Source organism: Candoia aspera, chromosome 1 (assembly GCF_035149785.1).
Source record: "Candoia aspera isolate rCanAsp1 chromosome 1, rCanAsp1.hap2, whole genome shotgun sequence".
Taxonomy (NCBI): Eukaryota; Metazoa; Chordata; class Lepidosauria; order Squamata; family Boidae; genus Candoia; species Candoia aspera.
The window spans coordinates 173685735-173974092 of record NC_086153.1 but is presented as its reverse complement, the minus strand read 5'-3'; the positions used below and the strand labels follow the sequence as shown (position 1 = coordinate 173974092).

The window sequence follows — 288358 nt, the reverse complement described above, 5'->3', positions numbered from 1 at the left end:
TCTTTTAAAGGCCATGACCAAATGCCAACTTTTCTATACTGGAGACTTTCCAAGGGAAATCAAATGCTTTTATTTACTCCCACTGCAACCTGTGCTTCATCTCCTAACCACTTTATTCTGACGTACAGCAGTTCAGGGCACCTTTACCCAAACAATTCAATGTAAATTTTGGCATAGTATGTATGTTTTTAATTGCAAGCCCAGAACGTGGAAGAAACAGTTTCCTTAATTTTAAAGTCACGGGCATATGTGCAAACAAGACACACTTTCCATATAAGTAACTACAGCCATAATCTAAAAGGAAGCTACAGCTTTGCTCACTTTAACACAGTAGCTCTCATCCCTGCTAAGGTAATTTGCATACAATGGAATGTTACTTTCTGGTTTTAAGTTGTAAGGATTCTCTTCTATTTGTTTAGGTCGCAACCTTACACAAACTATCTGGAAGTAAAACCTATTCAACTCAATGGTGAACTTTAAGAACATCTTTTGAGATGTCATGCATCCCACTGAAGCATTTAGAGTCATACTACTGAAAATTTCCATATGCCACTCAACCTCATTAAGTTTAATTAACTTCATTGCTAAATAATCAAAACATGCAATGCAGATGTACTTAGAACAGCATGTGCAAGAACAGCTTGCTGAATTGCACAGAGAGGAACACTTTATGGGGCAATTTTGCAAATTATGTTAGGAACATCAATAATAAAACCAGCTTGACATACTTTCATTTTATTCACAGTGGCAAGATTTTAGATATTACTAAACAGTACATTGGTCTGTATTGTGAATATAGCCTGGTGTTAAATGGTCCCCACATACTGTAGAAGGGACATCTCTATCATAATTTTAGCATACTTATTCATCTTGGCTGCTGGTTAAATCACCTGACTCAATCCTGACTTTTAATGAGCTGAGAAAGGGTCACATTAAGTGAATAAATACACTTAACTTTTTTTTATCCTTCCTTTTTAACAAGCATGCCACAAGTTGATCAGTAGATGATTATTTTTTTGTTAATAGTAGCTGCCTTAGTGCCCTCTGGGCAGAATGCATTACCGTGGGAGCATCACTAGCACTGACGATGTTACCTAGTAAGGTAATGAAACGTCTGCAAGCAAACAACCAAGCTCAGACAGCACCAAGGACTCTGCAGATGGAGCGTCTAGCAGACTCTGGGAACAAGGAGGAGGACCATTACAGAAGAGGGTAGGAAGCATAAGAAAAGACTTAGAGTAACTCCACCTTTATTACACCAGGTATAAGTTGATCTGGAAAACTGCTCTGGAAAGCTTTCAAGATTCTGTCACATTACCCTACCAGCAATAAAAATCCTTCCAGAAATCCAAGTAGTTCTTGTGTCCTGAGTTTACCAGCCTCAATGGGCCTGACAATTAATACTGTTATTAATTGAAATTAACAATGTGTCATGTTCCCGTTCCGATGTTTATGGTTCCTCGTAACGTTTCACATGTCATATCTGCATTTGCGTGCCTGCCTGGCCACGCTGGTAAATTTCCTTTGTGCTGACTTGTGATCTTCTGGAATGTATGTTTGGGTTATCTCTGCTGTTCAAGGTTACTTTCTCAGGCCAATTCTAACGGTTGCTAGCGTCTGGGGTGGGTGGTTGCTATGCTAGCCTGAGGGGAGGGTTTGCAACAGGAGCAAGGCTTTTTAAGTTTGTAATTGGCGCGCTTTTGCTCATTCTCAGCTTTCTTCGTACTTTGCATACTATTCATTCAATAAATTAGTTTTCTCTAGTAACTACTGATGAGACTCCTTTTATTGGAATAGGCAATCATTACACAATGACAACATTGTGAGAAAGGGGAGTGAACAGGATCAAGTCACAGTAACACCCAGGGAGGAATTTAACCTTTTTGCTGTGGTCCTGCCAACCCCCCTGCTCCACTAGAAGATTTCTTCACAGTGCCAATATTAACTTCAGCTGCAAACAAAGCTTCAGTTGAGAAATAGGGCCATTCTAAAAATGTACTCTCTTTGATTCATGGAACACACATTTTTTTTCTACAGCAGTAAACTCCAAGTTTTGCAAATTTGTAGTAGAAGCTATGCACAGAACAGGCTGGTTGATGTAGGTAACATCACTAATCTCCTTTTCCCCAGAATAGGTTTGCCTGGGCACACAGACACAGTAGGTGAGTTTTTAATCATTTAAAGTATAAGGAGCATTTTGCTGGTCTACAGGGGAAAAGGAGCTTGCCTGAGCACAAGGAAGAAGCAAGACTGACAACTGAATTGTAAATTGCTGCAAATCCTCCATCAGTACCACTGAGAAAGTGAACAAGAGCAGGGGAAGAAGCCCACTTGCTCACTTAGAAGAGAAAATGTGGCAGCTCTTGCCTTTATTGTAAGTGAAGATGCAGCATCTTAATGAGGAAAGATTTCTGAAGACAGTGCTGAGTCTGCCTTTGGCTTAACACGGAAGTGCAAAATCTCACCAGCAATGTAACTATGACTTTTTAGTCCTGGTCATTTGCATATGATCCCCAGTCTCATTTCTGTGACCCTCCAGGATCATAAAATGGCTGTGCTTGTGAAAAGTGTGTCCTGAACATCTCCTTGGTTATATAGATGGAACTCATATAAAATGTATATATAATATACCAGTGCAATCATCTGTGTATCTGGCTTACCCAACATGGTGTATTCTGGATACATTATACTATGACTGTTATCATCCGAAGCCAGCATGGACATAGCCATATCGGTTGGGGTGGATGGGAGTCCTAACTCAACACATTTAAAGACAATCAAGGATGTCATATGCCAGCTCTTTCCATTCATCTCCAGTCTTCCTTTCCTCTATCTATTCACCTCAATATATATACTTAGAGAGTGAGCTTGTATTATCTGCATCTTCTAACCAAATGGAAGATAAAACTTTTTCTTTCAAATGTTAGCATTAAGCCAAAAGAATTTTGTTTAGCAGAGAGGTTATGTGGGTTCGTGGAAAAGATAATTTTTGAAAATATTTTCAGAACATGACATATTGTCCAGGATATAAGATATATCCATGTAATTCCTCCCAAGAGGATGAATTCTGCACAAAACACCAGTACCACCCGTATGAGTCATGAAAAAAAATGTAAAAATGAGCAAGTCATCTAAACAGCTGCAGTTGGAAACAATTTTAAGTAGGTAAAAAAGAGTCATAGTCAAAACAAAGAAGGTCAAGCACTTCGTTTGCACAAAAAGAACACCATCCTATAAATTGAGCCCATTATTACAATATAGAGAAAGAGTGTCATTTGTAATCATACCGTATGTCTCATTTAAATAGTCTATAGCACAGAGACTCACCAACATTCTGCCATATTGAGGATGGAGATGAAAAACTGACGTGAGAATGGGAGAGACTGGCATCTTGGAGAAAGCTCATGGTTGCTTTTAGGTAGCAGTTTTCAATTCAGAGACAGTAAGATAGATGGAAAGGGAATGCAAGTATGTAACTGTTGGAAGCCATGTCTGTTTTTGTTCATTTGCTTCACTACTCCCCCCATCCTAGGGTTCTGCAGCATGCTAGCAAAAGTATTACCAGGTATCAGCTTCAGTGCAAAAAACTCTTAAGAAAGGCAAAGTGGAATTCTCCAGGTGTCTGGGACTATAAATCCTTTAGGTCACACACATACAGAGTTCTAGAAATAGTACTCTAGAATATCAGAACTGCTGATGTTAACTTCTCCTGGGCAGCTAAGCAAGTCAGCTTCTCCCAGGAAGCTAGCACTGCTCTGCCCCCAAATGGACTCACCTTCCATCAAGATCTTTGGACGAGGCATAGCTTCATTTATAATATGATACCATATAACATTATGACTGACAACAAAGGTCCGCATTGTTAAAGCAATGGTGTTCCCCGTAGTAACATATGGCTGCGAGAGCTGGACCATAAGGAAGGTTGAGAGAAGGAAGATAGATGCTTTGGAACTGTGGTGTTGGAGGAAAATTCTGAAAGTGCCTTGGACTGCAAGAAGATCAAACCAGTCCATCCTCCAGGAAATTAAGCCAGACTGCTCACTTGAGGGAATGATATTAAAGGCAAAACTGAAATACTTTGGCCACATAATGAGAAGACAGGACACCCTGGAGAAGATGCTGATGCTAGGGAGAGTGGAGGGCAAAAGGAAGAGGGGCCGACCAAGGGCAAGGTGGATGGATGATATTCTAGAGGTGACGGACTCGTCCCTGGGGGAGCTGGGGGTGTTGATGACCGACAGGAAGCTCTGGCGTGGGCTGGTCCATGAAGTCACGAAGAGTCGGAAGCGACTAAACGAATAAACAACAACAAACATAACATTATGGCTCCAGTAATTCAGTTTCCAGTTGAGGGAAGTAGGTATAGCCAAACACATAAATGCTTAACAATGTTGTGCCATGGGTCTAATGTATGTTATCTGGAGAACTACCACTGTACACTCACAAATTCCACCAAATTACTGAAGATTGGCCTTCATACATGGATGGAATTTTTCCTGGGGGCTGTTCCTTTCATCTGCATAGTTTCTCTAGGTCAGCCTGAGCTATGACTTGGTTCATATATAATGTGCAATTAAACCATACATGGTTTGTTCAGTTTTGGCTAAGCTTGTGGAACAAAACCAACCATGATGGCATGATGTTTCATGTGAGTTCAGCCAGTGTATCAGGGTAAAAAAATAGATTGTCACTGGCATAGTTACAAGTGGAAAGTGAGACAGACTGCTTCTGAGCCATACCACTTTGGACTGCAGATAAAGACTCTTATGATCACAGAATATTTTTGCACACAAACACATTCCTTGCACACAGAAAGTCAGTGTATTAAGATAAGGCTAGGCTAAAACCTTTCTCCATTGGCTCTACTTTCTATGTGTGTGCAAGGAACAGTTACATTATGGACTACAATCCCACCCTATAAACCTCCCGTCTTCATTCTGTAGTGTTGTCAGAGTTCAGACTGGGACTGGGTTCACTCATTGCATACTAGGTTATAGCCTAACACCATCTGTGAACACAGCCATTGTTAAATATACTATGGCTTAGCCCTGTGTAAATTCAACTACTGTTATTCATGTACATGACTACATGAAACCGGGATGCAACCCCAATGAAGAAACTGAACAGCAATTGTGCCAATGCATGCTTTCCTCCTGGGCTAAAAAGTAACTTCGAGAAAGAAACAACTTTTGTTGAAACCATGGGGGATGAAAAGATTTATAACTTATATTATTTATGTATAGTTCTAAATCCTGATTGCTTTCTTCCTGTGCCTATTTTTTAAAAGGGGAGTGAGAATCTAGACTTATTAAATACATTCAATTAAGTTCCATGTCTCATTTGAACTAATAGGTCCAAGGCTTGCTAGTCAGTCAGCTGTATCTATAAGAGATGAGATGTTGAAATCCAGCCTGTTCCCTAACAAATGAGTAGAGAATGGTAGAAGTTAAGGGGAACCAAGATGGAAGAAATAGTACTTACTCCAAATGCCAGAAATCTCTTTACTAAAAAGGAGATTTCCAGAACTAGGGGTGCTTCTATGATATCATCTTTCCAGCTTTGATTGAAATTGGAACTGCAATACAGAGTTCATATTATTTTTTTCTGCTAAAAGTTTTATTGCAAAGATATCCATCCATATCAGTACTTGTGAGCACATATGCAAATGTTCTATATTACTGCACAGACACCTATTTAAAATTAAACTAAAGTAATGTATTAAAATAAGGCCATTAATATTTAGTAGTCTTTGCTGAATCCTAACAGGATTCTATGTTTTGTACCATAGGAAGCTGTTATTTGCAGGGACAATTGAACAAGAGTGCCTGCTGAGATGGCAATACCAACCTGACTTTGGCTAATCTTTAAAAGCTAGGCAGGATTGGCCCTGGTTAGAACCTGAATGGGAGCCACACAGGAAAGCTCAGGACTTCAGGTGAGACTTGGAAGTTATTGCGGGCGGGGGGACTAGAAGAAGGCAATACTTCCATATCATTGCAAGAAAATACCTGGATGTGTCTGTGTAATCACCAGAAGTTGAGTTCACTATAAAGGAAACTTTCTTCTCTTTTTTAAATAGCAAGATTCAAAAGATCAGTGAAGCAGAATAAAATGTAAAAGAACTATACCTGGAGAGCAGTGGTTCAGACAGGGAACCCTCTTTCTTCCTTGCAGGGGGTCACTATTGTCACATAAGTCCTATTCTTTAATATATGATGACCTCTACTCCCCACATGAAGATGACATCTTGATTAGCAAATTCAACATGACATTGAAAAAGCAGACTTTCCTCTGACGTCTTCTTCTCATTCTGAGAAAGAAATCGTTGCTTTGTCTAACCCCCAGGCTCTGTGCTTCAAGCAGGAAAGCTGTGCATAGTTGCAGCCCAAGAAGCAAACCGTGAAGCTTCATTTCACTAAATGGCAAAAGTACCTCTAGCTTCTGAATTTCTGCTGTGAAATATGGGAAGCCTTTGCAAAAAATGTCAAAATGGCCACTGCATACTATTAGGAAATTTAAAATCCAGTTTTATTTATTTATTTATTTTTTAAAGTGGGTACTGGTGTACATAACACTGGCATGCCTGCTGTTAATGATTGGTGTGATTAGGGGAAGGGGTAAAGAAGGAAGGAATCAGAAAGAGAGCCTTCATTGCAGATATCAAAACCAGCCTTTCCTCCAAACTTAAAGGACAGAAGTGGTACAGGCAAACACTTAAGAAAAGTGATCATTCTGTTCTGGTTCTTTCTGGCTAAACAGGTCACTTCTGTCATGAGAATAACACAGATGAAAAGAAGATAATTCTAAGGTGGTGACCAAAAGAAGAAAGAAATAACTGGATGGCCCATAATGCACTGTTGCCAATGTATAGTGAAATACAAAGCTTAAAGCAATGTAGGGTTCCCCCCCCCCCCGTAAGATGTTTGTGCCTCACAACAAGTAGTAAAGGGTAAACAGGCAAAGGATACCTTATCAGTGCAGCTTCTTGGAAGGAGGACACGTTTCATCACTGTTAAAGATACCTCTGCCGGTGATAGAACGTTCAAGCACAGAATCCGCTACGCATCAAGAAAAGGCAAGTATGTTGACAATGACACGGCTTCTCTTTCAAACCTTCTCCTTCAGTCTGCAAAACATCCAGAGACTTCCCCTACCACTTTGAATCCACTTTTAAATTGAGATATAAGGTTGCTCTAACTTCTCTAACTCTCCTTGTTTTTCTCTGACCCTTATATCCTCTCCACTTCATTACTTTCTCTGTAGCTCACTGGCTCATACATGTGATAGCAAACAGAGGGGGGGTGACCTGGAAATGAGAAAGAAAACCCTGATCTCCTGGTCTCATTCCAACATTAAGATAAATGTTAACTATTTAGATTCCTTAGAATGTAAGGTAATGAGGATGTGGTAAAATGAACCATATCATTTCAGATTACTGATGGAGAGAGAGAAAAAGAATACCAGCTCTTTGCCTCTTGTTCTGGATTTCTATTTTCCAGGACAATTTAAAATAAGAGAGCACTCAAAACTGTGCTCCCAACTCCCAGCCCAAGGAACCAGCTCAGAAGAATGTTATGGTTGATCGCATTGAAAGCTGCTGAAAGATCAAGGAGCACAAGGATGGATGCACCACCTACATTCTGACTCCACCACAGGTCATCAACAAACTCATCTCAGTACTAAATCCCAGCCTGAAACCAGCCTGAAATGGATCTAGTTCATGTGGACAATGGCTTATGTTAATTGGACTCTGCACCAACTTTTTCTTTCAAATCATGGAATCTGAACTGTAGAATAAATTAAATGTAAATACTGGATGAAAGCTGAAATGTTCAGGAGTTTGTTAGCAGAAAGGGACACCTTCTTAAAGAAGTAGATGTATTCACACTGCATTTTATTGAGCAGAATTCTGCTTTTTTAAAGAAATCATATAAGTGTGGTCCACAGCAATTGAGTTCAGTGGGACTTTACTCAAAAAGAATGCATCAGAATGTAGCCTGTGTCAGGCATGCTTCAGAGAGTCTATCACATGTACTGTCTTTTAAAAATAAAACAAAAAAAGGCTACATGCAAACTAACTTTTCCAGTTATATTCTTGCCTGTGCTGACTTGCAAAGAAGCCCAGTTTCAAGTAGGTTTCACCAAAGTTCAGCACACTGAGAAATAATCATGTCTTTTCTCTTGTAGATGCAATGCTGAACAATCAGGGATGTTCTTCACAAATTTCCTGTAAATTCACAATTTATATGATACTTTGCTTCTGAAATGAAGGCATGGGACTCCACTTGCACACATAAAAATGTGATCTACATGCAAAAAGATCCACTAGTATATTACCCCCTCCCCCCATTGACAGAAACACAGACTGAAAACAAGCAAAGTAGTAGTTTTGATCTCAGGACCATAAGACACAGAATGTTGGTTCTACGTACGATTTTTTAATACACCGTATATATTAGCAAGCTAAGGCAAAGCCTGAAAGAGTTCATAATTTCCAAAGGAATATAAATGGGCAATATATATACTTGGTGTGACTTCTGCAAATGTTGAGATTACTTCTCCCAGAGTTCTGACAATCTGTTGCTTTCTTTAGGAATCTGTGAAAGAAGTATCTTTAGGAGGAAAATCTCTTCCCCGTGAATCCATTCCTTTCCTCATTTTCATGGCCATTTGCTTTGTTATGTGTCTGTAGGTATCATACACAAAAATAATTCAATTTCTAAAATACGGCCTGCAGCTAGATACTTGGTCCTGCTGAATGACTCAGTACAACCATGTACAACATCAGCAAAAACAATGCAAACATACCTGCTTTTAGTGCTGGTATCATGCCAGGAAAAACGTTCAGAGATAAATGTGTTCCTGTTAGAGCTTTTCAAACAGCAGAAGACTGGCACTTCTCAGTTCACAACACGCTACATTGCCAGAAAGAAATCTGGACAGCTCACTTTCTGCTTTGGCAAAGTTGGCATTTGGCTGGGGTTGGGTGGGTGCTGGCAAGTTACACAGCACTAACAATTATGGACAAGCAAAAATAGCCTTGAAGAGACATGTTCAGATGATATAAAATATTTCAGTATCCTGTGACTAAGTCAGTCTGTACTTGGGCTTCTCAGTCTAATACATTCTAGTGGTTCCAAAATGAATATTCTTATGAGTGGGCTGCTGCCTTGGAAGCAGCTGTTTGTGATCCCCGAATGTTTCTCACTTTATTAAGAATATAAGGGAACTATGTGAGAAAAACATGCCCAAATATATATGAGCAAGGCAACATTTTAAGAAACCTCATAGCATGCCTTTCCAAAGAATGGAACAAAATGGAACAAAAAGCTGCCTTCTGTTGATTTAGGTTTATATATTGTGCTGAGCCTTGGCTTGTTTCACTTCAGTTTATTGAATGAATCCAAATTTAGTGAAACTTTCAAAATTTTTGAATTTATTGAATGAATCCAAGCAACTTGCTAAGCCAAAACTAAAACAAAGCATTGTGTGTAAACAAAGCATTTTTGAACCAAGTGATTAAGTCAGACCATTGGGCTACTAAGAGTGACATTATCTTGTCAGAAGTATTTCCACTTAGCAATGCCAGGAATTAAATTTGGTACTACGCTATTGCCCTCTATTTCATCAACTGATTTCCAAGAGCAGTTCCTTAAAGATAGTTTGAAAAATACCAGCAAGTCATGAAGGCAACAATTGTGGTTCGCTGAGATGCAGTAGTTGGTGTAAGAGGTCTGGATGGGGGAATCTCAGGATTTACATCCTTCTTCATGGGATACATTGGGCCAACTGGATTCCTTACATCATCTGAAATCTAAAGCCATCTTGCTCCAGCTAAGCAAGCATGAATTTTGCCAGGGCCTGGAAGGGACTCTGCCCAGGAATTCATATGTACGGCATCTTGATTTTTTCCGAAGAAAGGAAGTACATACATACAGACCAAAGGTTGCCCTTTATATAGCTACATCAGATGTGTTAGTTGTCCCCTCTCCTGGCTCAAGAGGCCCTTCAGACAGTCACTCATGCCCTAGTCACCTCACAGTTCAACAACTGCAATGGGCTATACATGTGGTTGTCCTTGAAGATCCCCTGGAAGCTTCAACTGGTCCAGAATGCAGTGGCGTAGGCAATGATAGGCATGCCTTGGTATGCTTATGTGAGACCCCTGCTTAGTGAGCTGCACTAGCTGCCAGTTTGCTTCCAGGTGCAATTCAAGATGCTGGTTATGACCTACAAAGCCCTACATGGCATAGGACTGACACGCTCAGTTTGACAGGGTGGGCATGTGTCACCCTGGCTAGGTAGACCAGACCTAGAAATCAACTCCACAGGAAGGCTAAAACTACTCTTATTGAATTTGGCTATAATGTCAGAATCTTGCAAATCTGACTGTGCTGTACTTCATTCTTCTCCTTCTTATAGTTCAGTGAAATAGAGAAGGGCATCTACCTGAGTCACATCTGAATGTTACCTTGCTGTTCTACACTTAAAAAATGCTTCAGCTTCTTTTGCCTAGGAGACTGTTCCTGCATATCTCATCGAGGTAATCTTTCTTAGTCTCTACACCACAGTCTGGGTTCCTTTGCTTAAGCAGTGCCCTCTACTGGGACTCTGGGAGTGCATTTTCTCTGTCACAGCACCTGCCCTCTGGAATGAGGTTCCCCAGAGATCTGGCTGGCTCCCACCCCAATGGCATACTGGAGGGCCTTAAAGACTTGGCTGTTCTCCCAGGCTCTGGACTAGACTGGTTAGAGCCCCTTGTTGGGTGCATGATATGTTTGTTGTTGACAGGATTGGCTACCTTTTTATTGTGATATGGTTTGGGTTTTTTGCTTGCATTTTGTTGTTTGGTTTTTTATGTTGTGAGCCACTCAGATTTGATTGGAATTGGGTGGTGTCTAAGTTGAAATAAATAAGTACGTAAGTAAGTAAGTTAAGAAGAGTACCATCTTCCCCAAACTGCTGTGTCCACTGTGTCTGGGACTACAGTTGTTATCTATTTCAACCAGCATGGCCAAGCAGAAGAGCAAATTGATGCCAATGATAATAAAGGAAAATTTGGAAGACTGCCATCTCCTAGACCTATTTGGTTGCCCATATGCCATGACCATGTGCTCTGGGTCCATAGCCATACAGGACGTCTACTTTAGTAAAATGTCTTCTACTGGCTAAAAGAAGCACCTTTGTTACTCTTCCTTGAATTTAATTAGTTTTGGCCTACTATTGTCACAGAATGTGGAGAATATATGAAAACCATAGATTTGTTTGCTTTTCAGATGTCAAAACTATAAAAGAAGAAATAGCCATATCATATCAAATAAGAAATGCACACAGAATTGAACATACCACGTAGCCAAAGAACTATTCAGCTAGGGAGTTTTCAGCCTTAAGGTTTAAAATGAAATCTTGAAATATTAAGATACCTTGTCTAATATAGCAAGCACAATATATTGATCTAAAAAGTGACCTTGAATTTTAGGCAATCCACCCACATAGGAAGATTGGACAGAACAAAATTTTATCAGCCTTCATGACTGCATTCTCGGCAAGTTTACAATAATCCTCTTATGTAAATGAAAGCAGAAAAACTATTATTTTCAGTTAAACAGAGCACACATGTATGTACACACAAATAAAAGGTACACCTTAAATTAATTTTTAAAAATAAAAATTACAAGCAGCAATACAAGTCTTAACATATTTGCCAACCATGAAAATATTAGCCAAAATGCAGCAGATGATCAATACAACAAGGACTGCAAAAAGGGCTGGAGAAAAATGGCAAAATTAGATGCATTAAATGTTTGCTTGTCATTTAAATCCTACTGCGGGCAACATGGCCTATCAGCAAATTCTATTCAGTGTAAAATTACAGGGTCTCTTCAGCTGGAGTCACAACTGTTGCAAAGCCCTAGAAGGGGTAAATGGTTGCATGATCAGTGAACCCCAACCCTGAAGCCCTGAAAGCAGGAGAGGGAAGGGAGAGAACGAGACCCAACTCAGCTGTTTAAAAAGGCGTCCTTCAAAAGCAGGTCACTTTTAAAATGTTAGTGCTATTAGTTATTTATATCTTTCCAGAAGTAAGACTGTGCATTCATAATGAAGGGAAATTAGATTTCCAAGAATGAATCCTCTTTATTTCTGATTAATCAGTTGTATTATGTGAATTTTTCAGCAAAGGAAGGTCAAGTCCCAGATTTTCAAAAATAACCCCTTTACAGTATATACTTTACTTTTTTTCCTGCAGCATCATGCAATAGCAATCATATTATTACCAAGTAATAGTAGCATTTTCAAACTCTGTGTGTGTGTGTGTGTGTGTGTGTAGCATCAAAATAGCAAAAAGGGCTACTACAGGAGTACATAAATGAAGTTATATATCAGCAAGCATAGCATCCTTTAAAATAATGTAAGCAAAAAGTACAGATCTATGGCCTCAGAGGCTGACAATGGAAGCAGGGAGAGAAGGGTGCAAATGCATGTTCATATCCTTCAGCTGTAATCCTTTACATATTTATTTGGGCCAACAGACTTTAGTGAGAATTGGTTCTAAGGAGAAACATCTAAGATTGCAGAGGAGAATTGTTTCAGTTCATGGGAACTAAAGATAATACAATCCTAGCCAAGCTTACTCTGAAATATGTCCTATTCTGTTTAGTGTGATTTATTCCCCACCCAGAAACATCAAAAGATTGTATTCCCACCAGGGGAAAAAACGTCACTGAATACAGTCTAAATTAAGATACATTAAATTCAAACACATTAAATTTAAAACCCACTTACCTGGAAGAGCAGATGGCTCCTTGGTAGAAGGTTAAACCTCTTCTGCTGTTCTAATTATTATTTTTTCCATCATCTATAAAGGAATAACCATTCTTTGCACTTGTTGCAGGGATTATTTTAATTTCTTCCTCCCTAGCCTCAGAAAAAATGGGTGCTGTAGAAGTCAATACTCTATTCTGAGTAAAAGAAAAAAGTTGTACGCATATCTTTCAAATCATCAGTTTGGCAAATATTTGAGTGACACTATTCTTGGCTCTTAGGTAACACTAATTGAAACCATCTGATCAACAGAGACAATGTGGGTCACTGCAAGGTGTTTGTTCCTGGTCACCAACATCACTGTTTAAATTTACCATTTTCAAGACTTCTACGTTGTGTAATCTATAGTCAACTCTGCTAAACCACTGTTGTTCTACACATGCAAATACAACCCCCTTCTAAGGAAGCGGCGTCATTTGGGATTAACATCAATTCACGAACGCTACTTTTAATACTGTTGGCTGAGATTTTGAAAAGCCCTGGGAAACCTTCCATTATAAAATAAATCAGAAACAAACAACAGTTTGATCAACAGACTTTCTTCCATGTCAGGCATTTTCAATCAAGAAGTCAAATATCATTGCTGGCGATGGCAGAGCTTTTAACAAAGCAACATCTCATGCTCTGGAACTTTCTCTTCTATAATATATTACAGTTATTATAAACATGTATTTTAAAACATGTTAAAGAAATATGACATTCATGCAAGAAAGCATACACATTATCCAACATTTCACACAAAATATCATTCAAAGCATATTACTCATACAAAGTTAGGCGGACCTTGTTTTGAAGCCAAGTGGATACATGTGCACGACTTCTGCAGAATACCACTAGATCTCCTATGGCCTCCTGTGGCCTCATTTCTTTTTCTTAATAATATTTTTATTTAAAGTTTTAACTACAATAATAAAAGATAATACAAACTAAAAAGAAAAAGAAAAATGGAAGGAGAGAAAGAAGAAAGAGAAAAGAGAAAGAGAAAAGGGAAAAAAAACGAAGAAAGCAACTTTCCACCCTCATCACGGCAAGTATAAACAGTTTCACTCTCTCATCACCTCAGCTTAGTTAACAGACCTAAAACACTTCATCCCCAAACTCAGCTCTTAACTATAGGCAAGTCCAATAAAAGTCTTTTCCAATCCAGGTGACAGCAAAAAGTCCCAACAGAACCCTAAAATAATCACATTTGTTAACAAATATAAAACCCATCATTCCATATCTCAACTCTTAACTGTAAGCAAATCCAATGCACAACGTCTTTTCCAGCCCAGATGTCAGCAAGTCCAGAAAGAACTCCCAAAATAACAACATATCCCATTTTAACCCTGATCAAATAAACCAACTTTATGTTCCTTCTACATAAAACAACCTTGCACTTTAATCCATTCAAATGATCATTATCCCTTGTCTCACATTTCTTCAAAACTTTAACAAGCCTCTTTTTAAGTCCAGCAGGAAGAAATTATTCCAGTTAATCTCTTGAATTGGCATTTTTATTTCCTTTATAATTTTTTAAAGCCTCATCTGATTTTTTTTTTTTGTATATCCAGTGATAAATTCTTGTTCACATTGTTCTCCATAATCATGTCAGATAAGTTTTGTTGGAAATCTTTTTCTGTAACAGTATCTTCTGGTGTAACAGCTTCTTCTGGGAACAGGGTGTTCATAAAAACACACAACATAGCTGACATTGTTGATTCAATGTCCCATTGCCATTTCTCAACAGTATCTATGATCACCATTATAAGTTGCTTATCTTGTTATACCTCCAATATCAAAAATAACTTTTCTTTCCCACAAAAATGCATTTATTCTTTACAATTAATTTCAAAATCTTAATATTCAAAATCAAATATTCCAACTTTTTCTGAGCCCTTAATGTATTTAAAACTTTCTATAGCCAAAACCTTGTCTTGCTGTTTGCTTAAAGCTTATAAAGACACAGTTTCATTTTCTTATATTAAGGGCTGAAGGCACTCTCCCAGTGTTTCCAGCCTTGTCATTTTGAAGGTATCTAACTTCTTTAAAGCAGTTAATAGGCAATTTCTGAAGGTGGTTAGCAAAGGAAGTGTGGACTTAAGGTCCTTTGAAGGCTCTGACTGTGGCTGGAGCAAGAATGGCAAATTCCCTCGTCTGCCAGTTCTCCCACCCTCTGGAGACCGCTGCCTTGCAGTCTCCTTGTGAGGAGCAATCGTATGGAGTGCAACGAGGGCGATCTCGTGTCCTCTCTTTCTCCAGAGAAGGTCGAAGGAGGTGATCTACTTGTCAGCTCCTTGTTCTTAGCCACAAGTGTCGCTCCACTTTTCACAGAGATGTCTTCAGTCCACCATTTCTTCCCTGGAAGTCCTCCTATGGCCTCATTTCAAAGGAAATCAAACTGAAACTCAAATAGCACAGAAACTTGGAAACTTCTTACCGCTTGATTAGGGTGGGTATCTCTAAGCAAAATTTGGTACATTATGTGTAGACTCCACCCAAGGGTGGCCGATAACAGCTATTGACAAAGTTGAGTGTTATTTTACTTTATGTTATTTTGTACCGTATGTTACACCTATTTGCCACAATTTACATTCTTAGGCACTGGAGCCATCAGGATGATTAAGACAATGACCATTCAGTCTTCAGATTCTCTGTCATCTCTTTCTATGTGCTGTCTACATTTCTACACCACTGTGTTAGAGTCACACTATTAATACTAGGTTTGAAATACCTATAGATTTTAGAAATTTAGTGATTTCATGTACTGTCTTAGCCATCCATATTTAGCCATTGTAGCATTATATATAATTTTATATTATAGTATATATCTTCCATAGATTTACATACTTGTATTCATTTTTTATTTTGAAATTATCTATCTATGTATCTATCAATCATCATAATGCTATTGGTACTGTGATGTTAGAAGACCTCGTGTGGCGCAGAGTGGTAGGTGGCAGCATTGCAACCGAAAACTCTCCCCACGACCTGAGTTCAATCCCAGCAGAAGCTGGATTCTCAGGTAGCCGGTTCAGGTTGACTCAGCCTTCCATCCTTCCCAGCCCGGTAAAATGAGTACCCAGCTTGCTGGGGAAGGTGATGACTGGGGAAGGCAATGGCAAACCACCCCGCTATAGTCTGCCAAGAAAACATTGTAAAAGCAGTGTCCCCTCAAAAGGTCAGACATGACTTGGTGCTTGCATGGGGGACCTTTCACCTTTCACACTGTGATGTTACATTTTTGCTGGCACCTTAAACCCTAGTTATTCTTCTAATACTGTTTATAAGTTAAACTATTGATATAATGGAATGGCTTTAATTTTAATATTGAATGTAAATCTTGCTGGTCAGTGACCAAAATAAAGGACTGACTGACTAATAATTTGTCATTGGTTGTTGATAATATATAGTGAATTCACAGTTCAGTGGAAATTTGAATATGGTCATAATATTCTAACCATTCCACCACACTGCCTATCTCTGAGGCCCAGAGCATAGGAAGACCAGTTTTCAAGTAGAACTCTGGAGGACCATTTGATAGGAGCAACTTAGGTGTTTTGGTATTGCTTTGCTGCCATCAAATTATTGTCTCAGCAAAGACCCCATAGCCCTACCCAATTCTCTAAATGCCATCCTCAATCCATTATAAGGCCAGTCTGCCCAACCAATCAAGCTCCAAGCTTCCACATACTGACCTTTAGTCCCCAAATTTACCTTCTGCAATCCTTGGTCTGAATATCTGGAAACATGGCAGGCCTATGTGCATAGCAAAACTGTCAGTGAGTTACACATATAAAAGTAGTCTCCACTTGCCTGCACGTCACTTTAGTACCAAAAGACAACCTAGTTATCTTTCAGCAGTATGACCATGTAACAATATGCTTTGGAGCTCTGCCCAAACTTATCTCTCATAAGCACCAGTTCGCTGGCATTTTAACTCTTAGCATCAATCCACAATTAATGCCTTAGATTAACTTGAAGGACTTGTTTTTTCCCTCATAATTTTACGTTGCCTGGCACGTGGTCTCAGCACATCTAAGAAACTCTAAGAAAGTGGGGCTAAGCTAAGTGCAGCTGAAGTCCTGGCCTAAGTGCTATAGTTAGCCTTCTGGACAATGTAAAATGGAAAGCAATTTAAAATATCTCCAACTGATGTTTTCTTCTGTGTCATAAAAACACATTATAATGCCAGGCATGTTTTCATTTGGCTTCTAAAAAAAATGAAATACCAAAGTTGTGAATAATTTTTCTGGAACATCTACAAGGTGTGGCTTCTGTAATAAATGACAGCTGGCAAAAAGGCAGTACAGGGAGCAATAAAAAGCAAGCCACAGACTAATATGTCCTAGACTGGGGCACAGGGGAAAAAACTCAATGGTCCTTCAGATGTTGCTGAACTACAGACCCTCCCAGCTTTAGCCAGCATAGCCAATGGTGAGAATTGTACACCGGCAACATCTGGAGGGCCAAAATATGTTTATACCAAACAAATACACAATCACATTTGAAACATGTTATATTAGGTTATATTCTTATCGTGGATGTTTTTATTTCTGCAAACCATGGAGAGTCATAAGACTGCAACAGTTCAAAAATCTGACCAATAACTATACTGATTCCAGTGAGTGTGTTTGCATTTATCCCCACCTGCAAAACATCAAACCAAAACAGAATAAAGCAAAAATCCAAACCACTTGCCTTGTAGAGATGAATGGGACAGGGATGACGCTACAAGGACTGCTTTCCTTCTCTAGCATTAACCTGCTTCTGGAAGGTCCTTCCCTTATGAAGACTGCTGTTGCTCTGGAACTAGTTGCAAATGCCTTCTGTTTTTGCCTAACTGTTCCTCTGTTGGTCTGGAGGATTGAGGATTGAGGTGTCTCTGAGATTGCTCTTGTAACCTTATTGGTGCTAATTGTTTTAGCTTGCACTTGAGATCCAGGATTTTGTTTTGGTAAAGGATCCTTGTATGATAGGCTTTAGACAAAATGGACTTCGGAGGATGCTTTTCCATCTGATGCACATGGTTCCTTGAAAGCAGGTCAGTGAAAAATAACCTATAATAACTAAGTACTTACCATTCTCAAATTCACAATATCAGCTCCAATTCTCTTCCAGGGCATACAGTATCTGGCATAACTATTGGGTCTTTGCTGAGGCTTATTCTTTTGGTAAAAATCATAACGTGCTTCAACTGTTTTTAAGACATTGACTGAACCAGACCACCATGCACTTACTCATCACTTAGTGATGACTCAATGGACATCATGAAGTTTTGACATCACCTGCTTGTTGCATCTCAACTAGAATAACAATTCCATCAGCAAAGAGAATGTGTCTGTACACCTTTTTAAATGTTTCCCTCCCTGAGAAGAATGGGTTATGTGGAAGGGCTATGGAATATATGTGAGGGACAAGCATTTTATATAAAACTCAATATTGGTTATAGTTCTGAGTCAGAAGCAGTAATATGGTGGGTACACTGAAGAAACCAATCAGAAACAGGCTTTGAGTCATGTCATATTATCATGTGACTTTCCAATTCTAAAAGTTGAATAGAATCCGTTCGATTATGCGCCATCAAGCTGATGTCAAATCTCAACAAACACATATATAAATCTTCTTCAAGACTCTCCGTCTCCAACTGGTCAGTCAGATATTTCATTGGTGCACCATTGCTGCTGTAACTGACTCCATCCACCTTGCTAGTGGTGGTGGTGGTGGTGGTCTTCTTCCTCTTCTTCCTCTTCCTCTTCCTGCCTTTACCATACCTAATACTCCTACCTCCTATTTTCCCCACAACAACAACCACGTGAGGTGGGTTGGGCTTAGAGAGAATGACTGGCCCAAAGTCACCCAACCAGCTTTCATGCTTAAGGGATTATAGGCCTAGATTATACAAAATTAGGCCTTGGCATAATGTGTTCAAAATATGATAATCTGAGCCTAGTTATTTGTACTCCAAGTGGGAACTTTGAATTGGTTTTTCTATAAGCCACTTGTTGTTTCCTGGGCTATCCATGATGTCCTCCTGAGTCTTCTCCAACACCAAAATTCAAAAGCATCAATACTCTTTCTATCCTCTTTTTAAAGTCCAACTTTTACTTCCATAGAGTGTTACAGGAAGAACCATTGCCTGGATAATTCTGATATTTGTAGGTATAAACTCATCGTGGCATCTGAGTATCTATTCCAAGGCCTCCATTGTTCTTCTACCAAGTACTAGTCTGAAGCATATTTCTTGACACTGGGTTGTTTTACTGTTGATCCTAAGAGGCAGAAGCCATCCACCACTTCCATGTTGTCATCAGTTTGGTGTTCACTGTGCGTCTTGATTTTTATTACTAGACCTTCCAGATCTTTTGCATGTTCAGGTATTAGTGTTATCAGCATAACACAGATTGATGTTTCTTCTTTCAATTTTAAAACCACACTCATCTTCTTCTGAGCTAGCTTCCCTCAAAATATATTCAGCCAAATAACCTTGTCTCACATCTCTGCCAACTTGCAGCCAGTCTGTTTCACCATGTTCCATCCAGAATGTGGCTTTCTTACCTATGTCTAGGTAAGGACAATGAGATGTTCTGGAATACCCATTTTTCTAAGCCTATTCCACAGCTTGACATGATTAACACAATCAAAGGCCTTTCTATCATCAATTAAGTACATATTGATTTCTTTTTTTGATATTCTTTCACTTTCTTGTTTTGTTTGGCCTTTTCAAAAGCCATCTTGAATATCTAGCATCTCCCTGTCCACATAGTTTGTTTGTTTGTTTGTTTGTTTATATTTCAAATTTCTGCATTGGATGATCCTAAACATTTTATTTTGCTGGTGTGTGAAATTAAGGATAGTGTACAATAGTGTGCACACACAGTTAGATTTCCTTTCTTCTGCATTGTTGTGTAGATTGACCTCTTCCAATCTGTTGGCCACTGTGTTATTCTCCAGATTTGCTGGCATAGTTTGGTAGAACATAGTTTAGTAGAACCTTTACTGATTCTTCTTCTGTTGCTTGCCATATTTCTGTAGATATTCCATCAATTCCTATAGCCCTCTAACTTGGTAATGCCTGGGGTGCTGACTGAATTTCAAATTCTGGTACTAGACATTCTTGTAAATAGGGAGTACCTTCTAAAGTATCTTGGATGTTGACATCTCTACTGTACAGACTTTCAGTATACTCTTTCCAAATTTGTTTGATCTTCTTTGCCAGGTCATCCACTACCATTGTATCTGTTCAAACAAGTGTTTTGGTTGAATGAAGTATGAGCTTACAGAGAATAATCTGGAAGAGAAGTGTCTGGCATATTACTGACACCTGTTTTCCATTTCTGTAATGTTCCAGGAAACAAATGGCTGAATGAGAGTTATGCACATTTTGAAAATGATTTGGAAGAAGTGCTTTGGGCCTTCCACAAGCACAGAAGTTCTCTCTTATTAATTACAGTCTACCTCTTTTTTTCAGCTAGTGCAAAAGTCTGGAAAAAAGACACAGCTGTCTAATTAGTAATACAGAGGTGCTGCACTTCTTTCAAATCATTTTAAATATGCACAACCTTAGTTTGCATAGAATTGGAAGAATTTCAGGCCATCAATCATTCACATGGCTACATTAGTATGAGACACTCTTTCTCAACTTGCGCATACCATATTTCTGGATCTCTGACTATTCTGGAACAATATGCTGTTGGCTTCAGCTCTCATCCCTGAACTTGAAGCAACACTCCATTTATTGCACAGCTGCTAGCATCAGCACTCAGGACAGTACACTGGTGGTCATCACAGAATGCCAGAACTGGGGATATGGTGACGCATTGTTTATGTACCTGACAAGATCTCATTCATGTTCCTAGTGACAGATAGCATCTGCTTTGAGCATTTAATTTAAAGAGTGCAGAACCTCTGCCAATTGTAATACAAATCATCCAAGGTATTACGCCATGCTTAAATATTTCCTTAGCTCAGCTACAGATTTGGGGAGGTTAATTCCTGAAAGAACTTCTACTATCTTTGCCTCTTGGCTCATTCCATGTTCATTTATGCAATGTCCCAGATATCTGAGCTCTTTCTGGCACAAATATTTGCTTTAGTTCAGTTTTTGACCTGCAGTGATTGTAGGAATTCAGACTGATCCTGTTCAACCTCAGTAACACTGTAACTGAAGTCATCATCCATGATATTGAAATAGAAACCAGGCGCTGTAGGAACACAGACATGTGAGAGCCAGTTCAGTCTAGTGGTTAGAAACCAGGAGTCTGTGAATTCTAGTCCCGCCTTAGGCACAAAAGCTGGCTGGGTGACCTTGGGCCAGTCACTCCCTCTCAGCCCAACTCATCTCATGGGGTTGTTGTTGTTGTGGGGAAAATAGGAGGAGGAAGGAATATTAGGTATGTTCGCCGCCTTGAGCTATTTATAAAAATAATAAAGGTGGGATAATAATTAATTAATTAATTAAATTTGAAAAGGTACCTTTTGTAAGTGGATGTCAGGGGCTGCCTCACTCCGAATAAGACACAGACTCACTCAATAGGGATTAAGGATTTCCGGTTTATTGGAACAGTGCTTGACAGAAAGAAAAACGGGAATGGAGGTGCGGTGGCATGGTGTCCTGTTTATACCTTCTTGCTGGACCCTGTGCTCCTCCACCCTCCATTGTCCCCATTCCCCTGACCGGACGGGAGATTTAGGTGTTGATGGGATTTATGATGGTTGGTTGGGCGTTTTCCCGGCTGCCGTCTTTGTCCTGTTGGTGCAGATGCGTCCTCCGGGGCACAAGGCGTGGGTCCTTCTGTGTCACCGATGCTTATCTGAATTACCTTGTGATGTCCTTCTATTAAGCTGTAGATTGGTTCATGGGTGTGGGTGCTTGGGTGATTAGTTGAGCATTGATTTGATTATATCCTTCCTCTTTTCCCTGATGATCATGATCCACGCTGTGAGGCTCTTGCCTTGCAGCAGGGTCATGACAGTGGATCTGACAAAACCCACTGGTAGCATCAACAGCAAGACTACTCAAACACCTACAAATCACAGAAGGGTATCATCCACAAGAGGAAGGATGTATCACCCTTTTCATAGCTTTGTTCTGCTGTTTTAGATATATGCATTTGTGAACTATGGCATTTCTCTGAGTGTTTCAATCAGTCCACACTGGAATATCCTCTGTAATTTTGCTTTAATTCTGGTGAATAGTGGGACCAATATTATTCTGGCTGTATGGACTGTATAGCAGAAAGATCCTTCCATAACTTTTATCTTGCTTGGAGGAATCTTTGAGGTACCCGTTTTCTTGTAAGGCATCTTGGTAAGTTCTACACAGGATACTAAGTCCGTTGCATCATTTCTGTTTGGATGATTGTTCATCTGACCACAGAACACGTATTCTAACCTCATTCTCTGAACTAGCTATAAAATCCTGCAGGCAATGTAAATTCTTGCTGTTAGATTCTGCAAAAGATGCAATTAAAAATTTTCTAGACAGTTCCTAAAATCCTCAGCTCCTAGATCAATTTTAAAAGCACATTGCATGATTTGCAGAGACACTCCCCATGATTTGGCAAAGTCACCAGGGCATACAAGTGATCTCAAAAGAAATGCTTATTGGTGTCGTCATGTTTTCAATTTCTCTTCCTTCCTGAACATAACCGCTGCGAAGTGAACCATTTCCAAACACTTGTGTCATTCAGCGATTTTAGCAGACCATTCTGTCCCCTCTGCATGTACTTTCTCACACTGGGTAGATTAAGGTGCAAAACTTGTTTGGCTTAGCTTTCTTCCTGTTTGCTTCTATAGATTAGTTTGGATGGCTAGCAATCTTTAGTAGTCCCATTATGGTTCTTAGGTCCTGGCCCTTGATCAGTTCAGATAATTTTTAATCAGCTACACAGCTCCTGCAAAGGTTAATTAATTTCCATTGCAGTTTATAGGATACAACCTTGTCAAAACATTCACACTCAGCCTGTTCATAATAGTTTCATTTCTACCATCTCCAAATTCTAGCCATCTGCTTACATAGGCCTCAAGACATTCCCAAGGCTTCTGTGTTCTTTGGTGAAAGCAAACTCTCTAACGGATCAGGTTTCATTGTGCACGAAATATTTTTTCCAAGAGAAGGAGATAATCAACTTTACCTGCAGCAGCAGCAATGATAAAATGTGGTTAAAATGTGGTTCCATAGTATAAATGAATTCCAATATCTGGATTTCCCCTTCTTCTGCATCCAATTGCCTCCTCCTCCTTCAACTGTCTAGAAACATGTTTCACTACAACAGTGATTCATGGCTACCCAGACCACAACAATTTAGTCAATCAATGTATTTTTTGGTATTTGCATAACAAACCATTTACTGTATATTAAATGTGGTGGCTCATTGTATTATGGAAACAGTCTCTGGTTCAGAAAATTGAAAGAACTTCTATCTAAAGAAGAAGTTCATTTCTGTTGGATTCGCACTGCACTCTAAGCCAGAATGTCACTTGCTTTTTTAGCTTAGCTAACCCAACTACTGTGATTTATAAACTATGACTCATGATTTAGTGTCTTGTGTAACCCTAGAGTCCATTGGAATTGGGCAGCTTATATTCAAGTAAACAGATAGCCAATTATCAATTAATGAGTGTACAGAAATTAAATTTCATAAATCTTTGAAATACACAAACTTCTTAGTGTATTGTATAAAAACAGCCATAGCTAGCTTCCCACACATGCACTAAGCCAAAACGTGGCTTGCTTGCCTATGACAAGAGGCCCGTGACTCGGCGCGGGTTATCATCCAATAAACCACACCGAGGCGGGAAGGTCCTTTGCTCTCTTTTATTTCTGTGCACAGCAACAAGAGAGGGCTCTTGCTTCAAAGTGCAAGAGCCCCAAACATCACACCTGACTTCCCTTTTATACATTTTCTTGCAAGAAAATAAAGACAACAAAAGTTCTTTATTGGCTGATTCTGTTAGCACTTGCGCAATAACTTTACATGCTACATTCTATCCCATAATATCCCTTAGCATGTTCTATGTTTTCTAAGAACCCCACCTTGAGGGGGTGTTTTACTATGCTAATTAGCTCTTAGGTTACAGCTAGGTCAACTGGTGGTCTTGTAACTAGAGTAACTAGGTCGTTCTGTGGTTTCTGAATACTCTGAAACCAACCTTCCTGTGACTGACAGCCTTCTTCCTGCTGTCAGTCACCTGTTCAACCCACATCCTTTTGAAACTTAACCACATGCCTTGTTAGCAAGCAAGCATTAAACCCTAATTTTCCCACCTGTGCCCTCAAAACCAGCGTGGTTTATAAACTATGGCTTTGTGTGTAATATCCTTGAAGCCATTTAGTGGCCTGCTAGGACCACAGAATTGGAGCAGAGCTTAACACAGCGGAGAAGCTGCGCACAGAAAAAGTATATTATCTTAAATAGCTTAAATGAGCACGTCAGAGAAACACAGGTTCTTGATCTTACACGCTCAGCCCTCCCAAGCATAAAGAATTACATGCTTAGACATAGTAAGTTCAAAAGTAAAGTAAAAGGAGTCTTACTTTTATTCTTGGTTCAGTTACATCCATCTCTGGTGGAAAAATGATGTTCCTTGTTTCTTCTGTTCTTTAACTATACTTAGTGATCTCTTAGCCCTATAGCTGCTAAGAGCTGCATGGAAGAGAGGGCTAGGCACATGGCTTTAGGCCCAAGATGGAGACAGAGGAGAGCAGCAAGCTTGCTACCTCCTCAGTAGGTGGAAGGAGGAGGAGAGGGAGAGAGGAAGTGGGAGTGGCAACAAACAGCTTCCTCAGAAACATGAAGAGTTTGCAATCATGAGCAACCATCCATATGTTAATGAGGCATGCTATATTTACCAGGAACTCCAACAATCCTAAACCATGCTGAACTGTTTTTGAACATACATCTTTACTTTAAACTGACAAAACAGATATCCAAAGGCAATTGAGGAGGTAAAACTGCTTCTTGTCCCTGCCCTCTGCCCCGCACTGGAGATTTTTAAAGACAGTGTAGAAACACAAAAGCCAGCATCACTGCCTTTTCTTCCAGGGTTCCTGGAATGGGCATGTGGCACTGCTAAGAGAGGAGACCCTCTTTCACTCAGTTGCTTTCTAGCCTGGCCTACTCCACAGGGCCACAACTGGGGGGGGGGGGGCAAGCGGGGCATGTGCCCCGAGCGCCACGCTGGGGGGTGCCAAAATGAGCACTGGGGGGGCACCAAAATGGGCACGGAATCCATGTTTGCCCCAGGTGACACAGTTGTGGGCCTGCTACTCCAACATGCTCCCTGTCAGAATTCTCAGAATGCTCTTCCAGTATTGCTTTTGGGAAGGCTGCATTACCAATGAGCTGGGCAGAGCTGAAGCCCAATGAGAGAGTAGAAACTGGCTAATAGCCCAGTCAACTGCCTCGACCGGCCCAAAGCCCATCATCATCACCTCTCTGTGGGATTTGGATCACAGGGGGTCAGCAGAGGGTTTTCCTTGTATTTGGGGTGACTTGTGGTTTTGGGGAATGACAGGCAAGCTGGGAGTTGTAGCTGAAAATTTAAAAAAACAGGGTGGTTAAGAAGCCAGAAAATGTATGCTTTTATGTGCATCTCCAAACCAGTTAACCAATCAAGAACAAATCAAGCTAACCATTGAGTCTTCTACAACAGAACTTAGCAGCAATGAAAGTGGGAGGATGTTTTTAGCTTCACCATTAACATTTCTTCAAAACCCAGGGAGCCAGCAATGCCATTTTCTTCTGGGATTAAAATGTTTGCTAATTACTTGCAAAAATGAATTTCCAGAAGCAAGGAACAGGGATTGTTGATCATTGCTAGGGATTATAAACCCAGAGATATTTTTTTTAAACTTGCCAATTGATGATAAATGGGACAGCTACTTGCTGCCTTAATTGTATGTGTGTGTGTGCATGTGCGCCTTGGTAAGTATTGTGGCTCAGCGTTGTAAATTTTGTCAGCAAATTTCCTAGCAAAAGCAAGGAAAAACAAAAGAACAATAGGCTTAAGAGAAATGGTTACTTGCAATTTTGGGAAATGGCAGAAGAAAGGAAACAAGAGTAGCTAATAGAGAAGGCAGCCATGTCTACTATTAAGCCAGAATTAACCCTACAGAAATCAATTATAATTGTCAGTCATCCAGAAACTGGAGCAGCAGGGGCAAAATTAATGAATTAAAATCTGACTGAGTTAGTACAGGGATTATAACTGTGGGCAGAAGCATGAACTCCACATAAGTCAAATGGGACTGTAAATAAAAAGGCATTATTTACAAGGCACACAGTTACAGTGGTATTGTTGTGGATCAATGCAATATGCTTTGTCTAGGAAGAGAGGCTTGTGCAGGCAGAGGTTTTTTAAAAAGGGACATTTTGCGAGTTTGTCAGAATATGCAACTTTGATTCACCAGTAGGGACGTTTCAGTCCCAGAGGTCAATTGCTTGAGTCTGTATCATCTCAGGGGAGATGCTACAGTAAACTGAAGACTCTAGAGCAGTGTTTTTCAAACTTGGCCACTTTAAGATGTGTGGACTTCAACTCTCAGAATCCCCCAGCTAGCATGCCAAGGTTGAGAAGCACTGCCCTAGAAGGTCAGTTCTGAGTGTGTGAGTTGTTGTGAGATACAGGTTCTACAGTTTCTATGTTGCCTGAATTTGTATTACTTTAAGGGGATATACCTCACTACATCAAAACTGTCTTTTATGCATTATTTGAATCCCATTCCACTCCTCAACTTTCAGAAAAAATGTGTGACATCAAAATTGTGCCAGAAGGAACTCCCAGTCTGGGTAGAGATTCTTCTGCTGCGTTACACATGCAAATTCTTAATGGAAGATAAATAATAATAATAATAATAATAATAATAATAATAATAATAATAATAATAGGATTTGCATTGTTTGGGATGATAAATATGTATAGGGAGAAGGAGCCTTGGGCTGAATTTAAATTTAGACATTCTGTGTGGCCAACCCAATAGTTATAGAGCCAATTACTATTTACTGTAGGGGAAGCTGTATCACAGCATATAGTGCAAGAGAATATTATTGAGACCAGTGACTCTTCTGAGTACACATCTCCAGCTCTTATTGTATAAAAGAAGAATTACTTGTTTTTGTGCGGATCTGAGAGAACCAAACAAAGCAGATGGATAGTACCACTCTTATTGTATTTCACTTTAAATTATATTATCTATATTAAATATACTATTTGTGATGGTATGTGGGAATGACCTTGGGAGACAGGAGGAAGACATGCAGCCAGGGCAATGGTCTGATAAGAGGCAGTTCAGTCCGTAGGTGGGGGAAAGCATGGGAAGCATTTCAGAAGGGGCCCTCCCTAGTTTACTGGAGACTAAAAAGAGAGGAGGGGATAAAGACTTTCAGTCTTGCAAGATTGTTAGCCCTTTGAGGTAGTCCAGACAAGAAGCACAACCAGGAGTATCAGCACTATTTCTATTGTAAGGTTACATTAAACAGAATCTTGCAAGACTTGAAGTATTTCTCCTCTCTTATCTGACTGTTGCCCTGGCTGTGGGTCTTTCTCCTGCCTCCCAAGGTCATTCCCACATACCTTCACACTATTTCACTTCAAATGTATACCATACAGCCTAACTTCAGCTGCTAGTACTTTTCAAAAGATGATGATGAATATAATATACATTGTTTTTATTACACCTTTCTTGGCTGAGGAGAAATTTAAAGCAGCATGTTTTACCATTCCCAGTACAATGAAAATTAATCTAAATACAAAAACAAGTCAGATCAGGCTTAGTTAACTTTCTTTAGTTAACATGAGAAATTTCTTAGAGATCAAACGGGCAATTTTGTGGGGAGCCAGACTGAACTCTGGAACACAAGAGAAAGCCAGGTGTCCAACAGGGCTGCTCCCAAATGGAATCTCAAAGGATCAGCACTGATCTGGGGAGCTCTTCTGTTTACCTAGGAGCTCCAGGGAATGAAGTAATTAAGAAGACACCTGGAGTGAGTCTGGCAAAAGATGAAGAGCAAACATGATTGGACATGGATACAAGCCCAAGTTTGGCCCTATACTGTGGTGATAAGAACAGCAAAGTGTCAATACTTCTGCTTATTGCATCTTCGGAGTACCAGTTGGCAACATTATTTAGGGTGACTGGATCTTCGGGACTTTGAGATCTGGTGGACCAACTAGGAGGTCTTTGGGAGTAATTAGCTAATGTAGAGAGTAAGGAAGATTACCTTGATAGACATATGCAAGTTCTATTTCCAAGGCAACAAGAAGTAAAACATTTTCTAAGTCCAGAACATCCAGATAATGTTCAGAAGTGGCTCAGACATCTCCCTAATTCACTGAAGTATAAGAAGGAGGAAGTACAAAACAATCAGACATGCGAGAATGATATCAGTAGGTAGACCAAACCAAGAAATCAATTCCAGTGGAAGGCTAAAACTACTTTTATTGAGACTGCCTATAAGAACAAAATCTTGTGAGTCTGATCATGTTATACTTCCTTGACCTTGAAGGAGGTGGTAGTGCACAGCCTCCTCAAAAACATCTTAAATAAACATTGGCCAGTCTTCAATCTGCCATTTGTCTTCAGATGGTTGGATTCAAAGTAAAAAGGACCTTGGATCAGACAAATTATTTGCATCCCTTTAAGTTGGGACTAAAGCCTGGGCATGGGATTGAGACCACAGTGGTTTCTTTTGTGGAAAACCTGTAATGGATCTTGTGGAAGGAGAATGTACATCTTCCTGTCTTGTTAGATCTCTTAGTAGTGTTCAGTACCATTGACTGTAATATATATTTTGGACTGGGAAGCTCTGGCGTGGGCTGGTCCATGAAGTCATGACGAGTCAGAAGTGACTGAATGAATAAACAACAAAAAAGTGAGGGGTGGAGATTGGGAGATTTTGCAATGGTTTCACTCCTTCCTGAGTGGGCAGTTCCAATAAGTGTTGGGGGAGGAGAAGTTGAGCTATTGAGCGCTCAGTATTGGGTGCCATAGGGCTCAGCAATCCCCCATCTTATTTTACGTTTACATGAAACTGCTGGGAAAGGTCTCCAATAGTTTGGGGTCTAGTATCATCAACATGCTTTGTATCTCAACCTTAGGCTGACCAGGATCTTGAAGGCCGTGAGAGACTGGAGTAAAACAGACAGAGGTTGCATTGCATCAAGATGGAACTACTCTTGGTACAGAAGCCCACTGATTCTATGGAAGTGTGATGTATTCCTTGTGTGGGGTTCCACTTTCCCAGAAACAGCTGTTCACAATCTGGGCGCTCTCCTGGACTCACGGCTCCCGGTGGAATGAGAGATGGAAGCTGTAGCCAGGAAAGTCTTTGGCAACCTTTGGCAGGTCTGCCAGTTGTACCTGTTCTTGACCAGAAAGTGCTAAAGTCAATGTCACCTCTTAGATAACTGCAATTCACCTTATATAGAGCTGCCCTTGAAGATGACCCCAAAGCTGCAGTTGGCAGAAAATGTAGCTGTTTGCTTGCTGGTTCAGCAAATTAATACCTATTTTGTGAGAGCTGCACTGGCTGCCAGTAGGCCTCTGGGCCTAAGTCAAGGTGCTTGTTGTTACCTAAAAAGTCCTATCTGGCTCAGACTCCAGTTACATCTGGGACCATCTTCTGCAAGTTGAATTTGCCCGCTATACACAATTTGGCTGCGAGAGAATGGAGGGTGCGCTCTCTGTGGCAGCTCCTTCACTTTAAAACTGTTAATCCCACGAAATCAGGCTAGCCCCCACCACTCTATATTTCAGCACACAAGTAAAAACCATAGTCTTCCACAGGGCTTTGGGATAGTGAGTTTAAATGGAAGGCAGCAGTAGATTTTTAAAGAGATTTTAATGAATTGAATATTTATGGATCTCATGGATATTTTTAATGTATCTATTGAAAGCTGCCAAGAATCATCACAGTAAGGGCCATACAAATAATTATAATAAATACATAAGTTTTCCTTGCATGATCAGCTTAATTCTATTATTGAATGTATTTTCTGCCTGTTTCATCCAATACTCAAGACAGCATATAATAAAAAATACAGACCAGAAACCATCACAAATTAATGCAACTAAGATGAAAACTGAAGTTAGACTCAATCAAAAAAATAATTGAGAGTTTACAACTTGGCAAGAGGGTGTGTTTTTACCTTCTTTCTAAATGCTAGGAGAGTAGGAGCCAAACGTCCATCCTTAGGCAGCACATGCCATAGCAGGGGAGTGATTGAGAAGGCCCTTTCCCACATGTGAGTGAAAGGCCCCCTGTGCAAGCACCAAGTCATGTCTGACCCTTTCGGGGGATGCTGCTTTTGCGACATTTTCTTGGCAGACTATAGAGCAGGGTGGTTCGCCATTGCCTTCCCCGGTCGTCACCTTCCCCAGCAAGCTGAGTACTCATTTTACCAAGCTGGGAAGGACGAAGGCTGAGTCGATCTGAGCCGGCTACCCGAGAATCCAGCTTCCGCTGGGATCGAACTCGAGTTGTGGGGAGAGTTTCGACTGCAATGCTGCCACCTACCACTCTGCGCCACATGAGGCTCCTTTCCCTCATACCTGATAGTTATGTTTTGGCAGCAGGAGCATTTCCAGAAGGGCCTCTCCTCTGAGTCATGGGGCAGGTTTGTAGCAGAAGAGGCATCAGGCCCAATAGGCAACTGATAACCACTGCAGATCATATAATCCCTTTAACTTGGTAAGCACAGAGAGTAAAGATGACGACCTTGGCAGAAATATGCAGGAGCTAGACAAATGGGGCTGAAACATTTTTTAAGTCCAGCACAATGAGATAACATTCAGAAGCAGCTCAGGCCATGTAATGGTTGCCTAATCCCAAATACTCAGTCTCACAAGCTCGGGCTTAAAGATAACTGATTTATTAAAGGAATAGTATGCAAATACAGAGAAAGCTGAGAATGAGCAAAAGCGCGCCAAATACAAACTTAAAAGCCTTGCTTCCAACCCAGTCCTGCCCCGAGCGCTCGTTAGCAACCACCCCCTCCCAGGTGCTAGCAACCGTTACATCTGCCTGGGAAAGTAACCTTGAACAGAGTTGCAAACCCAAACATACATTCCAAAGTAGCAAAATAAAGAGCACAGCAATAATGGAAAATACCAGCAAACGTCCAAGCATGTAGGACACGGAGGAACGGTTTGACATGTGAAACGTTACAATGTTAACAAGACATTGAAATGGTGAACATGACAGGCCAACACCTCCCTAATTCACTGAACTATAAGGATGAGGAAGTGCAGCACAATCAAACTTAAGGTTCTTAATTGTGAGCTTTAGCTGACTACATCAGAAGCACAGAGCGCTAGACTGATGTAGGATTTAGGATGAGGATTTGGGGGGAAGGGAGGGGAAGACAGGTTGTTTATACAGACACAGGTTACATGTAAGACAGATTACCAGCACTGTATCAATTAACAACTGTAACGTGTTAAAAATCCATTGTGTTTGTGGAGATCTTTTTAAGATATCCTGAGATGGTCTGAAACCTCGCAATTTATAAATTATGCCTAACGAATTTTCAGTATTACATGTTACAAGACTTTCAAATTCAGTCAAAGATCTCAATGTTCCTGCTTGTTTTTGTAATTCTTTTATTGTTGCACTGCTTATTTGATACTGGAACCAATTAAGTGTAGAGAAGCACTGTGTATTAAAGCATCTCAAGGGCTTTTATCTTTGTCATGTTAGCAATAAAATCTTGCAATCTAAACAAGTTATTGTCTCTCCACTGACCAAATTTCTTAGTATCTTTATCTTTGTAAAAATAGCAAGGCAAGAGAAGAGAGACTTATTCTTTTTCTATATTTATTGCAAACATTCAGTAGGTTACTTAATATTACAGGATCTCTTATAAGTTGTTTATTTCTGTATGTCTCAGCCCAGAGGTATCTATGCAATCCCTCTGGAAGACCTGCCTCTTCCATGGAAGTAATGGAACTGTAGGGAAATATAATCCATTTTGAAATCCATGTTTTAACAGCTAGCAAGATATTATAGTGTGAAATTCAGAGCCACAAGGCCACCTCATTCTCTTGGATCCTACACATTCTTGCATTTAATCCTTGGCCTTTTATTGGACCATATATATATTAGTGGTCCACGCCAGCAATTTAACAGCTTATTCTGGATACTGACTGACATCATTTGAAGACAATGGTAAGATATTCATTTTAACAGCTGTGATTCTTCCTAACCAAAATAGATTTAATTTTTTTGCATCTAGAAATATCTGTTAATGCAGTTTTCCAGATTGGTAAATCACTATTCTTAAATAAGCCTTTATTGTCTTTTTGTCGAGAAAATTCGTAAAGACTTAACCTTCTTAGTAGTAATATTAAAGTCTATTGTTGGTAGGAATATTGTTTTTTATTCTCTCCCAAATTCTGTGTCAATGAGTTTTCTCTTCATCAATTCAGTAACCTGACATTGAACCTTAGAGTTGTATATGTTCCATCAACAATATTAAGGAGTCTCTAGGCTGAACACTTATAAGTATAAAATCATCAGCAAATAATTTCAAGGTATATTTTTGTATAGTTAATTTAACTCCTAAAATTCTATTTTCTTGACATATTTGAACTGCCAGTAGTTCTAATGCTAGTAAAAATAAAGAGCAAGGGGAAACCCTTATCTTCAATATAGTGTGAAAGGTGAAAGGTCCCCTGTGCAAGCACCAAATCATGTCTGACCCGTTGGAGGGACACCGCTTTTGCGACGTTTTCTTGACAGACTATAGTTGGGGGGGGGGGTTAGCCATTGCCTTCCCCAGTTGTCACCTTCCCCAGCAAGCTGGGTACTCATTTTACTGACCTCAGAAGGATGGAAGGCTGAATCGACCTAAGCCAGCTACCTAACAGAGAATCCAACTTCCACTGGGATCGAACTCAGGTAGTGGCCGCCTACCACTCTGAGCTACACGAGGCTCTTACTTCAATATAGTACACTGCTGCAAAATAAGACCATTCAATACAATTTTGGCTTTTTGTTCTTTAGAAATACTCTGCATCAATATGAAGAAAAAAAAATAGGGCCAGAACCCATTTTCTTCAGAACAGCAAACATAAAAGTCTGCTCCAAACTGCTTTTTCAGCATCAAGAAATATCATGACAATTTTTTTGCTTTTCTGGTTTATCTTGTCAATTTCATTTAAGATATGTCTGATATTATTTCTCAAGTATCTCTTCAGAAGAATGCCCATGTGGTCAGGGTGTACTGGTCTTTTGGCTTTTCTATTGTCTCTTTGAATGGTATGTAAATGTTTACCTCTACGTGTCTGTTGATGGCTGCTTTGTCTGAGTGCCAGGCCTCCAGGAATTCTCTGGCATCTTTGGATTTGGCTTGGTTTAGGATGTTCACAGTTTCCCAGTTGAAACCATGGTTGAGTCTGTCCATGTGTTGTGAGATTAAGGAGTTCTCATCATGTCTTCTGACTGCTAGTTGGTGTTCGTGGATGCGCTCTGACTGTCTGGCCTACAATAGCAGCTGTTACAGTCTTTGCATTGTATGTTGTAAATAACTCCTGTTTTTTCTTCTTAGGCTATTGGGTCTTTTGGGTTACTTAATATGTTTTGAAGAGTTTTAGTTGGTTTATATGCTATGGTGATGCCATGCGGTTGTAACAGTCTTGGTGGTTTCTGAGATGTTTCTGATGTATGGCAGTGTTATCCTTTTCATAGCTTCTATTGGTTGGGTTGTAGTGGGTTGAGCATTAAGACACTTTTTGATAAAGTTGAGCAGGTATTCATTTTGCTGTACAGATGATCTTTTTCCTTTTTCTGGTGTTGGTGCCAGCAATCAACACCCAGATATGCAAAAATCAACACTAGGATTAACACCAGATGAACAATCAAACAGCCCAATACACCTTAATCAAGGAACTATTAACTCAGTCAGTCAACCAAGCAGCCCAATCAAAGAATCCCAAGGAGAGAACACCACCCCTACCAACACAAGCAGGGCAAGCCACGGTATATAAACTGAGAGCAAGGCCCACTCCCTCTTTGCACTGAAGATGTTGCCTAGTCTGGCAATGCAACGTCTGCAAGAAAACAACAAGGCTCAGAGAGCACCAAGGACTCCACAGTTCAACTCTGAGCTACATACATTCACTTCAATTGGAGCCATTTAGTCTCTTAGCAAGTGTTACCATATGATTACAGATTGTTCTAAAGAGCTTACAACTTTCATATGTATGGTTCAAAAATTAATGGTATATATACGTAAGCATTTATCACTGGTAAATATTAAGTTTGCATGTTAGGAAAAAGTATTATTTTCATAAAAGGGTATCTCTGTGGTACTGGGTAATGAAGGATTGCTGGTTGTTACATAGGGAATTTAAAAAGCTGGGTCGGAAAAGTAAGACGACCAGGATAGTGGATCGTCTTTATTTTGGGCTGCCTCCAAATTGGACCAGGAACTGAACCTGCGAGGCTGCGCGGCTTCTGCGATCCGGCTCAGAGAGCTCACAGCTCCCTTCCGTACAGCCTCCAGCCGAGACAGCAGTCAGGTTCACGCACCTCGCAAGAAAAAAAAATGTGGATTGTTTGTAGTTTAGCAATGGCAAAATCACCCAGTGCATTCGGTAAAACCTGAGATACGGTTTAGCTGTTGAGTAAACTGTCAGCTAAGCACGGCCGAGCATGTTCTGCGCGAACGAACCCTCCTTACTGCGGTGCCAAAAACAAGCGCTCTAGGAGAACGTCTGGTCCTTGGGGACGAGAAGCCCGCCGCTTGCGACCAGCGCGCGAGTCGTTCTACGGTAAACGCGAAAGACACCCACACGCCCAACCTCTATCCTGAAAATGGTTCCCGTTCTTCTTGTGGGCGTTGCCAATGCCCCCCGCCGGCGCGCGCTTGCGTCCTTCAGTCAACGCGCGGAACAGAAGTCCCTTCCTCGCCTCTCTAGAAATATTGAACGCGCATTGTCTCCCTGATAACCCGGAAGAGGAAGTTGTGGTTGTGCTTTTTGACACTTTTGAATCAGTGAAGGGGGAGGGGGAAGCGCAATGGAGGAAAGAAACAAACGTAGAAGGACGGTAGGCAACTTTGATCGGGCACTTTAATCGGCGATGTAAACCAAAGGAAAAGAACAGCGGCTAGATTACCCGAGGTCGTCGCTTCCTTCCATGCACGCGCGTAGGGGCGGGGCCTCTTGGTTGCTTCCGGAGCGCGCGCGCACTTCTCACTCCCCCCCCTTTTAACGGTGCTCCGACAGTTCGATCCGTGGAATCATGGGTGTTACTCTGGCTGTGGGGCGGATCGGGGACTTCTGCGTGCACCTGAGTTCATTTTGTTTTCCAAATTTTCGTTCCGCTCCTGCATATGAACATTGTGTCAAAACGTAATCCTTGTTTATGCTAAGCCATAATGAGATGTATTTAATTTTGGCTTAGTGTGTTGTGTGACAATCCCATCAGGTGTAGTTTAATAAGCCGTGGTCGACCATGGCTTACCACGTTGTGTGAATCAGCCAATGTCGCTTAGTGAGATCATTGCAGCTTCTCTTGAGGTATGGCCATTCATAGCCATTGGTTCTAGATTGCGTCAGCTTGTGAAAATTTTTGCTGTGTTCACAATGGCTGGGTTAACCATGTTTTGTTGAATAAGGCAGAATTGGATATCAGGCTAAGTTGTAAATCATGAGTTCACACAGATACTAAAATCAACTCAGGTGACTGAAGATCAGGCTTGTGTAGGTTTCATAGAATCAAAGTGCTGGAAATAGCCATTTATGCTATTGAGTCCACCCAGGAGCAGATTAAATATTTTAGGCCATATAAAATAGCCATGCCTAAGCTTTGGCATATCAGTGGAGGCTTATGTAATTAAATGCTTCTTATCACACACATCTCAATACAGATCTTTACCCAGAAATTGGTATAATAAAAGATTTACAAAGGTACCGATGAAATAATGTAAGATACTATTTTTCTTGTTATACAGCTTATTTTCATTCTAAGCTACCCAAGCTTGCTATCAGGGAAACAGCTGTAAACATTGATATTGGTCTGCTTTGTTAGGGAGTTGTAATTTGAATGTTTTTTCCAAGATAGTTTCTATTTTAAACCACTTGTACCTGGAAAAATATGAATAGCTGCTATATTAATGTTGGTGTTCTTTACATATCTTGAAAAAGCAGTGCTTTTTACCCTTGTTCTCTATTGTATTTAGTTACTTATATGTTTTACAGATTTTATCAAATTTAATCTGGGATTGGGAAGTAAATTTGATAGATTTTGATGAATGCCAATTTTGTGTCTGTCATTTTTTAAAATTATTTTCTATCCTGCCTGTATTATTATTTTCTATCCTGCCTTTATTAACTCAAGGCGGCAAACATACCTAACACCTTCCTCCTTCTGTTTTCCCCACAACAACAACAACCCTGTGAGATGAGTTGGGCTGAGAAAGAATGACTTACCCAAAGTCACCCAGCCAGCTTTAGTGCCTAAGGCGGGACTAGAACTCACAGACTCCTGGTTTCTAGCCCGTTGCCTTAACCACTAGACCAAACTGTCATCCTTATATTATGAAATCAGGTTATTGTATATTGCCGCCAGTGACCAAGGCTCATATGGCATGTAATTATAGCACATGTATCTGTTTAAATGCAGGCCAGTCTGTTCCAATCACATTAAAAGAGGACACAGGAATCTATTTTAAATATAAGAGGGGCATGTTGGTAAGAGGAACTGAATGGTTCTTTCTCCTGTGAGTTACCTCTCCCTATTTCTTCTGGTCTCAAAGTCTAATGAGGTGGAAAAGAGTTCAGACAGCAAGGTGAAGAAGTAAGTCACTGGAAAAGTACTCTGTCTCTTTCAAAATCTGATACTCGTTTCTCCCTGTACACATTTCATTATATATTTTATAAACTGCCTCACCTCAGAGGCTCTAGGCAGTGTAGCAGTGCAATCAACAATAAAACCATCACCAGTAATAAGACAATAATGACATGGATCTTTCTCTCCCTGCTTAATCATTAAAGGCTTTCCAGAAAAGCCAGGTCTTAACTATTCTCTGGAAGGCCGTAAGGGAGGGGACCATTCTTACCTTGACAGGTGAGAAGTGATTCAAAAGGAGAGGAGCAGGCACCAAGAATGCCTCATTCAGTATCCTCTGTAGTTATACCTCCTGCTACTGCCTTTGGCAAGTGGTCTCTATTCACGTGGGTCAAGTGGCTAGAGTTTAACCGGCACCTTCTTACCCTAAGAAACAAATTAGTAACTAATGCAACTCCTGTAGCAGCAGTGTTACATAACAGAGGGAAAACTCTGTCTTCTTATTTAGTTTCAGCCTGAGGTTGTACATATTAAATGATGCTCATTAAAGGACAGCCTCTTGAACATCCTCTGTATGTTTGTTCTGTAATTGTTATCATATGAATTGCGTGATGACACCCCCCTCCAAAAAAAAAACCTCTTGAGATTTTGGTGTTCTCATCCTCAAGGTCTTGTATATGAATGAGATTATTCCTGAAATGGAAACATTTTATAGTACCATTGAGGCTGTTTTAATGAAATTTGCAGTATTAGTAATTTTCTTCTGAGCAAACATTTCTTGGAAGAACCTTTGTGTATGTTCAGCTTTTTGCACTGTTTTGTTTTACAGATGTTTGATCATAATAAGCAAGCTGATGAGGCCAATGATAGTTCAGCACAAGGTAAACCTCTAATTCAGCAAGAAGAAAGGTGCAATGAGAGCTTCTGAAAGATAAATGAAACTTGGAAAGTAAGAGCATTGATTGATTTTCTTTTTCCATTTTTTTTTCATTCAGGTATAGAAAAGAAAGTTAGTGAAGGTTCCTTATGGCAAGACAGCAATAGTAGGTAAGTTTAGTTTTATGTAGAATCAAGAATCTCCAGAAGCCTTGATATGAAAAGAAAATATTATTTATTTATATTTATTTGTTTATTTTCTATCCCGCCTTTATTATCTTTATAAATAACTCAAGGCGGTGAACATACCTAATACTCCTTCCTCCTCCTAACTCTCAGTCTCCTGGTTTCTAGCCGGTTGCCCTAACCACTAGACCAAACTGGTCTTATGAGTAAGAAGTATAGAAAAGTAAGGTCCATTTAGCAGAATTAAGAAAATTAAATCATTTTAGGTTAACTTGACCAGATAGTCATGTTTATGGTGATTTTAAAATCTTTTCATAGCAAATAGGTGAATTAATTTTATTAATTAATTTCGTTATGTCCTGTACTTCTGATGGAGAACACCATGGCTGGCAGATCAGAACAGTAAATACTTTGTTGCATTTTCTGTTTTGTTTTCTTAGTTGTAAGGACAGGAGTGGTTGATTTAATCTGTTACATGTGAGTTGATTAGCTTTTGGTAGTAGAATAAAGGAGAATGGTTGCTATTATTGATATAATTATTTTGTTTGAAAGCATAAGCAAAAGGGGAATTGTGATGAAGGATGAATTGTTCTGGAAACCTTCCCTTTAGTAAAGTTGGCTTCTCTGGAATACTTTGGAATCTCTATCTTACACTGAATGTGACATTTTGTTGGGTTGCATTTCAGATCTACTGTCTTGGTGATTGTGTCCTAGGAGATGTCGAATTGTTAGTTAATTAATCTGTATACTTTTTGTCTTGGTCCCCCACCTCAAAGAGTGTTAGAAATTAGTTAATGGTTAAAATGGTTAAAAAAAAAAGTTAAGATGGTGGCCCTGCTGTGTAACTTGAGGACTACCCCCCCCTGCTTTTTTTAATATGTCGCCCTCCTGTGGACACTTCTGTAATCATCTATGTCAGACAGGAGCCATAACAGCAAATGTGCTGTGCCTGTCTTCCAAGCTTCTCCTGGTTCTGTTAGTAATGTTCCTCTGCCTGAAATAAAGGTGGTGCTTTTTAGTGCTGGACCAATGTCTAGCATAAGCAAAGAATTTGAATGATTGTCATAATCAGTCCTTGCACTCTTCGTAATGATGCAGATAGCAAGGTACAATGTTTTTACTGGAAGCTCAGGACAGTAAAAAGTTTGAGCTGAGTCTAGAGTAGTGATGATGAAGGAAGAATTGATTAATCTAAAGTGTTAAGTTAGATGCCTTGGCTTTGAGTATGGCAAAGAAATTATACTTTATCACTATCATTGCATCTGCAGAGTAATGCAGCTGAGCTATTCTAAATATTTATTGTGAAAACATCAAGGAATGCTGTGGAAGATTATTCAGTTGTCTGCTGTGACATTTCCGTGAAATATTTCAGGGATAAAATGTTGCATTTGCTCTAACACGGATTCATTTGCTGTAGTGGTCCAAATGATGCATGTATTATGTCTGCTGGTCCATTTCTTAAGGGAAAATTTCAGTTTCTACTGATAGAAGATATCAATAAGATTCTTTTGTAGCACAAGACCAACTAACCTGCATATTTGTCTTTCCTGGCTGATTAAGACAGCTAGGGGAAGTCTGGTCAAAAGAGTACAAAGAATGCTCAGGGCTTCACTGGAGAAAGGAATTGTACTATCCATCCTTAAAATGGCTGTTGTGAAGCCTCTACTGAAGAAGCTGTCTCTGGATCCCACCATGTTACATACTTTCTGTCCAGTTTGGCTAGCTGGGATGACCTCTTAATTTTAGGGCATCTGGAGTGAGGTGAATTAACTATTTCATTCTGTCTTCAGACCTAAGATTGGAATTGAGACAGTTGTGGTTGACTATAGATTTTTTTCACAAGAACTAGATAGGGTATATGTCCCTATTGGTTCTGCTAGACTTAGTGGTATTTGATATAATGAAGGTTGATTCAGAAAGTGATGTTGAAGGCTTCATTCAGTTCTTTGGACATTCATCTATGGTGTTCCTTGAGAATCAGTCTTGTCTCCCATGTTGCTTAATATGTTCATGAATCTCCCGGGAGAGATGATCAGGAAATTATTTGGGGTGTATTTTCATCAGCAGCTTTTTTATTTCTCTTTTTCATCTATTACCAGGAAAATGTTTGATGTTCTGAATCAGTGTCTAAACTGTAGTACTGATCTGAATTATCAACTGAGTCTTTATCCAGACAAGACAGAAGTAGACTAAGAAGTTTAATCTATTTGGGATGAGTAGGATTTACCCTCAAGAACAAGATTTGCAGTCAGTAGTTATTTCAGCTGTATACCTCAAAGCTCAAGTTCCCTATACCCAGGACTGCCTTTGTCCATCTTAAGTGGATCAACTGTGTCTATTTTTGAGGAAGTTAGACTCAGCCATTATGTTACATATTTAGTTTCATCTAGATTCTGTTGTTTTAATGAAAACCACTTAGAGGTAACTTTGAAGAGCTTTTGGGAACTGCAGTTGGTTTAGAATGTAGCAGCAATGAAGTTGGTGGATGTCTGAGGCAATGGTCCTGCAAGGGCTGGATTGGGTACCTCTTTGTTTCTGGGCACAATTAAAAATACTGGTGATGATCCTTAAAGCTATAAAGAGACTAGGTCCAGGATAGTTTATGAACTGCCTCATCCCAGAACAGCATTACTAAATCTTAAGATGGAGAGGCCTTTCTCTATGCCCCTACTGTGGCAACAGCATGATTTGGGGGGCTTCTTAGTGGCCACATTTAAACTGTGCAACTCCCAGGTTTGTGGGGGGGAGGTTGCCTTATATGGTAGTTTTCACCAACTGGTTAACAATTTCCTGTTTAAGAGAGGCATTCCTTCCTTTGGTAGTATAACTTTTATTTGAATATGTTATCTGTCTTTTGTATTTTTGTCTTGTTTTTATTTTCTTTTAATTCATTTCAGTTTTGTACTGATTTTAATTTCTGCATTAGTTATAAATAACAGTATAAGTAGAATTTAAAATAAACTTTTAACCTGAGAAGAATCTGAAGGTATCTGCTACTTCTATAGCACATGCAGTGAGATCTAATTAATTTTGCTGGGCTGTAAAGAAGAGTAACAAGAATACTGTTTTAATAGTAAGACCTTTTAATACCTGAGCATGCAAAACCTCATTTTATCAAGCCTTTATGCAATGGAATTTGCATGCAATGCTATGGACCAAATTTCCACTGTGATTTATGCCATTTGTACAATGGCCTCCTCACACACATGATGTAAGCTGACAGAAATGGTGTAATTGGCCTCATTTGCCTGGTGATGTCATCACACAAATAATGTAAACCCCCACAAAGCCCCACTCTCTAATACAAAAGATATTTCTGAATAATGGAACCTCCTCTGCAGTTAGTTTTGTTTACTTTATGATCCTCTCTCTCTGAAAATAAATAACTATATCAAAACTTATATTTTTCAGTTTAAATATACAAGGATCAGAGCTGTCTAAGACTGGACTATCTGTTATGCAGAACAGACAAGGTTATTGCAACTGTTGCCATGCACCCTACGGTAATCTTGAACAGGTATTTAGATAAAAATTTAATTCCAACTGACATATGGAAACCTCATTAAAAGGTTTAATAGTTCCTTTCTGAAGGCTTTCTCTATAGAAACAAACTGTTCATGGAAATCTCCCTTGCAGCCACCAAGCTCTCTTTCCCACCTAACCTTGAATATTAAAAAAACGTATGCTGCAAAGCTCTATCTCATACCATCCTTATTTTCTAGAATTCCTCTGCGTTCCCAAAAAAAGAATGATTCCTAGAGGAAAAAACACAGCAGATCAATGTTTTGTTCTGAGTTTCTTCCATCAACCCCTCCTCCACAAGGAATACAAAGATACACTGAAGTGCTAAAAATCATATTGTGGGGCTAGAAAGTGACGGAAAAGGACTTTACACAGATTAAACTGACTGACTGTTCACTTCTACCATGTCAGTCATTTGTAGGGACACAAGCACTTCAATCCTTGTAATTTTGTGAGAGCATCCACAGTATGCTCTCAGCATTCTAAATGTTACCAAAAAAAGTCTCCTTTGCCTGTTCTCTTTTAGAGTAGATTTAAAAATTTAAAGGCAAAGAATGGGAAGTTCCTTCCATGCTTGCAGTTCCATTTTTACTTTTAACTTACAGGTGTTGATGAAAAAGATCCGAATACGTGCATTAGCTACGATAGAGGAATTTCCCTCACTTAATGCAAGTCTTAATTTTCTAATCACCCTTCTTTCTGCATCACTTGTGTTACGACAGTCTGAACTGAACTTAACCTCTTGCAAGAAATTTCTTTCATCCCTAGAAGATGCTTGCTTTCTAGTAAGATTGTGCAGTGAACTAGATTTGAAGGGAAAATGGTGATTTGGAGCATGAGTGGGCATGCATGACACATCTATCAGCATTTCCTTGAATCAAATACATCTTGTCATGGGATTGCCAAGTGAGTCCTAAGCTATGTAGTTGCCAATAGATGTGGTGTGAGTACTCTCATGTGCCCCAAGTCACCTTTTCCTTTCAGATACGGATCTTTACACACCCTTTTCTCTGTGGCCCAATGGGCCTGAAGAAGTGAATACTCTTGTGGATAGTAGGATCCTTAAGCAAGACCTCTCTTGGGATTCTTGTTGCAAGAATGGCTATTGTTAGAAGATTTTCCTCATGAACCACCTAATTTATTTGTTTGTACAGTAGTTTAGTTTTGAGGAGCAAAACCTATGAAATGTGGAAAAAATGCTGGGGGGATTGAGATGATTGGGATTATCAGATGTACCAAATGTAAAATCTGCTGTTGCATTCTTTTACCACATCCTATTTTTACACCTTTTTAACTAGCAAATTTCACACCATAGTACCACTGCTATTTTTTTTTCCAATTATATATGGGTGGGGTTGTTTCTACTTTTGCTTTTGTTTTTTGATTTCTTTGGTGTCCTGCCCTTAGTTTATCTGCTGCAATTGGTTTTTGGCCAGTGTTTCTTAATTTTATGATATCAAATAATATCTCTTTTAAACTGATTTTTTTTCTTACAAACTTTCATAATAGAAATTACTGGGATTTATTTTTGTCTGTTGCAAAGAAAAAAACTAACAGATGAAGAAAATACAAAATACCCTCTTCTCTTTATCTTCAGCACGTATATAGTTCCCAGCACAGACGTTTTGTCAGTTACTGTAGGAATCGTATAGGTACAACTAGCCTGATGGAGCGTTTCCTGCAAGATGTTCTGCAACATCATCCCTATAGATACTACGACAACAGGTAAACTCATTCAGTGGATCAGGCTATCTGAATGTTTTATAATACAAATCCAGTGTAGAAATGTATTTAATCTGCAGCATGTTGGGCCATCTGAAATATATTTTTACCTGGAAGCAACTTGAAAAACAAGTTGTAAAAGAAGAGTGAAAACTCTGTGTTGAACCTGTTGTGGTTTTGTGCTCATTAATTTTGCCTTCATTTTTAGCAGTGTTTTGCTGAGGAAGGAGAAATTATAACATCTGGTTTTTAGTGCGTTTGCCTACCTACACTCTGAGTCATTTAAATGCCCAGTCAGGGGAAAAAGTAGTGTCTGGTATCACTTTAATTAAGCTACTAAATAAGACGAGAAAATGCTGTGGGAGGAGCATTTTATATTGTAAATAAATATTGCGGGAGCAGCATGCTAAAAGTGCAACAAGAAAGAAGAAACAGTGAGAACGTAGAAATTTCCTGGAAATAATCATGTGTACATATCATGTTAGTTAAGTACCATGAAATGGTGCTCAGCTCCTGGTTACTGCACAGACTAGTGCCTGCATCTTGGGGAGCTACAATTATAATCTTACAAATATTAATTATTGTGAATTAATAGTAATCCATACTATGGAATGAAATGTTTCTTCAGCCTGTTAAAATGACAGTCTGCCTGTTTAGTTAAAACTGACTAAATTCCCTTGTATGACGACATCACCTAGATAAGATTGTTTTTGTTTTCTCCTTATGCGGTGGAGCTGGGCCAAGCAAGGGAGGGAAACTAGCTAACACAGACAATATAGGGAAGGAGGGTTGAAGGAGGGATAAATGCAGTCTGTTCAAATGTTGGAAAGAGAAGACTTGTTCGGAAAAACAGAGCTTGCTATACTTTTGCCCACCGCCCCTTCCACCCATAGTCTGCTGTACATAATGACTTCTGGGCACAAAAGAAATGTCCGTTAGAAATATTTAGAAAGAGATTTTAGACAAGGGAAAACATAGAAAGAATAAGCACTACATGGAGAGACTGTCATGAAAATCTGCTTCTTGAAAGAAGGCAGTATAAATGAAGCTACAGATCAGTCTGAAGACCAATATACCTGAAGAACAATATGAATGAACCAGTTAGTGAATTAGATACCTGCATCATTCTGCAACACAGGGGCTTTTAATACTAGTGTAATTTAACATGTAACCTCCTAAGCTGTTTCTCTGTTGGATATTGCTTTAAAAAACGGTTTAGTTTAGTTTTCCTTACAGCTTCTTTAAATAATTAACAAGCTTTCCAATTTACTTACTAAGTGAGAGTTCTATTAAGAGAAATAATCAATTGCCAGTTGCAATTTCTTTATAGCATATAATTCATGTTCCTAATTTTGGATCTTTATGACAGATCATGCTTAACTTTACCAAGTGGATTCTACCCCATATTTCTCCAGTGAGTTAAGAGGGAGGCACTTCAGAGTTCTCCACTAAGATTGTTGCTACAGGTAGTCCTCAGTTAATGACCACTTGTTCAGCGACCATTTGCAGTTGCAACAGTGCTGAACAAGTGGTACTTAATGACCAGTCCTTGAAGTTCTGGCTGTTGCAGAGCCGCTGCAGTCACATAATCACAATTCAGGCACTTGCCAACTGGCTCACACTTACAGTGGTTGCAGCATCCTGTGGTCACGTAATTGCCATTTGTGACCTTTCCTGCTGTCTTCCCACAAGCAAAGTTAATGAGGAAGCCGGCAGGGAAGGTCTCAAGTTGCTCTCACTGCTTTTTCTCCTGGGGAGCCCGCTACAGAGTACGAGATCCCAGGGATCTCATACTCCATAACGCGTGCCCGGCCACACTCCATAGAACTCATCCGCCTGCTGCCTGCTTGCAAGCCACCCAAGACTTGTGACTTCCTGCCGGCTTCCCCGTTGACTTTGCTTGTGGGAAGACGGCAGGAAGTCTCAAGTCACAGTCACGTGACGTCCTCACTTAACAATGGCAATGGGGACTGCCAGGATTGCCATTGCTAAGTGATGCGGTCACATGACATCGTGCTTTATAGCTGCATTGCTTAGCAATGGAAATTACGGTCCCAATTACTATCATAAGCTGAGGACTACCTGTGCTTCTGGCTTTTTAATACTTTGGAATTGGATCAAGAGTCATACTGAAAATATGTAAATGATTCATGGAAAAATTATGAGAGGAATTACTAACTTCATAAACTCATGCTGGAAAGAGAACAAAGCAACTAGGAAAGGAAATTCAAGGAAGCTTCTTAATAATAGAGGATTCCAGTCGTTATATGTACTTTTGTGTGAGGGTTCTTTGTTTTCCAATGACTGGACACTCCATAGCGTAGAAGATAACTGTACCAAAAACATAAAATATTGTTAAAGCTACAAAATGCTATTCTAATGACCATTTTGCTTCAATTTTGCTTTAGAAAGCAGATGAATAAAAATCATATCTTCCCCATGATATTTAATGGAATGTTGTGTTTGAACGATTTATTAAGAATTGGGCAATTTCTGAAAACATTGATGAAGAAAACCTTGATAAAATAGAAGTGTGTTACCTAAAGGACCTAACGTTAGGTTGGTCGTATGGAAGATATTGTCAGTATAGCAGAACCTGCATCCATGCTTTTAAAAAGCAATCCAGAAAGAACATTGTTCATTGGTGGTGCTGTTGAAACTTGGAAGGCATTTCAAATATTCTGAAGGAATGCAATTGAGGCTAAAAGGATTGAGGAAAAGAACCCTACCATGATGTGGACATCTCAAAAATTACTTTTTGGGTATTCCTGTTGCAAAAACTTTCAAGACTGTCAGGAAACCATTCCAATAGCACATTCTGATGACGTTTAGAGCAAAGCCATTCCTTTGGTTTGGAGGAATCATTACTCAGACTCATTTAACCAGAGTTGCGTTAGCCGACACTTTACTGTAGGAGCTTCCTTTACAGGCACAGAGGGAATATTTTCGTTATTTGCTATTAACTTCAAGCTAAAAAACCAACTGGTGCATGAAAAACCTAGGAGTATTTGCATATCTGCTTCAGTCCATGAATATATGAAAACTAAAATAAAAAGTTAAAAAGATGAGAAAGAGAAGGTAATAAAATTTGATCTAAAAAAATAAATACAGCTGTAAGCTAAGACATTTGCAGTTGCAAATGTGAAATGCTGATGTGATATTTAAGGTTTAGTTTAATAAATACAGTAGTGCTTTTTTGTGATTTAGTTCCTTTGTTCTTAATGTGCTGTTACTGCCTTTGCAGATTGTCATATGTAATCAATATTAAGAACTATTTTCTAAATTAATAGTAATATAAATAGGCAAAGATGTATGGTGTGAAATCATGTAATGAGTACCATATATAAATAATGATTAGTTACAAACCTGATTTCAATTAGTGATTTAAATCAGGGGTATGTTACCATTTTTCAGATTTGAAGATACAGATGGTCTTTAAGAGAGGTGCCAGCAACTGCTTTTCAAAAACTGAGTAGTGCCCGGACAAATGTTAAATTAAATATAGCTAATACAATTTCTCTCCATATAATTTTTCCCCTTGGTCACAATAAAAATTACAATTTCATAGCAAATTCCAGAAGAACTGTAGTCAATAGATTGGCATCCCTGCTTTAAATCAGTAGAGATGTAGTGAACCAAGGTTCATTGCAACCTGAGTAAGTATAACCTACTGGCCTTGTATGGTTTTCCTTCCTCCATTTCCTTCCATTTTTATTTAACTATGCTCTGGAATGACAAACAGTAGTTAAAAATAAAACTAACTTTAAACTGTTTTTTCTGACTCTGGCTTGTTTGACAGTAGTTAATTTAATAGTTAACATAATCATAGTTCCTAGTTTGGTTAACTACAAGTGGAAGTGAAAGTACTGAACTTCAGGAGAGGAGGCAAGGGGAGGGGAGTGTGTCTTCCGGGAGGAGGCTAAGCAGGTTCATATTTCACTAAAAGTGAATTGCTGAGCAGGATATTCAGATAATGGCCATAGTGATAAACGGTTGACATTCTCAATGTAGCAGAATGCTTTTATATATTTCAAAACTTAATCTGAAATTGGTGAGCATCATTGTAGCACATGTTATATGATTGACTTATAATATTTGATAAGTGATTCTAATCATAGTAAGAAATAGGCTTGACATAAATTTCATGGGTTTCCTTCAATGAGAATTGTAACCTCTATTTTGCAGCAACCCATAAATTGAGCAATATTGTTTAACAATATCGTGATCGCTGAGCTAAATTGATTCCAAGCCTGAATATGTCTATCCCCTCAATTATTGCAAAATTACAAAAATGGCAATGGATGCTATATGGATGGGGTGGGAGATAAGCCCTTTCCAAAGCTAGGAGAGCAGATGGCTGAATGATCAGGCTAGGCTCTGGAGTCCTCCATTAGAGTTTGGCATGGCAGATGAGTTGGGAAGAAGGTATTGTTATCTCCTACTGTGGTATGAGTGAGATTCCTAGGTTCCTAGGAAATTCCTATTCTTTCTTTCCTGCTTATCTTCGTCATGTTTCCTTCAAGACGTTATGCATCTGGCATAACATAAGCTGCATTCCCATGTTTTCCTCACCTGAACTAGAGTCACTTTGTGCTGAACATAAATCAAACAATTCTGTCATTTTGTAGAATCTTGTCATTTGTGACATGTTTGTGTCATTTGTGGAATCAAACAATTCTGTCATCTTGTGAATCTTGTGGAAGCAAAAAAATAACAGCCTAATCAAGGAGAAAACCACACCCCCACCAACACTGGCAGGGCAAGCTACTGCATATAAACAGGGAGCAAGCCCCACCCTCACTCGCACTGATGATGTTACCTAGTCAGGTAATGAAACATCTGCAGGCAAACAACGAAGCTCAGCGCCAAGGACTCCACAGTTCAACCCTGAGCTATATATATTCTCTTCTGTGGAATCTTAATGTGGAAGTGGGGATTCAGTGCTTTTCGTTGTCTTTCAAAATCTATTAATAAAATTCAGTTTGAGCATTGATTATGAGGATACTATTGGTACTTCTCAGTATTTAATTTTTCTGGTGACATGAACATTGGGCTATTCTGGACTAGCTGTAGTCACATTATTCACGTGCTGCAGCAGCCAGCCATGGAATGGGTTATTTTAATGAAGGCCAGCTAAAATAGTATTTTGCTCTGGTACTTGATATATTATTTATAGAAGTTAGGAGGGTAAAGATTTTTTTTTAACTTTGAGCTTCATTCTTTATGCTTTTATGTGGTGTGGTGTATTGATGGTACTGAAGGTATTTCTGAAGGCTGCAGTTTCATGCTGCAGATTTTTTGTTTAATTCAGTGTATTGATCAGATTTCAAGAGGCAACAAGAATATATATACAGTAATTTGCTTCACAGTATCTTTAACATTTGATATTATGTTTACTGATATGGGTTTTTTCCTAGAATCTTTTAAAATTTAAATCTAACCATTTATTCATATATATTACCATTGAAGGAGAGAGGTGCAGCATCAGAATTGACTTATTCATGATTTTTAAAATTAAATTCATAATGGAATGACTATTGACAGAGATGACAAGATTTAGTTAACAGAAAAAGCATGCCATGAGGTGAGAAACATTTCCATACACAATTGTAAATAGAGAATGGAGGGGGGTTTTTCCTCATTTTTTATACAGCTATAATAGATTTATATACAGGTAGTCCTTGACCTATGACTATTTGGTCAGCAACCATTCCAAATTACGATGGCACTGAACTAATGGTGGTTATGGCTGGTCCTCAGAGTTCCGGCCATCCCAGCACCCCTATGGTCACATGATCGCAATTTGGGTGCTTGGCAACCCATTCGCACTTATGACCGGTTGCCAAGCACCCTGCGATCACATGATCACCATTTGCAATCCAGAACACATTAACCATTGTGACTAAAATATTTGGCAGAAAAAGTGGTTCTGGAGATAGTGGTGCCATCTCCCCAATGATTTAGAATGTTGAAAATTCCCTCTCATTCCTCACCATTATATAGCAGCAGGATTTAAACACCATATTATTATCCATGAAATTCAGAGCTCAAACTTGTAAGTTCTTGAGTGGTTTATAAGTGCTTGGTAGGCCACTTTGGTTTGCAGCTATACTGCTAGTCATACTAATAGGACCATTAAAGTTTTATTAACTCTTCTGGCTTTTAATCCCTCAGTTGCACATTCTGCTTTAATGTTCAATAATTTATAATATTGATGTGTATTTTTTCCCTTTCCCTAGACCAACTTATGATGACATGCCATTCAACTCCCAGCTTCTTGCAAGGGATGGGGCTGCTCTTTCCGTGGAAGTCAAAGAGAAAGGGAGAGATACAAGCAGGGTGGAGGATCCAAACATTGAGAGTGGAGTTGCTGCTGAATCAGGCTGCCTTATTTCCCAGAGCCATGAAAAGCTGGAGAAGGCTTCTGTGGCACTCCTACCTATCCAGACCCTAGGAAGGGGTCAACGACCCAATATAGGAGCTTCACAACGAACTATGGATATTTCCAATAATACAAACAATCGTGGTCCAACAAGCATTTTGACTAAAAATAATAGTCAGAAAGTCCCCTTTACAGCTAAGGACTCTTTACCCCACCCATTACCTGTTAGCCAGTTGCCATCCACTCCTCAAAGACTTGCAAAAAAAATTAGATGTCCAGTAGCAGCAGATTTAGTTTCAAACGACGTATGTGAGCAGACCACCCAGGATATATGCAACCAAGATGGATTTCTGAATTTGAAGAGGAGTCCTGTTCTACAGTCAGTCCTGTCAAAAACTGTTTCACATTCTCAGAGTCCTGTCTGTCATAAAGGCAACTCTTTAATCTCAGGTCAACTTTTTTTAAAACAAGATGGCTTAGAATCTCAGGATGAAACTCAGATTAACTTCTGTCTCAGGAACACTAGAAAACCTACAGGCACCAGCAATTCCCCAACTTTTCAAGCAACTTCCCAATTAGCGAGACAAAAAGGACATTTGTGCACAAATACTGAAAGTTCTATAAATGAAATAATTGAACAAGTCATTTTGAAATACTGTTATGAACCCCCTCCCAAAGAGTTGTCTTGCAGAGAAGAAGATACAAATTCCTGTGTAAATATACTGTCACTTTTGGATCACAATAGTCTGCATGGCTCAGATATAAGTTTTGATTGTGATGCAGCTGTTGATTCAGGAGCAAAGCTGCCCAAGTTAACTGTTAAAAATCTAGAACTTCTCAAAGAAGTTAAAGTAAATCTACAAGATGAAAACTATGGCACCCAACTCAGTTCCATTTTTAATAATGTTTCATCGCAGGAAGTAGCAGAAACAGAAAATGACATTTCAGTTCCAAACAAAGAACCAGTTCTTCCAGCTCTGCCTCATGTGCCTCCTTCCTTTGTAGGAAAAACCTGGTCTCAGATCATGTATGAAGATGATATGAAAATTGAAGCACTTGTGAGGGATTTCAGAGAAGGCCGCTTCCGCTGCCATTTTGATACTGAGTCCTTGGCTCATTGTACACAGAGTAGGCTAAGGAAAAAACCCCAAAAGAATGGTGTGGCAGCTAACAAAACAGAAGATGGGTCAGCTAAAGGGCTTGCAGAATTTACTGATGGGCTAAGTGATGGCCCTGACTTCAGCAACTTACCTGCAACTTCAGAAATACATGTTCCAAAACCACTGAAGAATCCCAAAAAAAGGATTTGGCGCCTTGCCTCAAGATGCCAAGTAGTCAAGGTTAGCCATGGCACTCAAACAAGTTTGGTACAGTATCCAGTAGTGAAACAAAAAATAATTAGGAAGGACTATCAGCTAGAAGATCAGATGACTAACCTCCTTTGGTCAGAGAATGAGAAGACACCAGCCATGAAGACTAGACTATGTGCTCTTAAGCTTCCCAAGTCTTATACCAAAATCATGAGCCCTTTACAGCCACAAACAGTAGTCTATGTTCTTTCATGCCCAGAGATGAAACAGTTTAGGAACAAGGCTGAAGAGATTCCCAAAATTAAAAGTCACAACTCCACAGATAGTAAAGATTCTGTAAGGTACAAATACAAACAAACTTCTATTAAGTATTATGATCCTCTGACCAATCGAATTTTAAAAACACCTCCCAAATGCATAGCTGGTGAAAAGACAAAGAAGCCTACACATGTGCGGCAGCTATTCAGGAACCTCAACCTCGATGGAAACAGGAAGAAACAAGCTGATAGCCAGTATATGTCAAAGACCTTCGATTCACCAGACAACCATGGTTCAGCAGCATCTCTCTTACTTGATCCTGTTAAGGAGAACGATATGAAGTTAGGTCACCATAAGACAGGTGAATCTTCTATTTCTGCAGAAAGATCTGAATGTTTGGTATACAACTGTTCAGAGAAATGCTGCAAACGCTTACTTATTTCACCATTGAACTCACACCAATCACAGCAGGAAGGTGACTTTCAATTCAATCCCTTTAATAGGAAAGGAGTCAAACGTCCCTTGAAGTCCCATACTGCTGATGGTTTAGAAAAAGACAATCCAAAGAAAATATGGCAGAGGAAAAAAATCAATAGCAGAGAATCAGGGTTTCCTAAAAAAGCTTCAGGACTAATTTTGGTCAAACATGACCTTGTTAAAAAAGGTAGCAGGAAACAACCACCCAGAAGTACAACTCAGCAAATAGAGGGAAAGATGAAAAAGATTTCTTCTTGTACCCTCAAATCATCTATTCTCAGGCACCACTCAAAGAAAACTACCCCAGCAAAGCACCTTCAGAAAGAAAAAGCTGATAGTAAAAAGCTGACAGTGTCAAGAAAGCCGAAAAGAACGTTTCTGAACACTGCAACTGGAATGGGGGTTCTGAAAAAAGGCAGGGAGCCACTGTAAGGGCTTCTTCCAAAGCAAAGGCAGGGGAAATGACAAGAGACCAGAGTCTTTTTTGCACTGTGAAATGATGTTGCTCAGATCATATAAATTTGCTTTTCTGACCATCTTTGAGAGGGCTGAAAAGGGAGAAAAAAGTGGGACTGGCTTTTCAAGTTAATACATCAGAATTAGAAATGGAACAAGTTCAAGGTCCAACAGTAAGCTAATACATCAAGAAGTAGTTCATATTGCTGCTTTGAAAGTGTTCTGCACATTACATGTTGAGTAAAATGTTTTTTTTTAAGCAGTAAAAGCCCAGTTTTGCAGCTTGCATATATTTTTGTCACACAAAGCATTATTTTCCCATGTAAAAGCAGTGTCAGCCATTGAAAACGTTTGCGTTTTGCCTGAGGCTTAGTTTTGATATCCTGTTGGTAAACTAAGCAATGCCAAAACTCATCCCATAGCAGCGTGGAACTAAATGGGACTCCTGCTGTTTAGTTAAGATTGTCGATTTCCCCTTAACTTCCCTGAAGAATTTTTGATTGTCTAGAGCAGCCTTTCTCAGCCTTTTGACCCTGGAGGAACCCTTGAAATACTTTTCAGGCCTCGGGGAAGCCCTGCGCATTCAGGCTCAAATAGAGGCCAGAAGTTACAAATAATTATATTTATTTCATATGTAGGCCTGTATATATGCATTAACAGTGTTCTTAAACTAAAAATAAAGAATGAAACGTACCTCTTTAATGTGAAGTTGCTCGAATTTGAATTAATTTTTTAAATAAACCGTGATCTCCCAGGGAACCCCTAGTGACCTCTCGCAGAACCCTGGTTGAAAAACCCTGGTCTAGAGCCAGTTTTATGGAAATTGCACATGGAGATTTGTGGGGTATGCATTGCATTTGCAGGAGTGACTTCACCTTGTCTGGAATGCAAATTTGGATATAAATCACACTGATTGTGTTTGTAAATTCAGATCACAAATACAAAATTATCCCTCTATTTGTTCCCTTGTTAACAGCATCAGAGATCATTCTGGAATGAAGCTAGTGTTGAAAAATGTTTTCTTTCTCTTGACTTTTTATTTTTCTTGGAAGAATGATTGATTTTTAAGCTCATACAGAATAAGTAAGATTGCTGTGTATAAGCAATATTTCTATCTTTAATCTGCCCTTAAAAACATGCATTACAGGTATCTAGTTTCACCTCACAATATAATTGTGAAAGCATTTGAAAGTAATTTCGATAAGCAAGTTTCTGAAAAATGCAACATCATCTTTAAAATAGATTTCCAAATTGAAATTTTAAAAAGTAACATCCCGTACTTAATTTTATTTAATTTTTTTTTGGCTTGCATTAATATGTTTATTAAAAACATTTTTCTAACTGCATATTCCAAGATATGTGTTACTCTTAAATATACAATAATGTTATAATTCTCCATCTGGATATGCTGAACTTCTGTTTTCTGAGAAAAGACCTTCCAACAGGTACTCGCAGGAGAGTGAGTATTTTGTTCAGCATCCCTGGTGGTTAGGACAATACTGCCAGTGTGCCATCACCATGAACTGTTGTAGCCTGGTAGCTATGGGTGCCTCAGTCATGCACTACTCTAATACGAACATATTTAAACAAAAGTTATTTGACTGATAATTTTATAACCAAGTTACTTGATAGAAGTGTTATTGCGAAAGTTTCTTTTCAACTGTTTTGTGTTTATATGCAAAATTTCACTGACACATCTCACATTTATGATGGATAGAAATGTGCTTTTTAGCTAACATGCTGATTTTTTGCATTCTGATCTGTAAGCTTTTGTGAATATTCTGATAGAGTATGTTGTCTTATCTTCACTAGTTGTTAAATTGTACATTCCATATTGTTCTGCTCTCTTAACACTCCCATTTTTTCCCAACCTCAGGATGCACAAGGCACAGACTGTGTAATTTTAAACATTTTTAATATTTGTATGTTTGTCTTTGGTTTGTAAATTGGTTCCTCAATCAGAGTACCATTTAAAAAAAAGATAAATGACTATATTTAAAGAATTTTGATAATTATCTTGATATATTTATATATTTTCTTTAAAACAAGAAGAAGTCTAACATCTTATTTTTTGTATTGTAAAGAGCTTGAAATATAATTTTGGGGGAAATTAAGCAGAATTTAACATTCTATAATTACTACTTTTGAATATCTCTCACTCCTGGGTTTAAGATTACAATGTATGCTTGGTAGAATAAATGTTGGGGAGACAATATATTTTGGTTCAAACTGTATTTTATCAGTTCACTGGTTTTATGAGTAGGTTTTTAACTTATTATGTTATACAGTTACAGTATGTGGAATGTTCAACATTTTAATAAACCAGGATCCAAAAATTGTTGTGTAAACATCTAGATGATTTCCTGTGCCATGGGCATACCTGTTATAACTAAGGACTAACTCAGTTTCATATTTTTAGGGGCTTTCAGATTTTGAGATGTTAGGTGGTTGACTTCTATATCAGTCTTAAAATATTTTTTCCTATTTAGTCCCCATGCTGTGCCCACCAGGCTCACTCCTTATCTGTCCCATACCCTCATATACTAGACACTACTTTTCAGCATCCCATTTCAGGCTGAGCCTCAAGGTTTGAGCCTCAAAAGCTTCTAACCAGATTTAGATTGCATCTCCTTATGTGGCAACAAGTAGTTCTGGAATATATATTCCTGGGGGACCTAGAATTGAGGATGCAAGGAGGACACAGTTGTCATAGTGAGTGCAGAAGTCCCCTTTCCTTTTCTGACAATGAATATTATATGAATGATTTGCTTCAAAAAAGAGACCTGCCATGGAAATGTTTTAATGAATATTTCATCAATGCTGCATGAGTATGTGTTGAATGTAGGCATGGAAGAGAAGTTTGTTTGATCCAAATTTTATAGAGACTGATCCCGCTAACATCAGTACAGTATTTATTTTTCAGGGTATTGCAATGCAGTTTGCAATTTAAAATGTGCACAATAGAGTGTATAAAAGAAAAGAGCCCCTAAAGTGCAATGTTAGGGAAAAGGGAAGCATGTTACATTAAGAAATCTCATATTATGAAAAGAAAATGCAACCATAGACATGTACAAAAATTAAAATCAATTTTGCACTCTTTTGTTGTATTTACCCACCTGCAGTGGAAAAGTCAAATATAATTTATAGGTTGGAAAATGAGAAACTGAACAGACCAAAATGACAGATTCATCCATTCCTATTTAAGTGTCAGGACTAAGATTTTAAGTCCACACATCTTAAAGTTGCCAAGGTTGAGAAACACTGCACTATAGTATACCCAGTGTAACAATTTGCCCACTTACACTTTTGCAAATAAGTGGCTCCTTATAATGCATGTAATTCAGTTTGGGAAAAGTATGTTTCAAAGCTTTGAAGGTTTCACTTGACTTTTAGAGGAAAGTGTGAGCAAAATAAAACTGTAGAAATAATAGATGATATTTCCAAAACAAATACTGCAAATAATAGATTAAACAAAGCTGAAATGCCATCTTTGTTATAATAGCAACATTTTCACAAATCGTTAGCAGAATCAGTACAGGTCAAAATAATTTTTTCACCCTTCATCCAATGTATAAACATCATAGATATCTTGATATTATTTATGGTATTGCAAATTCTGGTTTTACCAGACTTAACTTCCTGTTCTATTATTTAAAATGGGAGCTCCCTGTTTCTTTGCAGAGATTTTCCATTCTAACCTTTCTTGATTTCTATTGTTTCCTCTTTATTCATTTCCTAAATGAATAAAACATGTTTAATTTCACTTGTATTAATTATTAAAGTTGTCGATATATATTATACTGCAGCTAATTCATAGTCTGCATACCAAAATATACTAGAGGCAGATTATTTTGTCAATTGCGTTAAAAAAGGTGTAAAGAGATACACTGGCGATACTGTTAGTAGACAATGTTTACATAGCTAGGATTCTCCTACAGAACCTTTAATATATTTATTTCAAGGGAACCTAGCCATCTAACTGCATACACTGTTTATAGTTGTCACCACACAGACTGAACCAATAAAATTGAAGTACCTTTGTTTTGAGGAAAACAATCATGCTTGAAGTTGACTGGAACTGAATTCAGTTTGATTTCATTAAAATGGATGAGAAGGATTTTTGAGTGTAACGTCAAACTACTCCCTGATCTCATCATTGGTTTAATCACTGAATGAGATGCCACTTAAATTTGCCAGATACTGTTAAATTCAGTTATAAAAGAGTTATCTCTATTTACAGAAGAGAAGACACTATTTCTTAGGATGAGAATCTGACTTAAACCAATCTAACATTTGTCTTTAGAGTAAATGTTAGGATCCTACTTAGGAGAATCTACAAAATGGCTCTAATAACAGCAGTTGCTCTAAAAGACTAATATAGTTAAAATCTAAAATTACTTAGTTGCAATGTTAAAGATTTTGTTTCATTTTATTGATGCATTTTTAGTAATATAATGTTGCAGAGCATTTTTTATCCTGCTTGTTTCCCCATTTGATTTCTGCTTAAGCCAGTTTGAGAGCATTCCAGTTTGTAATGTAAATGATAATTCCAAACAGTCATATAGATTGCAATTACTGAATGCTGAATTGATAAAAATAGGCTGGCTCAAGAGTTTTGCGATTTAAGTAAGCTTTGCATTTTATATGAAAAGTCAGGTTTTTAGTGTCATATCAGTTGTCCATATTTTTTACCAGTAAGCAGGCAGACACAAGTGGAACATTAAAAAATATTTCTCCTTTGCTTGTGATCATTTACAATTAACTTGCTTATTTTACAAAATCTGGAAAAAGAAAAAAAATTGATAAAATAAATATTAAATTAGTATCATTTGTAATTTAAGTTTAAACAGTGTTACATATTTCTTTGTTATTATCATCTCAGCCCTACCCACCTCACAGGATTGTTGTTGTGGGGAAAATAGGAGGAGGGAGCATTATGTACCTCGTCTGGGATTGTATAAAATAAGGGCAGGATATAAATCTGATATACGTCAAGAACAATAGGAAGGCATGGAAGGCTGGAAAAGAACCTAGTTTACATAAGAATTTACATTATGGATAATTCACACAAATAGTCTGGTCCACTTCATGCTCATTTACAGTTGTATAACAGCCTATGGGAACTCCAGCAATAATTTATATAAAAAGCTATTCTAAAAATATTATTTAGCTATTCTAAATCATCAACCCTTAGATGATGGCAAAAAATATTTATTAATTTTATACTTGCTGGGAAAAGATTGAGGTTTGTAAAAAAAAAGTTATATTTAAAAACATCTCAGGGTGGATTTGGAATTCCAAATTTATCTTTTTGTTAGGAGGCTTTCTACTTACAAAATATCATATGATCATAAGCAGAAGTGGAAACCCAAATCTGGCTTGAAGTGGAAGCCCCAGAAAAATACCACTGGAATGCTAAAAACTCCTTATTCCTACGAGACACTGTTAAAAGGTTTAAAGCTTTCTACAATCCTTTTTGGAGTGCTAATTTTAAAATCTGGGTGAAATGGCTAAAAACTTTAGCTCCCTTTTGTTCTCCTCTTACTTCTATTTTTAGCTATCCTAAATTCTCTCTGTTACTACATTTTATAAACCAAAGTTAAATCAGAAATTATACAGACTGAAAGATTTTATTGTTTTGGCAATCCTATTAATTTAGAGGTGATAATGGGTTAACTTCTTCAGAATGTGCTTGGCTATTTCAATTTACAGTTTAGATCCTTTTATCTTAATTCGGAAATAAAAGCTCACGCAAACAGACCAAGTCAAACTCTGAAGCAGAGGTATTGAGTCTTTCAGATTCATCTAAAGGACGTATCTATAAATTATATAATATTATCAGAGAAAAAACACACCAGCCTATAATTTGTTTGAAAATGGCTTGGGAAAAAGTATTTCAAGACTGAAATAAAATATGGAAATGGAAACCAGTGTCGTCATCCTCAACCCAAATTAAAGAAAATTATCTTTAACTATTCTATAGATGGTCTAAGGCTCCTTTTAAAATAGCATGAATGAACAAAAAAAGCTCCCCTTTCGGTTGGAATGGTTGTGAAGAAAAGGGAACTTATTTCCACTTGTGGTCATGTCTGAATGTCTTTTCCTTCTGGTTTGGAGTATTTTTGAATATTGGTAAAATTAGAAATCGAAGAATTTGTGTCTGCCACTTGCTTTGATAAATGTATTTTTAGGATTTAATGCTAATACCTACTCTAAAAAATTAGTGATATTTTTGTTGACTGCCACCAGAATGTCCATAGCTAAACATTAGAAAAATAAAACTGTGACATTTGCTTTGATACCAAAATGTTTGGCATATCACAATAGCTGAGAAATTGACCTACACTCTTCACCTGTGTTCTGGTCAAACTAAAGTTAAAGCCTTCTCAAATATGTGGTCTGATTTCATATCTTACCCTAACCAGGGGAACCATAATTGTTTTATCCCAGATGAATATATTAATGTGTGGGAAGAATATTAAGGAATTATTAATATGTGGTTTTATGAATTGTTTTTATTGTCTCCCTTTTAAACCCTTATATGTATGGGTTGAATTTTATTGTACTGTTTATCATTATTGTAAAATTTTTAGAACTAATTAAAGAAAAAAACTTAAGACTAGAAAATAAGATGGAATTCTAATTTTTAAAAATGATTTATTTTCCTAAATGGTTGGCTGGAGAGAGCATATTCAACAGCCATTTACAATAAGTCTTCAATTATTTGTTGGCCCCAGATTGGACTTGGCCTATTCTGTAAAGCAAGAGGTATTTGGCCATGGAACAGGAATTACATTGTGCAATATGTTTCAAACATTGAGGTACTTCTTTATTAGGCTATAGTCTGTCAGACAACATTAGGCCACAGCAGAATTTTTACGAGCAGAATCCCAAGAGAGCTTTGGTTTATTTTTTTTATTTTTTTATTTCTCCTACAAACTATGCTGCAGCCAGGTATCTCATCACTAGCCTTCCATAGATAATTGATGCCAGCAGCAAGTTCCCTCTGAAAAAGCAGAAGACAGAAGAACCTGGGTAAACACAAGCAGATTGGAATAATCCTGTGCTTGCCATTTTCCAAAATATGATTGCAGCTCTTTCTCCTAGAGTATTTCTCATGAACCGTAATATTTACCTCAAGTTACAGAGTTTTTTTATGTAAAAAATCTGCAACCACCTCATACATGTAGAAATTTGAGGTGTGTGCTGTTTTGACTGAAGCTCAGATTTTCTTATATACACATACCCACAAAGAGAGGATGGGTCTGAAGCAGTTTTCTTTTATTGTATCTTGGCTCTAACAACACTGTCTTGATCTATTGATCTAGATAGACTGCAAAGAGCAGCACTGCAGGAAACTCCAGTAATACAAAACAATCTTTCCATTATTCATTTATATAAAACACCATGGTAGAAAGGACTAGGGGGGAGCATTCAATCTTATCCAAGCAATCAGGCCACCTCCTGTACCACTTTTTTTTTTTAATCTATTGTCTGGCAGTGAATAGAGGATGCTGTTCTTTCACAGTATTTGCATTCAAAGCAATTTCTTTCACTGAGACCAAGCCTTCTGCATTCTATTTTCCTTTTTTCCTTACTCAGTTGTTCCAATCTAGAGAACCAGAAAAATGATGACAGTATGCAGTACTCAAGCTAAGCATTTTTCTTTAATCCTCTAGTAGGACAAGTCCCCAAAACAGCTGTGCTAGATCTGTTGGACCAAAACAGATTAGCTAACATACCTAGAGAACAAGTAGTATTCCATAAATAAGAAGAAATTTCATCTGGTATCCTCTTGATACTTTCCTTTCTCACCATTTTGTATCAGTGTTTGTTTTTCTCAAACTGAGCCACCTGTAAAAAAGATTCAAAGGCTTACGGGTTCCTTGTTGAAACAAGCACCAGCACTTTTTCCTCTTAAAATGTTTTATTTAGCCTTTCTCACTCTTCCTTCGCAACAGAGTCTTATCTCCCAACTCACTTCCCATGAATCACTATCAGATATTCTGCTTTCCACGGGTTACCTAGTTTTCAAGATACCTAGAAAGATCCCAAGCCTCTACTCTGATTTCGTTTAGAATCGCCCTACTTTGTCCCCATATGTTGCTCTAGCTTGCTAACAATTCAATCTTAAGCTCCCCATTTTCCTGTGCTAGCAAGTGTTTATATGTTACCCATTTATCTTTGTCCACTGTTTCTTTTCTATAAAACGCTTCTTGAGCTGAGGCCAACAAAGGTAGTTTGGGGCATAGCCTGGGTTTGTATGTATTCCGTATGTATGGCATTCCTAATATAAAGCTTTTTAAAATCTACATTTACTTTTACTTTATCATACCATAAGTAGCCATGCCACCCAAACCTCAGACCTTCTAGACTTAAAAGTCTCTTATTTCTTAGCAACAGCCATTCCTTCATCCAAACCAAACAGCAGGCAGCAAAATACAATTTAAAATCTGGTAACACATTCATTTTTATCACGCAAATTCTTCCCAACAATGACAATTGTAATTTTCCACATCTTAATAAATCCTTCTTAATTTCATTCCATACTTTTACATAGTTATTTTGAAATAACATACAATTCATGTTAGTTATAATGATACCCAAATATTTCACTTTTTTCTCAATTTGAACACCAGTTTTCACAGACAATTCTTTTTGGTCTTCCATCTTCATACTCTTTGTCAACATCTTTGTTAAAGAATGTATGGCAAAATGGTCCAAGAATTTTGGTTATAATATTCAAATGGATCAATGGGAGAGAATGTGATTAAAAGGTCTGAAATTCACATTGTCCTACCATTTAAAACAAAACTTTTTTTTAAATGATGTACTGTTGGTATATGACACCAGAGAAATTGTCTAAGATGTATAAAGGTACTTATAATCACTGCTGAAAATACAAAAAACATGAAAGGACAGTTTATCATGCATGGTGGACGTGAAAAAGCAAAAAGATACTGGACACAAATACATATGGTGATGCAGAGAGTTTTAAAAAGATTTCTTATTAGGACTTATGGACACTCAACTAGAGAAGGCTCATGGATGATTGGTTTTATGTAGTGAGGCTACTATATGCGCAAAGATGGGAGACTACCAAAACACCAATAATGGAGGAATGGATTGTGAAGATGGCTGAGTTTGCAGAAATGGCTAAATTGACTTGTTTGATTAAGGAGGAGACGACAACTACTTTTATAAAAGACTGGAAACTGTTTATAGACTTTTTGCTGAAAATGGATAGAAATGAACTGCTGATTTCGGGATTTACTGATTTAAAAGGTTTGTTTATGGGAACAAGGGAACTATGATATGCAATACAGGAGGGTAAAGATGGTAATTGCTAAACTGTAACTGCTGCAAAGAAGTTTGGAAGTCACTTCTTTATTTTTTTTATTAAAGCTTTATTAATTTTTTCAACAAATACATAAAAACTACAAGAAATGAAATAAACTACAAGAAAAAAAGAAATAAAAAGTGTGAAAATACGAAAAAAAACCCTGTACTACATACTACATACATACTGACTTCCAACTTTCTACAACAAAGTTATAGATAACTCAATATCCATCTCTTACTCTAATTTAAATTGGAATAATCACTTCTATAAAACATTTCCATCCTCAATATAATATTTATTCTAAAATAAACTATTTTTCCCTCGAGATGAATATATAAAAGAAACATTTTTATAATATAATTTCCCCCCAATAGACAGATAATCAAATATTAACCACCTTCATTACAATTTTACTCCTAACCAAAGCATTTATATAGTTAGACATTATATCTCCACCATTATATATTTAAACAATAACCTGATTAATATCCTTTTACCCAAAATAAATTCATTGTCCCAGAAGCAAAAACACCTGTCTAAACCTTTAAAAGGCCGTCCTAATAAACACAATTAAACAGTTGCCCACTTCAGAGTAAACTGAGGCATTTACACGTCTCGGTGTTACATACAGGGCTTTCTCCTTGCAAACCTCGGCCAGCCGCGGAAAGTCCAGCTCATCTTCAAAGACCTTCCGTCCCTTGAGGCTTGATCCCGTCTTCGGTCTCGATATTCCAAGAGGGCGGCCATTGTCGCTCCTTCACGCCCAAAGCTTTCCTTCTTCAAAGCTGACATTCCAGAGGTGAATCGCCTTCCCTTCACTTTTTGGCTCTGGGACGTTACTCCTCGTTTTCTTCTTTGAAACGGGAACATTGTTCTCGAAATAACTTTCACCCTTGTCATTTTCATCCTTTTCAGTTTCTTGGTAGACTTTAGTTTCCACAAGTCCTGAAAGGTGCTCCAGGATATGAATAACCTTGAGGTAAAGCTCCTTGAAAATATCTTTAATGTGTTCCACTCCCTCCACAGAATGTTATGGCGCCCTCTAGTGCCTCAGGAACATATTAGGCAAAAGGCTGGGTTGATTAGACCTGAAAGCGATGGTGGGGGAGTAAGAATAAACAAAGCTGTTCTCATGGGAACAATGCAGATAGGTCAAAGCTCAGCTCCGCGAATGCAAAGAAGTGGATAATTCTTTTGTAAACCTTGAAACGTTGACAAACTAACAGTAAACAGGTGAAAGTCTTTAAATCCAACAATACAATTTAAAAAGAAAAGAGAGAGAGAAAATTCCTAAAAATAATGAAAATCACCAAAAGGTTCCACATTTCTTTGTTGCAAAAGCCTCTCTAAAAATGGTGTTTTAGAAATGGGGTGGGCAGCTCTTGAGTTTGTTTAAGGCTCAGCATGGCTTAGGAAAAGATGGCAACCTTGCCTCCTGGCTGCTAGCTGTGGCTGCATGCACAGAGTACTGGAAAGCGTTTGGCCCGAGAGATCAGAAAGAAGACACCAGGCATTTCAACAAAAATAGCTGTATTCAAACAAACAGAGAACATAAACAGTTTTCATCCAGATCCCTGGAGTTCTCAAAAACTTCTATTTACAAAAGGCATATTTACAGTCTTACACACACATGCACACACACACACGGGTGCAGGGTGAGCAAGAGCTGGCAAGCTGGTTTCGAATGCGGAGTAAGCAAGGAACAGGTTTCAAAATGCAGCTTCCCTTATATGGTCATCCAACACTTAACCTTTCTGACCTTTGCTACATTTTAACCTGAGAACAATTGATGCCTGACCTTTTGACTCTGCCGATACTTAAGTAATATTTAGTTATCATGGTTCCTCTGTGACTCACTCCTGAGTAGAATAATAATGGTATACCAACACTAGCTTACCAGTCGATCACTGTTTTGCAGTCTTCTGGCTGCGTCCAGCTGTCCCGAGAGCACATGGGGCGATTCCTGGGGTTCTCCTTAACCCGGAGAACACTTCTGGGCTCTAAGGAGACCTGCCTGAGCTCAAAAAAGGTCCGCACTGCCTGGTCTACCTCTGAGATTTCAGAGACACGTCTCAAGTTGCCAATCCCCCACCAGAAGTCCGGAAGTCACTTCTTGAGATATCCTTCTTTTTCTTGCTTTTTCGTTATTCTTCACTTTTTCTTTTACCCTTTTATATTCTCTTTCTTTTTCTTATTTCTTCTCTGTTTCTGTTTTTTTTTAATCTTTGTAAAACCTTCTTTTAATAAAAATTATTCATAAAAAAAGAGATAAGGGCATCCTAAAACACAGTGCAAGCAAGACAGCTTGCAGCAACAGGTGCAGTCCTCCTATCAGTTACAGCTATGAGGAGTGGCACCAAAGGCATCTGTGGGCAGGGGAAGCAGACAAGTGAGGGAAACCCATGAATTATGTCCTTTTGTCAGCCACTGGGGAGCCAGTAGATGAGGACAGAGCTTGCATTATGACATCCCCCCGCACATGTCATCATCTTGATGCCATCCCAGCTTGCTGCAGACCCCGAGGCAGACTGCAAAGAACAGGGAAACATTGGTAAATGACCTCACAGTCTTTGTGTCTCAACCGTGGATGTCCCGAGTTACGACTCTTCCTTTACAAAATGTAAATCTGGTCTTTTAATTTAACCCATTCTTATGCCCATTCGCAGAAATCAGCAATTGCACATAAACTCACACAAACCCCAAACAAGAACAGTTTATGAACTACAAGTTTACTGCCCCCTGTGCTTCCCTTCAATTCTGCCCATGAAAGACCTGGAGCCATGTTTTCCCCTCTCTTCTCTAGGAAGGGATACAGGAAACGGCTTCCTGATATTTCAGTTGAATAGATTAGGCCAGACTGATCTCTTCCTGTGAGAGAAGAACATAGTCTCCTAGTGTTCCACCACCAAAAATTGAGGCCAAATGGTCTTTCCCTTAACCCTTTCTTGCCAACTTGAACTTCACTATAGCAATTCCTATACATTCCCCCTTTTCAGCACAAAAAGGGGGGATGCTAAGATTGTACATTGATTAAGGTTTAATCTTTCTGTCATTACTTATTCAGGGAGTCCTGATGCAAACTGCCTCTTTCAAAGACTGTCATCCCCTGAAGACCATTACTTATAAATAAACTCTATTGATTGAGCAGGCAAAGTATACCTGCATGCGGAAATGGATTGCTATCAGGTCAAACTACAACCAAAGATTCTGAAATATATGGATTTATGCTGATTGAAGGTTAATGCAAGTGTTCATGTTCTAAGGTGAGGTACTTTTGTTTATCAGGTGCCTGAGCAAACAATGGACCATGTCAGGGCCCAGCTTATGAACTTCCCAGATGCCTGTAGGTGTTGCCATCCTGGCAGCTGGCCATGAATATATGAGGATGGATAAGAATTAGGCAAATTGCAACCCAGAACTGACCTAAAGGTGTCCTGATTGATACAATGCACATTTTGTCCTCTTATTCTCCTGAGAGGCCTGGAAAGTTGGAGTCTATTGGAGTTGGGCTGCCAATAAATTAATAATAATAAATTATCATTTTCCAGTAATGAAAAATTGGTGGGAACATATAGTAGAAAAAGTAGTCGAAAATATTAGGTTAAAATATTGTGGGATTTCCAAATATGAACTGATAAATTCTTGGTGCTTAACACACCAGATTTAACTGTGGTTGAAAAGAAGAAAGTGTGGATAATTTATGTGGCAATACCAGGGGATAGTAGAATAGAAGACAATAATGGGAGAAGATCACAAAGTATCAATATCTGAAAATTGAAGTTGAAAGATTATGGCATAAACCAGCAGTGGTGGTCCCAGTGATTATCAGCACACTGGGTGTCATTCTAAAAAACCTTGGATGGCACTTAGAAAACCTGCACATTGACAGAATTTCCATCTGTCAATTACAAAAGGCCACACTTATTGGATCCACATATATACTACACCGATACATTACGACATCCTAGATTCTTGGGAAGAACTAAATGTGAATAAAGGCAAACACCAGCTAAAGAACTGGCAGCTGTGCATTTCCTGGAATTATTTTATTTATTTATTTATCAAATTCATCACTGCCCATCTCCTCCCACTGGAGGGACTCTTTATCTTGCTAAAGGCCCATCTTAGCAAGGATGGAAGTCAAGATCTGACTACTGAAGTGGGCAAAGTAAGCTATACTGCATCTTCTATTCCAACTTCTGTTAAATCTTAACAGAATCAAAAATATTAAAATTACATTCAGGAGTGGTAAACAAAGCAATCCAATATTGCAAAAGTAATATTCAACAGTTTAACCTCACCAGGTTTCTAGTGCCAGTTGAAAGTTAAGCAAAACTTCACAAAGCAGAAAAAATGTTAAAAGGTGGTTTCTAGATATAACGGAGGCTCCAAACTGCAGGTGCAAAAAGACTTAAGGAGGAATAGGAAACACATTTTTATAAATGTAGGCTGGATTTCTTGGGAATGACCCAAACTGAAATCAGTAGAATTTATTTTATTTATTTTATTTTATTTATCAAATTTGTCACTGCCAATCTCCTCCAAGCAGAGGGACTCTGGGCAGTTTACAGTAAAATTTATTTGTTTATTTATTTCTGAGTAAATATGTCAAAGCAAAAAGCAAATACTTGAAGCAAAAAGAACTCAAGTTCGTGCGAGGTCTGTTAATAACAGGAAAGAATGGCCGATTTTCTTTTGAAAATAATAACATCAGCAATTCTTCACATTTATTTTATGTGCTAACTGGAACTTATTGCATCTTTATCAGGCAAAGAGCTGAAATTAATAAAAATATGATTGTCCATGGAGATTAGTTCTGCACAATGTATTCCGTAGAAGCCATTGTATTTCCATTGTATTTGTTTTAATACAAACAAAACTAAATAATATGTGAATGCAAATAAAACAGAACAAGGTATTAAAAACAGATCAAGCAAACAAATCTTCCCAGCATTTTATCTAACAATTTGTTTATTTAGTTTTATTTAGAAAGTTGGCCCCTTCATGGATTGTTACTCTGGAATGCTGAAGGGCTTTCTGCCTGAAGGGCCACCACAGTGGACGGGTCATAGAAAATGGATCACACTAAATATGATCATCTGAAGCAGGAAATGGCACACACTGCAGTCTTCTGTCAAGGAAAGAAACCAGAAAAAAAACAAAAATAAACATTCACACCCAGAAAATTGTCCATAGAATACTGGAAGATGAGTTAGCCAGGTCAGAAGGTAGCTACTGGGAGACAGCTGTGGACAAATACCAGTAGTACTGTTGCTTATGATATGACTGGCTGATGTGCTGAGAGGCAAAAAGAACGTTCAGTGTAGCAAAGATATGTATAATATTGGCATGTGGAATGTCAGAACCCTGAACTTAGGAAAGAACAAGAGGAGGTAAGGAGATATCTCTTCCCTAAGTAAGAAATGCAAAGAAATTAGGGGTAATAACTGAAGGGGAAAGGCAAAATATTCATTTAAGAAAATTACAGGAATCAAGCGAAACTTGTATGCAGAGATGGGCACAATGAGAGACAAAGAACACAAAGAACCACTGGAGAAAGAAGATACAAAGATGAATACATGGAAGAGCTCTACAAAAAAGATCCCCAGATCAAAGATACATATCAAGAAACAGTCATTCTGGGAAGTGAAGTTAAATGGGCCCTAGAAAATAGTGCTAACAATAAAGATGAAACACCTGCCACACGGTTTAAAATGGTGATTCTTAAACTGGGGTAATTACCCCTAGGGGGGTAATTTGGGCATGTCCTGGGGGTAATGGAGCAATTTGTAATTGCTTGTTTGTGAGTTGAGGATCCAGTTTGGGACTGCTGCTGCCAAGATGCTGGTATAAAACAAAAGAGTGTGGGGTGGGTTGTTTTCTGGGGGGGTGGGGGTAAAGATATTATCTGAGACGGGAAAAGGGGTAATCAGGTCAAACAGTTTAAGAACCACAGGTTTAATACCTTGATAGATGATGCACTTAATTGAGTTTTGTAAATAGGTATGGAAAGCAGCAATGGCTGAGAGACTAAACAAGTTTAATTAATATTCTAGTACTAAAAGATGACAATGTTAAAGAACACTCAAATGATCACACAACTATAGTTATCCCACAAACTATTTTTCAGTCCCAACTTCAACAGTACATGGGATGAGAACTGCCAGATATTCAAGTTGAATTCAGAAAAGACAGAGGCAGGGCCACAACTAGGGTCTGTGTCACCTGGGGCAAACATGGATTCTGCACCCATTTTGGCGCCCCCCAGTGTGGCACCCAGGTCACATGCCCCACTTGCCCCCCCACCCCCAGTTGCAGCCCTGGACAGAGGCACCCAAAATCACGTTGCTAGCATCCAAGGAATAATGGAAAATGCAAGGCAGTTCAAAAAAGACTTTTATTTTTGTTATACAAATCTGTAGACCACAAATATATCCCTTACCTCACTGCCCACTGAAGAATTTGAAGGAAGCAGCAGTTAGAACAGAATATAGAGCAACTGTGGTTCAAAATTAGGAAAGGACAGTGTGAAGATTGTATAATCTCACCTTATTTATTTAACTTATTTGCAGAATATGTGAGAAGTAAAAATTAGAATTAAAATTGCTAGGAGAAAGATAAAAAACCTCAGATATGCTGAGGATACCACTTTGATGGCTAATAGTAAGGAAGACTTAAGGAGTTTCTTACTGAAGATTAAACAAGAGAGTTTAGAAGCTGAATTCCTGCTGAATAAAATATAGGAAGATGTCAGCAGGGCAATGCTAACCAGCAATGTCTGCAGGAGGAATCAATACAGCAAGATGGTGGTTGAAGCCCCATCCCTTTTTACTTGCCTGTAATGTCAACACACAAAAGGGGTGGGGCTCTGATTACAGCTGCCATCTTGCCTGTTTTGATCCCTCCTCCCCACTGATGTGGCTGATACCAACCCAGTGCAATTAGGTGGAGAAATTGCCGGAGTAACAAACTTCATCTTCCTAGGCTCTAAAAATTCACAGGGATGGTGACTATTGCCATGAAACAGATGTCTATAACTTGGGAGACAAAGTAGACAAAATATTAAAGTGCAGAGATGTCACATGGACCACATAGGTGCTATTGTCAAGGCTGTGGTTGCTGTGAAATCTGTTGTCATTTTCCCCGTTGCAAGGCATATGTGCATCACAACGGGAAACATGCACATTAGGTAAGAGGAAGGGATAAGCATAATCCCTAAATCACCCAAGCACCCATAATCCAGAAGGGAACCCCCAACACAATAGATAGGCCCTTCAGACCGAGCTTAGCACCCATCAAAAGGCAAGGGGAACGCCTTCCCATGTCCCCCGGGGATGCGTTCACACCTCCCTCAGGCACGCATATCCACAGAGTAATGCCCAACGTAATGGGAGCACCCATCAGGCAGTAATTAACGCATATCAGAAGATCGGGGAAACACCTTCAGAGGACACACCCGGTCCGGATGAAGACAGGGAGACAAAGGAGATTGCCGGGGTCGCCCATCAGCTGACGCATTGAGGTCTCAAGCACCCATCCGGTCCTGGCCTGAGGGTGGAGAAGCACGACGTCCGCCAGCAAAGTATAAACAGGGCACCCTGTCACCACCTAAGGATTCCCTTCTTTCTCTTTGCACGTACACCGTTCAAATAAAACCAGAAATCCTTAGACCTTCTAAGTGGGTCTGAGTCTTATTCTGAGCATGACTGCCCTGACATAAAGACGGGAATCCCCCCAATTTTTTTTCGCTAGCACCTTTCCAGACTTGTCTGTGAGGGATCAACGCAGCGATGAAGCGGCACCCGGGAACCGGCAACAGCACCCGCAACCTCGCAGTAAAGACCAGCGGATGCCCAGTGGGGGAGGAACCCAGCCACAACGTGACCGGGACGACCGCCGGTGAGTCGCAGGCGGCATGGGTCACCATCGACGCAACGGGGGAACCCCTACCTGTGGATGGTCGAAGCGCTGTGGGAACAATGGAACACACCCACAGTGAGGGGTGGAGATCGCCGGCGGAGTGGGCAAGCCGTGGGAGGTGCCATGGAGAACTCATGCTGCGGAGCCACGAAAGCACGCCTGGCACGGATCGAGCGGCTCCTGGCAGAACTAGCGTTGGAGCGCAGAGGCAGCGACCGGGGTGAGTGCGAACGGAGTGCCAGAAGCTTGTCCCCACCCCCGCTTGACCCCGAAGCATGGCAGCTGCAGCGGCAGGGCGCAGCACGGGATGAGGGAGCCGACCACGCCGGAGCACACCGCACTGGGCTGCCTGGGAGAGGGTTCCCCCCCCCTATTCTGCAGGGTGTCAGCTGGGAAGAGGCTGGAGGCAAGTGGATGCTGAGCCGACACCACCTGGAGCCTGGGCGAGGGAATCCCCACATCGGGATGACAGCTTCCTACTGGAGGGGAGAAGGACCATGCGTCCGGAGGCGCCCTGGAGCCCACCCACGATGGGAGTGAGAGACCTCGCGGCAAGATTCAACGGCGACCCAGCCACATTGTCGTTCTTCCTCATCAACGTGAGGAACTACATGGCTGAATACGGACCCTGCTTCCGGACAGAACAGGGAAAGATTAACGCCATTGCCAACAGACTCAGGGGGAGGGCGGCTGACTGGTACATCCATCTATGCCAGGCAGACGCCCCAGAACTCAAACATGTGGACACGTTCCTGGGTGCTCTGGACTCCCACTTCAGAGACCCCCTCGAGACCGAAACGGCGAAGAGAGCACTACGGCAAATCAGGCAAGGACAGCGCTCCGTGGCGGCTTATGCAAGTGAGTTCCAAGCGCTTGCGGGCAAAGTGCGGGACTGGTCACAATCCACCCTCACGGAAAAATTCAAGGAGGGACTTAACTTAAACGTTTTAAGATGGGTGCTAAACCGGGATGACCCCACCACCCTCCGCGAATGGATTTGGCTGGCGGGAAAGGTGGAGAATGCTCAAGAAACCTTTTGGCACATCCAGAGGTCCCTACAAACCACAGCAACAGCCAGAGGACCCCGATCCGGTGGTGCTCCAGCGACTCCGGTGACCTGACCCTGGGGGGAGGAACGAGAGCACAGGTTTGCCCAGGGGCAGTGCTTCAAGTGTGGAGAGGCAAACCACAAGGCGGCAGCTTGCCCGAAAGCAAAGACAAGAGACAGCCAGGGAAAGGTTCCCAACAAACCAGCCCCAATGCCAAAGAAAAGGCCAGCCGCGAAGGGGGAAACCTCGGCAAGGGAATTCTCTGACGTCACCGATGACGAGGACAGCGGAAGCGACGAACCGGCGGGAAACGCCAGCCACCTGCCTTGAAGAGCGCCAAAAGACAGGTGGAAGATAACAAAGGGTGCAACGACTTTGGGGTGAGTGACAACTGCCCAAGCCTATATGTGAGAGCCACCCTGGCCCATGGGGGGAAAACAGAGAAGGTTTGGGAGCTGATCGACTCGGGTTGTTCGAAATGCCTCATGCACCCAGACCTGGTGGCCACGCTTAACCTCCGCTGCTATCCATTTCAGCACCAACTGGTGTTCACGCAGTTGGACGGATCAGCAGCGGGAGGGGGCCCGGTCACCCAATACACAGAGAGAGTTGCGATGAGGCTCGGCAACCACGAGGAAAGCCTCCCTTTCATCGTGGCACCGGTGGGCCAACCTCTACTCATACTAGGGATCCCGTGGCTGGGGCATCACAACCCCCAAATAAATTGGGCGACAAGAGAGATCACCTTTTCAGACGGGCGTTACAAAGCACCCACAGGAGATCGGGTTCCCTGCGCCGCAATGGGGAGGGCGACAACGACCTCAATGCACCTGGAGGCAGAAACCCCAGAGGGTATGCCTGCCAGATACAAAGACTTTGCCGATGTTTTCAGGGAAAAGGAGGCTGACAAACTCCCCCCCCCCCCCATAGAAAAACAGACTACACCATTGAACTGATCCTGGGGGCAACCTTACCAAAGCCAAAAATATACGCCATGACACAAAGGGAGCTGGCGGCATTAAGGGACTTTATTGACAAAAATTTGGCACGGGGGTTTATCGAACCGGCTAACTCGCCAGTCGGAGCCCCGGTCCTTTTTCAGGAAAAGAAGGACGGGTCCCTCCGGCTCTGCACAGATTACCGTGGGCTCAATGCTGCGTCCGTTTCAAATAAATATCCCATGCCCATAATAAAGGACATTCTAGCCCACCTCACAAAGGGAAAAATATTCACAGAATTAGACCTCAGGGAAGCCTACTTCTGGATTCGAATAAAAAAGGGGGACGAATGGAAAACGGCTTTCAATTGCCCACTGGGGTTGTTCCAATACCGAGTTCTACCGTTCGGGTTAGCTGGGGCACCGGGCGTGTTCATGCAGCTAATCAATGAGGTCTTGCACGACCACTTGTTTAAGGGGGTGCTTGTTTACCTGGACGATGTTTTAATTTATTCTGAGAATGAAGCCGAGCACGAACGCCTCGTAAAGTCAGTGCTCACGAAACTCCGCAAGGCAGAGCTATACGCAAAGCTCTCCAAGTGTGAATTTCACAAGGAGCAAATCGACTACCTCGGCTACCAGATCTCGGCAAGGGGGATCGAAATGGACCCCAGTAAGGTCCAGGCTATACTAGCGTGGGAGCGCCTGTGCATGAGGAGACAACTTCAAAGTTTCCTGGGGTTCACGAATTTCTACAGGGGTTTCATCCAGGGGCTAGCGGAAATTGTGCTGCCGCTGACTAACCTCCTCCGGACAAAGGGCCTGGGAGACACCCGTAAATCACGAAACCCGGGGGCGCTGTTAAACTGGACAGCTGATTGTCAAACGGCTTTCGAACGGCTAAAAAGCCTCTTCACGGCAGAGCCAGTATTACAGCATCCTGACCCCGCCAGACCCTTTGTCGTATAGGTAGACGCCTCAGACTTTTCTATCGGAGCGCTCCTCCTTCAGCGCGATTTTGACAATCAGCTGAAGCCCTGCGCGTACCTCTCCCGCAAGTTCTCGGAAACAGAAAGGAGATGGCACGTGTGGGAGAAGGAGGCGTTCGCGGTCAAGGCAGCCCTGGAAACGTGGAGGCACCTCCTAGAAGGGGCCTCCTGCCCTTTCGAGGTCTGGACTGACCACAAAAACCTGGAGGCTTTCAGCATCCCGAAACGCCTCAGTCCAAAGCAAGTACGCTGGGCGCAATTCTTCAGCAGATTCAATTTTAAACTTAAGTTCATCCCAGGGAGGAAAAACTTCCTGGTGGATGCCCTTTCCCGACGACCTCAAGATGCTGGCCAAGCACCGGACATTGTGGGGACTGTATGGACAGACACACAGCTTGGCTGCCCTGCTGTCACACACAGCCAGCCTAAAACCCGACGCGCCTCAGAGCAACCACCGGCAAACGGGGGAAGGTGCAGGTCAATTTCACAGGACTGGCAACAAAGACTCGCCCAAGCCCTCAAAAAAGATACATGGTTGCAAAACAACCAACACCATGTATCTATTACGCACGGGCTCGCATGGAAACAAAAAGCCCTATACGTACCAGAACCATTGAGAGCAGAGGTGTTAAACCGCTCCCACGATGATAAAACAGCTGGACATTTTGGGTTTGTAAAAACTTTACATTTAATCAGGAGGCAATTCTGGTGGCCCACCCTAAGAAAAGACGTCAAGGATTACGTAACCTCCTGCCCCACATGTGCAAGGTCTAAACGGAAGGTGGGGAAACCCCAAGGACTGCTGCAGAAAGTAGCAAGCCCCTCCCACCCCTGGGAGGAGATTTCTATGGACTTCATAGTCAACCTGCCACCCAGCCAAAGGAAAACAGTAATCTGGGTGGTAAAAGACTATTTTTCCAAGCAGGCACACTTCATACCCTGTGCATACATCCCCTCTGCACAGCAACTGGCACGCATGTTCCTCACCCACATCTACAAAATCCACGGCGCCCCCTACCATTTGGTGACAGATAGGGGCACACAATTTACCTCCAGGTTCTGGAAAGAGTTCCTAAACCTCATTGGCACCAAGCAAGCACTGTCAATGGCTTGGCACCCCCACACAGACAGCTCTACAGAGATCCTCAACTCTACCCTGGAGCAGTTCCTGCAGGCATTTATTAACTACCAACAGGACAATTGGGAGGACCTGCTTCCTTTTGCAGAGGTGGCCTACAACAACGCGGTACACCAAAGCACAGGTCACACACCCTTCAAGGTGGTTTATGGCAGAGACTTTGTGCCAATCCCGGAACTGCCCCAACCAGACACCCCACCATGTTCTCCAGATGACTGGGCAGCTCAACTGGGTACGGTTTGGCCCATCATCCAGCTAGCCCTGGCAGATGCACAAGCTACATACAAGAAGTTTGCAGACAATCACAGGGCGGCGCAACCGAACTACAAAGTGGGAGATCGGGTCTACCTCTCCACTAAGTTCATCAACTCCCCACAGCCCTCTAAGAAACTGGCACCCAAATTTATCGGACCATTCCCCATCACAGAAATTATTAACCCAGTCACTTTCAAACTGGACTTACCCCACAATCTAAGGCGCATACACCCAGTTTTCCACTGTGCCCTCCTGAAACCAGCCACCCCTTCGAAATGGCACACAGAAACCCCCCCGCCTCCACCCATTATGATAGATGGGCAACAGCATTTTGAAATCCAAGAAATACTTGACTCCAGGAGGCAAAGGGGCACGCTACAATACCTGGTCAAATGGAGGCATTTCCCACACCCAGAGTGGGTCCAAGCACAACATGTCTCAGCCAAAAGGTTGGTAAAGAACTTCCATGAAGCATACCCATCCAAACCAGCACCCTAAGATTTTCTTTGGGGGGCAGCATGTCATGTTCCCCGTTGCAAGGCATATGTGCATCACAACGGGAAACATGCACATTAGGTAAGAGGAAGGGATAAGCATAATCCCTAAATCACCCAAGCACCCATAATCCAGAAGGGAACTCCCAACACAATAGATAAGCCCTTCAGACCAAGCTTAGCACCCATCAAAAGGCAAGGGGAACGCCTTCCCATGTCCCCGGGGATGCGTTCACACCTCCCTCAGGCACGCATATCCACAGAGTAATGCCCAACGTAATGGGAGCACCCATCAGGCAGTAATTAACGCATATCAGAAGATCGGGGAAACACCTTCAGAAGACACACCCGGTCCGGATGAAGACAGGGAGACAAAGGAGATTGCCGGGGTCGCCCATCAGCTGACGCATTGAGGTCTCAAGCACCCATCCGGTCCTGGCCTGAGGGTGGAGAAGCACGACGTCCGCCAGCAAAGTATAAACAGGGCACCCTGTCACCACCTAAGGATTCCCGTCTTTCTCTTTGCACGTACACCGTTCAAATAAAACCAGAAATCCTTAGACCTTCTAAGTGAGTCTGAGTCTTATTCTGAGCGTGACTGCCCTGACATCTGTATCGTCAAAAAGGCCAAATCAGAAAAAAAATGCTTTTGCGTTATGCTGGGTAAAGTTATTGAGAATACTTGGACTGCAAAAAGAACAAATCATTTAAAACTAGATGAAGTAAAACCACTGGAAGTACTAATAGTGATGCTAAAGCTTAAATAGTTGGGCAGGTAATACAAAGTCACTGGAGAAAAATCTGACATTTGGAAAAATTAAAAAAAAAAAAGTCAAAAGGGCTGTCAGAAAACAAGGAAATTAGATCCTTTCACTGATGACCACTAGCAAGGTTTGCAAGGCTGAGAGAAGCAGTTGCTGACAGACAATCCTTGTGAAATGTGGTTCATTGGGTCTCAGAGTCGGAAGTGCCTTAATGACTAGAGACGAACAACTAACTTGTCTGAAAGATCATGCTTCAGCAAGGGAACTCTTACTGTATCAACCTTTTACATTTAGGAGTAAATTACCACCATATGTGCCATACGATAAAAATGGTTTCTCCTTTCCAGGCTCTTGGTTATAATTCCCTAGCCCGGATTATATGAAGCAGCTACACCTACAGTTCAGTGCTCTCGTTCACTAATAACATTAAGCGGTGCTTGAGGTGCCCGTTCACCGGTCAGAAAGTGCTGAGAAGCAAGACCCAGAATATGGCTGGAGAGGCACGAACCAATTGAAAGTGAAAAGGCTGGTAACTGATGGTCCTGAGGGGCGATGAAAGCACGAGATTTGAGAGCACGTCAGCTGTCGAAATAATGCAGCTCCCTTCTGTCCCCTCCCAGCCTTTTTGGCTTGCCACTGCAGCAAATCTCGAGGGGAGAGGGCGCAGGCACAAGAACTGCGCGGGCACAAAGAGGGCGGAACGCCGCATGCAGGACTTAAGGCCGGGCCGCTCGTCCCCTTTCTGAGCCGGAGATGCTGCATCACGACACCTGGTTGCTATTCTCGCTGGCCATTCAGGCTCTAGCCCCGCCCCGCCCCGCCCCGCCCCGCCCCGCCCCGCCTCGCCTCGCCTCGTTCCTCTCACGAGCTTCAGGGAGCATCTGCTCCCCCGCCCCCCGCATGCGCGCTCTTTTAACTCTCCCCTCCCCGGTGACGGAACGAGCTGCTGCAGCGGCTGGGCAGAAAGAATGTGGCCGGGCCCCGACGTCATCCTGTGCAGCGCGCGGGGCATTGAAAGGTGAATGGCAGAGAGGGCGAGAAGAGCGCGAGCGAGTGTCAGCCGAGCCAGCAGCAGCAGCCGGAGGAGGAAGAAGGCGGCGGCGGCGGCGGCGGCGAAGAGCCTTGGAGTCTTGCGGAGGAGGTGCGCCGAGGTTTGCTTTTGCTCTTCCCAGGAGGGGCGCCCGCAGACAATGGAGCGGAGGCGGTAGGTGGTAGGAAGGTGTCGCGGTGGAGGCGGCGGCGGCGGCGGCGGCAGCAGCAGCAGCAGCAGCAGCAGCAGCGGAACAAAAAGCGGAGTCACTGCGCCGTGTCTTCCCTTCTCCCCCCTGCCATGTGAGGAAAGAAGTGCCGTGACCGCCGCTGCGCGAGCCGCTCGACCGCCGGCCTCTTCCACAGGAAGGGGGCAGTGCCGCCGCCCCCTCCCCGCTCCTCCTCACGGTTCAGACGAGGCAGGCGTCTCCCTTCACCACCGCCCGCCCTGCCGCCCGGAAAGCTATGAGCCATGAAGCCGCCTGGCAGAAGTTCTCTGCGGCAGCCCTTTTCTGGCAGCTGCCGGCACCGCCGATCCTCTAACGGCCCCTCCTCAGCCTGCCTGGCACGGCTGCCTCTGCTCAGCTTCTCCCGCCTCCATCGCTTCCTTTTGGCGTTCCTGCTGTTCTGCCCGGGACGCCCAGAGAGCTGGGGGGTCATTGCGGACACCGGTGAGTGCAGGAGGAAAACGGGCTGGGCTCTCCCCTTCTTCCTCCGCAGTGTATGGTGCTAGGCTCGTCTCCTTCGCCCTGCGATTTTCTGCCTTTCTGGGTACATGCCAGTGCAGATAAATAATAAACCTGCCATCTGTTTATTCTTCTTAACCGGTATGCCTTTGGACCTCCCTGCCCCGCATCATTCCCCCTGTCATATTAGTCTCCTGATTATGACAAACCTTATACAGCACCCTGTGTTTTGCTCCCTGTGGTGAGAAGCCTTGGTGATCATCCACACATAAGTTTGTGCATGCAGCTTCTTGTACACACAGCTTCACCGACACAGTTTCTATCGTGGCGATAGAATTTTGTTTGACCATCTTTGGTTAATTGTGGCTGCAGCTGGATTCTTCTTCCTTCTTTTCCTTCATACGTGTGTGAAAAAGAGAGAGAAAAAACTTCCTGTTCTCATGTTGAAGATCCTTGATTAGCATATATAGATATATGGTGCAAATACTAGTTTATGATGACGGGCAAGATGTGATCTCCAAAGGTGCTGATGCAGCAAAATATTATTGGCAGGTTGTCAGAATTTTTGTGGATCTTATATAAAGAGTGTAGGAAGCAGTGTGAAGCGGGTTTCTGTTCAGGGATGGATATTTAGGATTGAATTGAAAATCACATGGAATATGCAAACAGAAAAGGAGCTCCCCAGCTTAAGGGAACTTTGCACAAAGAAATACAGATTTTGTTCAGCATGATATACTTCGATGTCTATTTTGAAAGCGGTCTAACTGAATTTCTTGAGATAATTCTGTTTAATAACTGTACTTAGAATTTGCATCCTTACAGTTTAAGTGAGAAGTGGCCCTTATGTAAAGGGAAATGATTAATATTCAGTGGACACATGAATTCAGGGTATGAGAAGTTTGCAGCAGATTCACAGATTTTGTTGATCAGTATTTCTGAAGAAAACTGACAGAGTTGTGATGTTTGGGGTTTCTGAAAAATGATTTTCTGTATGTTTAGATATATTATGTAAAAATACATTGTATTAAGTACTGCCATATTGGGAAATATTTCAATAAGACAAGTTAGAGTCATGGGAATGACATTATCCTTTTGAAGCAAAGTTAACAGAGTTTAAAGCATCCTATATACAGTGTTCAGTACCTCTGTGATTTAATGTAGGTTTATCTGTCTTCCCTAGCTATGCATTGGAATGAAACTTTGGAAAAAACAGAAACCATACTGGCAAATGAGGACACTGCATTTCAACAGACTAACAGTAGTAGTAGCAAAAATAACAATTACAGCAGTGCATTCCAAAAAGAAATCACATTGCCTTCAAGACTTATCTATTATTTGAACAAAGACTCTGAAAGTCCCTACCATATTTTGGATACTAGGACAAGACACCAGCAAAAACACAATAAGGTAAGAATTTAAAAAAAGGAACATTCAGTTCAGTAGCTCAAAATAGTCCTGTCCCTTGAGGGATTGTCTTACTTTAAGAATGTCTGTTCAGCAGATCAGTAATACCTCTGTAATATTATTGCTGCATTTGCTTTAGGTGCCAGGAATGGCTGTCAGTTAGTTGTGAATTTTAGTACTAGTACTGTAGAGAAAATAAAGGAATATAAACCATAGATTTCTATTATCTTTAGAGGCTTAGATCTTTTTTTCCTTTTTAACCAACTTACTTGAACTGGAGAAAGGGACACAGAGACTAAATATCTTTCATGTGGCAGGTATAGGAGACCTTGGTATGTTATGGATCCGAATTCTTTATTTTACTAGGTGGATATATATTCAGTAAAAACTGCATCTTCATGTAGCTGAACTTAGTCAGGGCTAAATACTATTGAAAACAATGGCACTTAAGTGAGGGATTTACAATACTTGTTTCATTGTTTCAATTGAATGTTTAAATGATTAGCCTTAGCTGAATCAAGGCCTGCAATTTTCATATAAATATCAGACAAGCAATATGAATTAACTTAGTACTCAGAGTAATTTAGAAGACTGCTTGGAATTTAGTCCATTGTGATTTCATGTATGTTTATTAGAGTTTCTAGTCCCTTGTTTATTGATCTCTTCCCAAAGTAATAATTAGGCCGAATGTGATTTGTCCCTCTAGTTATGATTTGAGAGCACATATTGCAGCAATTTTATGGATGTTCCATTTCCTCTTTAAAGGTAGAGTTTCAGTTGTCACATAGCCATTTCTAGATGTTGTGTTATGATAAAAATATGTGACCTTGCTACTGCTCAAAATTATGGTTAGTTTAGGATTGAAGACCCAGCCATCTGCCTTCTTAACAGACAGGAGGCTTCTTAATTTTTTAATCATACTATTAACGCAAATTAAAAGACCAGAACTCTTTCTAATCATTAAAATGGGATGTGTTTTCCTTTGAATCATGAAGGCTTGACATTAACTCATAGCTCATGGAGTAATATGGCTGATTCCAAAAGGGATCTCCCCAAAGAAATGCATGATCAGTTCAGTAAGCAAAGGAGTGAAGTCTGTGTGCCACCTGACCCATTATGATGAAGCTCAGGAGACCTTTGGCAGCTGCTTCTGATGAAACATAAGGAACTGCTGTCAGATAAAGAAAACAGGGCAATCCCAGTGGTATATATCTGTACAGGACCAACACTGAAGAACATGAAATTAATATCTATTAATCATGGTCAACTTTAATAACAAATCCAGAGTGACAGGACACCTGACGGAGATTCACAAGGATCTGTGCTTCTTTGATCTTTCCAGATTATTTTTCTCTTACTGCAGACTTCTGTGTTACACTGAATGTAGATCTAGAATGTAGCTTTAGAAGTGACTTTTTAGGAAGCAATGTAAGAAGTGGTGGTGCAAGGCTGATTTGACCCCAGTGCTTACACAACACATTTGTGTTTTCCTTTGAATCATGAGGGTTTGGCACTAACTCATCACTTTTGTATGTGTGTGTAGGTGTAAATCACTATCCCAAATAAGAAAAGTATAGGAATAATTTTGCTATTTAAAAGGTCCAACCTCTTATGAAAGATGATGAATTTTGGAAGAGATACATGAACTAACATAGATAATTGGTAATATAAATAAGTGAGGAGGGCTTAGTTTTGTAAGAATGTTATTCAGATGAGGTATAACCCATTTCTAGGGTTAAATCGACACAGTTTCTCATCTTCCTCGACTTGGCTGATAGATGTGTTGGTGCAATTGCAGCAATTCCCCCTCTTCATTCCACTACAGTCTTGCTATTGCTATCCTGAAAAGTAAGGATTATTGTGAGCTGCAGTGTTCATTTCCCAAGTTTTCTGTCCTTCCTCTGCCCAGCAAGAGAGGAAGACAGCTCTTTCAAGGGTTTTTTTTTTGTATTCCAGTAATTAATTAATGTACTAATTCTGCCTGCATTAAGAATATAGTAGTCTCTAGCTTTGCCGATGCAGCTAAAATGTTTGAAGTAATTGTTACATCTTTTAATAGCAAGTATTCCAAATATTAACCCTTAGGTAGCCAAAAAAGCATCATCCACACAGGTGTTTTCACAGATTTAAAGATTTTACATTAACTTTTTAGGAAAAAAAATGGGAGAGGGAGGAGATAGAATAGTGCTAGTTCCAGATCAGAGGTAAACTCCTTAATGACTCTTTATTTTTCAGGATGGATGTGGAGATAGTAGTTGTAGTAGTCTTACCTAAAAGGAATATATAAGGGACCAGTTGGACTCCATACATTGTTAGATAAGTTGTCAGCTCAGAGTTGTCTGGAGACCTGCTACCTTGTTCTGCCCCTCTAATGTGTCCAGTGAGCTCATGTTATGGCAATGCAATAGGTCTGCTTTCATGCAAATTGAGATCTTGGGAACCTTAGTAGCCTTTACCCTTAGGAATTCCTGATGGCTACAGTTCTGCCAATATCTATTAGTTTGGCATCAAATATTCTTTTCAAAAGAGGAAATATCTTTGAAGCTTCAGCTGTATATGAGACACTTAATGAGTCCTGGGTATTTTTTTTTCCCGAACAATATGTATACTGTATATCCACTCAGAAACTGCATAACCATTGAACCATGGAATGCATGCCTCCCTCCTTTTGTGTCTACTAATCTGCTAAATGAAGAATTTTAAGAACGTTACATTCAAAAGCTTGCAATTTTGAAACCTTGAGTTGGTTTAATAAAGGTATCATCTCAAATAGCAATTATTTTTTTCTCATGGTCAGTACAGCTACTTCTGCTTTTCATTAATATACAGCACAAATTATAGCAGGGATATGAAGGGATAACATGACACCAAGCCAGCAGAATACCTTCTTTCTATGGTTAAGACTGCTTCAGAGGAATTTAGAGGATCATTTAGGCACAAGGTTTTTAGATGTACATTCCTTGGATACTTTGAAAACTATATTTCTGTAAACGTATATTGTGAAGTTTATCCCACCCAATTATATAAAATATGGAAATTATCTAATAAAGATTGAGAATATTTAATCTTAAGTATATTAATATTTTATTAAGCAAATATTTCAGATTATAACCTGATTTACTGTACATCATAAATCCATGATGAGAACTTGTTCTTTTATATTGAATCTAAATGGGGAGGACCTAGTTGTTATGGGTATTCTCTGGCTTCAGGCCATTGTGGCTCCTCTGTGTTTCAGAAGTGCTTTGTGTTTTCAGGAATTTTTAATTATAAGTTATTTATTTATTATTAGGAATAATAATATGTATTTAATATAATTTAATAATATATAATAAAATATCACAAAATGAATTCTTCAAAACTTTCTCAAAAGTGGATATTCAATAAACAAGTAAGACACATGGGGAGAAGAGACGTAAAATTAACAAATTTATAATTGATTGGGGTTCATGCATCATACTGTGATAATTTGTTTAATTGTGATTAACCAAATAAACCATAACTGGCTGGGTTAACAATGCAGCCTAGTCTAAGGTCTGGAATAGATCCAAGTCCATACCTCATTCTCCAGAAGTCGTCTTTGCCCAACCTACCTCACAAAGTTGTTGAGATAAAATTAGGTGAGATTGCTATATAGATTACATTGTGACCTCAGAAAAATTAGGCATAAATGCAACAAGTTACATGCTAAGTCATAATGGTTTACAAACCACACCAGCTAGATCTGTACAATATGCTATGCCCAAACCAAATTTTAGGCTTAGGTGTGATGGGCAAACCCAGCCACTCTCGTAAGATAGAGTCTAAGAAGTGTTTGATACATGTAGATTAGTATCTGTTAGGTTTAAAAAAAAAATTCAGGTTGTATCCAAAGTTATTGAAAGATAGAAACATTTATGAGAGCTCTCGCATGTTTTTACATATATTATTTACATGCATACATATGGGGGGGGAATAGCAAAAGTCAGGCCTCATAGGCCACTCACAATCTATTTTATTAATTAATATTAGAGAGCCAGTTTGGTGTAGTGGTTAAGGCACTGGGCTAGAAACTGGAAGACTGGGAGTTCTCATCCTGCCTTGGGCACAAAGCAGCTGGGTGATCTTGGGCCAGTCACTCTCTCAGCCCTAGGAAGGAGGCAATGGCAAACCACTTCCAAAAAACCTTGCCAAGAAACCTGCAGGGACTAGTCCATGCAGTCGCCAGGAGTCAAGTCAAAGAGACAAAATAACAACAACAATAATGCACTTATATACATATACAGCACATATACATATACATATGAGAAGATGTTACTGTCCTTAGGAATGTTCAAAGGTCAAGTGAATGTGTCAAATGAATGTTTAGAAGACAATAGCAGCCAATCTGAACATTTAATGTAATTTATGTAATAAATTGTCTATAGGGCCTGTGGTATATTTGGTATATCCTGTGAGATTGTGCGTGTGTGTATGTATATATATCTTAGATATATAATATCTAAAACTTGCTCAGATTAATAATAGATCATTCCTATCTTCTGTCTCTGTTTAGTGACAAAAATCCTTCTTCTGATCATGTAGTATATCAGCAGGGTACAGTGTAATCAGTGCTGGAAGAAAGACAATTCTGACAGTATCTGATTGGGAACTTACACCTGGAAAATATGCAGCAATGGCAAAACTAGTAGTGTATATACACAATAGACATTTAACTAAATTTAAACAAGAATGGTTCTCATACATACAACACATCATGCAGCATGGCAGATATAATCACTTACAGCCTGGCTTCTAAGGGAGACCAAAAGTCTACAAATGTTGCAAATTAGCAGATATATAAAAAGGGGAGAGTCAGAAATTCAATAGTTTAGTTCTTTTCTTCTTTTTATTAATTTTCCTCCCTTCCTAATTCTCATTAAATTCGTTCTGTTTCTCTATTTTTTCCTTTTATTAATATTTATATTTATTAAAATATTTATTAATATGTGTGTGTATACACACACACACACACACACACACATATACTAAGTAACAATACGAGGGAGACTTTAATAAGTAACCAGCTTAAGATCAAAACTTCTAATATATAACAGTTATTTTGATGTGAGCTGTAGGGATTCTTTTTCAATGTTATATTCAAGTTTGGATGAAGAAGCCAATGCTTGTAATGCTTGTTATGCTTGTAATATTGACACCCTAAACTTCAATTAACATCAATAGCTACCTAAAAAAAAATATTGTTATAATTGTCAAACATATTGTACAAACATAAATGTATTGAAACAACATATTAAGATTTATAACACCATAATAAAAAAGGGGAAAAAAAGATTTCCTGTCCCTTATAACCCTGACCTTTTAAGAGGTGTATATGAATAAAGAGCTGGAAATTATCTAGTAATTGAGATGGATGCTATTTTGGTTTGCAGGGCTAGTAGCCCTCCTGCCAAGTTTATTTGTGTTATTTGTTTATAAACAAGGTCCAGTTTTGTTTAGTGACTTCCCTCTCCTATAAACTGAGCTGTGTAGTGACATGGGAATGGATGTTAATACTCATCAATAGATACAGATCATCTAACTATGCATAGGATTTATGTTTCTGTGTGTGTGTGTGTGTGTTCAAATATGTTTAAAGCTTTACTTATAAATTTTATTGTTATATTTTTATAAATATTTTAAGACATCACAACATATACTTTCTTTAGATTTCTTAGGTTTTATGAACATAACCTAAATTTCTCAAAAGTTGACTGCATAAATATATATGCTTCCTAAGGACTCTCAAAGGGTTGCAGGTTAAACCGCTGAGCTGCTGAGCTTGCCGATCGGAAGGTCGGCGGTTCAAATCCGCGTGACGGGGTGAGCTTCCGTTGCTAGTCCCAGCTCCTGCCAACCTAGCAGTTCGAAAACATGCAAATGTGAGTAGATTAATACGTACCGCTTCGGCGGGCAGGTAACGGTGTTCCGTGTAGTCATGCTAGCCATATGACCACGGAAGTGTCTACGGACAAACGCTGGCTCTTCGGCTTTGAAACGGAGATGAGCACCGCCCCCTAGAGTCGGACACGACTGGACTTAATGTCAAGGGAAACCCCTAGGGACTCTCAGCTGAAAATTGGTTAATTGCAGGTTTGATTTTCAAGATAGGGTCCACTTCAATTGCCTGACTTGATGTATTCTGTTAATTTACTATGTTATTAATTTTATGGAATAATGCTTTTCAAATGGGTGAGCATTTTACCCTGTAGAACTCTTCTGCAAGTTTTACCATATAGTTCCAAGGTACCAAACCTTGACTAAATGTTTGTGTGTGTGTGTGTGTGTGTGTGTATGTATATATATATATATATATATATGCAAACTAGTTTCTTAGGATTGGAGGAACATGTATTTTCAGTTTCTGTCTCTCTAATGTAAATTTGCTTAGCCCTTTGTGGATATGGATTCAGATATTACGGATTCACTGGACAGAATTTTCAGATGAGCTTTTAAAAAGGCTGCAATTCATAAAGCACTGGGACTGCACTGAAGGGGGGTGATTTAACTTCTTCCTTTCCATTATGGTACTGACAGAAATGGCCTCCCTCCCCCAGCAGTTGCTTGTATTGGGAGAAAAGGATCTGTTAGCACCAATAGAAACTTTTCACTGGTGTGACTAACTTTGATCAAGGAAGGTTTCCTTGATAGTGGAGGGGTGGGTTAAACTGTCCTTCCTGATGTCCTGTGATTCCAGTATTTGCTTAGATTCCAGGTGATAACAGATACCACTCATGATAACTGAATTCTCATTTCTGGATGTGCCCATTTGGAGAGTGGTTGCAGGACTCTTTGGAACTAAGCAAGGACAAGTTAATTACATCCTAAAGGGAAAGATGTTGTATTTTTAATTTGGCAAAAATCATATAGATTTAAGATTAAATACATTAGGATATGAAATCGAATTAAAATAATTCTGGTTTTTCCTATGTTTAAAGCAATTTGTACTATAAATAACCTAAACAAAAAGATCATATACATGAAATTACTTACCTCACAGGATTATTCTTGGGGGGGTGGGGAATAGGAGGAGGAAGCACTGTGTGCATCACCTTGCACTCCAGTACCAAAGTCAGGGTAGAAATCCAATAAATCAGTGAATAAATTATTGTACATAATTAGTAAAGAAGGATAATTCACAGAAAATTTACTTGCAGGTAGTCCTCAATTAACAATGGTCATTGGGACCAGAATTTCCATCATTAACCGATGAGGTTGTAAAGTGCAACATCAAGTGACTGCATCACTTAGAGACAGTAATCCCAGCAGTCCTCGTTGCCATCATTAAGCGAGGACCACAGGTTGGTAAGCAAGGACTTCCTCGCAACTTCCTGCCAGCTTCCAACAAGCAATGTCAATGGGGAAGCAGGCGGGAAGTCATGTGTCCCAGGCAGCTCACAAGCAGGTAAGTGGCTGCTGTAGCATGGCACGAGCACAGACAGGTGTGGGGTGGGTGCTCTGGAGGGCAGGAGGGTGCTGAAGCAGCTGCCATGGTGCCATGCAAGTGTGTTCGGGCCAGGGATGGCTCCTGCAGGGGGCAGGAGGGTGTGCAAGCAGCAGGAGTGGGAGAGACTTACAGGAACGACCTTCCCTGCCAGCTTCCCCATTGACTTTGCTTGTGGGAAGCTGGCAGGGAAGTTCTAAATGGTGATCATGTGACCATGGGATGGTGCAACCATCATAAGTGCGAGTCAGTTGCCAAATACATGGATCATGATCATGTGACCGCAGGAGCGCTGGGATGGCCGGAACTTAGAGGACCAAGTCTAAGTACCACTTGTTCAGCGCTGTCATAACTTTGAACAGTCGCTGAATGAGTGGTCATTAACCAAGGACTACCTGTATGTCTGCAGTATCCCTTTCTAAAGGACTCTGTAAATTTTTGCAACATTTAGAAACAATCTACGGAATAACTTAATACTTTTTCCAAAAGTGGAGCATTTAAGGTATGCCAAGAAGAAACTGTTCTGTTTGAATGAAACTGTTTGGAAACTTTTTCTGATAGTGAAGAATGTACTTGCTTTTGAAATGTTTCAATTGTTTAGGAAAAGAAACCAAGAAAAGAAGAAAACTAAACTATTTTTTAAATACTTTTTATTAAAAATTTTAACAATAGTAAAAGATAATACAAAGTGAAATTAGAAAAAAGAAAAGAATAGAGAAAATAAAAATGAAAAGTGCAGAAAGAAAAAGAAAAGAGAGAAAGCAAAAAAAGAATATTTAAAGAAGTCATTTCTGATCATCTTTACAAGTAAAAAAAAACTTAGTATTTTTCTACCCCCTTTGATATTATGCTCCTGCCAACCTAGCAGTTCGAAAACATGCAAATGTGAGTAGATTAATAGGTACCGCTTCGGCGGGCAGGTAACGGCGTTCCGTTCAGTCATGCCGGCCACATGACCACGGAAGGGTCTACGGACAAATGCCGGCTCTTCGGCTTGAAACGGAGATGAGCACTGCCCCCTAGAGTCGGACACGACTGGACTTAATGTCAAGGGAAACCTTTACCTTTACCCTTTGATATTATATTACATAAATCACTTCTTCCCATATCCCCACCCTTATCCATCCACAAATCCACAAATCATTAAATGTTTCTGTCCAGAATCAGAAAAAAGTCCATAAAGGGTACCCAGAACTTTATAAAAGTATTTCTTATTTTAACCCTGGTCAAACAGATTAACTTTATATTCCTTTCTTTTGCTCCTAACAATTTTAATCTTTACTCCATTAAAAAGCTATCATAGGATTTGATCCAAATTTCCAAATTTTCTTTCTCCCATTTGGGGAGTTTCTTCAAGGCTTTAACAATTCTCTTTTGTAAATCCAATAATGAGTCATTACCAAGGTCATTTTTCATCTCTTGGCTGATCATTTGTATTTCCACTTTAGTTTTCATCTCTGTTTTATAGTCCACAACTTCTATTTTATTTTCTGGTATTTCTGCATAGGTTAGAATTTGTTTTACCTCTTCATCCTGTCGGTCTGTAAATTCTTCCAAATTATTCTCCTTCACATCTTTCATTTCTTCTTTAAAATCTTTTTTGAATAATGCATTCATATATGCAGATCTTGTTGCTGTCATTTTAGCTGTGAGCTTCTTTCCCATTTCTTCAAAAATCCTTTGAAGTGTCTCCAATGTATTACCTTTATCTGTCATTTTTATAAGTGTCACTGCTAATCATAAAATTCAAAAGTAAAAAGCAGGCTTTTCTTTCTTTTTTCCCTCTGCCTGGAGTCTTTAGTCCCCTCTAGTGTCTCATTTATATATCACATAGTCTGTCTGAAATTTCTTTTGCTTCAGCCTATCATCTCTTTCCTGAAAGACTAAACAATTTCTGTTCCCACGAAGATACTGTTTTGTTTTTAATTATTTCCAAAGTCCTGTAGCAAAAGTCATAATATTTCAAATATTAAATCAAATATCTCAAATTTGTCTGGTCCCTTAGTTCATTTCAAACTTCCTTGGATTAAATTCTTATCTAGCTTTTAGCCATTTACTTTGTATCTTTAAATCTTTAAATTGTTAATTAATTTTTATTTTCTCTCTGGAACGAAGGATCACTCCCCAGGTAGTTTTTCAAACTTGTTGTTTGGAATATCTCTTTTAACTTTAAAATAGTTATATTCCAAAAGGGTTTGGAAAGTGAGGTTTGATGAACCTAGTGTCCATATAGGCTCCATTGTGGTTGAGGGCTTGATGGCTTCCCTTGTCTCCTGGCGCTCAAACCTGCAAGTTGACCACTGACCTGCAGTCTCCTCACAAGGAGCAGCCGTCTGGAGCACAAGTGGGTGATCTCTCATCCTCCCCTTATCTGGAGAAGTTCTGTTGGACCAGACTTGTCACCGGTGTGTCTGTCTTGGCTGCAGCATTGTCTCCTCTCCTTCAGAGACGTCTTAGCTCGCTGTCACTTGGAAGTCCAAAATGAAACTATTTTAAACAGACAAACAAACAAAGGTCCCAAACAGGCCAGGACTCAGAAGAAAGGAAAAACTGCAGGCCCAAAAGAAGATATATTCATGCAAATCCCATATTGAATCTGTTGCTTTAGGTCAGCCTTTCTCAACCTTTTGACCCTGGCGGAACCCTTGAAATATTTTTCAGGCCTCGGGGAACCCTTGAACATTCAGGCTCAAATATAGGCCAGAAGTTACAAAATTATTATATTTGTTTCATATGTAGGCCTGTATACATGCATTAACAGTGTTCTTAAACTAAAAATAAAGAATGAAACTTACCTCTTTAATGTGAAGTTGCCTGAATTTGAAATAATCTTTTAAATAAATTGTGATCTCTCAGGGAACCCCTAGTGACTTCTCGTGTAACCCTAGGGTTCCATGGAACCCTGGTTAAGAAACCCTGGTTTAGACTCTGTACTCTCTATTTAGATCTTCAACCTGCCGCAGAAAAGCAAACAGTAAAATCCCTGTATCATGATGGGGCCAGTAGGAGAAATCTTCCAGCGAAATATTACTCTTTGGCCCAAGTTAGTATTATTGAGATAACCAAAGATGGATGCCTGTGAAAACCCTATCAATGTTTGTAATTGTGGACTATCAGGATTCATAAATTACATAACAGCTTGTTTAACCATGGCTTATTGATTCAATTAGCTGTAATCACAGATTGCTCTTAACTATCATGGTTTGTAAACCACAACTGTTGTATTAGACAACATGCTGACCCCGACTGAAACGAATTATGGCTTTGTTAGGGTGATCAGAGTTCCAAGAATAAAATCCAGGACACATTGATTTGTATACATTTACATATTTATTAATGTTAATCTACAATACAACTCAACCTGGGGCAAAAACACAGCAAAAGGGGAAAAAAGTGGGGGATGGGGAATGGAAGCTAATGTCGGAAAAGTTTATTTTAGTGAAGTAGCTTTAGTAATTCCAGACATTTTCTGTTCCCTCCTGTTTTCTTACATTGTGTGCACCTTGATTTCCTGCTCAAACCAAGTTCATAGATTACTATGAAACCATTGTTAGGAAATGAAGAACAGAGTACGTTTTCTCTTCCACCCTTCTCTCCCTTCCCAATTAGGAGATCCCAAAACTCATGAGTCAAAGAAAACCCTGGCATTAGGAAGTGAGCCTGAGTCCTGATGCCGTTGCTAAGACTGTTGCTTCCTGTCTGCCACTGTCCACTCTTCTTCAAGTACTCAAACTCCTTGCTGCCATCTAGTGGTTATCCACATTTTGCAGTCAGATACAGTAGCCCTGCTTAAGTATTTGTGCACGTGCAGTGAGTGGTGAACCAGAAACTGCTTCTTGAGCTGCTACTGACAACTGCCTGGGGCATTTTTCTGTTTTGGGAGAGTCTGCCTGGTTCTGAGGTACTTCCTTCAAAAGGAGGGCTGTTTTAGCAAAACCTAGGCTTAACACATTATGTGTGCATTGGGGGGGGCGTTCTTTAACTAAAGGGTCATTGCTGTGCCCCCTTAATCCTCTCTGGATTACTGCGAGTACCAATCGAAGCGAACCAAACTGCAAGTAATAAGGTGTTTCTGAGAAATATTGTGAAACTGCCAGGTAGTTGATTGTATAGCAAGCATGTTAATTTTGTGTTACAACAGTTTAACGGGCTAAGAATCCATTTCGAGTCCAGACTCAATTACAAGTGCTGCTAAGTAGCTTGAAAGCAAGTTACCTAAAATATATTTTTTCCATATGTGCCTGCTAAACTATTGATAGGCCCATCTCTCATTCTGCCAATTTTTGAAGTGCTTCTAGTGGGAACAAAAAAGGTATTTTTAACAGCAGCATTGAGATTTAAAAGTCTCGTCCTTCAGAGATTTGTTTGATTCTTTTTCTTGATACTTTTCCCACCAAAATCATTTATAATTAAGTAGCTCTTTCATCTAAAATTAATCTGCCAGACATAGTGCTCAAATTGTAAGTGTTGTTTTAGGTATGATTTGAGATTTTGATGGGTTTTTATTCTATTATCACTGTTTTTAATGAAAGCATGTACAGCATTAACAGGAACCCCAGTCACAAAAGCAGAAATGGCCAAAAAATGTAAAACTGCAGAAATCCTATTGGTAAAAAGGATCAGCTGTGTAAAAACTCAGAACCCTATTGGTAACCAAATTGCAGACCTGCCCTTTCACCAGGAATGACTCCATCTATAGCCAATATTGATGCCATTTTAGATCCTAAATATTTCTGGACAAATAGAAATTCTGTCCTGCTTGGACTAAGCATAAGCTTGTTTCCAGACTGTCATAGCCTCCCGACAGCAGGCCAGAACTTCTACAGCATGTCTAGTACAGCCTGGGGTGGCAAGATACAGGAGTATCATCAGTGTACTGATAACTCACCCCAAATCAGCAGCTTTGTATAGATGTTAAATGGAAGTGGGGAAAGACCTGAATTCTGTAGAACATCCATAGGCTCGATCTCTCTTCCTTCCTCCATTACTGACTAAAACTGCTCCTGACAGTGGGAGTGGAACTACTGCAGAATTGTGCCTCCAACTCTCAGCCCCCATAAGCAGTCCAGTAGAATACCATGATTACTGGACTCAAAAGCTGCTGAGAGGTCAAATAGGTCTAGGTGGGAGAACTCCCATTCTCCAGGGGCCAATGTAGGTCATCTATCAGAGAGACCAATGCTGATTCCATCCCATGCTTGAGCCCAAGAATCCAGATAATCTGCTTCATTTAAGATCCTGTGTAGCTCAACCACCACTAAAACCTTTTCTATAAACTGCCCTAAGAAGAAAAGGTTGAAGACTGGTTGATAGCTATCAGGCAAGGCTAGATCAAGAAATGACATCTTCAAGAGAGGGCACACCACTGCCTTTTTCAAGGCCAATAGCAACACACTCTCATTTCAGAGGAGAATTAACCATCTCTCAAATCCAGCCACCCATAACCTCCAGTGCTCAAAGAAGCTAGGAAAACCATGGATGCAGCTCACAGATGGTAGTGTCCATATTACAGAGGATGCTATCCACTTCTTTGGTTTCTACAAGCTCAAAAAAATCCCAGATAGCTTTGCAAGCTGTACATGTACAATTTATATAAGACTCAGTAATATTTTTCCATATTGTTTTTGCTTTGTATTTGTTGACTGCAGCTGGGTAAGATCCTAATGAGATAGATTTATATGAATAATTTGATGAAATAACCAAGTTTTTCTTATGCATGTTTTTTGTCTCAATTTCTGCCCTCACATTCTTCTTTTCTTTTCTTCAGGCTGTGCATCTAGCTCAGGCAAGTTTCCAGATTGAAGCCTTTGGTTCTACATTTATTCTTGACCTCTCACTGAACAAGTAAGTTTGTATTTGTGGTTCTCATTTATTTTGTTCATTATAGTAGTTATTTATTTAAAAATAAGGATTTTAATGAAAGGAAAAGTTCATACAGTATACCCATTTCCTGGAAAGTGTTGCCAAACTGCAAAGATGCAGTCAGGACTCCCATCTCAAACATTTTTGCAAAGAGATAACACAACGGCAGACAATTAATGATTTCTAAATAACGGTCATTGTTTTTGCTCAGATCTGGATGACAAAGGCCACCATATATCTTAATATTTAACGTATTTGGCATGCTTGATGTCCTTCAGCACATTGCCAGCAAATTTCACAGTTATTGTCTCTGGATAAGTATTTATTTATGAGCTTCAAATCTTCCTTTGTAAAATGTTAACATATTTCGTAAATTGTATTACAGTGACTTAGGTAACTTCAGCTGGTAAAATCACATGCAACAAACATTGTAGATAACAGTGATGTAGCTGGTTGCTGCTCTTATTTAAATATCTTGGTAAAAGCTACACTAGCAGGGAAGGAAGGACAAGAAAGAAGCAGAAGAATCTGGGTATAGAGAATGGAAGGAAGAAGATTTAAGTAAAAAGGTAGGGCAAGGAGATGTTATTTATTTTCTATCCCACCTTTATTATTTTTATAAATAATTCAAGGTGGTGAACATACTTAATACTCCTTCCTCCTATTTTCTCCACAACAACAACCCTGTGAGGTGAATTGGGCTGAGACAGAGTGACTGGCCCAAAGTCAACCAATTTTCATGCCTAAGGCAAGACTAGAACTCTCAATCTCCTGGTTTCTAGCCCGTTGCCTAGACCACTACTAGACCAAACTGGCTTTCTTCCTTGAGATGAAATTTTAATCCACATCATCTCTTTATTACAAGAATTAATGTATTGTTTTATATTAGGACTCAACAACATTTCCAGGTGTGGGGCGTCATCCTTCAGTATCATTCAGCAGTGCAAGTGCTAAACTATAAACATAACTAAAAATAGCTGAAATCTGATCAGATTGCCAAATCTGAGATATTTTCAGCAATTTAATTCCCGAGCTCCTGCATGAGAATGATGAAATTGCATGGGATTTTAATATTCCCATCTCAGAACAACTCAAGAGAGAATATCAGAATTCTCTTCATTGGGTTGTTCCTGTACATTTGAGCTTGAATGAATGTAGGAGTAAGCATGCAGTATCTCTTCTGTTTTAAAGAAGAGCATTAGTTAAAATTCTCTCATTGGCAGAATTTTGCTTTGCTATTTTGACATAATAGATCTTCTCAACTTCAGAGGAATTGGGAGAATTAGCAGAAGATGGCTGCTTCTGCTAATTTGTATTTTCCAGATTCAATAAATATCATTGCTGCAGCTCACCATTAGTAAGCAATCTGTTACAAAGATGATTTTTCAGCTGATAATTCTCTTACTTTCTCCTTCAGGTGTATTCTCTTGGTGCCATCTAAAAGGCTCTGTAAATATCAGGCAAATCATTGTCAGTGCTGATATCTAAGAAATCCAAATTCAGATGATTAGCTATAACAATCACTCTAAGCATTGGTGGCAACTTAAGAAAAAACAAACAAGGATTGTCCTCTGATTCATCACAGCACTTATTGTCTTGATCGTTGGTGTGGACAGGCAATAGCTGCACTTCAAAATCCTAAATTGTCTGAGCTCAGACTCTCTGTCCCTTCAAAGAATTATATTTTGGAATCCAAGTCTCTTTTTACAGTGCAAATGTCCTCTGTATTGTTGGATCCTGCAGTAAGGGATGAAACCTCCCATGAAAGATGTCCACTATTTGAACACCTGTGCTATACCCTCTACTAATGTATCTTGGAAAACCCCATCTTCTTTCTCCCTGTTTGCACGGATGGAGGGTGGGGAGAGCTCCAGAGCACTTTTTTTCTCTTGAATACAAAGCATTGAACAGCTTTGGTGTTTTGCCCCTTAAGCTGGCAGCTTCCAATGAAAGTTACCACATGGGACAATCTGTTACACTTTACCCCCCATTGTACTGGTCAGATGACCAGTAGTGTGTGGGGTCAGAGGTGCTTATTTCAGCCATTTCAGGCTGATCCAGGCATATCTTGTCCCAGACAGTTCCTGGCCAGTCTCATCTGCTACTATCTACTACCTTTCTCTTGTTGACTGTCTAAAATGCTGGACTCAACAATGCTGTACCAGTGACCCTTCAGATTTACCTAAGAGTGGTAGACCTGTATTTGCACACTGTACTCTCTACCTCTTCCCTCTTGCATGATTATTACCACTTCTCATCTTTAAGAGACTGAGAAAATGCCACAGGAACATACTTCTGACTTTTCCTCCCATATGTGGATTCCTTCACCACTGTCCTTAGACCTTATAATTATTTGTGGAGTAGTGGTTATGGAGAACTAGGACTAGGTTGGAATGAGGTCTGAGGAGATCCAGGTTCATTGCTATTCTCATTGTTTAAGCTCACTGGGTGACTTTGGGCCAGTCACTATCTCCCTCAGCCCATCCTGTTTCACAGGGAAGTTGTGGAGAGCAAATCTGAGAAGGGAATGTGATATTCCTCCTTGAGCTATTGAAGGAAAGGTAGGATATAACAAGTTAAGTATAAACCAAGATTACTAATTAAGAGTTTGCATCAGGATTTGAAATCAGGATCTCATGTAGGTTACAATCCTGTGAGGACCTGACAGCCCTTCAAGGTAGACCACACAAAGAAACCAAAGCTATAAAGGCTAATACTACTTTTATTATAGGGTTATAGTAACAGTCTTGCAAGTCTGAATGTGCCTCCCCGCTCCCTGCCTTTATCATAAAGAGAACTAGGGAGGGTCAAGTCTGAGACATTTTCTCAAATTACATTTCTGCTTTGGACTCAGATTTCTTTTATCTGACCATTGTCTTGTATATGGCTCTTCCTCCTGTTCCTCAAGGTTATTCTCACAGTCCATTACAGCCCAAACCTTTGTTAGCATTAGCCATGTTGATATTGGTAAGATGTAGCAATGAGTCATAGCCATGAACATTGGATATGGAGGATATGCAGAAGGTGGGAGAATATAATTATGAAAGATGAACCAGGATGAGGAAGCTTGTAAATCTGTAGTCAACTCTTACATTTAAGTGCCAAACAGTAATTTATTTTAACAGCTATGTCTTATTTGACAGTAAGCATTTGACAGGAATTTGACCTGTATTGTGATGCTTTAACCCTGTGCTCCCTATTGCATTTGTGATCCCAAGTATTCCCAGTGTGTTGTCACTGACATTGTCCCAAAGTGATCCAGTTAAATAATTTGATAATTTTTGAACTATGGAGTAGGGAGGGTTCTGATCTGAATTGGGAGCACAGTAGGGGAGCCAGGGAGAAAGTTTGTAGCCCCATATTGTTCATACTAGGCTTGCATCTGGATTTGATCCTTTGGTGTATGCTGGACTTCAGCGGCTGGAGGGTTTTCTGCTTTCTTCTAGGACCCATAACTCATAGTCCCTAATCTTAAAGTTGTTTTACTAGGGCTGGATTAGTGAATGGGATAATTTATGTTTATTATATCATAATATAATGCTACTGCGATCAATTCATTTATAAGTTAAAAGGCCTTTCTTGCCAGGAACCCTGAAATCTTTATGTGGCTGCTTTAATGAATAGCAGAGAAGTGCTGTGCTTGCATGAGGTCAGAAGCATTCCTCTGAGTAATTTTTGAAGGGTGCCCAGTCCTAGAACATGGAAGGCTACCTTTACTCAATTATATAGCCCTAAAGGAGGGATAGTGTGTTGCCCCTCAGATGTTTTGGACTTTTGAAGTTTAAATTAGCAACATCTGAGGCACAGGATTGCCCACCTCTATACTAAAATGTAGTTCAATATGACAGCGGTTCCCAGCCTTTTTGGCACCAGGGACTGGTTTCATGGAAGACAATTTTTCTACTGACTGGGGTGGTGGTGGTGGTGGTTTCGGGATGATTCAAGCTCTTCTTCTTTTTCCCAACCTTTTTTTTTCTTTGCACCATTTGGAGATAGCAGCCAATGGGCTTGCTTTCTCTGACAGGAGGCGGAGCTCAGGCAGTAATGCGAGCGATGGGGAGCAGCTGTAAATACTCAGGCTGTAAATTTGCTTGCTTGCCCACCACTCACCTCCTGTTGTGCGGCCCAGTTCCTAACAGGCCACGGACAGGTACTGGTCCACGGCCCAGGGTTTGGGGACCCCTGCAATATAACATTCAGTGGGCAAGAGGGCAATAGCCCTATAGTTTCATTTCCTGGTTTTAGGGCAATGTAATCTTGAAAAAAACAACCTGGAAGAAAGCAGTGAGTGGCAAACAAATTCTGTGCTATTGATGTTAAGCACCATAGATATATCTGTAAAATCACCAGGAGCTGAACTCAACATAAAGGAGACTTTACCTTTTAAACTTGACTTTTGAATATGGGTGAAGTCTCACACAATTGCTTTTGATTTGTGGTGGTGGTAGCAGAGCAAGATGGCAACATCCTTCTGTGAGAAGCTCTAATACAAATTGCCTTCCTACACATTGGAGCAGCTCCTACCAACTAATACTGACCCTATGACAAATAATAGAAAGAAAAGGGCTAGGGCCCACCTGCAGCCTCATTTACACCATGTGGACAAGATTGGGAAGCCAATGAGAATGGCCTCCTTCCTAATTCCTGATATGAGCACCCCCCAATTCTTACACAGAATTGGGTATGAGATGCTGAATGGCATAGAGGCAGAGCGTCCTGAGGAGGAAGGAGAAGTGCAAATCCAAATTTTCCCCACATTGAGAAGCCCAAGCCCAGGGGAAAGAACGTTAAATTCCAGAAGAGGTCTGCTTGCCATCCCTTTCTCCCTAAGGTGCCTCGCCTCAAATATTTGAGCAGGGCAAGTCTTTTAATGGCAGAAACTGTAGTCGCAATATTCAAAAAGACCATCTCAAACATGTCTTTGAAAAATCTGTAATCCAGAACTGCAAAAGGGAGAAGGAAGGATGCAGTAGAACAAAGCCAATACATAGTTTTTTGAAACCATCCCCTAATTCCACCCAGAGTCACTCTTAGTGAGATGGGCGGTGACTAAATTTGGAGTATAAATAACTATATAAATAAATAAATTCACATATCAAAGTTTCAACAATTTTACAACCTTCAGTTAGAGATGACCAGCTGAATGAAGGGAGGTGGTTACACCAAGAAGAGACGATATGATCAGTGAGTACAATAGTAAACCAGCTATTTAGATTAATATCTCCAAACCTGGACTCTGTTCAATTCTTGCCTAGCCATCCCTATAGAAGGAGAATTTTAGTTACATTTAAATGTTCTTCTTTGCCACCTAAATTAATAAAACTGGAGAGGAGTCTCTCATGCAGCTATTCCATAAGGGTTAACAGAGTCTTTTGTGACTGTCAACTTCTTATCACTTTAAAAAAAACATACAAAACAGAGCATGACATAATGTGAGTAACTGTGAGATATGAATAATTGTCTTCCCAAACTCCTTTCTATGAACACAGATGCAGAAGTCTGCAACTTCTCAAGTGCAAGAGATAAGGGAGAGCACAGGTGAATTCCTAAGGAGCTCCATGAATTAAAGTGGTTGCTGAAATGAGCACACAATCAAGCACAGCCACTAGTGTCACAGGTCTCCCCTATTAACTGAAGGTGTAAATACTACAAATAAAACTGACACCACCCCACAATTCTAGATTGACTTCGGTAAACATATGGCCAATATGACCACTGAAGTTTACCCTTCCCTCCAATAGGAACTCATCATACAGGGTTCATTGGGAAAGGATTTTGCTGCTGAGGAAGACTCTCCTTCTACATAAGTCGAATTGCTGAATGCAGCTTAGACTAAATATGATTTGCTTCTGTTATCTGCTGTCATTTGCAAGCCCTGTCTTGAGATGGAAATATTGCCCCCAAGCCAGGATGAGCACCAGATTAATACCTTTGAAAACTCCATAGGTATGGGGCCTCCTAATACAGTTCACCTTGCATTGGAACAGTGGCCCTCACAGCATGGAGGAGAAACCCAGCTGATAACCAACTGAAACTTAGACACATCTACTCAGATGGATGCTTGCTACACCACAGTTGCACCCCAAGAGGTGCAAGAGATTGCCCATCCATCAGCTTCTGGCCGAACTGATGGGTAGAAGACAACATAGGATATCCCTGTTGTCCTGAGTTGCCACAAAAGGGCATTCCTGCACCAGAGATGCCTCTACCGTCACTTAACTAAGCATGATATCATCTTAGTCCAAAAAACATGGGCATGAGAAGTGCTCATGATGAGTCGTTATAATGCCTACGGTATGTGTTTGAAACTGTAGCCCCACTTTGCATGGGTAATTCCAAAGGAAGACTTGCAGTGCTGGTGCCTATCACTTTAGAAGTGGTGATAGAAATACAATTGCTACACTATGCCAGTGACTATGCATGCCCAATAAGCCACCTGGCTAATAATTAATTGCCCCCTGGAAAATGTTAAGTCCCAAACGAGAGCATTCATGATTGGAGGTGATTTTAATACCAGGTTAGGACCAGATGGAAATACCTTATATGCCTTATAACTTATAATTCCTGCTTGCTTGAACCTGAGGGACAAGTGCTTCGACCAGCACGTTCTTCTATAGACTTCCTCTCCCAGTATCTGGTTAACATCACTAACACTTCATGAGGAAGGCTTTTACATCTCTCCATCTACAGATCATGCCTTTGGCATACCTTGAAGGCAGATTTTGTAAATGACCAGTGAAAGAGCATCTCTGCCCTGAGATGCTGGCCAAGTGGAGGACATTATTCAGTATGTCCTCTGCTGCCCTACCTATGATGAAATCAGGGAGAAAACATTGACAATAAACAAACTTAAGGGGTCAGATACTGAATGACTGAACAACCTTCTTGCAGATATGATTCCATCTGTTAGCAATCAGTTGCTACTTTTGCCATGCTTTCTTTTAAGCTAAGAAAGAAAAGAAGGAAGCTGTCAATTGTAGTGTGAGTTCCATCTTAATTTAATTCTCTTGTATGCTTTCCTCTTTGTTGTATTCTTTTTCTTTTTCATCATTATTAACAATTTATTCTTTTATGCCGTGTCACGTATCTGCGGTCACAACAATAAACATTGATTCTCACATTGCAGAACTTTGTCACAGATGTCCTATCAGTATAACTTAAACATTTTAAACAGTTCTCTCCCAAATGATCATCCAGCAGTACTCATTTATTGGGGAGGGAATAAAACAAGTCTCATTGACTATATAAACCTCCTTCAGTTTATTGATTTATTTGATATTTCTGTGTACTTTAATAATGATAACCTGATAACATCTTCCACTTCGTTTTTGTGGAAGACTGTATCATTCCAATCTGTACTCAGCTGGGAAAACCCACCAGATGAAATGGTCTGCATATGTGGACAGGGCTGCCACAGATGGAGAATTTCAGCTCCGACCTCCTACAGAGGATTCACCATCTATTACATAAAGCAGAATTGGTGAATTTGTTTATGCTGGAGTATGATGGAGTTCCTTCTGAACTTCAGCAATTCATGATTGCTTAGCACTCTAACCATCATAAAAGACAGGCCTGACCCTTGGCTATGGTTTGATAGAGAAAGTAGGTTGGCAAAGACGTTGTAGGATACACACGTCCAATCCAGAATCTCTTTCCACCAAGAGCTCTTAAGACAAAAGGGTCAGTATAAACAACCCCTGTGGGGAGGACACGAAAATAGCGTGGCCGCTTGTTCCAGGCTGTTAGGACTAAGAACTCTGTCCTTTTCTGGAGCTTACTATCTGATTATTCAAGTAGGGGGTCATCCTCATTAGACAGTTTAATTCTTCCAAAAAAATGGGAAATACATTTTAAGGAGTTATACTGCAAGCTGAGGGTAGCAGCCATTTATCCAACAATCTGACAGACCTGCCTGCATGGCCACTGGTTGGTTCCACTGAAGTTGTGGATTTGATTGTCCAACTGAAATTGGGGGAGGCACCTGAAATGACTTGACTTTGCTGAATTTGATAGAGGGGACTAGTGGGCCCCTATATTAGCAGCACTGTTTATGTGTATTGACCAGCTTGGGCAAATTCCTAAGGACTGGGTTGTTGCAATCATAGTGCCTATCTATGAGAATTGCACTAGAGAGGATCCTTCAAATTATAGACCAATAAGCTTTCCCAGCACCATCACAAGCTTTATGCCAGACACTTGCAATGGAAGTTTTATGACCAGCTGTAATGGAGGAAGTTTTATGACCAGCTGGAGCAGGAAAAGTGCTTGAGGAACAGCTGACTGGTTTCAAAGAAGGTTGATCAGCTATCATGTATAGTTTCGCAAAACTTGATAGAGAAATACTTTACCTGTAACCTCTCTTTAGGTAGCTTTTATTGATTTAAAATCTGCTTTGACTCCATTTCATGGGATAGTGTTAGGGGGAAATTAAAAACTTCCTCTATAGACAGGAGGCTTTTATATCCAATGTATTTGTTGCATGAGACACATCTGTGTGGGTCAGATGTAATCCCCAGGGCCATTTTACCAACTTAATTCCATTTGAGAAGGGAGTTAAGCAAGGCTGCATTTTAGCCCTTCTCTTGTTCAGCTTCTATACTGAAAGCTTAGTTGACTATTTGGGTATCTCAGACCACTATCCCCCAAAGCTGGCAGGAAGGTACATCTCTACCTTTCTAAATGCTGATGACGCTGTGATCCTCTCTAACACCCTATTGGCCTTAAGAGATCATTGTTAGCCCTTGCTCAACAATGCAGAGTATTATTCTAAATCATTCTAAAACCAAAATTAGGGTGTTTGCTAGAAGGCCTAAAAATTCTTCCTATACATTAATAAGGTTTGCATTGCACATGTGTCATGCCACCTGACATTCACATGTCTTGTGAATTTTTGTGAGCAGTGCAAAAGAAATGTGATGCATAAATGCTAATTTTGCATAAAACTAAGTAACATTGGCTTTGGGTCAGGTTTTTTTGGGGTGGAGGTGCCTTTGAGGCAGTCTTGACTCCTGGCAACTACATGGACAAGTCCATTCACTTTTCTAGGCAGTATTTTTGGGAGTGTTTTGCCCTTGTCTTCTCCCTAAGGCTGAGAGAGAATGACTGGCCCAAGGTCACCCAGCCTGAGGTGGGACTAGAACTCACAATCTCCCTATATCTTAACCACTTAAACATAATATGCAATAATCAAATTCAGATTTGCACTAATAACATTTATCAGGATAACTATTCTTTATTTTAAAATTATGTTGCCAGGATTAATAAAGTCAAAATTGGTCAGATTTCTATAGTAGATTATACTGATATATTTTTCCCTTGTTTGTTTGCAGTGATTTATTATCCTCTGATTATGTGGAAATTCATTATGAAGATGACAAACCACAATATTCAAAGGTACTGTAGTCTTTTTTTCTTGTTTTTGATAACATTAGCATATTTTTTTTGTCAAGCTCTTCAAAGTGTGCAATGTCCGTTTTGTCTACTAGTATCTGTGGCATTTGATATATCTGCTGTTTGCTATGATAGGATAGTAGGACAATAAGTTTTAATAAGATTAGGCTTTGAAATCACCGCCTGCCTAGTTTAAAATACTGCTTAATTTTTGTTTAATATTATATATAAAAATATTAAGAAATTTTAAAAAACTAAACAATTAAAAAAAAACAGAAAACGTCCAAAGGATTTAGTGTAGAAAATGGGCAAAATGCTGAATATTATTAGTCCCATTCTCTTGCTTCAAATTCAACTTCAGTTTCATCATTGCTGAACTGCTTATTATTCTGACGAGTATAAGAATTATCAGTTGTAAACAATGTACTGGGCAATTGCAAACTGTTAAATAAAAGTAAGTTTTGGTGTTTCAAAAAGGTATATTATTATAGCTGTCTTACCTGACATTAAACTGGGACACTTACAAGTGAATTTTACTGTGTTGTAGTAAAAAGAGTACCTATGTTCACTTGATGTATATATTTATGGCATTTTCAGTTAGTTTTATGTTTGATCAAAAACAGTGCAGTTTCCAAATAATAGTCAACTATATAAAAAACAGTGCAATTTTCAAATAACAGTCAACTATATATAAATATTTAGTAATTGGTATTTTAATTATAACTTAACTGTTTGCCATTACAGTTCTGTCTGCTTGGTAATAGATCTGCCCATGTCCAGTTGGGTAGGCTTACTTCTTAGCTCTTTCTTGAGAATTGCACTTTTAATTCATTCAGTAAACCACTTTTTAATTTTTTTTTAATTTGGGGGGAGTATACTTAAAATTCTGTATTCAAAAAGTCATGCACACTTTTCACTTAGGTATTATTGTCCTATACAGGCTTAAACAGAGACACCAGAGCAGGGGAGGAGGGGTGCTGTTGTCATCTGAGAGTCTCTTGTGGCCTTCAGGGGCCCTGCTCCCCAAGTGGTTGGGTGTGAGACCCTGTTCTTCAAGTTGTGTTCCCGAGAACAGTTGGGAGCATTGCTAGTGTACCAGCCTCCTTGCTGCGTAGCAGCCTCCCTGCCTGAGCTGCTGGAAGCCATCTCAGGGTTGGCAGTGGAGTTCCCCAGACTTATGTTTTTGGGGGACTTCAACCTACCACCCCTGGGACGTGCCTCCGAGGCAGCTCGGGAGTTCATGGCTACTATGGCAGCCATGGGCCTGTCCCAGATTATTCGGGACCCAACTCGAGACAGTGGTCTCACCCTGGATTTGGTTTTCTTGTTGGAGCAGTGGCACTGTGTTCTGAGGGGAGAGTTACAGCTGTCCCCACTGTCATAGCCAGATCATGCCCTGGTGGCCCTGAGATTCTCTTATGGCGCCCCTCTCCACAGGGAGGTTGGACCCACTCGATTGATCTGCCCCTGGCAACTGATGGACCTGGTAGGGTTTCAAAGAGAACTGGGGGTTATTCCCAAAGATCTGCTGCATGGTCCAGTGGAGGCCCTAGCCACTGCCTGGAATAGAGAGGCGGCTAGGGCCTTGGACAGGATCGCGCCTGTGCGGCCTCTCTTGCCCCATCAAACCCGTCACTCCCCATGGTTTACGGAGGAGCTGAGGGTTCTGAAGAGGATGAAGAAATGTCTAGAGTGCTGCTGGAGGAAGACAAAGACGGAATCTGACCGAACACTGGTTAGAGCTGCTATTAAGGCCTATCTGGTGGTGATAAGAGCGGTGAAGCGTCAATACTTCTCTGCTCTTATTTCGTCCGCAGAATGCCGCCAGATGGCCCTGTTTAGAATTACTCAATCCCTTTTGGGTAAGGTGGACCCAGTGACCCACCTACAGGGCCATGCAGAGGAGTTTTCTGAGCATCTGAAGGAAAAAATCACTTGGATCCATTCCAAGTTAGACTCCAAATGTGAGGCATGGTCCGTGGAGGTACCAAGGGAGCATACTTATCTAGTTATCTGGGAACAGTTTGATCCTGTTGGACCTGAGGAAGTGGACAGGATCCTCTGGACAGTAAATTCCACCAGACATAGTCATCTAGACCTATGTCCCTCCTGGCTGGTGAAAGCAGCTCGGGAGGTGACATGTGGTTGGGTCCAGGCAATGGTTAATACATCCTTGAGGGAGGGGCTGTTTCCAACTGCCTTTAAGGAGGCGCTGGTGCACCCCCTCCTCAAGAAACCATCGCTGGACCCTACTATACTGGGCAATTTTCACCCTGTCTCCCACCTCCCCTTTTGGGGGAAAGTGGTTGAGAAAGTGGTGGTGTTGCAGCTCCAGAGGGTTCTGGATGAACAGATTATCTAGACCCCTTTCAGTCAGGTTTCAGGCCCGGATATGGGATGGAAACAGCATTGCTCGCACCTATGGATGATCTCAGGTAGGAGCGGGATGGTGGTAGTGCATCCATCCTTGCTTTTCTTGACTTCTCAGTGGCTTTCGATACTGTTGACCATGGTATCCTTCTGGGGTGGCTCAGAGAGTTGGGGGTGGGCGGCATAGTTTTGCACTGTTTCACCTCCTTCCTCCAGGGCCAGTCCCAATCGGTGGTGATAGGGAGCGAGAGATCTGACCCTTGACCCCTCATTTGTGGGGTGCCACAGGGTTTGGTTCTCTCTCCTCTCCTATTCAACATCTACATGAAACTGCTGGGTGAGATCATCCATCAGCATGGGATGAGGTTTCATCAATATGCTGATGATACTCAGTTGTACATGTCCACCCCGGGTGAGGTAAGTGATGCTGTGACTGGCTTCTCTCGGTGCCTGGGGGCTGTAGGGGGCTGGATGGGGTACAGCAGACTTCAGCTGAACCCTGGTAAGATGGAGTGGCTGTCGGTTAATGGCTCTTCCGTATCCAGGACTTTGTCATCTTTGGTTCTGGATGGGATTGCACTGCCCCAAACAGACCTAGTTCGTAACTTGGGGGTCCTCTTGGACTCACGGCTCCTGCTTGAATTGTAGGTGGCAGCCGTGGTCAGGATGGCCTTTGCACAGCTTCGTGTTCTGCACCAGTTATGCCCTTTCCTGGATTGGGAGGCCCTTCGAACAGTCACTCATGCCCTTGTTATCTCCCATACTGACTATTGCAATGCGCTCTACATGGGGCTACCCTTGAAGAGTATCTGGAAGCTACAGCTGGTCCAGAATGCAGCCACGTGGGCTATCTTTGGTGCCCCTAGCAGGTTGCATATAACACCTTTGCTGCGTGAGCTGCACTGGGTACCAGTTTGCTTTCGGGTCCAATTCAAGGTGTTGGTTATCACCTTTAAAGCCCTATGTGGCATGGGGCCAGGCTACCTGAGGGACCGCCTCTTCCCCATTACGTGAACCCGTCCCACCCAATCATGCAGAGAGGGCATGCTGTGGACCCCATCAGTAGAATTCCATCTGGCGGGGTCCAGGAGGCAGGCCTTCTCTGCAGTAGCTCCTGCCCTCTGGAACATCTTACCCCTGGAGGTGAGGTTAGCCCCTTCACTCTTGGCCTTCTGGAGGAATCTGAAGACCTGGCTCTGCCACCTGGCTTGGGGAGGGGAATCATCATGTTTGGGGATGGCTAGTACCCTAAAGTACACCTCCCATGCAAGGACTGAATTAGATCATTGCCATCTGGACTTTATCTTTATATATATTTATTCGTTACTTGTAATTGTTTTTATACAGTGCACTTTTATACATTGTAATTTTATTATATATTTATTGTTTTATTGATTATTTTGCTGTAAACTGCCCAGAGTCCCTCTGGTGGGAGGAGATGGGTGATGACAAATTTGATAGATAAATAAATAAATAAACTATATATCCATCATTCAGATATGTATCAGTCTTCTTAAAAGCTAATTACAAAAACTTAGAGGATTTTTGTTCTTTCTCAGGGAGGAGAACACTGCTATTATCATGGGAGTGTCAGAGGCATCTCAAAATCCAAAGCCGCTATTTCTACCTGTAATGGACTTCAGTAAGTATAATTACTAATAAATATCTCATTATTTTGCTACTCTGTTGCATTGTTATTGTGCAGCTTTCCACAGTCTATGTTTTGGACTACAGTGTCCCAGCAACTGATGGTGACTAAAAATAAGACTTTTTTCATCCCTTCTTCCCCATCATGGACACCCGCCCCATTGGCAGAAAGGCTTCCTTCCCCCATTTCTCATTATTCTTCTTATGAGTGCAGGTGACCCAGTGTAGCTGGAGAACAGCTGATGACAATTTGCTAAGATGCAAATTTTAGGGAATTTAGGGGAGGGGAAATCATCATCAGTAGAATTAAGGCATTAAGAGAAAAGGAAGATATTAGAGTGAAAGGGATAGTGATACATTGAGAAAATGATTGGGACCTGTGGAAAGGCTTGCAGAGAGAGGTTATTGAATGAGACTGTAATTTGATGCAAGAAGATATAAACCAGCCCACCTCTAATAGATATGCTTAGTTGGAGGGGGTTGCTATTGGGCAGTTGTGATAGTGAGCGATCACTGTCAATTATCTCAGCTCTGCAGGTAATTGGAAACAAAACTTATAGAGTTCTCAATCTAGAAGTTTCCTTGTAACAGAAAAGAGGTCTGGGAGATATTTAGGGGATATTGGCAGTTTGCAATGCAGTGATCTTTCTTTCTTTCTTTCTTTCTTTCTTTCTTTCTTTCTTTCTTTCTTTCTTTCTTTCTTTCTTTCTTTCTTTCTTTCTTTCTTTCTTTCTTTCTTTCTTCCAGTTATTCTGTGCAAATATTTTCCCATTTACTCATGTCCATTTAAAACTCCCTGTCACACTTCTCCACTCTACCTGTCTAGCAGGGTTGCTGTTGGGTGAGGGAGTGCTATGCACAGAAAAGGTGGGCATAAATCTAACAGGTAAATTAAGTCACTGGGGTAATATGTTATGGATGCAATGCTGACTCAAGGGTCTATGGCGCCTCTAGGCCACACTGACTGATGGCACCACCTCCAGCCAAAGTGAAGATAGGCATTTTTAGAATGATTCAGAAGGAGGGGCAGTGTTGATGTTGGTGTTAGGGGGCATTGGCACCCCCTAAGCCTACTGGCTCTGTATAGATGGAAACATTTGCAGGGGAGAATCAGCTGGAGGAGGGGTAAAAAACTTCCCTTGGTTGCCTGTAAGCTGCCTTTCTAAGTACCCTGATACTCTATAATTTTTGTTACCCTGTGGTTTACCAAGGTAATATGTAGAACTAAAAAGAGGAAAGTTCTCTGATTGCTCTCTCTTTAATATGAAACCCTTTTGGACAAGATCCTTCTTCAAGGATTCCATTTTTCAATATTCTGTAAAAAAAAAGAAAAAGAAAGCCAAACTTTTATAAAAGTTCTGATTATCTCAGCCTCCTTTGGAATTCTTAATTTTGTTGTTTCAATCAATCAAATTCTTTATTACAAATTCTTTATTGCAGTGACCCAGACTAAATAAAACTTACTAAATAAAACCTTCAGAGTAGAGTTACGAAGTAGAATATACAAAATAAAATAAGGCATTCCAGATAAAAAGCATACAATCATGCTTGCACTATTTTGGTTGGACTATTTTGCAATATATGGGTTTTACAAGCTGTGAAAAGAAACTTTACAATGGCAAGAGTTACCTGGGAGTCCTTTTCTGCTGGTAAAAATTGCACATAAAATTCTTCAGTCTGTCCCAGAAATGGAGTTAGGAGAGGCATTATGAGCTCTTTGCGTATGTCTCGGTAGAAAACTACAGTATAACAGAATATGTGTTTTGATATTACCATCTTCACAAGAGTAGAGCCTTTCCACATATGGAACTTTATGAAATTTTCCCTTCAGCTCTACTGATGGTATAATATTGAGCCGTAATAATGTAAATGTTCACCAAAATTTATCGTTTGCAAGTTGGCCTAGGTGCAGTGCTGTTTTGAAGTGTGCATTGAGAGTTTCCTATATTCTGTTTCTAATATTATATCAGGGGTCTTTTGCTTGAGCACCTCCATTGCCAGGTCTTGTCCCATGGGCATGAGCATTGCCTTTGAAAACCCCCCAAGGAATCTTTCGCCTATTTGCTTATTTCTATCATTTCATGTATTTCGATTGTACTTTTTAGACATTTGTTTTTCTCAAAGCAACTCACATTAAATAAATTTAAAAAAAAACCCTAAGCAGTCTCTGCTGTCAAGATTATTTTTTTTAAAAAGACAAGACATAAAAACAGGGAACGGAGATAGAAGTCAGAGGAGTGAGAGCCAGAACAAAACGGCAAGCAATAAATGGATGTAACGGCAGCCCAGGCAAAGTTGCTCTTCCTCTGGTAATATTTATCCTTACTTGAACAGCAGTTGGTGCCTCCTCTTCCTTCAGTTGACTACCAAGGCCCAGTCCCCCTGCCCCTAGTTCCTGAGTCCCAGAGCAACTGTCACGAGAACTGAAGTGGGAAAGCAGGCTCCCGAGTTGTTCTTTGGCCAGACTAGTCTCCTTCATACCCTGTTGCTCCTTCTGGGAAGGAGGTGACAAAAACACCAGTATTCGTTCATCACCAACCAGTTGGTGCCTTTGTAATAAAACTGACAGGTAGAACATAAAGGATTTCATAGACCAAAGAGGCTGAGGGATGCGTTCAGCAACAGAGCAAGCAGGTTGATTTTACTTACAAATCCAGGTTCTTTTACATAAAAAATGTCATAATTTCATAAAATTGTAAATAGGATATTTGTCATAGTGTTGAACCCCTCCTCATTATAAATCTAGGGCTGTGTGTGGATTTGATTCCAAAATGGTGCTTTGGAGCATGCAGGGGCCAGACCCTGGGTTGCATTCACACCCCGATTGCTCCACATGCTGTTTTGGAACTGTGTTTGAAGCAATGCACAGCCTTATTGGCATTCGTCACTCTCTCATGCATGCTTTCAAAGATGCTTCATACTTCCTAGTAGCAGCATAAACCACTTGTCATGATGCCTGTATTTTGTGGAATACGTGAATATGTAGTCTGAAAATGTGTGGGAGATCCTGTAAATACATGCTTTAATACACTCCCATTTGCTCATTTCTTGGTATTTTTAGAGCATTGAAAATGTGTTTTTCTCATGTTTTAGTGGTATGTTTGAAGACAATACTTACGTATACCTGATAGAACCTTTGGAGTTAACTCACAGCACGGTATGTTAATACTGACCCACCTAGATCTTGCTTTGTTGTAAAGGATGCAAATCCTAAAAGATATAAATTAAATAAGGCATTATTATTCAGTCTGAAATATCATCTATAACACTGCATTTGAATGAATATTTTACTGGATTTTTTTTATACCCTGTGTTTTATAAATTTTTTAATTTCTTAGAAATATAACTTTCCCAATATGTAACTTAAATGAGGTTAACCTAAATGTTAAATATACTTGCACCATACCTACAATACTGACATGATATTCAGGTAAGCTCAGTGCCTTATCAACCATTTGGGTTGTAGACATGAAAGCTAAGGACAAACTGTCAAAACTACAGGAATTTTATTTTATTTTATTTTATTTTATTTTATTTTATTTTATTTTATTTTATTTTATTTTATTTTATTTTATTTTATTTTATTTTATTTTATTTTATTTTATTTTATTTTATTTTATTTTATTTTATTTTATTTTATTTTATTTTATTTTATTTTATTTTATTATTTATTTGTTTAGAAATTGTTATGGCCACCCATCTCTGGGTGGCTAACATAGGGTTGGAAACAAAAAGCAAAAATAACCAACAAGAATAAAAGCATCAAAAGACACAGTAGAACTGAGGCCAAACCAGAGTCATATTCACATTAATAAATCATTGCAAGACAGGCTCATCCAATGCCCTGGCACATGGCCTGCAGGAAGAGCCAGGTTTTCAAAGGTTTATAAAAAGCCAACAGGGCTGGTCTATCTACATCTTGGGTGTGTCTGTGTGTGATGCTGTTCCAAAGATCAGGCACAGTGACAGAGAAGGCTTGCCTCTTGGGTCCCCCTAGATGGCATTGTTCTTCTCAAGGGACCTGAAGCATGCCCACCTTGTAAGATCTTGTGAGACAGAACAAATATAGGCAATCCCACAAATAACCTGGTCCTGTGTCAGGAAGGGCTTAATGGAACCTGTGCAGGTTTCAAGCCATAAAAAGGGAAATAACTGGATCGCATAAGCAGATATATTTGATTACTTTATTTGTGTATAAATTATTTATGTTTTATGGTTGAGTTGAATATAGAATTTCAGTGAGTTTTTGTTTGGTTTTTAATGGACTACATAACCTCTTTTCAGGCTTGGCCTTGGGTAGAGACCATCTGGCTGGGATTTGAAAATTCAGGCCATTCTTACACAAGCAGGTAGAGCCTCATATGGTCCCAAAATCAGTTTTTTGGTTCTCAGAGCCTCCAGAAATGTTTGCAAACAAAGCCTAATTTCCCACTATTTTCAGCAAATAACCGTGAAATGATATGGAATATGAAATGAAAATGGCCATCTTTCAGGCTTATACATTAAAAATATAATTAAATGAGCTTATTCAATTAATCCTTTATTTTGGATTGATGTTCATCAAACAGTTAATACAGTGTAACGAAGATGATTTTTGGTTAAGCATGTGAATGTGCTCTAGAATGATACACCATAAATTTGGAATCTGTCAATACATGAAATATGGATATTTTGCTCATGGGGATAGCAAGAAAAATTAGTGTTGGAAAGGCAGAGTGATTCCAAATTTATAATTTTGGATTATAGATATGTGCTCACTTTAATTAAGAAACTGGCATTCTATTGTCATAATGGAAAGACTAACTAATATTATTTTGTGTGATCAAATTTTCATGATGTATTTAAAAATTTGGCTGAATGATTTTTTTCCTTATGTATTTAATGTGGTATGTCCTTCCTTCCTTCCTTCCTTCCTTCCTTCCTTCCTTCCTTCCTTCCTTCCTTCCTTCCTTCCTTCCTTCCTTCCTTCCTTCCTTCCTTCCTTCCTTTTTGTGTAAAAAGAAAAAAAATAATTTCTTGGAGGACATGAATAGCACTGTACTATCAAAGTACTTTACTGATTTTTTGTAATAAAATATTTCACTTAAAAAAAATAATAATTCAGGAACTTGAACATCAGCTTCGGTGCAACCCTTTCCCTTTAACTTATTAGAAAATGAAGGACATTAATAAGTGAGTACCAACTATTCAAGGTTTAGAATTGAAGAATACATGTCTGAAAGGAGGAAAGAGAGCAAAGCCAGAGGATGGAGGGAAGCTACAATTTGTAGAAATGTTCCCCAAAATAGAAAATGGATTTAAATCTGTATTTTGTGAACAGCTTGAAAGAGCTCAGTCAAAGAGGGAGGGCATCTCTTTTTAATTATGGTTATCAGAGTAAAGGTGGGCTATGTACAACAAGGAAATGTTTTTCCACGGTTTCCTTTAAGATTTCAGAGACAGGATTTCACTACGCAGCACTCTTTGAGAGGAACCACCTCCTTCAGACATGCTGGTGGGTAGTCAGAAAAGAAGGCAACGTGCCAAAGCACTGATGGAATTGGCAGCAACTATCTTGGTGGGCTGTGATCTTAGCCCTTACTTGTGATGAAGAAGGGGCAAGTGTTTGGTGAGGTAAAACTAAAGTAAAGAGGGTGTTTATTGGCAATCATTTTTGTGAGACCCTCTCTGGGGAAGCAAATGTTTCTTTTTCTCCACCTGGAAAACTAGTTTCCTAGCTTTTGCTTGAGATAATTTAGAGGACTGGAGAACTCAGGTGGCCTTGGATCAGTCCTGACTTGGTTAGGCAACTTTGGTATAGTCCTAATGTTGTCCAAACAATGGTTGGGGCAGATTGCCATGAAATTGCTTTTTGGGAAAGCAGTTATACATTTTAATCACATGAAGGAGAGGAAAGGGAGGATCATGCTTAGATTGATTTGGATTGGATCTGGACAAAAGAGAAGAAGAGGCATCCTTTCAGGTGGGCAAGAAAGATGGATGGTTGAGCAAAAAGGCTTTGTGGAAATACTTGATTTTTCCCTAATGAATTTAATTATTTCATTTTTGAGCTATAGCTTTGTTTCTGAGTTACAAATAAATCAATATTCCAGTTATTTTTCTTGAACAGTGTTTGCCAACGCCTGAAGTATTTAATAAGCCACACACATTAATCAGTGTTTCCCCTGCACAAGGCATATATTTTAACTGTAATCCAGAATAGAGTCTTCTCAAATAATACCTTTTGAAATTCCTCTCAAATTCTGACACACAGTTAACCTACATGAAGAATCAAACAGGACTTCCATAATCATATCAAGTTGGGGATCTTGCACATATACAAAAAGCCATTCTGTGGGTCTTTTCTGCCACAGAGTAAATAAGCTTGGCTATTGCCACAGGTTGGCCTCCTATACTTATTGCCATCTTTCTAGAGATTTTGTTCTAGTTCCATAAAAAACAGCGTATGCTAAAAATCACACTGCTTTCAAGAGCATCAATGTAAGCTCTCACTATGATTTTCTTTAGTTATATAGAACATAGAAGCTTTTTCAATAACAGAGATTTTTCCCACACGTGTAGATGCCTAACAGAAGCAGGTTTTTCTCCTCTCATCCGTTATTACGCCATGTTGGTAGCCCATTCTTTGCTATGGATTATTACATGGTATACATATGTTTATCTTTCTAGGAGACAGAATAATAAAGACATAAAGAAGACTGCAGCAAAAACGTTCTATTAAAAGAGTACTTTTATTACCTTTGATGGCAAAGGATAGCATACATTGATAATTAGGGAGTTACCATTGTACAGTATATCAAAATAACTACTTCAGTATTCCAAGTGCTAATATTTACATGGCCAGAACAACTATAGGAAAGATGCAAAAGCCTGCTTTATAGGACTCCAGAGGTTCTAAGAGGTGCAAACATTTCCATCAACAGCCCATTAGGAATTGAGTGTGTTTGTTTATTACTGAATGGAAATGGATTGTTAGAGAATTGAATAGGAAAGCTAAATTTAAAAGAAGGAATTCCAAGTTCCAATTGGAATCCATTTAGATTCCCCTTTCTACTTTATGTAATTGTAAAATAGCATCAGGAGAAGTATCAGAAGGCTGAGGACCCCTCCCAAAACAACAAACCAAAAAACTCAGGAGAAAATATGGTCAGTGTCCACCCAAATAGTAGCTAACCAGTAGAAGATGGGATAGAGGACCAGCAAGGCAATAAACGGAGTTCAGGCCGGTTCTGTTGCTGGTGAACATCCAAAGCGAAATATTCCACAGTGCAATAGTCCAATTTGTATCATTCAAAAATACAATTTCAGGTTTCTGTACATGCTAAATTCTTAAGCCTGTATTATTACAAGAAGTTGAATTGAATATATATGTATGTGTGTGTATATATACTGTATATGTGTGTATATATGTGTGCATACACACATATACACACACACATACAGATACACAGACACACAGATAAGCTGAGAATTTTAGGTTCCAAAATACACCCCCAAACTTGGGTTCAGCTTATCCATGGGTGGGCTTATCCACGCTTATATGTGGTGTCTGTCTGTCTGTCTGTCGGTCGCTCTCTCTCTCTCTCTCCCCATCCAGATAAAAATATTCTATCATGCTTAAGTTTATGTCACCCATACAATATCCTATTTGTTTTTTTCTTACAGAGCAATACAGGTAGACCACATGTCATTCGGAGAACATTTGGAACCAATACCGTCAGTCAGTTGGAAGATCTTGGTATGACATTACTTGTATTTTAATAAGATTTGTTACTAAAACTATAGAAACTTTGTAAATTTGTAAATAATTTAAATGGCACTTCTACCAGAAGAATTATTAGTATAGTTAACAGAAATTTACATAGAAGTATGCCATCATGATATCACAGAACCATTCTCAGTTTCCATGTGGAATTAGATAATCGGTGTGATTGCTGTTGCCAACAGCCACTTCTCTAGATACACAGTTCTTTGTAACAATCTGATTGTTAGACTAACTGCAATTGTTAGAAAGCTCTTCTGAGAGAAGTTTATCCTTTACTCTACTACACCACTGAAATTGTGTGGGCGACATACACCAGGATATGATATTGTAGACTATTAACTCTTTGATTGAGTAGTTTTCTACAGAATGAAATATCATGAGCAAAGCCTACATATATCAATATGAGTGTTAAAGCTGTTTTATTAAAGAGTAAGGAGCTGGTTCGTGCTGATCCAGACTGACGACATTCTTCCTGTAAATTTAGACTACAAAAAAAACTATAAATAGGATATTTTTCAAGTACTGTAATAACATATCTAGTAGGGTTTATATAAAACTGGCCTTATATTTTTCTTTTGGCGATGCCAGCAGTCCAACTGGTTCTGGCATTTTGGAGCAACTGTAATTTGTATACAACCTTCACTGTAACCCCTACCTCCATGATGAAATCCTTCTTTCTCCAAGAAAGGGAATAGTTAACTAATCACCCCATGTACATAATATTATATGTTCCTGGTAACTGCCTTCACTGGAATATTCAGAAGGTTTGAAATGAGAAATGCTTTGAATTTGCTTTTTCTAGGAGGATGATTATATGCAGAACAAGTATTGTCTGTAGTCATCAGAGATGGGATTGGCACTGTGAATAATTCAAACAGTATTTGTTTATTTATTTATTTATTCTTCAAATTTCTATCACCGTCCATCTCTCCCAAAAAGGGACTCTGGGCGGAACAGTAGTTTTTCATCCTGTCATTATCAGCCTCAGTCATTTGGGGACAAACTTTCATTTGGGTGAATAAAGCTGAGGATTGAATGCTAAACTGTGCATTTAAAGTAGCTTGAACCTGTTGGCTAAAAATAGCAGATCTGAAACAAAGGAAGGTTTTATTAATAAAAGGGAAAAGGGGCAATATATTTCATTTGATAAAGGTTAAGGTACTGTGTGATAAAACAGAAATTTCTTTGATACTAATCTTATTTTCTGTAGATACCGATGCCACATCTGAATGGACCTTTCTGTCTGAGTTGCAGTGGCTAAGAAGGAGAAGAAGGGCTGTGAGTGTTACGACGTCAGTAATACTGCATCAAATCACAAGATCTTTGTTTTTAAAATACTGTACATGGGAAAACTATGTGAAGTGTAGTATCAGCTTTCATGCTCAAGTAATTCGTACTGCAAGAGATCACTTAAGTCACCTCACAATTTTTTTCATTTCAAGCAGAAAATTGGTGAAACTGACATAAATATAAATCATTGAACAAATAGCAGGTAGGTAGGTAGGTAGGTAGGTAGTAGGTAAGTAGATAAAATTGCTCAGTTACTCAACTGACTGAGTAAAGAAGAAGAGACCCTATTAATGTTTATGGCAATATTTAATCATATACAAATTAACAGGGATAAGGAAAAACTATAGGAAGGATGGTGGGGGGAGGGAATATCAAATATTATATTGAAGTATGATGTAGACTACTTACAGGAGATAATTACATGTTTACAAAAACTGTTTTAAAGATTAACTATTAGTTTTATTATCACAGAAATTTTATATGTAGTTATCTACAATTAATATTTTTCAGGATTGGGGATAAATGTAATTTGTGATTGAATTAGCAGAGCTAAATAATGAAATGCTGCTGTTCTATGTGACATGGATTTAAATCCCAATAAAGCATAAACCTTTTTGAAGAAAATTAAATATATAGAAACAATGATCTATCAATTGAAAATCAAATCTCTAAACACTGTCATTCAAAGAATGAATGGTTTGAATTTTTATGAATGCAAATAGATTGTTATGCACACTCCATTCTGCAACTAGTGAGAAGTTCAAGAGAACTTGGGTTTGTCTCCTTCAGTAAGAGTTCATTCATAGCATTTTGTGATACCCGATTTATTTACAAATATACAGATGCCTGTACTTCTGGTCCGATATTCCAACATCTATATCGGATTTCAAAAAAGAGAGCCAGTATCACAAAGCACAGTGACAGACAAACAAAGTTTGCAGCTTGATCACACTCCTAGCCCTACTGGGAAGGGTGAAAAGGTGAAAGGTCCCCTGTGCAAGCACTGAGTCACGTCTGACCCTTTGGGGGGACACCACTTTTGCGACATTTTCTTGGTTACAGCCAACAAACTGCATACTGTACGGTTCTGTCTGTGCTTTCTTAACTTACCCTGTGCAGCATGGACTCTGATTTGTTCAGAGAGGAAGAAACCAGAGTTTAACACAAACTCAAACACTATGGTATTGGAGAGCAATAAATGTTCCTGTACCAGTGGAATGGGAAAACAATTTCTATGAATATAACATCATATCAAATAACATCATATCAAAACTGAAAAGAGATCATTCATTCATTCACTCATTTACATTTATTACATGTATATATCATCTTTATTTGACAAAAACTCAGAGTCATGTACTTTGAATTGCCAGGTTGTTTCTGATTAGACTCAATCTGGTTTAGTTTTAGGAAATTGGCTGCATCATATGCTTTCAGACTATACCCCAGGACAATGTAAAAATTCATTTAAAAGTTTATCATATTGATTGATTATTAGCAGAAAAAGATTCACACAGTACTAAATTTGCAAAGATATGCCAGATTCTGCACAGGTACAACAGTTTCCTATTCAACAACATGGGATAGTCATGCCTGTCCCAGTCTTTGTGCATGTGCTGATTATGTAAGGCATATGTTGTATAATCTGACCCTTCTTGGACATACATCTGCTGTAACGACAAAACATATGAAGTTTCATTTAGTCAGACCATGGTTCTATTTAGCCAAGATCCCAGAGGATTCCTCATCCTTCACAGCTATTCATCACCTGCACCTGTAGGGGAAATGGCTTTCAGTTGTGGATGGGGTGGAGAGGCGAGGGGGTATACTTTTTTCTAAAGTCTAAAAACCTTGCTGTTGTGTCAGATAGCAGTTCAGCTTTTCAAAGCATCTTTGTCACACTCATTGTACCTAAAGGAGTTCCCAGCCAACAACATGGCAGGACTGATTTGAACCTATCATCTGAAGTAGTGGCAAGCCTTTTAAAAAATTGTTTTTACAATTAAAACAAGAAAAGCTGTAGAAAAAGAAGAAGAAGAGTAACTATATCCATGGCTAGAAAAATTGACTTTTGCATCCCCAAAGAATTTTCCCCTCTTTTCATTTTGAAAGACTGAAAAAAGGCTGAGTTAGATATTCTGCAGTGAAATTAATACAATATCATTTGTTGTTAGTGCATTTTGAACACTTTACAGGTTTTAGTAAAACAGATTGAAGTACACAGTACAAGCTATCATGTCAGTAGAGCAACCTATTTTTAAAAAAAATCTAACTGTCCTTTTTAAAATCTTACAGGCGTTGCGTGGCATCTTTGAAGAAATGAAATACCTGGAGCTCATGATTGTTAATGACCATAAAATGGTAAGTTGTTTCCATTAGTTATTTTTATTCTTTCTTATAATAATTGAGGGTGAACAATGCATATCTTACTTAATGATAGTATTGATAATTGTACTTTTGAATAATGACCATGAATTAAGGAATGTGTACTGGGAGAGCCTTGCAATATGGCTAGATTATGGGTATAATGAAGCCAGGCCTGAGATTGCTTGATGCCCTCATATCCAGTGTTAATCCTGGAAGTGCACCTGGGAAAGACCACAAGGTTGTTACTACAGTTTTACAGGTTGTTGGAGAAGACAGACTTGGGAAGTGATTCATTTTGGTTGTCTTTCTCACAGCCTGGTTTGACATTATGCCTGTCATGCAATTAACATTATGAGAGGGGGCTAGAAGGGCCACAGTCACCTTCCTTGCCTTCTCTGTTCTACCCTGCTTGGCCTGTCCCCATGCCCCTGAGGGTTTCAGGAGTTCAGAATAAGGAGTCTATTCTTCATGCAAGGGCCAGCCCGACCATTGATCAGGGTGGGTGGTAGCTCATGTGCAGCCAATGCGCATGGCAGAGATTCCCTGTGTTAATAGCTACTTCTCAGATGTGTGAGAATGCTGATATTAAGGCAGCATTGAGTTGAGATAGTCTAGTTGGGTAAGAGACTGAGATATGAATCAGGAATGCCTGGTTTCATTTTGTTTCTGCCATGAACTTGCCGACTATTCTAGGCAAGAAGCCTCACTTTCAGCTTCAGATCTCTATTTGCAATATGGGAGTAATAATAAAATCAATGATAAAAGTTCTGTCAGGATTGCTGCAGTGTTTCTGTATGTTGTCAGAAATTTGATATATTTTTGTACATGATATTAGAAATTCATCATATTTGCTCATAATCTAACTGAGAGTACAATCTTTTGGGGGCCTGTTTTGGAATTTATGAACTTTTTGTCCAATGATTAACAAAATATGTTTCCAGATGAGGAACTGTTCCTTTGCATTTGTTGTGTCCCAATGATTCAGCAAATTTTATTGAGAAATTTTAAACTAAAACTTGAGGTGTAATCTCTTCACTACATAGAGTTTTAAATATGCTGACAGAGCCAGTTTGATGCGGTAGTTAAAGGCTCCAGGCTAGAAACTGGGAGACTGTGAATTTTAGTCTGCCTTAGGCATGAAGCCAGCTGGGGAACTTTGGGCTAGTCATTTTCAGGCTAGGAAGAAGATACTGAAAAGGCCATTTTCTAAATGCTGCCAAGAAAATTGTGTGGACTTGTTCAGACAGTTGCCAGGAGTCAAGATTGACTCAAGATTGACTACTTATACACTATATGTATATATATATAAATAAGCTGAAAATAAGTAATTAATTTTAACAAGTTTCCTTTATCAGAAGAATTTACTTGGTTTTGTGAATAAAACTTTACTTGTAAAGTTTCTGCTAGATACACAGATAACCACTTTTCTTTCTGGACTATTACGGCAAATCTAAGATAACTAAGTACAGTCTTCTTCACAGAACATTTTGCACTTGAAACAGAAAAAACACATTGAGTATGAGCCGCAGAAGACGGCTGGCAATCAATAATTTGAACAGGAATTTAAATAAAAATTATGAGGGAAACGTATTGCAAATTCATGTTTTATGCTCTTACTTCCTGTTTGTGCAGTTGACCTATATGAACACAATGCAAAAATGTTCAAACAGAAAATATTAGTGTGGTAGCTTCTCTTTTTGGCATTGCCAAGAAGCAGTGAAGAATAATCAATGTTTTGATCAGATTATGACTTAACATTTTTCTTCTAGTTCAAAAAACATCGCTCATCCTATAGTAATACGAATAACTTTGCGAAATCTGTGGTAAATCTTGTGGATGCTGTAAGTATTATCATATTCAGTACAATTAATAATAGATTACACTGTATTCAGTATTTGACTGGGAGAAATAGTGGCAGTAGGGAATGATAAACTGTAAAGGCAACCATTAGTCCCAGAATTTTTTTTACATTGAGAGCAAGAACTGGTTTACATGAATAGCAGGCTTGGTTATCTAAATCCCAGTTTTTATGTTACCCAAAAGAAATATCTAAGTTTGTAGGGCTACAAAAAGTCTTTAGAAAAGGATCCCTGCTGGAGTGTAGCAAGGGGGATAAACGACATCACCTAAGTCATGATGCCATCATGCAAATAACACCTTGTGTGATTTGTGCCATGATGTCATAATTTGCATAATTTGTGTCATTTGTGTGATAATGTCTTGACATATATGATGTAATCATGGCTTCTACCAGATGCCTGTGCTACCATCCACATATATGTACTGAAAAGAAATGAATCCTTGATCCTAGAAAAACACATTTAGCATCCACTGAGACATGCAGGGAAAAGAAATTCGTGATTTAAAAAAATGACTTTGAGTTTCACAGAAGTTATTTTTTCTTTTGGGATATAACAGAATCACAGTTTCCTGTAATGCTACCCCGTGCAGCACCTTGCACTCAAAAGCTGCCAGCACTGAAGAAAAAAAATGTTTTTACAATGCTTTGAAAAGGAACAGACAGAATCCTAAGAAGAGATCCTGTCAATGAACTCTTTGGAAAAAATAACTGCCTTAAAATGCAGGCAGCTATAATTTCTTCCATACAAGCTTTTTCTTTAGAGCTTGATAGGGACAGTGTATTGAATAAGCCATCTCAAAGTAGATACTAAAACTTTATTATCTGCCTTCTTTTCTTCAAATACAACAAATGCTTCACTTATTTGTGCAGAGAAAGACTATCTAGATAAAAATAGAATTATTTTGCGCATGTCCATTGTGCCCATTCTAATCCTATTATGAAATGGGCCTGACAGAATGAAGGCAGGGACAATTCTTTAAAAAATTGAAACCAAGGATTACTTGCTTGAAAAGAAGATGTATCTCTAATGTTACCTAGTTGTGAAAAATACATAACTGGATCACAGCACAGAATACCTACCTACCTACCTACCTAGTGAAGATTATGATTGCTAGAAATGCAGTTTGAAAAATGAGTAATTTTATTGAAGAGGCATTCATGAATTCAAGCAGAAAAACCAAGCATTGTGAGCATCCAGTTAAGGTGTTTGGGGTAACAACAAATTGTTGTTGTTCTCCTCACTTCAGGTTTGCAAAACAAATTCCTGGATTCAGAATTCTTGAATTTGAACCATATGTTCTTACAATTAAAACAAAAATAAGTTCCCATGAGCATGAAGTCTGTCTGCTTTCAACTGTTTTTATGATTCCCCCCACAAATTATATAGTAAATGCTATCTAATGAAGTGGGGATAATTATGCAGTCTTTTGTGGTATTGAATTTACTATAAGTTTAGTGGAGTATTGATTATTAGGGAAATTAGAAGTATATTATCTAATTATTTTCCAATGTTTCTCTCCTACTTTACCCTGTTTGTCTTTCCACTGATTGATTGGCTAACCGTGCATGTCTGACCCAGTGTTCCACTCCTGTGCTTGTCCTGTCTTTCCCCATAGATTTACAAGGAGCAACTAAACACCAGAGTTGTTCTAGTTGCTGTTGAAACGTGGACAGACAGAGATCGTATCAATGTTCACTCGGACCCAAGGCAGATGCTTCGTGATTTTTCCCGATATCGACAGGATTCCATCAAGCAACGTGCTGATGCCGTGCATCTCCTCTCGTATGTAAAAAGAGGAGAGATGGTCTTGTCCATTCTTCTCAAGAGGCTTAAAGGATCTGTATTCATCTCATCCTCAGGTGTTATTAAATACAGTGCCTCTTGACTCATCCAGTGAATTAAGTGGATTAGCCAAAATACTTTTAGAGCCACTTTTTCTTTTAGACATTATATCAGCCTCTTGGGTTTCAAAACTGGAGCTTACTTGATCAGAACATTTTCCTTGTTGTTTTGTGACTGGATTAATTGTACCCAAAATTACTACTGCTTTTCATAGAGTCCAAGAGTTATTTCTATACAGGAAAATAGCCTATCCAGAAAACTCTCAGTTAGATAGCACTTTTTCTGGATAGGATATTTTCCTGTATATTCTCTCATTTTTACATTTTGCTCATTTATTTCTTGCTATGACATCTTCTAAAACTGGAAATAAGTTACTTACTTATTTCCACAAATAAGTGGAAGTTACTTACACAAGGGCACTTGAAATAGAATTACTATGAGTAACCAATCCAAGAATATTCAGCATCAGTGGCATTAAAGGAACTGACCAAAACAAGCCCAGGGTTCTGATCATTTATGTTACACCATTTCATTTTAAGATAATGATCTTAATATTGATTTGTCTATCTGTCTTGTTCTAAAGGAATGTGACATTTCATTATAAAAGAAGTAGCCTGAGCTATTTTGGAGGAATTTGTTCGGTGGCTAGAGGTGTTGGAGTAAATGAGGTAATATTTCTGCTTTGGAGAAATTTATTTATTTATCAAATTTATAAAGCCACATGACTATACAGGTAGTCTTTGATTACTGACCACTTATTGAGCAACCATTTGAATTTGCGATGGCCCTGAACAAGTGGTACTTATGATTGGTCCTCAAAGTTCTGGCTATCTCACCACCCCCACTACCACGTGATCACAATTCAGGTGCTTGGCAACCAGCTCACACTCACAACTGTTGCAGCGCCTCACAGTCATGTGATCACCATTTGCAGCCTTCCCTGCCAGCTTCTCACAAGCCCGGTCAATGGGAAAGCCAGAAGGGAAGGTCACAAGTCGCTCTGGTAAGTCCCCCTGGCCTTCCTGCACTTGTGCAGCGTCGTACCCGGCTTCCCCTACACTCATGCATGGCCTGATTGGGATCTCACAGGGCCTCCACCCCCCACAGCACCCCCCATGGCACCCTCACATTCCTTACCTGGGACTTCCCTCTTAACAATCTGTGCATTTTAGGGTTATAACGGCAACCAGGACTGCCAGGATCGTTGTCGCTAAGCAATGTGGTCATGTGACATTGCACTTACGGCTGCATCGCTTAGCAACAGCAATCCCGATCCCAATTGCAGTCATAATCTGAGGACTACCTATATAGAGACTCTGGGTGGCATACAATATTAAATGTAAAATTAGCAACAATGAAAAGAACATATTGAAGCATCTGGAAAGAGTAAAACTGACACCCTATCCACAAACTACTTTTTCATATCCCCCAACCTATCCCAAGGCTTGGGAGAAGAGCCAGGTTTTAATGTTCAAATGAGGCCAGGGTAGGGGCTGTGCAAACCTCTGGGGAGATGCTGTTTGAGAGGGCAGACAAATTTTGTGGGGATTGGGACATTCTAAAAGATGCCTCATAGTGTCTTCAAAACTTGGAAATGCTTTTTGTAGGTATTTTGAAAGATCTTATGTTTGAAATATAATTAATTAAAATTCATTTGCCCTGTTCTCCCAGGGTGCTTGATTGAAGGCAGACATTTAGTCAGAAGCCTGAGCAAAGTCTATGGGAGATATGTCACAATTACGTTACTCAGTAGCATTACAAAGAATGTTTTTACATATTTAGAGGCAGTCTTATCTTCATTCATCTGCTGATCAAAGTTAGTTCTTTTCTGCTTGCAGTTGTAGCAAGTGTTATTGGTTATTGGCTGTTAATCTCTGTTATTGGTTCTGTTAGAGGAGATTGCAAAATTTAATGGCCATGGAATTAGGAGGGTTAACTCTTCTGTCGTGAATAGGGAAAGCCCTCCTTAAAGACTGCACCCCATGTTGTACCAAAATAACCCTAACCCAGTAGAGGCTTTTTAAAAAGCCTGACTGTGGTACAAGAGAAGGGATTTCCGAGAGAGCAATCTGAGTGGCAGAACACCCAGGATTGGTTGGATTTCATATATGTTACGGTTTTATCTGTTTTATTTTAATCCTGTCATGGATGTTTTCATATTGGTGGCATTCGTTTTCATTCATAATGACTGTAAACCATTGAGAGGCTATACAACTGGTGCAGATATACATCTGATTGATTGATTGATTGATTGATTGATTGATTGATTGATTGATTGACTGATTGATTGATTGATTGATAAATAAATAAATGTAATACGCTTTTTCTTGGCTAGACTGTTCTTTGTTGGCCTGCTTTTCTTTTCTTTCTCTTCTGTTATTTCTCGGATCACTTTGTTTTCAGTCATGAGTTTATGCATCACCTGCTCGTTTTGTCCTTCAGATAGTGAATTTGTTTCACAGAGAAAGCGTATTTCTAATGGCAGTAGTGGGAAGGACAATTCTGGGAGTTGGATAATGACCATTCTCCAAATTAATTGTATTTCTTTTCACTTCTCACTTTCTTCTCGAGAGGTTCATTTCTGACTGCTGAAATTCAGGAAAAACATGCATTTGTTGTATACTAACAGAAACAATGTTGCATGTACTTAGAAGTAAACTCCATTCAAATTAGTAAGTTATTTCCATAGAAATTTTAGGATCTAAGTTAAATTATATACAAAAGAATAGAATTTTTATTATCGTCACTGACCAGAATTGCAAACAGAAACACGTTAAAAATAAAGTAAAAACAAAACAAGATAAAAATATATATATACAAACTTTTATGATGGAAGCTTTATATTAAACTTGTAATAATCTGCATTACCTCTCTTTTTTTCACCCTATTTTAATCTATATTTATATCTTTTTCTAACAGTATGGGCTTTCCTGGGCAATAGCACAAGAACTGTCCCAAAGTTTGGCTCAGAATCTAGGAATACAGTGGGAGCCAGCATCCAGAAAACCGAGTATGTGCTTAGTCTTCTGGTATTAAATCAAATGTTTGCTTAGTTTTACATTCTCTAAATAGGGCTAACTATTTTGTTGTCTGAGAATCTTTTAAGTCTGTTCAAGCAACTGGATTTCTCTGCTCATTTGTCAAGAAAGGATAGGGAAAGGCTGGAGTGTGGCAAAGGTGTAGCAAGGTGTGTAGGAAATCAGCAAAAATTGGTGTGGGGAGTGTTGTGCTTTACATAAGCAGAATTTCATTTGCACAACATATTCAATCAAGAATTCATATTAAAAAGTTCTGTAAATACTGCAAATTAAGACTCTGTAGGCCTCAAATTCACTTTTCAAAATGTGTTTTGGAGGTTTTGGGTGCTGTTTGTGACACTTTAAAGCAGCTGTGCTCTTTCCTGGCATTGCATGATACCTGGAAGGGGCAGATACATGATCCAGAGAGAAGACACAGCTGCTTTTAGATGCTATGGTCCCATGTTCGCTTTTCCACATGCTCCAGAGTATGTATTTGAGATCGAATCCAAAGTGCTACAGAGTTCTAACACTGAATGAATCATCTTTTTTTCATTAGACACTTTGAAGAAAATATGTAAACGAATACAAAAGAGTATATGAATAAAGAATAAAAAATATAATCCAGGTGAATAAACCAGAGATTTTAAAATGTAGAAGTTATAGCTTTCTAATATATCATTAATTAGTTATAAATAGGTGGATATATTATAAGAGCCACTTTGATATAGTGGTTAAGGCATCAGGCTAGAAACCAGGGGACTGTGAGTTCTAGTCCCGCTTGAGGCATAAAGCCAGCTGGGTGACCTTGGGCCAGTCTCCCTCTCCCTCTCCCTCTCCCTCTCCCTCTCCCTCTCCCTCTCCCTCTCTCAGCTCTAGGAAGCAGGCAAGGGCAAACCACTTCCAGAAAACCTTGCCAAGAAAACTGTAGGGACTTGTCCAGGCAGTCACCAGGAGTCGACACTGACTCAAAGGCACATTAAAAAAAATCTATACAATGTACAGTATTGTTTTTCTGAAGTATAGCTTACAAATGTTGTATAAAATAGTTGTTGATTTTTAGGCTCATCTTGAATTTTTTGTGAATCAACATTATTCAAAGATGTGCAAACATTATTTTAGCAATGCTTCACAAAACCTGATATTGCCATCACATAAACATACAATTGAAGGCAGCCGTGCTGATAGAAATACTAAGGACTAGCCTGTTCAACTTTTTACCCTTCTGTAGTAGCAAAATCTACTTATATTTCTATGGTTTGTAAATGAGAAAATCTACAAATGGTTATGGACAGGGTAATCTAAGTATCATCTGGCAATGTGGCACAATGTAAAATGTGGCTCTATAGTTAAAACACTGAGTTTTGAGAAGAGGATGAAAGAAGCTCAGCTATAAATTAACTTCAGGATAATATTCTCACATTTCTCCTTCAACTTCCCTGTTTTCTTTTCAGCAATTCTCAGTAGATCATAATTCATTATTTTGCTCAAACTGGGTTAAATGTGAATTGGCTGCTCATAGTTTGCTAGCAAACAAAATTGAAAACTGGTACATATTTTTTAGCAGAGTTACTGATTTAATGGTACCATCTTCATTTGGCCTTTGAGTGCAGGCAGAGGGCCTCATTTTCCTTACTGTCATAAAATTGTAACTTCTGCACAGGATCTAGGATCCCGATTCCTGTATTTTCCAGGCCATGTGGGACCTGGGGATATACAGTCTTGTTCTTGATTCCTAGGTAGGCTATTTCCAAAAAAAACAAAGGAAATAGTTTTAAAATATCCTCAGACCAGCTTTAATTATTGTTAAGTTTAAATCATGTTTCTTTACAAACTTTAAAAATAGATTTTTTATCAAAACATATAATGATAAATTTGCAGTTTGATGTAGTAATTATAATTGTGCTGGCTTCTCCTTTGCTAATCTTAGATACTGTATTTACATGAAAGGAAGAAGATTGTTTTCTCCCACCAAATAATTTCCTGTGGATTGGTGTGTATATCATCTTAAATTTACTGAGAGGAAGATGCTGACATGAGTGAATGAGTGAGAGATGTAAATAATGAAAAATGGGTGGAAACAGAGGCAGGATTGAGGAAGAAGCCAACTGCTTCAAGAATAACAAGGATGAGCATGCTAGTATTATCCCTACTCTTTGTTCTCTCTGAATGTAGAGAGTGAGTGCCTGCCATAGAGAATCTCCTTTGTTCTCAGAGGCTATGTTGGTCTATGACTGTAATACAGATTTGATTTGATTTGATTTGATTTGATTTGATTTGATTTGATTTGATTTGTTCTTGGAGGATAATGAGGGCTCAAGAAAATCAGGGCCCTCCTTGGTGGGGTTAGAGAAGTCTCCATTCCAAACATTCAACCCCTGCACATGGAGTTGGATGAGAGGAGAATGAAGCTAGACTGCACAGGACTGGAAGTTCTGTGTTACCTGGGAGTAGCATCCAATGAACCTAATGGGACTAACTGCAGAATTAGGATGCATAGATTTTCTTGTGCTTTCAGAAAATGTCTACCAACCTCTTTCTTGTTGGAAAGAGAAGGGGTGGGGGGAGGGAAACAGTACTGCAAGGATCTTAATTTAGTTTCTCTTTTCTAGTCCTACCCAATTTTTGAATCCGTTTCTGGTCATGCTTGTATACTCATAGAGAAAATCTATCTATGTGGTCGCTAGGAATCGAAAATAACTTGATGGTACATAATCACTCAATCAGCCATGCATGTATACATATATACATATTTATAGGAAAATTTTTGTTTTCACTTTTTATCTGTCTTGATTTTTCTTGTGGGAGAGATTGTTTTAACTCCAGTGCAGTTTTCCTTTCAGGTAAATGTGGAATTCCTTTATGGTTATCAGATGTGATACTCAAAATTCAGACATCTGGGGAGTGAAAATACTTACTGTATTTGTTCTCTTTATGTTGTATGTTATTTTGTTGTGCATATTGTAAACTAATTTCATTCTCTCTCTCTCTCTTTTATATTATTTAAGAAGGATGTGACTGTACAGAATCCTGGGGTGGATGCATCATGGAGGAAACAGGGTTTGTAGTGTTAATCAATTCTTTATACAATTCAATTATTGTTTAAATTTTGCTCTGACCAAATTGAAAAAAAACGTGGTCCATGGGAAGAAACATTTATTGCTCAACCTACTGTTTTCTGTTACCAAAGAGAGAAAAGGTATCTCTATTACAACAGGTTTTTTTTTACCTGTACAGGTAATAATCTATGTATCTGAATTTTTTTTTTTTGCAAATAATTTTTTCTTCTTTTTCCAATTTTAAAGGTAAAAAAGCAAGTTCAAACTAGAAATAGTGTTAGATCACATAACTTGTTTTTCTCATATGCTTATAGTAGTGGCATAATTGCAAGGACAGATGCCTTATGCTACCATTTGTCTCTGTAATTGTGTTATTAACCACACTGTACAAGGTCAAGTGAATTTATTGTCAATTGAATATTGACTTAATGTTGCTTGATGAAAATTTCTAAATATTCACTTAGGTATTTCTATATTCTGATTTGTATAAACATAATGCAAAATAAATAATAATTAGAATTCTAAAATAAACCATTTTATTTCCTGAAAAGGGGAGGTTCAGCAATAGATAAAAGCAATTACACTAAAACATAGCAAATACAGAAAAAAAACAAGGTAAGACTACTATTAAAAATTCAAATCAATTTTCTGTGACTTTTTTTAAAGAGTGAAAGAGTTTTATTTAAAATAGCTGAGGCCAATTTAAATTCTTGGAGGAGAAAATTCATAGATATGAATCACTATTAAAAACTGTTATTTCTGGTGACACTAATCTGGTCTTTCCAGATAGGAGATTGACCATCACAAGTAGCATTGTAAATTGATCCTTGAAACAAACTGAGAACCAAATAAAGTGATATTGAATGGGTAAAATATGATTGCTCTGCTGGTTCTACAAACTTCATGATGGCTTAATTCTATACAAAATAGTGTTTCTGAAATATCTTCAGAGGCAGTTCCAAATAGAGAATAGATATAAGTAATTTTAACTAGTGCCAAAAAAACTAAGTAAAGATTACAAATACCTCTGTTTGGTCAAAAAAGTGTCCTTTCAGATAGCAAATGAGATGTTTGACCCAGTGTGACTAAACATAGTGCCCATCTTTCCCTGAAACAAAATACTACCAAAAATCTGTGTAAAATATGAAAAACTGTATTAAGCAAACTTGAACTGAACTATTTATATCTGCTGCAAAAGTATACTACTGTACTGATCTATTTGCTTTAAAAAAACCTAGGTATTTCTTTATGGCTGTGCTATGAAGCATTTCTGTAATATTTTGCTGTTGTTTTCTTTCAGTGTCTACCACCCCAGAAAATTCTCAAGGTGCAGCATTGCGGAATACCGAGATTTTTTACTCCGAGGGGGAGGTTCTTGTCTTTTCAACAGACCTACAAAGGTGCATTCCTTATAGTCCTTTGGTGAAGGTAGCAAACTGAGCGATCGTACATTTTGAGTGGATAAAAGACTGGGAAGGAAATGGAGGAAAGAAGGAGGAAAAATGTCATCTCTTCTTGTACACTACCACCCCTGCTCTGCCTTACACTTAGATTTAGCATAATAAGAAAAAAAGAACAATAAATAATGATTTTCATTTGAATTCCAACTTAGTCCAGGACCTTCAAGTGGCATATGTGGCTTCTTCTCCACCCCAGGATTTTGGCCTCACAACAACACGCTGATTTAAGTTATAGTGACTGGCCCAAAGTTATCCAGTAAGGCCCATGATTGAGTGGGAATTTGAATCCATGTGACCTGCTTCAATTATGATGGTAGAATACAATGAAAACTGATATTTATCTATGATTGACAGATGTATTAACACTGAGTAAGACCATTATGTGGTTTGTGATTTTGGTGTGTATGATGTGTAAACCAAAATTAGGTTTATGTATAATATGGACACTGTAGCTTGTTCAAAAAGCTCTAGTTTTAAAAAAAAGCTATCTTAATGTTATATATGAATGTAAGAGTAACATATTAATATCACCCTTTAACCTAAGGATGAGAAATAGGTTGCTGTCTCTTGGCTGCTGTCCAAACTCTAAGCTTACTTTCTGTTTTATGATTGAATATGTTATACTGTTCATTTTATGAATGGGCAAGTATTTCCCTGTGGGAACTATAAAGTCCTCAGAATTCCAAGTAGGCCTGCTGGTATAGCCTTTGAACTACTGTTAGGTTTTATTGAATTCAACCTTTTAATAATCCTAGCCAGAAAGAACGGTCATGAGAAGGATGATTAAAATCTCAGCCTAATGTCAGCTGTCTCTTAATTCAGCCAAATTCACAGTCTTTCATAAGTGCAAGTAATAATAAGTGGGACAGAGTAAGAATATTGCCCTGTTGGCCTTATATAGTACATATTCCAGTCCTATACTTATCAGGGAAATTTCACTTTGCAACAGATGTAAGACTGAACCAGTCCTGCTTCTTTAGTTGTAGTACCAGAGTTTTTGTAATCTAAATTAAAATCAGTAAACCATCTCTGGTTCTGTCTTATAACAAGTAGGTAGATTAGGTAAGTTATGGGTAAGGATGAAAGATACTAAGAATCAGTAATGTAAATCTTTCAGTTACCTTTAGAGTTACTATTACGCCATTCCAGAAGGAAGAATAGACAGAAAAAGAAAACATTGCAAGCATGCCACTCCCAAGAAGGGCAGAGTTAGAACAAAAAAGTAAATTAATGATTACTGATTGTCTGAAAAATATTTATAAAATTAATTGATTCCCACCTGCATATATATTAATCACAGTGTCTGTCAAACAAACCATTCCCTCTCTCTAAATAGTCTACACATCTGCTGGACACATTTGCTGGACCTCACAAGGATTGCCCAGCAAGAAAAAGCAGCATGAACAGTGAACTGCTGTGCCATACGATTAAAAAAAAAATCCCTCTCTCTCACAAACAAGAGGAGGAGGGGGAGGGGGAGGAAGAAGAAAAAGGAGGAGGAGGAGGAGAAGGGAAATAGTTGCTGTTGTTCAGATGAGGAGAAAGGGTACCTACATCAGGAAGGGAAAAAAATAAGGGGGAGAGAGGAAGAGGTAGTTAGACAGAAAAGAAGAAAGAGAGAAGTCTTGTTCAATGTTTCAAAAAAGAATTACATTCACCAGAAAAATGGCTATCTAACATCCTACAAATCTCCAGCCTATACTTCAAAGACTTGCTAGTTTTTCAACAATCTTTTGTATCTCTTGTCCATTCCTTTGTTTTCAACAACTTCTTCTATTCTTAACTAGCAGTGTAAGATTATTCCCTCATTTTACAGATTTGAGCAAAATAGGGTAATAGTAAAGTATCACCTTGCTTAGTGAAATGAAGAACTAAAATAGAGGCGCTTAATAGATTTGCATTCATTAGAACATAAAATAAATATATGCATTTTTAAATTACTGCTAGAAGTGAAGATAAAACATTTCTCATTCATTACTATAAAACATTTTTTCCAAATCTGTTCTGATAATGGACATTTAGCTGTTGTAAAAAAATCTGATCCTTCCCCAATTTCAGCCTCATATGTAAATGAGACAGAATGAGACATTTGTGAATAAAATATACATATACCATAATTTACCATAAATCATAGTGGTTGGATTTATACAACATAGATTGGCAACTCAAAAACAAATTACTTTGGATCTCTGTGTCATGTGTAAACCTAGTTACTGAATATATGAATGAGGTTTTTGATGAGGTCTCTTAATGTTTAATGGAACATCAAATTGTGACTTCTCTTCTTACACATTTGTGTATTTTATGGCTTATTGTAGCTTATTGATATAACCATGATTAAAACAAATGGCTTTGTATGTGATGTTAGGACAACCGTCTGCAAGATTACAGTGGCAGTATAAACGAATATATTTAGCTTGCTAGTCAATGTTTAGATATAAATGTTCTATACAAATGTTTAGATACAGCTGGTCAAATTGTGTGTTCCAACAAATCTCTAAGTAAACACAGCTTACTTAGCTATATACTTTTCATAGTACAAAGTTAAACATGGCATCTTTCTGCAAAAATGGCAGATGCAGAAGTTTGGACACCTTTCAATTAGTACTTTGTAAATCTCTTTTGGTAGCCAGCTAAGAGGTTTTCCTATATGAAGGAAGAATGGATTCAACTAAATATCAACATATCTAGAAACAAATGTCCCACATTCAGTGAAGAAAGTGAAGCTGAAAAAGAAGTGTGATATTTAAGCAAGACAAAGATCCAACATACACCTCTAATCAACCATGTAGTATTTACAGAAAAGAAAGATAAAGGTTTTGGAAAGGACTTCATATTCCCCAGAGTTGAATATTATTGAATATCTGTGGAGAGTTCTCAAAAACTGTGGATGCCAGGAGTCCCCTAAGAATGTTTCTGAGCTAGAAGAATTCTGCAAGGAAAAGTAAGAAAAAATTACAAAAGCGAGAATAGAATTCCTGGCTATAGGAAACATTTGAAAACTGTTACTTCTGCCAAAGGAGGTATAGTACTGACTGAAAGAACATCTAAACTTCTGCCCTTGCTATATTTATCTTTTCCTTACATATTTTGAATCTGTTAAGACCTGAACATAAATGGTAAGTATGCACTGAAATTTGTAGAAAGAGGTCATGTTTAACTTTATACCATGTAGAATTATGTGCTGAGGGCAAATTCTTTTTTACCTGTCTCTGGGGCAGAGTTTCCCTCCATGGAAGCCTAACAGACTGCATACAGTCTCCTCATATGTGTTACTTTAGCTAGCTTCTAGGATCAGTACCTATTAATTAACTTATCCTTGAATTTTGTATTTGCTCCACAAGCCTAGGATGGACAATGCTAGCACATTGGCCAATAATGAATTATATGCAAGGAAGTAAGAGGGTTTCCAGGAATTATGCTTTTCCCCAGAAGCACAGGATATCTTTGCAATGGATTCCAGAGCATACACTGAACATGCTTCTCAGTGGAGTTCATATTTTTGCTCCTTTAAGAGGCTCTAGTGACAGCCTTATCTTTGAGAAACTGCTTAAACTAACAACTTCCTATTTCAGCAGCTTCTTTAAGCTTTTAGAGGCATTCCTGTTTTCACCACATGCTGGCTTTGGTGACCAGCAGGAAAGAGAAAGAGAAAAGAATGGCTATTCAAATTGGATGTCAGTGCTATTTTTTCAGTAAATTAGATGAACTAGTAAGGAAAAGCATTACAGAGGCAAGTGGGCAAAGTTCCTAACAGACATAGATATTACTATCTTAAATCACACATACAATCTTTACTTAGTTGTGGTTGTTTACTCCACAACTGAGTAAACAGTTGGATGGCCAATCCAGCCAAAGAACAGAAGATTGAAGAGCCAGATAAATATATTGAGAGGAACAAGACCCAAGTCAACGGTGTAGTTCCTCTGAAGTTTTGCTCTCTAATAAATTGCTCTTGGGAAAAATAAATCTCTAACAGAAATCTGATGTGCATTCTTAATCATTTGCTTCAGAATAGTAGCACATAAGCATTCAGTATTTAAATATGTACCTGAATCTTTTAATGATGGTTAGATTGTAACATTTTTTAAAAAAATGTGTTTGTTTCTTTCAGTTGTTTGATGCCACTGAATGTGGAAATGGATATGTGGAACCAGGTGAAGACTGTGACTGTGGTGTCCAAACGGTAGTATTTTAATTTTTTTAAAGAATTTTATTAAGTTTCAAGCAAAGATAAAAGCTACAAAAAAACAAAAAACTACAAAGAAAAAAAGAAAACATTTAGTGTGGAATCACAAGAGAATTTTTTTTTCAAAATTACAAAAAGAGGTGACTTCTGACTTTTAACAACAAGGGATATACAAAGATTTCCATAATCAATCCCTTACTCTATAAACTAAAATCACATTATTTCTATAAATCATTCTATTGGCACATTGTAAAAATCACTAAATACGGTTACTCCCTCCCCTTAAATTAAAAGAAAAAGAAAAAAGAAAAATTTATATAAATCTCCTAATCAACTCCCCACCAAAGATAGCATTTATTTAATTATTTCCTTCCTACTACTATTCTATACATTTCTGTCTACTATATTAAATATCAAACTAAAAAACATATAAATTGTCTGCCATTGTACTTGATAATACAACAATTTTAATAATCTTAATCATATTAATCCCTAAACCATCCAAATAGACATTTATTATTCTTTTTATTATACCTGAATAATCTTAATCCAAATTGTTAAAGATAAATGAAATCAGCCAAACCCTAAAAGCAAACCAGATGAACATTCTTCAACCCTTATCCCACTTCAAAATAAACCAGAGCATTTACATATCCCCACAATGTGCACAGAGCCTTTTTCTTAACAAACAAACAAACAGCCCAACTGCCCCCTTTAAAAACTCTGACTTCTCTTCAGGAGACCTCCCATACATAATAACCCCTTCTTTTCCATGGCATTCCACTAGAAGATCAATTTCATTTGTGGCTTGCAACTCACTCTCTCCCTTAAATTTCTCCAACTCGACTATTCGATCTTCATCCAGCATTTCAACAGAAATCCTGGTCTCACTCTTAGAAGAGATGTTTCTGTCACTTAAATTCCTGTTTCATCCATGACTGTCATGAGTAAGGATGGCGAGCAGGGGGCTCTCACCCAGACTGTCAAGCGCATGCGTAGCACTGAGGAACTGTTCAGCCATTCAAAGAGACACAGATCGGGACCGCCTTAACCTTTGGGGTTTATATGGCTGGGTTTTCCCACGCTTCCTCAGTTTGTTAGGATTCTTGTTAAGTACTACTAATAAATATTAGAGACCAAGTCCTCGCCTCAGTGTGTTTCCTGGTAATCAGGACAATGACATCCCCAACCAGATGACACATTTTAAAACACATATCCACAATGTCCTGAATGCCTTGCATAAAAACTTGGCAGGAATCAGAAAAAATCTGTTTAAAATTTTATTGGAAGTCAGAGGAAGTCTGTTTAAAATCCTCCATGTCTCAAGCAGTAGATTATGGCACCCCTTAGGAGCTTAACCAGTGAAAGTCAAAGATATGAAAGAATTCTGGAATGTGTCTACACAATGAAAGTGAGATACGCAGACAGTTCCCCAGGGAAAGTAGAAGCAGAAAACTGAAAGTTCAAAACAGCTGATTCAACGTGTAGGAAAATGCTAATATCGTCAAATCTAGTACAAAAATAATAACAGGGAGACCATTATTTACTCTCAATAATCCTTAATATTTGGAGGGAAAACAAAGTCCAAAACTTTAAAAGATTTTTTTTAAACAATTAATCCCAAAAATAACGATAAACACCAAGAGAGCCCACCTCTCCTTGCTGTAGAAAGCCTCTCTTAGGGTACGCATACTTAAAAGAAATATAAATTGGGTGATTTAGAAATGGGGTGGCCGGTCTTAGTGTCCCTTTAAAGCTGCAGCGTGGCTTGGAAATGGTGATGCCCCAGCCTCCCAGCTAGCTCCTACCAGTCGAATGCAAACGTTGTTAGCTATCTTCTGGCTGCAAGCAGCCGTCCGGAGGACAGATGAGGTGATTCCAGGTGTTTTCCTTTTTCCGAAAAAACACTCCAGGGCTTCAGGAGTGAAAAAACTGCCGTGCCCGAAAAAACTGCCGTGTTGTCAGTTCTGCCTGCTGAGCCCTCAGGCACAGCTGTTCAGTCTGCCAAGTCCCCACTAGAAGTCCGGTAGTATTTTCATTCTTAAAATGAAAGCTTAAAAGTAGATAATTACTCATAAGGTTCATGTTTTGTTCATCTTCATAGGGCATACATTTCTGTTTTGCTCGGTGTAAGGCTAAGTGGAATTTTAATTCTAATTTTCATTCTTCCTTACTTGCTTTGTGTTTCTTTTCTAATTAATCAGAGCTATATTTCTGATCCTTCACTTGAGTTATGTATGTAAATATTTTAACCAAGTGGCCTGACCCAACTGATAACAAAATACTCTTGCAGTCTGGGCCAGGGGGATTCTGAGCCTTAAGTAAATAATCAGTATTTTAAATATTATTTATTATACTAATTATTTTGGTTCCACATTCTGTGATACATTTGACACATAACATATCTTATTCTAGATTGTTGTATAGTATGAGATTATTCAGTACAGGAATACTATCAGTTTCAGCCTCTGAGGGTCTGTTACATTGTGGCAAGGTACAAATCTAATAAATGAATAAATCATAACTAGGCAACATGTCATTGATTTTGCAAGAGTGTGTTTGTATGTATGTGTGTATATACACACACACGTGCACACGGAATCGTATTTTGCAAATGCAGAAATCTGTCTGTGGACCAGTACTTTCTATGTTCTTTTTCCACTGTAGCCACTGGTGCAATCTCAAAGTTTGTTCTGGAGGATCTTCCAGCGCTTAAGAGTGTGCTGTGCACTGTAAGATGCTAGGGAAAGGAATCACACCTTCTTAGTTTGGCACATAAAGTTCTGTCAGCAGAAGTGAATCACTGGATTCTTTCCTTTAACTTTTATCACTAGTATGTATCACCATGTGTTTTCTTTAGGATTGCCATGCAGAATGCTGTAAAAAATGTTCCCTTTCTAATGGAGCTCATTGCAGTGATGGTCCATGTTGTAATGAAACCTGCCTTGTAAGTTATTTTAACTGCATCTTTACTGTGTAGAATTAGAAAACTTGTAATGTAATTCTGTAAGATAAAAATAAAAACCAGAGGCTACTATTAGGATCAAGAGATGCCCGGGCAGAGGTGCCACCACTTAACTGTGTCCACTGAAAATCATATCACTCCCCCAGCTGCTTTCCTACTAGTGGATAAAAATAATACTTCTACATTCATTTTTTTTCATCTAATTAAGGGCTAACATTTTAAAGACAAGCCTTAAATGCTTGGTTTTTAAAGTTGTTATTAAGCTGTTTTTTAACTGAAAATCCTTTGACTTCCAGTTTTTTCCACGAGGCTTTGAATGTCGCTATGCAGTTAATGAGTGTGATATTACAGAAATCTGTACTGGTGACTCTGGCCAGGTAATGACATAATGTATTTTGAATATGTTCCATATTGATTTGTCAGGTGGTGATCTCTTTCCCTTTCTCTTGCATAACAGTACTAAACTTATTTCAACTAGGACCAGACTATGATTTTGAGAGGGAGGTGGAGAAAAACTAACACTCTATGCCTAAAACTTAGGCTGTACTGATGTACATATTCCCAAATTCAGATTTAGGTTTAGGATCCACATACTACCTTTAATGCTTGGGATTACAAATTCCTGGGCAAGGAACAATTCTCATAAGGAAATTCCAAGTGCAGAAGGGGGAGTTTTTCCCTCTTCTCTTTTCTTCCCCCCACCAAAAAAAATTGGCTCCAGAAAGTTGCGGCAATAAGGGTTGCAGAAGGAAGCAAGAATACGCAAGAATTGGTACTGCCTCCATTTCCACCTGTGCGGGCTTTTCATGACTAGAAAGAATCCTTCCATTTGTGGAAGAGCAATTTGAGATCTGAGCAAAGGGCTTTCGCTCAAATTGTTGATTTCAGTGTGTATATATATATAATGAGCTCACTATTCAAGAAAGCTTTAAGACAATTAGAGTATTCTTCTATTTAATATGCATACATTTCTCTTTGAATAAACACCATTATTCTATGGAGAAAGGGATGCTTTGGTGATCTTTCAGAGATTCACACATGTATCACATCAGGCAATGTTTTATAAGAAGTTTTCCCTTTACAGTGAAAGATAAGAGTTTATTTTGACATTATATTTGCGGTTTTACTTATGATACATTCAACATAATTAAGAATTTTTAAAATGGACATCTCTTCAAGGAATTTAATCAAATTAAGTAATCAGCTAAAATACAGGAGCCATTATATACTTACCTGTCTACATATTTATCTATAATTTTTACATGACCATTCATCACTCAGATATGCTGTCTGGATGGTTTAAAAATGGGGAATAAAATATGATTAAAATGTATCAGGAGTAAAATGTGGCTTAATTAAATACTGTTTCTAACAAAATAAAACATAAGACAAAGTCCTGAGATCTCAAATAAAATGCCTAATTATTCAATAGGACTGAAAAGGTGATCAAAGAATACCAGCAGGTGCCTTTTTAAATCGGGTCCACCATAGAGTGACATCTGCAAGAGGGATAATTGCTAGTAGCTACCTATTTAATTACAATTGGCAAAGGCCTGCAGAAAAGACCTCCAAGGTGATCTTAAGTAAGCTCCAGGTAAGTATTTATGCCGAAGTCCTAAACTGGCAGTTCATCTTTGGAACACTGGAATAATTTGATCAAAATATCCAGTTCCAATTAGTAATTTACAGCTCTATTTTAGAACAACAGCAGTTCCTGGGACAGTTCTAAAGGAAGACCTACGTAAAGTAGTCATACTAGCCTTAACAGGAGGCAGTCACCAAAGCCAAGCTGTCTCCAAGATATGTCTATAGCTGATACACCGTCTAAAACTGATTAAAAAATAATGGTAGCAACGGGTATTTAATGATACCCACGTGAGCACTTTCAGATCAATGAACTGTCAGGTTATGAATCTGTCCTTGTATTGTCCATTGCAGAAAGGTTTAACACTGCTTGGTGATAAACATCCTACTACAGGACTTCAGAACTGGGAAGGCATTACGATGACCAGGCTCAGTTCAGAATATCTGCACCTTGCCTGCATTTGATAGAAAAATGAGCTATAGTTGAGTATCATCCGCATTTTAGATAACTGTCTACGCATATCCCTAGATGACTGCCACCCAGGAAAACCCTATGAGAACAAAAAGCACAAGTAACTTCTAAGGGATAATTACAAGCTTTTTAAAGTAAAGGAACATTTTGCCTTTCAGTGCCCACCAAATCTTCATAAACAAGATGGATTTGCTTGTGATTCAAATCAGGTAGGTTAAAACCAAGCCTGCATGAGCTTGGCCTATAAGTGTATTGAAAGCATCAGGTAGCATTATTTTGGGAAGTTGCAATACTCTCAGTTTCACCTCCGGGATGTACACGTGGGTTGTGTGAGCAGGCTGGATGGCGGTTAAGGAAGGGATTTTTTCAAACTGTATCAGTTGTGCAAGACTAAGTCATTGTTCAGACTTGTGCGTTTTTCACAAGAAGAAATTTTGGTTAAAAAGAGGGGGAAAAGAATATGCAGCAGCTGGAGCCTTAACCTGCAGTGCTATCAGTCACCCAAAATGTGGTCTTTCTAGCACCTCCTTCCTCTTCCGCAGCTATGAGGTGTATGCCCCATGCTCAGCTTATGAATACAGTTAAGGCCTGTTGGTTGCTGCCATCGTTGTGTACCACTGTCAGAAAGGCTTCAGCATAGATCCTGCTTCAGTTGTTAAAACCTTTTCCAGGCTTTTCCCCCTTCCTTGCTTGATGGGCAGTACTATTCTTTGGATGTTATTTCCTTTTTTGTTTTGATGACTTACGCTGTTTTAGCTGTTACTTGGCTAAAACACTTCCTTTACTTAAACAGTAAGTAAACAGTTATGCAAATTTCATGACGTCGTTTCCTTGTCTAATTATTCTACCCAATATAAGATTCACTGGACACTGCATGCATTATTTCTTCTCAGTAGTTACCAGGATTACATTCTAAGCTCTATTTGATATCTTCTGAGTTTACTTCATTGTACTTGGAACACTATTCCACAACTTTATCTTCTTTCAAATTCAGCTTTGCAACTTAGTATCTATAGATTCAGGCTTAAGTTTAAAAAGCAGCCTAGGTGCTTTTTGTTCACAGATTCTTCTTTACGAAAGAGGAAACTCTCAAATCTCCTATCTCATGGAAGCAAAATATAACGTTATATACATAAAGTTATATTGATGTATTTATGACTTTATATATTTACAGAATACAGAAATGTGCCCAGCCAGGTTTCAGGTGTGGCACCAGCCGAGATGCCGGGGCAGGGGAGGAGGGGTAGCAGTTGTGATCCAAGAGTCTCTGGTGGCCTTTGGGGGCCCTGCTCCACAAGTGGCCGGTTGTGAGACCCTGTTCTTCAAGTTGGGTGCCCAAGAACAGTTGGGAGTGTTGCTGCTGTGCCAGCCTCCCTGCTGTGTGGCAACCTCCCTGCCTGAGCTGCTTGAGGCCATCTCGGGGCTGGCGGTGGAGTACCCCAGGCTTATGGTTCTGGGGGACTTCAACCTGCCATCCCTGGGACGTGCCTCCGAGGCGGCACAGGAGTTCATGGCCACCATGGCAGCCATGGGCCTGTCCTAGATTATTCGGGACCCGACTCGAGACAGTGGCCTCACCCCGGACTTGGTTTTCTTGTCAGAGCAGTGGCAATGTGATCTAAGGGGAGAGTTGGATCTGTCCCCATTGTCATGGTCAGATCATGCCCTGGTGGCCTTGAGATTCTCTGGTGCTGCCCCACTCTGCAGGGAGGCAGGACCCATTCGATTGGTCCGCCCCCGGCGACTGATGGACCCGGTAGGGTTTCAGAGGGAACTGGGGGTTATACCTGAGGATCTACTGCACGGTCCAGCGGAGACCCTAGCCACAGCCTGGAATAGGGAGGCGGCGGAGGCCTTGGACATGATCGCCCCTGTGCGACCTCTCTTGCCTCATCCAACCCGGCATTCCCCGTGGTTTACGGAGGAGTTACCGGTTCTGAAGAGGATTAAGAGATGTCTAGAGTGCTGCTGGAGAAAGACAAGGAGCGAATCTGACCAAACACAAGCTAGAGCTGCCATTAAGGCCTACCTTGTGGCGGTAAGAGCGGTGAAATGCCAATATTTCTCCGCTCTTATTGCATCTGCAGAATGCCGCCTGGCAGCCCTGTTTAGGATTACCCGATCCCTCTTGGGTAAGGGGGATTTGGTGATCCATTTACAGGGCCGTGCGGAGGAGTTTTCTGAGCATCTGCAGGATAAAATTGCTCAGATTCGTTCTAAGTTGGACTTTAAGTGTGAGGCACAGTCTGGGGAGATGCCGAGGGGACGTACTTACCATGTTATCTGGGAACAGTTTGATCCTGTTGAGCCTGAGGAAGTGGACAGGATCCTCCGGACTGCAAATGCAACCACATGCCATCTTGACCCTTGACCCTCCTGGCTGGTAAAATTGGCCCGGGAGGTGACTTGTGGTTGGGTCCAGGTGATGGTTAATACATCCTTGAGGGAGGGGGAGTTTCAAGGAGGCACTGGTACACCCCCTCCTCAAAAAGTCATCCTTGGACCCTACTATACTGGGCAATTTTTGCCCTGTCTCCCACCTTCCCTTTTTGGGAAAGGTTGTTGAGAAAGTGGTTGCGTTGCAGCTCCAGAGGATTCTGGAGGAAATGGATTATCTGGACCCCTCTCAGTCAGGTTTCAGGCCAGGATATGGGACAGAGACTGCATTGGTCACACTTATGGATGATCTCTGGTGAGAGGGGGATGGAGGGAGTGCATCCACCCTGGCTCTTCTTGACCTCTCAGCGGCTTTCGATACCATCGACCATGGTATCCTTTTGGGGTGGCTCAGGGACTTGGGGGTGGGTGGTGTAGTTTTACGCTGGTTCACCTCCTTCCTCCAGGGCCAGTCCCAATCAATGGTGATAGGAGAGGAGAGATCTGCCCCTTGACCCCTCCATTGTGGGGTGCCTCAGGGTTCGGTTTTCTCTCCTCTCCTATTCAACATCTACATGAAACCACTGGACGAGATCATCTGTCACCACAGGATGAGGTATCATCAATATGCCAATGATACTCAGTTATATATCTCCACCCCAGGTGAGGTAAGTGATGCTGTAGCTGCCCTCTCCAAGTGCCTGGGAGTTGTGGGGGTCTGGATGGGGAACAACAGGCTTCAACTGAACCCTGGTAAGACAGAGTGGCTGTGGGTTGATGGTTCCTCTGTATCGGGAAGTTATCATCTTTAGTTCTGGATGGGGTTGCACTGCCCCATTCAGACCTGGTGCGTAATCTGGGGGTCCTCCTGGACTCACGACTCCTGCTTGACAAGCAGGTGGCAGTCGTGGCCAGAAGGGCCTTTGCGCAGCTTCGTGTTGTGTGCCAGTTACGCCCTTTCCTGGATCAAGAGGCCCTCCGAACAGTCACTCATGCCCTGGTCATCTCCCACATAGACTATTGCAATCCAGAAGCTTCAACTGGTCCAGAATGTGGCCGCACGTGCAGTTATTGGTGCCCCAAGGTCGGCACATGTGACACTACTGCTGCACGAGCTGCACTGGGTACCAGTTTGCTTCCTGGTCCAATTCAAGGTGTTGGTTATGACCTTTAAAGCCCTACATAGCATGGGGCCAGGTTACCTGAGGGACCGCCTCAACCCCATAACATTGACCCACCCCACCTGGTCAGGCAGAGAGGCCATGCTACGAACCCCACCGGTAAAGGAATTCCACCTGGCGGGGTCCAGGAGGCGGGCCTTCTCTGCAGTGGCACCCGCCCTCTGGAATATTCTGCCCCCGGAGGTGAGACAGGCCCATTCGCTCCCTGACTTCTGTAAGAACCTAAAAACGTGGTTCTGCCGCCTTGCTTGGGGTGGGAGGGGCACCAGTTCATCTTGGGGGTGGCTATTATAGATCTCTCCCCAACAAACAAGATCTACGCTGCTGGATTTTATATTTTCTACTGTATATTTATTTTATTTTATAGAGTATTTATATTGTAATTTATGTGTTTTAACTTTGATTTTAAACCACCCAGAGTCCCCTTTTCGGGGGAGATGGGCGGTGATGGAAATTTGAAATATAAATAAAATAAATAAATAATATTTTATTAGTCTGGTGAAAAGAAAATGATTTTGAGCATCCTAGCTATCTTGAAAGCAAAGCCAAGCAATATTAACAGAGAAAATGTTTGCTCCTTGCTAGTAAAAAGGGCAAAACTCATGGCAATGTCTGGCTTTTTATGGAGAAAGAGGAATGGTACAATTCTGACTACAATTTGTTTCTATTTAGGGACGTTGCTACAATGGAGAGTGTAAGACGAGGGATAATCAGTGCAGATACATCTGGGGGAATAGTAAGTTGATTTATTAATAAATATTTCTTAGAATGTTCTATCAGCTTTTCACTTTAGGACTGTACTGTGAGTGAATTAAAAGATAATGCTGTATAAAAATAATTTTTGTAGGCCTTTAAAATGCTTTGATTTGGAATTTATATGTACAGTCCTAATACTAATTCTCCCTACCCTATGTTGATGTTTAAAAAGCATTAACTTTTTAAATGTATTTTTTGAAAAGCATTTATGTCTCTGGCTGTTCCAGCATTTTGGGGAACAGGCCCTTCCCCCAGAAATCAAGGGTCAAATTACATTGATCCTCTTGGTGAAGAGGGACTGTCTTCCCCTCCCCAAATCAAGTTTGCTGGAGACTGATGTAACAGAGTTTTAGCTGAATTTTGTAAAGTTTATCCATGCTTAACAAAAAAGAAAATGAATTATTTTTATAATGTTAGAAATGATCTGAAGCTCAATATTGGCTGTACCATGTTTGAAAACTGGGGTGGGCCAATCTGAATGAAGAACTATGTTGCCCTGCTACAAATCCTCCACAGATCTAGATCAGAGTTTTGGCAGAATCAGAGGATTAAATCTCTTCTCCCCCATATAATACTCCCAAAGAAGTCCCCTCTTAGTTGCTAATAATAAAAATAATAGCAAACATACATTTACTGGGATTTCTTGTCCTTGACAAAAAGTAGTATTTTCCAGACTTCCTGATTTTAGTAGGAAAATATCTCCTTCCTTTTTTCGTTTTTCTGCCACCTTGTTCTTAGTAGTCAATATATAGTTTTTTATACATATGAGTCCGTAATCTTATATCCCAGACACAAGCATTAACTGTTGAATGCACATGGAAAATGTTAAAGACATTCACTTTTTTTTTAATGGTAAATCAGGCCATACACTACTTTATTATTACTGATAATATCTGAGTCTTGGTTTTTATCTTATTTAAATGTACAGTGGACAATAAAACACTGAAAATAAAAACAGACAAAAAGAATAGGAAAAGAAACAAATTACACAAAAGCAAAAAAAAATCACATCATTTAGAAGAATACAGAAAATGCATTGTAATCTTACAGAGAGACAGCATTTTAAGCATCCCTGTTCAGTATGTCCATAGCTAATTCTAGTAGAATTATTTGTGATGTAACTAAACATTGGGACCAAATGTGAATAACACAGTCTTGAATATTAATGGAAATTACATTATTTTCTTCCACAGAGGCTTCGGGGTCTCATAAACACTGTTATGAGAAGCTTAACACAGAAGGTACACAGAAGGGAAACTGTGGAAAAGATGGAGACAAATGGATTTCTTGCCACAAACAGTAAGTTTGAGAATGCTCGATTCTATTGTTCTTAAACTGACTTGCTTGGCATAAAAATACAGGAGCAGAATTTCCCACTTCACCATAGACACCTCTGCTTCCCGTGGAAGGTACTCCTGAAGTTTGGGGACCCTCAAATAGCCTTGGAGATAACATGGGATACTGGATGATAGAAACTGGGGGAAACAGAGAATGGTTTGAAGCCCTTGCTTATTTATGGTATTTATTTATTTATAGTTATATAAATGTATTTAAATGTAATCTTAAATGTAATCTTCATAAATCATGACAATGCTTGATCATTTTTAGCATTTGAACAACTTACATTCTAGAAGTTAATGGGTAGCATGACTATTTCTCACACAGTTTAGAATTCAGTTCTTGAATGAAAGAAGAATTAAAATCATTTGGAATTCTGCTACATTGACTACAGTGCAGTCTGGATTTTATTTTTCCCTAGAGGCAAGTTCCTAATTTGTCAAAAAAGTATTTCCCTTCCTATTCTACAAAATAGTTCATTATGTATCTTGGCTTTGTTTTACAGTGATGTGTTCTGTGGATTATTGCTTTGTGCAAATCTTGATGGGGTTCCACGAATCGGTCACCTTCAAGGAGAAATTATTCCAACTTCTTTTTTTCACCAAGGTGTTGTAGTGAACTGCAGGTGTGTAAAATCTGATTTTCAGTTTACATAAAATTTATATAAAAATATAAAGCACTTTTGGAAAGGTTGTTTCTCAATAAATAAGGTTAAAACTACATTTAATAAATTCTAGATGATTTTAATTTCTATGTTTTTTTTCATTGTACTGGCATCTGAATAGGTTGTACTTTAATACAGGTATAAAATTATTTTATTGCTTCATTGAGATAATTTGAAATTTCATTATTGATTTCAGTGTTGCCAAATGTTCTTTAATTTTAATATGTCTCTTATTCGGACACCCAGAATTGTCCAGAACAGCAAACATCCATGAATATAAATAGGTGGAAAAAATCATGCTATTATTTTAGTGCCTGGTGCTTACTGGATTTTCAGGTTATACATGCTATGAATATTTTATATCTATTTATTCTGATGAAGTTTAATTATGCTAGTAACATTTTAAAACTTCTTCTTGTAGTTGTGCACATGTACTTTTAGATGATGAAACAGATTTAGGATATGTAGAAGATGGGACTCCATGTGGTCCTAATATGATGTGTATGGACCGAAGATGCCTATCTATTCAGTCTTTGAACATAAGCAGCTGTCCTATTGATGCTAATGGAAAAGTTTGTTCGGGGCATGGGGTAAGTCCCAGGTCAGCAGGATATGTGACATATCTAGTTCATAGAAAATTGTTTTTCTTACTGCTAATCTATATGCGTATCTCTACACATGAAGACAGGAAGCATAAATTCCTAAGACTGATAGATGTACAAAAAATTGCCCTTTCATCTCAGTGTTTAACTTCCATTAACTTAGCCATGCTTGGAGATTTTTCTTCTGTTATTTACTCCTGGAATATTTACTACTACTATTTACTCCTGCACAGAACAACATTGTTCTGGAAAGACATAAAATAGAAATATTATACACAGCCATAATTAATAGAGTTACATGCAGCACCCAGTTTGGGATGCTTCTAAGGAAAGATGCAGGGGATTGTCATCAGTTGAAATTCAGCTTTTTAGCTGGTCTGATTCACCTCCCTCCCCTCTGTGGGGTGCAGACTGTGCCCCTTGGCTGAAACTGTTATCAGACAAATCTAAAGGATAATTATATTTCCTTAGTAGTGTGTGAATGGTGCAATTGAAGAGATCTTGCTGTACTACCATCTCCTCTTCCTTTCCTAGCTAGAATATTCCCTGCTGCAGGATGGCAACCATTCTGGTCACTTTTTTGACAATCACACTGGAGTATCTAAAAGTATTGAGCAAGTGGGAACATTAGTTACATCAGTATTCATCCTAGTTCTTGAGCCTGTGTCCAAGTATTTGTGAGATATTGTTGTGAGCCATCGAGAGTCGGGTGGCATACAAGTTTAAATTGTTATATTAAATTATTTTTGTTTCTTAGATGATTCCGTAAACAGTTAATGGGTTAACTCTTCACTGAAAATCACATCAAAATGTTACATTTTCTGATATGACAGAATGTTTTACCTTAGAAAGAAATTTAGATTCTTCTTTGTTCTAGAATGGAAACCAAGCGTTTTTACTTGTAAGTCATTAACAGCTCATTGTCATGTATTTCTGTGCTAACTGGGAAACCACATACAGGTGTGAGTACTTCTGAAGGAACACCTAGGCATGTCAGGTTCACCTGTGATGCTGAGATCTCTTTGTACCTCTGACGGCATGTGGCTATCCAAACACATCAGTATATTATTCTCCAAATGGAAGCCCTTATTCTACTTAGTCTTCTCCAAGACACTATTTTTATTATATGCTAATACATGCCAACATTTCTTTTAGGTGTGCAGTAATGAAGCCACCTGCATTTGTAACACTACTTGGGCAGGTACAGATTGTAGCATGTTTGATCCTAGGAGGAAAGATGACTCCGAGAAACCAAGTGGACCAAAGGGTTTGTGTGATTTCAGTTCCTTTTTCTACCATATAATTATACTGTTAATAGGAACATTTGCAATAAAGCATTTGAAGAATATTAAATAATTATGTATATTGTATTTCTCAGTATATAAGTTTTTACCTGTATGGTTCATGAGGTACTTCACAAAAATCACTGACATGAATTTTTTTTCCTAAAATACTGGAAATATATTTTGTTATAACTAATCCCAATAATACTTTTACCTCTCAGTCTAACAAAATGCCTAACTTTTGAAATGTTTGTATGTGTTTATATAATCATAAAGATTAAATTCTTACATTTCAATGGCTAAAACCCTTTATTAAAATTACATACTATATGGAAGTAATCCAATATTCTTGGAGACTTTCAGAGGTCATTTGTAGCACAGTACTCTGCGTACAGAAGTCCTATTGCATATGGTTGGATTTGTTACTATGTAAATCTATATAGGAATTAAATTAAAGCCTTAGATTATTGATTATTAATCTTACAAAAGAAAAGTGACCGAATATTAATATATATTTGTAAATATCCATGTTACTTGTTTAATAGAGATTAAGAGATTAACTTTGCATAATATGCTTTTATAACTGCTGCGTGACTATTGTTCTAAATATTTTGAATGCAAAAAAAACCCTCTTTGAACCCACTATAGGATCCTAAATGTACAATAATAAAAATATTATATCATTCAATAAATCGAGTGTAAATACTCCAATATGACTGAGTAGCAGTTTACATTTTTAAAGCAGGCATCATTTGGAAACTCGAATGATTTAGAATTTTATTAATATATTTTCATGCCCATTCTTATCATCTAAGATTTTAGAATCCATTTAATTCCACCACAAATCCATAAATTGGGGTGTGTGGGGAATAATGGCTGTTAGAATATAATCTACTGATAGTGGTTTTTTTCTGAATGGCATGAAATTCTGTATTTACCATTATACAGAAATTGATTCTGATAGATGTACTGCATATATAGAATTACAGTGCATTCAATTTATGTAATTTTTAGTCAGTCTTGACAAAAGAATGGAATGTTAGATTGCAAAAATATGAAAATCTCAAGAGGCGTAAAGCTAAAGTTAAGTGCTAGAAATTCATTAAAATTATGTAAAACCGATCAGTAGTTCATAAATGGTGACAGGAAAGGACCAGAAGACCCACGGAACTAGTGCTAGAAACTGATACAACAATGTTTTAAGGATCTCCCGGCACTATGCCATTTTATAACAAAAAGCAAGCCTTAGTGGAAGTGCACTCTCTCTCCCCCTCCCCCCCCACTTATCCTTATCCTAAATAGAAGCTTCAGTAACAAAAGATACATGCTCCATGTTATGCCACTTAGGATGTGATGATCTCAGGGATTCTAGTTTGTGCTGAGAGAAGGATTTCTCTCTGGAAGGATTTCATTCCTCAAGATACAACATTCACTGAGAATAATCTGTCAGAAAATTTGTCCTGCTGTGATGGATGTTTTGATGATCCTTTCTTATTTCTAAAATAACCAAAAAATGTTATGTGGGAAAAAAAGAATTCTAATAGGGCTGAGGGAAAATATGATTTGGAAAACCTTTTGAAACTCCTTTGGATAAACCCAGACTTGATGAAAATATGGAATTGTAGAGCAGGAGACAGTGGGAACAAATGGGAACAAGGTAGTATTTCAAGAACATTAGAACCAGTTTCCAGAGAAGAGATTTGTGTAATAGAAATGAAAGATAGCCATGTTTTTGCCTCTCAGTTTTCCAGTTCCTAGTTTTAAAATAGTGCATTTCTCTTACATAAAGCAAATTATAATTTGAATTTGGAAAGAAAGATTCTGTCTATACAACCAGGCTTTTCCATCCCTATCTAGCCACATATTCATAAGGGAGGTTGTGACCCTAGCCCTGGTGATGGGTCATAATCTAAAGGTATCTTTAAAAGTCTGCAGTATTTAAGGATGTTCATTAATTTGCTTTCATTTTCTATCTAATCAACTAGTAACTACTTGAGAAACTTTCATAAGCAAAAATATTTTCAGGGTTATACTAAAAGTTTTCCTAGAAGAAGATTTTCCCTATGCTCTGTAACTTTAATATTCTGAAAATGTAAAAGTATTTCAACTGTGGAAACAATCTCCAGGATGTATACATTTACTTAACATGGATTTCAAATAGATACCATGTCTATTTCTTGCTTTTTGGAAGAAAATCCTAAGGATTTCACTTTAAGTGCAAAATGTAGGCTAGGGTGTTACACTTACGTAGAAACTGGAAAGAAAAGCCATTTTCATATGCAGTTAAAATTTTAGTCACTAGAAAGAGCTAAAGCCTGTTGCACTTACGTGTTTCTGACTGGGAAGGACAATCCAGTATTATGGAAGCTGCCATTTCTAGTTGTAAATAATCAGGACAGATTCATATTATACCAGCATAAATGAATTTTATGTTGAGCATGATACATCAGTAGATTGCAACAAAAGACTTATGTCCCATCGTAAATAAATCTATTAATGAGGGGCCCACTTAACTTGATGCATGAAGTGGTAAGTTTGATGGACAGGCAGCCACCTGAGGCCCTCTGCTTCTTGCCCAGACAAGCTATTGATGAACAATTTGCATGAAGCTGACTAGGAACTGCTTCACGTGCTGGTGGAAAGCTGGAGGAATCCTTCTACAGAACCACTTGCAGTAGTGGCAGATAGCTCAGAGTCTGCACAGATTCATATCTATGGATTTTTTTCCCTCTGTTTTTCCTATAGTTTCTATGTTGCTATAGAATGGAATGATTTGGGTAACGTTTCACGTTATGCTTTTAAAAATCTTAAATATTAGCCACGTTTAGGCAGTGTTTTTAAAACTCTGTAGAGACCATAATCAAACTTTTCTTGGCCATTTGACTAGGTGGTCATAATGCAGTATATTTCCAGTAGTGCAAAAGGGTGTTGTTATTTGGTTGTAGAAGATGTGTTTTTTAAACAGTCGTCAGTACTGATAAATAGAATCTATGTGCAGGCTGAGAAAAACACTGCATCCCTCTATGGACATTGATGTGTTCATAGGATAGTATTGGTTGAGAGTTGAATAGAATGTCCTTTCTTTCCTCTCCTTGGATGGTTCTTGGAACATGTGTACTGGTCATTATTTCCAACAGGCAGCTGATGCATATTTTCTATATAAAGCTAGCCATTTGGTAAGGCCCTGAAAAAGAATTATAGTTGATTGCATAAAGAGAAGAGAAGCACCATTTAAATGGACCATCTTCTGCAGTGCAAAGGAGCTGCAGAACTGCAGTCAATCCAGGCCTATCATCTTCCTTGCTACAGCTTCACCCGTAGATAATATGCATGAGTTACAAAACACTGATCCATTTTTAAAATAAATTGCACATAGAATAGATATGCTGAATTATTTCTAGAACTGCTAAAATGAATTATCTATAAAATGAATTACAGAAAATGGTATATCATTTTGAGATGCCATATAATTTTTCTTTTCAGATCTCTCTGTATGCGATGACTTTCTTTTTAAAAGATCTTCCCTCTTCCCTCTATACAGTGAGCATGGCTGCTAACAGGCTTATAGGTGCAGTGGCAGGGACCATTCTGGCTCTGGGGGTGATATTTGGAGGCACAGGGTGGGGAATAGAGTAAGCATATTTATTAGTTTCAGAGTTTTATGTTTGGTGCCTACTGTGTGAGGTAACTGTACGCATCTGATCCCTCTGTGTACTCCAACTAGCTTTGTGTTCCGTGCTGACTGTATTTGTCATGTGATTTGAATGTTTGTGTCATGTGACATGCTGATGCAGTGTTTAACTCTCTCCTGTCTGGGATAATGTGGGGCATAAAACAGTAGTTTGTGAATTTCCTATCACCATAATTAATAAAATCAGTGTTTATATGTTTTCAATATTCTAAATTATAAACAAGATTTCAAAAAATTATTACAGGTTTAAAAATTAGTGTAATAGATAACTTAGACTACTTGATATAATTTGGTTTATTGCCAGAAGCATTCAGAGGAATAGTAAGTAAATGTATATAAATTAAATAATGAAAAACTAGAATTCCCTGGGCACTGTGGTTCATTTAACTATGTTTTGTTTTGTTTTGTTTTTCTTGGATTTTCAGTTGTCTAAACCAGTGTTTCTCAACCTTGGGAATTCTGGGAGTGTGAAGTCCACACATCTTCAAGCTGCCAAGGTTGAGAAACACTGGCCTAGATCAATAATGCATGACATTGTTGCACCTCAGTTAAGCAAGGGAGCCCTGCACATGAAAACAGCTTTCTTCACAGAGAGCCAGTGTACATCCAAATGTGCATCCAGATGTGCATTCCCACCTGTGCTGGAAGGCTCATCCCTTGGCCTGGCTAGAGGCTATTTTGATGATCATAGGGATCCTCATCTGGGCTTATCTGTTGTTGTGTGTCACTAAAGCTGGACCAGGGCTGGTGTGAATATTTATATTAAATGAGATGAATTATTTTGAAATAGTTAGAATCAGTGTTACTGACATATATATTGATGAGTCAACCATACATTTGGTTAAAAATAAGTGCACTCATTTCGGAATTTAGTATTCTTTATGGGAATATTACTAGAATTAGTTGTTCTTTTCATTTGGTTTCCTTTTAAATAACACATGCTCTTACGTATTTTGCCGGCTGAGCTGTATTTATAAAATGAACACATTATTCTGCTGTTATTTCTAGAACAGCAGATTTTTCAAATAACTGCACATTTTCCATGACACTGGATCTATCCATCCATCCATCTGGAAATTTTGTCATATCTGGAACTCTGAAATTTAAAAACAGTATTATTACCACCACCACCACCACCACCACCACCATTATCATCTTAGATCCTCAGCTAAGTTAACTTCAGAGAGTTCATGAAAGCAACGTACTTCATCCCTTTTCCCCATTACAGTCACATGTAATGTAGTAATAATCAGCAGGATAAAATTAAGAGGGAAAACATGTTTCTCTCTGCCCTCCATCACCACATTCCTGCAGTTGGCCCACAAACACACACAAGCAGACTTTGCCAGCTGGGAAGGCTTGAGCTCAAATGACTCCACATACTCTTGAAACATGTCTGCTCAGTTGCTATCCTGCCTCTTTCCTTCTATCTGATGGTGGCATTTCTGATGTCGGGAAGACCAGGCTACCAAAGAAGACAGGGACAAGGGCCAGTGGGAGTTTCCAACATTACAAATTCTCTTCTAAAGCCAGAATGCACTTATCAGTCATAGAGGGGAAATAGCCCTTATTAGAGGAATTAATTTTCTATATTGCATTAGGCAGAATCTAACAGAAGAGAGTGATTTAACCTAACAGTCATCTGGCAGATTAATTCCCTCATTGGCAAAGGGAATTAACTTGCTGCATGATGCAAGGTGGCAATAGGTAATAATCCACCACTGTTACAGGCATCCAGTTTGGATGATCAAATTTGTTTTTCTCTGAATTGCCAAAAACATTTCTATATTTGCATGCCACCATTTTTATAAGGAAAGATGTTTGCAAAAGTATATCTTGAATTCATTATTAGATATTCAAATTCTTCTGTGGGTAGAAGGTCTACAGATGACCTTCAAGCCAAGAAGTATACTGTGCATAAAAAATAATTCACCTGCCTGCCAGGAAAGACCATGCAGAATTTCCCATATTGTACATACAAAGTGCTCTTAGTTTTGATAGTATGTGTTTGCAGGAAGGTTACTTAAGAAAGTAACACTTTCTTAAGAAAGTAAACACTTAACAGAGCTGACCATCTCTAGGGTGAGGTGGGGAAGGAATAAAAATAGATGAGCATGCTTCTAAGCATCAGGAGTGGGAGAAAATAAATAATTGTTTGCACTATAAATAATCAGAATTTCCAATAGCACTTCAGCAAAATCCTGCTTTTTAAAATTAAAAAATACCTTTTTTAAAAGGCCCATATTAGTTTTTAGTTTTTAACTATGAATTTTTAGCAGCAGTAGCACATGCTCAAAATCATCTCTAGGACTGTGTCTTTCTTTTTAATAGACTGGACTGTGAATCTAAGCAGAAAGATTAAATCGGATTTATATCATTTTTTGTGATTGCAATTGAGAAGTAAAATAGTCATGGTGTTTGTTGTTTTAAGGGCCAGCCTTGATGAAAATACTCAAGTACACAATGTTTTCACAATGCTACAGGAGACATTTACTTAGCTAACAAAACAAAAACCTTTTTAAGTGTACATGGAATGTAAATAAAATTCTAAAGAATAGGACTCAGGACTTGTCACTTGAACTTCTATCACCCAGTTACAGGTTTTGGACTTATTTTCAGGGACCAACATGGCTATTATTGCTTTCTGTTATTTTTAGTTATCTTTGGTAATTTTTCCGTTTTCTCCTGATGCTGCTTTTTTCATGTTTGCTCTCCAAACTTCATCCAATAACTTAAGTTAGTTGTCTACCAAGTAGAGAAATATACCATCTGACTTTTTTATTTAAAAATATATGAATATTGCAAGATTGTAAGGTATTTGTTACATTATAAATGTTTAGATAAGCTTAAACTGGAGTCCAGGGTTTCATTAGTAAGAAATATTCTAGAGAAGCATTAATTTGTGTATGGAAGCATGATAGGTAATTCATCTATTTTAAAACTTTTTTTCTTCATATAGTTTCTAAATAACTTTGGCCCTTTTGAAAATGTTTCTTTCAAATAATTTGATAGCACGCTTATTTAAATTGTTTTACTACATTTCCCTGGATGTGAATTAATTAAGTGGTTGGTTCTGATTTCTTTCTTCCCATCATCCTTTGTCACAGGTCCTAGTGCCACCAATCTTATAATAGGTTCCATCGCTGGTGCCATCCTGGTAGCAGCTATTGTCCTTGGGGGGACAGGATGGGGCTTTAAGTAAGCAATGCCGCATGTCTTTTTTTCAGTGGCTATAGCACTTCTTCCTCCTGCTTACATCACTAGATTTTGAGTTCCTGCTACAAGATCTCTGGTAATGGTTTACTTAAACAAATCCATAGTTTATGAAAGACCCAAAATATCTTTAAGAAATCTCGGAAATGTCACCAGGGTGCAAAGTTGTAAAATAAAGAATCTAATAGAGTCACCCAATATGGTCTAAAAGGCTTCTTTGTAATGGGGCAAATGCTATCTGACTCCTTGTGTAGTATATGAGATCTTCAACCTAAGGAAGCTTGAGGAACTGCTCTGGGCATGACCAGTGCAGAATTGCTGCCCTAAAAAGAGTGGGTACTTACAAAACATTACCTTGAGGGCCTGAGTAGGGCCCAGAAAGCCTAAATGCAAAACAACTGAATTCCCAAATGTCAAAACTAATATTACACTTCAAGAACACAGCAAAGAATTCATTTTGCAGAAGGAAAACTAATGAGGTCAATGAAAGTACATAACTCACCCAAGAAACTAAGCACTAGGAAGAAATTTGAACCTAAGCCCAAATATCAAAAAAAAAAATTTCATCTTGGGAGAACATAGTTTAAGGCAAGCAGTAATACTGAGAGACAGCTCATCCCTTGGCAGAGACCCCAATCCTGACTCTAAGATCTGTCACCAACACACACTCACACTCACTTCATAACCTCATCAATCTCTCTGCAATTTGACTGGAACCCTTTTTCAGTAAGTTGTTTCACGTTGCACTTACATGCTTAAATATCTTAAGGATAAGTTGATTTGTACAGCTGATGCCTCTATGGAACACTTTTGGCAGCTTTATTTCTGTATTCCTAAAATTAAACGTATAGTGATTTTGGCTCTTTGAACTGGCATTGGATAAATTTAGAATTTTGAAAAAATGTAACAAAATGGCAGCCACAGTACATATGGCCCTTCATAAAATGCAATTAAAAAAAGACAAACCAGTCAGTACAAGTACAAGTGACTTTCCCAAGAATCTGAATCTGAGACCAAGAAGGAAATGTAAACACTAAAATGCAAAAACACTCATTGAACTAAATGTTTTCTTCTGCAAAAAGAACCCACTTCATAAAAAGACAAAAATACGCATTGCAGTCACAGGAGGAAATGTTTGCGGAAAAAAGTCAAGATGGCAACACACCATCTTTTTTCCTACATAGTTGCACTGTTGTCTTGATTTTTTGGATCTCCCTCTACCCCATCAATACCCCTGCACACAGTTCCTTATGAGAGATTTTTTGTTATTAGGGGCTGACAGAATGTATTGTGGTAAAGATAGAAGTACTTCCCTTCTATATCAATTGACATAGATTATAAACTAAAATATGGTATTATATTTTATTTCTTATATATAGAACTAAACAATAAATACAGATCTTACTAATCGTATGATTAGTATAGTTTATGTATTATTTGGACATATAAAACATGCTTAATAATAAAATGTCATGCTCTTTTAATTCTGTTCAGATCGTTGAGATAATAATTTACTTCTTAATGTCATGAAAAGGGGCATGGTTCTATTCACATTCAGAGGGAATTGAGGCAATGACATTAGTCCACTTCCCTTCACATTATTCTCCACATGTAGAAAGCAAATGTTCATAATGAGAGACTTTTATCTATGAAGGTTCCCCTCGTGAGGCGTTTGGAAGAACCAATCATGAGGAGAGGCTGTAATGCAGAACTTTGCCTTCTACGCTTGGAAGGCAATGAGAAGGAAGTGGACTTGTACATTCATCCCCACTACAACAAGTGGAATTTCACAATGATTCATATCAGCTGAAAAGGGGTTATAGCTGAAATTCCTTGCTATTAGGTCCATAGCACAAGTGATAGCCTATTAATTTCCTCTATAAGTTGTGTACCGGAAACTGACACCAACAAAAATCAATACAGTAAGCACTAATTATTCAAACTCTAATATCAGGTATGGAAATTCCTCCTGAAGTGAATAGTACCCATATCATTCAATGTATTTGCAAGACCCATTTTACAAAGTAATGAAAACAAAACCATTTTCTATGTAGGAGATGAGAAACTGGTCTTTCAGATGTTCTAGAGCTACAAATCTTACTATCCTCCACTATTGGCCATACTGACATGAGTTGCAAGGAGTTGTAGTTATTGATTTGACTTACACAGTCTTGTTTAATCCATAGTTTCTTGAATAACCTCAAATGGTTGGATTCATGCACTGTGCTAAGTCATAAACTAGAGATGCTGCCTTTTAGGATCTCAAGATTATGTCATCAAAATTCAGTAAGAAGTTGGGTAAGTTTTAGGAGCACACTTTTTTGTTTTGATTACAAAATTAAGCATCTGACTAGGAAGAGGAGTGGAAGGGCCTGGAAAAAACTGCAATTTTTTTTTTGTTTTTCAGGCTGAAATGTCTAAGAAAAATGCCTCTTCCTGCCTAGAGCATCCTAAATGGATCTCTATATATGAGTTACCTTGTACTCTAATACTCCACTCAAATAATACTTTGCATCCTGTATGGCATTTACATATACGTTATACGCAATAATATGATTTGATATCTCTGTATGGATAGCCATTCAGAGTAAACATCTCAATAGTTCTCTTACTTTTTTTATAGGAAACTATTTTATTCTGTAGCAGAACCTCAAATATGATGGCCTCGCCTAGCTCTCAGCTTGAAGTGCATGTTTCTTTGGGTAAAGCTGGGAAAAAAGGGTAGATTTTCCTCACCAGAGCCTAGATAAGTCTTCTCATATTTTGCTGCTTCATTTAGTATGTGTGAGAGCCTTGAGCTTAGAATATTTATATTATCTGCTAATACTCTTACTGTACACAACAAAGTTCAATCCTATAGTTTAAGATTATCTTTTAAGTTTAAAAAGGCAAAACATAAGGGTCTTCAAATGTCAAGTGTAAAGCATACCTAAGGAATAATTCTACAGAAACAGCTAAATATTTTAGAGTGGCATCATAATGCCTATCTGAGAATGTTCTTTTCTGAGCATTCTTAGTTTGAATCTAGACTAAAACCCTCCACCCAATCAGACTTTTCTGTCCCCTTATCCTCACTGCATCCTCTGAGGGTCAGGGGACACTTCCAGTTTGTGAAGAAACATCAAGGCCTACAGTGAGAGGGGAAAATGGATGAGATTCATGTGAAGGCAAGGAGTAGCTTTTGCAGGAAGAAGAAGGGGAAAGATATTCCCTAATGAGTGATGTGACTTTCCATTCATGCAAGTCTGGATCCAGCTCATTAAGTTCCAGAGTTGTTTTTTTTAAATAAATCTTGATACTGTATTCTTTAGTTAAAATTCTTTTTAGTATTTATGTGATAGTTTTTAACTTTCTTCAGACCCATGAAAAGTTGAATTTCAATAATTTGGGGGTAAACATTTTCCTCAGTGAAGATACTAGATTTCTACATGATCTGGTGAATCTCAAGAAAAGTAATATGAATACTTACTGTCACAATTTTTGTGAAAGCTACATGCATGACTAAACCTAATACTTGGTTAGAACCAGCACTATGATGGAGAATAAAACAGTATTAGTGCCATTATATGGGGCTGCTCAACTCTGGATTAAAATTGAGCTTTTCCCCCTTTTTTGTATCCCGACTTGTGTGAGCCCATAAGCACTCTGAAATATGTATCCATGATTTTAAAAAGTTTTAATTAAAATATGTAATTCATAGTATACATTATTACTGTATTATATTGATTTTGTGCATGATGGAACTGATACATTATTTTTAGCCATATATTTCTTATAGGGTACAGAGGCAAATGGGTAGTTAGTGAATGGATGGATAAACGGATGGGTATAAAGCAAGAGTTTTATGTTTCTTTAGAGTTTATGGTATGGCTAGAGTGAAATTAAGTATTTTCTTGTTTAGCGTAAAAGGGTAGTTGCCTACTATTAAGTAGGGCTGCAAGATCTGTATTTGTATTGCAATACATACTGTTTTCCCATATGAGAGGCAGCCAGTTTCATGTTATTCTTCCCAGGCTTTTGCCAAGGAACTAGAATGACGTATTGTCATTCTTTTTTTCCAATCACAATTCAATCTTTTTAGTCCTTTTTCTGAAACTTTTCCCCATGATTAAAAGGAATTTGATAAATAAACAGTTTCTGTCTAGATAAGTGAGGTATAGTTACATCTTTTCTTTCAATTTACTAAACTCAAACACTATTATATATGTATAACCATATTTCTTTTCTACTTAATATCTTTTGAATAATATATTTATCTGAAAGAATAACTAGGATTTTCCCCACCAATAATTTAAAACAGGAGGTTCATCTTTGATTCATTAAGAATATAGCAAGTTTTTTGGTTTAATTCTCCTTGAACAAAACAAATTTCTCCTATTTGCCATTAGAACAATGCCCTCCATTGTCGATCTGTGCAGCACTCATAAAGGTTTTGTATCTTTTTGGTGCTGTACTCTAGAATGTTCCTTAACATCTAAAGAGGAAAATGGTACTACCTGACCACCCAAAGTGTCCCGTTAGGTGTGACTCCCATTGTTCCCTCAGTTCTTTTTTGCCTGCCATTCTGGTCAAATCGGAGATAACGATTCCTTCATCCAGTTTGGAGAACTGTAGATTGGATTCAGGGTGATATTCTTTGATGTCATCTTCCTCTTTGGATGCTTTGGTGAAAAATCAGGAATCTTGGTCACATTAGCCCACATACTGAACAGATCTTGAGGACTCCAAGTCCCCGTGATTATAAATTAAGCAATGCTAATTCCCAGCTTTCAGACTTGATTTTCTATCAGAGGCTTTGGCATTAATAGCTATTCCATTGTTACTAGCTGTCTGAGGAATAGCAAATGAGGGCTGAATTCACATTAATAAAATATGCAAGAATGTTTAAAGAATTGCTGGTCGTGTGCAAATTTCAGTTCTGGGTTGATATAGCCATATCTTTCTTAAGATCAAGCATAAGCCATACAGCTATATGAAAATGAGGATCATAATCTTTGTCTGTATTTTATCAGGTCTGGATTCATGCAGTACATTGCTCTTCTTCCAACATCCACAGCCTTGTTTAGCTCTTTTCCTATTTGGGGAGAAGGGATTTTATTTTGTATGATACCAGTTATAAACTATTTCAAAGACTGCTAGATAAGATGGATGATATTGGGCTTTTCGGTAGGGATGGCAAGAATAATGGGTTAAAAAGTAGAGACACTAACATGAACATAGAGATATAAGCTATTTTTTATTGTTATTATTTCTTAGAGGGGGAGTTTATCCTAGCAGTAGTTGAGCTAGTTACAACCCTATGTATACTTACCTGAGAAGAAACTCTTTGAAATGGATGAGATTTAGTTCTGATTAAATATGCAGAGGTTTGCATTCTAAGTATCAATATCTAACCATGGAGGAATTGTGAGTAGGAATAGCATTGTTATCTAGTATTTAATGCACAGACTGAAAATGTAGAATTGGCAAATTCTACACTTAATTGGCAAATTAAGTGCGGTAGTTTCTATTAAGGCTAGTTTTCACATGAAAATAGTAAATGAGGGATGATGCTATTTTTTGGTGGGAAAAGAACCCACAATATGGCCAGTTCTTCCATTTATTAAGTTTTGCATATTGTATACACTGCCAAATGCATGACCTTTTAAATTGTTTTGTTGTTTTTAAGATACACTATCATTATAACTGTCATTAGAACGTGAGGTTAACTGTACTGATAATTTTAAACCTATAGAAAAATGTAAGTTTTGGCATTATTTTTAAGCTCTCTTCATACATCATTAAAAGCATTATGTGGTATGAAAACATAGCAAAGGCATGGTGTTCAAACCTTCATTTTCATAAAGTCCACAGGGAGAGCCATTTTAGTCTCTTTTAGTAAAAGTAGTGTTTTGTGGTGCCTTTAAGGTCAAAAAGATTCATTGTGTCTTAAGATTTTGTAGACAAGAAATAATCCTGAGTTGTAATGTGAGAATAGAAGAAAAATAACTGACAACAGGGCAAACCCACTATGAAAGGTAGAAATTTTGTAGAATTGAAATAGTCACCTACTCCTGATAGCAGCAATTGTGATAATTAATGTGTTGGGAGACTTACATCAGATCTGCCAATACTGCATGGCATGAGTAATCGTATTACTATATTACACAGGAATATTCAGTCACTGTGATTCATGATACAGTACATATTTAGAGATATACTGTATGTCATATACAAAACCCAGTGCAATTATTGTTATAATATAGCCATAACTGTAAACTGCATGTTTAAAGTGGTTATATAGCACAAAAGAGAATTTTAAAGTTTGTTCTTTTGGCAATCATCTATATTTTTTACTAGCAAAGCAAGTACTAGCAATAAAAACAGTAAAATCTTTTTAATTTGAGCATGCAGTGAAAGAACTAAAGGCTTTTATGTTTCATAAAGTTAGGGAATTTGTGAAATCCTGTTCTATGTTTTACTGCATGATAAGGTGGTGGTGGAGCAGTGCACACGCACAGTGTTAAGACTAAATGCATGAATCCCTTGCTTGATGCCCCACATAAGCCAGATTATGGGGAAGTTGCATCCAATTTTTGTGTTGCCTTGTAACGCCTTGCTGTTTATTTATATAGCATATTTATATAGGACAAGAGAATGGACGTTTATACTAAAAGCTTCTTCTGTGCTAATGACATCAACACAATTTCAGTACTGCAATTAACACCTCTAGGTGTCCATTCTTCTTCAAGAGCCGTTTCTTTATGCAGATGGAAAGTATATGTTGCACATTGCAGTTGTGGGCTGACACAAAAGACACCATATATTGCAATCTGTTGGATAAGTCAGCAGAGTTTTTCTCTTGGAATGTTCTTGATATTATGCAAAATGGGATGTAGGATTAAAATGCAGTTTCATTTAAGAATTGATCTCAGGACCTTGCTTTAAAATCTTTTAAATATAAAACTTTTTCAAGATTACATCTGGGGAGTCTGAATGTGAGCCCATACTATAATGTGATGATTATGACTTGGGTCTCCCGTATGCCTCACTAGTCTATTTCTTGTTTCCTATCTCTCCTTTAATTGGAAGAAATGTAAAAAAGAGAAGGTATGATCCAAGTCAACAAGGCATCTAAGGAATTCCCCAGAAGGATGTTGCTGTGCTTGGTGGGACCCTGGCTGTGGAGGCTCTTTGAAGTAGCTGCCTCTCCCCGCAGAAGCATACCACTCATTGACTCCAAGTTGCAAGCTGAGGCATTGATGAAAGGGCTGAAGGAAAACTGTCCTTTTCTGGAGATTTAAATTCAAGGACTTCCTCCACTCATTTCTCTCTCTTTTTGGGGATGTTAGGGACAAGACAAACATTGGGAAGGAACTATTTCGCCTGTTTTTTGTTTTAAACAAGAATGGAGCAAACAAACCAACTGCAATAAGAGAACTGTTTCAAAATATTCAAATAGGTAAACATTTCTTAATCACTTGAGTTCGCATGATGTTTTAATATTAATGGCAGACTCCAGTGGCATGATAATTTCTGAAATGGTGAACTGCATGGCATAAATACAGCAAATGAGCTAGCAAGAAGGTCCCAAATAAAGTCTACTTTCCAAGAACTTGATAAAAACAAAACACAGAAAAGTGGATTCTAGGTTTTACCTATGAAACATATGATAATTTCTAAATCCTACCTAATATAGTATTCCTCTTTATTTTTGTTTTGCTTTGGGGCAAACCTCTTTGAGGAATGGCAGGTCATACCACATTGATATATCTTTTTTAAAAAGGTTTTGGGGAAAGTCATAATCACACTCTGTTATTACGCATTTTTAAAACATTTTATTCCATATGTGATCTTAAGCTGTACGCCTTCTTAAAATGTTGCTCCTATTTAATTTTTTGGCGGCACGTTATATTTTAGAGGTTTGGGGCTTGCTCTAAAAAGGCGTAGTGCAGGGAAATCCGACAAATAAGAGGTGTGCTTTTTAAATGTTTATGCTTGAAACCAAAAAAAAATGGTCCATCCAAAACCAATATGTGTAAATGCATAGGTATACAATGATCTTTCCTCTTCAAATGCATTACTTGCAGTCATGCAGATACTTTGTATATATTGTAAGAAGCTGACACCCTCTCAAATTAATCACAGAAGTGCCAAGCTTATACCTTTTTCATTTTGCTGTTGTGTTTTCCTTTCTCAGTCTCATATTGTATGAAAGGAAAGAAGCCTAAATAAGCCTTAAGTACTTGTAAAATACTGAGAGCTTTTAACAGGTTAAGGCTTTCCTGTGTATTGTTTTATAAAGCCCGGTCTCACCTCACCTCACCTTACCTTTAGGACCCCTTTCAGTTTTTAAAAGTGTATAAACATGATCCAGATATCTATGTCTTTCTGAGTTTATTTCTGTAGTAGTTACTTTTCAAAGCCCAGCTTTGAACATTTCTTCCTACTAGGCTACACGTGGTTACTGTCATGGAGGTTTGGATTAGAAAAACTGACGAGAATGTTGCTATGTATATATCCAGATAGCATTGAATCATGCTTAAACAGGAAAGTGGCATTCCTTAAACATTAATTTAGCCTCTTCCCTTTTCCCCCCAAGCATCAGAGCTCTGCCATAATCAGGCCTTCTCAGCACTTCTCTAATTGGTAAATGTGAAGAGCAGTAATGGCAAATTCCACTAACTACCAAAGCGTATTGAAAATAAGGCTTGCTTGTATGGGCGCACCTCTGCTGGCCAACCACACATTAAGGTTATGCCATCCACAAGCCAGCATCCCACTCTGTTTTTGCTAGTGGTAGTGGTGGTGGTGATGCTGCTGCTGTTGCTGCAGTTGTGCTCATGGGTTTTCCACGCCTTTTTTTAAAATGGGAAATGTAAGAAATAAGGAGCATAAACTGTCGTACGATACCTAAATAAGAAAAATAGCCTTCCTGAAACTCCAGCTCCCATTACTAATGTGACTTATTGTGCTTATAGTGCAGCCGCTAGCCACAAAAATGTTGTGCACTTCTCATTTAGCAGGTTGCTATTTTTACATAATCACCGCAGTGTATTGAAGTTACTCTTCTACAGTGAATGAGGAAGCAATGGGAAGTCTGGAACTCAGTTACTGCTACTTCAGGTTAATACTCTACAAAGGCAGCAATGAATTTTAACTTGCCTTCTTGACCTGAAAGACAAATTGGAATAGATTCTATATGTGAAGTGCTCCTTTTCAGGTCTTCTCTTTTGCAATATGAAATGGCCCAGTAGAATATTTTATGTAGTGCCACTTTGCTTTTAAGTATATTGGAAATCAAAATATCTAAATAGGTGCTAAGTTTGGGTTCTGTTTTGGCAGCAGTGGTAACCACAGTAGACAGTGCCATTCAGTGTGGTTACAAAGGTCAGATTGTTGTATTAAGTAAAATCTTTATGTAATTCACAAAACATTGTAATGTGCGATGTGATTTTTTTTTTAAATCAGACCACACTGGTCCCCAATTATGTACATATGATAAAGAGTTGGGGTAACTTTTTGTTACGCTAACAGTTTCATAAGAAATATAATTTCTTTTCTAAATTTCTCCTCTGCTCTTTGGTTCTGTATAGATATGTTTAAATACACAGACTATGTATAGACTATAAATGACCACACAACCACATAGCTCACAGAAATGGATTATTATGTTTTCGGTGGTCCTAGCATTACATTATCAAACCTGCTAAAGTCTATACTTATTTTATAAGCATTCATTTACAATATTTTGTAGAAAACATAAGCAACTTACTTTTTTTAAAAAACACAGTCGCATTATAATGGTGTTCAACACAGTAAAAAAGTTCATTTCAGTTGCTATATTTTTGTTCCGTTGATAGGATTCAACTCGACAGGAAAATGTATGGAAATTTTATATCGCTTATGTTGATATGCTGCATGATCCCACTGAATTCAACAAATTCTCAGAGAGGAAAGCTCCACTACGCAAATTAACAAAAATATATTCTAGGTGCATGTTAAAATAAATTACATAGAACTGGGGTTGTACAACATTTTCTTTACTATGCAATGATAGGTATTGCACAAACTTAAAATTCAAAGACAAATGTCTGAGGAACTTTACAAAATACTTGAATTATTTTTGATCTAAAAAGCTATCAGTCATTTTATATTCATCGTTGCTTTCATTATTAATATCCACCTAAAATAGTAATTATTTTTAAGGTGCACAATTTAACATAAACTTACTTTGTCTGAAGCTATTCATATCTTGTTGGCTGCAGATGATTAGGAATTCAGTTATTGTTTTGCATCTTAGTAAATTAGAATTAAAGACATCATAAACATGGAAATCTGCTTCTGTATTTTTCTTTCCTGTGCTGTCGTTAGATTAAATTCTACATCAGATCTAATTTCAAGAAAAGGAAATGTTTGGTATTTTTCATAGAACAGTGGAAAAACACTTTTCAAGTTCACCTGAGTTACAGACACTTGTCTCTCCTGTTAGCAAAATGTTGGATGTGTTTGTGATTTAAAAAATGGTTGTGAATGTGCAGTTCAGCATACATTGACCTAAAGAACCATTTCACATCAAATGAACATAACTGATCTCCTATGGATTAATAACACCTTTTGGGAGAGTCTCGGGAATCATGATGATTCAGTCCTTCCAGAAAAGGGTTAGATTGTAATCCTATACTCTAATTAACTGGAAGTAAGCCCCATTAAAAGCAATAGCTCTTTAAACTTGAAATATATAGATTGAAGAATGTTTTTGAGAAACAGAAAAGGCCCCTCTGTTCTGGTAAAGATGGGGTCATTTATTTGACTCTCTGCCTGGCGGCATCAGAAACTTTGCATACAAAGTGTACATAGATTGCTACGCTAGCTAATCCACAGAGCTAATGCATTGTGGTAGCGTTCTCAGCATTATTACACTGGTACAAAAAAGCCACATCACCATTCTGATCACAGTCACTGATACAAGATGCAGGATGAAGGCTTTTGGTGAAACAAATGGAGAGGGGGGGTGTGATGATGATGATGATGGCGGCGGCCAAGGTAGGAAAGAAGCTGATCTGGTGACAGAAGTGGAAAGCTTTTTAATCATGGTGGCATCAGTTATACTGTATGGTTATATTGCAGCAAGACCGCATTAGATACTTGTCTCCAGTAGCTATGATTGTACTCTCACAAGTTATTCACTCAGCATTTTTACAAACAGCACAGCTATACACTTGGCTGCCTGATTTAATGCTTTATTGTGCAATATTTTTTAAAAATAATAAATTGGCTTTTTAAAAAGCACAGTCTTCTTCCTGCAGGAAGAATAGAGTACTCATTTCTCTTTTCCCTCATCATGAGGATAGAAATCTTAAAGATGCTTTTGGAGCATGTAACTTCCTTAATACATTTTACTTCTCCTTTGGGGCTTTAGGCATCTGCCTGTAGATGCTCATAATGGGCTTGGTCATGCTCTGCTTAATATGAACATCAGTGAATGAACTGGAGCCATTGAGGGAATGAGTAGCTCAACATTTTTCCTACCAGAGGGATATGAGCCAAGGGAATGAGAAAACTGCCCACATAATTTAGTAAGTTGTGAAGGAAAGCGGGACAGATATCTCTGGCCTGTGAGATATTGGAATGTCCTGAATTTGAACTGTGGTTCTTAAAATGGAACTTCTGCTCAGAAGCCAAAGAATCAACAGCAGCTTGAAAAGTCAGTGAGCAGGAGATGAGCAAAGAGCTTATCATTTCCATAATGCACTTTTCTGTGAGGCTCTGTAATAAGATGTTGAATGTTTGAATGCATCCATGCATATTGTTGTTGTTTATTCGTTTAGTCGCTTCCGACTCTTCGTGACTTCATGGACCAGCCCACGCCAGAGCTTCCTGTCGGTCGTCAACACCCCCAGCTCCCCCAGGGACGAGTCCGTCACCTCTAGAATATCATCCATCCACCTTGCCCTTGGTCGGCCCCTCTTCCTTTTGCCTTCCACTCTCCCTAGCATCAGCATCTTCTCCAGGCTGTCCTGTCTTCTCATTATGTGGCCAAAGTATTTCAGTTTTGCCTTTAATATCATTCCCTCAAGTGAGTAGTCTGGCTTTATTTCCTGGAGGATGGACTGGTTGGATCTTCTTGCAGTCCAAGGCACTCTCAGAATTTTCCTCCAACACCACAGTTCCAAAGCATCGATCTTCCTTCGCTCAGCCTTCCTTATGGTCCAGCTCTCGCAGCCATATGTTACTACAGGGAACACCATTGCTTTAACTATGCGGGCCTTTGTTGTCAGTGTGATGTCTCTGCTCTTAACTATTTTACCAAGATTTGTCATTGCTCTTCTCCCAAGGATTAAGCGTCTTCTGATTTCCTGACTGCAGTCAGCATCTGCAGTAATCTTTGCACCTAGGAATACAAAGTCTTTCACTGCTTCTACATTTTCTCCCTCTATTTGCCAGTTATCAATCAAGCTGGTTGCCATAATCTTGGTTTTTTTGAGGTTTAGCTGCAAACCAGCTTTTGCACTTTCTTCTTTCACCTTCATCATAAGGCTCCTCAGTTCCTCTTCATTTTCAGCCATCAAAGTGGTATCATCTGCATATCTGAGATTGTTAATGTTTCTTCCAGAGATTTTAACTCCAGCCTTGGATTCCTCAAGGCCAGCTTGTCGCATGATGTGTTCTGCATACAAGTTGAATAGGTAGGGTGAGAGTATACAGCCCTGCCGTACTCCTTTCCCAATCTTAAACCAGTCTGTTGTTCCGTGGTCTGTTCTTACTGTTGCTACTTGGTCGTTATACAGATTCCTCAGGAGGCATACAAGATGACTTGGTATCCCCATACCACTAAGAACTTGCCACAATTTGTTATGGTCCACACAGTCAAAGGCTTTAGAATAGTCAATAAAACAGAAATAGATGTTTTTCTGAAACTCCCTGGCTTTTTCCATTATCCAGCGGATATTGGCAATTTGGTCTCTAGTTCCTCTGCCTTTTCTAAACCCAGCTTGTACATCTGGCAATTCTCGCTCCATGAATTGCTGAAGTCTACCTTGCAGGATCTTGAGCATTACCTTACTGGCATGTGAAATGAGTGCCACTGTTCGATAGTTTGAACATTCTTTAGTGTTCCCCTTTTTTGGTATGGGGATATAAGTTGATTTTTTCCAGTCTGATGGCCATTCTTGTGTTTTCCAAATTTGCTGGCATATAGCATGCATTACCTTGACAGCATCATCTTGCAAGATTTTGAACAGTTCAGCTGGGATGCCGTCGTCTCCTGTTGCCTTGTTATTAGCAATGCTTCTTAAGGCCCACTCAACTTCACTCTTCAGGATGTCTGGCTCTAGCTCACCGACCACACCGTCAAAGCTATCCCCGATATTGTTATCCTTCCTATACAGGTTTTCTGTATATTCCTGCCACCTTTTCTTGATCTCTTCTTCTTCTGTTAGGTCCTTGCCATCTTTGTTTTTGATCATACCCATTTTTGCCTGGAATTTACCTCCAATGTTTCTAATTTTCTGGAAGAGGTCTCTTGTCCTTCCTATTCTATTGTCTTCTTCCACTTCCGCGCATTGCTTGTTTAAAAATAATTCCTTATCTCTTCTGGCTAACCTCTGGAATTTTGCATTTAATTGGGCATATCTCCCCCTATCACTGTTGCCTTTTGCTTTCCTTCTTTCTTGGGCTACTTCGAGTGTCTCAGCAGACAGCCATTTTGCCTTCTTGGTTTTCTCTTTCTTTGGGATGTATTTTGTTGCCGCCTCCTGAACAATGCTGCCAACTTCTGTCCAGAGTTCTTCCGGGACCCTATCTACTAAGTCCAGTCCCTTAAATCGATTCTTCACCTCCACTGCATATTCCTTAGGAATATTAGTGAGCTCATATCTAGTTGATCTGTGGGTCTTCCCTAATCTCTTTAGTCTGATCCTAAATTGTGCAAGAAGAAGTTCGTGATCTGAACTACAGTCAGCTCCAGGCCTTGTTTTTACCGACTGTACAGATGTCCGCCACCTTTGGCTGCAAAGGATGTAATCAATCTGATTTCGGTGTTGTCCATCTGGTGAAGTCCATGTATAAAGCCGTCTCTTAGGTTGTTGGAAGAGAGTGTTTGTTATGCAGAGTGAATTGCCTTGGCAAAATTCTATCAGCCTGTGTCCTGCTTCGTTTTGTTCTCCCAGGCCATGCTTACCTGTAATTCCAGGTGTCATTTGACTGCCCACCTTAGCATTCCAGTCTCCTGTGATGAAAATAACATCTCTTTTAGGCGTGTTGTCCAGTAGGTGCTGCAGATCCTCATAGAACTGCTCTACTTCAGCTTCTTCAGCATTTGTGGTTGGGGCGTATATTTGGATCACTGTGATGTTAGATGGCTTGCCCTGAATTCGAATTGAGATCATTCTGTCATTTTTTGGGTTGTATCCAAGCACTGCTTTAGCCACTTTACTATTAATTATGAAGGCTACTCCATTTCTTCTGTGGTCCTCTTGTCCGCAGTAGTAGATCTGGTGGTCATTTGATGTGAAGTGGCCCATTCCAGTCCATTTCAGTTCACTGACGCCCAGAATGTCTATCTTTAATCTTGACATCTCACCAATAACCACATCCAATTTGCCCTGGCTCATAGATCTTACATTCCAGGTTCCGATGGTGTGTTGATCCTTAGAACATCGGATTCGCCGTTCACCACCAGCACCGTCGGCCGCTAGCCGTCCTTTCGGCTTTGAGCTAGCTGCGTCATCACGTCTGGGGCTAGTTGAGCTCATCCTCTGTTCCTCCCCAGTAGCATTTTGACCATCTTCCGACCTGGGGGTCTCATCTTCCGATGGTATACCGACATATCTCTGGTTGTACTGATCCATTTAGTTTTCACGGCAAGAATACTGAGGTGGGTTGCCATTACCTTCCCCAGGGATCGCATTTAGTCTGACCTCTCTGTCATGACCTTCCCGTCTTGGGTGGCCCTTCACGGTTTAGCTCATGGCATCATTGAGGTGCTCAAGCTCCAGCACCACGACAAGGTAACGATCCTTTGCTGAAGTCCATGCATATTAATGAGATGTTAAAGACCACAACAGCTAGAATTTTAAGGAACGGAGCTGTCTTAATTGGGTGTTCAACTGCCTTCCAGAACGTTTCAGAACATAGCAGAATGCTACGGAAATGAGGGAATTGGAACTTGTCATTTGTACTAAATCCAGGTATCCACATACATTTGGCTACCAGTAAAAGAGTAAAATAATTTTGTTTGTTCAGCCTCTAATGAATTTCACTGTGGAGTCATTTACTTCTTTTTCTTTCCTCCAGCAAGACTCCACTGAAACAGGGTGAATCATAACTTTCATGGAGATGCACTAGGAAATTATATTTTATTACTTGAAATGGAGAAGAATGGGAACAAGCAGAACCCAATAACCTAATGTCATCATTACCTTTCCAGAAATTCTTAACTAGTCTGCCAGCAATAAGAAAGCACACATTCACCATGTAAATGATATGCTTGAAAGGTCCTGGATTTCATTAAAATTAAGTGTAAAGTCTCCTTTAAGATTACTCCAAATGGCTAAAATGAGGAAATGTGTCCCAAGGCCATGAACATAATTGCTAGTACCTTCGTCATTATGCTATTTGCAGGGATCTTCTGAAGATGAGGCCAGGCTCATTTATACACAAAAGTTCTATAATCACAACTATCATGTTTTGATCAAGACAGGTCATGATTGCATTTGCACCATGACTAATCAGAGAATTCTGAAGTGAGGCAAGAGTGTATCATTTGTATATTACATTCCTAAGGAAAGCAACTTTAACTTGGTAACATTCCAGGTGCCACAAGAATATTCTACTGTATCCCCACTCTAGCTGAAAGTCAAATAGAAAAATTTGAATACCTTTTTTCATGTTGCATGAAAAAAGAATGCTTTCCAGATACACTAAGCTAAGAAGCCTGGTTCATGAGTACATGCCTCCATTTTAGAGAAACATGAGTACCTTAGCACTGGGGGTCAGCAATCCTAAGAAAACAAGAAACAGGAGGAACAAGAAGTCAGCCTGTATGGAATAAATGGGAAAAGGAGGAGGCAGAGGGGAGGAAAAAGAAAAGGAGGCAGATATCAGACAAATCAAGAGGGAAGGATTGAAAAAGAAGAGGACCGATATAGCCTTCTGTCTCGTAGCCCTGATTCTTGAGGACAACTGGTACACAGAGCTTCGCAGAAGAAAGGAAAAGAAGGGAGGGGACCCTATCAATACCAGTTCACTAGAGCTTTCTGGCTGATTCTGCTCTCAGCAGGTGCCCCACTAGGGAGACCAGACCAGAAAACCAACTCCATAGGAAGACTAGAACTAGGCTGACCATATTCCCTTGAGACAAAAACAGGACATTGGGATGGCAAAACAGGATGGGGTTAAACTTAAGTAATATTCCGTATTCACAAAAAAGACAATAAAAAAGTTATCGACAGTAAGCTGGGAAGGTGCAGGAGGGGAAGGTGCGGCAATGGTTGGGTCCGGAGAGGCTGGTGCAGGGGTGGCCTTGGGCAGAGAGGTGGCAGGAGGGCTGAGGGTGTCAGCAAGCTGGGACAGGAGGTCAGGAACGGAGGAGTCTAGTGAATGGTTGTCCCCAACAACCTGTTCCTCTCTGGCACACCCTTTTACTTTATTTTCTTCCCACTGTTTTGGCCTGAGAGCCAATCGGCTTCCCTTCTGCTGGGCGTGTTTTTCTGACTGTCTTCCACTGCACTGATTGGCGACAGCGACTCTTCCTCTTGCTCACCGCCAATCAGCTGTTCCTGAGGTTCTGCTCTAGGTTTCCCGCCGGATTGAGAGCTACTGTCAATGGGTAAGTCAGCCTCCTTTTCACTTTCACTTTCAATTTTTTTCCGCTTTTCCCAATAATGGCTCCAACATTTTTAAAAAACGGGACAAAATAGACATTTATATTAAAACGACGGGATGGTCGGGAAATGTTAAAAAAATGGGACTGTCCCATTCAAAACGGGACATATGGTCAGCCTAACTAGAACTATACCTTACTGAGGTAGGCTATAATGACAGAATCATGCACATCTGATTGTGCTTTATTCCCCCTCCTTGCACCCGATCCAAATAGTATCTTGTTTTCCAGGACATAAAGAATGCTTCAGCCCTTTTTACCTAGGCAATGGTTCTTGCATATTTCTGTCAAGGTCACCTCCTTTACTTTCTACATCTTGCTGCCTGGCATCCTGAACTCAGAGTGCTCCTGGAGCTGGGTGCTCAGACTAGTTCTGAGGGTGGGCATAGGTGTATCACTCCCTCATGTTCTGGACCCCACTAGAATGGTGAACTCCGCCAGGTCTTTCAGACTGTGAAAGCCAGCTCAGCAGAGGCTACTTTAGGGATCTGGGAAAGTTGTGTTTTGGTACCTAAATGGCTACACACTGGAGGGACAACATTCATTTCCGGGGACATCTTCTTGGGAGTTGTATCTTCACATTCAGCTCAGTGGAGGATCCTGACAGCCCTCTGCTGGCTTTGTGATCACAAGGGCTGGGCTCAAATCCAATCTGTTAAGAGACCTCAGATGACTCAGAGAGGTTCCTTGGAGAAAGCAAAGGCCTGTCAATAGGAGGAAAGCTCAGAGCTTTCTACTCTGCCACTGCAGTTTCTCTTTAAACAATTTCAGCTACAGCAGGGAAGATCTCATTTTTTTCTGAATGCTTAATATTTTTTTGTCTTTCTTTCTGACTTGCTGGCAAAAAAAAGAAAAGAAAATCTGCCCAAGTTATTGTTATTCTCAGAAGTGCTGCTGAATCATTCCTTCAGCCAGAAGCAAATATACAAAGGAGTCTCTAGTTTCCTTCAATAGATGCCATGTGACGAAGGCTTTTCCCCCTGTATAAATCTCAAAAGGTGCAGTATTAGGATTTCAGGGGTGAGACTCTCTCAGGACATGCTAGAGGGGAGGGGATTTTTGATCCAATGGGGGGCTTCATTACATACTGAAAGCAGAGATCAGGGGCCACAAGAGGTTCTTGCACCCCTGGAAAGCCTTTGGTCTAGTAGTTGTTACCAAATTATAATGTCCAGTATGATAGGGAGAATATTATTAAGTACATAAATGGAGCATAATCGTATACTTGATCTTAATTACACCTAAATGTTGATGGAGTCAGATTTAGGTTTTTATCCTGGCCGCTGCTGCTGTTTCTTGAATATTGCACCCAGCGCCCCATTCAAAGGCCAAGGGTGGGCCAGGCCTGGAAAAATCACACAGCTCTAATGCTGTTCTCCAGTAAATCCAGGAGTAAAATTAACTAGCTACACTACAGGCTTAAAGTGGCAATTCTGTCAGACAGAGAAGGAAAAGGGCTGCTTTAATGGCAGGACAAGATAAAATGTTATTTTACTTAAAGAAGCCCCCCTGAGCTTCTACCTTATGTATTGGGCTCAAGGAGTAGAATGGAGCAGAAATGACTGCTTGCTTCTGAAATCCCCCAAAGCAGCTCTCTATTGGAACTACTGTGAAGATTTCTTCAGGTTATGTTGCCTTCAAAATGAAGTCCAGATTATTATCTTACAGTACAGTAGAACCTTGCCTAGATGTTGTTTAGGATGATGCTAATGCTAGTGAAGGAGGGAGCGTTGTATTTTTTTGTTGTTTCCACTGATAGGAACTCTCATTAGCCACTCCATCAGACCAGCAATCACTTGTTCTCATCTACATTTTCCTTCAGGATCACTTCACACAATCAAATTAGCAGGGCCATGCCGCTTTATACACACTCTCTTGCTGTACCCACGGTGTTCTTGATAACATGAGGGAGCATAAGTCAATAAGGGCATGATCCACATCCCAGGGTCTGATTTTGCTGCAGTCTTATACTTACTTGCCTTCTGAGTGGATCCACTGAACTCAATGGGGCTTACATCAGAAAATGCAGGTGTAGGATTTTAGTGTTAATCTCACCCATTGGTGAGAGTGTACATTAAAAATGCACTGCTTTTAAAAGAACAGAATTGAATAGTTCTGCATTAATGCAGTTAAGGTTTAGTGCTTGTTAATGTACCTTCTTTCATCACATTCCTCCCGCCAATAGGTCTTCTGGCTTGATTACTTGCAGCAGCTGCTGAAACGGGAGAAATATCAGGTAGCTCTATGGCTTCAGGCAAGTCTTCCTGAGTGGACTTGGAGATAAGGTGTTTTTTTAAAAATTTTAAGTGTTTGCAGAACAAAACATTAACCATAGGAGGGCCAGGAAATGGCCTGCTTCAGGGGCTAAAGCTAAAGATGGTGAGGGTTTCCTCCTAGGGCTTTGACGCAAGACAAAGAAAAGCCACCCACTCCCACATCTTTATAAAGGGGAACGAAACAGAGGGGTCCAACAGAGTCTTCAGGTTCTCAGAAGAAAGGAAGTTAGGGCAGAAGTACCACTCAGGAGCGACTCATTTCAGCTTTCCAAAATAACCTCACTGGACTGGGAGAGGTAAGTTTCACCGATTTCTAGCGTCTGGAGAGTGAAGGGGGATGCAGTGAGTAACCCAGGGGCTTGTGCCCGCTGCAGCACCACGGAGAGCTCTGCACTTGCTGAGAGGATACCTCTCACCAACTACTACGTCTTTCAGACACACTTTTTATTTATTTTATGTTATTTATACGCTGCCCACTTTACAAGGCTCACTTTTAGTTTTTGATAGCCTTTTGGAGTGCAAAATCGTTTAAAAGATTTCGGAACAGTCCGGACACTTTTCTAATTACTGCAGTGGGAAGCATTCTTCATCTTGGAGAGCAACAGAATTGCTCTAAACCATTGTGGTTTGACTCAGTATACCCCTGATATCCCCTTGCTTTGGGAGTTTGTTTATGTTAACGGGTTACTATGGAGTTTTCTTAGTGTTAAAAATACTGCAGAAAAGTTAAGGGGTTATTCAGAAACAAAGAGCAGTAGATCCAGGTATTAGAGTCTATTAACATAGGAAGTGCTTTATCTGAAGTCAGTCCATTTATCTTACACTGACAGTAGCTCAACTCAGCTTTATCTGGAGATACCTGAGAATGAATTTGAGACATTCTGCACGAAAAACATGTGTTCTACCAATGATTAATAGCCCCTATCTGTGATAAATATGAGTAGTATCCCTCCTCCCTCCCTCCCTCCCTCCCTTCCTTCCTTCCTTCCTTCTTTTCTCTCTCCTGACAGGCTCTAGAAAGCCAATGGAATCCAGCATCACGATAAAGATGCACTACAGCATGAGATTCACCCATTCACTTTTCATCATGAGCTTCTTTTATGTGACACCTTTCCTCTGCTATAACCAGCTCAGCCCCCTGGCTCTTGACAGAGCTGATCCTCAGTGTTGGGAATCCTCATCAGCCCTCTTACTGGAGATGAGGAAGCCATATGTTTCTGACTCTGTCAGTGGCTTTTGGGATGTACTGGTCTTTCTGAAAACATCAGAGAACTTGAAGCATGGGGCTTTCTTCTGGGACCTGGCACAACTCTTCTGGGATATCTATGTAGACTGTGTACTTTCCAGAACTCATGGCTTGGGGAAAAGGCAACTGGCTGAAGCCCAACATCAGATTAGAGCTTTCCCATCTTGGATCACAAGGAGTAAGCAATGATTATTATGTGTATACCATGCACCGATAGCCTAGGAAGATTGTAGCAGCAGTTTATCAAACGTTGTCAGAACATAATGCAGCAAAAGTAGTTGTGACTGAGGGCTTTGCTTACATTCTCTTTATCAGCATGGGACCTGCTGCATCCTGCCTCTTTCTTATTGTCACATTTTAGGCTCATGTTAGAGACTTTCACATCCAAGCCCTTTCTCATATTTGTGTTGCTTCTGTCAGCTCCTCTAGAGGGTGATTGCCAGAATAAGAAGAAATATATCACAAACTGCTTCTACATGGCCCTTGAGCCTTATGCACCCGCTTTTTGTATCCCCAGAGCACCCTGGAGTGGCAGTGGCCAAACCCTTTGGCCCTTTTATGCGTGTGAGTGCTATGGGAGATTTAATGGAGCTTTAAGACACCTATTTCACCCATTTAAAAAAAGCAAACTTTGGTAATGTTCGGGAGGAATTTATAAAACCTTAACACTCCTGACAAGAGGGGATGGGTGAAATCTGGTGGAAAACTTTGGCTTTACCTACTCCTGTGACATGATGATGTTACTGGCCACAACTTCTGCAGTCTTGGGGAGACCAAAATACAAAACAAAGCAACATAAAGCAATGCTGGACAGTACATTGTAGCACAGTGCAGTGCAGTACAATGCAATACAAGGCACCTCCTAGCTGCAGCAAAGCTGCCCACCTCAGCCTAGGTCAGACACTACGAAAGTGGCAGGGAAGTGTCCTGTTCTGTTGCTGGTTATGCGGCTTTCCCTTATGGAAGGGAAATAAGCTATAGAATAAATGGCAACTTAGAGTCCTTTAGTTGCATTTCCATTGTGTAAAGCATTTATTTCGTTATTTGGATAATTGGGTGGGAATCAGCACACTAAACTCAACCAGGTAGAAAAAGAAGTTTAAATACTATTTTGGGTTATTTATTCCTATTAAATGATCAATTACATGATATAAAATTTAATCCCTCTTTTATATTTCTCTGATACTGGACTGAAAGTTGTTGTGCATGGTGTGAGTTTGCATGCAAGGGACAAGAGGTTTTATGCATATAAAATTCCAGCTGCACACACAAAGCGATAACATAATCATGGTGATTTTGGTTTGTCCACTGTCTTGATTAATTAGCTCTTTTAAATAACTGTCACATCAAATGAAAATTTTGAGATTTTAAGATGATATTAAATTGAAAATATTTTCCAAGCCTACCAGAAAATCTGTTCATAATTGCTTTTCCCCCAACATATAGGCTTATTTTCACAAATGACTCCTGTACAGAAGAAGAAGGAATTTAATCAAGACTTAGTAAGCACCTACACTCACAAGTTTCAATCTGCTTTGCTTGGAAGAATTACCAAACACTTAAGAGTGAAGAAGAGACAAATCTAGAGTTAACAGCCAATCTTTTCATGTTTTCTTTTAGTTTTTCTTCCCCTTTAATTGCATTTAAGTAATTTCTTTTGTGAAGAAAGTTTGTTCACTAGTAAGTATTCATTGTTAATTAGGGAGTGGAATGGTTTCCAGCTATCTCTCCTTTCATTACTTTCAGAAAAGCTGAGATGGCACTCACTTATCTTTTTGGCTTATTTTCACTTGGAAGTCAGTAGCCAAAGATGATTGAATTTTGCTTGTTTTAGAAATTTCTAGTTCTAGAGCCCAAGAATTCTAAACGCAGAATATATAAGCAACTGATCATTGTTCTGATTCTGCCTATGTAAGGTCTGTGAAACAGATGATGATGGAGAAGGTAATATCCCCTGATTCTATAATGTTATCATCTTATCTTTGGTAAAACTAAAATAATCAAGCCATTGGACCATTCTCCTCAATCAATATCAACATGCATGTTGATCTCCCCAAAGATTTATTTGTACGATAGCATAGTTAAAGCAATGGTGTTCCCCGTAGTAACTTATGGCTGCGAGAGCTGGACCATAAGGAAGGCTGAGCGAAGGAAGATCGATGCTTTGGAACTGTGGTGTTGGAGGAAAATGCTGAGAGCGCCTTGGACTGCAAGAAGATCAAACCAGTCCATCCTCCAGGAAATAAAGCCAGACTGCTCACTTGAGGGAATGATATTCAAGGCAAAACTGAAATACTTTGGCCACACAATGAGAAGACAGGACACCCTGGAGAAGATGCTGATGCTAGGGAGAGTGGAAGGCAAAAGGAAGAGGGGCCGACCAAGGGCAAAGTGGATGGATGATATTCTAGAGGTGACGGACTCGTCCCTGGGGGAGCTGGGGGTGTTGACGACTGACAGGAAGCTCTGGCGTGGGCTGGTCCATGAAGTCACAAAGAGTCGGAAGCGACTAAATGAATAAACAACAACATGCAGAATGCTGGGGCTCTTCCCTTTAAAGTGAATTGTTTGAGGCAAGTAGTCAACAAACCCATCTTAAAACTGGATCAGGCTTCTGTGATGTAAATGGTGAGTTTTTCCGGAACTGTGTAAGTGCCTCATTTAAAGCATAAATAAATCTGCTTTGTTCCTTGTTTCACATTTTGTGTTACACTGAATACATGAGTTCAAACAAAGCCACAGGGAGGTCCAAATGCATTCTAATGTTATGATGAGTTCCCATTTTTCATTTCTATAGATCAGCTAGAGTATTATATGTACCAACTTTTATGTTCTTAATATACATGCTTTTAAAAAAAATTATGGGCAATAGAGTATTTATCTGATTTGAAGAGAAACCAGAGTATGAACACTTGGAGAAAAACCGGAAGAAAGAACAGTAGACTGTAAAACCTCATACCAATTTCAGTGTATGGACTTCTATAAAGACGGCCATAATATATGTGGTTATCTTCTTTTAACTTGGAAGATCAGACAGTATGGACAGGCCATTGCCACCAACTTCAGTTTTCCTGGCTGGTGAAGCTACATGAGTGATGAGATCAGAGAAAGACTTGCAAAGGCGCTCAGCACTGGACAGCAACCCATCAGAGGGACAACCTGAAAGAAGAAAAACAGGAGTAGTAGGTGGAATCAATATAGGTTTGAAGTAACAAATGTTCTACAAGCTTGGCTTTACTTGGAAAGCAAAGTATTTTCAGTCCAATAAAAAGGCAGTTGCATGCAAGACTGTGATCAAAATTATTTGGTACAAACTGGAAAGCTCCTCAAACAGAAAAGATTACTAGATGCAAGACAACAGAGGCTTCCGAACACCAGTGCCTCTGTGTGTATGTGCGTGCATTGAGAAAGCTGGTAAGACAGTTTCCGTACTTCTTCAAAATGTCATTCACTAGGGCCTCTCTAACACCACCTTTTATTTGCTATGGCCACTAAGGGCATATTTACAGCTATAATGGTACAAAGCAGGCCTAGAAATTCTCTGCGCTTTGGCCCAGTTACAGTTGGCTGGACTGTGAAGGGAGAGTCCATCATAGTGAAGTGATAATAGGGAGGAGTCCAGTTTTGCTCTTTATCTATCATGTTGCAATTAGTCCTTATAGTTTCATTGATTTTAAGCTTTCAGCAGGTTCCAATCCAGTTACTCTGCTTACTCCTGCTTTTCCAGTCTTCTTTAACTCTTCAACAATCAGCAGCAATGTGTATCTGCTGAGTATGTTTATGCCATATTTGTCATGGAGGAGGCAAAATGGGATCCTATTTAATTTTTCTAAGTTGGACTTCTGCAAATTTGGGGTGTCCGTAAGTCTCCCAATATCCTCTCTTATGAGTGGCTCTTCTACTGTTTTGGGTCCATGAAAATCCAAACCCAGAGGATGAGTTTGCTGTTGGTCTAAAGCAAGAGACCGTGACCTTCCCATTCTTTTTTATGCAGTCCCTCCAGCCCTCAGTTCATGCCACCAATTTTCAGTGGGAAAACACATAAATGGGCATATGAAGCCTCTGGTAATTCCAGCTTTGACCATCTCATAGACATCACTGCATTATATCCATACCAATGCAGCTCTTGGGGTCTTAAAATGCTTTTACAAAAGGATGGTCCACCTTTGATATATAGAATAGTACCACTGCCAATATAGCTTAGGACATGCAATTATTTTGCCAAGTGGTTCTGTGCCCAGCATGCCCAATATTCCACCAACACAACTAAAATTCTGCCAGCAGGATACATCATGCACATGACAGGTTCAGTTAGGCCAACTAACTCGACTTGCATTATCCTGTGCACAGAGCTGGCGTTTCTTCTTAGGAACTGGGGTAAATAATAGAAACCATACAGCAGGGAATTATTGGGAGCTGATGGGGAAATTGTGGATGGGCTTTCTGCACCTTTGGGAACAGTTCTATAAGGATTCAGCAAAATTATTTAATTCTGGGGCATAAAATTGGTAGAGGGGTGCAAAACATTTTGCACTTGAAATGACACAGGGGTCTGCTCAGAGCACTTCTAATAATAGTGGAACAACATCCATATACTTCCTATGAGAAGTAACCAGCTGATTGAAATCCTGCTACTTTTTATGGGCATTACACATGTGACATGTATAGAAAGGGGGAGGGCTTTGATGGAGTGGTTGCAGCCATCATCCTGATGTATTTGACCTCTCCCACGGATGCCCTGCTTGGGCCCCAGGCTTTCATAGCAATGAAATAATTGACACATATATCATGTAATAATTCAAATGCAGTATGAAATTCATATAATTTTGCTGTTTAATCTTCCCATTTCTTTCATCATTTTGATATATTTTTTAGAAACAAGAGGGTCACAAATCTACTCTAAAACAATTGTCATATTGTTGTATACTTAATGTTTTGCATAATATCTTAAGAAATATCTCACGAAATAGATGGACAGATAATAGTATCATATCAGTACTTCTCTAAGCAATATATAAAACAATAGAAATCAGAATAAATCACTGAACTCTAGGACAACTTTTTTTAAAAAAAGATTAGGCCCATGCTAACTCAACACAGTAAAATACCAATTCAGAATACCATGCTAAATCTGGATCTACTCCCAGACTAAGTGGATTTATTTAAATATTTAAATGTAACAATGAGATGATATCAGATGAAGCCCATTTTGGGTTCTCATCTGTATAATGTTTCAATGAGAGTGTTTGTTCAGATCAGTGGATGGATCCATTTCCTGCTTGTGAACCCTTTGATCAGCCACAGACACTTGTGTCTATGCTGATGAGCTGGTGCTTTAATCATACTTCAAACGTTGAAGATCATCAGAAGGACTGCAAATTTTCAGGATTGCTTTTAAAAATGAATGTGGGCACCAGGAAAAAGAATAAAATGTAGGCATATAATGGGAACCTTTGGGATAGGAGAAAGAATTCATGATGCCTCAAAGGCTCATATACAGTATATAACTGGTTACATACCCATGTAAGCTAGCTTTGTAAGCGATAGCAGGATTCTTTGGAGGGTCTTTTAAAGGACTTCTGCCTACTTCTATGTTGCCTTGGGTCAATATATAGAATCCAGATATGGCCTGCAACTTCTCCAAGGGCTCTGAATCATCCATCCTGAGACAGAATATATTGATTTTTTTTTTTAAAATAAAGCATTGTTCTGACTGTATCAGAGCTTTCAAATTTTGCTAAAATATATTGTTTTAAGCCATGTCTCCTTGTGTAGTGAGATTGCATTATGCTCTTACAAAAGAGTGCCAAACCCATGTTTATACCAACTGAAAATTGCCACTAGAATAAATTTCACCATTGTAGGCTACAGATATGGACATGTGTCAGGTGGTTACTATGAAGGTGCTGTGTCTGGATGCAGATCTTCCTTGCCTCTTTAATCCAACAATGTGGGGACTTGGCTGTGACCATACAGGGAAAAGCAGCTAGTGTTTCCTTCATTATTACTTCCTGATTCATGGAACACATTAGCACCGGCACTGAAAATTAAATCAATTTCAAATGTCAAATCCCAGCAACACTGCGATCTTTTTTACCTGGTTGCACTTGGAGACCTAGTGTTTCTTTCAACTTTATCATTAACTGTTGCAGCTCCTGGTTCTTCTCTATCCACTTCTCACTAAGGTGTACCTCTGATGCCTTAGAACACTGGGAGCTTCTGGTCTTAATCCCCTTGCTGAAGTGGTTCCTGTTACTCTCAGGAGTTCCAGAGCTGCTTGTTAAAGATACAATTTTCTCCCTAGGGGTTTCATTATGTACAACTTCAGGGTAGATATTTTGGAAGAAATCTGACTTCTGTGTGATCTCTGATGACCCTGTATTCCTGGTGAGTAGGTCAGCCTGTGGCTCTATCAGCCATTTTCTTTCAGCACAAGGTGAGTGCAAATTTGAAAATCCCACATGGTTGAGCTCAGATGATGGGCAGCCAGCTCCATTCTGAATATTCCTTTTCTTCAAGGTTTTTTGGTGGCATGTAGTGATATTCTAAACACATGATAAATTAATTAAATTAAAATTAAAGTGTTACTTAAAACTTCATGCATATACATATGTAAACACATGTCTTCAACCAAGGATTCAGCTAAGAAAACAATATGAGAAGTCTCACATTGGTCACTGGTTGCAACTGGATCTTAGACCTCAGTTCCTTATTTGTATGAAGATTTGGCCAGTGCTCAACTTATTAAAGGTTTAAGCCATTTCTGGCCCAATGCTTTGTACAGAACAGTGTCAAGCATGGTACCTACATGCTAGTAAGAGCCAAAATACGCAGAAAAAACTAAGGAATTAGGAGTGATTATTGATTATTGATCCAATTATTGATTAGATAATATTTTGTCAGGCATTGACACACATTAATGAACTTGATTAAAAGTTTTTTTTTAATTGAAGAAAATGGTTGATCATTAGATGTAGTATAGCAATGCTTATTTTAGGATTCAGAGCCATATGTACATTTTTGCTCCTTCCCATTAATAGGCTGAATAAGGCCCTTTAGTAGGAATTTTCAGGGTTTGAATAAATCAGGAGTCTGGTAGTACCACTTCTCCAACTAACACTTTTTTATTTAAAAACATATGCTTTCATGAACTGCAGCTCACTTCATCAGACGCTACAAGAATTAAAACCAAATGAAGGGATCAAGCTTTCTCAGACACAGAATGCTAAGCAACAAAAACAGGTGTCTGGTCAACTATTTAACATTATATGCATAATTACCACACCATGACATTCAAACTATGATTGAATGATGGTTTTTTGAGCAAAACAGCTCCCACTCAATAGATTCAAATTTGCCTCTCTTCCTGCCATCCCCTCCCCTCCATTCCACCAGCCAACAAGAGGCAGCTTATCAAATGATGATGTATGTGTGCAATGTTCAGCCGCACTGATCATGTTTTTCTTAAAACAGACATGTCCTTCTGCGAGCTCTATTTAGCTGTAGCCAAATTACCTGTGATTGGGTTCCACAAACTAAATTTGTGCATGTTCATGCTGAGAGGATTTCATCAGAAAGGAACCAGATTCTAGCGTGGGGAAAATATAAACCTTCTGCATCCTTTCTTCTAGATTTTTATGAGAATACTCTTGCAGAACATTCAGATAAAAGGAAGGGATAGAAAACTGCTGGTAAATCACAACATATTTGTTTAATGGAGGGCCTGCTTGAGCTCAGAACTATTTTACATGGCAAGTCCAAAAGTAGCATTTTATTGCTTGAGGATTAGTAGTTGACACTTTTCAAAAGTGTCATTATGATTGACATGAATTGTCAGTTTGCTTACTGACACTTTGATGTTAAAGTAATTTCACATTCCCCTGTAATGTTTTACTTTTAAATAGGCATCTAATTTAAGTTGGTTTTGCTTTTGTACAAAAAACAATCCTAACTGGTACCCAGATAAGGGTGGTCCCTCCTCTCCTCTACAAATAAAAATAGATACAATCCCCCAGATGTAGACTCACTCAAAGGGATCATTAGTCCAAAACTTACATTCTTAGTTACTTTAACCCTTTGGGCAGAGGGTTCCAAGGTCTAATCACCAACCTATTTTTGAAATTTCCTTTGACATGCTGTGGCAGGGAGGTGTTTGCCTATGTTCCAGAATATGAAGAGAAAGCCTCAAGTCTTCCTTGGGCTCAGCAAATTACTGGATACTTCTTTGCATCCTGTTCTGAACTTCACCTTATTCCCTTGTCTACTTTTGCTCACTAGGCTGGCAATTTTTGCATGCCTTTTTACCAGGGGTGTCCACAGGGTATGATCAAAAAGTCAATCAAAACCCTGCCTGTTTTTTTTATGTGCAGTGCATGTGTAACACACAGAAAAAATGGGTGGAACTTCAATTGTACATTACAGCTGCTATCTTGACTCTTTTTTATCATACCTTGTAGACATCCCTGATAGCTACCATTTATAGGATAATTTGTGAGACAAATACCTATTATTATTTTCACTAGGCTTTTGATTCTGGACCATAGAAACTGATGGGACTTTCTTTTTTTCTTTTTCCTGCCCTAAAGAAATGATTGTGAATAACTTTCTGTCTTGCTCCTGTGAGACTAGTCTGAAGCCGCCATAACCTAAAGATGAAGGAGGCACATAAGCAGAGAGGACAAAAGCCAGGAAACTTGTCTAAAAGATCGCTTCAGGGAGGTAGCTAAGAAGGAAGCAAGTTGTTAAGGAAACAAAGGGAAAAATGTCACCTGAACCAGACAAAGGAAGTTGGGCCTGAGCACAGGGAAACCCCCACCCCCATCCCATCAATAGCTACCAAACTGGTACATTAACAAGGCCAGAGTAGCTGCCAGTCTTGTGAATCAACAAAGCAAGAACTTTGGGGGATAAAAGGGGTCCTGAGGAGGTCCCTCCTCCTCCTTGAGTCGTCTTTGGATCCAGACCTGGCAATTCCACCCCTCTAGCTAGTGCCTGGCAGCCTAGTTGAGAAGGACGTGGGTAAGTGTGGATGAGTGTGTGTGTGCCTGTGAGAAAGAGCAAATGTACATTGCAACCAGTAGTTTTGCTGTTGCTTTAAATTCACTGGGTTTCCTTGTATTCCAAAGAACCTGTTGTGCCTCAGTGTTTGGTTGGAAGTGATTTGTGTGTGTCCCTAATTAATTCCTGGCTGTTGACCAGGGCTGTGTGTCTTGCCTGCTCTATCCGCACCTATCTGGAAAACACAGGTAGAAAGCAAGGGGGGGCTGACAAGATCCACGTGGCTCAACAGGCTGTGTGTGTGTGTGAGCGAGTGACCATAAGCCAAACATGGGAGCAGCCTGTAACACTCCTTTGACTCTGTCTTGCTTTCAAAAAGAAAAGTCCAGTTCCATTATACACCATTCTTAATTTTCTATGTCATTTAATTGTTTAATAAAATTTAGTTTCTTATATTCTTTTAAAATGAATAATAAAGAAATGAAAATAATAATTGTTATATACAGTTATTCCAGACTTAGTACACAGTCTTACTATGCTGTCAAAGAATGGAGGTGATTAGAAGCCAATGTATTTGTAGACGATTCTTTAAGTATTTAAGTAAGAAATTTGTATTCTAATTTAGACATAAAATGACAGATGGCTTATGCAGTCAATAAACCATACACCTAGTTGTCTATAGTTAATGTTGGAGTTGTGTGGCCAATAAATTTAAATACATAAATAAAAATTAAAAATAAAATGTGAATAAAAGATATATTAAAATTTCCAACCCTTATTTTAACATTGGGAACCCATAAGCTGTAGACTCAATTTTTTATAAAATGAATACATCATGCAAATCTGGCAAATTAACTCAAGAGTTAATTCATACACATTTTGCATCACAGATTGGTTGAGAAGTGAGATTTATAAATGCTTATTATTTAAAAATGACTTTGCTGATCCACAGTTGGTCTCTTAGCCTTATTCTCACCCAGGCAGCACCCATACCTTTGAATCCAACATTTCAGAGAGCACTGGGTGGGAGAAATGCTCCTTCTACAAAGGAGGACAGACACAGAAAATGTACAGTATATATCAGGGAGAAGATAGACTAAAATCTTTTCCCCCAAAAGCTACCTTCCTGTATGGAGAGGTGGATTTCTTTCTTCATTGGAAGGGTGTGGGGGCATTCTGACTTGCAAGACCCTGGGGTAGAGTTTCAACAGTAGAGTTGCCATCTGAGAAAGATCTAGCCATGGGAGAGCAGCCACATTCTTCCTCACATATTATTTCCTGAGAATGACATGTTGCTCAAGAACTCAGAGCATATGTTACAACTTGCCAGTGTGTATTAGAACAGCATATTCATTGAGTTCCAAATGTATTGTTGCATTGAACGTGACTGGCAGTCAAAGGATATGTTAACTTATTCATACCTGAATGTCCAGTCTCATTTTCTGAACTTCCACCTTGAGATTCTCCTGTCTTGCTATTAACTCATGACAATTCATTTCCAGGATACGGTTTCTGTCCCTCATTTGCTGAAGCTCAGATCTGAGATTCTCCTGGCTTGTTTTTAGCTCATGCCACTTTGTTTCTAGTACAGAGTTTTTGGCTTCTTGAGCAGAGTGAAACAGTTGCATTTTGTCTTTCCATTTGTTCAGCTGTTTCCTGAGGTACCTGCAGGATAAAAAATGATATCATGGCATTACTAAATTCAGGAAGTGCCAGGGAGTCTATGAGGTTCCACCAAAGAACCAGACTTACTAATTGTCATTTCAGCAAGCAGAATCTTGAGAATGGGCTTTGTATAAAAACTCTTCAGAAGCTTCAAGCCTCTCATCATCTGCATCTAACTGTGGTACAAATACTCCCTGACAGCATCTGCTTTTTTATTGTGTATGTCCTCATGATGTTACCTTCATCCGACGACCAGCCCATACCTAAGTCCACTGCTGGTGATAGTGTAGTGCTTGCCTCTATCCTGACACAGATTTGGCCATGGATACAATCTGATGTGCTTCACCAGCCATTCTGTTTGTGACTCAGTCAATTGACCCCCCACCAGGGGGAGGAAACAGATTAGTACCTATAGGTTATTTTGACTGAGGTGGTGAAGGATTTGACTGCATGGTGCAGCAGGACAGAGATGATGGCTCTGACTCCGCTGTTTCGCAATGCAGTTCTCCTTGCACTCCTCAGCTGTGGCTTAGATTCCTTTTAGACAAAGGTTTTGTGAATCCCATGTCCAGCAGGAGTCTGGTTTTCAGCTGAGAATTGGGCTCTCATTAAACGAACCCACGCAAAACACTTGCAGAAAACTAGAGCAGGTTTTGACAGTTGACTAAATCTGCCAATAAGCCATCTATTAAAACTTGTCTCCTCTCCTAATTCCAGCCCTCAAGGAGAGTGATTGGTGGGTGTTCTCCTACTGGCTGGTGACATTTGGCAAGGGAGAGGAAAGCAAAGTTGGGGGAATCCACCAGTCTGTGTCCCTAACATTCCCTGCACACTGTAAGTAGAGAGAGCACTCTTTTTCTAAGGGTCAAGCGACACATGACATTAATTATATTGATTTGGATTCTTCTTCGCTAATAGTACCTGTAAGGCCTCATTTTGGCTTCCCTGTGGTTGTTAATTACATGGGAAATATTTTCTCATTCAAATAGGAAACATAATCAAATGCCAACTGGGAATTTGTTTGCCTTTAAGGTACCTTCGTTGCACAGTGTTGGCTGACAGTCATTATGGGATGCCCCAGCTGGCTTATATCACTGAGACCAGATTGTCTGAAGGATACTTGTGTGTGATAGGAAGGAAATGTGGAGTAATGTTATGCCCTGCTACCACAGGGTATACTGGAGAGGAGCCAACTGGAGGAAGTTGATCTATCCTGACTTTGGGGTATCTTCTAGGTATGCTGACTTTCCTTTCTTGAGCCTCAGAGGTAGGCATCTATGGGTCCTCTAAACACTTCATTCGGAGAAGAATATGAGCACTCCTTAGCTTTAGTCATCCTTAAGGACGACGAGAATTTCAGTCCAACTTGGAACCCGAGAGAGCAAGGCTCCTCTATTGTGCTGTATTCTACACCAAGGCAGGGTGACCATTTTCCCATAACTTTTGTGCAGTTTCATCTGATCTCCTGATTCTTGCCTTATAATTGCAATCAACCTAGTTTGTACTAGATGATCTATGGACAAATCATTTGAAACATAGCTATTTGCTAATCTAGCAGCCAGATCTGACTGTGAAGTGCTGCCCCCCACAAGCAACGCCACTCGTCCTGAGATGCTGCTGAGAAAGAACAGCAGAGATAAACATGGTCTTCCTGATTGAGTCAACTCTGCCTGCACTTCAAACCTAAGCTCTCTTCTTCAGCATACATTTCCCCCGTTACGGGCTCTGGACCAGAAGCAACACACTCATGCTTACCTCCTTTCTCTGTAAAGTGCCTCGGTGGATCCCTCCATTTTAGCCATTCTACCCAAAGAACAGCAAGTCCTGATGGAAAAAGAAAGGACCGAACTGCAAATCAGTTGGCGTACAAAGAAGGGGGAAATCAGAAATTAAATATTTGCCTATATTATTTTTAGGGGTGTTTCTCTTTTCTTTTTATAACATTTATAAACAACAATGTAGTGGAGATTTTGGCTTTAAGGTCAAAATGTTATACTTCTTTTTATATCAAGAAAGCAACTGAATATACTCTACTCAGTATCTTTTACTAATGTTATTTTGAGCATAAATTGTATAACTTCAGTAATCAGCTGTCCATATTCATAGATAATACCTTTTTTGAAAAAATACAGCTTTGTTTTAAATAATATAAAAGGATTATAATACAATAAAAAATAAGCACAGAGTACTGTGCTTCCCAAAATGATCAAGTAGACAGAAAGTTCTCCCAAACATAGTGCCACTACTAAACCTGTATCTGGGGATTTTAGAAGTGTGTCACGTTGCACCACCTTGAAAGAGGCGGCGGAATGTCCCTCCTCTGGAGGCAATCACTGGACTCCTCCCTTCTGGGCAACTATCATCCAGTTTCCAATCTTTCCTTAGTGGGGAAGGTTGTAGAGAAGGTGGTCAAACTGAAACGTGGCACTTCATGATGGAGAAACTCAGTTAGAAATAGAAATGGACTGATTTCACATCCCTGGAGAGTAGGTGCACTTGGGTTTTTTGGTGGGCCCCCTACAGATGGATTCCTGCAAAATCAGATGAAAAAGGAGAAAGACAGTGTGCTTTAGACTAAATATATTTTGCTGCTAAGTTTTGGCAACAGGGTCTTGGAGGCTACTGACTGGGTGCTTTGAGGCAGTAAGTGGCCCACTCCTGTCCTTGACTGAGAGCATAACTCTATATCCTCAGAATAGTTATTTGTATTACAGGAGCTGACTCTGCTGTAGAAGGAGAATGTACTGGCTTTGGGGGAGCCAAGCAAATAGAAATCAATGTTGCTTGTACGTGATGTGCTTCCACTACTGTAGGTGATCTCTTCAGCATAACTCAGGTTAAACTCTTCTTGTATTCTTCCGACCTACCCCACTGAAGTAAATGTGCACTGCAATTTCCACATTGATCAGGTTATGGCTTCATCCAATACCTGTCAGGATCTGCAACACAGGGAGAAAGTCAGGGTTATTATAATCCCTCAGAAAAAGGCAACTGTAGCCACAATGCTTTATCAAACACAATAGAAAGAATACACAAAACCATGCCTTGAAACATAAAGTTATGTTTATGATTTGGCAGCACGTCAGTGGCGCAGCAGACTCTGGAGGATCTCAGTGGCATGGGGAGCCTTAGCAGTGCGACCCTCGGGGCTTTAGATGGTGGGCCTGGAGCAGTCTGGTGGCTTGGAGGTGCGGTGGAGCAATTTGGTGGACCAGCGGCGTGGTGAACTGGCTGACCGGCCGTGGAGAGACAGCCTGGTGGAGTGGTTTGGCAGCGCAGCAGACCAGTGCCACGGCTGACCGGTGGATTGGCAGACTGGCCTTGGAGGACCAGCCTGGCGGACCAGGTGAGCAGCACAGACCAGTGGCGCAGTAAACCAGCAGAATGGCCTTGGAGGACCAGCCTGGTGGAGTGGGTTGGTGGCATGGCAGACCAGGATTATGGTGAACTGGCAGACTGGCCTGGGCAGGCCAGCCGGGCGATGTGACAGACCTGGGGGTGCAGGCCTTGGTGTGGCAGGCCTTGGTGGCGAGGAATGGTGGCCCTGGAATTGAGAACTTGGCCATCCCCTCCCAACCTGCCCAGAGATGGTGGAGAGCTGTTGGGGCCCCTCCAGTGTGAATGAGGACTCCCTCCTGGGGGGTGAGAGATGGGGGGGGAGTCCGGGACCGTTTGATGGTATGGGATGGTTAATACATCCTTGAGGGAGGGGCTGTTTCCATCTGTCTTTAAGGAGGCATTGGTACAGCCCCTCCTCAAGAAACCATCGCTGGACCCTACTGTACTGGACAATTTTCGTCCTGTCTCCTACCTCCCCTTTTTGGGGAAAGTGGTTGAGAAAGTGGTGGTGTTGTGGCTCCAGAGGGTTCTGGATGAAACGGATTATCTAGTTCGGTCAGGTTTCAGGCCCGGATATGGGACAGAAACGGCATTGGTCGCACCTATGGATGATCTCTGGCAGGAGCAGGATGGTGGCAGTGCATCATCCTTGCTCTTCTTGACCTCTCAGTGGCTTTCGATACCATCAACCATGGTATCCTTCTGGGGTGGCTCAGGGAGTTGGGGGTGGGCGGTGTAGTTTTGCGCTGTTTCACCTCCTTCCTCCAGGGCCAGTCCCAATCAGTGGTGATAGGGAGTGTAAGTTCTGACCCTTGACCCCTCCTTTGTGGGGTGCTGCAGGGTTCGGTTCTCTCTCCTCTCCTTTTTAACATCTACATGAAACCACTGGGTGAGATCATCCATCACCATGGGATGAGGTTTCATCAATATGCTGATGATACTCAATTGTACATGTCCACCCCAGGTGAGGTAAGTGTTGCTGTGACTGGCTTCTCTCGGTGCCTGGGGGCTGTAGGGATCTGGATGGGGAACAACAGGCTTCAGCTGAACCCTGCTAAGACAGAGTAGCTGTGGGTTAATGGCTCTTCCATATCTGGGACTTTGTCATCTTTGGTTCTGGATGGGGTTGCACTGCCCCATCCACTGGTGCATAACTTGGGGGTCCTCTTGGACTCACGGCTCCTGCTTGAAGAGCAGGTGGCAGCCGTGGCCAGGAGGGCCTTTGCGCAGTTTTGTGTTGTGCTCCAGTTATGCCCTTTTCTGGATCAGAAAGCCCTTCGAATGGTCACTCATGCCCTTGTTATCTCTCAGATAGACTATTGCAATGTGCTCTACATGGGGCTACCCTTGAAGAGTATCTGGAAGCTTCAGCTGGTCCAGAATGCAGCTGCGCGGGCTATCTTTGGTGCCCCTAGAAGGGTGGATATAACACCTTTGCTACGCAAGCTGCACTGGGTACCAGTTTGCTTCCGGGTCCAATTCAAGGTGTTGGTTATCACCTTTAAAGCCCTACATGGCATGGGGCCAGGCTACCTGAGGGACCACCTCTTCCCGTCCCACCCAATCATGCAGAGAGGGCATGCTGCGGACCCCATCAATAAGTGAATTCCATCTGGCAGGGTCCAGGAGGCAGACCTTCTCTGCAGTAGCTCCCACCCTCTGGAACATCTTATCCCTGGAGGTGAGGTTAGCCCCTTCACTCCTGGCCTTCCAGAGGAATCTGAAGACCTGGCTCTGCCACCTGGCTTGGGGTGGGGAGGGGAGTCATCATGTTTAGGGATGACTAGTGCCCTATGTTAATATGTTTTCTACTACAGATTAAGGTTACTATGGTAACTAATCATTTTGGCCAGGTGAAGAGGTTGAATTTAATTGTCCCCTTTTCACGTGTTAATGGTTGCATTGCCTAAGGGAGGAACTTGCCTGAACTTGTTTTAGTTTCAGTTTCCCTTCTGTGTAGGCTTGCAGAGAATATGCAGCTGAGATAAATCTCTCCTCTCAGCAAACAGCCTTTAAATATGTTTGTTTTCTGTAAATAAAATTATTTTTATAGAAATGCCTGGTGTGTGACTTTTCTGATCTCTCCTGGGCCAAATGCTTTCCAGCACTCTGCCAACACCCTAAAGTGCTCCTCCCATGCAAGGACTGAATTAGATTATTGCCATCTGGACTTTATCTTTATCCATATTTATTCGTTACTTGTAATTGTTTTTATACAGTGCACTTTTATATATTGTAATTTTATTATATATTTATTGTTTTATTATTTTGCTGTAAACTGCCCAGAGTCCCTCTGGTGGGAGAAGATGGGCAGTGACAAATTTGATAAATAAATAAATAAAGTTAAAAATGCACCTTTTGGAACAGGATTTCTCAAACTTGACAACTTTAAGATGTGTGGATTTCAATTCCCGTGCTAGCTAGGGAATTCTGGAAGTTGAAGTCCACACATCTTAAAGTTGCCAAGGTTGAGAAACCCTGGTTTGGAACCTCACCGGATTAATTGTCCCCATCAGGACAGAAGTATTTTCAACATAGGCTTCATCTGCTTCTCTCTGGCCTGTGTTGGCAATTGCTTGCTGATGGCAAATGAGAGGGTCTTAGCCTGGCCCACCTTTTTCTCTGTCTTGCCCTTGTCAGCCCTTCAAAGTAGATCAGTACAGGAAACAGACACCAGAAGAAATACTAGAACTCTACTTTATGGAAATGAGCTATAATTTTGAAAGCCTGACAGCATTCCCCCTTCCTTCTCTCTTATGGCTAAGAGAGTCAAGGCAGGACAGTTGTGGGTTTCTTTCTCATGCTTTCCTGTTTTCCCAGACTAAGCTGATGCTTTTTTAATGTTTGCCACATACTTTCTTCAAGGCCATTTCCATACTCCTGTATTCTCCTCCCTCTTCACTTTCCGTTTTTCCATCTCACTATTTCTCGGTGCCTAAACAGCATTTGGGGAATTGCAAAATAAGCACGGTAGCTTCCAGATTGCCAGTTAACCTATCTGAAATTATCTATGAAAACTGTTATAGAGACCCCCCGTCAATTGCCTCAAATATCCATGACTGTACACTGTATTTCTGGAATGCTGCAAACTCCTAGACTAAAGTTGAAACCACCTTGCTTCGTCCCCAGGCCTTCAGCTGACTGTGGTAAAAAGAACAATATTCAGAAACTGGAAGAGAAAGAAAGGGCACCTGCCCACTTCAACATTAAAAAGAATTGTGTATTTTTATTAGCTATACTTTGATAAATTCAGTATATGCCAGGTGTCATCTTCCTAGCTTATATGAAGATGGCTGGGCAGAATATATTTTGTGAATCTATCAGATGCATGTAAAACATTGATATTCACCTCAGATGGGTTAGAAAAACAAAGACAGTCATGGGACTATACAGAGAGAGAGGGGGGGGGAGGGAGGGAGGGAGGGAGACTATATTCCCCTTCGTGTGTGTGTGTGCATGTGTGTAGAAGCTCATATGTGTATTTGTATCTGCCTTGTCTAAAACATTCTCATAAACATCTTATTATATATCATCCTGAATAGTTTAAATAGGAAAAGAGCAGATATTCTCATGAATGGGATTTCTCTAGGTAATCATGACACTTTTGGAATGCAAGTCCTATTTTACACAAGTGCTTTTCTGTGCTCACCAAAGATCTGCTAACCCTTGTAAGTCTACTAACAATGTTATTTTTAGTGTTACATATGGGCAATGCTAGCAGACTTCCCATGGAGCTAGAGTGGTAACCGATTCACAGGTCAGTGAGAGCAGCCTCTGACCTTTTTGAGTCACGTGAACATTGCAGCTTGAATATCTTCCTGGACAGGTCGCATACAGTGGAAAGAATGCTGCCAACATCATTATCTAACTTTCCTTCTTTGGATAAGACATATGGAACTTGATAGATGAGATGAAGTCAGTAAACTTCAGAATAGCCTGGGAAGAAGTTAAGCCTTCATTCAACCATAAAACTCTCTGAATTATCTTGGGGCATTCTCTGCCTAAAGCATCTTCTAGAATTGTTATGACCGTGCAGTGGATTAACCTGAGCAGGTTACAGATATGCCTTATTATTTAATGATAGGTGACCACATATCACCCATGACTCTCTGCTACCCTGAGAGAGGGAGGCAGATAATGCAGTCAAGGAGACTCTGTGGTTAAAAGAGGAGGTGCTCTGAGCTTGATTGTTGCAGATTGATGCTGGCATAGACTTTGCACTGCGCAGAATTTCAGGGCTGTTGGATAGATTGAATTTTGAATGGTGTTCAAAGTCTCTGTGAAAAAAAAATGCTTAAATGCCATAATAAAATTATTTAGTCCTTTATCTGTACTTGTAATGGGAAAAATATAAGCTTCCAGTAATTATTTGGTGGACATCACTAAATGTTATGATAGCAAAATCAGTAGTTTAATATCATGCTGTAATGATTGCCCCAGCCCCAAATACTCAGACTCACAAGAGGCTGCTAAATGAAATCTGATTTATTAGAGTACTAAAAGCAAATACAGAGAAAGCTGAGAATGAGCAAAAGCGCGCCAAATACAAACTTAAACCCTTGCTTCAAACGTATCCCGCCTCCCTCATAACAGCCCCGCCCGGCACAGGTGCTAGCAATCGTCAGAGTTGCTAGCCTGGGAAAGTAACCTTGAGCGCAGTAGATAACACAAACACATTCCAAAGCAAAGCCAAAATATAAGCGTTCCCATCCTCCCTAGACAAATGAAACACGCATCCAATTAATGACATGCGAAACGTTACGATGCATCAAATACATTGAAACGGCGCACATGACACATGCTTGTGAAGTACTGCCATTTATCCACTCTGAAATTTCTACTACATAGCTTCATTGAGTGTGAACGCAATTCTTAAACTGGGAAAAAGCCAACCAAATCATGTAGGGAGGGTACGCTCTAGGTCCCTTCCCTTAAATGTTGTCATCTAGCAGGACCTAGCATGGGTACATTCTTGGTAGCTACCCCTGACCTGTGGAAGACCTTCCCCCACAAAGATCTGACAGGCCCCTGCCCTTCTTGCCTTCCCCAAGCATTGGCATAGGATGCAGCTGGAGCCCAGCAAAAGGGTTGGTAGACTGATTTGTGCCCTCAAGTGCCAAGAGTTTTTATAGAGTCTTATACTGTAAAGTTTTTACTGATTTTGTTTTTGGTTTGGGGGTTTCTATTGTACATACTGTTTTGTGCACCATCCGGGGTTGTTTTACAATATGGGTGGCTATGTAAGTCTTTTAAAGTGAAATAAATAAATATAGTCTCCAACTCTGGAACTTCCTAGTGGTCTCCTGCCTAAACACTAACCAGGTGTCATCCTGCTCAGCCTCTCAAGTTCAGCTAAGGTCAACTGGATGCTGCCACCTAGCTGGGCACGTGGTGTGAACTCTTCATTTATCCCTACTCTGATTTCTGTTCTTCAGCCATCTACTAATCCACAGTAGATCTTTCCTCTTCTTCTATATCTCTTCTACTTAGTCTATGACTCTTTCAGTTACTTCTGGACTTCTCATTCTTTGTTGCACGACCATCCTAAAATGATAATCCTAAGCCTGATAACCTGTTTTCAGTAGTAAATTTCTTTGGGACTTGCTTTTGTAACCCAGTTATTATTTGAGGCTTCTTACTCTGTTTGACAATATTTTTTCATATATTTGTTAGATTTCTCATCTTTTCTCCAAGAACTCTAGGTGGCTTACATGGAAGGGGTGGGGTTCCCTACAAATCAACCCTGTGAGTTAGGCTGTGCTGAGACTGCCTAGTCCAAAGTCGCCCAGTGAGTTTCTATGGCTAAAAGTGGACTTGAACCTGGGTCTCTCCATGTTCCAATACCTGTCCAACACTAACCGTTACAGCACTGAGCTCCAATAAACAGAATTACACCACACCCCCTTTTCCTCTAGAAGTTGCACTCAAAGACACGTTCATGGAATCCTAGTATCAGAAGAGGCCATTCAGGCTCTTGAGTCTAGTCCCCTACTCAGTACAGGAATCCCAGCTGAAACATTCCTGATAGGTTGCTAACCAGCTTCTGCTTGAATACATCCAGGGAAGGGGGATCCACCAGTTCTCTGGCTCTCCTCATTCCGATAGACCTGAGATCTTCACCAGTTTGTTCCTTTGGGCTGCAATGGCTTCCACAATTGCAGCCATCTATCTTTAGGCAGATGTTATTGATTTGTTGTTTGAAAGTGGAAGCTATTTTTGCTTGCTTTTGAGGCTTCTATCCTTTTATGCTGTTAGCTGCCCTGAAAGTGCATGATGTATTGTACTATTTTTAAAATACATAGGTAGATTGATGAATAAAATAAATATATGTGTGACTGCGTAGATAGAGAGCATTTCTATTATGGTAGGCTTCTGCACCTGTGTCTTGTGAATGTATGGACATCCATGCATGTGGAACCCCTTACAGGTAGTCCTCAAGTAACAACCATTCATTTAGTGACAAGTCAGACTTACAACGGTGCTGAAAAAAACTACTTATGACCAGTTCTTACACTTACAACTATTGCAGCATCCCTGTGGTCATGTGATCTCCATTTTCGACCTTCCTGGCTGGTTTCTGGCAAGCAAAATCAACAGGGAATCATGTGATTCACTTAACAACCATGTGGTTCACTTAATGCCTGTGATTTGCTTAACAACCGCCACAAAAAAGGTCGTAAAATTGGGGTCAGATTCACTTAATGACCACTTTGCTTAGCAACTGAAATTCCAGTCCCAATTGTAGTCGTTAAGCATTAACTAACTATATATCAAGTTAAATTCATGATTGCATAAGATGTATATTTGCTTGTGTTTGCATGGTTATGTGAATGCATCATAATTGTGTGAATGCATAATAATTCACAAAAGATGCACGCTGCACTCATATGATTATGCTGGGGCAGGGAAGAGGCAGTATGTATAAGAATGTACTTTTTGATGTATTCGTTGCCCGCTCTAAATTGCAGCTCTCCTTTCAAACAAAGTAAGGTATTTCAAGATCCAATATTTAATAAGATCTAATAAGATCTTGTTAAATAATAATCTTTAATAAGATCCATTAATAATATCATTGTAATGAAATAACTTTTAAAAGAAAATTAAATAAGATATCATTTAACATTTTACCTTGTTGGTCTATCTTATTAAACTTAGGAGTTGCTGTAATCAAAGAACTATAAACTAATAACTCTTAAGCAACAGCAACAAAATGCAAATTAGAACAACTTACATTACCCATTGCATATTAAAAAATAGAAAATTTTAGAAAATGTTATGGATAAATTAGCCCCAACCTTGACAAATCATATCAGGGAGACTTACAGTGATCAATTATATGAGGTCCTTGACTTTAAACTTTCATCTTTCTAACGCCCTGCCCAATCCTCTTTTCCAAACATCTGTCATTCAGCACTTTTCAGTTCCTTTAGGATGTTTAGGTTAGGGAACAGGGCAGGCAGCATTGCTGCTGTGCCCAAGAAAGATCATATAGCAAACATGAAAAACTGCATTACGCCATTTCAAGCACATATTTTTCTTTTACTGGCACAAGCCCTTAATATGTACGCTTTCCTTAAATGAAAGTCTTACCTCTGTGCTAACGACCGAAGGTCTTCAGAACTGTCAAGGCAATCAAATCAATCTGCCCTTGTTATATTAGGGCATCCCGAGAAAAACTGTTTCAAAATAGCACATCATAAAATGCCCTGTTTAATTCCAGCCATTATGCCCTCCTCACTACCATAAAAACCTCAAGTGCATCCATTTATAATAGCTATTCTGAATAATTGAAAAGAGCGCCTTTGATCTTGGTACCTAAAGGTTGGTTGCTGCAAATTCACCTTCTGCTTTTCTAGAATGTGAGACCCAAGCGTTTGCTGGTCGCTGAGAAACACGGTGCTGCTATGGTGACAGAAAGCAAGAGGGAAGTAGGTGTCATTAATAATACCTTAAAAAGAAAATTACATGGTTTGCTTCATTACAATCTCTTTCTTTAAAAAAAAAAAAAACAAATCTAGATTTGAACTGTATGTTCAAAGCTTTCAACTTTATATGTCACAAGAACAAGCATTTTCCAATATTATTATAAAACTGAATATTTCGTTATCGGATATGTTTTAAAATGCAGAAGCCTTCCTACTAACCATCTGGGAGCTATGTAGGCAGTAAACGTTTTCTTACCTAGAAGAATAAAAAAACTCTGATAGCCAACGTTTGCATAGCAATTTATCAGAGTAATGGGATTATTCCCAGATGATTCCATCTCTCCCCAAGTGTCCCCAGGTATCACTTGAAGGGAGCACATCCAGAGCAACCAGTTATCTTTTCCAAGGGCAAAAGGAAGATGATATTCACAACAGTAAGTAAATGGCTTCAAACAGAAATGTGCAATACCTCCTTTCCTCGCTCTCCTCTCTCTAAGCCTCTGTAAAGGCACTCAGAAGATAAGCCCAATGGAAAAGATCTGGGATGCGGATGCTCGGCTTGGCGGGTGGGAAGAATCCATTCTGCTAGTGTATACTGTTCCATCCATAGACATATAGGACAACGCACATATTCTCCGTTTTTAAAAGTATTTTAAAGGTAAAGGTAAAGGTTTCCCTTGACATAAAGTCCAGTCGAATCCGACTCTAGGGGGCGGTGCTCATCTCCGTTTCTAAGCCTTGGAGCCGGCGTTGTCCATAGGACACTTCCGGGTCATGTGGCCAGCATGACGACTCGGAACGCCATTATTAATTATTTTACTCCACCCCAAACTGGATTAACTTAAAGCAGCCAAAGTCAAAATATAAAACACTTGTATTTATAAAACACTAAGTACACCTAAAGTAATGGCATCAGTAAACAACGGATAAACATCATCCCGTAAACCAACTAATCTAAGAGCCCCACAAACTGCTTTGACTTTTACATTGGGAAAGAGAAACTGAAAGGCAGAGATGAGAGAGAATGTAACATCTGAAAATGGTAAGAATTGTGCAGCCTTACACATTTCTGCAACAGAATTAATTCTAAAGACCTTAGTGTTTTTCTATCTGCTTCTTTCAAGGGTTTATACTATGTCCAGTGGTGATGAGCTTCCAGGCTAACAGTGTGTTATCCTGACATTTTGCCAGCAATTGTGGCTGGCATCTTCAGAGGTAAAAGCTTTGTTAACCTGGTTAGAACAACTTGAAAATTCCATAGTAGCTGAACATGCATTGCTACACAATGGGCACAAAAATCAGTTTAACGACACACAAGTACTAGCAATCATGTCAAATCATCATGCACAACTCCACGGAGAAGCTCTTGAGATTTATAAACAACCCAATACAGGTAGTCCTCAACTTACAACCATTCATTTAGCGACCACTTGAAGTTACAATAGCCCTGAAAAAAGTGACTTATGACAGGTCCTCACACTTACGACCATCACAGCATCCCCGCAGTCATGTGATCAAAATTCAGGCACTTGGCAACTGGTATGTATTTACAATGGTTGCAGTGTCCCGGGGAAATGTGATCACCATTTGTGACCTTCCCAGCTGGCTTCTGACAAGCAAAGTCAATGGGGAACCATTTGATTCACTTAACAACTGCAGTGATGCACTTAATGACAGTGGCAAAAAAAGTCGTAAAATTGGGTGTGGTTGTGTGATGTCTTGCTTAACGAATTTTACAGTCCCTATTGTGGTTGTAAGTGAAGGACTACCTGTAACTAACAAGAAGAGAGTCTGAATGTTAACAAAGCCTGGTTTTCAGCTTTACGTCACACTAAAATGAAACAGCCCTTAATTAACAAACACCATATAGAATCTTCAGCAGTCTCACTTGAAAAGTAATATACCTCAGCATGTTTCAAAGACAGGCCAATAAAAAATTAGCTCCTTTTTTAAAATAAAATTTTATTAAGTTTCAAGACAAAGATAAAAGCTATGAAAAAACAAAAAACCATAAAAAAGAAAAAGAAACTAAAAAGGTGTGAAAACACAGGAGACTTTTTTTCAGAATTACAAAAAGATGTGGCTTGACTTTTAAGAGCAAGGATATATAAAAATTTCCATAATCAATCTCTAACTCTGTATTAAACCAAAACCATATCATTTCTATGTCATTCCACTTTACCACATAATAAAATCGCTAAGTACAGTTACTCCTCCCCCTTATATTAAAAAAAATCATATAAACCTCCTAAACAACCTCCCCCCCAAAAGATAACACCTATTTCATTACTCCCTTCCTACTACTATTCTACACATTTCTGTCTACTATAATAAAATGAAATTGAAAAGCACATAAATTGTCTGCCATTATACTTAATAGTTAACATCAGTCAAACCCTTAAAGGAAACCAGATAAACATTCTTTAACCCTTATCCCACTTCAAAATAAACCAGAGCATTTACATATCTCCACCATGTGCACAGAGCTTTTCTCTTGAAAAAATCAAACAGCCCAACTGCCCCCCTCAAAAGTTCCAGCTCCTCTTCAAAAAACCTCCCACACATAATGACCCCTTCTTTTTCATGGCATTCCACCAGGAAGTCAATATCACTTATATTGCTTGTGGATCCCTCTCTCCCTTAAATTCTCCAACTCCACTATCCAATCTTCATCCAGCATCTCAAGAGAAATCTCAATCTCATTCTTAGAAGAAACATTTCTATCACTGTTGAATTCCTCGATTTCATCTACCACATCCCCAACCTGATGGCACATTTTAGATCTTGTATTTTCCACAATGTCCTGAATATCTTGCATAAAAACTTGGTAGAAGTCAGAAGAAATCTGTTTAAATTTTTACTGGAAGTCAGAGGAAGTCTGTTTAAAATCCTCCATTTCTCAAGCAGTAGATTATGGCGCCCCCTAGGAGCTTAACCAGCAAAAGTCAAAGATATGAAAAAGTTCCAGAGTATGTTTACACAAAGTGAAAGTGAGATAAGCAGACAGTTCCCCAGGGAAAATAGAAACAGAAAGCTGAAGGTTCAAATCAGCCAATTCAACGTGTAGGAAAATGCTAATATCTTCGAATAAAATACAAAAATAACAGGAAGACAATTGTTACTCTCCTTTAAATTTGGAAGGAAAATGAAGTCCAAAACTTTAAAAAGAATTTTTAAAAGTAATCCAAAAATAACAATAAGCACCAAGAGAGCCAGCTTTTCCTCGCTGTAGAAAGCCTCTCTTAGGGTACACATCACCTTGATCACCTCTATTGACCAGACTGTTGCGGGACAGAGACCTGCTGGTCACAACTTGCTTTCCATCCCTCTCAATTCCTGGCTTTTCTTCTCCAGGTTCAGCCAAAGTTCTTGACTATTGGATCTTCCCATCTCTTTGGAGGTTGGCCGATAGGTCTTTTCACTTCTCCTGGATACCATTTGGCAACTGCAGTTGTTCAACAGCCATCCGACATGTACACAACGTGTCCCGCCCAGGGTAGCTTCCATTTTCGATATTCGATGACATCATTTATTCCACTTCGTATTCCTATCTGGCTGCTTGGCATGTGGTCTTGAAGAGAAACTTTCAGCATGGATCTTTCCATAGCCCTTACTGCTCTTGAAAGCTCTTCCTCTTCTGCCTTTGTTAATGACCACGTTTCACTTCCATATAGCACCGCCGATAAGACAGTTAAATTAAAAAGATTAGCACGATTTAGAAATGGGGTGGCCAGTCTTAGTGTCCCTTTTAAGGCTATAACGTGGCTTGGAAAATGATGATGGCCCTGCCTCTCAGCTAAAAGATCATACCAGCTGAATGTGAAATGCTGTTTGCGATCTTCTAGCTACAAGCAGCCACCTGGAGGGCAAATGGGATGATTCCAGGCGTTCTCCTTTATCGGGAGAACGGTTCTGGGCTTCAGGAAAACCTCTCTGAGCCTGAAAAACATTGCCACATTGTCAGCTCTGCCCACGAAGCCCACGGGCACAGCTGCTCAGTCCACCATTCCCCACTGGAAGCCAAAATAAAAATTAGCTCCTTTGGAATTTCTTCAAATTAGACCAGTTACAAATTTACCTGGATGAAGAACCAATCAGAAACTGGCTTTCTATGACAAGTGACATAATTTAATTAGAGATCAATTCAGTTACCAGCACAAAAGCTCAGTCAGTTTCCATGCAGTTGCCTGTGAACTGCCGAGAAGAACACTACAAAGCAGATCACTAACACTTCTCAAGATGCCAGCCACAGTTGCTGACAAAACATCATGATGCTGAATAATTATAACACGGCCTATTAGCCTGGAAGCTCATCACCACTGGAAAGCCTTCATGGATGTATTGTTTATACTTTGCTTAAATTACCGCCAACCATAGTATATTTCTATAGTCACTGGGTTAGAGCACATAAAGATATTTCAGACGTAAGAAATAGCCAAGTTAAATGTAAGAAATAGCCAAGGAACTCCCAAGGAGAGAACAACACTCCACCAACACAAGCTGGATAAATCATGGTACGTAAACAAAGAGCAAGGCCCACTCCCTTTTCGCACTGAGGATGTTGCCTAGTCTGGCAATAAAAGGTCTGCAAGAAAACAACAAGGCTCAGAGAGCACCAAGGACTCCAAGTTATACTGTTATGGGAAAAAATCCCAAAGCCATAGTATCTTAGTATTTTTTATTAGGTCTAAATCAAACATTACAAAAGGGAGGTGGGTGGGCAGGCTGGAAGAGTTTGCAGTCTTCATTTGGAATGCTGACGAGGGACAGGCTGGGCTGGAGGTGAAACTGATTTCAGGCGGCACCACTGATGGGATAGAGGTCTGCCCAAAGCAGGCTAAAGTTTTGAATTTACTGCTTCTATATGCCTTGAATTTATAACCCTTTTTCAGCTTAGAATGTTATTTTTCACTTAATGTTACATCAATAAAATAGGGATAAACTTGTTAATCCAAATGTTCCAACTCTTTTAATACATGAATTTGGTTTAAGCCACAGACATTTAATACATAATAAAACATTATTGTTAAGTCATGGAAGTCAATTCATCCAGGAATCCTTTCAATAGCAACTGATGTGATAAATTATTGATTTTATTCACTATGGACAAATTTAATCTGTACTTAAAATAAGCCATTATCTGAAGTATCGTGAGCTGCAGAATAAAAATAAATAGAAGTTACTATGTTTTGCTACTTTTGCTTTTTTCAATAAGAAACCTGACTTAGTACTCTCCCAACTGAAGAGTTATCTAATGTATAGGGATCCCTGTACAAATGTGTACAAATGTACATTTTGTACAGGTACAAAAATGCTTTTTTAAAAAAGTAAAAGAAAATTATAGTCCAGGTCAAAGAAAAGAAAACCAAATACACAACTGAACTGTATATTCCCAGCCACATTTTCTCACAATTTACCTTTCAACAGTACCCTGGACACTTAAATAACCATGGACAAAAGGCTTCTTTTCAGAATTACATGCACACCGGAATAAGGTACTTATGACCTTACAGATGTTGTAGTATTATACATCCCAGGAGTCTCATCTACTGTATCTACTGTTCATCGACATCTGGATGGCCACAAATTCCATAGTATTGCTCTCGTGTCTGCAGAGATAAATTGAGAAATGCCCCAGGGAGAAAGATTTCAGCATACGCCTGTAATTCTCAAATACAGATGAGTGTTCCCTTTTTTACTTTATATATTTACAGAACAACCATACAGTAGAATGCATTCACACATCACACAAAGCCATAAGGTTAGCTTAATGGCAAATGGAGGTGCAGGTAATGGACTAGCCAGGGTGATAAAAATCAGAGTGCATGAGTTGGAAGGGACCTTATAGAATATCTAGCCCAAATCCTACTCGATGCAGTCTATTAAACCATCCCTAGTTTATGTAGCCAAGGTTGGTGTGATATGCAGTCACAGGATCTGACTTTATTCACTTAAGAAGAAACCAGAGAACTAAATCATGATTTGTTCTTATCTTTCTTATTCTGGGTGAATAAAAACAGATGGATGAAGCCTAAATTCTGGTCACACATCAAGCTAAGCCACTGGTGGCTTGTTTATTGCAACTATTCATGGTTTGCCCTAGAATCAAATTCAGTCACACCCTCCTCAAATCTCAAGTCATCAGTTCAAATCGAATACATTTAAGCAGTTCATTTAAGCCGTATAATTCAAGATGTTTGGATCAGGAACACTTTTGCTTTTATTTCTGCATATTCACCCATTTGGCCAGTTTAACAGTTTTGTGTGATAAAAGAACTGGAAGTATGACTCAGTAGATATTATGACTAATGTGATGTCTAACTCAATGGAAGTCAAAATTCAAACAACTTTGAGAAGATGCCAGACATCAGGAAATATCAAAATAGTTTTAATTTGCAAAATAAATTTGACCAAATAAGACAGTATTCCTTCTTTACACTATATTTCTTTGAAGTACATCATACAGAGTTTTTCTACATTCACTGATGGAGCAATACAACTTTCATTTGCACATTACAGAATAGTTTTGCATTTAGCTTCTTAATCATCTTCAGCTTCAAAGTTTTGTTCTTCAGTATTTTTGGACTCATTTAGTTCATCAGTAGTACCTTCAGTTTCTGTAATTGACAGAATTGTTAGTTTTGCACATGCTCATCTACAAGGTATTCATCTTTTTTATTTCAAGAAAAGAAAGTAGATATACTGCATATTTTGGTTCTGCATCAATACTGATGAATACTTGTGAACCAAAGAATAATTTAGAATGAAAGACAAAAACAGTCTATGTACCCCAGGAGAAATAATGTTAGACTTTGGATGTGGGAAATGTGAATTTAAATCATGGATTAAGGATAGACTCATATGATGGTTTTAATAATGTGATCTCTCTTCCATTTTTGTACTTGTAAAAAATGGCTTGTTACAGGTTACCTGCAATCAATTCCCTGTCATCTGGGTGAAGTCCTTTAGATGCTAACAAAGGCTTGTGTGTATATGGTTGTACTTTTGACTTTTTAACGTTGCTTCTAATGCTACTTTTCTAATGCTAGAGATCAAAGGGCGTCACAGTGCACTTGGAGGTCATTTGTATTGCCAGTGGTGCCACACAAACATAAAACAAACTGGAAACAGTATAGCTAAAAAGGGCTACACAAAATAAACAGAATTTGTAAGATTTACCTTCAGCAATAGCTTGATCTTCACTTTCCAAGGCTATTCCTTGGTCACTTGAGGAAAATCTATGTTCTAAAAGAACCAAAATCAAAGATTAACCAATCTCACAAGCTTTGGCAACATGCATTGCCGTTCAAAGAGTGAAGGATGGATAGAAAAACATCCATCAGCACCACTCTACATGTTTTTCCCCTTATCAGTGTGTATCGATCTCTAATGATTTTTTTAAAAATATAATTTTATTAAATTTTAAAATATTACAATTGATATTCCTTAAAAAATCTTAGTTGTTAGCTTGTAATTTTATATATCGACTAAATGGCAATATTATATAACTAAATTACTATTTTTTAGACTACACACTTTAAAAAAAGAAAAACCTATTCTATAAAAGAGCTATATGGTGAGAAAAGAAATAAAAAAAAAATTCAATGCTCCCAGTTGCCTGGGAGCAGGGGAAAGATGAAAAGATGAAAGATGAAAACCTATAGAAAATGACAAAACAAACCAACCCTTAAAAATTTAAAACCTACAAACAAAACTAAAAATTCAACCCCACAAACAACAAAAGCAACAATCCTACACACACTTGTGTGGATGAGCATGTTTGTGTGTGTGCATACACACATGTGTGTTTATCAATCAATTAAAATTATGCAACTTTCTTCAATCTCAACATTATGATTCAATTTTTAAACAAGGAATTAAACCCAAAACATAGAGAACTGTATATTATCCAGTCTTGCCTCTTTGATACAAAGCTAATTCAAAGGCTGAGAGTTGACAAATTTCATTAAGCCAACTTTTAGAATCTGGGACACAAGCATTCTTCCATGAGTACCTAATTGTTATTATTATTATTATTTTTGCAACAATCCAAACCAATATATTCAAAGTTCTTCATTGAAAGTTTCCAAAAGTTTGGAACGTAGTTTGACAAAACATTAATATATTTAACCCTGGTAACAATGGTAACCAGGGACTGCTGGAACTGCCATTGCTAAGGAGCACAATCACGTGATGTTGCACTTTACAACCGCATTGCTTAGCAATGGAAATTTTGGTCCCAATTACCATCATTAAAGGCCTTCTCCAACACACTTAATGCCTCTGGACTTTCAGAGGCTATGAGGGCAATGGGGCCAAACAATGTACATAATAAGTATTTTAACAGTACAGTATGCAGTATTCAGCCTAAGGTAAACTATATTCCTTTCGTGAAATCTCAGAAGTTTTGAAAATATCACTGTGACTGGTTATTGCCTGCAATAAATAATTATACTTTTCTATAAATGTATTGCAGCCAATAACCAGTCACAATGATAGTTGTAATTACTTAATAGTTGATAAGGTAACTATTTATCAACTATTAAGTAATTAAATAGTTTAATTACTTAATAGTTGATAAGGTAACAATCGTACTATGAACCCATGTTTTCAACAACAAAAGCAGGAAAGTTTACCAGGTATTTTAAGATATGAATTGCTTCAAAGAGTCAATTATTCATGACAGGAAAAATCAGATTTAATTTTTAAGGCCCAAATACACCCAATTGCCTTCTCTGCTGAAACAGGAACCAAACCCTACTTTAATTAGAACCAAGAACCTGCCAAAATTGCAAGGGTACTAAATAATAGCTCTCAAGCTGAGCCCACAATGGTACTTAGTCCATTTCAATACACGATTAAGGTTAACAAGCCCAATGATATTGTTTAAAAATCAGAAAAACTGAAACTATTGTCATTATAAGACATAACTTTAACAAGGAGATCTTTGATATTTTGTTAACAATTTAGCCACTAACTTATCAATCTGTTTAAAACATTTAAGTGGAACCAACATAGGCACTGCTCTCAAAGATGCAAAATGAATGTTCCCAAAAGTAAGTCTATCCCACAAACCTACGAGTATTTTCATCTACTTCTTAATATCCTCTTTGATCTGGGGAATACATGTTGAAGTGTTCTTCTCTGCTAAACTGGATAATTTCCTGAGGATATTAATACCCCATGGATTTAATAACTTCTGGACAATAAACCTATTTTTTTTCCTTACAACTTTTAGAAACTTCTTGCCAATTGGTACAATATCTGATTTAGTCCAGTCTTGGTCTTGGGGTGGGCAACGTGTAACACAAGAGCTACAGAGAACTGCCCATAGCCTCCTCTGTGGCACTTAGCACCTGGAACCTGTGGCAGCCTCGGAACTTACTCTCATGGGCTTCTCAATGAATGTGTTTTACTCTTGCAACTGAAGACAGCAGACACAAATGTCTGTGACCCAAACAAAATTCCATCCTTCAGCACAATCTCTCTGGGTGCTCATAAAACTAACCTAATGGTGCAAGAAGCTAATAAATTGTGTTGCTATGTTGCCACAACATTCATGCAGCTGGCTTAAGAACAGAGTAGCTGAGTGAGTTCCAAGAGCGAAGAAGCATGTGGGAATGGCTTTCGGCTACTATTTACAATTACAGTTACAGAATTTGCATCATTTATATGATGTCGTGACATGTGTGATGTTATTTACTCCCCAACACACATTTTTGAGAGTTATCATGGAAAATGTATCAAAGCCATCCAATTACATCAGCAGTACTGCTGTTACGCATGCATTCACACCCTCCCAAGTTGACACAATAAAAAGTACTGAAAATCAATTTAGTCAAATTTGGTCATCATTTATCAGCTTCCTAGCTGAACTTGGCTGATTTAAAAAAGCTAAATAGGTTCAGACCTGGTTAGTAGTCAGACTGGAGACCACAAGGAAATCCCAGGGTTGTAGGGGAGACTGGGGAATAAGAAAAAAACTTCCTGGAAGAAGATAATCACTTCCCTACTGCTGACAATAAAATTATATATCTGGCCCATGAAATCATCAGGAATTGAGTGTGATTTGAAGACTTTATAGTTTATATTAGCAGACAATGTATTACTGTGCCTTTGCTTATCCAAAAGTTGTTGTGGACAGAAATACTGGATAAGGATGTTTAAAATCTTTGTCTCTGTTCTCCAAGTACATATGCATTGCAGTACAACTTATGCAAGTCAAGAATAAAGTTGTTAATTGCAGGATGCAAGAAACGGAATCCTTTAAAATGGGGAGGCACACAAACAGAAGTATAAATTTTGGGAAGAAATAGAGAACCTTTCTGCCTGAAAGACCTGCTGGCTCTAGGATATTTGACCTAACCCAGCCTTAGAGATCAGGCAATGAAAGGCGTGGGGTGAGGAGTGGGGGAGGGGTAACGGGTGGAAAGAATAGTTGGGGGGCGGCAAAGAGAGGGCGAGCTCATATATACAGTAAGACCCCAACTGTGGGTGTGGCAAAGAGGAAAAGAAAAGAGAAGGAGGGAAAGATCTGAAAGTAGCAGGGTATGGAGCTCCCTCCCCAGCCACAGGAAAACTGCGCACAAAGAAGAGGTCAAGGTGAGAAGGTACAAGGCATTGTGCAAAGAATAACGAAGCAATGATCGGCAGCCAAAGCAATGTGGGTATGTGACGAACTAGAAATTTCACTGGTGAAGGGATGCTGAAACACAACCTAGGGATCTAGGGCAAGAGGAGAAGGATGCTAGGAAGAGAGGGAGGAGACAAAAAAAAAAACACAAGGAACTGGTACGGAGCTTCAGAAGCATAGTCTATCTCAGTGTTTCTTAAAACTTTTCACTCTCAGAACCCCTTCTCACTTTTAAAAATTATGGAAAACCCCAAAAGAGCTTTTGTTTTTAATATATTTATCGATATTCAATGTATTAAAAATTAAAATTGATGCATTCGTCGAATATTTATTTATTGAATCACATAAAAATAACAATATTAAACCCATTAGATATTAACATAAATTTTACATGAAAAACTATTATTTTTAACAAATAAAAAATAATGAGAAGAGTGACATTGTTTTACATTTTTGCAAATATCTTCAATAGTTCTTTGTTACAGCAAGGGAGATGCACGTCAACACCCTACATATACAGGTTCTCAATTAATATTCCCTCTCTTTTTAAAAATTTGCTCTTGGCTTAGTCTGAGGGATCATTTCTTTAAAATTCAATGTTATTAATGTTCTTGCTATTTTGGTTTTTTTTAATGTTGTAAAAACATAGGAAAAATGTTTTAGGGGATGGTATTAATTGTTTTTAACTGTAGTTTTTAATTATAATACAAAACATTTCTTTGCCTTACCATCCTTCCCTTCAAAGTCTTGCTCTTCTTCTGCTGAATCACTGTATGCCACATGAACTTCTGTAAGAAACCATATTCATGTTTTGCCCTTTAATTATACTCATTCTATTAATGTGGAGAAGAATAAAACATACATTGCCAATTGGACATAAAATAACCGAGTTATCATGTCTGTATTTTGAGGTCTGCCAGAAGCCTTTTAGAAATAGTGTAAGATTAATCCAAAGAAAAAAAATCAAGCTAGTTAAAATGTTATTGTTATTGTTTGAAGTTAAAACTGCATTCCTATATTCACATGTCCGGGGGTTAGCTCCATGGAATTCGATTTGCATAGACATCTATTGAGTTACATTGTAAATCAAGGGTAAGTAAATTTGATGTGTCAGGGGTTGAACTCCAAAGGTAGCAGAGCTATTTTATTTATTTATATTTCTTTCCACACAAACAAATTGCCAGACCCTCCAATTCAGGAATTTAGTTGCAACTGTTTTCTCAAAGAATCAAGACAACTTAGGAACAAGCGCTTACTGCAAGCAGAAGAGCAACCAGATGAAACAGCTGGTGTAACACTGACTGATACATAAACACTCTTAATATATATAAACAATTAAAAGTAGGATGGTTGAATGAAAAGTAATCAATGCTCTAAGTCACCAACAGATGGCATACAGACATGCTAGAAGCTCTGACATGTTCTTTAACATCAGTAGTTTCACTTCAGTTGGCTGGAAGTTGCTGTGAGAAAACGTTGTGTTGCTATTGTTCATGAAATGGAAGCCTGAAGTGACTACTTGTTAGTGCACCTTAAGCAACAGCCGTGATTGAATTTTTGACTGCTGAAGGCTCCCTTTAATTGAAATTCACAGCTGAACGCAGATTGATTATGATGATGACTATGTTGATGCGAGAACTGTGTATCATTGAGCCAAAAAATGTAAAGAAGGTGAACTGGAAAAGCTGATTTGTGATCAAGAACAAAGTGGACGACAACCTATAATAGCAATCAACAAGTTTCATGTGAGAAAGACTGGCAAATTGATTGATTAAGGACAATCCACAGATCAAGCTTGGTATTTCACAGGAACATGTGAGTCATATTACTGATATTCTTCAGTATTGGAAAATTTGTGCAACATGGGTTCTTTCCATGCTGTTGGCAGAGATGAAATCTTCAAGAGTTGAAATTTGCAAGCAATTGTTGTCATGCTATGCAAATAAAGGTAAGGAATTTCTTCACAGCTTAGTGACAGTTGATTAAACATGGGGTCATCTTTATGAGCCACAAATGAAGCATCAGCCCATGGAATATCATCACAAAGCTTCACTTAACCTATAAAGAAAAAATCGAAGCGGAGACTTGGGCAGGAAAACTTATTGTTACAGATTTTGGGGATGCAGATGGTGTTATTCATATGGATTTCTTGAACCTGACACCATTTCATAGCACTAGATTGCAACACTCAACACTTTGGACCAATGATAACGCAGAGTTCAGAAGCACAAACTCATTCTGCTGCAACACAACAATACTAGGTCTCATACCTTACAAGCCACCCAAGACGTGATTGCAAAGTTGGATCTCACAGTCTTACACATACGCCATACATTCCAGACTTGGTGCCATATGACTTCCACTTTTCCCAAAACTGAAGGAATATCTTCATGAGCATCTGTCTGACTCAAATGAAGAGGTGGAAAGTATTATCAGGGCCTAGTTAAAGTATGGAGTTGTTTCATGGCGACTTTAAGGAGTTTGTCCATCGCTGGCAGAAGTGTATTGTGAATGGTGAAGTACGTAAGTATGGGGAGAAGTATATACAGGTAAAAAAGATGCTCAAGGATTTCAAGGATTTTTCTGTTTCATTTATTAAAATATCCCTATTTAAACTAAAGTTATAGAAGTGAAGACATTACTTTTCATTCAACCCTCCTATACTTCCCCTTTCCCTGCATTATCATCTGGCCAGTCTGAATCTAGCTTTTTGCTCCAATTTACCCACAAAAGACAGTGAAGTCTGTGTCCTTTTTCACAATAGATGAAGATAACACAATGTCTTTGACTGGAAACTTTTCCTTTCCCAAAGCCCAGACATGTGTGTTCATGCATGCACATATTTAATAACTTAAGTTTATCTCAACACATGTAGAGAACCCACCTTTGTAACAAACCCCCCCCCAGAAAAGAGCTGCAAATTATTTGTTTAATGGAAGATTAGGCTCTAGCACAGTGCTATGACAAGGCTTTGACACTAAGAGTCTGCACTTTTCTTGTTTCATTTTGAGAACAAAAGGAAGGATAATGCTTTTCTTCTGTTCTGAAAGAACTTAAAATGCAGCCTTTTCTGCCTTTTCTTCTTTGTAAAGGGAGTGTTCAATGTTAGAGCATTTTCTATTAATGCCAAAAATTGCTGCAACATCTTCTGGAAGTGAGAAAAAACAGGTTGCATGGAGAAGCTGGAAGAGTGGGTGGGTTGGGAAGAAATGGACAGGAGTTGAAGAAAGGTATTGTGGGGGAGACTGAGAAGGACCATAAAAAGTAGAGTAGCAACAAGAAAAAAGAATGAAGAGGCGGAGGAAAATACAGTCGACAGTAGGTAGGTAGGAAGCATAGCAGCAGTTGAGCAGAAGAAGAGAGGCTGTTGGGGGGGGGAATGTATGTAAAGTGCCTCACCCAATCAGGACTTATGAAGCTCAGAGGAGGCATGTTCTGCCCTCCTATGGTAGTCAGTAGTGATAACCACTGATAACCATACAAAACTGCATGTGGGGAGGTCTTGAGATCTCAAGTATAAGGCCAAATGAACACCTATACCACTCTAGTCTGAGAGTGAAAGCAATGAAAAAAGGAAGGTGTGCCATTCATAGCATCTACTTCTATGTTAGCAATAGCTCCCAGACTTCACTCAAGACTTCAGATCTTGAACTATGGTTTGCCTAGCGCTTAAAAAAAATGATAAATGTTTGAAGTTCTACAACTGCAAAACTGGTAAACAATGACAATTAATGGATAAAACAATATAAAGTATTTATTAGCAAAGATAGTAGGTAATTCAGTATTTTTTTTAAATTGTTTTGAAAAATCCACCAGAAATAATTCTTAACTCTCCCTTCCCTCACAACCCACCAATTTCATATATCTTCTGGAGATTAAGCAAATTATCACTCACAGAATATTAGTAATAATAACAGCAACAATGAAAACAAGGTTAAGTCCACAGGGCACTCCATTATATAAGCAGATTGTCTAAAGCAGCCTTTCTCAACGTTCTGACCCTGGAGGAACCCTTGAAATATTTTTCAAGCCTCAGGGAACCCCTCCACATTCAGGCTCAAATATAGGCCAGAAGTTACAAAATTATTATATTGGTTTCACATGTAGGCCTCTATATATGCACTAACAGTGTTCTTAAATTAAAAATAAAGAATGAAACATACCTCTTTAATGTGAAGTTGCCCAAATTTGAAATAATTTTTAAATAAATCATGATCTTCCAAGAAACCCCTAGTGACCTCTTGAGGAACCCTAGGATTCCATGGAACCCTGGCTGAAACCCTGGTTTACAGTATATGCCCCTCATCAATCAGGGATTCTCCAGTAATCTAATAATAGATACTTTATTCTACCACAGCTAAAATTTAAACATATTTCATCACTTTTATTCAGTTTAAAAATTTGGCAATAGAATATATAATTTTAAATTTGGGTTTCAAATGCTATTTGTACTGTTTGAGCACTAATATCTTGCTACTGATATTTACCTTTTCTTTGTGGATTCAGTTCTGCTACTTCACCTAAGGCAACTTGTTTTTCCTGGAAAGAAAAAAAAACCTGCATCAACTGGAGGTGATAAATTATTGCATTTATAATAACTTTGTTAACACAGCTTGCAAGACTTCTTTCATTAATACAGCTACTTCCTTGTCTTGCATAACATCCATGCATTTCTTCTAAATAATCTGTTAATCTGATGAGAATGGATTTGGTTTTCAGGATAATTATAATTTCCACAGAAATTAATGTAATTGTTGTTATTTTTGTAATAATTTTTGCTAGTTTTTATGTTCACAGAAATTTTATACAGATACGCGACTTGTAGCTGTTGCCCACAGATAAATTTAAAATCTTCAGCTTGTATTTTTGAATTCTGACTATTTACAAGAGACTTACAAGGAGTTCTGCAAATTATCTAATGCACTATGTAATCTGTCCCATTATGTACATATTCTTTTTTTCTGCTGTCCACAATAAGCACCTAGCAAACCATATAGAAAATATTTCAATTTAATTTTATTGTTTAAATTTAAATGTCAATGAAATATAACAGCTAGACACTAGACTCTAAATGACTAACAGTGTCTTAGTTGATTTGCAGATAAGGCTTCCTTTGTAGAACAGAGATAATATCTTGATGAGAGCTTTCTAGACTATCCAACTAAAAGAACAAATTATGGGAGCAATATACAATATAATTTTACCCGAATTAGATCACAGGCCAGAATCATAAGATATGCTTGGGTTTTCTCATTAATTTCTACTTCTGTAAAGATCTCCCAGCTGCCATTCTCAAACCTTACAGGCATTGAATAGACAATCCCCTCAGGAAGTCCAAATTGACCTAGGGAACAGAAATAAATCCTTTCAAAAATATTTAATATACAGATAATAAATCTGTAATTAACACATACTTTTTCTATTCCATTTAAGCATCACAAAAATATGGTGCACATCCCACCATTCTGACTTTAAGAAAATACAACAGAATCACAAGAACTGACTTTGAGCAATAAATGCTCTTCTCTGGTCTAGGAATTACTTTAGCTGCTATGCTGGATAGAGTAGAGGTGAACTGCTCCAACCACTATAACCTAGGTTTAATCTACTGTATGTTTTTTAGACATGGTCACTAATACAGGTACAATCTAGAGAATATTATAATATTTTACAGATATATAAAGAGAAGTTATGAATTTAGTAAATAAAACTTTGTACTAAATCTTACTGATGCATGATGTTACAAATCCATCTACAGAATCAGAAACAAAAACCCAAGAGAGCATCATTAGAGAGTAATACTATTTCTGAATGTACCAAGTTGTTGTTCATTAAAAAAATCCTCTTAAATTACCTCAAGGTCTCATTTTTCCTGATGCACACAAGGATCTCACGCAACACTCCCCCAAAATAGGGACTCATTATCAGTGTTGGAACAGGCTGATTATTATAATAAATACTATAAATAAGTTACACATAAATGAACAAAGTTTCTGTAATATGCAGGCCGGCAAGACAGCCAGATTAATTTGATGCCAGAGCTGTATGCAGAGCCATACAAACAACTCTTAGATATCCACAAATATAATATCTGAGAAGTAGTTGGCATATTATAACAAAGTGGGAACAGTAGATTTACACTTCATGCATGTGTCTACTTTTATCTATAACAAAGTGAACAATGGATAAAGACAGAAGCATTCATGAAGATTACATCTAATGTTCCTGCTTCAGCTAGATTTCTCAATTGAAACTCAGAGAATTGGTTCATGCTTAAATTAAACCTTATTAAATCACTGGAGAAAGCCAGTTTGATGTAGTGTCTATGGCATCAGGCTAGAAACTGGGAGACCGTGAGTCCTAGTCCCACCTTGAGCACAAAGCCAGCTGGATGACCTTGACTCTCTCTCAGCCCTAAGGAAGCAGGCAATGGCAAACCACTTCTGAAAAACCTTGCCAAATAAACTGCAGGGACTAGTCCAGGCAGCTGCCAGGAGTCAAAACTGACTTGAAGGGACAAAATCATCATCATCATCATCATCATCATCATCATCATCATCATCATCATCATCATCATCATCATCACATTAATTATGAGTCTACTCCAAGAGGAGGGAGTGGTGTCACTAGCGGTATATGCATGGCAGCCATCTGCAGCCTTTGCATCCAGATCACACTGCTAGAATGGCTGTGCATGTAAAGAGGCACAGGGCTTCAATCACACAGCCACACTTGCCATCTTGACTTTTTTGATCCCTGTGCAGATACCCTTGCTGAAAATATTCAGCTTTGGTGATAATGGCTTCAAGTGTCACGAAAATAAGTGCGACAGAAAAGCTTTTCAGGACATTTACCTTCACTAATTACTCCCAAGGAGACCACTTCTCCAGGAGGGGATCCTTGGTACCAGTATTTCAGCACAGTAGCAATGGTATGCGCAGGTGCTATTCCTAAACCACGAGTTCCCCAAGAACTCAGCGAACTCAGTGAAGCCACAAATTCAATTTGCATCCATTCACTGTCAACAAGAAAGTACAACTTTTCTTAAACATAATAAAGAAAACAAATGTAAAATGTCCTCTGTAGAGAGGAGTCTTGAGCTTTTTTCAAGAAATTTAAGTCTCATATCCCCAGCCTTATATATTCCACAATGTCCTCAGCTACAGTAGTTTGTAATGGTGTGGGAGGGCCAGATACAGTAACTGTAAGATGTCCCTCTACTTTGACTCCTCCATTTCAAGCTGGAGTTGTCAGGTTTCAGTCCAGAGATGCCTTCTTTTATCTTTAATCTATTAATAATAAGTGACACGGCATCATCTCCTGTCAGCTTTCCCTATAGTTCTTCAGTGAGCAGCCTTCCTTTGCCTGCTGAAAGAAGCAAGACTCCAAAGGTGCTGTGGTGGTGGGGAAAGTCATGGTTTTGGAAAGACAAGGAAATCTCCAGCCTGCAAACTCGAAGCTAGTCATAGGACAAGTCAAGAATATGCGGCTGTTAGCAACAACAGCAACAACCTCAGAAATAAGTATCTAGGTAAGTTTGTTTCCAGGTGCAATTCAAGATTCTGGTAATAACTTATAAAATCATACATGGTTTAGGATCTACAAGACCACTTGCTTTATGTAGAATCTGCCCACCCAAGGTTGGTTAGTAGACAATGCTTGTTAAAAGTCCCCATGGCCCACCCCCTGTGAGGGGCAGCAGGAGGGGACTTGGAAACAAGCCTGTGCTGAAGCTCCCCTCCTGTAGAACCCACTACCCTTAAAAGTAAAAATGCACTTTTATTATTAATATTTAGAAAGTTGTTAAAAACATTATTCAGGCAGTCAATTTTGTATCAGAGATGTGATAATTAGGAATTTATGGAGTTAACTAGAGTAAATATTATGATTTTACAGATTGTATTGTCAAACTACCTAGATTTGCTCAATAAAGATATTTGTAAAAAATAAAAATTCAGGAAACAGTATTTAGAAACAATTTTGGCAGCAAAATATGCTGCCAAAATATGCTCTCAAAATCCTGTCAAGTAGGACTTTAAAAGAGCACTGGATTAATGCTGTTGATTGCCAGAGCAGCCCATTTATTTATTTTTTAAATTATTTTAAAGCAAAATACCAAGTTTTAGGTCATGACATCCTTTCATAATATGGCATTACGTACAAAGTTAGAAAGTATATCACAGAATTTTTAACTTGTGCCAGAGTTCTAGAACTCTGTTGGTAGAAGTAAAGATATGGGAAGATGCTTAATTTCAAAATGTTTACATACTTCTACAGCTATCATTTTGGATGTTGAACATAAACCAAAGTGTTGATGTTACAATGCAATTTTAAATTTAGGTAGACAGCAATCTTACTACTTTAAAATTAGCCACAAAATGTCTAGTAAATTAAATTTAGGGAATTTAGAGATAGTCCTGAAAAGACTCAGACATATATTTCTTAGAGCAAGCAACAGTGTAGGCAGATATGCTTTATTACAGCCAACGGCCAGCAGTTCAATAGACATAATTGTTTATTATTTCATTTTTCAAGTCTATCAGTTAGATGCTGCTTTTCTTTTCAGGCAGCAACAAAGAAAACAGTCACTTCAAAACAGAATTTTGAAGTGACTAAGATTTTTTTTTTAATGCAAAAACATGCAAGGAACTGTGAAATAGGTTAAGGACTACAGCAGATTTATATGGCATAAACATTTTATAAATTTTCCATGTTTCTATAATATTTCAAGAACTGCATAATACCAATTTTTTTTAAATCAGAAAGAATACCGATCAAACAGCACATCCAACAAAGGACGAAAAAAGCTTGGTGGGCCCCAGATGGCACTGTCATATCTATATAGCTCTGTTTTACTCAGATCAACGAAGCTACTGCCACTGATGTTTCCCCAGACTATGAGATTTTTTATTCCTATTAAAGACAACAATGGAAAACTGAATGAACAGACAAGCAAGACCAAAGATTAATCTATTTCAGCATCCTATTTGCCACTAAAATGCCTCAGATAATCCCATAAGCAGTCAATAATGGTCCCTGTAACTGTTCCCCAGCATAGTCCCTGTAATTGTTCCCTAGAGGTACCATGTAGCCAACATGGTCAGTAGCATAAATAACAGCTATCATTTGTGTGGGCTTTATCTGACTCCTTCACATCCTCTTCCCTAAAGCACCAGAATTCCTTTACATTCATGCACAATGATATGGAACAACTTGCCTTCCATGTGCATCCAAACACTCAAAATGTGCATCCCTGCAAAATCACGCCATTACTATCTAGAATCCATTTATCACCTCATGAGTTAGGATCCTTCCGTATGGCTTTAGAGAGTATAGAGGACGTCCCAGGAGAAGAGCAACACATCTGCACTTCATTCCCATGGCCCTGACTCCCAATTTTTCTGAGAATATTGTTGGGGGGGGGGGGGCTTACAAAGAGACTCAGACTAGCCCCTTCCCATCTCCCTGGAGTGTAAGAGGAAGAAGAAGGGAAACATGGACTAATTTGCAGGATTCCATTATTATAGACTATCTCAATACAGTATAATTCTAGTCTTCTTGTGTAGTTTCTTTCCAGATCTGGTCTATCCAGGAAGCCTGACATCAACCTTACATATCTTCCCATTTTCACTTTTCTCCCTCTTATACCCAGGGAGTCAGCAGAGTGGGTATTGGGGGGAATAGTCTAAGTCTCTTCGTAACACTCTTCCAGCTCTCTGGACTTAACACATATTTCTTCTGCACCTGGTGTTTCCCTAATAGCCTCTAGATTCCCTCTCCAAGGTCATCTCTCTGGCCTTCTACATACAAGCTTTAATTTTCATCTATAATTTGTCTTTGCTACAGTTTTAAACATAATTTGAGACAAAAATAGTCCAAACTAATTCAATGATTAAGCACCAGTCTGTTACTTACCTGCTGAGTGCATTTGCATTTTTCTTGCTATCATAGCCTTGGCTTCACTTTCTAAGAGTGTAGCAAGAGTGACAATATTATGAGGATTTATAGATGGTGCATGTATCATAAGCATTAATGACTTAAGGTTGGCAAAAGTTTTTCCCATCACAATAATTCTGACATTGCTTTTGGCATTCTGCTCTATCAAAGGGCCATATATTTTACATTGATTGGTCACTTGGTGGACACAGTCTTCAAGCGTTGGAATTGTTTTCTGTAGGATGTCATCAAACAAAATGATGATATCAGCATCAAGGAAAGCGTCCTCCAGTTCAGTGTGGCAGGTGACACTACGAAGGACTGGGGATGCTAAATCTTGAGTCTCCATAACAACACTCTGAAGCATTTCTTTGAAACTGCTTCTGTCAAACAAATGAAGGCTGACTTCAGTTTCCATTCCAAATATTTCTCCATTGGTTAATAAAGGGATCAGATGATAGCAGGCATGACTGCATGCCCTGATTAAGAAAAAAGTGATAAAGAAAACCATTATTTTTGAAGCAGTTGGTACCAATGGAATTTATTTTTCAGCTCTTTGTGGGCAGGTTGGTGGCAGTGGTGAAATTTTGCAAAGCAAGTAGCAAAAAAGAGAGATCAAGGCCTCCTCAGTCAATCAAATCCCTCACAATACATTAGCATAAATATACATTGGAAGAATAACGGCATGTTACATAGCAATTACCCTGTGTGCTGCTGCTTTTCTGATTTTGTCCATGCTTGCATAAGCATCTGGAATGGGGGTGGACTAATCCTGAGAATAACAACTGCACTAGCAGTGATACTTCAGCTTTCCTCCCAGATATCTATGAAGTGCTTTCTTCCCTCTTTTTAAAGGGAGATTTTGCAAAGTAGCTGGGGAGATTTTTAGCCGATCTTTGAAGTAAAATAAGACTTATTTGATGCAAGCTCCATGTAGTTTTCTTGGCAACAATATGGAAGTGGCTTGCTATTGCCTTCTTCCAGCATATTTTCTGAACTTCCCATTCTAACCCACAGCCTGGATTTCCTGGTGGTTGTTCTGCCAAGTGTCCAAGCAGTGATCAGGTGCTCAGACAATTGGTTCTTTTAGAACCAGAGACAATAAGCACGCCAGTGGATAAAGAAACTTTAAGCTTTATTATAAACTTAAGCAAACAGAGTTAAACAGAAACACAGTTTAAACCAGAAACACAGTTTAGGCAGATTATACAAAAGCATAATAAGCATAAAGAGAGAAATCATAGCATACCTAAGCAAGATGACACCCTATCTCCCCTATGCTGCCAGGAGCCCTTCAATAAGGACAGTGGAGATACCTCCGGGTGGCTTAGTGTACACAGCACCCAGTGCTCAGGTCTGTGCACAGGCTCCCAAAACTCCAAAAGCAAGCCCAGTTTTTATCCAAGTCTGGCCCTCCAGCCTCATGACCCTGTTTTCATGGTTGCAGGCTATGAGACCTGACCTTGACTAGGAAGCTTCCCAAGAACCAAAAACACCTGTCTACGACATCATCCAAGAGCCTGGGAAGTTTTACAGATCTTAACAAAACAATCTGGGGGTTTTCTCTTCTCTCTCTCCCCACTCCAAACAAAGATACATTCTGGAGGGCTGTTGGAGGAGTGGACTTACAAACTTTCAGTCTTGTGGTTTTATTCCCCCCCCCATGCCAAACAGAAATAAAAACAAGCCAATTAAACATCAGCATAACTCAACTTAAACTCTAATCTTTGTGTGAGGGAGAAAATCAACATATGTCACTTAACTCCTCGAAATAACAATGGTCTTCCGCATTGCCACTACAGTGGTTTTCCACCCAAGTGCCAACCAAACTGCTTAGCTGTTCAATATTAACCAAATTCAGTTATGTGATCTGATAAATATTAGACCCTTCGCCAAACAATTACACCTATGTATGTAGGGTAGTTGAAGTATATATTTAGGAGATTATATACAAACCTGTAGGAAATGTGATGATAAATATTTATGCATTTCCCCATTTTCTTTAATCACAAAAAATTGATGGAACAAAAGAAAACCTACAGTTCAATGGCAGTAACACATCTTGGAGTCAGCAATATACAAATTCTTATCTTGAGCCAGCTGAGCAGCATGATCAGATAGATGGCAGGGATCAACTGCTGTTTTCCCATAGGTAATGTCAATGGGACAGTGGCAATCTGCAGTTGGCCACTAAAGAGGAATGATTAAATTCTTGATGTCAGCTTGGCAATCTTGGCATCACAATAAAAGAATGCACTCGTTCGTATATGTGTTCCCAATTCAGCAAATATGCCTGACTCTGTGACTGCTGTATTAATAAGAAAAAAATGAATTAGGTTAAAGTTTATCAGCCTCTGTTGTTTCGTTTTCATCTTCTCACCTGTTGACCCAAATGTGCAAGGGGTTGATAAGACTTCTCAGTTCTTCCTCTTCTGTTTTAATTTCTATGCAAGTCTGCAAGTTCTCCTTAGCTATTCGGAACATCTCTTCAGTCATCATGTCTGATGTGATGTTATAGTATTGCTGAAGTTTAAAAAGGGTCATCAGTAAATATCCATTTATCTCAAGTTCTGAAGACCAAAACACATTTTACAGTATTGCAAAAATATAGAAATAGTAGTAATAACAGAATTGTAAGAGCTTGTCTCATCTATGATGTTAGCTGTCCAAGAAGAGGAGGATATAAATAGTAAAATAATAACATGAGGTGGGAAGCAGATTTCAGTTTTGCCGGATTTTCTTTTTGCTAGACCTCCACTTCTACTACAGAGAGTCAAGAGCAAAGACACATGCTTGGAGTTGAAAAATATGGTGCCTCTGAGCATTTCTTGGTCTAGGGATTTTTTAGGTCCAGATTTGAACTTATTCAGAGTTCCTACAAAAAATCTGGTGACTCCATGGACACAGGCATACAGTTTTACTGGGGACAGGTGCAGTAGTGTTTTGTTTTCTTCCCAGTTTAACCCACAGCTCTGAAATTTTCTGGTGGTTTCCCTTCCAAATCCTACTTCTGCATAGCTTTTTAAGATCAGTGAAGATCAGCTGCTGAGTGCTGCCACCCATCTTGGCACTTCCCAGTTTACTTCCCCAAAAGTCCATTTATCACTATACTCAGTTTTCTTCCTTTCAACATCCTTACATTCTGTTGCTGCTACTTAAAAAGTAACTTGGAAACAAAAACTCTTGCTAATCTACTACACACCACCTATTGATCTAGCTCAAGAGTAGATGGGGTTCCACCACCAATTATCTGGGTGATTGGCAAGATTCTTTAGAATTACTTTATCCAGTGAATAAAGTTCCACAATTACTTGTTAGAAGTATTTTCCTGATTACTGAAATTACCTCATTATTCTTTCAAAGAACTTCCTGCTTACTGCCCTATCCCATTTACCTTAATAACTGTTCTACCCCTTTATATTATGTGTTTCAAATGTCCTTCAATGAGATTTAGATATTTTACTGACATATTAAGTTCCCATTCACTAACTCCCTAACAGTTTTAATTAAGCTGACTGATGCACTGTGTTGAGAGTTATGATTAAACATGCACTGAATTTTGGCTAGTCTGAAAACAAATAAAGACAGATTGATGAGAAAGAAGAAACCAGCAGAAAAGTCAATATGCAACTTTTTACCTGAGCATGTTCTAGAAATTCATTGAATCCTCCTAGAAGAAGGCCTTTTCCCCCACGGTCCAACAGTTCTCTCCAAATAATTGGGGAGCGTTTGTGTTTCCAGCCATTCTCATTACAGATCTCCTGCAGCCACTTCTAAAGATAAATGCCCTCAAATTAAGCATAACATGCACTGCTAATGTGTACAAATCCATAAATGGCTTTCATAGCAATGTTGAAATAATCATCCTTTCATTTTCTACAATTATCCAAACACTCTTCCTTCATACAGAACAAAAGGCTAATGTGAAGAATATATTTGTGAATAGAATGTAAGAGTGGATGCAGGCAAGTTCATCAGGGTGGAGGAAAGCTCACACACCAGCAGGACAACATGCCCATCTGGTAACATTTGGCACCCATATTTGGGCACCCAGAGCCAGTTCAGCCTGCAGGATGAAATACATTCTCCATTTTTGATTTACATACTATCAGGTTGGAGGAGACTTTGGTGATTCTGCAATAATTATTTCGAAGAAAAAAATCTAATTTATCTCAGTCCAAGCTAAAGCTAAAGCAACACAGATGAAGCTTTTGTCAATATGACATCAATATATCAGTTCTTATCCATCAATAAATATTAAAGAAATATAAAGCAATATTTATTGTAGATTTGTTGTATATATTGTAGATTTGCCAAATTTCATTTTATGCCCCTAAACTATCATACATTTGAATATAATGTTACATATAACCAAATTCAATGGTTAGCAGAGTTCAGTAGCTTTCTTCATCATTGTCTCAATATAATTATTTTTATACACTGTATATTTATCTTATCTGTCTCTTCTGCCACCTGTAAAGATGCTTCTGATGGTTAATGGATTCCAAAAGTAGAGAATCTCCTCAGTAGTGAATCAGACTGAAAACTTTTTACCTCCCAATTGTCAGGATGTTGAACAATCTTGTGTATCCTGAAGTTAGGCAAATTTTTCTGCAGATAGTCAGCTAGGAGTTCTGCCTTAGCATAATACGGGCAATCTGCCCTACCTGGAAATTAAGTAGTTAATAAAAATTGTACACATTTATAAACTTGTGATTTCTTTATTGGATTTATATCCCACCTTTCATTCAAGAGCTCAAGGCAGCATACACAGTGCTGCTTCTTCCTATTTTTCCCCACAGCAACCACCCAGTGAGGGAGGTTGGGCTGAAAGAGGACTGATCCAAAGTCACCTGAAACTTCTATGGCTGAGGGTGGATTAGAACTTGGGTCTCCCCAGTCATTGCAGAACCATGGTAATGTTGAAATAATTTGATATTAATAATTAGAGCAGCAGAGTATAATAATGATCAAAGTCCACCAACAACACATTATTTCCCAGACACAATATCTGTACACAACTTTGATAATTTTTTTTCAATTGAGAAGGCAGGTGTGTTATTCTGAAGATTTTATTGAAATAAGCCATAAAATAGGAGTTGGATTGCTTAGGCAATTCATTGACTTTGTCCTTGTAATTTGATTTTGCAGCCCTTGATTGATTAGAAGACACTGAAAACAAACCAGGAAACGGGCTAAAGTTAGTTTATACAATTGGCCCTACGGAATTTGGGCACCAAAAAAACCAGACTGGAAACAAAGATTTAAAGGTTTATGACTCTCTTTGCTGCCATCTAGTAGTTGAATGAATTGTGCAGCCCAGATACAGCAGGCCGTATACAATGTTTCTAACACAGAAGTTATGGCTGGATTCATACTGTGTTAAATTATAATTCGTTTAATCAAGATTTATTGAATAATCCACAACAGGCTGAATTCATACAATATGCTAAACCATTACAGTGGCTGGGTCATACAAGTCTGTATGCTAAAACCAAACAAACCAAATTAGAGCTTAAGCCTGAGCCCCTAATTTGGTTTGCTTAAATGACTTTGGATTAGTAGGAACCACTCAACTATTGTTGCCGTGCACTGTCTATTTATGGATTTGGTTTTTACCTGCCGCGATTTGACAGACTCTTGGAGGCTTACAAATACAATAAAAATCCAGTCCAAAAAGCAAAATTGCGAAAACTGAGTGTGATACGTAGATGACAAAAGGTTTAAACGCCTTGTTGTCTCTGTCTCAGGAAGACACGACTTCCAACCGGGAAGCCTTTTTCTTCTTAGAGTATCTGCAAGCCGCCCCCATCAGTCTGGGCGGTCTATAAAGAAGCATGAAACTAACAACGATACAGGGAAGAAAAGGAGAGGCCAGCCTAGTCCAAAAGCATTCAGTCATCCTCAACCAGCGGGGCTGTGTACGAGTCAACTTAGAGGAGCTTCCCCCTCACCTGCCAGAACGAACTTCGCCATCGAGCAACAACAGCGGCGAGAAATCCGAGAAGCTCCGGGAGGTTGCCTAGCAACTAGGCGCGCACAGTCCGACGGGAGGCGAAAGCGTGACGCCTTGGCAACTGACTTATTTTGTCCTCTTGAGGCAATCGTACCTCGCAGAAGGGATTCTCCGTTGCGTCGCATGAGAATTTGCATCACCAGGGTTCTTGCTTTGAGTGTCTCGCGCGGAAGGGCAGGTAAATGGAACGGGCCGCTTCAAAGTCTGCAGGCGGGGTGGGAGGACACGCGCCTCTCTCGATCCCGCGCGGGTTGGGGTAAGGAGGGCGTGGCAAAGGCGCCTTGCACTTTTCTCGCGTTCGGATCAGGAGGGCTGGGCGAGGCCGTGGCTTACTGTCCTTGGTGCAATTCTCAGTAGTGAAAAGCTGCATGGATTTGACAATGGTTTCGGTGTCTGTCTTTTCTAATAGCGCACAAGCACAGGTTGCTTAGAATCTAATAAAGAGAGGGTGACGTTGCTTCTGTTGCTCCCCCATTCCCTAGGCTTGTATTTCTAGATCTCCACAGCCTTATCTTGTGGCTTTGAACTCTGCAAGTTATTGTTGAACAGTATACAGTTCTGTTCTTTCCTTTCTTCTTCGATTATTAGTTAATGCCTTTGAGAAGTTTCCAGTTTTCTGGGAAACGAACACGTGTAGCTGCTGTTGCGATTCTTTCATGGGCCTGTAAATGTGCAAAATTGGAGGAGTGAATAAAAAATTTTTTTTTAAAAAAAATGCCAGTGTAACCTTTATTTTGAAATTAACCTATGGGGTCAAATAGATTTTTTTAAACATTTAAATGAGCAAGTAGACCTCTTCATTTTATTTACACTCCACTGCAGTTTATTCAAGAAACTGATCTAACTAAAATGCAACTGCAAACTCTGAAAGCTGTCCCAAATACTAACTTTAGTTTGGCCTCTAAGTATTCATAGTTTTGTCTCAATTGGGAAATTTTGGCCCAAGGTTTGGCCCTGAGTCTTGCAGTACTGAGTCCTCTTATTATTTCAGTCTTATAGTTAGGTTAGCACTCCATTTGGAAAACAGATTATTGTACTAATTGCAGCACAGAAAACATTCCTTAAACTGATTGCATATTTTCCATGGATTGTACTGGAAAATGAATTCAGTTAACAAGTAATGTAACAACTCTTTCCTGATTTTCTTCTTTAGGTTCAGATAAGTTTTCGAAGCAAGACATTGTAAAGAGACAGCAAGATGAATAGGAAACTGGATTATTTTATAAGGTCAATGAGATGGCTACAGGCATGTCACAATGCAAGACCTTTTCCTAGAAATGAAATCAGAACAACTGCATTTGGGATTAGTGGGTATAAAAGTTCTGTACAAAATATTCAACATCTGTTGTATGTTCCTTCTTGCTGGCTTCATTCTTCTATTTCAACTTGTTCTCAAAATACATACGTTTATGTTGGGAGCAGTGGTGCAAATGAACAGACAATAGCTAATGACCTTGAGCATGAGGAGAGCTCCAAACTCACTCAAGTGAATTCCTCAGAGGAAGTTAGAAATACCACTGAAGAAAAGGATGGATTTAACATGTCCCAGCAATTTTTCAGTGACCTTCAAAAGTGTGTATCTCCCTGTGATGTACTAGACCTAGCTGCAAGAAGTCCAGTCTCTTCAAAGTATGTCAGTAACTGTTTTTCAGCTATGTGGATGCTAAAAAAAAAAACACTTAAAAGTCAGAACTATGATGAGACAAAGCTGGTGCTTGAACACCCTCAGTTTCAACAGCTCTGCCAATGCGTGATGGATGAGGCAAAGTACATGGATAGCAATGATTTGGCATACAGTCTGCTTGCTGTGGTAAAATTAGGAGTTCCACAAAATACCCGGTTGGTTCAGACATTACTGAGGACTTGTCAGGTAAGCAAAAAATATTTATCATCTAGACAGAACTTAAGGGATGTTTTAGAATAAAGGACTGTGCTGGCCTGAAAAGCTAAACTGATTATTTAGTATGACTAGAGACATACGAAATATATTCTTGTGTCTTTCTTAAAAACTCTATCACAGTTCAGTTTCATTACCTACGCATTGCAAAAGCTACTATTGATCTATGGCTTTTAGTCTGTACTCCTTTATCTGAAAGTAAGTGCCATTGAATTTAGGATTTATTTCCAAATTGACATGCATAAGATTATCTGGCCAGATGCATCACTTAGTTGATACTAGTTGATTTTGATCAGCTAAGCAGAATTGGACCTGGTTTGTACTCAGGAATCCACCAGAAACTATCAGACACATAGTCTAGACTGGAAAGTTTTTTTTTAAAAAGGTCCCAGAAGAAGGCAATGACAAACTCTTTTTGTATGGCTGTCAAGACAGGGACATGGATGTGGCCATGAAATTGTAAGGAGTCAAGCTTGACTTGCAAGAGACTTTTCTATGACCTGTTGAAGAGTTCACAGGAAAAGTGAGATAGAAATTACAGTTGAGTCTCTTAGCCTCCTAACCCACTACATCAGTTTTTATTCAGCACAGTATTTTATTCCAGCATTTTACAGGACTTTGTTTTTAAATAAACATAATCCTGTTTTATATTTTGTTTGCTGTTTGACTTTCAGTTATGGTATTTTGTTACCGTTTAACTTATTAGGAGAGAAAGCTTTATAAAATACAGGGTATAAATGCACAAAACACAGCAAATATTGAAGGTCACCACATGTAATCTAAAAGAGGTTGTACCTGTTCGCATAAGTAAATGCACAGCTGAGTATATAGTATTCCTATTAATCAACATTAAATCTAGAAGCTGTTTTATCAAGACTGTCCTATTCCTGCAACCTGAGAGAGAGGGGGGGAGAGAGAGAGAGAGGATGATGTCAGAAAGGACTACTTCTTGTTTGACTCTGGCCTTACCTACTACTTGTTTCACCCTGTCTACAGTGGGACCCTAAACAGATGATCACTGAGGGAACGTGGACCTTAACAAAAGTTGGCTTACCCTATTGCAGTATATTAAGCATTGGGGTTACATTTCCTGGACAGGCTGTATATTTCTTCTGTATCTGATTCACAAGTGGACGGTTGCTACTTTATAACTATTATCACTAATTAGTTCTGTGCTTAACTCACTTTCCAGAAACAACTATATTTGGGCGAGTGTTTAAATGTTCTAATTTTTGAGACAAAGAGAAAAAAGAAAAAGCTATGGAGCAATCTCGTTGTTTTTAGAGTAGTCTCACTGAAGTTATTAGGATTTAAGTGAACTATTTATCAAGGTCATTTAAATTGGTCTACTCTGTGACTATGGATCCAACCCTCCCTTTTAGGTTCTTGATGCTCATTCATTGCTTTAGGTCCAGCTTATTATTTGTAGTGGGCAATGGTTTCGTTTTGGTTGGAAGGGCCAAAGAGAAAGGGAATGGGAGTTCCAGAAATGTCCCCATCACTGTCTTCAACAGTGTTACCCAGGCTGGAATATTTAGCAGGAATGAGCAGCAAAGTTGAACTGCCACTTTTATTAGCTCATTGACGTTATCCCTTTCCCTGTGCAGTATTTCTGTGGAGCAGCCCAAATGCTGATTCCTCTCCCAGCTCCCTCTGTTTAAAGCTAGAAAAGAAATGGAATCCCTTTTGTACATCCTCCATGCAGCATGAAACCCTACTTTGAGCAGGCCTGTGCAGTGGAACACTTCTTCTTTCTCTAACATTAGAGAAGCTAACTGAGAGAATGAGAAAGCTCACTGTACAATTAACACAGTCCTAATAAAAAGTGGTACTGTGCATTGTGGCTCTTTCCCCATAGCAGTAGGAATTTGCGTTGCTAATTTTTCCTGTCTGGCATATGACTTTTTCTTTCCTTGAAAATCTGCTAAAATGACTTTTGAATGTTTTGAATAGGAACGTCTCAATGAATTTAATGATCGATGTATCTCAGTTGTTGCAAACACTTTGAAAGACATGGAAAAAGGCAAGAATGTGGAAGCTCTTCAGTTTGGACTACAGTAAGAGAAGAGAAGACCTTGATTTCTTACAAGGATTAAGTTTGTAAATTGCTACTCATCAGTTATTGGGCACACTTGTGGGACATGTTTCTTCCCAGTTAAACGGTTGTAACTTATTCCAGTGTATGTCTGAACCCAGACATTTTGAGCTTAGTCTTAATTCCAGTTCAAATTCTAGGTTTCTTTAGTAAACTATAATTAAGACTAATCATAGTTTGGAGTTCAGATGAAGCACTCATTAGATTTTCATTGGAAATGGGAGCTTTTTTCTCCTCCTTGTGATGGTGCAAGAGGAAAGGGAATTGGTGGCCGAGTTAGCATACTAGCTTGAATTTAGTGATGCATCCAAATGAGGCCATAAGTAAAAAAGAATTAGATTTTAGTACTGTGAATTTAAGTTGATTAAATGCCCAGTAAGATACTTGAAAATTAAAGAGGTTGAGTGCTAGAAATGTTTGTATAAAATTGCTTCAGAATATAAAATGGAATATACAGCACATGTATACATTTATTTAGAAGCAAGCCTCATTGAACTCGGAGTTATTGACAAGTAAATATACATAACAGACTCTTACTTTCCTAGGCCAAATTTAACATACCATGATTCAAAATAAGATATAAATGAAAAATGTAACAGGATACCCTCCAGTTTATATTATTTATATTAATCTCTGGTGTAGTCTTGGACAATCCCAGAACAATCTTCCTGGGAATCTTTAGTGTCCACTACTGGGACCACTTTGGCCCTCACTTTCCACATCCTCTCTAGTTCTTCCTTCAAGCCCTGGTACTTCTCCAGCTTCCTGATGTTGCTGTCACTTGACACCACTACATCTATCACCATCACTGTCTTCTGTATGTCTGTTTGTGTATGTGTGCGTATCTAATATAATATAATATAAATATTAAAATAGCATATAGTTGAAATCAATTGAAATTATCATGAAAATTAATTAATAATTAAAAGCTTGTTGGAAAAGCTTTTTTTTTTTTAATCTTCCTATTGGCTGAGTGGAGGCCAAACACATCTCCTTAGGGTGAGCATTCCACAGCCTGGGACCCATGCAGAAGTAGGTCCTTTCTGACATACCGGATGGTCAACTTCTATGAAGAGGGGATCTCAAGGGCCTTTTTCAACTGATCAAAGTAGGAGGGCATATTCATAGTGGGAAAGTTGTTCCCACGCATAGAAGGTGGCAAGATCATCCAAGTGATTTAAGTTAGATTTTTAAAAGTTCTTGGATTTCCTTGACCCAAATAATTTCAGAGGCTCAATAAAAAAAGATTCAGGGATTTGAGAAATATATAGAGTATATACAATTTTGTGAAAAAGTACTTACTGCTGTTCAGATTTCCTAAACACCATAGTTGGATGTTTGTTTCATTTATTTCATAATGTTCAGTGACAAACTATTTTAAGAATCTGAAAACAGTAAACACTTTCCCCAGAACCCTACATAGACCTATATCTAACTCAGTAGAACTTTCATGGAATGAAGAAATGAAATCATGCTTGTCTAAACCAGGCATATGACCCAAAAGTCATAACTGAATGAAATACATGACACTATGGCAACTTATCCAAGTGAAACTTTTCATGTAATAAACAGATAAGCTTAGGAGATGAACTGGACATTCCCAATCCACCGTTGTCTGTAGTAAGTCTGCAAAATTAGCTGTATTTTTAATTTAATCTTCCTAATGTTTAAAATGTATTGTGTTTCAAGTGGAAGATGTATAGTGTCAAAGTGTGTGTGTGTCTGTATGCATAATGGTAACTGCTCCATAAGTTTGTCCATTGCATATTCTTTTCCTGAGTTTCTTTTCTTAATAGGTTACTTTTGGAAGAGAAGGTCCACAAAATATCAAACGTGTTTATATTGCAAACCATAATGCGCAGTATTGGGAAGGATGTACCACTGAAACTTAAGAGAAATTTGGAGGTAAAAAAATTGATACTATTCTTTCATCTCTGTATTCAGTTATTAAGATTGCATGAATGTACATACAGATACCATTATTTTTGTCAATATGGAGGAAAAAAGCTGTGAATGTCAAGAATCATGAAATATAGTCAAGGGCCTGATTATCTGAGGGACCACCTATCTCTTATCAGTTCTACCTCTCCAGTAAATCAGGTAGGGTAGATGTGCTCCAGGTCTCCTTAGTCAAATATCTATCAGGACCTAGGAATGTCTCCTCTGTCGCAGCACCTATCCTCTGGAACAGTGTCTCCTCCCCACCCTTCAAAATCTGTAATGGCTCCCACCTGGATAATGTTCCAGAAGTCTTTGAATACTTGGCTGTTCTCCCAGGCCTTGGAATAGGGTGGTTGTTGAGTCCTACAGTTTTCTTGTTTTAGCTGCATGTACATGATCTGTTTTTCTATTTTATGGTTTCTTGCTTTTTTATGTAAGCTGCCCAGATTTGTTTGAAGTAGGGTGGACTCTAAATAAAATAAATAAATATTACATATTAATTATTACAGTTATAGTGCAACAGAAATGAATGCATTATTTCTGTGTTGCTTTTTTCAAGAACTTTGATGGAAGAAACATTTTCATTTATTTGATTTCTGTGTCTGCCACCCATCTCACCATAGCAACTCTAGGTGGCTAACAATATATAAAAACATAATACAAATAAAGATCAAAATAACAGCATAAATAAATTATAAAGACAAGCAAGGTAAAAAACCAACGTAACTATGAAGATACCATAACTATATAGAAAGTGAGAAATCAAAAATAAGTATTCAGATTTAAATGGCTAATCTTCAGCAGAAAACAAATTGAACTTGTTGAGTACTTTCTTAAAACTTGAAATCTTCAAAGTAAAAGAGAAAAATATTTCTTGCCTCTCTGTGATAACAAAAACCAATTTTATAATCCTTCTCATGTTGGCCAATTATATTTCTGGCTAATTCCAAAATTATTTCAATTTAGAACAAGATATTGAGTCTGATGGGTGAATTTACAGTTCCAAATGCTTTTCAAATGTTCACTGTACTGGGTGAAATGGATTATCTCTCTGTTGCCATCCTGAATGCTTGTAGTAAGACAGTAATAGGTAAGTCATGACAAATGTATGAAATTGTTAATGTTCAAATCAATGTATTTGATTATAATGTTCTTGAAGCCAATTTCTTTTAATTTTCCATAGGAGTTTACATAGAGGTACTTGCTAATGAGTAGCAAAAGAAGAAAATAGTAGAGAGTATATTTGCCTTGGGGTTGAACTGTTGGGTTCTTGGTGGTCTCTGAGCTTGATTGTTTTTCTGCAGATGTTTAATTTCCAGGCTAGGTAACATCATCAGTATGAAGGAGAGTGGAGTTTGCTGGCTGTTTATATATAGCTTGTCTTGTCTTGGTTGGAGTGTGGTTTCTTCCTCAACAGTTCCTTGATTAGGACATTGTTTATCTGGCACTGTTTCCTGCTTCCCTGGATATTGGCTGTTTCCTGCTTATCTGGGTGATGGCTGCTAGGGAAATTGTGCTCTGGGCTGCTTGTTTCCTTCCTTGATTTTGTCATACCTTTTTTTAAAAATGGTATGTAAATGGGGTTTACCTCTATGTGTCTGTTGATGGCCGACTTGTCAGAAAGCCAAGCTTTGAGGAATTCCCTAGCGTAGAGATATGCTCCAGTCTTCCATGAGCTAATAATGGAATGGAATGTTTGCAAGAAAACAACCAAGCTCAGTGAACACCAAGAACCCAATAACAGAAGAAAAATAGGAATGATAGATGGTTAAAGGAAACTATCATCTGGAAATTTGCACATAGCCTATAGTGTATAAAACTAGATTTGCACATTTATAGTGGAAGTTATAAATAAATATTTAAGAGAATTGGCTCAAAGAGATAAGCATTAGGCTCCCCTAAGCAGTATAAGAGGTCTTTTGATTTTGTTTAACAAAGTGCAGTGGACACATGATAGATATGAAGAAGCTTCAAAAAGTCATGACATGTTAATAAATTCTTCAAAAGAGAGAACCTGCACTAGACCACTTCTTGTTCCTTGAACAGTTGTTTAGTTTTGCCAATTATATTGTATTTTTTGCTTTAGGATTTATCATGTTATTTTTTTTTACAAACTAAAATCACAAATGTATTTACATTTGACAAATGTTATCAACACAGTACATTTACCAATGTTAGGGTTTTTTTTTTTTGCATGCATTAGAAAACCTTGAAGGAACTCCATTTTTGAAGCTGCTGAATGTTTTGAAAATTGGCAGACAGTTAAGGTACCAAAACAGGATACTTTATTCTGCATTAGCTGATTATGTTGCATCAGTCTTCTATACGTGGAACAGAAATGAGGTAAACTTGTAGAATGTCACTATTCATATTACTGGCATTCTCAGTAGTAAATGAATACTTGCGTGGGATGTTAATATTGTTTTTAATTTTATTTTAGATTTATAATATTATTTGGGATAGTTCCTGTAACTGCAAATAGGAGTGGGGAGGGGTATTGCACTGCAGACAAGATTCTAGCCTGTGTACTGAAATATACTTAATCTGTTTATAATTTCACAAATGTATGATGGATTATGACTAATTTGAATAAAAGTTTTTCTTTTAATCTACTTGAGAAATGATATTAAGCTGTAAGAAGTTTAGAAATGTAGAGATTGGTTTATCTGAAGAAATCATCAGTAAAGAGTCCCTCTGTGGGGGGAAGTGGGCAGTAGTATAAATTTGAGAAATGAAGTGAAAATAAAGATGGGAAAGATGTAAATGAAAATTAAAGTATGAGGGTTTTTGGACTGGATGACTGAATTTAAGCTAACAGTGTTCAGTGCAGTATGATGTTTTTGTGGCCTAGTGATTTGGGGCAGGTTTAAGTCTTCCACATATTTAGAGAAACAGTGGTACTTTGCCATCCAATCTAGAAAGGACTCCAATGCAGCTCATGATTTAAAATATAGTGACAGTATAATAATAAGTCCATACAAAATTTCAGCCCCTTCAGTAGTGATAAAACCAGCAAAATATAATCAAATAGAAATAGATATATCAGTCACCAAATATGTGATTTGTTGAAATAATATTTTATTAAATACTTAAAAACCTAGTAGAAGAGAAATCTGAACTGTTTAATCTGACTGCTACAACCCAAAATGATTCTCTCCGGTGTTATAACAGAACTTCCTATGAGGCTGGAAGTCAGATAAAAAAAAAAAAGATGTGCGTGGAGCAACAGTAGATTGATAAGCTCTGAGTAACTAACTGCAGACACTATTGTTCTTCCACATTCTGCAGGGGTATTTTTTCCAGATGAATACTGTAGTTTTGCTTTAAGTTGAATTCAATTTAAACTAACAATTATAAGGAATATAGTTATTCTGATCCATATCATAACTCCTTTCTGTGTTACAAAAAATTAAAAATGGGAAAGCCCTTAAGAAGTCAACAGTTGGAATTTGGAGAATGCAACCAGGCTGGACAACTTTGGTTTAAAATTATTTTAGTAAATTACCTCCATACTATTCCACAGAGATCAAGGGAGGAAAATTTGCCTGAGAAGCTTAGAATAGAGGAAAGAGGAAGAGATGCAGGAAAGCAAAAAGGAATTTGCTTCGCTTTTTAGTTGTATATTCTCAGGCTTAATAAGATTTTTGTTTATTTTTTTAAAAAAATCCTCTTAATAAAGTTATCTCAGTAGTATACTTAAAATGTATATGTGTTATTTTAATTTCTCCTTTTGATTTCAGGTAATTCTGTTACTTTCAGCCTTTGAAAACCTTGGTGTTCATCCAGTCAAACTGATGGATAAATTTCTTGAGGAAGTGATGCTTCACCCTGAATCCTTGAACCTGAAGGAGGTTATAATTATTCTGCGAGCCTATTCTAATCTCAATCACCTCCCCAGTGGCCAAAACCAGGAGTAGGTTATTCTTTAGGAAATACTCACTTCAGAAATAATTTCTGAAACATTTCTGGTCATTTGTGAATAATCACAAATTTCCCACAGATTAATATATAGAATTCTTTAATGGCATTGAGTATTACAACATGGGCTTAGCCTGTGGGTTCTCAAATTTTGGATTACTGCAACCCAGTAAAAGGTGGATTTATGTGATGACACATACCCCCCCTAGTAAAACAAACAAAAAAAATAGAAACATATTTTTATTTTCTTTTTGTTTGATTTTAACAAATATTTCAAAGGGGAGCCAAGACAAAAGAGCAAAAAAGAAATAGAAGAGCAGAAGAGAAAAGAAATAGAAAAGAGATTTATAGGCTGTATAAAATTGAATAAGAATTTTCGTAGTAACGTTAGATTTGTGGTGCATGTAAAGATGATCCTTCCTTCCTTCCTTCCTTCCTTCCTTCCTTCCTTCCTTCCTTCCTTCCTTCCTTCCTTCCTTCCTTCCTTCCTTCCTTCCTTCCTTCCTTCCTTCGTATAGGCTTCCCCAATGTGTTACAGCTCTGGGTAGCTTACAAACTAGAATAATAAAGCTGACAGAATATATCATTACAAGAGAGTCCAAAGAAAATCAAGATAGTTAAAAGACCAAAACATCTCTTATCTCTTAGGGGTCCACCACCCCTTCAGACCAGAGGCCAGGGTTTAGAGCACTTTAAAGCCAAATCAAATCCATATCCAGTAACTAACAGAGACAGCCAATATTATAAGAATCATCAATCAGAAAAATAGTAGGAATTTCTATCTAATCAAAAATGTCTGTCATTATAACAAATCAGGCAAGATCTAATATAAGCCGCACTTTTTGGGTGTGGTACTAGTAGTAGAAACCATATTTTTAAAGGGAAGGGGGAGCTGGCTTGCTCTGCATAATTCCTGAATCTGGGTTTCCCTTTTAGGATAGCCCCTCTCATTCATCAAGGTCAGGAGAAAAAGTGGAAAAGGCTCTTCCTTTGCCTGGGCTGCTCTGGGTACCAAAATACTGTTGTTAAGCTGCTGCTGCTGCTCAGGAGGCATTGGCAGACTGTAAGTGGCTTTTGGCCCTCTCTCCCAGGGTCTCTGCACAGCCTGGTTGTCTTTCAGTTCCAGCCTTGTGCTTGTGGCCTGGAAATCCCTTCCCCTCTGGAAATTCTCTCTGCAGAATATGAGTTGGGTCAAAGGGTCTCTGCCCATAAGGCATCGTTATTCCTTTGATAATTAAATGTGGTGTCCTTTTTAAAAAGATCACCATCACTCAGGCTCCATACAGGTTGCTTGAACATGCCAGGTTGGTTTACATTCAGCATTTGCAGCAATGCATCAACATGATAAAGAAAGGAGTACTTACTTGCTATCCCTTGTCTTGAGATCCCCACTTTGAGAAACCCTGGCTTAGTCTGTGGTTCTCAGATTTTTTTTTTTCTCCATGGACCAGTTGCGCATTGCTGGGAATGTTGGTGAACCACTTAATAAACCTTTGACTTACAAAGTATATTTTAATGTTTTTTTTTCCTATAGTGCTGACATAATTGTCAAAGTCAGTGCGTTTTGCAAAAACGTAGGTCTAAACCAGCCTTCTGAGCCAGTGCCTTTTATTAGTAAATTTTAAGAAAAAAATGAATAGACAGAACCAAATCTATCTTACAGCAATATCTTCAGCAGATCACAGTGATGCCAAAATGACAACACAGAGACAGTGATGTTATGCAAATGCCGATAATAAATAATAGCGTCCCAACACCTGGCACAAGTTTTGTTTGCCTCCCCCCAGTAGAGGTGCCCTTGCCATCTGATGAAAATCATGGGTAGTGCTGATGCCACTGTAGTTTGCTTGATAACCTGGCTACAGGGATAGAAACAAGTCATAGTCAAGTACAGCAAATTACATTTCCTATCTTTGATAAATAATATTAAAAATTGAGGTATTATCACAATAACTTAAACTAGTATAGTCCAAGTATTCTTAACTTGAAATGTAACTAGTTCTAGAAGAGATGCTAGTACCAAACAAATCAAGTCAGTGAATCTGACAGAAGGGCTGTGCTTTATGTTTTTGATTGTGGAAGGGAGTTTCTATTACAAAATAGCAACATGTAGAAATTTTCCTAATTTATTTCATAAGTACATAGTTGTAAGTGGATATATAAACTCCATGTATCTGTAGATTTACATTGTATCCTATCAGGAATTTATATATTTGTTTATATTCAATATTTTTAAAGGTTTCTTGACAATCTGAATAGTATCTTGAATAAACATCTACATGAGATTGCTGATATGGATTTACTAAGAACTATATATTCATTCTGCCTTTGTGGATATCTTCCCCAACTTGCTCTTAATCAACTGCTTCAAGAGGAAATCCTCAATGATCTGGTAGAATCAGGTTAGAGATTAGTTTTGCTTTATTCTCTTGCTTTAATCTGTGCTGATCATATCTGTAAATGGATTTTTCTTGTGCATACAAGTTTAATATATGTAAATTAGTTGTATAATAAAAGGTAAATAAAATATCCACTTTCAGTTTTGAACTATTAGTAAAAGCTATTACCCATATTTCTTTCAAAATGCTCAGTGTAACGTTATATTGTTCATCGGTATCCTAAAATCCATATTGTGGTGATGTCTTTATTGGAACAACTTAAAGATCACAAAAGTTGTTCTTTGGGTTAAGTAATGAACCTAGCAAGGAAGTGTGGCACATGACAGAGAATCAGGTATGGTCTTGAGGTGCAGGGCAGATGAAAGAAAGAACAGCATCTCAAGTTGAGGTAATTCAGATCCAAAGCCAAAGCAGGAAAGAGATCACAGTTTTGAGTCTTCCTTAAATAGTTGAGTGACAGATCCTCTTGTGTCCCCTATGAAGAAGGTTTCTGTTTTCCCTTAAAGGTTACCCAGCATAGCTTGTTTTGTCAAGACTCAGTCTTATCAAAGACCAAACCCAGTTGTGGTAAAGTTGCTTAGAAGAATTGCACAAGATAATATTTTGCAGATGTTCAGGCAAGCAACACTGGTGGATTATGCAGAAAGAAAATTAACTATGTTCCTTGAATTGCCTTTCAAGATAGTTGTAATGGAATTTTATCAGTCTAGGAATAAGAATGGAAGTTTGCAAAGGAAGAACAGATGGACATTCAGTTCATATATCCTAAACAGCTAGCTAGCTCCACATTAAATTGAAGGGGGAGGATGAAAGGCATCAAAGAGGAGCCAACTTAACACACCAGTTGATAAAAGGGGAACTAAAATATACACATAAATGGAGGAGCTAAGGTACACACAATTTCCAAGATTTTATAGGAAGAAAGCCATAGTATATGATGGCAAAAAATCAGGAGTCTGGTAACACCTTTTATGACCTACAAATTTTATTAAAGGTTGTAAACCTTCATGAGCTGCAGCTCACTTCATCAGAAGCATAAAGTGGCAAGACTGATGTAGCATTTAAATCAGGGAGAGGTGTGGGGAAAATAGGTTGGTTATGCTAATTAAGTTTACCTGAGATAGATTACCAGTATCTTATATCACAGTTATAACGTGTTAATATCCCATTGGGTTTGTTGAGATGTTCTGGGATTGCTTGAAACTTTTTGATGTATGTGAGTTCAACAATTTCTTGCTCAAACAGTGCTGTTGAAGATCCACTTTTTCAAAACAGTGTTTTTGAGGTCTGCCATGGATTGTCCTGGCATGTATGTATGCATGGCATTCTGTAGGTTCCTGTATAATGTGGTGTTTATGTGTCTGTTCCATAGTGTTACAGCAACATCAAGGTAATGGACTTGTTTTGTAGATAGGTCTAGGCTGAGGTTGATGGTGGGATGGAAGGTGTTTAAGTCATGGTGGAATTTAATGAGAAATTCTTTTCCATGGGTCCAGACAATGAAAACGTCATCAATGAATCTCAAATAAAGAAGGGACTTAATGGGGTGAGAGTTAAAAAAGTGTTCTAGATCAGCTCAACATGCATTTAAAGATTTTATATGGATAAGACTATAGCATATATTTCATGGAAGAAGAAAAAAGAAAAATCTTACTGTAGTAACTTGGAAAGGAAATTTAGTGAAACTATGAACATGCAAGAAGTCATACTTTGTATATTTGCTTTCAGGTCAGTAAAGCTGGAACTTGATTAAATGAATGCTTCTGAAATTGAATTTTCATTAAAGTGGATTAAGTAGATTTATTGGAATAGGGGAAAAAACAGGGAAGTTGTTGGCTTCTTGAAGGAAACAACATAATATAGTATCTCTATTCCATAGGTATCAAATCAAATCAGTATATTACAGCCATAAGGTCAGATACAGTAAAATATCTAATAGTTGAACTGTTACATACATACATATAAAACAATAGGAAAACAATGAGTAAACTAGGATCTAAAAATCAATAAGAACATATATATATTTGCCATACATAGTGATTTCTGATTTGTTTTGTTCTGGGTTTTGAAAAGAAAATTAGATTAAGTATGTACCACTGTGGAAACAACTTAGAAATCCCAGCAAGTACTTCTTTCTAATTATAATCAGGATTTAGTTGTATTCACAGTATTGAAGGCCACTAGACATACTTGAAAGTTGTTAGGAAAGAAACTGAAGCTGGTTTCTTTTTCTCTTGAGAAACTGACTCTTAGGAATAATTCCTATTTTAAAATGGCAGGTAATATTTGAGCTGAAAGCAGGGTTAACCATGTAGATCAACCTTTTGTTCTTTGTGCCTTTGACATTTTTGAGAGATTACAAAAAGAATATAGCCTGCCTAAAACTGCTAAATGGCAATATAATTAATTAAAACATCTTTTATATTCACATTTGGTCCTGATAGATTGGTAGCCTTGGAAATTCCTATGATTTTAATTACATTAGATAATCTTCCCCACCACCCAAGGCTAAACCAACTTTTCAGTTTTACCAACAATTGAAGAATTTCACAAAGATAAATATCAGTAATTTACAAGAAGTTTGGAATGAGGAATTGGAGTATCGTAATCTACCAAGTTGATGGCTTCAGGTTTTTTAAAAATGTTAAATATTTTCCTTAGGTTTTTAGATGAGAATAACTCATCAAAATATTGTGTGTGTCTGTGTGTGTCTATTGGACTCCTCAGGGACTGTTTTTAAAAGGCTAATTATGTATCTTTCTATCCTAGTGATGTCATAAATGTGAAGGTGTAGTAACAAATGTTTTGACCATTGGCTGGAGATCCTCAGTAGGGCCAACAGAATTTTGGTAAGGGAGGTTATATCTGAAGATGTTAATGTGCTGTTAAATTACATCCCCAAACTTTGGAATGGATCTATTTATGAAGAACTTTGGATATACTATGGTTGGATTGTTGTGAAAAAGGTAGTTATGTTCTTAGAAAGACACTTGTACACCAGATTATAAAGAGCTATGCTGTGAGCCTTTGAATTGGCTCTTTATCAACACGGTGGAAGGAACAAACTGAATGTTTCTCTGTGGTCAAGGTTTAATTTAAAATTTGAGAAGGTATAACTAGAGGAAACAAATGTCATATTTTCATTTATTACTTCCCCCGCCTTTTCCCTCTTTGTTGTCCTTTGTTGTCTTTTCCCCCTCTTTTTTGTACAGTTCTTTTATACTTTGTTTTTGTTTTGTTTTGTTTTGTTGTATTGAAGCAATAAAAACAAATTTAACCCAGGTGAGAGGGAAAAAAAGACTCCTGCTGAAGGTACATATCAAGCTATATTCATCTTATTTCTAGGATGGAATGTGGGAGGAGGTTGCAGACATCAAATTAAATTTGACCATGACCTAAAATTGATTCAGGATGCAGTTTAGAGCTTTCCCAAGGGCTTACAGAATTGAACAAATCTCCAGTAATTCTTTCTCATATTTGAAAACATAAAACCCAGCTCCTCCTGAAATAGGTTTCCATTCTTAGGCAAAAAGTGTATGTCTTTATTCAAGCAGATAAAGTATTCATTTGCTAACAGTTGGTTTTTCTTTATTTTTTCCTTTTATTTCTTTCATATAGGACGAAATCAAAATATGTTGTCTGTAATAAATGTTTGCCTAGAACTTGATGGAAATTCTTCCATGAAGTCGACAATTTTATCAGAGAAAGTGTCATCTTTACCAAAGAAAATACTTGATTTTAGTCATCCTGAAGTGCAGGAAGCCCTGCTTAGGCTTTTGGGAAATGAGAATTTGTTTCAATCAAATGTACAGTTGACTCAAGGATACAGCTTAGGTATGAAATGTCACAGTGTTATTATTGTCTGATGTGGAGCATTTGCTTTGAAGCCTGAACAGAAGCTTACCCATTGCTACTCAAATCATTTACAATTTGATTTGACTTGTATGGCCGCCCCTCTCACCATAAACCATTCTGGTAACTAAAACCTGTAAAAACACAATACAAAATAAATATCAGAAAAAGCAATAGCATATTAAATCTATAAGGTAAGGTAGTACCTTTACAATAGACAAAAAACCTGCCTTTTTCTGAGTGGTTATTCTAGAAAACAAAGAACCTGTTAAAATCCTGGTTCATTGCTTCTTCTGCATGTGCTGTACTTGGAAGTGCCCTTGGAAATTGGGAAACTTCAGTTGTTGCAAAATGTGGCAGGATGAACGCCACATACGTTGGTGGATGAAAGCTGCTAGCACCAATGCTTCAGGCTCTGCCTTGATTACTGATTTTTCCCTGGTACAATTTGGAACATCCAGAAGCTTCGGTTGGTCCAGAATGCAGCATTGGGGAAATTATGGGTGTGTTTTATAATACCCATGCTACACCTTTGCTCTGGGAACTGCACAGGCTCCCAGTTTGCTTCCACGTGTAATTCAAGGTCCTGGTTCTTATGGAAAAAACCCAACGTGGCCTTTCTCCCATTGTTTCTACCCATCCCTTGAGGTCAAGCAGGAGGGAAATTTTCTGGGCCCCATCAAATACGGATTGTCATCTACTGGGAAGCCACCCTTCTCCATAGCTGCACCTCTCCTCTGGTACACCATACCGCCTAAGGTGTGGCTGGCCCCAGCTCTGCTCACCTTTTGGAAAGCCTTGAAGACCTGCTGTTTTCCCAGGCATGGGAACAGGAGAGTATTTGAGCCCACACTGCTGATAATATGGTGCTTTCAGGAGACACTTTTTGTTTAGTTGCTTAGGAAATGTATCCTTTTTAATCTATTTTATTTATATTTTTTAATCCTGTCAGCCACCCAGAGGTGCATTTGTGAGATGGGTGGCCACATAAATTGATAAATATATATATATATATATATAACCCCTAATATGAGTAAAGTCCAGGTTACTTGCCTACTGCCCTCTACCTATGAGTACAGTGACCATATGTCCTTTATTATAAAGGATAGTTCTTTATTTCAGAAAGCTGTCCTTAAGATTTATTTATTTTTCAGGAACTCAATTTTGTCCTTTGTTTTGGTCATTTAACTTTTACCATACAAATGGTACCACGTAATGCAGTCTTTCACATTCATATGAAAAATATGGAAATTGGATTGTCTTTTTAAAATAAATTTACATATACTGTTTAATTTTAGATACTTTCATTAGAATATACATTTTTATTAAGTTTTTCTTGGTTTTGTTCTTGAATTTTCCTTTGTACAGTAAAACAAAGTTATAAACAATTTTTTTTATCCTTATGAATCTCTTTCAGATTTGCCCCTTTTCAGGTTTGTCCTTTATTTTATCCAAGAAAATATGGTCACTGTAGAGATATGCAGCCATATAAATCGATAAAAAATAAAATGCGTATAAATTGATATGGCTAAAGTAGAGGTTACTTGCCTCCTGCCCTGTATCTATGAATGGATCTTCTGGGTACCTCCTCTTCCTCACCTTAAGGGGAGATGAACCCAGAAGCAGGGGTTTTCTGTAGCTGCCCCATCCCTGTAGAATGCATGTGCCCTGGAAATCCTAAAGCCTCCATGTACCTTTCATTTGACAGAGTGACTAAAACCTTGTTTTAAGAGAACATTTGGGATTAAGAGCATTGCATGGGATTCGCTTTTAATCCTTATTTATGTGAAGACAGTTGTAGCTCCGGTTTTTGTTTTTAATGCTATTATTATTGCCTTGATGTAGTCCCACCCTCAAAAACAAAATAGCAAATAAACATAATGTTATAAAGATAACATTCCTATGAGTGACAAGTTAAAACAAGGTGAGGGAATGTAAAATATGTATGGATTAGATCCAGAGTATAAGGCAAGAAGTTGACTTCAGCACACCCATTTTTTAAAACTTATCTCTAGAACCAATTCATCTGGGATGGGTATACACACACACACACACATATATATATATATATACATATATACACATACTGTATGTGTATATTTGTGTGTGTGTGTGTATTCAAGAAACTACTAAATCAGAAACATCCATTAATTCAGTATGCCTGTTAGAAATTAAGTTAGAAATAAAAACTTAAGCAGTTAATAGGGCTAACATGCTTAAATGTAGATTTTAAAATAAATTTTAAGAGAAATAACTCTTAAAATTTCAAAAATTTTAAACAGTTGAAACAGTTTCAAAAATTTGATATAAAGTTTTCATTTAAAAAAAAGCAATTTTTATTACCCAGACTTTCTCACTGATAGTATTCAGCTTCCATGCTCACATGCTTATGTTCACTGCTTTAATGTGCAGGAGAATTCACTGCTGTGTATGAAACCCTATTATTTGGGAAGGAGTTTTTCCAACTTCAGTTGTTTATAATCAGTTGTGATTTTTTTCTCCACAACCACAGAGTTGTATTTCCCTTTATTGGTGTTGGTAAAAAATGGTAAATTTAATAATTTGCGTTTAATATGTGTTATTGAAATACAATTTTTCCCTTGCATTTTTTTTGACAAATGCAGTGAGCTTATAGCAATTGCTTTATAAAAACATAATATTGTTTTTCAGATTTTGAAATCTTAATAGATACAAACCGACAAATAGCACTGACAAGCACAGAAGCAGATCAGCTGAGAGATGAGTCCAACCTCAAAAGGTACTTTTATCTGAGTGTAGGTTTTACTTAGTTATTTGGTGGGCTGAATTTCCAGACACAACTGCTTAGCTTTCATAATCTGCAAAGGAATAAAGACTTCATGTATTTGGCTGTGCAGAGATCAAGGTTTGACGGGCAAAATGTGCACATGGGCATTTATGGAGCACCTTAAAGGACCAATGCCTTTTCCTGGGATTGAGCAGGTACCCTCTGCACCTGCTGTATGATCTCTGGAAAATACAGGTACATTTTATGTGGACACACATGGATCCAAGAATTCATTTGAATAGTCTCTTTATCTTTTTAACTACCATTCTAAAGGCAATGTCATGGTTTATAGCCGGGCTGTGTTACTGGCATTAAGCTGAAGGCTGTCCCAGCCTTTGAATGGCCACAGTGTAAAAGAGAATGTGCCACCCAGAAAGAGACGGAGGACAAAGATAACACAAATTAAAAATACTTTTTCATTGATTTAACTGTTAGATTTTAATACACACGATTATTCATAGTTCACCACCCTCTAATATCTCAGTTAATTGAGAGGCTTAAAATAGATTAAGAAGCAGGTGAGTAAAACTACAGGAAAAAACCCCCCACTCTCCCATATGTACCTACACACATGCACACATCTCACGTCCAGAGGAGGCAGTAGAGTTTGGTAGTTGTATGAAGATGTATAGTTTATGGGCAACAGAACCTGGAATGGAGGGAGCAGTTACCCAGGGCTTGTAGCTCTGTGTCAGTTATTCTCAATGTGGGCTGTGGACTTGTGTTAGCCCCCTTGCCGTTTCAGTCCCCACTTCCCCTTATTCACCACCAGACAGCTGGTTTGTGAAAATGTATCAGTGGCTGAAAGGTGGTTTATTAAAGCAAACAAATACAGGAAGCAATGTGAATACTGAACTCCGGAAAACTTATTATAGCAAACAGGTCTCAAGTATAGTTTATTGCCCTTGAGTCCACATGTGCTATGCGAAGTGGAACCCTGCTCTTGCACAAGCAACCCCAAGATATAAGTATATGACACTAAATATCTAAAACCGTGATTTCATTGGGCTAGAGATCCCTTCATTTCTAGCTATGTGGTTCTTGGAGATTTCTACTGAATAACATTTGTGAAGAGCAAGTTTGGGCTAAGTGCTGTTACTGTGGCTTGGGCTACGTAAAATAATTCAATTAATTCATAATTTTGGATCAATATTTTTGTACAAAATTTAATTTAGGAGAGCCTTTAAAACAGTGGGGATGGGAAGGCAAACTCAAATGCAGCTTGGTGTGTGATGTTATTTATTAAAACAAGCTCTTAAATATGAAGATGTGTGTTGGGGGAGAGGGAGGCATTTGTTTAATCAAATTTCCCCCACATATTCCACACACTTTTATTTAGTGCTCCATGATCTCAGAAATTTTGAAAAACACTGCTCTGTACATTTGATTTATTTCTTTTTCACACATAGTTCAACATGGAGGTCCTTAATATTTTTAAAACTCTGTGGGTTAGGAATATCTTTCTTTTAAGATTTGTCCTTCATTTCAACAGAAAACTAGACCATGGCCATTCAGCCCAAAAACTCATCACTGCCAGATCTCTTCTTCATTATCTCCTGTATGCCATCATAGCAAGTATGTTTATACTGAGATGATGATCAAAGGAGTCTGGACTATTTAGTTAGGCTGTTTCTCCTTGTCCTTCCTATTTCTTCTCTCCCAGACTGATTGATTTTCTGACAAACACTGTTCTACCCACTCTTTTTAGCTTTTGACAGTTAAGCTCTGGGTGGCTCAAAGTCACTCAACTCAGAAACAGTGGTATGCCTTTCTTTAAAAGTAGACCTCATTTTTAACTGAAAAAACTGAAAAAAATCTCATTTTTAACTGAAACACATATATACATAAATGTGTGTGTATACATATATGTTTGTGTGTCTGTGCGTGTGTCCGTGTGCACATGCACACCTGCATGTAGCACATTTTATTTATTTCGTGTCCAGATCAAACTTTGCTCTGCCAAAACGTAGCCACCGCCACAGCTTTGTCATTAGCTTGCTGTCGGTCATTGACAGTACAAGGCTCCAGCGATAATCAGCACACCATCAGATGCACCAGGTCTTTGTTGAAATAATACAATAGGGCGTACCCTGGAAATGGTGAACTACACTGGCTAATCCTTCTAACACCAGATCAAACCACAGTTAAGTGGAAGATGAATGCACGTAGTACATGAAAAAAAGTGAACTTTGGTTACAGTAGAGCAAGTGAAGAGCCTCTGGAATTTTAATCCTTACTTTAGTAAATGGATATTTCCGAGATCCCGCAGATTGCTATAATTAATTCTGTTGTTACTGTAGGCATTTCTCTTCTCCTTGTTTATAGGATAGCAGTGCTGTGCCCATCTACAAGTGCTTTCTCTATCCCCTCAGGACACCCAAAGGGCAAGTTGGCAATGAAGATAAGACATCTAAATCAACTGGGATACCAAGTTATATTGGTAAGGAAAACACTTGGTTGAAATTATAAAGGGAGAATGACTATTAGAACCTTTCCTTCCTTTTAAAGAACAAAAGGGATACATCAGGAGTGAAGAGTTCAAAAATTAGGCCAGACAGCATGACCTCTGGAGTTTGCTAATCTATTCTGCTGTGCAGAAAATAATTTATTTTAAATGCTTGAGATCATTCATTCGAAGTGTTTGTATAAACTTTGTCAAAAGGCTTAGTAGAATATAAGCATCTTCTTTTATATGAATTTGTATATTGATCTTTTAGCTCAGTATTATATATACATCTGCAACGGTGCTACAAGTTGCTGCAAGGGTCAATTTCCATCTCCACAAAATAATCCTGGGATTGATTTATTTATTTTGCCTGCGGAGTATGTCCTGTATCATCAACTTAGAGGCCATTTTCAATACAAAATATTTATATTACTTGGTAACATAAAATATTATTTTGGAACATATATATATATATTCCCTGAACTTTGTGTTAAAACAATTGCAATGAAAGCAGTCTTCTGGCACCTTAGAGATTAAACAATATAGGTGTTCATCCTCTGGAGTTAGCATCTGGTGCATATAGTGTTAATTGAATTTGGCAGATACTCCTATTTCTGTTTTCAGTACTTCTGTGTAATCAGCCAACATCAAAGAATCTAATGTAGAATCTACAGAGTGATAATTAGATTAATCTAAATTGGAACGTACATGAAATATTTACAGTGGTCCTTCACAAAGCAGTGTCTATGATTACACAAACATCTTGGCAATGATAAACTAATTAACAGTTATACTGGAATCCCTCTGTTAGGTTCTTTAGTTCAGGAATGGTCCCTTTAAGATTAGTGACAGAATGTCCTCAGAAGCTCTAACACTCCTCCTCTTGTTTCATTAATGTCCTTTTTGGTGTAAGATTTGTGCTAATTTACAGTCATTCTTTTCTATTCTTTTTTTTCTGTTAAGGTTTTTTACAAGGAACTCCAAAAGCTGGACAAAGATGAGGCAGTTTTGTTCTTCAAAAGACAAATATTTTTGGCAGAAAACATTTAGCATCTGAGTAAAATACTCAAGATGGCTGTGACTTTTCTGGGAGCAAGTCCCGTTGAGTTCAGTGAGGTTTGGGTCTTGAATATTAAATTGTAGTAATTGCAGTAAAACATCTCTGAATAAGATTCCTTAATAATCCTGTCTCTCAGTTTATATCTCTTTGGAAAATGAAAAAGGACGTGCATACATAGGAGACTGCAAATATACTTACTATACCAAGTGGATGCTAACTGTTCAGTAGGAATAAACAGAAGAGATCTATTAATTGCTTTAGTAAGAACTTGATTGCATTATAATTTACTGGCTTGGATGTGAATGTAAGTATCTGTTCCTCTAGCTTCATACTTATTTATCAGATGTCATTTTGAAGATGCACTGTAAGGTATAATCATTAGGGATATTTGAAAATTTTTTGGAAGAAATGTTTTGGACCTCATGAACATGAGCACAGCAACTCTCTACTAGTTGTTAAAGCAGTCTGATTTTTTTTCAGGCTTGTGAGGAAGCCTGAAAAAGTTAAGGCTGCTTTAATGAATAAAAGATTTGAAGTTCCTCTGAATAATTTTTAAAGTACCCATAGCTATAATAACCATGAGAGTAGGAAATACAAAATTGGGTCTCAAAATGTTGCTGAACTGACCAGCTCTCTTTCTTAAGAATATGTTTCTTGGTTTCTTATGTGGACTAAAAACACTGTAGTATGTGCTTTTTATAACCATCCATTATGAAAAAGTTTTAATTCTAACTTCTAAGAAAAATTCATTTTGTCATATGATACATTTCATAATTTTATATTCTATTTAAATCTGGTTTTGCTGCTGTGCTTGGAAGTAACTGAAAATAATTCTAAATGATAAGTGGCAAGGAAAAGTAAACATTCTTGCTTTAATTAAGATTTTTCTAAAGATATATTCAATGCTTACATTAAAAAAAATATTTCCAGCTGTTCCAAAAGCCTTGGACTTGAAAACACGAACACCCAAGCTTGAGCAATGAACACAGTTCTTTTGAAAATATTTTGGGGGAAATCCTAACATGGCATTTCCCAGCAAATGTTGGATTACAGCTTCTAACACCCCCAGCCAAGCAGAGCCAGTGAAGGCGGCTTAGGCTCCATTAAGGCTAAATCTGATATTTTATGCCAGTGCATTCCTTTGTCCTAGGGGTGGTGCTATTAGTCTGCTCATAACTCATATTTAGGAAGACTTCTGTATTGCTTTTGATTTAGCTGAAGTTTTTTTTACCAGTGGGAAAGGAGCTAGAGAACATTTTTTTCCCCATCAAAGCCCAGAAGCTCCATGCAGACACATTGCGTGCAACGTTCCTTCCTGGGGGCCTGATACGTTTCTCTGAGACCTCAGTGTAGGCAGATATGTTTGCAAAAGGCCTGATTCCATTCTGAACTTGCTGCAGTGTATCAACTGAGGGATAGTTATAACCCCAGAATGTCACTTCTCCCAGAAACTTGGTATTTGGGTAAATTACTTTCTGTTTCTCTTCTCCCTCATTCACCAACCTATCCTGCAGAATACTCATTTCAAAGTAGTACTTGTAAAATATTTTGAACACTCATAAGGCTGTAATCCTTACAGGAACACATCATAATGTATGCTGAATAAATATGTGTGGCTGAAAATTGCAGTGTGGAACACTACATTTTTCCACTTTGGCAGAAAGGTGCAGACATATCCAGCCCCCATTTTCAGATGTGAACATTTTATATTTTTACATTTCTAACTAAGGTTTTTATTTAGGAATGTTTACTAAAACAGAAACAGACGAACAGGCCCAACATATGCGGAAAAGTAGCCCAGATGGAGTGGGTTTATTTTTGTCTAAAGAGTGCCTCAAGAAGAGTTTTGTAAAATAAAAAAAATGATATCCAAAATATTCACTGAAATGGTTTTCTTCTTTTCACCAGGCTAAGTAGTTACAGAGAAGGCTTTTTACATACTTACCTACTTTATTATTTCTGGGGCTTTGGATTAAATAATGAAACAAAAAACATGTTTGTATGTTTGTGTAATTCATTCATGTAGCATTGAATTGGGCTTGATATTGTGATGCGTATTATTTATCCATTAATCCATTTTAAGGCTAGGGTATAACCTTCAGGTGAATTTGGAGCAATCAATCAATCCAGATTATTTTTTAAATGGCTGTATTGAGCAGGTTCAGCTTCAGTATTCTCCCAATAGTCTCAAACTGGGAGAAGAAAATGGGCAGAATGCTTTTCCTGCAAGTTTGAATGATCTCGCCCCACACGTCTAGAGTTTGGGGTGGAGGCACGGCATCCAGCTTCTTTACCTAGTGGAAATTAGTACTAGCATCTCTCATGTTACAAAGAAGCACTGAAATATCTTTTTCTAGTTTATGGCTTAATAAGTATTATTACTACTACTATTAGATTTTTATCCCACCTTTAATATATATATTTAATATATATCTCAAGGCAGCAAACATACTTAACGCTCCTTTTAAGAGCAGCCGGGGTCACCTAGCTGCTATCACTTGCCTGGTAATGGCTGTTAATGGAAAGTATTACTGTCCTGCATCTTGTAAACTGCCCAGAACTATTAAGGGAGTGGATGGTACATAAATTATTCAAATAATAAATATGGGCAGATAGCAATGCCACTGGTAGTGCATGCCAGAGGTGCATGTTAGGGAGGTTTATTCCAAAGTGTAAATAAAAAACAATTAGGGTTCCCCAACCCCCACCATCACAACAATATCGCATTTGGATTTTATTGTAGGATATTTATATTTTGCTTTTCCTCCTGGGGTTAAGGGGCTCCCCATTTTTGTCCTTTGGTGAGGTAAATTAGATCTATTTAAATCATTTATTTGGCTGCCCGTCTCACAGGAATGACTCTGGGTGGCATACAGAGAGGAAACACAACACTTGCAGGCTGTAATCCATGACGCCCAAGGAAAACAATCCATCCCAATCATACAACCCCATCAACAGCACAGCTTGCCTCATAGTTAATCAGGGTGGTGGCAGGGAGGCAGCATTTGGTGGCCCTCAGATTCTGGATCAGCTCCCTGCCTTATATGTGAATCTCTGTCTCTTGGCCTGCTGTGTCTGAGGCAATGTGTCCATCCGTGTCTTTGCAATACGGGTGCAAGTTTGAAGGTGGCTTTATGGGTATTATTTATGTTTAATGGCATGCTGCTTCATCTAGCAATTTTAGGCAGTTCCATCATAAAACTCAACACACGAAATAGACCATGAATATAAGCCCTAGATAAACATTTCACAAAGAAAAGCATATTGATACAAAACAAGCCAGCAATTACCACCAGCCATGATGTACCCTCCATTCCAAAGGTTCTTTGAAAAAAAATAGTCTCTTCACGATTTCCTGAAAGGATAGTAGGGAGGACCCATTCTAATCTTGGGGGGGAGGCTATTCCAGATTGACAGGACTATGTTTTCTGTGCTATATTTTTATTTTCTGCTACTAAATTAATGATCTTTAACTGGGAAGGGTATAGCTGGAATGTAGGTGTGGTCAGGATTGTCCGGTTTTCTCCAGAATTCCCAGAGTGATGGAGTTTTGAGATGTTTCTTTGGTTTTTTAGATGCATTAGGTCTCTATACTTTTTGTTGGGGGGAGGGAGGGGGAATTGGTACAGTATGTATGCTATAGCATGGGCAAATAAGTGCCCTCCTGAAGATTTGTGAGGGCTTGAACAGATGTGAACCCTATCACTACCCCAGACATAGATGCATATGTATGGAAGACTCTAGCAAGATGAAGGAGCAGTGGTAGACATAAACACTTCACACACATACACACACTCGGACACCTCCCACTGGATCTATGGAAAATAATTCTCTGAGTAGGATTTGGGTAATGAGGACCCCAAACATCCAGAAATAGATGTACATGCACGTGTATCTTAAGAATTAAAATCAATATTTCGCCTAAACTAATGGTTTGTGATTTAAATTAAGAATAAGTATTTTGCTTTGGCTTTATGCTAACATTGTAGTTTTTCAATTCGTATCATTTGTTCAGTGCTTAAATTGTTAGGTTGTTTTATATTGCTTGCAATTAAACAAAACCTATAAAAATGTAAGTAGCTGGTTATCTCCCAGTGCATTACAGCCATCTTTTTAGCTTGGTTGAGAATCACATTGGGTTCCTTTTACAGATAAACTGAGAGTAATAAAATTCCATATCTGTATAAGACTTTTATTATGTTGTTACAAGCAAAGCATTAGTAATAAATGGGTCGAGCATTTAGCAATGAAAGCATTTAGGAGGAACTTCCAACAGATTACAAGAATTATCTTGAGGTTCTAGCATTTCTGTTGTGATGGGTTACAATCTTTGCCCATTTATTTGGGAGTAAACACTGTCAAACACAATAGCAATTATGGCTGAGTAGGCATGCATAGGACTGAACTACTAAAGTCTGAACACAGTCTTTACATAGATGAAAATAAGGCTGTCTAAAACTCTTATTGTAGGTAGGAAAGGCATAAGATAGCGTGTTCCAGTTAGAAGATGAGGAAGGTGGTAGTTCAGAACTTAGTAAAACGCTATCAAGACTGACTGAAAATAAAATAGAAAGCATACTGTAAAGTAGCCTACAAGTTGCAACCATGACAGATGGATTTTGAGATTTTTGTGCTAATGAACCTTTCCATTAACTCGACAGCGTGCCTTATGTCATCCTGGGCTCAAGATAACCAACCATCTATCAGGTGGGGAGGCAAGGATTCTGTGCTCTGCCACTCATGAGAGAAGTTACCTTACTCAGCCAAAGGACATAAACAGTCAGTCTAAGTCAGGGTTTCTCAACCAGGGTTTTGTGGAGCCCTAGGGTTCCGTGAGAAGTCACAAGGGGTTCCGCGGGAGATCATGATTTATTTAAAAAATTATTTCAAATCCAGGAAACTTCACATTAAAGAGGTGAGTTTCATTCTTTAGTTTAAGAACACTGTTAATGCATATATACCCATTAAACAAATACAATTTTGTAACTTCTGGCCTATATTTGAGCCTGAATGTGCAGGGGTTCCCCAAGGCCTGGAAAATACTTCAAGAGTTCCTCCAGGGTCAAAAGGTTGAGAAAGGCTGGTCTAAGTAATAGTCACAGGCTGATAAGGGCATATTTAGAGGAGGATGGAAACATTAAGGCTGAACTATTAAGATCAGGACATTGAAATCTGGATCAGCAGCCTTCCCCCTCCCCCCATTTTGCACTGTTACTATTAACTGGAGAGAGTACAAATCACGTCTCAAAGGTGGCCAGCTTGTTTAGGCCTGAAATGTGTCATAAACCAGAAAATAGCATCTAATTTACATGTTTTCATTAACATAATTAACAGTTTGCATCACATTTGCTTGAACATCAAGGATGCTACCAATGCCAAATATGGTTCCTCCTCATGAATTTTATTATTATATGCCCTAAGGGGCCTTTAAATTTTAGATTTGTTTGTTTGTTTAATCCAGGCAATCCTTTCTCACCAGCTGAGTTGGCCAACTGGTTGCACCAACTGAGATTTCAGTCATATTTTATAAAAATCCTCCTACTGTGTATATAAGTTGTTCCCTCAGACTTTTTTCACAAAGTATAAAACTTAAAATCAACCAAGTCCTTGGGATTTTTGTTTTTCAAACTGCCTTCCAACTTTTGGGACATTTGATTTTCCAACTCCTTAGGAATTAGCCTTGGACAATTACCATTTCAGATTTTTCTTGGGAGAGGAAAAAAATAAAAGCATTTGACAGCTTAACTGAGGTTGAAGTTCCAGTTTCCAGTGCCTGAGACAGTCTTTTTCATAGCATGAGGAGTTTTGTACCCCTAGAGTTAGTTGTGGTTTTTCACCTGTAGCCCAACTCTTTTGCCCTCGCTAATGGAAATATAGCCTAAATTTTACACCCAAACACCCCTGACTCAATCTGCTTGTGGCAGATCTATTCTTCAATCCAGGTAAGTACATAATTCAGAAGGATGTGGATATCCACACTGGCAATTTATAGTTTCATAGAGCTACTGCTCTTAATATGTCCTTTTAATTGATTCCATAGACTCATTGGAAAGGGCCATTTGTAGCCTAGGGGTGTTCCTGGACTCACAACTCTAATTTAATTTAATGTATTCAATTTAGGCACTGCCTGACTCAACCAACTCTGGGTGGTGTAGAATAAAACCAGACAGAATAAAAATACAATAATTATGGAATAAAAAATTAAAAAAACAGGAACCGATGGCCAATCTGGCTAACAACACCCACACACCATCTGGCAGAGGCCCCAGTCACCCTAAAGCCAGGCTTGGGAGAACAGCCAGGTCTTTAAGGCTTTCCAGAATGCCAGCAGGGTGGGAGCCACACAGATAACGGGGAATCTCATTCCAGAAGGCAGATACAACTCTAACTGAAAGAGCCAGTAAATGCTAGAGCTAGGAGGACTTTTGCATAATTCCATTTGTGCAGCCTTACCTGAATCAGGAGGCCCTGCTTATAGTCACTCATATCTTCACCACCCTGAACTATTGCAATTTGCTCTCTGTGGGGCTGTCCTTGAAGACCACGTGAAAGCTGCGGGCCACAGTACAAGTAGTTACGGACATGAGTCAGTTTGATCATGTAATGCCACTGCTTCAATTACTGCAGGGGTTGCCTGTTGGCTTCCAGATGCAGTTCAGGCAGTTGGTTGTCACCTTTGAAGCTCTTCATGGCTCAGGACTTGGGACTGGCTACCCCCAGTGGCTTCTTCTCTGTTTCTGATCTGAGGGAGTGTGATCTGCAGGGACCAGGAGTTGGGACTTCTCTGTTGCTGCCCTCCTTTTCTAGAACAGCATTTTCCCAGATACCAGATCAACCCCAGCCTCTCTGGGTTTTCAAACAGCATTCTTTTCCTCATCTTATTACATGTTTTTGAAAGAATGTAAGAAAGAGGTTGTGCAAATCATATGGAAGGAAAAAGAATAATGTACAGGTAGTGAAATACAGGAGGCTAAACAAATCTGAAATATAACATGAATATATTCCAGTGTATTCTCAAGAGACTATGATATTATAATACATGTACTATCCAATAATATCCATTAACCCACATGTCCCTGTTGAATGTTAAGCTGAGTGTTCTTGATTAACATAGTGCAAATCACTAAAAAAGATTGTAGATGGTAGACAATACATTAAATCAGTACTGTAAATTATACATCAAATTAAGATACGAACTCTAGAACCCAAATACATGGATGTGCCATGATTCCATGTATAAAATTGTAATCCAAGAATGGCTTCCAATTAAAATTAAATTCTACATTGGTTTTACTTCTTAAATAAAAGATTGTTCTAGACATTGAGGCTTACTCCCACAAAAAGCAGTTAAAGCTGACACGCCCAGTGAGACTTTGCGGTCGGATATGGTTGAATTTTATACCTCTGCAAGGGGAATGTTCATAATCGGTTGGCCTCCATAGTTGAGCTAATTTATTATATTGCTTTTGTTCTGTAAGTTATGTTTTAATCTTATTGCAGAATTTAGATATGTGAACCATTCTGAGGGGTTCTATGAGTGGAGCTGCATATAAGCCTAATTTTTTTTTTTTTAAAAAAGTAAAGGCCATCAAAGTCAACCCCTGTTCTGTGTAGGAATCCCAGACAGACAACAGATAATTCATCCAGGACAAAGGTAGAAGAAGCTCATCACCTGTCATTGGTCATTGGTTCCAGTAGATGGTCTTCCTAAACATGTAGATCCACTTCATTAATATTAATACATTTTATGAATGAATGAATGAATAAATATGAACAAAATAAAACTTTTGTGCTATGGAGAAAAATCAGTGAATGCTCTTCACCTCATCTGTTGGTAACTTATTCTTTTAACTCCAATATTTAATGCCATTCTTTTTCCCTTAGAAAAAGGGGCCAGCATTTTCTTCTCTAGCCCTGAATGATATGTTAAGGGCCTAAGAATGACATTATCAGAGACAGAATCCAAAAAGGTCAGTAAAAGATAATAGAATAATTTGCTTTAGGATTACAAAAATGTAAATTGTTACAAAATGAATGGAAGAAGAGAAGGAATTAGATAATATTTATATGGAACCAATGGGTATAAAGGAAGAAGAACTTTATACAGGTAGTGATCACAATTGCGACTGGCAACTCAGTCATTAAGTGAAGTAGTCACTAAGTGAAACCACAACTGTGTGTATGATCTTACTTCAGCTTTCCTTTGCTTTACAGACCTGCAAAGGTGGTAAATGAGAGGATTGGTTGCAAAGTTACTTTTTTATCATCGTAACTTCGAGTGGTCACTAAACAAGGTAGTCGCTAAACAAGGACTACCTGTACACAGGATCTAAGCATTTGGGCTTAGAAGTACATAGGCAGAAGACTCTTTACCTATAGGAATGAAAGTATCAACACCCTATTGTCAAACTTCTTTTTTTACTGGCAAGTATTTTTTGAAAGATGTGATTGTACTACTGCCTTTGTCTGCTGAAAAGTAACTGCCAGGTTGACAATTTAGTTTAGAACTCATTGATCATCCACTTTTAAAATACGTTGCATTTCTTTGTGATTGCAAAGGAAGAACACTTGAAGTACATATGTATGCCTTTCTACTCGCTGAAGGAACCAGTCTACCCTTTGTCATTTTCAAAACTGCAAAGAAGAAAAAGATCAAAATGAAGCTGAAAAAAAAAATTGCTACAGTAATTAATACAAACATGCATACACATTCCCATCACTTTTGTACCAATTAATCTAAGCATGATATAGAGAAATTACTCTATATCATTTGATACAATTTGGGGAAAAACAGGCAGTCAGACAGTCACCAAAGCCAAGATCAGCCCTTTTGGGGGGAACAATCCAATTAAGCAGCATACTCAAAACACAATTTGAAACCAATTAATTAATTAAAGAATGAAGGTCACACATTCTGGCTAGATTTACAGGGTATCTTTCAGATCAGTAAACATCCTTCAGTCTTACTAAGTTAAATGATACGACACTACTGAACAGGAAAAGGTGGGGTGTCAACACACCTAAGAATATTGCATTTTGTTGTTGCACAGATCTGACTCTCCCCTCTGCCAGAGCCAAGCAGAATGAAGGAACAGCTCCCTCCTCCTCCATGAAATTTGTTAGGTAACATCAATCAATGATAGATTAACCATTACTCTCTCTCACTCCTCCCTGCTTTATTTGTATAATTAACAAGATTGAGTATTCAATTCAGAGATTCCGTTTGGAGATGTTTCATTTGACCCACAGAATGAAACTGGGTATTTGTAATTACCCAGTGATTCCATCTGAATCATCCTATTGAATGAGTCATCATCAGACTGGACTGATTTGGATCAATGGGCTGCCTTTAGCTCATGAACATGCATATTTTTAGCATCTGAATCAGTTTAAATCAAATGAGCCCAAACTGGGATATTTTGATTCAAATCTATTCAATTCAAATCAATTTGATTCAAATTAGTTATCAGGTTGGATGAATTTGATCCAAATTGCCAGTATGAATCAGATCAGACAGGAATCACACAAGTCTCTTAATTACTCTTTCCAGCCACAGTCAATTTCAACCAATATTCAGAATATACTTTCAAAGAAGATGCTGAGAGAAGACCAAAAAAGCAATCAATCCAGAAAGCCACAAAAGGCCCTCTGTGTGGAAGTGAGCCCTAAATTAAGACAACAGAGCAGACATTCTCTGCCATTTTGCATTAAAAAAGAACATTTCACAAATCAGCTAAAAGCATGAGGCCACTTGTATTTGACTGATTTTTCACAAGAACCCCCAAGGCAGCATGAAACACACATGTATAGATTCATAATTTCATGACGGTTTTGGAGAATGCCCTGGGAGCCACTGATGCCAGCTGCAGGCATCCACAGAACTATACATCAGTATAATTGCTGGATTCTTAGGCTTCATTCTCAGTACCTCCTAAGGTCTTAGATGGGACTTGGGGCCTCAGCAATGGTTACCTACCGATCCTTATACCTGCCTTCCTTAAAAGGATGCCCAAGTCACTGGTTTCTTAGCTTCTCCCCCTCCAACTTATCAAAAACAGGGCATTACCATTCCCAAGATCTGCTGCTATATCTCTTTCGTCTTGCTCTGCTATCTGTTTGGGCTGAGAAGAAAAGCTTTGGGTAGTTTTTGTTAGAAAGAAAGCCTTAGCATTCTTTATTGACTTATCCCTGGATAGAAATGTCAAAGAAGTTACTTTAAGTAAGCATTGAACTAAACCAGAGAGTCAATTTGATATAATGGTTAAAGGCACCAGGCTAGAAACTGGGAGACTGTGAGTTCTAGTCCCACCTTAGGCACAAAGCCAGCTGGTGACTTTGGGCCAGTCACACTCTCTCAGCCTTAGGAAGGAGGTAAGGGCAAACTACTTCTGAAAATCTTGCCAAGAAAATTGCAGAGACTAGTCTAGGAGTCAACACAGACATGAAGGCAAGCACAAAGTTGGAGGTGCAACTTCCAAAATCATCTAAAAGTCATTACCAAGCTGTAGATGCAATTGACAGAACAGGAATATTATAGAATGCATGAATAGAGAGTAATCGTATAGTTTTATCAGCTGTAATTCAATGCAATACAATGAAATATAGTTTTCACCCCCTTTGGGAGCTCAGGCCCTGGCACACCACTCAAAGGCCAAGAGTTGGCCTTTAGCCAGTGAAACTTTGTCAGCCTTGTGAGGGAGTCCAGACAGGAAACACAACCAGATGGATGAATTCTACTTTATTGTAAGGCTACATTAACAGAATCTTGCAAGTCTGAAAGTACGTTTCTCCCATGTCACCTTTGCAGTCCAAGAAACTAGGGAGGGTCCCTTCTGAGACATTTGCCACACCCACAGTCCTTTTGCAGGCTCAGCTGCCTCTTATCCGACCATTCCCCTGGCTGCAGCTCTTCCCCCTTCCTCCCAAAGTCATTCCCACCGACCATTACAAACTGGCACATTTGGAGAAATTTCCTACCAGTGAGTATGGCTTGGCCTTAAAAGTGGTGAGCTCTCTTTCTTAGTTGTACTTCAGGAGAGGCTGGGTGGCCACTTGTCAGGAATTATTCTGCCTTGTGCACTGAGCAAAGCATTGTGCTAGATAGTTGCCAGTATCTCTTCAGACTCCTTGAGTTGCTTTGGAGGGGCTCTGGCCACGCTCCAGCAGGGCTATGGGTCCCCTGAAGAGCTTGGATGGAGAGAGCTCTATGTATGTGTAGCCAAATGCCATAAGCATCCCTGATAACTGTAAACCTAGCCCATAATCATAAAAGAGGAGGCAATCTCTAATTTCAGCATACTGTTAAAATAAAATTTTAAAAAATTATGTGCCCATGTTGGTTACTATAAAAGCTTTATCAGTCCATAAATGCTGGCCATCTGGCAGCAATCTGACTCGCAGGCATTTTTTTCCTTTTGGATAATTAAGATGTAATGTCAGTTGGGAAGGCAGAAACATTATACAGGATATTGTCTTCAGTCATTGAGGAAAGCAAACTGGAACATTTATGAACGTGCAATTGATGTATTTATATTCAGGCAGTGAAACATTTATCCTGTGTCTACAAGGCTCACTTGCGCTGACACATCAGCTGTTGCATGAACTGGTTAGCAAAGCCGGCATAATCGTTGTTGCTTAATGGAGAAGGCTGCCACCAAGTGACATTTCCCCCACTTGCCAATAAAGCATGCCAACAATAGATGTTTTTCCTTCAGGCAGTTAGTAGCAGCCATCTCATTTGTGAAAAGCCAAGGATTGTGTTCACTCGCGCAAACGTTCACTGACCACCAGACCACCAGATGAGAGCTGTCTAGCTGTTTCTCCTCTAGCTGGATCCTACAGGGTTGCCACATTTGGGAGATGGGCTCTCCCTTAGAAGAGATGGGTGCTGTAGCACTGGCAACTGATGCTCGACACTGCAGCTCCATATATGGGGACTGTATTCTCTAGGACTGAACTCACGGACCCTGGCTAATGTGTAGATTGCAGGGTCTGTAATCCAGATCTTAGCCGAAGGAGAGCCCAGCCATGAGAAAGTAGAATTCAGTTTGCAGCTGTTTGGAAGCATACAAGATAGTCTTCCATTGAGGTAACATGATAAGTGAACATTAGGCAGTAGTGATTGATTTTTATTTGTTACAGTTGTCAAGAAATATTTGTGTTATTGATGGTGTGTACTTTAAACTGCAGCACAGTGAAGGGAATTGAACTCAGTGGGACTGACCTCTGAGTAGACTTGCATAAAAAGGCGCTCTTAATAAGATTTTTTTTGGGGGGGGGGTAATTTTAGCAATGCAACAAATCACTGTGCAGAGTAGAAACACTGGTCTGAAAAGATTTTGTTACCCCTACCTTATATGACAGAAGATGAGGTGCACTCTTTTATGTAAATAAGCCTACTTTGCTTCCATTATATGTATACCCTTGTTCGGTTTTTGGACAGGGAAGCCTTGGAGTTAAATGCTTAATTTTCAGAGTCCTTTCTTAACTCACGTGGTTCCATGAATAGATTATGGTTTGTTAATAAGTGTCTTTGTTATTTCCTACTTTTATGAGTTACTTGCTGCATTTCTACAGAACCAAATTACCAGCTTTAACAACATTCACAGATACAGAATAGATTCTTTTTCCCTGGGCTAATATTATCCAGTTGCAAATAATGACCTAATAGAGTAACCTTCCTACTGGGATTCTTACTCCCAGGAGCATTTACATATTAATATTAGTTTCTCCAGAGAACAAAGAGTAACAGGGGAATGTTTCAGTCATTAGGTTTATATGCTGTAAGCAATGGCATCCAGCCTGAGCAGTGGCAGCCTCAGAAACAGAATGCAGCAGAGTCAGCATGGTGTTGTAGAGAAGGCAACCTTGTTTATCACCAATGGGACCATTGTCTGTGTCACCTGTGGTGCTGCCATCTTCTTTTCACTGTGGCTCTGGGAAATGTGCTGAGGACCACAGTTGCTCCTAAGATCAATGTTACTGGCACTGATTTTTGCAGTAGTTTTTGGATTTATCTTAAACAGTGACTATTCCATGCATGTGCAGCTTTATTACAGAGTCTCCATATGCATAATCAAATGACAGCGGGGATCATGGGAACAGCATATTAAAAAAAATCCAAGCTGTTCTGGAAGAATAAACAGGTGGTGGTATAATCTGACATTTAGCAGAAAACAATCTACCAGTAGTACTTCTCAGGGGTTGATCAGAAGCAGTGAGTGCATATCCCAGCCTATTGGGGGAATGACCCAAGCGGGAAATATAATTCTTATGACAGAATGTCTATTCAGTCTTTGAGTCAAATAAATGGCTAAGGAGGAGGAAGTAATGCCTACTTTTGCTACCGCTTTTAACAAATGGGCTTAGGAAAGCCTCTTGTATTGATGGTGCTTTTTTTTTTTGCAACGTTGGGAGCTACACCAGATGTAGGAGACTCGTGGCTCTGTTCTGTTCTGGGGAAGAAATGGCGGACTGAAAATGGCTCCATGAAAAGCACAGCTGATGACTGTGGCGCAATGAAGAGCCAGCAAGTGGACCGGCTCTTCGTAATTCCTCTCCAGACAAGGAAAGGACTTGAGATCGCCCACAAGTGCTCCAGCCAGCTGCTCCTCAGGAGGAGACTGCAAGAAAACAGTCTCCAGAGGGTTTAGAGCTCTGGGAGATGACGGAATAGCCAACTTGCTCAAACTGCAGTCGGCGCCTTCCAAAGGACACTGGGTTCGCATACGCCCTTTTGTCATCACTTTCGGAAGTGGCTTGTTAACCACTTTTGAGCTGTTAGGAACCTTTGGATTGACAAGTTTGACCGCACCGGGCGAGTTTCCTCCAATCCTTAGCAAAAGAAGTTTTAAATACTTAAATATTTTTTCTGGAATAAACAGCAAAAGTGTGATTAAAACTTTGATTTTTAGTAAGTTACAAATGGACTAAGGGTCCAGATAAATTTGAAATAAGATTTTGGAATTAATTATAAGAATCCTTCCTGTGGAAAAATGCTTTTGTTTTGAGGTTTTGTTTTGTTTTTTAAATAAGATAAGACTTTAAAAATTGGACACTAGGGGGAACTAGAAAGAACTGAAGATTACAATTAAAAGAGAAGAATACTTAAATTTGACTTACTAAGACAGAATGAAGCAAAATATTTTAACATTGGACGAATTGAAGGATATATTTGAACAATGAACCCAGAAGTTAATTTTAAGAGTGGCTACCTCTATAGGGAGACTCATGGCCCTCTTCTCTGAATATTGCCAGACCCAATTCTTACCAGCGTGAAAGCTGCACTTGATTAATCTAGAGGCATTTAATGGCCTTCAAAAATGCAAAGGAATGGTGACTGCATCAATAATCCTAGTATGCTCCATTAGACATTCACTTTCTAAACAATGAACAAGATTGGTGGTGATATCACCACGTTGCAATTAAAGCATGAAAAATAGGATTGTTTGAGGCCTTGTTTAAACAGCCAGATTCTTTTCCTGCTTTATGCAAATCTACATGCTGAAATCTGGCCATGCAGAATGGTTTTGTGTATGCCTGTTGAGTAACCTCACCTATAATTCTGCAGTGTTTCAAAAATTATCTGTCTCCAAAATGGTTATTGTAAAAGGCTTATCAGTAAATAAGGGCTCACCATCTGGCAGCAATCTGATTAGCTGGCATGGTTTTCTTTGGGTAGCAATTAAAATGCAGTGTTGGTAGGGAAAGACAGTAATTATTCATCTTGATTATTTCTCTCCCAATAGAAAGAGAGTGGAGGCATTTATAGGAAACAAACTTCAAACTGCAGCAGAAATTTTGAATTAAAGCATGGCAGACAAATTTGACAACCCACTCCTATTCCTTTCCGTGAACAAGGTTGCTTTGTACTGTGACTACTTCTCACTGGGAAGCAAACAGCTTGGTCAGAACAGGTAGACTCTCTGTAGCTGTAAGGATGCATGCCTCAGCTTTTAATGTTTAGTGCTAATGGAAGAAGTCTGGAAATGCTCTGGATATGCCTGGGTGTTGCTGTAATAGATCCATCAAGGAAAGTAGTCCTAATAATTTAATGAAAGTACCCATCACAGATGCTTCACATTGCAAATGTAGGGGGAAAAATCTGCTTGGTACCCTGGAAAAGTGCCTTGTGTTTATAATTATGGAAATATTCTTTTACATGGGAAACAGCATTATGGGGAGACAATAATTTGATGGCACACACTAAATTGAACATCTCTGCTAGAATTAAGACTTAAAACTGCAGTAATAATGAACTACACATTATGAGGGAGGTTGGCGGTGATGAAATTTGATAGATAGATAAATAAATAAATAAAAATTATTCTAATTAAGGTTGTCCTGGCTCATTTGCACATGTAGACTCAAGAACATTATCAGAGAGCCTCTGCTAATCATAACAGAACATACATAAAACTGCCTTACATGACGTTAGACCATCACGGATGCTGCTGTATATTCTGACTGACCACCACAACTCCCCAAGATCTCAAGTAGAAGAATTACAGCAGGTGACCTGATTGCAAGAGGTTTCAAACTGAAACTCTGTGAATGAGGAAGTATGAGTAGGTATTAGAAAATAATCTTTCAACAAAATTAATGGAATGTAAATTTAAGGAAAAAATATATGGAAGTTGCTTGGAACAAAGTGAAAAGTTATGCTACAAAGTGTCGCAGAAGTGTGTGGAGTTAAGCAAGAGGCTTGCAAGAGGCTGTGGGTGAGGAAAAATGCACCCAAGAGAATGATTGCTACAAAACTCAGGATGGGAGAAAGCTACTGTATAATATGCGTACAGAGAAAATGATAGTTGCAAAGAAGGTGGCCAAAGAAAGAAAGAAATGGGTAAAATTAAAAGAGGCACAGAAAATGCAGAATACTTTTGAGGGACATTTTTAAAAAGTGGTTTTGGAAGTGAGTGAAGAAGGCTAAACAAGAGGCCTCCAATAGAGTGAATGAAATTAAAAATGACAACATAATTTGGGATGCAATTGAAGTGAGAGTGTTCTGCACAATCAAGCATGAATATCTAGAGAGTGTTCCGTGCCATGGCCGCTGGATGCAACAACAAGAAGTAGTTGATCATTGCCATGCATGCTGTGAGAAACCAAAGTTGCTTGTTTCCTGAAGGAACCTCTATAGGTAGGATGTATACACTGGTTCAGGTACTTATAACCAAGAAATAAGAGAATTGCTGCTCTCCTATTAGTTTACAGATCATGCTTAGTTATAATGTCATTTTCAATGATGTGTGAAGCCAACAATTATGGTTTATACACCATGATTTATTTCTCAGCTTGTTGTTTGATCCCAACCAACTGTGGCTTGCTAGGCAAGCTATAGCTTAGCACAGTGAGGGAGTAGTGATGGGAATTTGGGGAAGGGGGAAGTGCCTCCAGTGTTCTCTCCCTGCCCCTAATGTAAAAGTAGCAGATGTCACTTAAACAAAGTGGCAGGCAGACAACAACAGTCTTACAGCTGCTTAGGGTAGCAAAATATGGGGCTCAAGACATTATTGAGGAAAGGATTCAGTTGGGGATATTTGAAGGCTACATGGCCACTTCTGATTTTTCACTCCACTCTTCCTATTCATCCTGGACCTCTTTTTCTTCAGATTATCCTTCTTTGTAGGAGAGTTACTCTAGATGCCTGGTCATTTTAAGCCTCTTTTCTACATGGTATCTTTGCATTTTTTTGTGCTCAGAAGTATACTCAGAATTCCATATTTAAATTCTCATATGGCTCTGTGAAGGGACATCTGCAGACAGCAACATTAATCTGCCAGCAGAATTCTCAATCCACCATGTTTCAGGACACAGAAGCCCCCCACCCCCATCTAACTCCTTTCTCCTGTTGAAGATGTCTCCCCCCCACCCTTTTAAGTCTGCATGTGTGATATACACTGGGAACTTCATGGGATGGTTGTTTTTTATGGGAGGGACTTCTTGCCATATGCTCTGCTTCCTGGCATCTCTGCTTAGCTTCAGTCTACAATTGACCTTCTTTGTCCCACCCCCTCCCACTTCTCAGATAGGCTTCTCTGTGATATCAAATGTGGAGCCGTTTGGAAGAGCTTCAACATGCTGGCCTTGTCAGCACATCATCCTGTTTGCAGTCACTCAGAAAAACTTACACAGGCTTCCTGGAATAATACCATGGTCATAGAATGCCCTTTCCAGGGGCCACCGTTACCTTTTTTCTTCAGTCACTCTGCCCTAATTGCCACTTCTTCATGGAGGAGGAGGAAGGCTGCAAATGACTACTCAAATGGAAACCGATAAAACACCAGCCCTGTTTGCATGGCATGCTTCACTGGGCCATGGTTGAGGGGGTTAGTATACTTCAAAAAAAAAAAAGAAAATTGTGTTAATTGACCCCACCAATTAATTCCACAGGGTTAGCCATTATGATTACTGGGTTGCCAGTTCACCTCTTCATCCTGAGATGTGAGGCTCAGGCCACTCCCCACAGCAGCAGCTCTTCACCTACAACTGGGCAGAGGTGGTTGTAGAGGGTGGGTTCGAATTTATTTATTTATTCAATTTATATAGCCGCCCATCTCATATTTGTGACTCTGGGCAGCTTACAATTTAAAAAACCTAAACAATATCAAAAACAGAGCAAAACAACCATACAAACAATACAAAATGTTAAAACAATTTAAAACCAAAAATATGGAACACTTCATGAATTTGTGTGTCATTACTGATGATCAAAATTTAACTCCAGATGTTAAGGCTGGTTCCTTTTTCATAACATCTGTGAAAGCCATAACAATGAGTTCTGGATGATGCTCCCCGATTGCCTGAGGATGCCATGATAGATGCCATCCCAGTGGATAATGGGAAGGAAGGATGGGTGCCTTTCCCTGTCAGCCCTTCAAGGTTGACCACACTAGGATGCCAGAGTTATGAATGCTAATACTACTTTTATTATAAGGTTACAGTAACAGAATCCTGCAAGTCTGAGTGTGCTCCCCCACTTCCTCCCTTTAGCTTCATGAGAACTAGGGAGGGTCATGTCTGAGACACTTTCTCAAATTACATTTCTGCCCCTGACTCAGATTCCTTTTATCTGACCACTGGTTTGGTTGTGGCTCTTCCTCCTAACCTTGTTCCTCAAGGTTATTCCTACTGCCCATTACACACCCTTAACAATCAATGGGTGAATGTGATGCAATCCTGCCTAGGAAATTCATCTGGAAGCTCTGCTTGCAAGTTTGGTATAGATGGATGGGCACAGTATCTACTTCCCTGTTTTCTAGAAACTCCCAGTTGTAGCTTTGTGTCTGGACTTTTGATTCCATTCTCCTTTTCTTCCTGGATTTTTAACCTTCCTACCAGACCAAATGATCTTAGAAAGAGTACCGCTTGCACATTATTTGGTAAACCTTCAGTTGGATGTCATAAAAGTAAAATCTTATTATGGATTTTGGATTTTCACATGCATGATCAATACGACTGCTTTTTAACAAAGATTCTCAGTCTTGTTTCAAAGGAAAATTTATTTTGTATTTGGAAGTTTGTCCAAAGACTATGATCGAAGGAACATTTGTTAGTTAGCCTCTGTAAGAGTTAACTGCTGGCCCAAAGTAGCCTTTAGTTTGTCTGATAAAGCAGGGCTGCTCCTATCTTCTTAACGAGATGTAAGTTCTGAATTACTGAAGGATAAGAATGCCTATTGAAATAGTGGGAGCTTCCTGAAGGTGTTTTGGGGGAAGGGAGTGATGAGAATAAATCAAAGATTAAATGAGCAAAAAGAGGGTCACAACAAAAGATAATACCCTTGCTAATTTTTTATTTTGCATTTCAGAAATCCTCCCAAGATGAATTGATTCCTACATGAATTACTGTAATTAATTTTACCATTCTTCCTCTATTGAAGGGAGAGTCTTAAAAGGTGATTCCCACTTGAAAAAGCAAAGATCTTTCCCTGGAAGTCCTTTAACATTTGCCTCATATATAGGGAATGTTTGATTACAATGTAATTCTCACGGACAGTAGATGGGGCTATGTCATAATGAGAGAGACACTACCTAGGAACCGGTGGTTTCCTCAGTTAAATGGATTCATAAATTGTGTGGAAAATAAAATCCTAGATAAGATGCTGTCTCTGCATGTTTCTTACTAGATTTTAAGTAAGCGTTGCTAGCTCATGGAAACTATATTGGAAACTAGCAACTATCCCCTCTAAGCGATTGTGTGTTGCTCACCCAGTATAAAATATACCCAGGGGATGGGCGGTGGGTAGACTCTCTGATTCCTTAATTTAGATTCACTAGAAGTTACCTGAAACAAGACAAAGAAAGCTAAATCTATAGTGTACTGTGGGGCATGCGTTTCAAGACACTTGGCGATGGAGCAGCCTTTTGAAAGAGACAAGATAGAAGATTGCCCAGAATGTACACAGAATTTTTGCTGTCGCTGCATTCTGTCAGTGTAGACATCGTCTCTCTGCCAGGAGAGTTCCCAGGATTTGACAGTAATGTCTTGCACATATCCTGTGTAGTAAAGAGACCCTGGGGAGGAAGCAACCTCCTGGTTGCCAAGTACGCGGGCAGTGTGGGTGCTTAGGCAGTGGCTTTGCAATCAGCATAAACGGAGACTGCCTGGCAAAGGGTTAAAGCTGCCAAGTGTTGGTTTCAGTCATTGAGGGCAGATACAAACTTTGTGCCATGTTTAGACTCTAATGTGTACTGACACCAGCTTCCAGTAAGGTCTATCTTAAGGATCAGCCCCTGGGTCAATTGTAGTTGAAAAGAAAAATGTAGTAAAAGGAGACAGGATCAGAGTATCTTGCAGTGAGAGGCTTTTGTCCTCTTTCATTTGCTGAAGCTTCTTTGTGACCTTCCTGGCAACATCAAGACTGACTTCACATTTACTGGGATTTCAGTTCAATGGGTCATGATTGACCAACTTCCCAAATTTGTGCCTCCAGGAGCATTGAACTTAATCCCCAAAGATTTATCATAAGTAGTGTGACTACTAGCCATTCTGGCTGGGATTTATAGAAGTAGTATGCTCTGGAAGGCACAAGGTTGGGGAAAGCTATAATGGACTCCTTGAAAGGGAGCTTTGCCTGTGAAGTGTAAAAACAATGTCTCTCATTTGAAACTTTGGCTATGCAAACCTTGGAAAGAATACTTTGAACTCAGCAACTTTGAAGTTGTTTTATGAAACCCCCCACCTCTAAAACAGAAGTGAAGCAGCTGTGGGTGCCTCCTTATGCATGCCCAGGACAGATCTCAGTGAGGCCAATTTAATGCAGAGGCCTATTTAAAACCACAGAGCATCCTCTTTCCAAGGATGTTGCTGACGCCACCCACCTCTAGGTCTTGTGTGAGTTTATTCCACACCACTCATATTTGGAGTGGCTATTAGCTTAACCAAGCTGGGAATTCCAACCTACGGGACTTTGAAGCATGAGGTCATCCCCTCTGGGAAGAAGCACAAGACACCAAAAGGAAACTGCAGTTCAAAGGTGAAGGACTCTCTTTCAACAGGCAAACCCAACATTTGGAAGGCAAAGAAATGTTCCTTCAGCTCTTGCTAATTAAAGTATATGGGCAGGGAGGGGAGGCTTGGCCATGAGAGTCTTCTCATGTGTCATCCATAGGAGTCCCAGCTCTAACTTAGGTCTTCCTTCATTACAAAACACAATATAACTTTTTACATTTTTGAACATTTTAATTCAATAGTGAGCACAAAGCTTCTTCATGCAGCTGAGTGCTAGAGGTAGGTTGAAGAAAGACTTTTGGGACAATGTGTTAGGAGGAATGGAGAACTTTGTTTGCAAAATGACAATTATGAGAGGGTGTCGACTGAATTTAAGCCTGTCTCTAACCCACCTCTGACACATGATATTAACAATGGACTCTATTTCAGAGCAGCTAGAAGGGTATTTCCTCAGTAATAATTATAGCATCTTCTAGAATCACCTACATTATGCCAGAATAACAGCAATGAGGACAGGTTTAATATCACTTCAACAATGCTGGGTGATGTTATGAAGATGCTGTGAGTCACTAGGGGAAATGGCCTAAGCTGCTTCCTCTCCACACAGTTCTCTACTTCCCACAAATTGCTGCCTTGGCCAAGTGTTGGAACAATGAATGCATTTGCTTCCAAATTTGCATTAGCACAGCTATTTAGGTATTCAATACCAAATACTGCATGAATTGAGGGATACAAAGGATGTGTAGCAGGTCAGTATCAGCTTCAGGCTGTCATATTTCTGGCCCAGCAGCAGTGGATTTGAAAATGCAGCAAAAAAAAAAATAGACTTGTTTCTGTTACAAGAGGTCTGCAGAGCTTCCATGAGTTTTCCCACTGTGGGACACTTGTCTCATCCCACTTCCCAGCTCCTATATCACAGGACCTTGAGGCATGACAACCTTTAGCTTAGCAGCTCACTCTCATAATAACTACCCAGCGTATTTTTGTGTGAGTGAACAACTAGACAAATTGCTCAACATGAATTTTAACCATTGTTGAGGGGGGCCTAGCAATATATGTTCTTTCCGTCCTGTGTAGAGTGGGGTTAGGGAATGTCGGTGCACTCCAGGTTCTTTTGATGATGCATGCATCAGGACCCCAGAAGTGCCCTTGCTCTCTCACAGCCCCTGCCCTCTACTATTTATTTATTTAATTTTTATCCTGCCTTTATTATTTTTATAAATAACTCAAGGTGGCGAACATACCTAATACTCCTTCCTCCTCCTATTTTCCCCACAACAGCAACCCTGTGAGGTGAGTTGGGCTGAGAGAGTGGGACTGGCCCAAGGTCACCCAGCCGACTTCCATGCCTAAGGCGGGACTAGAACTCACAGACTCCTGGTTTCTAGCCCATCGCCTTAACCACTAGACCAAACTGGCTTGAGGTTCCCCCCAAGATCTGGGTATCTCCCAACCTATTGGTGTTTTAGAGGGCCTTGAAGATCTTGCTCTTTGCCCAGGCTTTGGGCTAGGGGGTTAAAGCCCCTTCTGCCATCTTCTTGTTCCTTTGTCTTCATTGGTGTATTGTTTATTGTTATTTCAGTGTTTTTACTTTGTGAATTACCCAGAGTTACTGGGAGACGGATAATGCACAAATAAAATAAAATAAAATAAAATAAAATAAAATAAAATAAAATAAAATAAAATAAAAAAAATAAAAAAGAGTTGTGGTTGCTCTGGGACTGGTAGTAGTTTAGGGTGAATGTAGTTTTTGCACTCTCCTAGTGGTCATTTGGAAAATTTGCTGATTGGCTACTGTGTGTTCTCAGAATTTCAAGGCTGATGGAAGGGAAGATGATCACAGGTTGGCTTCAGACTGTTTTGAAGAGATTTGGGATAGAAATGGGGATGATGTGGAAATGGCCAGAATTAACTAGAGTACAACAGTTCACTATCTTTTGATTGATTGACTTACTGATTGATTGATTCTCTCTATACAGAACTATGACTGCAATAAGATTTGATTTGATTTGATTGATTTGTTTTTCAGGGGGGCAGACACGTAGTGCTTAAAATTTTTGAATTCACTCTTCATTTCCATGGAAATCTCTCATTTTTCTCCCTGGGCACTTGTAAAAATAGCTATTCCATATACACTGGGAAACAATCCATCTAAAGTAATCTTACTATATTCAGCAACCAACTTTCAATTCTGAAGTCATGGAAAGCATTCCTTAATCCAGGCCTATTCACTTCACAATACACCTTCTCTAAATCAACAAAAGTACAATAAACATGCTTTCCCACATTCATGTTTCTCAAAGGCTTGCTCAGGGGCAAAACTCTGGACTGCATATCACATACGTAGCATAAAGCCACACTGCACTTCCCAGTTTTTGCTCACTGTCAACCTCTCATAGCCTTGCAGAATCCTGCCAAGCACTTTCCCAGGCACACTTAAAACATTAATCCCCAGTAGTTTTGGGGTTCGCTCAGTATAAGACAGCAATAATGGCATTCTTCCAATTACCATGACATGGATGCAGTCTTCATATAGACATTGAAGAAGTCACACAACCACTCCATAAGCAAGCTAGATCTATATTTTGACATTTTTCCATTTACCCCATCTACCCTGCAGCCTTACCATTTACCAACATTCTAACGTTTCTTTTCATCAGGGTTGTTTGTTGGGTGTCATTGTTTGTTTGTTTTTTGGTGGGGGGGACACTAACATTTATCACATTTCAATTCCACAATGATATCACTAAAATTTCTGTACAAATCTCTACAATACTCTTTCCAGCATTTCCTCACCTGAGTTTCAACCCAAATCATTTCAACATTTTTTTTAAAAAAATCCATTTACTCTGCCTGAGGATCTTTGTTTAACTTTCTCCACCCGCTTCCAAAACAAAACTCTATTTCCATTAAAATTGCTTTCCATTTATTCTGGCTTTTTTAATTGTCACTGTTCCTTGCTCTCTTTGGCTACATTCTTTCTTTTTCTCTGTTTAAAAATTATATCTCATGGTCCTTTTTTGCAGCATTTTCTTAATATGCATTTTTTTCTCCTTTGCTGCATCTTTTTGTTCGTTAGTCCACCAAGCATCTTTTTTCATGCTTCCCATTAGCTTAATTCCATACACTTCTCCTTTGGTTCAAAGCACCTTCGGTATCATATTTCCTTACGTGCACTTCTGTTTATTCTGCTGTGAAAGTAATCTGTCTAGTTTTCAACCAATACAGCCAGGCATTTTTACCATTCCTAAGGCCATCTTCCTCCTCATGTTTTCCTTAATATCAGCCTGAAGAAGAATGTGGGACCCAAATGTGGTTCACTGCTTTCTGATATTTTAGTCATAAGATATCATTACATTATTTTTTGTAAAAGATCTTTTTTGTTAAAAAAAATCTGGCTGTCTACAATTGTCATATAAAAAAACCCTAGGGAACTGGAATTCAGCACAGTACTACCTAAAGCTACAAATTAGAAATATATGTATTTGTTTGTTTAATTAATTAAAGGACTTCTGTGGCTGCCCATCTCATGTGCCACAACACTGGGTGGCTCACAAAACCATAATAAAACTAAATGAAACAATAAAACCCTCCAAAAACAAATCCTGGCACCCTAACCAACATTCCCTAACCCATCAACAATTACAAACCTGGGGGCACCCAAAATGGTGTGCACCGTTACATTCTGGACCAGCTGCACTTTCCAGATGGTCTCCAAGGGCAGCTCCATGTAAAGCACACGGGGGGGAGGGGTGTGTGAAGTCATTTTAGGAGAACGTTGTGCAACAAAGATGTAAAGGGACCATTCTTAGGGTTTGGGTTTACCTTTGGTAAATTAGGTTAAAGAAAATGCAATTTTATTTTCTCCAATTAAATTCTGGTAAGAGTTAATCTAGGCTCAACCTTTTTCTTTCCAACTGGCTTTGATTTTCAGCATCAACTCTTGCTAGGTCCTCAAGCAAAGAGAGCTGTGGAAGAAAACAAGAGGCAGAGTGTTTTGCTGCCTTGAGGTAAGAGAATATTGGAAGTGAAGACCTACAGAGGATGGCCCAAACAACTGAGTGAAGGCAGCTTGCACACTTGGAACTCTGGTTTGTCAGTCCAGCTTATCCTTGGTAACTCAGGGCCTTGAACATGTGTAACATTCCACCACATGCTCCTACTTCTACAGCCACCATATCTGGCTGCCAAAATCTGGAAAATTACTAGCTGGCAGCAAAAAGTCAGCATTTTTTAGCTGTTTTCAGCCAAAATGTGGCAGCTCTCTCACCACAATTAGTCCTGTAGACAAATGTTATAAAGAGGCATCTGCAGGATCAGAGGTTTTCATCAAAACGATGAAAGCAACGTCATTCTGTTGCAACACAAGCTCTGCTTATTTGATATGTCCACACAATGTCACAATCCACATACAAAAGGGTTGGAGCTTGCGCTGCAATAGCACAATGTGGTTTTGTCATTTGCCCCCCATGGACGGCTTTGGTGCCATAATAAAGTTAACACTCGCAGCAAATTAGACACATACGTACATACCTAGATTTACAGTGCAGAAAATCAGAATGGGGAGGGCTTCCTGAACAGAGAACCAACTCCTTCAGGGATTTGACTTTCCTTATAGATCAAGCTGTCATTCTGAGCCATTCCTGGAATCAGCAAAGACCTAGAAATCTTGTTTGATGTGCTCTAAGTCATCCGTCCCTCTTGGTAAGAAGAAGGAAGACCATCACTAATCATTCCTTCCTTCATTTATTTTCCCCATTTCAAGCCTATCTCAGCATGTGACCAAAAGAGAAATGCTTCCTAATGGCAAGAAGAGTGGTAAGGGGTTAATGGCAATTCAAGGTAGCCAATATCAAATCACTTTAAATCTAATTTGAGAACAGTTTTTTAAGGATTGTCTGAATGCAAAAGCCACTTTAATCATATGAATCCCATGCCTTATTGAGTAGTAAGAGAGTATTATTCATTTTTTGTGACCCTGAGGTTCCAAGGACATGCTGGGCTGACAGCCAAAGTAATACAACCTCAATAATGATAATCTATTCTTAAAGTTAACATGATGGCTATTTCACAAAGGCTTTGCAGATTGGAGGAAGGTTAGATCTTCCAGCCTCAGGAACCGCTTGAGTTAGCACTTGTTTTACTGTATGAGAAATGCATTCAAGTAAACCACATCTTAAAGAGAAAACAACAGCATAAAATACAGAAAAGGCATCACATTTGGGAGAAAAAGCAGAAAGGTGGGAGGTGAATCCAGAGAACTTTAAATTTGCTCTAGTAAGGCAATAAAATTCCGGAGACAAAAGACATTAGAATTGGATTGACAAATCACAACTAGCTTAACTTTTCCAAACAATCTGAAGCAAATACAGTACATGGAGTTTTTTGGTTTTGTTTTTAAATGCATATAAAAATAATCCGTGAGCCTGTGGACTGTCGAATATCAGTTCAGAGTGAACTATTAGGCTTGGCTCTTTATGAGAGCAGAGTTCCTCAATCCCAGCATACAGGAACCCAAAATGCTCTCAGTACAGATGGAAATCTATCCTCCAAAGACTGTGGGTTGAGAAATTTAAAATGAAAATCTCTAAACTCCACTTAAAATGTCATCCAGTAACAAAAGCAAAGCAAAGTGTGACATAGTGGCATAGAAAAAACATCAAATGAAAATTTACAAGAGTACCATTCAGAGGTGGCTTGACAGTAGTGCTGAAGTCCAATCCAATCCAAATAAACAGTGTAATGTTCTGAAAGTGATTGGTTCCATTTTAAATTGTTTGATAGAAGTCTTTTAAATTGCTTTTAAACTGCTGATCTTTTAAAATCTTTTAATCTTTTAAATTGCTGATAAAGGCGACATCCAATGCACTTCCACTTGGAGCAGTTCCTACCAAATCAGTCCTAGGAACTACACTGCATTAAATACAATTATGCCTTTCTTCTGAATAAACAATACTGTATATGGTTACACTACAAGGCTACTGTCCCAAATACCCTTTTCAGGTAGTACTTTCCACTGAGTTCAGTGGAACAATTTCTAAGCACACACAACTGGGACTGTAGCACACAACCCATTCAGACTAACCTTTCTGTAAGTTTACCTGTCCCAAATCTCACATCCCTCATTTATTGGGAGACGCCCACTTCCCCAGTTCAAGTGTTAAGTGAGTGAAGAGAAATTTCTGACTATCTATTGTTCCAGTCTGGGCATTATTTGGGGGTATAAATCTCTCCCTTCCCCACTGCCATTTACAAGAACAGAAGTAGCATTGCATTAATATACGTGCCACTTTCTTAAGCACAAACCACCCTTCATTTGAAATGTTTTTTTCTTAATTTTGGACCTTTGTGGCAAGTCTTCCTCATAAATGTCGAGGAATGAACAAGGCTTGGAGTCTTTGTTCCTGTTCTCAACTTTCAGAAGTGGGATTAACAGAGCATTTGATAAAAAGCGATATTTATGAATGCTTCCAGTTTATAGAAACTTACCAATGTCCCATTTTGCAGACACCATTCACTGACACATAGTATTGACCAGTGCTGCCCTTCGATTTATGGCTTATAGCATTATATGGGGTATTTATTTTAAAAGGGGAATAGAACTGGATGCACTTTGATAAGATTAGGGGTTGCTATTTCAGTCTGTTTTCCCTGCCCTTCCCCCAGCCTCACCTTTTTCCGGAAATGTGCCCCCTCTGTCTCCTCATCCTTTCTGTCGTATGGTGTGCAGAGTCAGTTTGCTCCTCAGGCTCCTTGTTAAAAATGCTTTTAAAGGAAGGATGAGATTGAATGAAGGGCCTCCCCTTGCTGGACACCTTTTATTGCATCTTTTGGAGATTTCGTTTTCTACCTTAACAGTGTAGAGACCAGAGAACAAAAAGGTTATTGAAACTGCCCAAGGGCTGCAGAGCCGTATTTTAAAAATAGCCAGGTTAAAACACACACACACACACAAACACAGTTAAAAACAATTTGTGTCACCAAATCACCTCTGTGCTCTCATCTTACTTCATGTTAATAGCTCACATCACTGCAGGGACTGGGGTAGCTGTACAGGGATTGGTAAAATGACTTAGAAATGCAGAAATAAATAATGACTCCCTGAGATCATTGGAACTGTGTTACAGGTAGTGAAATAACTTGGCTCTTTTAACTGTAACCTAACCTGTTAAATTCAATCAGTTTTATCTGAGGCTGTGGATAGATTGAGTGATCAATCTCTATTACCTTGGGCTACCCCTCCCTTTCCTCTTCCCTCTTCATGGGGCCATTTTTCTTATTTGTAGACATTTCAGTTCATTTCCCTGAGCCTCATTCAGCTTAACAACTGAACTGAAAGGCTATTGCAATTGGGGAGTGGGTGTCTCAACTACCCAGAAGAAAGAAACAGAACCAAGAAAAGGATTGGTGGGGGAGGGAGGGAAGGAGGGAGGAATAAAGCAACAGTAAAAGGGGTTGCTTAGCTGTGGCACACCTCAGGACAGACTGAAAAGGGGTGCATTTTTTAGCTTTTGCCAATAGACAGCTTTGGATGGATTTTTAAAACACTCTCTCCTGGATGAGTCAGAGATAGGTATTCCCCCCACACCTGAGAATTAGAATGAGGACACAGCAATTAACTTGGCTGCAATCAGAGTGCTGATCACATCCTTAGCAACGGCTGGTCTCTTGTTGCCTGGAACCTTACTCTGGCAGCTAAAAACCTCTTTTATGCATTGTCATGGCAAAGGTCAGCCTGGAAGTCATTCTGGCTTGCTGATGCTCCACCTTCGGCTGCCCCCCCCCTCCATTCTCTGACGCTGACAATCTGTGGCAAAAGGGCCAAAGCAGGGGGGCTAAAGATGAGGCCATCAAACTCCCGGAGACTACACAAGTGGTTTGCATTGCAAGAACTTTGAGTGAATGACAAACTAAGTGCTTCTCTTATGGCCTGCTTTGCTCTCCTTGTCTTAAATGTGAGGCTAATGAACTTTATCTTTCAACTCCATTGAATCTCATTATATGGTAAATATCCCTCTGCTACCAGAAACAATAAGGATGCCATTGCCAAGCAGAAGTGCAGTTCAGACCATCTCCTCTTCCTCTCTGCCCAGCAGATTTATCTCTTCCCAATGAACAGGTTCCCTGGTGATACACAGCCATAAATGATAGAAAACTTAATAGCATAATCTGGGCCACTATAGTGTAGGCTAGGAAAGGAATCAATACACAAAACTATCAGTAGACCAAATCCACCCCCACCCCCAAAGAACGAAGAGCAATTTAGCCCAACAGATCCCAAGCTTGTCCATGCAGTTTGAGGCTGATCTTCAGTCTAATAATTCCCACTTGGCTAAACTCAGGACTGTAGTTCAGAGTATGGTAAGATTTCAGCATTGTGAGATTTAATTCAGCATTGTGAGATTTAATCTTTGCCAAGAGAGGTAAGATGTATATTTTGTGGCAGCAGGTCTTTTCTAACATGACTGAAATGTCTCAGGAACAAGTTATTTTCCCCACACAGTTACACGGGGTTCATTTCTCTTATTTTTTTTTAAAGAGAAATTGTTTTTACTGCTTCAGACCTATGTGCAGAATCCTCCAAGTCATGATCTTGTGATATGTAAATGTGGTATCTAGTCAAATATAAAAATTACAAGAATGTTGCATTTAAGTTTCTTACATTCTATTGGTTAGCAAGAGGAGAACACAATAAACTTGATGATCTGAAGATTAGAAAGGAGATAAGAAGACATTTCAAGTGATGGGTGGATTAGTTATTCTTGTTTCACTTGGACACAGACATTCCAGCCTCCAATCCCCTGAACCTCCTGCCTGTCCAAGTGTGACAGTCCTCATTCTTCAGCAACACTGTCCCTGACATTTCTCAATGTACAAATTTCATAGGGCTTTGTATTTAGGGTGGAATGGATCATATTAAGCCCATTCATTAAAACTAAATAAATTGCAAACCTGGGATAAGGGCCCACAGAGTGAGCCACTTCTTCAACAGGCTCCCAGAGCCTTGGGGTAGCATCTCCCTGGAGCTCTGCTTACCCCAGGCCTTACTCAATGGGAAACATGGAAAGGGAATGAAGCCAACTCACGGCTGAGCTATCACTTCACCTGGATACAGTGATTCTGAGCATGTGAGAGCTGCCCAACATGCTTGCTCAAAGCCAGTTGCCTTTGGACCAAAAAAGATATCCTACCGATAATATATAGCTTTAATAAGTAGGCTCCTATACAGCAGCTGTGCTCTTTTGCTCAAGCAAAGGAAGGAAGCTGAATATAATTGCCTAGTCATCCAGCCAAGAGGGCCTCTCTGCCAACAGAGGACAGTGGTAGTAGGAAAGTCCAACAAATGATTGGACAAAGAAAAAGGCAGGCATGAAAAATATCTGAAATTATTTAGCTAGGGCTAGATCTTCTCCCCAAACTTGTTGGAAAAAAAATAAGGAAATTAAGTGCATGAAATGACACACTATTTATTTTCTTTAATCCAATCCAGATAGATGATGAGAGAGAGACAGTGAGAGAAAGAGAGAGTGAGGCACTGTAGATAGTTAAAATGCCCTCTCAGTTCCTGAGATAAACTTGTAAAGTTTTGTAGTGCTGAATCTAAGGAAAATCTCTGGAGGACTTTGAGAGGTTTTTTTCACTCAGCAATTTAATTCTGTCCCAGTAGCTGAAGGTAGAAACTCTCCGTCCCTGCCAGCATCATCTCATTCCTCCTTCATCTTTACTATCATGCTATTTCACAATTACAACAGCAGAATTAACTGGTACAGATGACTGCCACTGATTTTTGCTGAGTCTGAAAGGAGTGTATATCAAATATATCACATTGGATTGATTGATTGATTGATTGAGTTATACAGAATTTTAAGGTACACTTTGAATTGGGACTGAAAGCTAATTATGTCTGACAGTTGATGAACATATCCCAAACAATGAAGTGGTGTAATTATCTGGAAACTGTGCTATTTAAGGATCCAGGGAAGGAATCACATATTTGAAAGTTGTCCTTTGGAAAAGAAACTCCCCCTCTCAGCCTGCAGAAAACAAGCACTTAAATTTAATAACTAACAGTCGGCTTTCTGTGGGTCAGGGAAGCATTCTGAAGAGAGATGTTCTCAGGAAGGCTGCCATCTGATTCTCCTAAATATATAAAACAATCCCAAACTGCATTTAAAATGGTTTTAGAAGGCAGATACCACTCTGGACTCCTAATGACTAAGTAATCTTCATATAAAAATAATTACTTCCACAGAGGAAATGAGAGGTCTAAGAGGAGAATTTTAGCATCAGTGCTGATCCAAAACATATTGTGGCATGAGGCCAAGTGGCAAATGGTGTTCCCTTTCCATGACTCAACTTAAGGTTTTAATAAGCATAGCCAGGCAGCCTTTTTGACACCTAGGAAAGAGGACCCCCCAAACACTTTACCCCCTTCCCTGGTCACAAAAAAGAAAAATATGAAATGTTCAGGTCACTCCAACTGCCTTCCTCAGGGTGTCTAACACTGGGGGACTCTGAGATCTCAAAGCATTTTGCCAGCATCAGACCAGCAGGGCCAAAGTGAGAGAGAAGCAATACTTGCTGCTCTTTGTACAATCTCAAAGAAGATGTTTAAAAGATTTCTTCCAATGGCAGCCCAATGATTGGTTTAAATTCCCCTGGGCCAGGGATGCAACTGTGGGCAGGGAGAGAATGGCACTCATCTGATCCAAAATTTCTCTCCCTATAGCTTCTTCCCAACCTCCTTTTTCAACTTTTGAAAAAAAAAAGAAAGTTTCATCTGGCCTTCTTTTTCAACTTTTTAATGTTAGGCTTTTCCAACACAAGAAAGAACCAAACTTCAATAATGGCAGAAGACTGGAGGAGGATTTTTGGTCTTAGATTTACCCCTCTGATGCTGGAATCCTATTTCTAATCTGAGGAGGGGAAATCTGAGAGAAGATATGGTTCTGTTGAGTGTTTGCAGTCATGGTGGAATGGTGGAACACACCATGTTATCCCATCTGTATTCTGAAACCCTTCTAAAAATCTACAGATCTGATGGTATCATGCCAGGCTCATATTATCAAAGTCCTGCTGAGTGTGTAGATGGGGAAGTGAAGACAGAGGGGTTGTAAACAATGTATGCCCAAACACAAGACATTAGAAGTTTCATGAACAAAATTCCAAGCCTCTATTGGGAGTTGAGGAGAGAGAAAAGACAGGTTGTGGATAGCTACATTGCCCTTGTCTCAGACAGAAATGAAATGCTGAAGCAGAGCACATATACTTGAAGGACTGGTGGTGGTGAGAAATCCTTCAAGTGGAGAACAGTTCATTCCTATCAGCTGCCAAAGTGTGGCAAAAATTCCTGGAATACTAACAATTCCAGTAATGTTTTGGATCTGAAAGGAAGAATGACATTCCTTGATTTGAGCAAATGCCATGGGAGGGAGAAGCAAATTTATATGGGACAGCTTCTGCATTATCAAAATTGCCATTAAGCAGGGTAATTTAGTTTACTTGGTGAACTAAAAGGACATCTGGAAAGTCTCTCAGTCACAACTAACTTTCACTGGATTGTGCCATTACAATTTCAAGGAAATTGGCTGCCCCACCTCTTCTCCATTGCTGAATTAATTTTGCATTAAAGGCTGATTAAGGCAAAACACTCAGTGCTGTAATAGAGTTCCTGGGAGTTGAAATTGCAAGGATGCAGCATATTTTTTTCAAAATCCAAATACTAATGTTTAAGCATCACACAAATAAGTTCCCAGAAGTACGCAGAAGGTGAATATGGTCAGTGATGCCAGAACTCACTATATTTTTCTTATTAGAGAACATCAATTCTCCATTTTCTTAATTGATTCAATAGACAATCTGAATGCTGTTTGCTGATTGCTAGGCAAACATTATTGAAGTGTCAATATTTACTTTTTTCCTACAGCTATCATTGCTTGAAAGGCTATAATTCACATGGGGCAATGCTGTAGCTGTTCTGTCTTTATTGGACACAAAAAGAGCTGGCAGACTCTCACTCCCCCCCCCCCCATCTATCTATATATGCGTTTTCCATCAGTAAGAGGAATTACACAGAGAAGGATCAACAGACCTTCCTTTGAAAGAACTTGGATAGATACTAAATTGATACTAATATATGAAATGTTTTTTCAGAACTTTTTTTAAAGAAATGGTCAAATAAAGGTGATAATTAAAATGTATTGGAGTAATTAACAACTTAAAAATGTGAATTGAATTAAATGTGAATTATATGTATAAATGTCTATTAAGTAAAGGTGAATTATAATTTCTGGATTCCTTCAAACTTTGTTTGGGAGGAGTGTTGGGGAGATGTTTGTTCCACCTTTCTATAGCACTGTTTCACTATTGCAATTTTGTGCTAAAACAATAATGTTCATAGAGTTAAAAATTTACAGTGCTGCCCATTGAACAATCGTATGCTATCATGCAATTCTGATTGATTCCTGGCACCATTTCCAGCTATTTAGAGAGACAATAGTGGAATAGCTAATACGGTTAACTTGGGCCTGAAGGAAGTGGGTGTGCATGCCTCAGCTGAAATGGCCAATAAGTCCTGCTCTGATCCTATCCAAGTGAGGACATCTGACTTATCTCCAGCAAAATGGATGATAAATTTTACACATTGTGTGGCTGCCATTGAGTGCTGTTGGCTTAAGGAGGGAGCGGGGGGGAAAGGTACGGTTAAGGAAAACAAGGCTGTCTTGGGCCTGGGCTGATGAGATGAAGGCAGTGTCGAGCACAAGGCAGACAAAATATATTGCCAGTAAATGTTTCGACTGGAGTTAAGTGCAGATCGGGAAAGGCTCTTGGCCTGATCCAGCCAGGCAATTCTGATGTTTTTATGCTGCTTTGATTACCTAAAGATTGCCACATGGAATGCTGAATTTACTGTTATAGGATATGGGTGTGGTTTGGGGTGGTGGGCTTCAAATTCCTGCCACAGACCAGAGACTGCCTTCAATAAGTGATGGAAAAGGTAGACACTGACGAGGGCGTGCTTTCTTTTTCAGCCACTCCATCTCATTCTTGTCCCATCTGATGTGCCCTGTTCCTCTCAATACTAGCTGGCATTCTAGAGGTCCTGGGCTTATTCAATGCCCAGACAGTTTCTGAAGAAGCCAGTGTATATGTTATTTTGGCAACTACTGGTGGTTTTAGCTGTATACCAAAATGCATCTTGGGTGCTCAAGTCAGTCTGAAGAAGAGGCTTCTGAAAATGCAGAGGTTAGCCACTCCTGATTTAAGATATTGTACTTTAGCAGATACACTGAAAATCCTTAGCTCTGCAGGAGGTAATAGAGCAGCTAATGCCCTGTGGGAATGTAATCAGTAGCAGCTTCTTCACAAGATAAGCTAATTCTTAAAATGCAGAGTTATGTTGATTCTTTCTTATATGCTTGTATCTATCTAGCTAGCAATCTCTTACTTTTCTGTAAGCTCCAAGCATTTGATAATAAATATAGAATAGTAACAAAGTAAAACTTTAAATCATCCCAGCCTGACCTAACAGTGTACATATGTAGCATGAGGCAAAGTTATGCAGCTATTAGGAAGCATTTTCTGATGATAAGAGCTGTGAGGCCATGGAAGGGTTTCCCTAATGCAGAGATGGGTCCTCCCTTGCTGGGGGCTTTCACATGGAGCTGGATGACCACCTGTCAGGGACGGTCCCATCTGCAGCATCCCAGCAAACCATTCAGGAGCTGCAGTAAAAAGGGCTCTTGAGAGCAGTATGTAGAGACCATCCAATCTGAGCCCTGGAAAAGCCTGATGACCTTCACTTCCCCTGAAGATAATCTAACCAGAATCTCATTGTCCAGATGCAGAAGAGAAATAATAAAATACCACTGATTAACAGAGGGAAAATACAAATGGTTGTAACTGTTTTGTTCTGTGGCAGATAAAACATGAAAACAGACAGAGAAAACATGACCATGTTTATTGATAGATACCAACTATTACCAACTACTAATACAAGCTATTAATGTTTGGTTGATTACATCTGATGAATGCGTGTCTCTGGGAATCTGTAAGTGCCTGGCTCCTGAGGTATACAGTAAGTGGCTGAGCCTGGTTGGGGTGTGTGTGTGTGTGTGTGTGTGTGTGTGAAGGAATAGTTGTTATTAAAAGGGGATGGGAAACAAGCACTGAAAAGTTTCTCACTTGGAATAACGCCTCCTCTTTTGTTCGGTGTAAAACACAAAGAGTTAGCTCCTAATCTCGGTGTATCATTCTTTCATTGGCTAGAAAATCTGAATCGGTAAAAAACAGCAGAGTTGAATATAGAAGCCTTAGTCCCAGCAGAAGGAGTTGCTTTGGATATATGCTATGAAGAAAATGCCTCCTGTATTCATTGGTAAATAATAGATTTAGAAAAGCAAAAGAACAGCTCATCCTTACCTATTAGATTTGTATCCCATCTTTCTCCAGGAGTCAAAGGGTACTCATAGCTCACTCTCTATCATTCCGCATTGAACAACTTGTGAGGTAGGTTGGGCTGTGTGTGTGCGTGTGAGAGAGAGAGAGAAAGAGAGAGAGAGAATGAGCACAAGTGGCTCAAAACCACCCCTGGGCTTCTGGGGCTGAGGGATGTCTAGAATCTGGGTCTCCCCAGTGCCAGCCCCACACTTGAATCATCGCACAACATTGGCCTATAAGAAAAGCTAGTAGCCTGATTGCCAGGATAGGTTTGAATACTCCCTGCTTTTTCCCATTGTATGCGTGTCTGTATTTCCCCATAAATGTATGTATGTGCATATTTAAACAATTTAGAGACCCCCAACTCCTAGCAACCCTAGATGGCCTACAGTTAGAAAAGCAAGAACAGTATCAGAAAAGAAAAAGATTCATAAATGGCCCAAATACAGCCAGATAAACAACAACAAAAATCCAACATGGGGCCCACCACCAACCTATCCCAAGGCCTGGGAGAATAGCCAGATCTTCAATGGCTTCCTGAACATCATCAAGGTGAGGGTCATCTGGATCTCTGGTATCATTTTCTTCGGTGACTGTTGTGATTCTATTCTTTGCTGCTCTTCTAGTGAAACAAATCAAAGAGGGAGCTTCACTGAAACCTGGAGCAGAACTGCTTGGGAGGGGAATGAATATCTATTCAGAGTGGCCCCACTCCAGTTTAAGATCTGAGCATCTAAATCCAGTTTACGGCCTACTTTCCAGCTTCAGGCAGGCTCATCAGAGCAGAAGGAGCCAAGAATGATGTGCCTTGCTGAATTTCCTACATGAAGTCATTATGCAACAAGCTGCTGCAAGCAGAATGGTCCTGCTCTCTGTGGCAAAGGTTCTGACTTCTTGTCCTGAAGAGAACAGAGAACACAGCCTGACTACGTAATAGCCTCACTAGAAACCCTCCATCTGAGAATTCCAAGTTGGTTGTACAGGAAGAAAACTCAAAAAGGCTCAAATATTTTGTCCTGACCTCAAAACAGAACCCCCAGAAAGCATGTTTTTTCCAGGTGTGGAATAAGGGTAACAATCTGTGTTGAGGTTAAAACAAGCCATTTTCAGGTGGTTTCTATGCTTGGAACCCTCAAAATTATGCTGCTTGAAATGGTCAAGTTATAGTCGGAGGTATTTTGTGCTGACTTTAAAACAACGTTCTTGGAACACATAGCTCAGAACACTCAAAAGAGCTGTCAGGTTTGTATACCCCTACTCATGGGAAGATCATGAGCCATATAAGTTTAGCCTTGTTCTCCTGGGTGCGCTGGAGATGCCAACCCATCTGGGTCTATAATTTAAATCTTCATGAAGAACATAGGCTAGCCTTGAAATGGTATGAACATATGAAATGGCCTCCATTACATTCATTATGTGCTGTCCAGTAAGTGGTCTGCTATAACACAAAATACTATTTCACAGTCTAATTGCTCTTTTGGGAGTTTGGCATATGCATTTTTTTTGAACAGGTAATATTTGCTATCACACACAGTCCTTCGCTCTTAATAATCCAATTTCAACTACTGTATAGTTTCTTTTCTTCCATACACACACACAGGTAAGACACTTTGCTTCAACACAGGCAAGAAACATCCCACACAAAAAACAGAGTTTTACACCTTCTAAATACCGCTTCTGCAGTTAAACAGTGCTAGGTATGTCATCCTGTTATGACTCATCATGCTACCAGATCGGGCTGTTGGAAGTCCTGGCAAATCCAGCATGCCTCAGTAGCATGTGAATTAGCATGTAAATTGAGTTGTCCCACAATGCAACTCTGAGGAAGCAGTTTGTTGCCACTCCCACTTCCTGTCTTTCTCTCTTTCCCCTTCTTCCACCCAGGGAGAAGCAAGCATGCTGCTGTGCTCTCCATTCATCAGGGTCATGTGCTTGGGCCTTGATGAAGAATTCTGCCCTTTTCTTCCACGCAGCCCTTGGCAGCTGTAGAGCTGAGAGTTTAGGGCAAACTAAGTATTTAGAAAGAAAAGAAGAACAAAGGAACTTCATCTTTTTCACCAAGACGGATGTAACAGAAGCAACAATAAAGTCAGGAAGAAATTCTTTTTACTTCTTAACCTAATCTGTCTAAGCGTGTAATTCTTTATGCTTGGGAGGGCTGAGTGTGTAAGATCAATAACCTGTATTTTTCTGGCATGCTCATTGAAGCTATTTTAAGATGATTTTCTTTTTCTGTGCCAGCTTCTCAGCTGTGTTATAAGCTCTGCTCCATTTCAGTGGTTCTAGCCGGCCACTAAATTGGCTGCACAGGCAAGACAGAAAATAAAGTTGAAACTGAGAATAGAGTGTGCTCTTTTTTAAGAAAAAGGCCAATTTTAATTTTTTTTGCTTTACCATGAGGTTTACAGTGTTAACTAAAGCTGCCCTATTTATAGTACAAAATCATGTACTGCAATAGTCTAATTCGTCTATTCCTCCTAGGCAAGTATGATGGTTTTGATATTCTGGCAGTTTTCACTACATTTAGCCGATTCCCTTCTTGTCAGAAAACTTACGGTGTTATGTTGTTCTGCAATGCATTTTTCCAGTGATGTAGAAGCACTTAAATTTTTTATAGCACTTACTTAGGGCCTGAAATATATATCTAAAAGAAACAGGAACTCAGAACAAATTTTTATAGTTCATATCCCCAGCTTCTTACAGAAATGCTGCGGTCAACTGTTTTCATTTCAAAACAGTCTTATCTGGACAACTATACTTTGTTTGCCAATTAGTCCAAGGCTGGATTGGATAGCCAGAAATTCTACGTAGGAGCGTCTTTGTACAATCTTTGTGTAAGAAGAAGAGGAAGAGGAGGAGGAGGAAGAAGAAAAAATAATAATGATGGAGATGAACACATGCTTCCCAGAGCAGAGAAAAGCTAGGATTTAAAAATACATTACTGTACACACAACCACTGGGTCATATGGGAAAATTCTGGTGTAAGTGCTATCAACTACCCTTCCTCAACTTGTTGTTCTTCAGATATTTTATGCAAGTCCCATAATTTTGAGCAATAATCTTTGGATGGATGTGTTTGGTCTGTATAAGATAAAATGAAGGGTGAGACATGATTGCTGCTTTCAAGTATTTGAAGGGATGTCACACATAAAATGGAGCAGATGTTCTGTGCTACTCCAAGAGGCAGAACTGGAATAAATCGGTAGAACCACCAATGAAACAGATTTTGATCAAACATTAGAAGGCATTTCGTAGCAATGGCGAATGTTCCATAGTAGAACAGGCTGCTTTAGGATTTATTAAGTTTCCGGTTCCTGGATTATTTAACTAAGAGCGTATGCAATTTTTTTTTCTTTTCTTGTGCTGGTATTTTTAAGGATGAGACAGTAAGAAGGAAGTTTCTGCAAGACAAATCGCTTCCCTTTGCACCTTTAATCCACCCCAACCCCCAGAAAATGACCTAAAGTTATGCTGCTGAAATTTGGGGTAAAATGGCTGAATTCTGGAGGCACAATTTTTGGGTGTTTTGCTGGAAATGGAAGGTGGAAGTGGCAGCAGCTTGCCTCCCAGAGGTCTTCTGCTCTCATTCACACCATCAGGAGAGAAAAGGAAAATACAAGATTGCTGAACATCGGTACTCTGTTTTTGGGGTGCTGCAAGGCTGAATGTGATCCACAGGTCATCCATCTCTGAAGTAACGGCTAGAAAGCCCTCGCTGTCCTCCAAGAGCCTTTCTGACACTACAATTAGATGATTCTCTTGCTGAAAAAAAACAGGCTTGAAATGGCAAATGCTTAACGGTCAGAAGGGCTGAGGACCAGACCTTCTAGGAGCTTCTAGGAATATGGCATTATATCTTGCACAGTGAAATGGTCTAGCTTCATACATCATGCTAACTTAATCAATCCAGATTTATTCATTATCTGAGACTAAAAGACGACCAGTTAAAAGGGCAGAAGACTTTTAAAAATGCCATTTTTACACATGCTTATTCAAACTGCAGGTTGCACACAATCATCATCTCAAAACAGACACTGTCCGTTCTCTCTTAGTCCCAGCAGGTTTGCATAATGCATTTATCAACACCCAAAAGGAAGCCAACAAACTGCACTTCCTGCCTCAGAAATAGTTTTTTTTTTACCCTGATGCCAATTTGGCAGTTTAATTATCTCATCTATTAAATATGGTTCACTGAAAATTAGTTTTATAGTACATATTTGCTTAGTAGTATATCTCACCACATTCTTACTGTTTTCTGTCTAGCAAACATACGTATTTTGTTTCCTTCTACAGAATGTAAAATCCAGGTTTATGAAGTTCATAATTTGTAGCTCTTGGTTTGATTTAGCACAAGGGTTCAAAATTCTGCCACTTCTTACTGAACTGGTAAACTTGTTTTTGGAAGAATGGGCTTTATTCCTTTTCATTAACTTTTGATTGAAACTTATCTTTGCTCCAGTTTACCCTGTGAATTCTGGATGAAAAAAATTAAATCCAGAGCTAGAAGATGGTGTGTGTGTGTGTGTGTGTGTGTCTACTCGTGCACACAGCCCTTCCTTTCTCTTTTAGCATCTAAACCATTGTCAGATTTTTATGTTGATCTATGTTAATATTTTTCCTTTTGTTCTCTTCTTGTCTTTATTAATTTAGGACTGTATAGGAAATCAATCAATCAGTCTAGTGGTCCTTGAAAAAGTAGTTTCAAACTAACAGCTTTTCCTCTGAATTTCTTGTTTCATTTGATCCAGATACACCGCTGCCTCTAACTTTTCAATTTATTATACTACTGAAATACCATTGGGCCTCCACATATCTATCTCTGTGAATATGGATTTTGTGATTGAAGTTCTTTTACATTATCCCTTAACAGATATGTGACTTAGTACCACTGTTATGAGGACTAATTTTTGTGTGTTATTTATTATTGGATCAGAATCCCAGGAGCACAGTTCAAGTTTGCTCCATCAGTTGCTTCACAGATCGGTTGCTAGTAAAGACAAACTAACGTGCTGTACTTGGTAGTGAATTGCTTTTTTTTTTTATTTGAGCTTTAGAGATGAAGCTTGCTAATTTGGAATGAGAAGTTCTTCATCACTTTTGTAAGCAACTGTAATATGCTGATCTTTTTCACTGTAATAAACTCTATATGATTGTGCTAAAGAATTAAAACAAGCTCCTTTTAAAAGCATCCCTTTCTTTGATTAACACAGTATTGTATAGTATGATTTCCTGAACTATATAAATGTTCAACACTTTTGTTTCCTACCCTTCAGTTTCCTAGAAATGTTTTATTTATATACTATTACCCATCTGGATTCTAGACATGTTACAAATAACACACATCTTCCCATATATGAATGTAATAAGCAGGTCCTTCTTTACTATAATTTCTTTGAGTAAAATATTAAATCTATCTATCTATCTATCTATCTATCAACACACATAGACACACAGAGAGATGCATATATATGATTTTGATTATCTGTTCAAAGATGCTGCAAGTGGATTGATTTCTCCACGATAGCCATAAATCAGTTTGTCATACTTCTAAAGATAATATTCCATTCTTCCTATTATTAGTGATTACCATCTTTGCTCCTATCTGCATAGAAATTACTGTTTAGATTTTATTGTCTTCAGTTAATGTTTCCAATAATGCCAACTGTAGGTCTATTCTAATATCCTGACTGATACTTTTACCCATTTCTACATTTACCAAGCCCTCCTTGAGCACCTCCACCATAGATGAAAAGATATGCCCTCCTCTTTGCAGTTTTTCCAGGAATTTATAGATTTATTTTTGGTTATATATGCCAGTTTCATTAGTCATAAACCATGCATACAATATACATTAGAAGAAAAGATCTTATTTCAATCCCCATCAATGACCCTTTGCAGATCATTTCCCCAAACTTGTTTTAATCCATCTAATGAAAAAAATCTTACCTTCCAGGAAAATAATGTAGAGGTTAAATTTACTTTAATTGATATATTTATGTATAACATTAATTTTTCAAATTTAATAAGTTAATTCTTGGTCGCTTGAGTATTTTGTTGGGAAGGAAAAAGGCAATTGTAACAGATGGATCCAAATAAATTGAGATCAAGACATTTTTTGTTGTATCTGATGTAAAGAAACTTAGTTAAATATCCCTCATTCTAACCTGGTTACTGTTTGCCCTATCATGCCCTCCAAATAAGTCTACAGAAAAGGGATGAACCACCTCTTACCAATGCTAGTATGTCGTCTATTCTGTATTTACTTTTAACAGCTGCCTCTAAGTTCCTATCATGGCAGACAATTATGTCACAGGAGTCATAGGAATAGAAATGGTCACAATCCATCCCTCTGTGCCAAAGATCCCATTAGCAGCAGCTGGCCATTTCCCTTCAAGAGCAGTTCCTCTAGATCAGTCTTCCCAAACTCATGTGTTTCAGATGTGCAAGCTCTCATAATTTCCAGCAAAACAGCTGCACCGACCCTCAGAGGGTATCAGCTGTGGGGAAATTGCCCTGTGAGACTGTAGCTCTTACAACCGTCTGTTGGGGCCTACATATGCTGTGGTGTCTAAAGGCCAAGCAAAAAGAAAGGGGAAAGAGGGGTTAACTACAGCGGCCTAGAAGCTTAATGGCTGAGTATTTCTGCATAGATCATCCCTAGATTTCTCATTTTGAGTTTGTTCAGTGAATACCTTTTCTCCTTTCTCTTTCCTCCCTTTATCCACCAGACAGCTCAGCTCCCGATTACTTCTGTGCTTCTTTGCTGCAGTCAGTCAGCTCATAAATACAACAGTGAACTCCAGAGGGAGGATGTAGGATAGAATAGAATATTTTGGATGTGATTTGTAGGAAGTGATGGCACTTCACAGATTTGCTCAATTCTGACTGCTAGAGCAATCTGCTTTGAGAAAATGCCTGAACCCCAAAACAGGAAGCACTGGCCTCTGTGCCCTCAAGTGAGTGGACTGTGAAGTAACTGCCCATAGTTTTGCAAAGCAACCTGAAAGGTATGCTTTGGTTGAAGCTTTTATCAAAGCCAAGCACCCCTTTGTGACTTTGCACAACAGCTTGCTATAATCCTGAACAGGAGATGAAAATAACCTGCAACATTTTGTTACAGGCTGACATTTCATTTTGTATTATCAGTAGATTGCCTTGGAAGACTCTGTAGAGGCAAAACCTACTGGTGGTGGCCTTGAAGTTAAGCCAAACAGCAATTGCAGCAATTTGTTTTGGCTTCTGCATGAAATGACCCCAAATGGCACCAGAAGTGAGAAGCAAGCAGATGTTCAGCATGTAGCACCAAGATAAAATTGTAATAGTTGTCCAAACCAAGAGATACACCGTCATTTTGACAATTCTGATTATAGGCTGGGTTGGGGAAATGGTGGCTCTGCAGATACTGTCAAATCACAACTCCAGGCGTTCTCAACATTGACTATGCTGGCTGAGGATGCTGAGAGTTGTAGCTGAGCAACACTGTCCTTGCTCCTGGACCAGGCAGTGTAGGTTGCGTGCCCCACCAAAAGATAAAAGAAAACAGGAGCTTCTTGAGACTTACCACTGCCTTTTCTATTTAGTGTGTAACTATCTCACAACTCTTAGTTTTAATGAATAACTTCCTGCTCATCATGAACATCTTCATATTAACACACTGTGGGACAAACAAGCCAAAGTTGCCAGCATTCTAAATGACATAGCTGGCACCAGCAAGTTAGCAGATATTTGACCCAATATTGGTGACTCCTGACTCAGTCTCAGAGCTCCAGAGTTCCATGGGTTGTCTATCTCCAGTTCTAGTTCTGAGCTTTGCTGCAATAGAGAGACTTACTTCACCTCTCCCTTGCTTTAATTCTATGGATTTATAACACTTACCTCTCTTGAGGATGAGACATACAAATGATCACAGAAAACAGTGCATACTTTAAAATCCATGATCACCTGTACAGTATAGAGAAAACCACATATGCAAAGAAGCTTTCAGCGGCAAACAGTGCATTGCACGTAAAATCCATCATCAGCATCTTTTGTTTTCTAACTTCAAAGAGCCAATGATGGAAACAGGATGCTTATTGGATAAAGGAAGCGTTGCTGTGGATAAGGCGGCTTAATTTTGTATCCCTCTTGCTCCAGAGCCAATAGCAGCTGGGGGGCAGTTTAGATTGGGAAAATGACTTCTACAAATCAAGTAAGTAGACCTTTGAAGAAGCTTTGAAGTAAAGCGGGGGGGAGGGGGGAATGTAGCAAGATTTAATTAGAGATCCCGTCATGGTTTTCTTGGCTCAAGGAGAGCAGTAGTGAAAAGGTTAATAGCCATTCTAGCTGAAAAGAACTTTTCAGAATGCAGTACTGTAAATAATTATTTGGTAACCAATCTCCAAGAAAAAGGAAATGGAAACATGGCAAAGAAAAAGAAAAAAGGCACTGCAGCTCATAGAGGTCACTGAAGCACATGAGAGAGGGAATCACCTCATTTTCATAGTCTGTGAAAGGACTGACCCAACACATGGAGTAAATTTCCGCTAGAGCATCCCTTCAGCTGCTAAAGCTGGATCCCTTCAGGGATTGCCTGCTGCTTAAGGAAAATGTCCAAATAACTGCCCTCTCAGCTTGACTGTAAATGAGGAACAACCTCATTTGTTGTTCCTCAGGTGACAAATTTGATAAACAAACAAACAAATAAATAAACCAGCCTAAGGAGGTCTGCCACCTGAAAATGCTGGGCAATCTACTTGTTGCAAAATAATGTTATGTGCCATAGCTGCTACTGTCCCAAAGAAATATGTGTTGGAAAAGGAAAGGCACCTTCTGCTCTGGGTATGAAGGCAGAGTTGGGAAAAGCTTCTTCTGAAAGGGTTGCCATGTAAGTGGGGAGACAGTGACTGTCACCAGGGTGTTTCGAAAAAAGACAAATGGCATTAAGGGACCTTCTCTAGATCAACATGAACGTTCATCCCTGGATCATACTTGCCTCCCTCATGAAGGGCCAGAAGGAGTCTCTCTAGAGCTAAAGCTAGCTCCCATCTGCAAAAATAAAGCAAAACAAAGTAAAGCAGTGTATGTCCTGGGCCTGCAGTGAAAAAAATAACATCATTAATTGTGTAGTATGTGAGGGGGTGGTGTTTAGGAATTCCAAACCTGGGAACATAACAATCTTTCCAATAGTACTGGAAGGAAAGGAAGGAAATGAGTCTACTTTTAATCACTGCCTGACTTGGTGGTGAGCTTCCTGACATCTCTTCCTGCTGGTACTCTCCAAGAATTGCAGGAAATTAGGCATCTACTGTGGAAAGAAGAAAAAGAAACCTACTGCACTTAGTAAGTTGTAAACATCTCCACCCCAGAGAGGGAACACTCAGTGTTGCTGAGAAAATGACAAGTGAGATTATTTTAGTAACAGTTCTCACAGCCGAAACATCTGATTCCCACACTGAAAATTCCGGTTGCTTTAGTCAAGAGAAATAAAGTAAAATAGACATTTGAAGATAAGGCAAGGTGAACATGATGATAATGATGATGGATAGTTAAAAAAAAAAAAGCTTTATCACATATGGGATGATTTTGCACTAAACTGACTTTTTTTTTACAGCTTGGTCACTCACTTTAACAATCTACTACATGAGAAGTGAGCTTTGCACAAAGTCTGAAAAAATTACTCCATGCCCATGCAGTGCTCAGCCACCTCTATATTTTAAAAAAATTCAGCATCTCCCAATCTCTTTTCAATTTTAATAATGTCTAAAAATGCTGCTTCAGTAATCACTGCTGGGTATTTATGGAAATTGTTTAACGTATCTAAAGTGTAGAGGGGTATGGTGAAATCATTGAGGAAGATATGTGGCAGCCATTAGGAAAACATGAACTTAGCCCAGAAAACAGGAAGGAGTAAGGAAAAAACTAAAGATAGGTGTGCCTTGACCTTCTTTAGTGTAAGAAAAAGGGAAAGGGAAACACTGTCAGGCTATCAAGATTCTGTTATTATAGCCCGGTGTCAAGAACGTAAAGCTGTATTATTTCATGTTTCTTGATTTGGTTTGTCTTGAAGGGTTGACCAAGACTGCGGTTCTGAGGCCCTGCAGCCACTATCAGTTTGCCCTTGGACATCTGTGGGGAGAAAGGGATCAAAAAAGTCAAGACGACAGCTGCAACTATGTGATCAAAGCCCCAAAATGCAGATAAAAAAGGGTTAGGACTTTGATTGCACAATTATGGCTGCCATTTTGACCCCACCCCCACCCCCTTATTTAGGTTTTCCTACTCTGTCTTCTGTTCCTTTAAATTATTCTGCACAGAAAGATGGCACTTGCATTTATGATCTGAAAATTACTAAGGACCACAGAAGAAGAGGCAAGAATAATGTAAATGCCAAAATCTAAATTACATAAAGTGAATACTCTGCCTGGACACTGTAATCAAGCTTTATCCAATGAATGGGCTTAATTTAACATAACAAGCAAAGCAGCTTCTCAAGCAGCAATAACCTGGAATAGAGCAAGTATTGCTGTTGAGATACTCTACAAGATGAAGTGTCAGGATTGTTTTCCGGTCTGAATTGCATTAACTGCTATTCTTCCACCACGGTAAGCTCTCTCTCTCTCTGTGCACAGCTACGCTGCTTCCAGAATTACACCACCCTGATTTGGGTAAAATAAGA

General features: G+C 39.0%; 7 protein-coding genes across 14 annotated transcripts in view; 4 read left to right on the top strand and 3 right to left on the bottom strand.

Annotated features, from left to right (window-relative positions):
- CMKLR2 (chemerin chemokine-like receptor 2) overlaps positions 1 to 13148 on the bottom strand; it is a 17272-nt gene extending 4124 nt beyond the window's left edge. Inside the window, exon 1 of one of the 3 annotated variants that reach the window (XM_063317949.1) lies at positions 12784 to 13148. The gene's annotated coding sequence lies outside the window, so the exon portion shown is untranslated. Of the gene's footprint in view, positions 1 to 6968; positions 7222 to 8808; positions 8895 to 12783 lie in introns of those variants that run through there. The other 2 variants (XM_063317951.1, XM_063317950.1) reach the window with 2 other exon arrangements.
- A 21607-nt stretch (positions 13149 to 34755) lies between these two features.
- ZDBF2 (zinc finger DBF-type containing 2) lies at positions 34756 to 54121 on the top strand. Of its 3 annotated transcripts, none has more exons than XM_063317954.1 (6): positions 34756 to 34853; positions 37426 to 37477; positions 37592 to 37643; positions 41070 to 41175; positions 42778 to 42905; positions 49142 to 54121. In XM_063317954.1, the coding sequence occupies exons 1-6, from the start codon at positions 34824 to 34826 to the stop codon at positions 51759 to 51761; spliced, it is 2988 nt and encodes a 995-aa protein (XP_063174024.1). In that variant the 5' UTR covers positions 34756 to 34823; the 3' UTR covers positions 51762 to 54121. The 3 variants fall into 3 exon arrangements, with proteins under 3 accessions (XP_063174024.1, XP_063174025.1, XP_063174023.1); XM_063317955.1 differs by lacking the exon at positions 34756 to 34853 and adding an exon at positions 36370 to 36605; XM_063317953.1 differs by lacking the exon at positions 34756 to 34853 and having other exon boundaries at positions 36728 to 37477.
- Positions 54122 to 75644: 21523 nt separating this feature from the next.
- On the top strand, positions 75645 to 161816 carry ADAM23 (ADAM metallopeptidase domain 23). Of its 3 annotated transcripts, none has more exons than XM_063317947.1 (26): positions 75645 to 76374; positions 77570 to 77796; positions 91023 to 91099; positions 100447 to 100510; positions 104437 to 104519; positions 107618 to 107681; positions 112190 to 112262; positions 113500 to 113567; positions 115875 to 115940; positions 117716 to 117787; positions 119424 to 119590; positions 120234 to 120318; positions 122570 to 122660; positions 125679 to 125727; positions 127027 to 127126; positions 131301 to 131372; positions 134236 to 134322; positions 134637 to 134717; positions 136555 to 136605; positions 140626 to 140689; positions 141903 to 142008; positions 142553 to 142672; positions 143133 to 143301; positions 144469 to 144580; positions 151395 to 151485; positions 158572 to 161816. In XM_063317947.1, exons 1-26 carry the CDS (start codon positions 76176 to 76178, stop codon positions 158615 to 158617), a joined length of 2484 nt encoding a protein of 827 aa, XP_063174017.1. In that variant the 5' UTR covers positions 75645 to 76175; the 3' UTR covers positions 158618 to 161816. The 3 variants fall into 3 exon arrangements, with proteins under 3 accessions (XP_063174017.1, XP_063174016.1, XP_063174018.1); XM_063317946.1 differs by having other exon boundaries at positions 125676 to 125727; XM_063317948.1 differs by lacking the exon at positions 151395 to 151485 and having other exon boundaries at positions 125676 to 125727.
- Positions 161817 to 171641: 9825 nt separating this feature from the next.
- FAM237A (family with sequence similarity 237 member A) lies at positions 171642 to 173472 on the top strand. The gene is made up of 3 exons (XM_063303543.1): positions 171642 to 172064; positions 173115 to 173123; positions 173333 to 173472. The coding sequence occupies exons 1-3, from the start codon at positions 171665 to 171667 to the stop codon at positions 173470 to 173472; spliced, it is 549 nt and encodes a 182-aa protein (XP_063159613.1). The 5' UTR covers positions 171642 to 171664.
- A 1423-nt stretch (positions 173473 to 174895) lies between these two features.
- On the bottom strand, positions 174896 to 182544 carry LOC134489197 (uncharacterized). The gene is made up of 3 exons (XM_063291725.1): positions 182305 to 182544; positions 177984 to 178431; positions 174896 to 175045 (listed from the first exon to the last, which is right to left on the bottom strand). The coding sequence occupies exons 1-3, from the start codon at positions 182509 to 182511 to the stop codon at positions 174903 to 174905; spliced, it is 798 nt and encodes a 265-aa protein (XP_063147795.1). The 5' UTR covers positions 182512 to 182544; the 3' UTR covers positions 174896 to 174902.
- Positions 182545 to 200179: 17635 nt separating this feature from the next.
- MDH1B (malate dehydrogenase 1B) lies at positions 200180 to 218395 on the bottom strand. 2 transcript variants are annotated; one of them, XM_063291716.1, is made up of 10 exons: positions 218020 to 218395; positions 216762 to 216904; positions 214361 to 214860; positions 213217 to 213358; positions 211300 to 211463; positions 209650 to 209789; positions 208933 to 208984; positions 205174 to 205233; positions 200992 to 201057; positions 200180 to 200429 (listed from the first exon to the last, which is right to left on the bottom strand). In XM_063291716.1, the coding sequence occupies exons 2-10, from the start codon at positions 216878 to 216880 to the stop codon at positions 200353 to 200355; spliced, it is 1320 nt and encodes a 439-aa protein (XP_063147786.1). In that variant the 5' UTR covers positions 216881 to 216904; positions 218020 to 218395; the 3' UTR covers positions 200180 to 200352. The 2 variants fall into 2 exon arrangements, with proteins under 2 accessions (XP_063147786.1, XP_063147778.1); XM_063291708.1 differs by lacking the exon at positions 218020 to 218395 and having other exon boundaries at positions 216762 to 217161.
- Positions 218396 to 221554: 3159 nt separating this feature from the next.
- FASTKD2 (FAST kinase domains 2) lies at positions 221555 to 242939 on the top strand. Its single transcript, XM_063317958.1, has 11 exons — positions 221555 to 222267; positions 224248 to 224351; positions 226186 to 226294; positions 227297 to 227420; positions 228534 to 228673; positions 230071 to 230243; positions 232487 to 232650; positions 236266 to 236481; positions 239170 to 239257; positions 241631 to 241745; positions 242715 to 242939. Exons 1-11 carry the CDS (start codon positions 221596 to 221598, stop codon positions 242799 to 242801), a joined length of 1992 nt encoding a protein of 663 aa, XP_063174028.1. The 5' UTR covers positions 221555 to 221595; the 3' UTR covers positions 242802 to 242939.
- The last annotated feature ends 45419 nt before the right edge of the window (positions 242940 to 288358 follow it).

Bases quoted from the DNA above. Each gene is read 5' to 3' on its own strand.
- FASTKD2 (XM_063317958.1), top strand. From the start codon at position 221,596: ATGAATAGGAAACTGGATTATTTTATAAGGTCAATGAGATGGCTACAG. The intron at 228,674-230,070 runs GTAAACTTGTAG...TTTTGATTTCAG, and splicing joins ATACGTGGAACAGAAATGAG to GTAATTCTGTTACTTTCAGC. The intron at 241,746-242,714 runs GTAAGGAAAACA...TTTTCTGTTAAG, and splicing joins TGGGATACCAAGTTATATTG to GTTTTTTACAAGGAACTCCA.
- MDH1B (XM_063291708.1), bottom strand. From the start codon at position 216,925: ATGACCCTTTTTAAACTTCAGCAATACTATAACATCACATCAGACATG. The intron at 214,861-216,761 runs GTGAGAAGATGA...TTTCTTAATCAG, and splicing joins TTGCACATTTGGGTCAACAG to GGCATGCAGTCATGCCTGCT. The intron at 208,985-209,649 runs GTAAAATTATAT...TTTTCTTTCCAG, and splicing joins TGGCCTGTGATCTAATTCGG to GAAAAACAAGTTGCCTTAGG.
- ADAM23 (XM_063317946.1), top strand. From the start codon at position 76,176: ATGAAGCCGCCTGGCAGAAGTTCTCTGCGGCAGCCCTTTTCTGGCAGC. The intron at 113,568-115,874 runs GTGAGTGTTACG...AAAATCTTACAG, and splicing joins TAAGAAGGAGAAGAAGGGCT to GCGTTGCGTGGCATCTTTGA. The intron at 122,661-125,675 runs GTATGTGCTTAG...ATATTATTTAAG, and splicing joins GCCAGCATCCAGAAAACCGA to AAGGATGTGACTGTACAGAA.
- FAM237A (XM_063303543.1), top strand. From the start codon at position 171,665: ATGGAATCCAGCATCACGATAAAGATGCACTACAGCATGAGATTCACC.
- LOC134489197 (XM_063291725.1), bottom strand. From the start codon at position 182,511: ATGCAACTGTTTCACTCTGCTCAAGAAGCCAAAAACTCTGTACTAGAA. The intron at 178,432-182,304 runs GTATGAATAAGT...TCATGTGTTTAG, and splicing joins AAATGAGACTGGACATTCAG to AATATCACTACATGCCACCA. The intron at 175,046-177,983 runs GTAAAAAAGATC...TTCTTCTTTCAG, and splicing joins AGGTCTCCAAGTGCAACCAG to GTTGTCCCTCTGATGGGTTG.
- ZDBF2 (XM_063317953.1), top strand. From the start codon at position 37,393: ATGTTCAGCTTTTTGCACTGTTTTGTTTTACAGATGTTTGATCATAAT. The intron at 37,644-41,069 runs GTAAGTTTAGTT...TATATTTTTCAG, and splicing joins TGGCAAGACAGCAATAGTAG to TTTAAATATACAAGGATCAG. The intron at 42,906-49,141 runs GTAAACTCATTC...CCCTTTCCCTAG, and splicing joins TATAGATACTACGACAACAG to ACCAACTTATGATGACATGC.